General features: G+C 38.2%; 7 protein-coding genes and 1 long non-coding RNA gene across 14 annotated transcripts; 3 read left to right on the forward strand and 5 right to left on the reverse strand.

Annotated features, from left to right (window-relative positions):
• Window positions 1-16,070: 16,070 nt before the first annotated feature.
• On the reverse strand, window positions 16,071-18,706 carry LOC130428067 (uncharacterized). The gene is made up of 3 exons (XR_008907387.1): window positions 18,641-18,706; window positions 17,116-17,357; window positions 16,071-16,456 (listed from the first exon to the last, which is right to left on the reverse strand). It is a non-coding gene; the product is annotated as an uncharacterized LOC130428067 (long non-coding RNA).
• Window positions 18,707-28,801: 10,095 nt separating this feature from the next.
• Window positions 28,802-31,450, forward strand: ing1 (inhibitor of growth family, member 1). The gene is made up of 2 exons (XM_056755423.1): window positions 28,802-29,826; window positions 30,372-31,450. Exons 1-2 carry the CDS (start codon window positions 29,685-29,687, stop codon window positions 31,157-31,159), a joined length of 930 nt encoding a protein of 309 aa, XP_056611401.1. The 5' UTR covers window positions 28,802-29,684; the 3' UTR covers window positions 31,160-31,450.
• Window positions 31,451-31,651: 201 nt separating this feature from the next.
• ube2al (ubiquitin conjugating enzyme E2 A, like) lies at window positions 31,652-35,066 on the reverse strand. Its single transcript, XM_056755425.1, has 6 exons — window positions 34,757-35,066; window positions 34,209-34,289; window positions 33,534-33,559; window positions 33,337-33,426; window positions 32,863-32,951; window positions 31,652-32,647 (listed from the first exon to the last, which is right to left on the reverse strand). The coding sequence occupies exons 1-6, from the start codon at window positions 34,798-34,800 to the stop codon at window positions 32,519-32,521; spliced, it is 459 nt and encodes a 152-aa protein (XP_056611403.1). The 5' UTR covers window positions 34,801-35,066; the 3' UTR covers window positions 31,652-32,518.
• Window positions 35,067-35,490: 424 nt separating this feature from the next.
• Window positions 35,491-56,497, reverse strand: ankrd10b (ankyrin repeat domain 10b). 2 transcript variants are annotated; one of them, XM_056755421.1, is made up of 6 exons: window positions 55,955-56,497; window positions 52,353-52,505; window positions 51,168-51,259; window positions 38,710-38,960; window positions 38,210-38,308; window positions 35,491-36,172 (listed from the first exon to the last, which is right to left on the reverse strand). In XM_056755421.1, exons 1-6 carry the CDS (start codon window positions 56,144-56,146, stop codon window positions 35,871-35,873), a joined length of 1,089 nt encoding a protein of 362 aa, XP_056611399.1. In that variant the 5' UTR covers window positions 56,147-56,497; the 3' UTR covers window positions 35,491-35,870. The 2 variants fall into 2 exon arrangements, with proteins under 2 accessions (XP_056611399.1, XP_056611400.1); XM_056755422.1 differs by having other exon boundaries at window positions 35,491-36,169; window positions 55,955-56,496.
• A 2,010-nt stretch (window positions 56,498-58,507) lies between these two features.
• naxd (NAD(P)HX dehydratase) lies at window positions 58,508-66,219 on the reverse strand. 5 transcript variants are annotated; one of them, XM_056754493.1, is made up of 11 exons: window positions 65,664-66,219; window positions 62,233-62,682; window positions 61,748-61,886; window positions 61,521-61,566; window positions 60,640-60,728; window positions 60,332-60,440; window positions 59,939-59,989; window positions 59,478-59,582; window positions 59,173-59,293; window positions 58,969-59,089; window positions 58,508-58,897 (listed from the first exon to the last, which is right to left on the reverse strand). In XM_056754493.1, the coding sequence occupies exons 2-11, from the start codon at window positions 62,585-62,587 to the stop codon at window positions 58,747-58,749; spliced, it is 1,287 nt and encodes a 428-aa protein (XP_056610471.1). In that variant the 5' UTR covers window positions 62,588-62,682; window positions 65,664-66,219; the 3' UTR covers window positions 58,508-58,746. The 5 variants fall into 5 exon arrangements, with proteins under 5 accessions (XP_056610471.1, XP_056610470.1, XP_056610469.1 ...); XM_056754492.1 differs by lacking the exon at window positions 65,664-66,219 and adding an exon at window positions 64,196-64,556; XM_056754491.1 differs by lacking the exon at window positions 65,664-66,219 and adding an exon at window positions 64,061-64,556.
• On the forward strand, window positions 64,690-67,799 carry rab20 (RAB20, member RAS oncogene family). Its single transcript, XM_056754494.1, has 2 exons — window positions 64,690-65,112; window positions 67,098-67,799. The coding sequence occupies exons 1-2, from the start codon at window positions 64,923-64,925 to the stop codon at window positions 67,637-67,639; spliced, it is 732 nt and encodes a 243-aa protein (XP_056610472.1). The 5' UTR covers window positions 64,690-64,922; the 3' UTR covers window positions 67,640-67,799.
• An 849-nt stretch (window positions 67,800-68,648) lies between these two features.
• On the reverse strand, window positions 68,649-148,292 carry col4a2 (collagen, type IV, alpha 2). Its single transcript, XM_056754487.1, has 48 exons — window positions 148,136-148,292; window positions 147,790-147,888; window positions 147,663-147,714; window positions 114,459-114,539; window positions 87,487-87,621; window positions 86,934-86,978; window positions 86,267-86,383; window positions 86,051-86,119; window positions 84,909-84,944; window positions 84,737-84,790; window positions 84,615-84,650; window positions 84,200-84,241; window positions 84,045-84,113; window positions 83,911-83,955; window positions 83,515-83,568; window positions 82,976-83,011; window positions 82,843-82,887; window positions 82,692-82,743; window positions 82,426-82,533; window positions 82,093-82,239; window positions 81,815-81,886; window positions 81,586-81,734; window positions 81,273-81,345; window positions 81,074-81,180; window positions 80,736-80,919; window positions 80,548-80,589; window positions 80,372-80,443; window positions 80,175-80,273; window positions 79,845-80,066; window positions 79,597-79,758; window positions 79,263-79,433; window positions 78,664-78,807; window positions 77,670-77,801; window positions 76,936-77,117; window positions 76,784-76,847; window positions 76,247-76,321; window positions 76,040-76,147; window positions 75,851-75,958; window positions 75,635-75,706; window positions 75,110-75,235; window positions 74,909-75,025; window positions 73,414-73,575; window positions 72,754-72,852; window positions 72,145-72,291; window positions 71,888-72,004; window positions 71,282-71,473; window positions 70,697-70,983; window positions 68,649-70,608 (listed from the first exon to the last, which is right to left on the reverse strand). Exons 2-48 carry the CDS (start codon window positions 147,828-147,830, stop codon window positions 70,354-70,356), a joined length of 5,004 nt encoding a protein of 1,667 aa, XP_056610465.1. The 5' UTR covers window positions 147,831-147,888; window positions 148,136-148,292; the 3' UTR covers window positions 68,649-70,353.
• An 80-nt stretch (window positions 148,293-148,372) lies between these two features.
• col4a1 (collagen, type IV, alpha 1) lies at window positions 148,373-198,908 on the forward strand. 2 transcript variants are annotated; one of them, XR_008907289.1, is made up of 53 exons: window positions 148,373-148,597; window positions 169,212-169,271; window positions 169,970-170,059; window positions 170,269-170,313; window positions 170,393-170,437; window positions 170,542-170,604; window positions 170,692-170,745; window positions 170,880-170,906; window positions 171,071-171,148; window positions 171,286-171,348; window positions 171,618-171,653; window positions 171,748-171,786; window positions 173,544-173,636; window positions 173,852-173,887; window positions 174,035-174,094; window positions 174,356-174,391; window positions 174,548-174,592; window positions 174,679-174,711; window positions 174,930-174,990; window positions 175,167-175,202; window positions 176,544-176,690; window positions 176,890-176,967; window positions 177,090-177,173; window positions 177,820-177,890; window positions 179,593-179,784; window positions 179,910-180,078; window positions 180,163-180,249; window positions 180,563-180,667; window positions 182,622-182,719; window positions 182,931-183,081; window positions 183,538-183,651; window positions 183,773-183,940; window positions 184,042-184,131; window positions 184,280-184,432; window positions 185,206-185,304; window positions 185,413-185,502; window positions 185,693-185,832; window positions 185,928-186,054; window positions 186,162-186,242; window positions 186,399-186,497; window positions 187,341-187,391; window positions 187,505-187,690; window positions 188,339-188,472; window positions 188,684-188,756; window positions 188,869-188,940; window positions 189,221-189,349; window positions 189,445-189,543; window positions 189,755-189,967; window positions 190,205-190,382; window positions 190,467-190,581; window positions 191,901-192,073; window positions 193,623-194,901; window positions 194,947-198,908. XR_008907289.1 is itself a non-coding variant. In XM_056754488.1 (52 exons), the coding sequence occupies exons 1-52, from the start codon at window positions 148,529-148,531 to the stop codon at window positions 193,705-193,707; spliced, it is 4,920 nt and encodes a 1,639-aa protein (XP_056610466.1). In that variant the 5' UTR covers window positions 148,373-148,528; the 3' UTR covers window positions 193,708-198,908. The 2 variants fall into 2 exon arrangements, 1 of the variants encoding a protein (XP_056610466.1); XM_056754488.1 differs by having other exon boundaries at window positions 193,623-198,908.
• The last annotated feature ends 42,644 nt before the right edge of the window (window positions 198,909-241,552 follow it).

A 241,552-nucleotide genomic window follows, 5' to 3' on the forward strand; every position in this document is an offset into this window, starting at 1 on the left:
TCTGTACTGATATGCCCGCCTCTCGCACGCGAACCGTGGGAACGGCCGGTGTCGAGGAGGATCGAGACATGAAAGTAAGCGTCCTTCAGGTCGATTGCCACGAACCAATCCTGACACCTCATAGATGTCAGGACGCGCCTCTGTGTGAGCACCCTGAATGGCAGCTTGTGAAGGTGCTCTGTTCAGGGTACGCAGCCTTTGGGGGCAACCCGCCGTCTTTCTTGGGAACGATGAAGTGCGGGTGGTGACCCACTGAACATCTTGGTTTTGAGGGACGAACTCGATGCCTGTTTTGCCAGAAGGGTGGTGACCTCTACCCGAAGTACGGAGGCGTCCCTGCCTCTGACAGAGGGAGAGATGATGCCCCGAAACTTGGGTGAGTCTCTGGCGAACTGGATCGAGTAACCAAGACGGACCGCCCTCATTAGCCAGCGAGACAGTGTGGGCAGCTCTCGAGCTCCCAGGGACTGTGACAGGGTGACCAAGGGGACGGTCTGCTTCATCATTCCCACGGGGGGTGGTTCGTCGGCTGGCGGAGCTAACCATGTCGCGGGGAGTCCCCGGAGGGAAGGTTTTTGCTCCGCCTGCTTACCTGCCTGGCGGGACAACGGCACGCACTGTCGGTTTGAGAGTGGTGACGGCTGTCGTATGTGTACGACCTCACGCCTCGCCAGGGTGTGAGGTCGGTTCGCCGAGCACAGTCCAGTGGAGTGTGCGATCGGCTGCAAGTAAACCCGGGGAGAACAGAAAACTCAGTGAGTAAGTGGGCGCCAAGCCCTAACAAGGGCCCGGCTTTGGTGACGAGGCAGGAGTCGTCCCGTACCGACCGATCAGAGCCGTGGCTGTGAAGGTTCGGGCCCGATGTTGTTCTCCCTGGGGTCTTCCCGTCAGTGTCCCTTCTCGCGAGGAGGTTGCTGACGGGGTGGAGGTTTCCCCCTCGACCTCTGCTTCCGGGGTGCCGCCTGTGGGGGCACAGGAACCGGAGCCGATGTCGAAAGGGTCCTGGGTTGCAGGGAAGCAGACGTCACGTGAGATCTCGGAGGCCTGTAGGCGGCCGAGTCGCGGCGTGAAAAAAATGTGGTTAATTGCCACTGTCTGCTTCGCCGTCAAAAAACTGCTGAGCGCAGTCCTCGACGGTGTTACCAACAACCCACCCTGCGAGATGAGTGCATCAAGAAAGCGGACTTCCTTGCTGTCACTCTTCTGCACAAGGTATAGCCGGGGGTGTCTCTCCTGGACCACTACCGTGGACATCGTCCGACCCAGGGCCCGTGCCGCCGCCTTAGTCGCCCGTAGAGCGCTGTCAGCGGTGGCACGGAGATCCTGCATTATACCCGGGTCGGCCTTACCCTCGTGGAGCCCTCTCAACGCCCTGGCCTGGCGGACCTGCAGGATGGCCAAGGCATAGAGAGAGGAGGCAGCCTGGCCCGCAACATCGCAAGCTTTCGACACCAGTGATGCCGAAGTCTTACGTGCTTTGGACGGTAGGAGTGGTCGATCCCCCCCCAGGTGGTAGCCGTCCGCGGCACAGGTGCACCGCAGGCGGACGTTCCACCCGGGGGATCTCGACGCAGTCCTTGGCTGCCTCACCATCGAGGGAAGTAAGGGAGCCGGAGCTGGTTTCACTGGAACGGTCCGTGAGTGGAGCGTTCCAAGTTTTACACAGCTCCTCATGCACCTCCGGGAAAAACATGGCACCCGGGGTGGGCGCGGTTTGCACCGCGCACCGACCTCGGGAACCACGCATCCCCGGGTTAGCACGGATGACATCACTTCTGCTTCCTCCTGAACTCGACCGCTGGGGGTGGAGTTTGGATTCGGCAGAGTCGGATGCCAGTCTCCCTCCGATGCTGCGAGCGACATCTCATCTACGTCACACATCGTTTCCGAGTGTGTGCGTGAGGATCCGGACGGTATGCCACCGCCGGTTGGGGAACGTTCAGAAGAGCGAATCGGGGTGCGATCGGCCCGTGAGCACTTGGCTGGCGGGTTTACGTTCGCAGAGTTCCCCGTATCACTAACGCTGCTAACGTGGGTGGTCATCGGGGCCGTAGCCACAGATGTCACAGCCCGGGTAGCAGACGAAATGGTGGCTGGTTCCCGTAGGAAGACAGCCACCCGTGACCGCAACTTCTGAATGACAATCTGCCCGCAGTGCAGGCAGATGTGTCAACGAACGCTGCTTCAGTGTGCTGGACGCCCAGACACCTAATGCAGCGATCGTGTCCATCCCCCTCCTCGATGAGGGTGCCGCACCCAAGAGAACAGCGGGACATGCCGCGCTGGAGAATGCTCAGTCAGTCCTGAAAAGGACTTTTAGAAAAAATCTCTAACACCTCCGGAACCGCCGAGACGCCCAGGGGAAGGTCGCTGCAGGAAGGGACGATCCGCTGTAACACGTCGTAGCACCAGCGTGTAGTTGTAGAGGATTGAATCCTGAGTTGTACTCATGAGCGATGGCTCTGAAGAACAAAAGGTAAGTGAATGCTGCACGCCGGCCTCCTTTTATACCGGATTTCCGGGGGCGGAGCCCGGCATGCAAATTGCATTCGCCAAATTTCATTGGCCTTTTCTATAGTAGTCAGAGTTGATTGGTTCTCAAGGGCGAACCCCATCTGTCGTTCTCGACACAACGTCGAGAGACCGACAGAAAGGGAACTGAAGTTTATTTAGTCAACTTTTAGGTGTACATGATAATTTTATTACTTTGACCCGGATTTTCATGTAGGGGTCTTTAAAGGAACATTTCACCCAAATATTGTGTCTTCAAATAATCATCCTGAAGTTGTTCCAAATCTGTATACATTTCTTGGTTCTGGTAAACAAAGAGAAAGATATTTAGGAGAATGCTTGTAACCATGCAAACAGTTCTTCGCAGTTCTTGGCCACCATTGACTCCCATTGTAGGATAAATTGCTTTATAAATTTCTTTAAACACTAAAGAAGATATTTTGAAGAATGCAGGAAAGCAAATTGTTCTGGGGCACTTTTGACTACCATTGTAATTTCCTACTGTCGTAGTCTATGGTGGCCAAGCATTCTTCCAAATATTTTTCTCTGTGTTCATCAGAACAAAGAAATTTGTACAGATTTGGAGTTATTTGATGAGAAGTTAATTATGACAGAATTTGAATTTTTGGGTGAACTATCCCTTCAAATATGGCACGTTTATGCATTGCTTGGCAAGACTAAGTCTTCAGTCGGGTTATTTTTTTATAATATTTATTCAATATTGGTCTCTTACACACTGTTAAAAAACATTTCCTTTAAAATACAGGCCCTACACGAAGTTTATATGCCACCAATAAAGCAGAGAAATGCACCCAGACACGATGGATAAGGAATTATTGAGAGACAGAAAGATGGAGGTGTATGTGTGGGAAAAGGGGGGGATGTACAGTACATTCACAGGTTTCTATTTCTATAAAATGAAAGAATTTTAAATCAAGGCACTGGGATTTGATTAAATGTGTAGAAATAACAGCAGAGTGTCTCTCAGAGGCTCAATGAGTCAACACAAAGACCTATGAATACAATAACCTGCTGAGGAGAATTGAGGAAGATAGAAAGTGTATAATAACAGACTGTATTAATAGCAAATGTCAAGTGTGTGTATGCCAAGAGAAAAATACCTCCATACTAAAATCTCCCTCCCACCAGGAATGCATGAGATCATACACACACATCAGCCTTCAAGCAAGGTTAAAAAAGAAGACAGCTGCTGATGATAAAGCCACAGGTGTCCTGTTTGTGATAGCAAATGCTACCGCGAAAGCACAAGCATTTATTTCTTAACAGTTTTTCTATACACAGACACAGAGATACAAATACAGATACAAATATTATGATGTGCAGATGTTCATGAAAATGAAGTTTGATTGGGGTTTGATTTCTAGAAAACACACAAACTAACATATGTGCAAGTGTCTGAATGAAGCATGCTAAACTAAACTGTGAGAAAAGGAACGAGTGCAAGAGGCTGATTATGGTTTAGGTGGTACGTTTATAAAAGAACATCTTGCCTGACATCTTTGCCCTCTGCCCTTTATCTTCTTATGTTTCCCCTATTATCTGCCTTGTCCCTCTCTCTGTCATGTGTGCTATTTGTTTTGTCTTCAGGTAAACTAATCCGTCTCTACTGCTGGAGATTTTCTTGGGCGTTGGAGCAGGTGTGTTGTTTCTCCGAACTGCACTTGCCAAATTCACGTGCAGCGCTGGGTTTATCTCACATAATCTAATAGGCTTACACAACCGATTTCAGGACGCCCTCTCTTTACCACTGATGCTCTGACGCATCCTTGTGCTTCACTCCATGTACATCTGACAGCGTGTACCGTTCTTTGCCTGCGTGTACCGTTCTTCTGCCTTGACTCAATGCACATGGTTCCTTCTACAGGGTTTGTTGGGATCAGGGTGCTTTTAATGCAAAGTGTTATGTTTCTGTACCAGCACAGGAACAGTAAACATTGACCTTAGGTGAATGTGTATGTGTCTGGAGTCTAGTGGATCTGCGAAATAAAAGCAGCTCAGAAGGGATTAGGGGACGTACTTACGGGTTTGTTTGTAGGGCGTGGGAGGGGATGCCGGGCGAGGGACACCTGTTGTGCTTTCTTTGCCATGTGAGGGTAGAAATGCACACATATGGGTACAAAGAGGCATATTGATCTGATAATGGAGTAAAAACTAGGATATACTGAACGTTTCAATGAATGTTAAAGCAAGAAATCGTTTTTTAAGCCATAGTTCTTTACTTACAAAAAAAGGTTCTAAAGTAAATAAAACTATTTTCATTTATTTATTTAACGGACGCTCTAATCAGATTTTTAATCTCAATATTAAACATTTTCGTACCACCACATTAGCCTAGCATAAATAAATATTTTTTTTAAACGATTTTACACAGGTTTCCCAAACACCCCCCCTTCAACACAGTCATAGGGGAATTTACTGTCAAATGGGAGGCCCTATCATCTATGTTTCAGCATATACTGTGAAGCTGGAATATAAAAAAAAAACACACTTCAGTCTTTACAGTTTAATGGCATTCTGGGAAATGTCACTTCACAGAAAATGGACTGTGTATTTGAGACAAAGCAGCAGACCATAAGTCAGGAAGTTTAGAACACTCCTTTGAGTCTCAGTGACAGGAAGTAGGAGGAGCCACAAAGGAAGTAGGAAATGGAAAGCACGATAGTTTCTGCGTCACAACGGGCAGAGAACTAGTGGAGGGAACACGGGAAACACAGTGGAAAGGCCATCTGACCTCAGTTAACTTAAATACACTTCACTGGACTTTCTGACATTTTCCAGATTTAGACATAGTACTTTATTAAGTGGCTAACCACACGTGCAAACACAAACACAACATAAAGCAAATTGCTACAGCAACCCTGAAACTGCAAAAGTGTGAAGAACTGACAAACCTCAAACAGGAAGTCATGAGGCACATCAATCTTGCACGTTATGCTAACGAGTGTAAACCAAATATCTTTAAGATCTACTATACGGCAAGATTATATCATAAACGCAGAAGCCTGTCTTGCACAATATATATTAACAATAACTGATTTATTTGATCCAAAATGCACTCAGTATTTAACTCATGTTGAGTGATATTCGATCCCCCTTCTCACAATTATTTGTTTAACTTCCAAGCTAAAGTTGGGTCTTCTGCCAGAGGAATAAATCCAGAGAGACCTTTTCTCTCTTTGCCACACTATCATTGGAAAATACAGAGTAAAGAGGGATAAAGAGAGAGAATTTTTAAGAACCTTTATAAACCAGGATTATAGCTAACTGGGATGTTTTGAACCTTCCCCTTTTTATAACACTTTATTATATGAGAATGCTTTAGAGTTATAAAAAGTGAATGTTTTAAAACATAAAAATAAAATAAAAAATTGACAGGAGTCACAGGTAACCAATTGTCTGTACATAGCTGTATCGCTTCTCATAACGCAATAATTTCCTACCAAATAAAAACAAAACAAATATATTGTATTATTACAGTCACATATGCCCTTATTATAATTTACTTAGTAGACAGATTAAATGATGTACAAAAACAATCAAGTGACTTGTAGAAACAATGAACCCGATTTAAAGAGACAGTTCACCCATAAGTGAATATTCTGTCACCATTTATTCACCCTCAGGTTGTTCCAAACCTGTATCGAATTCTTTGTTCTGTTGAACACAAATAAAGAAAGATATTTGGAAGGACGTTGCCAATTCTCTTACAATGGTAGTCAATGATGTCCCAATACTGAAAATTGTTAACAATCTTCCAAATATCGTATTTTTTTAATTTATACAGGTTTGGTACAACTCTTTCAAAAAATAAATATTTGTATACTGTGTTAAACTATATGATACAAGTTTTATGCACTATGCTTTTGGTTGTCCTTATGTTTTTCCAATTTATTCCATTGTTTTCCTCATTTATAAGTCACTTTGGATAAAAGCATCTGCTGAATGTAAATGTAAATTTAGAATTTAGGCTGCAATGGGTGGAAATTTGCAGTGTATATATTCTGTTTGTGTGTGAACAAAATACTGATTTGACAGAGCTGTGATAACAGATGGCTTTGTACAGTGAGTCAGCACGTTACTGTGTGTTTTATCCTTCCTTTCTTACAGCCCCTGTCTGTCCTTCTCTGTCTTTGTGATCCACGTCTGTCTCTACATCTGTCCCACTCTGTCACACCCTCTTTAACCAACAGCTCTCTCTCTCTCTCTGTCTCAGTAATTGAGAGAATTTACACTTTGGCTTTTAACCCATCTGTAGCCATGCATCAATTTCCATTTAAATGGCAAAAATAAGCCGGTGACAAGAGGCAACCAGAGGTGTGTGTGGGACATCAGTGAGCCAGACACACAGCAATGTGACGCAGGACGAGGGTGGGGGTGGAGTGGATTAGGTTACCTGGGCAGGGTGACCTTCCATTCAATACAAGCAGAATACAATAAATTGAGTATGTTTGTGTGTGTGGTGGTGGTTGGGTAATGTCAGAACAGATGATTCTCAATTGGCCAGTGTGATCTGCCTTAGTTTGTCACAAGACCATTTTCACACAGTTTTGCACTGTTTGCCTGACCGGGGGGGGGGCTGCTGACATTCGTATTTATTAATGTAAGTTTAAAATGTAACATTCTGCTTAATTTATTTAGTTTTACAAATATGAATTTATAGTCTGTGTAATATTTGACCTTTGTTTCTCTCTTTTATCTTAAATGTGTGCTTCTTTGTGATAACCACGCTGTGTGTGTATGTATGTGTGTGTGTGTGTGTGTGTGTGTGTGTGTGTGTGTGTGCACGTGCTCTGAGCATGTGGAGTTGTATATGAACCTGTGTGCATGTCTGTTTTCTGTGTGTGTTTAGTTTTAGCTTGTATAACTTTAATGTTTTTCTTATAGTCAATACTTTTAAAGAACAGCTGCATTATTGTTACAATGAATTTTGTTTTAAAGCGTTTAATAAATAAAGTTAATTTGACTGACTTGACTAAGTACATGTGACTCTGTTACTTTCTGTGGGAAATGAATACAACCTGACCTTTTTAAGTATTATTTTATAACAGCTTCAGAACTCTTTCTTCTTCTTCTAACTTTGCTAAATGGCTCTGCCTACCTGAGGTAAACCACCCCACCCATTCTGAAAGTCTCAGTTTACGGGGTTGATATTTGGACTGACTGTCAATAAATGTAGTAGAGAGCACTGAGGTTAACCCGAGTGTAGGCCCACGTATGAGCCAAATAGTTTTAAAGAGCAGAGGTCAATGGTTGCATGCTATTGCATTTCAGACAAAGAACACTAAGCGAGTTCAGATCACAGCGAGTTTCTGGTATCAAAATATTGTGTCAGTGATTTTATTAGTGAAACGCCATATTTCACTCACTTTGGGTCATTCCTTATTATTTTGAAAGCACTCAAATTATGTTTTCCAGTATTACAGTATATGCTTAAAGGGATAGTTCACCCCAAATTGAAAATGCTGTCATCATTTACTCAGCCTCATCTGTATTATTTATTTGTTCTGTTAAACAGAAGAGAAGATATTTAGAGTGATGTAGGAAACTAAAGCGTTCTGGGGCACTACTATATGGAAGTCAATGGTGCCCCAATACTGTTCGGTTACAAACATTCCAAATATCTTCTTTTTTGTTCAGTGGAACAACAAAATGTATACAGGTTTTGGTTTGAAACAACTTGAGCAAATGATGACAGAATTTTAATAATATTTAATAATTTAATTTATATCATCAAAACCATCTGTCTCATTAAGGACCAGCAGAAAAAAAAGCTTGGCTATGCAAGACTAAATCATACTTCATAATTTGCATAATTCATTAATCTGTTTTTGGTTTCATACGCTCTTGTCACATTTTTTGTACGTAGTGTGTATTAGATGAGTTTGTATATTTTGTGTTCTTCTTCTATCACAGCATCTTCTGATGTCATTATCCAGACTCATTCTTTACATCACCAAGCGCCTATTGTCTTCTCTGTTACTCTGTGCTGTGTTTCCTGTGAACTGTGTATGCTGGCAGAGCATCAGGTCAGATGGTGAGATGGGGAATGATGTCAGCGGAGTGCGTCAGTCACAAGACGCATGTGCTCAATCTCACTCTATCAGCCAATGAATGAAGTTAATTAAACACCAGTCAGAGTGTTCGGATTGACACGCTGCTTGTGACAGGGGCTGCGTTTGCACAGTCAATGATTTGGATCGACAACCGAATTTTCACATGTGACAAAGACACGTCCTTTTCTGTTTACATCAATGCATTGACCAGACACTTTCATTCAAGCATCCTCTTTGGATAGATGTGAGTAACAGGAAATGAGCAGTGTTGTGGCTAAAAACAGCTTCATTGTTAATGACTTCATGTTTAACTGCAGACATCACTTTTATTATTGAATGTATTTGTTTAAGGCCATTTACAACAGGGAAGACATCTAAAACTCTAAAATTTGAAAAATGTATTCACTGTATGCTCCTACAAAAAGACTTACTCATACACAGACATACACAACAACACACATTGTCCACAAGAAGAAGTAATTTTGCCTTAGTTGCATGATTTTCCCGGGGGGTGATCAATGAAGACAATCAATCACACCCAAGTCTCAATGCTTTTGCAACACCCTCCAACTTTGACTTTCATCTTAGGCAAAAGGCACATGCAATATTTAATATATAAAGTTTTCTTTTGTGTTCTTCGGAGGAAAGAAGGTCATAAAGGTTAAAAATGACACGAGTGAGTGAGTAAATGATGAAAGAATTAAAAAATTTAGGTGAACTATTCCTCACGGTTTAACTTAAAATGGTTGCATTAAAATTGTAAGTCAATTCAACTTAAAAATATTAGTATATAATATTATATAATAATATAAGTCTTTAAGCTGAATCAACTCAAAATTTTAAACCTATCAGTTAATGTATATTTTTATTTTTCAATGTGAAATACTGACATAAGATATCATGATATCATTGCAACTTGAAGCCAGGTTCAAAGGGATAGTTTAGCAAAAAATTCCAATTTACTATTTATTTACTCACCCTCAGACCATCCGAGATTCAGTCTATAGTTAATAAACAATTTATAGGGCAATTAAAACATGTTTGTGAAAACAACAGAGAACAAAGCACAACAACCTTCTCCCTCCCTGCAGTATAAAAACACAGTCATATGGACTGGGCCATGGACCATGTGACGCACTAAAATTGAGGACATGGTGGATAACCCAACCACACACACACACACAATCACAAACACACATTAGGAACATCCTCTCTCCAAGTATTTTCCCAAGAACATCATGACACAAAATTTGCACCTATTTACCTTTGCAACAGAAGTGCACTTTTGCATGCATGACATAGCAGCCGGTGCTACATATGGCCGCGGAAACAGACAGCTTAATGCATTAGTTGTTTTGCTATGCCAGTTAAGGTTCAGACCACACAAACAAAGCAGTTGTGTTGAATATACGTCAGCCAGAGACCACAGACACAGTAGACCTTACTGGAGGGCACACACATGCAGACACACACACTATCAACATAATAAAACGTTGCCATGGGTGAAAGGACAAAAACAAGTGAAATGGAAAATACAGAATTATAGGAACAGAAACTAATAAATTAAGACATTAACAGATCTTTTCAAACAATAGACCTTAATTAAAAGGTATGCTACAGATTAAAAATGCCATGTCACCAATACAGGTATAAGAGATATAAAGCAAATTATTTTAAATGTTTTAAATTATTCAATATATTCATAAAATATATTCATCTTATCAAACTTGTCTAATTTTTTTCCAATATTTTGTGCATTTAATTTTTGTACATCCCACAATATTATTGACAGCATTGTTGAAAAATAACATATTATGTAACTTATATAATTTACATTGGTTTGGAACTACTTGAGGATAAGTGAATGATGAGACCTTTTTTTGGGGGGGGGTGAACCATGCCTTTAAGAAAGGTTACATGCCAGCCCAAAGTCTGAAAATTTCATTATTGTGTCATTTTGAACAATGGGGCACAAAGGTTAGCTACAGAATGTCTTTTGACATTAAAATTGCAAGGGACACTGGGTTCATCTTAGTGTGTCTGTTATGCAATTAAAGGAGTTAATAACTTCCGTATATACAGCTCTAACTGAGAACAGATACAAGAGAATGTACAGTTCTGATAAGTAGGCACAGCAGCACTACAAACATACTGCGACACTGTGTGCAACAACACGCCGGCTCATAAAGCAGGTTTAAGATTGAGTGAGTTACTGACACAGCACAGCACTATAAGATCACATAAAAGCAGAGTAACAAATAAAGCAAACATTCACGAGTCTGCCCTGTGGAAAAAGCTTACTTTTTACAGAATGAGATCAGCACTGCTAGCATGAACAACCATGTCTCTCTTTCTGGGAGATGCAAGAAAGCGTTTTATTTCCTAAATGCGACATGCAGAATTTCGTAAATAAAGTCATTAAGAGGAGAAAATTCAGCCTGACTGACGTCAACAGCGTCCTGGGGGAACAGCATGATGGATATCGGCGGCCTGGTTCACATAGGTATTCTCACAAAGTGTGTATTAAGTGGTTCTGAGGGAAGCGCATACAGGATCACAAGTGGAGGCTCTGATATCATGCCATTTGAAAAGTGGGTCAGACACACACATACCTCTTTCACGGCTGCATGTACAGTGACGTCAAAGATTCTTGTGGAACTCCACCCATACCAAGAAGCTTACTGTATATATATACAATTCATGCTTTTTACAATTCAAAGAATGGTGCTTAACAAAACCTATAAGCAGTCTAAAGATAACATTGACCAGGTCAGCTGCCTTCATGTCTGTACAGATGCCACATATACACACTTCATGCAATGATGTGCTTATTTATTCTAGTGTAACTGCAGTATTTAAAGCCATTTATAGTAGTAACCAATGCTCACTAGATAGAAATTGCTTTAGATTAATTTATTTACCAATTTGTATATGCTGAAACATACATTTACGTACATACATTAATATAGATATGCATTCTATGTATACAATATTGTATAGTTTTAGCTGCAACAACAAACAATATATGGCCCGAACTCAACTTCTGGTAGACCTCCCCAAATAATCTGTTGAGTGGCTTTAATTTCATTTCGTATAATTCATATTCAACAAAATATGAATATAAATTCATATTTATATATATTAAATATTTTTATTGTTGTATTATAAACAAACGAAGACCAGTTAACTTCCGGTCAGTGGGTGCATACGATGAAACCGTCCATATTTAAAAGGTGTTTCAAAAGGTTCTTCGGTGCCATAAAATAACCTTTTGGTTCCATAAACAACTTTTAACATCTTTGTGGCGAAAAAAGGTTCTTAAGATTATAAAAAGGTAAGAAATTGATGGTTCTTTGAAGAATCTTTGACTTTGATGTTTCTTTTTTGATCAAAAATGTTTATTTTATGACATCACTGTGAAGACCCTTTTAAGCACCTTTATATTTAAGAGTGTTGTGCATATTGTGCAACCTCAAAAAAGTTATCAAACTTTAACTGGTGTGGTACATTTTCCCAAAGCACACTTTTGAAACTACAGAGGGCATATTAGTTACTCAAAGGTACATACGGGTAAAAAATACATATCTGTACTTCATTAGTACCGTCCCAGTGAAGTTGTTCTTATTTTTGAAATACAGATTATTAGTATGTTCTACTATATATACTAGTAAATGTATTTATGCTATACATGGTGCGTATTTCCAACTTACAGTTACTTCTGAAGGTAGATAATAACTGATAAAACCGTAAATTAACTAAAAATCGGTTTGGATTAAAGTGTCTACCAAATACATAAATGTAAGCAATGTGCTATCGTCACAGATTATCTCATTGTGATATCAACCTCAGCATTGGGACATTGTCATAAAAGATCCATGTGTGCTCAATAAACTTTATCTTTTTCCTGTCCAATAACAGTAAAACGAGATCAAAGTGCGTATTAAAATGCACATGATAGACTTTTAAAATAAACTTGCCTCAACAGATCCTCACTTATATATATATATATATATATATATATATTATGATTAATATCATTAACTTGCATGGATATTATGGCATCCATAGAGGGGCTTTGCTTACTAAAGTGAGTTAACTCAGTATCATTCTAAATAATATACTTCAACCCTGAAATCCCATTTAAATTCCCTGAGGTAAATGCCAAAATAAATCCCAGCTGTGGAGGTTATAAAGAGGATGTCTTTTGCCTCACAATCAATGCATCTTTGAGAAAATTATGACCAACGATGGATAAGCTGACGTGCAGGCTGACGGTTAGAAGAGGTCCGGCCTTCAAACACAAGGGCAGGGTCAAACCGTGGGCATGAATCACAGTTAAACCCCGCTGGAAGATCAATCCAACCGCCTTTAGGGCATTCAGAGAGCATTTCATCTCCCAAGAAACTCTCTGGCATTTGACTAAACAAGGTCAGAAATAATGGAGCAGGCAGTACTCTGTCTAATGTCAAAGTGCCACCGGAAACTTGCCAGTTTCAAATGTGTACCATTTAAGGACGTATACATTCTGTCACATTCAAAAATTTTCTTGACCTTGTGTGATAAAGTCAGCGTTCAACAACCTCGCTGCTTCCTTTTTGGATCACCGCCATGTGCTTGTGAGTTAATATAATGCATGTGATTGTAAGGGCTCAGCTGCTCAGTTTTAGTGTTTGGAACACAATAAGTAGCTACTTCTGTAAACAACTCGAAAGTACAACCAGAGGGGTTTTTAAGGGAACGGTGAGACTTAGTCTCAGAGAGCACATGATTCTTCGGAAGAGGGGGATGACCTGCTGAAGGAATGCAATGGAGTGAAGGACCGTGAACTTGGGACAGAAGAAGCAGAAAGGAGGGTGAGAGTGGAAGAATTATCTGAGGTGACACCTCTCGAGATGAGTCATTCACTTAGTTTGCCTTTGGGTTCGACTGTGCAAATCCTTTGCTGTGTTGTGCGGTGCATTCAGACAGGGAAATATTAAATATTTACATTAAGATCAAGACATAATATTCATTTCGGTTAAAAAACTTTTATCAGAGAAAAAAAAGTATTGATAGTTGCTGTTTAACATAACACAAGATCAAAATGTAATTTATTAAATTTTATTCTCAACTTTGTTTTCTTTAATTCTTTGCAAATGCCTTAAAAAATAAAACGAAAGAACGTAATTATTATAGAACTAGTTCTAAAAACTAGATACAATTAAAAGAGTGTCATTTCTGTGCTTCGAGTAGAACCAAACACAACTGAAAAACAGGTTTTACAAAAACTCCATCCCTCCGCCATCGGTCCGACAAACCTGCCTCGCCCAAACTGACACCACTGGTTGAATCAGTGTTGCTATGGTTGAATCAGGCTGTTCAAACAAACAGAGATGTCTTGAAAGCCTCACAGTATTTAAATGCACCAAAGGCTTACGAATGGGCTGCTTATAGTTGTCTCTGCACAATGAACTCAGATAAGCAAAATACTTTAACAATCACACACAAGACTAATGTAGCCAAGATTCTTTAAACAACATAGACGTTGGTATTCTGACACATTTTTATTTAGGAAAATGTTTAGATCCTTGAAACTAGAGGAGATCACAGAAAGATTCCTGGGGTTCTCTCCTCATAAAAACAAGAATAAAGAGAGACCCGATGTTCTCTTCATTTAATCTCATGCTGTGTAAGTCTTTTTTTCTTTCCTGCTTTGCTCCCTGTTATGTTAATGAAAACAGAGCATTGTCCAAATGAATAACCCAACCGCACTCCATTTAATAATATGATTTGATCTTCCTTCCCAATCTCTAGAATTGGACCTCACACAAGCATATATGTGTGTGTGTATAATCAGGGTGACTATGTGCGAGCGCGTCCGCGAAAGTGCGCAAATGTGCACGTAATAAGCAGCAGGTCTTAATCATCTCCTCTGCTCGACACGTGAGGACCGGGTGAGCCGGCGTCAGAGCTGTGAGGAGATAAAGAGTGATGTCATTGCCCCCACCTCACCTGTTGTGACACAGGCAAATTTAACTGCAGGAATTTCACTGATAAGAACGTGGCGGCTAAAATACAAACAATCTAATATTGACAATCCCATTTCACTGCCTATGTTTTATGACCATGTGGCAGTACTGATCAGATAGTAGTGTATAGTTTATCAATGATGATTGCACAGTGCACATGTCTCTCCCCAAGAGAAGGAATCTCCCGCTCTATTCCATATTATAGGATTATCAAGACTGCATGGGGTTAGGAGATTTACCTTGGGTAATAAGATTAACATGGTGCTCTGGAAGTCTGAGAGTAGTGCAGATGCAATTTGTTTAACCTTTCTAACACACACACCTGAGACGAGGTAAACAGACAGACATGTTAGGATGACGTCAGCTACAAAACACACAAACACGGCAACTCAAAAGAGAAATAAGCAATGTTTGTACAAGTGCTTGTGTTAATGTGAAGAAACCTCTCAAGGATTTGTAAGGAATTAAGAATTTATAAAAATAACAATCAGAAAAGAGCAAAAACTATAGTAAAATTCTTAGATGCATTATGTAAAATGTGATGTTTAGTGCATTTAATTGCCTTGGAATAGTCTTTTACTGAGGAGCATGGCTGTGATGGAATAAAATGCCACCTACATAGGCAGCTCACTCAGTTTTGGATCCAAACCATGATCTACAATGACACAAATCAAACAATCAAAAACAATCAATTTGTCAGGAGTTTTCTAGTTCTGTGGACGGGGTCGTGACAGTACCATGACATTTGTGCTTGTTGTGTTTTGTGTGAACGCACATGGCCTTTGTTTTCACATTGCGCCATGTGCTCTCCTGTCGCGTGTCTTGGCCCTGCCGTCTTATTTCCCTGTAATCTTCCTCTTTGCGTAACATTCCCCTCACCTGCCCAGTGTAATTATCCCGTATTAGTTTCCCCTATTTATGGCCCTCTTGTCTTCAGTGCTGAGCTGGTTTGTTTTGACTCTTACCCCCAATCTTTGTCCTCCTAGTTCCTGCCATGTCCCCCCAAAGTAGTGAGCCTTGTTTATTTTCAGTTTATTACAGTTTTGGGCACCTCGTGGAAAGTATTTTTTTAAGTGATTTGATCTACCCTTGGTTCTCGTTTTCCTGTTTTCCCCATCGTGCGTTTTTTTTTTTTTTTAATAAAAATCTTTTGTTTCATTTGCTCTCTGCGTCTGGGTTCTCTGTCAGCCCCATGACACTATTTTCTGACATCTTGTATGAAACTTTTGCGATCTCTCAAATAGTTGAATTATTTAGGAAATATTTTGCATTCTGTCGCAAACATTTAGGTTACCCATGAGAATATTTAGCTCTCTCTCATGCACAGGGAACAAAAAAGTTTTGAGAGGGAACTCAAATGCTTTGAAAATATTTTTCTCTCCCTTCTCATAAATGTTTCACCGCCATGTTTAAACCAGCCTCTGTTGTAGGTTCAATTTATTGTGGATTACTTAATGGTTCGACTATTTTTTATTGCTGGACATCTTTTTAAACTGCATTTGGCCCAGCCCTCTTTCAATTTAATCGTCATAATGTTGTCGTGGGTGAATAAAAACCCTTCCATCTTAAAAACATTTTAGTTATTTTGTTGATGAGACAAAATGGGTGCCAGGCTGTGATGTAACCTGTCCTGTGCTCTAAGAGAAACAGAATGCCCTGGAAAAGCGTAGAAAGCAAAGGATTCATTTTCCACAGAATTTCCTGTCTTTCATCTTTATACTCAGGAAGGGTGTAATGTAATGTCTTATTATTTTCTCTTTTTACCGCCCTCTTGATTTGGTGGAATACTTCATCTGCACATAGTGCTTCCATTCACTTATTCTCTCCCTTCCTCCTTTTCTTCCTCTTATCTTCGCAATTCACCTGAAAAATAAATAGACGTTCCAAGTTCTTCCTCACACTCTTTTTCTAATTCTGTTTTTCTTCTCCACATACAGACACACACAGAGAAAAATAAAGGAGCACTTTTTCATGTCTTTTGCACACAGATGCAATGTTACAGAGGGGGAAATACGTCAATGTGCTGCTTGATTAACAAAAGACAGAGCTCGTGTAAATAAGCAGTGAGAAAGAGAAACAGGAAGGGGAAACTTTGCCTGATTTTAGTGCATTTTAACCAACTTTCAAATGGTGGGATGTGTATCTTGCTTACTTGAAAGGATTTTGCATTTAGCTTTCTTTTTCATCCCTGATCCTATCAGAACCTTGTCTAAAATACATTTGAATAGACACAGAATGCTCTTTCTTTCTGTTTTCCAAGTTATATTTTAGGGACTTTTGCCTTTATTTGCTAGTCAGTGGAGAACAGACAGGAAAGCTTTGGTTAGAGACAGGGGAGTGGGACCAGCAAAGGACGCCCGAGATGGGAATCAAACTCGGGTCAGGCCACAAGTGCACTGGCGTTATATATCAGTGCACTTACCACAGGGCTTTTGGCGCCAACAGGACGCGCTTTCAATTTCATTTTGGTATCAACTTTTTTTTTTCCAAAATAGGCACACAGTAGAATTAGATATACTTACAATCAGTCAAGATCTGTCCTGCAATTCTTCTTTCTTATAGGGGGACCCATAAATTGAGAACCACTGACAATTCACAGTCATGGCTCAGCTGAGCAATAAAGCAGTTGAGAATAAGGTTTTGTTTGGAGCAGTCCATTAATGACATGTTCTTTGAATGATGCGTCACTCGCAATGGAACGAGACAATGCCTTTGAGACGCTTTCACTCAGATGAGAGTAGATGTTGTTGAAATCACGCGGACACTAGACACGAAGGGAAAGACAGTCATGTGTACACTCTTTAGGATGCAGTCATTAATCAAGGACACTCAGATAAGCTTTTATTTTCATTGAAAGGTAGGCTGTAAGAATCAGACTAGTGAGAAATCTCTCTGAAAGACTTAATTAGAGGGACTTACAGTATAAAGAGAAGCCCATGAGAAATCCTTGGAAATCCTTGCCACAACAACCACAGACAAACAGGGATCTTTCGTACTTGACTTCTTTTAATACACTGTAATAAGCTATGTAATATGTTGGGTAATGCAGCCTAGCCAGTCATTTGGAAATGCAATAGTTATATTTCTTCAAAATTTGCCATATGACTGATTGTGTGTTGCTAAAATACTTCATATACAGGCAATACGCAGTCTTTCATCTGTTCTGTTTTCAAGAATTTGATCACCAGGATTGCAAAACAGTCTTGTAAACACATCTTCAATAACAACCTCTCACTATTCAATACTAGAACTGCATGTGCTGACTGCAAGGAACCTGTGTTTGGTGGTGGATGTGTACAGTGGGTATTTTTAGAGGTGGATCATGTATTTGTTGTCCAGTTGGTGTATGTGGTTCACTTTATGCCCCGTTTCCACTGAGCAGTACGGTTCAGTGCAGTTCAGTACGGTACGATTCAGTATGGGAGACCCATATCAGGCTTGCGTTTCCACTGAGAACAGTACCGACAGTAAAAATGGCGCTTCCTGTGTTGTCGTTAAAATTGTTGCACGCGCAAGTGACAAGTGACGGTGCGCCATTTTGGTACCATTCACAGTGGAGATGGAAAAAGTGTTTCGTAGTGAACTGTGCTGAACCGTACAACTCAGTGGAAAGGCATTAGAGCCGGTTTCCCGGACGGGATTATCTTAAACAAGGACTAGACCTTGTAGGTTGTTTAAATCATTGTGCCAATCACACAGATATATTTTTAAGATATGTCAATGCAAGTGTTTTCAATCAAGTACAGATGTTAGGATTAGGTTACGGTTAGACTATTGTGAACAATAATAGTGTTACAGTATATAAACAGTATTATTAAAAATATAGAATAATAATATTGTAAAACATGTGCATTTGCTGTGTACATTTGGACTTATGTAATATACATTATAATATTATACTATCACAACAATATTATTTAAATTGAATATTTAAAATACTAAACTCAAACAAACACACATGCAAATTACATTTCCTATGGACAGAATATTATTTTTCCAAAACGCTATCTCATTCTCACGCTCTCTACCACACGCACATGCACTCACACCAGTGATGTGAACAGCTTCAGACATTATGGTTTTCCTGGTCCTCCCCTCTGCGGCAGAGTGAATCCTACAGCGAGGACTGGTATAAATATCTAACCCTCCTGCTTTTAGGGTCACGCTGACCGGGGCTGCTGGGTCTTCACACAAGCTCACATGGCTTCTGTCACACACACTCTTTATCTCAAGAACACACAGATAGAGTCCATGACCTAACACCCACCCCAAGGACCCCTAACAAATACACTCAAGCGACCTGATATATTGAACAAACACCCTCCTCCATCTGCACACACAGTGCACCTCGAGGCTGCCTAACACACACACACACACAGTGACATTTAGACAAGACCGGCTTATCATGGTAGATATAAACCAGTAAGAGAAACCTGTTTCTTTTTTGGGTTTGCAATTCAATGTGCCATTGTGTCTCATTGTATCATTTCCAGAAATGTGAAAAGGTCCCGTCAAAAAAATGCTGTTTTATTACACATTACTTTCAACTAACCTGACAATCACTGTTCATTATATGGCTCATTACTATATTATTAAACCCTCAAATAAAACTTTTTGCAATTTTACATTTTCAAATCAAGACCGTTAAGTTTCGTTTTAAAGCTTTATTTCTCATGGGGACCAAAAATGTCCCACACGGTCAGACATAACTGGTATTACTATTTGGTCCTCACACTGAGTAAAGGGTTTACCAGGACACATTTAACTAACCAAAAGTTTAAATTTAGTCAAAGCAATAAGTCAAGCAGACATTTGCAGACTGGGGGCTGAACACCTACAGTCTTATTTTAACAACCATAGACGTAGAGATAGGTGATGCACACACACCATTACTGCCACTCACCTCTGCGTCATTGACTTTCATCATCCCACCACTCTAGGACCTGACTCATGGACCGCAGAGAGAAAAAAATGTGTTTGTGGACCCAGAGGAGATGCTCAAGACCATCAGCTTTGAGCAAAACATAAATGCTGACGGCAATTTGAGGGACTACTTCTATTTTCAATGGACAATATAGGGTATTAATGCATTTCCTCCCGGTGTCAAGAAGACGTTTGTATTGATCGCTCTATTGAACAACCGCAGGTCCAAGTCATTTCTGATGCACCTGGAATGAGCCCCCCACCACCTTCACCCATGCAGGTCAGTCTGACAGTGAAAGAAAAACAGAGCTAGTGTAGAGGAAGGTTAAACATATTCTGATGTTTACAGACTGATAGAATAATGAACCTGCATTCTTCTAGCTGTGATAACAGGGCTCTGGGTAGCAGACTGGGCTCAGAGCCAATCACACATGCACAGTAAGTAGATTTAAGGCCTTAAGTGGTGCTGGAAAAACGTAAGGCTGTGGAAGAAAAACATTTGGTGTGGGTGCTGCTTATCAATCACGGAGGTTGGACAGCTTTTGTAAACAATATAAGAAACTGTTAGGATTGACTACTACACCATGAGTAGTATACTGTATATGTGACCCTGGACCACGAAACCAGTCATAAGGGTAACGTTTTTGAAAAAATAGAATCTGATGGTGCAAAAATATAAAAATATTGAGAAAATTGCCTTTAAAGTTGTCCATCGTGGGTGCTGTAGTAGCCCGTTGATTAGAAGAAACAGGTTTGTTTTAAAGTCCCAGTGAAAAAAAAAGTTAGAATGCTAGTTTTTCGTGAAATATTGCCCCATTTATTGTAAATAGTATATCAGTGTAGGTCATTCTGTTTTTATAATCCGTGTGCCATCATAATCTTTTGTTATACTCTGAAAATGTGTTCCCTTTCGGTAATGACTATCCATCTTAAGGGGGTCACACACCGGATGAGACACCGCCAAGCCGCGCAGCGTAGTGCTATTGTATGTAAAAATGAACATATGGTTTTGTATGAGTGTACACACACCGGCTCCGCCATCCAACGCATGTAGGCGGCCGCGCTTAATTTAACATAAAAAATTAGATGTTCTTCGACTGAAATAATCTTTAATGTACACACTGACTTCACCATAAACTGCAAGATGTATTTATTTGTTTGGGAAAAACAGCGCATTAATACAGAAAACCTCTCAATTCTACCAAATTAATAGCAGAGTTGTCCCAGACGCGACCCTGCGCGGCTCGGCATCGGCATCCAGTGTGCAACCCCCTTTAAATGTAGTATGTTTGGCCCGATTCACAATTTCACAAAAGGAGTGTCGGCGACGCATTGAGATGAAAAAATCTCAACTTTTCAAAAAAGACGCAAGCGCACCACAGGTTATGTGACAAGAACCAACCGGCCAATATTGACAAGCTCAATGAAAATGGAGACATAGATGATCACAGCATAACTTAATCTAGCAGCAGAGTTATTGCAAGGTATTTTCAGTGCATATAATCCATATATCCTTTGTTTATACCTTCCTTCCGACGCCAGGATAGCGCAAAGTCCAGGCGCTTTGGAAAAAAAGGAGAACGCAGCGCAGCTGTAAAACCGCACAGAAAATTCAAGCTGCACTGCGTTATCCTTTTTCCAAAGCGCCTGGAGTTTGCGTTATCCTTGCGTCTGTCGTCGCTAAGCAACCATGACTAGTTGCCATGATAGCCATGATAGCCGCGAAGGGGGGAGGTATAAACGAAGGATATATGGTTTATATGTACTGAAAATACCGTGCAATAAATCTGCTACTAGATTTAGTTATGCTGTGATCCTCTGTCTCCATTTTCATTGATCTTGTCTACATTGGCTGGTTGGTTCTTGTCACGTGACCTGCGGTGTGCTTGCACCTTTCTGGAAAGTTGAGATGCGGCACCGACGCTCCAGAAATATAACCTGCATCGCACCACATTGCGCATCGCCCACTATTTCCTGGCGTCTACGTTTAAAATAAATATGCGCGCGGAAAAAAAGACGCGAAATGTCCTCTTCTTCCTCTGTCAGTCTGCTGTCAGATACATTTCAAGATACAACGGCTGTTTTTATACATCCAATTAAATAGCAGAAAAAGACGAAAGACACGCCCACTATTATTTCACTCGGAAACGCGTTAAAATACGGAAGTTAAAACAATCGCAACTTCCGGTTCAAGGGGACTTTATCGCTCTCTGTTGGCTTACCGCTGTAAGGACTTTGTGGAAAGTAGTCACCCGAAAGCAGAAATTCTGAGCTTTATATTGAAACCAAACTCGAATGGATAATCCCCCAAAAAAGGGGGAAGCAACGAAGCAAAGATTGTAGGCATGTTTCCAGACATTTTTGTGTGCGATTTTGCAGCATCCACTAACGAGAATAAAGTTGTGATATATTTACAGTAGGAAATTTACAAAATATCTTCATGGAACATGATCTTATGAAATGTTTAGAAATGTGCCATAAAATGTTTCCCGTGCTATATGACTGGTTTGGTTTTCCATGGTCACATATAGTCATATATACACCATATAGACAAAATTATTGTGACGCCCGCTTCTAATAAATATGTTTATCTATTCCAATCAAAAATAAATTGATGCTATTCCATAAAATACCACATTCAAAGATTTTGTTTCCATCTTTGCAATAGTTTTGGCAAAGATATGATGAAGTCTGCAAGATATAAGAACAAATGGGATCAACAAATGTGGGATGTAATGTAGGTTTGTCAACATGAATGAATTCAATTCATTTAGGAGCTTCAGGATGCAAGGTTGTGCTTATCACTGCCAAATGCATGATCACTATGGTGTCTAGTAGTTGCTTCTTCTCAGAGTGGTATGTATTTATACGTACAATGCATCTGTAACTGTTTACTGATACGTAAGTGTAATGAAGAGAGTTACCAAGTAAGATTAAGTGTAAATGATAGTTTTATATAGATATACTGCAGACCAATCTCGATGTGTGTGTACATATTCTTGTGTTTATGAATATATGGTATTTAAGCAGTATACTGGTAGTACTGATGTACTGAAAATATGATGCATAGCATTTGTGTCCAGAAACAGACAGAAATTTGTGATTTATTTAAAGACAATTATAGAGTATATCTATATCTTACGTCTTCGTTCTTAACATGTAACGAATAAACATTAAAAATAAAGAATTAAGCAATATTACCATTCCTGTTAAAAACGTTGTTGATTGTACTTGCATTGTAGATAGACTATAGCCAGCTGAGCTCTTTTGCAGATATTTTTTTTTCTTTTTCTCTTACTACCTGTGGAGCCCTCCAGGAACAATCAACACAGTTTGCAGACTCCGTCTTACATGGGAATGGAGAAAGATAATAAATCCAGTGGATAAACAGGATGTGGGAGCAATAGCAAAAACAGATGTGGGAAAAAATTGAATAAGGGTTTTGTTGTACATGTACCTGACAACTCTCACTGACATCCGAACAACAATTTATTTAGCAAAAGAGGCAAAATGAGAAGAATGACATAGAAGTATTGCAAATGTTGCTTTTTCCTATTAAGTTTTAAGTTCAGGTTTGCCCTGAATACTGATGTGATGAAATATTTATTGGCCATCTTTAAAACCTTTATTATTCATTAAAAAGATTTCAAAGAAAATTAGAAAGGTTCACAACAAACTTTGATGTTGGTTTAAAGGTCTTCACATTTTGAAGGGGTAGTAACCTTAGTAAGACGTTTGAGTGTACAACTTGGTATCAGATCTTTGCATAAAGGTGTCCTATTTTTCTTCATCATGGTAATCCAAAGTGAGTTCATTATTTGCTCTTACGCAAATAAATTCCACAGCCATTATTGTGTGTGTTTGAGATACATGAGCGAATGAGATAAAGTCTGTTTGGATTGCATTCTCTGTAAAGAGATCAGGTAGCAGTGCTATGGTGAGATCGGGTTATACGGTATACTGACGCACTTTCATTCTACATTCCATACATTTCCTACCCCCAAGGATTACCCACTGACTGAAATCCAATTCTATGTGTGAGTCAGCCATGAGCATTATTACATCATATCCTACGAAAGTGAAGCGACTATTTCTCTTTTCACTTAGGAAAGTGAGCCTTCACTAACGGTAATCCACAGTGGCAATGACAGGGCATTGTGACATTATGAAGGGTCATGAGATTCACAACACAGAAGACAAGCCTAGTTTGTTTATACTGAAGGGGCCTAAACAATGAGCTCACGTCATGGGAAAGCTGGACTCATTCATTCTCATAGGTTTCCTGAAATTGGAGAAGAGCAAATATTTCTGTGCTGAAATTTAAATAAATTTGACTATGTACTTTGAAAACAGAAAAGGTAAACATGCAAACATGCAAATTACTTTTTACATATATATATATATTTATGGGCATGCTTTGTTAAAGGGGTCCTGAATTTCCTCACATAACATACTTTACAATTATACTTCTCATGAAATCGATTCCAGTTGCCTCTCTCAGGCACAAAATATATTTTACAACTGTGGTATGAATTAAAGTTTATTAGCTATTTTACTAGAAAAAAGAACAAAACTCTTTCGATATGAATCACTCCAATGTCCTGATAATTATGAGGTCGGAAAAATGTGCTCATCAAGCACTCTTATGGGGTAAACGTTGTATATATATAAATATATAAAGCTTTATAAAACAGAAAAACATTTTTGGTGATATTTCAAAAACCAAGAAGGATCCTTCTCAGAAAACACCCGAGAAAGATTATAAAAGCACTTATTTCAGCACTTACGAGAAAATAATGTATTTCAAGATTGAATCTCCTTATTTTCAGATATTTCTCACCGCCAGCCTTCTGAAGTCTTGCTGCCCAACAGCACATTTCTAAATGATTATATCAGTTCTAACTAAATGGCTGAGTTTGGTTTCAAAGAATGTCTTCTTTATACGATTTTAAGCAGACTCACTTACAGAAACTACAGCTCGATTCTTAACATGAAGTTAATGTGGAAAGAAACCTAATTTATCCAAACTCTGAATTCTCCATTGACATTCAATGCGTAAGAGGTGATGTTTTTACGACACCAAACTGGTCCGTGTGCGTAAGACTGAGAGACTGTGGAGAACTTTACACTCATTTTCCCATCTCATTTGCACATTATAACATTTTAGTCATCTGACATTTGCTTTGCTAATAATAATACTGTATGTGAAAAATAAATACTTGCTAATCATATTTTAAAGGTCATATCTACATATCTACATATAAAACACACGCTGACTTAAGAATCAAGTGTAGGGCATTGGTGTTACCAAAATGTAACTGTTTTAGCTGCCTATTCGTTATATTATATTAATAAAAATAAAAGGCTACGGGCATTCATAGAGTTTACTTCCAAAAAACATTCTTCTATTGCATGCTCGTAGAACTGTGCACATGCAGGTCTCTAACCATCTGCAGAAAAAAAACTGAGTGAAATACATTACTGTGTAATTTACCCAGAAATTATTTACTGACATTCTGTTAAAGAGTAAGTAACATTCGATCATGATAATTAAATTTCATGCAGTCTGTTTTGTTGCCATGTATGAAAGTTGAATGAAAAAGAAAGTTATTGGCTTGTAAAAAAGGGAGTCAACTGAATCACCCAAACGAGACGTGACCTAGTCCGAGTCTCTAACTGCCACGTATCTACGTCACTAGAAATAGTCCCGTTTACCCCAAACACTGTCGCTCATTTATGATGCGTGTGTATCATGTATTGAACCTGTGTTCTACGTTGTGAAACTAAGTCCGTCTTATTTAAACTTCCAAAGGAAGAAATTCTGAGGAAACAATGATTGCAATTCATTTTTCAAATGACACAAAAGGAGTATAACCCCAGGGTATAACTGTGCACACGTTTTTTCACCAAAGATTGCTTCAATAATCTTGATGCGTTCACTGCGTTAAACGACTATCCTTGAAAGTGGGGGAAATGGCAACTTTATTTAGACCTGTTAGCTACACCGAATCACAACCTGTAAGTGTTACTATTTATTTTTGTCTGAACTTAAAGAAATATACGACTACCTTTTATCTGTGTTTAGCTAATGTAGGCTATATTACGCTAACGTTAACATGTACCATTATATCTGGGGTGTTACAGTTTGTTTATCTAGCTATAAACTGTTTATTGAAGTGTGTAACAACTTCAAGGAATGGGAAGAATGAGGCGGGAACCGGCAAACATTTAACCAACTTTTTAAAGTGACAACGAGCCGTTTTGGTGTATGGTTCACCCATGTGGTTGATAAGCGCAATTGTCTGTTATAAATGTCGTAAATATTGCCGCTGTAAAAGCTTCCAAATGAATTTGTTGACTAGGCAGAAACCGCTGTTACATCATGTAACTTCATAAACTGCATTTACTAAAGCACTCTTTTGGCTCCTGAGGGTTATACTATTGGGCTTTACTAATTGTTCAAACTAGATTCTGTGGTAGCAGTTGGTTGTTAGCCTTTAGTGCATTGCGTGCTAGCTACTTAGCAGCTAACTTGCTAACGTTAGCTAAATAACACATTTGCAGTCACCCAAACACAGTGCATGGATATGTTTAGTAACCAACGCAAATCATTTTCTGTAATTATATTTTCGCAAACACACTGGCGACCAGGCGTTGTGCTTTGTGTAATGGGTTCAATCAATAACTTACGCTCAACTCGCTATGGGTTTAGCGCCTAGCACAGCAACTATAGATACCGATAAGATTAGTCCACGTGCATGAACTAAGGAATCAGCAACTTTTGACCATAAAACATTTATTGTGGTTCGGTAGTCATCATTTACAAGTATAACACTAAATTCGTGATGAGGCACGATCATGCTACGTAAGCTAATGATACCCGGCAACATTACATTATCTCTAGTCTACCTTACGGTTAATAATTGTGACCCAGTAACGTTAACGTTAGTGCGCCAATAAACAACCGTAGCACAGCCAAATTAGCTTGCGTCGCCGGGTGTAAGTCCGTCAGATATTGATTTGTGTCCGATCACTCTCTCTCTCCTCTTCTTTGTTTTATTTGCTGGCTATGCCATAGTGATGGTTTGGAGACTTGCTTTGAACTAGACCGTATCTTCTTATTGTTAGCTGTTGGCTAACTTATCCCAGGGTACAGAGTAAAACGTGACGTACGCCACAAACCAGGGCATAGGCGGGGCTTGTACCGTCCCGAACACCAAAGTTACAAGTGCAATTTCAGCCAATAGAAGGCCGCTTAGGAAGCAACAGCAGTAAAATTTGTCCAGTTAAAAGCTGTCCTACCACTAAAATAATTTTAGAGACATTCATTTAAGGTCAAAAAGTTACTTATTATCGCTTTAATAAAATAAACAAACCACAAAACGAAAGTAAAAAGGCCGGCAGCTCCCTCACGGTCGTCTGCAGGCCACACAAACATAATAAACCATAACATAAAGTCCAGGCCTGGTCCTTTCTCGTCGTCCACACCTGTCGCTCGTCATTTTATGCTTCCGATCTCCTCTGTGAGAGATGCGAGACCGGTGTGAGGTGAGTGATAATGAATGTCAGCTGTGCGTTGCCTCGCTCTCGTCCTATTATCTACTAACGTCTTCGGATGTTTTTTCGTCAGACTCGGGCTCAAACTGGTGAGGTAAAATCCCCGCCAACTCTATCTGTACACTGTTTATAATATCCAACCACCTGTAAACCATAATCCAGTAATGATGATAGGCATTCCATTTGCGACCCATGAAGGACGGTTTACAGAGGACGGTTCGGACTGAGAAGATCATTGGTGCTCCCCTGCCCACCCTCCAAGAACTGTATACATCCAGAGTGAGGAAAAGGGCTCAGAAAATCACCCTGGACCTCTCACATCCAAGCCATCATCTCTTCAATATGCTGCCGTCTGGTCGGCGCTACAGAGCACTGAGCACCAAAACAACCAGACACAAAAATAGCTTCTTCCCTCAGGCCATCTACCTCTTGAACAGTTAATTTTATTAAAAAAAATGTATTGCGTGCAAGACTTCTTATGTGCATTTAACTCTGTGCAATAATAATAAAGTGCAATCTTCAATATCCTTCAGATAATACACTATCTATTTTTTATACAACTTTTTCTGTAAATTATATTTCATCTTGCTGTATATAACACATACCTTTTACTGAAATAGTCTATTCTATTTTTTACTTGTACATATTTACATACACACATAACTTTACTCTTATGTTTATTGTATTGTATTTCTTTATTTTTATACCCATAGGCCCTTATTTAAATCATCTGTGTTTTTTGTATTGTTTGATGGTCTGTGTGTTGTTGCTTATTCTGTGTACTGGATGCTCCTGTCACCAAAACAAATTCCTTGTATGTGCAAACATACTTGGCAATAAAGCTCTTTCTGATTCTGATGAAGAACGCGTTTGACCAATCACAGCAGACTCCACCATCTGACCAATCACATGACATGGATTAGACGGATAAATCGTGGAACTAATCATTTGAGAGTTAGTCAAGAAGAAGGGTAAGGATAACTGCCTATTATATAGACATAATACTGTTTTTACACCTTATATATATATATATATATATATAATTGTTGTTGGACACTCCATAAACCAAAGTAGGACGTTAAAAATCATATGTTACTTACTCTTGAAAGAATTATGTGACGTTAACTAAGTAAAAACCGAACCTAAGACACAAGTGTACATTTCAAAAGTACACTATATTCATAATGACAAATGTAGCCAAATTAGATCATTTTCATTGTTGGGGTCTACACCCAATTCTTTCCTCTGTTCCCAAAAGTTTGCTGCACTATAGAAACGTAGGCATCTATTATCTTCACATTCATTTTTTATTAAATTTTGACGACGTTGCATTATTAAAATAAGTGATAACAGCACCAACAGAGCCAAATAGCAAACTATTCCTCTGAAACTCCCATTAAAAGAGTTGCTGCCACCTAACGTCTTCTAAGTGCACCTCCCTGATGTCTGGTGGAACTTCTCTCTGAAGCCCGGAGAACTGCAGGTGGGAGGAGTTAAAACGCTACAAACTACAAGTAGGAGGAGCTTATGTTGCGCGATAATGGTGCATGTCAAGCTGAGATGGGTCCTCGAGAATTCAAGCCTATTATTAAACGGTCAATTCTGATCCTTGATTCTAATTGGCTGAGCCGAAATCCAAGCCGTTAAAAAATACACCGGTTTATAACTGCTGACCGCATTACATATCCGCCTAAATACCAGTTTACTTACTTTCATTTATTAAAACCTTGCTACGCATATGGAGTAACCGTTTATAAAAGCAATAAGCCCCACGAAACAGTGGGTTACAAGCGCATTTTATAACAGCTAAGGGGGATTTAGGCAATCCGCGAAAACGCTCTTAGCTGTTATGAGTGTTCTGTGACCCACTACTGCTTGGGGTTTTTTGCTTTATTCTGAGTCTTTTTTTTGTTAGTACCCCAAGATACTACACCAACTGTGGATTATGAACCAATACTACACAAAAACAGCAAAATCCTTGCGGCTGACCCGCCCATCTGCATCTAGCTCCAACCTACGCTTTAACTAACTCGGAACTTCTAGAAGTTTATTTTGGCGGCTGGCAAACTAATGTGGTGCATTACCGCCACCCAGTGGACTCAATCGTAGTGCACGAAAAGAGGCAAATTGTACTGTAAATTACTTTTGTATGTTAATGTTCTATTTAAATCTTTTTTTGTAAAGATCTCAAGACCTCAGTGAAGACGGCCAAAACATATCTTGTTCATATCTTGTTTTGTAGTTCAGCAATATCTGCAACCACACAGTGTTGTGTGTTTGTCCGTTCAAAACAGTAACATGTGGTGATTGCCTAATTCTTTATTTTACCGTTGTTTTTCTTTTTGCATAATGCTTTTACTCATTCATATTAAACAGTATGCGTAAACTGAACGAGGCGACGTCAGCTTAAAGTATTTAATATTCATGAGGTAAGAATTCGCAGTCGAAGCGTCATTGGTCATACACACGCAGCTCACTACAATACAACATTTGCTCGAAGAACTTTTCTTTGTACTGTAGAATTTTGTTCCAAGAAAAAAATCCGGGGATCAAATAATTGATAAACACACAATTGTACCGTTCCTTTAGTCATTTAAATGTGTGTGAAAAGATGCTAAATCCTTCTGCAAACGGCGAGTCATCCCATGTTGTGGTGAAATATGTTGAGGAGTACATGGACCTTGTCGAGTCTTTGCCTCTGGACCTACAGAGATGTGTGTCTCACATGAGAGAAATAGATGCCAGATATCAAGGTGAGAGCTCAGCGACAGCTTTATTTGTATGCTAGTCCAGAAACAAACGCTGCTGAGAAGTGATTCATGGTAACACGCTAGCTAGCCTGCTAGCTGCTAACTTGTTAGCACGTGAAACCTCTAGTTTTCTTTCAATGGAGCGATTTATGATTTTGCGCTACAAAGTTAGATTTCGTTTATACATTGATTTTGTAGGTTTCTGATTATTTCTGCATTTACTGTTGCGATCGTGTGGAGTGCATGATCGGTAACGTTACTAGGAAATCTGGCAGCTTATGCATCGTTGCTTAACTTCCTGTTTATTATCAGTAAAGATGTACCATTATTAACGTATGTTTCTAAACGTGTTAACAGCGTTAGGTAAATGGCTCTTTAAATATTCAGATGTCACACTTATCGAAACGGCACGTAAAACATTCATTTGAGACATGTGTTGTCATGGCTACCGACTGTGGTAGTGAAGGTTAAATAGATAAATAACGTATCTAGATAGAAAAATATCTGCATTATTGTATTTCATTATTAATTGTGTTTTATTATTGTAGAGATTCTCCAGGAATTGGATGAAAATTATGAAAAACAAAGACAAGAATCAGATCCTGTACAGAGGAAGCGCCTTCTCCACTGGATCCAGCGGTCTTTGATCCGCACAGAAGAACTAGGAGATGAGAAGATCCAGATAGCAGGTCAAATGGTGGAACTGGTGGAGAACCGCTGTCGGCAGCTTGAATGCCAGGGCGAGCTTTTCCACGCCTGCCAGGACTCACCGGAAAACATTGTGTCTGTGGGCAGTGCCCCCAGTGCCATAGCAACAGTACCTATGACACCCCTCTCTTCCTCGCTGCTGTCAGTGAGTAAACCATGCGTGGATAAAAAACGCGATGAGGCTCTAAGCTCAGTTGACAAGTCTGGTGGAAAGCGGTCACGAAGGCAAAAGAATGGTTCAGAGAACAGGGAAAACTCAAATTATGGCATGGAGCACACCGAGGAGGTAGGTTCTTGCACGCCGAAGGAGAAAAAGGCTAAGACATCATCCACGTCATCAAAGAAGAAAAAGAGGTCAAAAAGCAAGCAAGATAGAGAGCCGTCACCAACAGATCTTCCCATTGACCCAAATGAACCCACGTATTGCCTGTGTGAGCAGGTGTCTTATGGGGAGATGATAGGTTGTGATAATGATGAGTGCACAATTGAATGGTTTCACTTCTCTTGTGTCGGTCTGCACCATAAGCCCAAAGGAAAGTGGTACTGTCCAAAGTGCAGAGGTGACAATGAGAAGACAATGGACAAAGCTTTAGAGAGATCGAAAAAAGAACGGGCATACAACAGGTAGTGTGCAGTTTACCCGGTTGCTGTGTTCATTTCATAAAGTGTGTCGGGCACTGAATGTACCCAGTGTTTTAAGACAGGCTTTGTGATGTTCTAATATCTTGATCACTGGTTTGTATATATTTTAGGAATGTAGTTTAGCTAAAGGCTTAGTGATACAAAGAAGTCACTTTTCAGCCAACATGTATGTATAATACTCTGTTTATATTCATAAGCATTTCATTTTTTTCAGTAATGTTGTATTTTTGCTTTGTCTTACAGTATGAATGTTAATGTAAAAAATATGACATTCATAGTGCTGTTTCATGTGTTCTTCCCACCTTCTAAAGATAAAGTATTTGTCAACTCCACATTTGCAACGGCAACAGATTTGTAATGGGTTGTATTAATTACTTATACCTGGACAATAGCTTGGGTCATGTGCCCAGGTTCTCTCTTATCTAAAGAAATGTGTGATCTGGTCTAAGTTTGTGTAAGTGATGCATTACTCGTGAACTTGGTTTCAACTTTTATTTAAGTATTTACAAGTGCTGGAAAATGAGATTGCCATCCAGTGCAAAATCTGACACAAAATTCAGATGTTTTGTATGTACAAGAGATTAAATGCAAGGACACACTCAAGCATTCATGCATGTAACAGAGCATACATTTGCAAAGATAAGGTTTTTAAAAAGACCTGAAGACATTTGCTTAGACTCTGTGATGCAAGCTATGAAAGGATGCATGTTAATTAACTGCAGTTACTTGTATCTCAGTAGGATTGGATATTTTGAGTAGATCCAGCAAATCTCAGTTTTCTGACTAGTAAATATGTTTTTATAAATGAATGAGTTTTGCCATCTTTTTCAATATACATAGAACCCCATCTATGTCTACCAACATACACAAATTATCAGTGTGTGCCATCTGCTTACCACTTATGTGGCATGCCAGCTCCCCTTGTACGAGTAAAACAAAAGAGTCACGACTAAACCAATGTGAATGATTTAAACCCCAAAACTGAAACTACAGCAATGTTGACTTTTGCTTGCTTATGAGAGAAAAAATAATGTTGTACTGAATACATTTTCACCAAACTATGACTTATATCTACGAGTCTTATCCAGATTAGTGTGCCTTAATGAGTCATATTTTGCAACAAAAAAAAAGGACTGCTCCGGGGTATTTGCCTCTTTTTAGATCACTAATCTTAATGAGATTTGAAATGCACTCCAGTCCAAAATGTAGTAGATAATAAAACAAAAATCACAATCTTACATGAGTAAAGTGCATAAAAACTTAAAAATGATGATTTGGAAAAACTACCCTCCAACAGAGCCAAACAACAGAGAACATTTCGGTTTGAAAATGTTTTTGAAAGTGGTCAACTGTCCCGCCAGCTCTGCTCTACAATCGCAGACACCCGCTTTTCATATTCTCGTTTATTTTCTTGATACAGTTGTGCTGCCTGGCTGTTTGCTGGGCTGTTGGGATTTGGTTCATCTAGAAGGGACTGTACAGAAAGACCAATCACTGTACACCTTAGTTACAATAAGTGCTAAAGTAAAAATCACTGTAGAGACATTTACATAAAACATCGCTGAGAAAATAAGTATTGTATTTTCTTTGAAGTTTAACACACAGATTGAAAACAGTTCATAGGCTGAATGAAGTATCTCTTAAATAAGTCTGGAATTTAAAAACAAATGAAAAGGTTCATAAAAATACCTGGATTGATGTCAAAATGGAAGACACGTCATAAGTTGGACTCCACCGATTCTGGAGAATATCTAGGCAGATACTGCCATCAGCATATACTGTGGATGACAGCAAGACAAAGGTTGGAGCAACATTTCTCTCAGTATAAGCCATTCTATGTTACACAGAATGTTTTTAAAGTCTGCATTTATGCATTTCAGGTAACTAGCAATAAAACAAGTTAGAATTTAGTTTTGAAAGTATTTTGTGTCATCACAACACAGGCAGCGGGGGACTACTATGGGAGTCAATAGGTGTTGAGATCTGTTTGGTTGTAAGCATTATTCCAAATATCTTTTGCTGTGTTCATAAGAATAAAAACTGTATACACATTTGGAACAACTCGAAGGTGAGTAAATGATGACAGAATTTTAGTTTTTGGGTGAAGTATCACTTTAACAGCTATGCTTCTATTCTGAGACACAAACAGGAAGTGTCACTTACCATTTGGATGAAACATCTTTGAGACAAACCGCACAGTTGGGGGCTTGTTTGGATATTCCTCTGTGAACTCAACTGTAAGCTTGAACGTACCTTGTGTGCAAAAAACACCATGTTTGATTCCAGTGAATTCATATTCTGAATGTTTTCTTTAAATGTATTTTTAATATTATTACATGTATATAGGTAAACAAACTTACCATCCTCAAAAGGTGTCCCCTCTGGGCTGCACGTAAAACACAAAACACATTATTCAAAAGGAAGGCAGTAGTTGGAAACTGACATTTAAATGACCCACGCTGTTTGGAATATATAGTTGAAGCCCCAAGTATAGCATGTTTACCATGATATCAAATAACAACCATGGGCACCAGTTCAAGAGCAATCATTTAAAGTTCAGACTGAGGCCATGTTGACTATTGCTTGGTCTTTGTCTTTAGGTGACTGTGTGGCTTAAGAACAAAGCATGCAGCTACATTTCTGTAAGCAACCTTAGAAAATCTGCTAAATCTATCTAATATACAGATGCCGTATAGAAGTTTTAAAACTCTGGGCGAAAAAAGGCTTTCATTCAGGCATTGGAGCTAAATGCTTCAAAGTTAAATCAGGGTTCCCATACTTTTTGATCACTGAATTGTATCGTTCTATCATGATCTTCCCAAAAAGGGAATGGATTAATTATAATTAATCTGTAAATTTGTTTAATGTACATCAACCACAACCAGCAGCAATGAATTTGAGTGTAGGTAAAACTAGTAAAATATTACCTTTACGAAGTTGAATAACTTTTCTATGAGCCTTTTAAAAATATTTAAATTTTCAGGTTTTCACTAACCACAGGAACCCCACTTGACCATCTTTATTACTTCTCTTACCCAAATATTACTGCATTCCAGACCATAATGTTGTTCTCAGATGGAGCACCACTAACACCTGCTGGGGGATCCTCCTGGAGTCTGTGGGACACAGGCCACCCCAAAACCATCTTTCAATGTGTAAATCTTAACTGACAGAAATTTATGATTGCAAGTACGACACCATGAACACACAAAAAAATAGGTTGAGCTTACATTTTCATATTTTTTATTTGAGCCCCCAAATTATCCCCATATAACTTTAATCTAAACAGAACGTACTGCATACGTTTGGAAGACGACAAGTTGAACTTCTACAACCGGCTTTAAACACTCACTAGCCAGCTAAATTAGCCGATAAACTAAGACACGTTTTCGTTTATAAACCTCCACCATTTTAACAGACACTACGGCATACCAAAATAACTTAATGTTTACAGTAAAAAGATGTCGAACGCAAAACATCGTCTTTTGATCTTATATATTTCATGTAATAACAGCTAAGTGCTACTAAGCTAACGAGCTAGCCAGCTATTTCGACAAAACAAACACATTTAACGTGCACTCACCGCTTAAAATCCCGCATAAGTCGCCTTCTAGCAGGGGTAGACATCTTTTAACTACACTAAGGGAAACGAGTTCGCGATTATTTAACAGTGCTATAACAAGAAATGTTACATTAAGAAACTGTATATGTCAACAGAGATGATTAACGTTCAATTTCTGTCCGTTCCCTTCTAAAGTACAACACGTCTTTTCACGAGTCAAGTTTATGCCACTTTCCCACACAGCGTTTTTTTTTGGGCTGAGGCCAACAACAACATATTGTTTTCATGTCCAACATATTGGATTTGTTTTTAAGGTGAATCTTTCAAATAAATTATGGTATATATGGGTTAAAAGATGAATAATGTAAATTCGGTGGTGTTTTTGACCGTTTGGCTCTGAATACATAAATCGCGGAACCCCCCTATTTTTCAAAAGCGTTGGTACGGTCTCAATGACGCCTCTGTGTGAGTAATGAGGTCAACATCCGCCTGGCGGTCAAGGGTAGGAAGTGCAATAGGCCTAGATTACGACCTGAATTTGACGTGGAGGCAATTGCGCAACAGGTACACGACTGTGTTTAGTAGCTGTGCTTATTTTACATCTTATATTCTTTAACAAGGAGGAAAACAGGTACTAGTCCAATTTAATCGGTTTTAAGTTCAAAAAGGTCTGTGATGTAGTTTTTCAGAAATACTAATATCCAAATGTAAATGTCATTCAAAACTATGTTGATGCTTTGGAGAAAAAACAGGTGTTAATTGATCAACCATTTTATTGTCAAAGCTGTAATTACTACATAATAGATGACGGTAAAAAACATATTTAGGCACCGACAATACATAGACGGTTCTTAGAAATAACTCAAATATGAACACCCTCTTGGATTCTCTTTAGAATAGAAACGCAATATTAACATCATCTCAATTTGGCCCCAATTAGAGAATAACCTTTGAAAAACTTTTTTTAACACAAAAGTTACCTCTGAAATAAACGTTTTTCGAAACAAACTTCATCTCAAAAAATAGAAATGAAAACAAAAATGCCATAATACAGTTTCCCTTTCAATGGACGTGGGGAGAGCAATGCAGCACATTCTGTATGGATATAGAGGCATATGACTCCGGACGGGAAATTTTAACAGCCGTGAAAGAGGTGCATGGTGTTAAATGTGATGTGGTCGTATTGCTTCTCTGCACTGATTGACTTAAGATGCTCTATCCGACTGCTGGCATCCTCCATGTTCTCGGCTGTATCTCCAAACCCATTATGATGCCCAAAATGAAGTCCATGGTCAAAGTAATCAAGATGTGAGGAACTGCCCCTCTTTCCAATATGATCACCACTCCCAATCTCTGATGGGATGGTTGCAGTTCCATTAACATTTTCATGCATCACACGCTGCTCATGAGGGAAATGTCCATTTAAAGGGAGTTCTGCTGTCAAAGAGAACAAAAAATTAAAATGCTATTCACAAAGACAAGGGTTTAATGGTAATCACTTAACCTGAATGCTTTTTGTTTTGCACAACAATTTCCAACAGGTTTCGTTTTTTATTTACATTAGTTGAAACTTTAATTCTGGTAGTTTAGGAATCTTAAATTGGTCGTGGAAAAACAGTTTGGTCTAAGAACTTTTCTACCCCAACCTTAACCCATCTTTTAAACTACAGGGATATAAGCTTAGGAGAATTGTGTACCCAGCGGAACACATCAAGATCAGGGCTGACATGGATGTTGATCCAGAAACATGTGGTACTTTGCAAAATCAGTTTCACTTATTGAGAACTCCAAGTTTGGATAACGTAACACATTTGAACCATTGAACCTGAGATTTAAGTTCTGATTCACGTTGCCTACCTTGTTAGAACAGAACAATAGCACACTACCCTAAAGTAAATTAAATATTAACCATTTAACCGACCTTTAACATGGAGACAAGTCAACAAATGTAAATTAAATGTAGTAGAATCCACATACCAATATAGCTCCTATTTCTCTAATACGTTCTTTTTTACAACCAAATAACACATTCAAGAGTCATTGTGGATTGTTTATCGACATACCATTTAATGAGAATAGAAGTTACATTGTGTCAAGCATTCTGCTACTCTACATGAACATGAATATTTGTACCTAAATTTTAGACATATACAAAATTTAAATTAACACTTATATCAGATGTCTCTTGAGATGCAAAATACTTAAGAGTGGCAATCATGCATTATTCAATATGCAGTGCAAAAAGTATTGCCGTTCTCATTTACCTCAGATTTTTGTACTGACTTATTTCTTTGATAGAGCAAAATTGACAATTTTCATATAAATTTAAACCACAATATAATTGAAGATACACGCCTGTCAATTTATATTCACTTCGCTTAATATATGTAATATAACAAATGTCTCCACTTAATATGAAATTGCAAAATATCACCTTAAAAATACCACCTCAAAAACTAATCGAATAATAAAGAATACATCTAACAAAATCATCTTAAACAGATTTTGCACTCATAGAAAGAAAACTATCACCAAACCCAACATCAAAAGGTCTAACGTTAAGGAAAAACGAATAAATGGCACCTGCTACATTTTTTACAAGAATAAGCATGTCTAAAGCTGCACAGGAAAGGTCCATGGATGTACTTTATACATTCATGTTAAGATATGCTTTGGCATAACAAGAGAAATAAGACGAAAGACAGTGATGGAAAAAATTTAAACATTTTCCCAAGTGGATCTTTTTCATAACATGAAATAAACTATGTGCGTCCACCTGGACTCTATTTTTTCGTTACTACTCAGGAAAATAAAAAGGGATTCCTCATATCAAAATTACCAACAGTCTTAACCAAAATCTATAAATGTTACAAAAGATTTGTGAATACAACTCACAGTAAAATCTGTGAAATTTTAATAAGATCTAAAAGGAAAATAATTTTAAATTACTTAAAGTATGGACGTCATGGCGTAAAACTGCCTTCTAGCATAATGCCACTATTTTAAATAGAAGAAACACAAATTTATTTTTCAAATTTTTTACATTTAACTAGAATAAAAATGGCAACATGGAATTCAGGTAAGTTATTGTGCAAAACAAAACAACTTATGACTCGACTGAGCAAAATATATTCTTTAACTTTTGTTTAAAACAAAATGCACACCATCTTAATGGACGGAATGGTGTGAAACAACTTTTATAATGAATAATTGTATATATATGATTTACGCTAACTGAATTATATTGCATCTCGGTCACTAAAAGAGCATACATAAAGCAAAGGCCAATCCCCTACAAATAGGCATAGGAATTAGTGCAGCGGCATGGTATCTGCATGGAGGCTACGGTGAAGATCTCCTGCTCTTTGTGGGCAGGAGAAGATGAACTCTCCATTCTGGCCACCTGGTCCTGTTCTGAATTCTTGTGGCCATTGGACCCCAAAGGAAAGGATCCATTTAGGAATCCGTTCCCACCTGTGATATTGAATGCCGACCCAATCTCTATATGCATGTTCTCCATCTGGTCTTCTCCACTGGATCCATTGACTCCATTCATTGCCTGAAAATCTATATCTGCAATGACAAGAACAGTTTAAGAGAATACAATTAAAATTATAATATTTTTTTACCCAACGATATACAAAATGAACATGGTGTGATACGGGAAATTAAAATGATTTGAAAATACTGAAAGCTAGATACATACTCAAAAGGAAGTTCAAATTGCAACTTGGTTCTGAAAACTTAAATTCTATTTTACATTGAAAAATGTTGCTTGAACTTTAATCACTTATCAATAACATCAGGATCATCTAGGCACCAGCTACTTTTTTTTAAACTGGGAACTACAGGTGAGGTAACAAAAAAATCCCAAACTAATCATAACGTTGCTATATTTAACATTTTATTGGATTTGACTTGCATTGAAATAGAAGTATTTTATTAGATTAGGAAATTTAGCAGTTATAACTTACCAGCTGTTCTGGCTTTTTTAATTTTATTAGACTCCATGGAATCAAGAGACCTCTTTCGACTGGGTAATGCATTAAGGATGCCCCGCTCTTGGATTAGCTTGTGGTTCCCATAGCCCACAGAGCCATTGGTTGAGAGCCCATTTAGCTGATTGAGTTGCTGGTTCTGGGCATTGAAAAGCAGTTGGGCACACTCCTTAAAGCCTTGGGCATGGGCTAGGTCAGCTGCCGTCAGTCCACTAGCGTTCCTCATGCTGTGCAATGATAAAATTTGTGCGTTACCATTGCTGTTCTAATGCAAATGCTTGCAAATCGCACACAAAGACACACACACACACACACACACACACACACATACACACACACATAGACCCTTTCTGCCTTTTATACCTCATCTAAATTGTCATACTTTGAAACAGATTTCTTGAAAAAAAAAAAAAACTTTCTCATATCAACTGCAATAGAAAATGACAATAAGTGTGCACAGACAAGACAAAGAATAAGATTTATGAACGAAGATAAACAAGTACAAAAGCCTGTCAAACATCAAATTAAGGAATTTATTTCATAAGAAGGGTATAAGAATTCATCCATGCTCACTTGGGAAATGAGGAGGATTTGTTTTCCTTTATCCAAGAATTCCCAGATGAGCTCAACAAATGATTAAGAATAGTGTAGAAAGTATTTTGCACAATAAGAAACAACCCTTTTGATTGATTACTATCCTTCGATGGGTTCAGTTTTAAAGAAAAATAAATGTAGATGGTGATTAAATACACATCACACAAGTATAAAAAGTGGTGGCATTGGAGCCAATAGCTGTATAGATAGCATGAGGAATGAAAAGTACACAGGTCTTCTTGAAGAAATATCATGTGCAGTTCAATTGTCATTGAAGGGAGGAAGATTGAAGAAAGGAAAATAATGCGCAAATCCATCTTCTTATCAATAAAATGAAAAGGAGTGAGAAGAGAATGGTGGGTAAATCTTCATTTTCATTGTTGAAAGAAGGAAACTTGGAAGAAACAAGAACACCAGGAAATGCTGGAATCTTTAAGTAATAGAAAAATGCATCGCCATCTTTTTCTCCGAAAAGAAAACCTTTTGGATCAGATGCCTAATGGAGTTAACCCATAGAAGGGAAGTTTAAGATACCTGTTGGAAATTTAACATGAAAACAAAAGAATGGAGAGTGTGCATTTAGCATGAACATAGTAAAGTCATTTTCTATTGCAGTGGAAAACCATAAGGAATACATGAATGAACAAAATTTTTACACTTACCCCTGGAGCTCCCATTTACACCCTATCCAGAATGTAGTGAGAATGTGGAAATGTCACCCCTTGGCAATGCAATATAAATGCATTAGTAGCATTAAGTTAAACACAGTTTCAAGTATTTTACTGAAGTTACTTAAAATTTCTTATTCGTGTTGAGTTCTTTATTTTGAATTTGTAGGATGGTGTGTTGGGGCAACTGCCAGCTTTATTGAAAGTTTCCTTGAACTTTTTCTTCTTTTCTTACCAATGTGTTTTAACCTAAGATTGTTCTAACGCATTGTACATGATTTAATGAAGATACATCAATGCAATAGCAATAACAAAAGAGTACAGTAAATAAGTAAAACTGTATTCTTTGGCTACGGGAAAAGAATAGCCATGCACTTGTTAGGTTGTGGTAAAATGACCACAATAAGACTGTACATACTTTGGATACATTGCTAAACAAGAAACAAGCAATTTATTGTGGGCAAAGACATAAGGCCCTAATGTCAAGAGCTTGGCATTTTGATTGGACAGAGGACAGGACACGCTGGCAGTCTCCCCAAGCCTACACCGCATTTTCCTGAATGTCTCTGATGTGGTAAGTTTTTTTTTAACAGTGAGAGCCAATCTGAATGGGAAAAGAAGATTTATGTATTTTATGTAAATGTGAAAAGAACACATAGCAAGTTCTATTATTGCACTACCACTAAGTGACATCAGGGGTTTGCTAGTGGTTTTAAAAGAGGTTTGTTCATTCCTGGATTCATTGGAAAAATAACACATTCACATACATGTATAAATAAATTAATACTCTTATACTAGTTCAGTCCACACACACATTCATTCCAAGACAAAACACATTTTCAAGTCAAACAACTAAAAATGAAATACATTTTCCAGTGGAAAAAAAATCAAACATGTTTCATTTGAACAGACCCTCCCCACTTACTCCTAACCACATATGAAGAAATACATGAATGCTTCCAGGTAGTTTTTAAATCAAACAGATTTGTATAATAGTGAACATGTTGGGATGGAGTGTGGCAACCATGGCAGGTCTCAATCTTTAAATAACCTCTTAGGTGCAAGAAAATCCGAAATAAGTACAGAAAGAAACAATGTGGACGATCGGTAATTGGTTGACTTGATCCATTTCTTGCCCGTTACTGAATTATTAATGTGATCTTGGACTTTTTGGTATTGAGAGATTATTCATTAGTACTTTTTATCTACTGCTTTTTTTAATATTTTAATTTTAAAATTGTACATATCACAGTCTTCATTTTGCTCCACAAGACTTACTTTAAATGATTAAATGTAAAGATTGGTTCCAAGTTTTTGCTGCTGGAGTGACAAGACAATTTTTTTTCTAACTGTCCACAATGTTTAATTGCTGTATATCAGATTTCAGTCACACTTTTTTTCACAGTACATGGAGATACAGCGTATGTGCCCTCCAGAAATAAGGTTTAGAGTTAGGGCTGACACTTAATAATAACAGTTACACAGTTAAGGAAAGGGATGAGTATCATTAAAATGTTACCGGTATTACTATAATCTATATTCTACAGATACTGCATATCGGTCCAGTGCTAAACAGTTCTCTTATCGGTTCATTGGGATATTTTGTGTAAAAATAAGGAACCAAAAAAAATCAAGAAATTAAAAATAAAATTAACTTCATTTCTGCACGGTAAAATGGAAGTTCTTAAGCTTGGATCAGCAGTATTAAAAGTGGGTTGGTTTATTATAGCTACAACTAACAAAAGTTTTAATATATTAAATGTCGGACAGAAATTTATCAGTTTTAAAAAAAGTTTTTTAGATTTAAAAAGTATTTTTATTATTAAAAGGGGTTGTTTTAAATGTGATTTCTTTTTATACAAATGAAATGAGCAAACCAGTTAGACCGTTTGTTTTAAATGCAAAGTCAGGCGCAAATAAAACAAACAAATAGAGACAGGAGGTGCACATTTGAAGCTTAAACAGCTCACCTGTTTAGTTTAGGAGACACGTGTTTTGGAAGTTGCACAGAACGTAGCTAAGTGTTGTCTTTGAGCTATGCAACAGTATTTAATGTTTCAAATCTTTCTGATTAAAAATTTGTCTATGATACCTGAGGAAACCACCCATTTGCATCCCCCTCACTTTAAAGGTTCAGTTTAAACGGACTTAAGCAATAATTTGACTTAAAAATGTCATTCAAATTCTTTTGGGGAAACATTACAATTTATTATAGGAAACGGCTATTTTCTATTTATCATTGAGAAAATGTATTTGTTAAATGGAGTGATCACTCACAAAATTGAGTAGGTAATACAAGTCCAATCATATTTTGGATTATTATTTATCAGATGTATTACATAACTCTTAAATTCTAATGTTTGTATATTTTGCCTTCGGAAGGACAATGTTGCACCCTTATGAAATTAGTAAATATAATAAACATCATCAAATTAACTGTACCTTATCACATTTGATGTGGGAATTTCCTTTTTAGCTTCCAAGAACTTGAATTTCTCTCTTTTGCTTTATTTACCAATTTTAGAATTTGTTACAGCATCTGTAACATTCAGGGAGATTAACAACACCACACAAGTTGATCAACTTCAAATTTGGTTTATTTAAATAATTTAACTTTTTTTAAGAATTTGGCACAAGCATATAGACGGTTTCATCTTAACAACATAGATAAACTTTACTACGCATGCGCAGTTTTGTGACCCCAACTGAACGTCCGGTACACATTCACAAACAATAATTGGAGTCCCTCAAATATTTTGAATTTAGCGATACCAAGCAAAATACCACACGGTTCATTTTAAATGTGACCCAACTTCAGGACCCATTCAACAAATTAATCATAAAATGAACATAATTCAACAAATTGTTTATTTAATAAAATCATTATACAGTAAAAAAATAATACTAATTAATACTAACAAATTAAATAAAATATAAATAGTTATATTATAAGACACAAGCCAAACACAAACCGGAAGTTAACTGGGGGTCAGGCGCACGCGCGTCCAATGAAACGGTCTATGTACCTAGATATATTAAACTTGCCAGATGTAAAATAAGACATCATAGGGACGGACTGCATTCTTGTTAAGCAGAGCTACATTATTTTGGGGTTGTCAATTATTTCTTTCGAATGCACATGTTAATACATATATAATAAATCATTAATAGATTTAACAAGATGTACTGCTGTTGTAGCTGTCCGATTGTGGGTTTTTCTTTTACTTTCATACCATTACCTTAGTTCTGTAATGTTAAGCATGTATTTTGCCAACATGATCGCAATTAAAAATGATTATATTTACGACTGTGCGATATATCGTGCGATTCTTATGCTTTCAGTTTCTCAACGGGAAAACAGTTAAATGCCGCCACATCCGAAAGACAGAGGGCGCTCTTGCGCGGACACCCCTAATATTGATCCTAATTAGTATACTGAACAGATTAGTCCCAGGAAATGCCAATGGTCATATTCCATCGCTGTTCTTCAAACCTCTTCAGGTATTTTTATGATAAAAGTATATTTATAGTTTTGATGTTCGACGAGCGTTCCTTTATAAATGCACTTTATAAAAAAGACTCAATCTCGTAGTAAATTTTAGACCGAGCGTACTTCCGTACTTCACGGAAGAGCTGTGCATCAAACACAGAATGGATTTAGATATTTATAATTGGCTTGAATCGCAATATATATCGCATATCAAAATTAGAAGAAATGTACCAATAAAATTTTGATGATGTAACAACCCTGAGCATTAACTATTAAATTAACGTTAAAAACAAAAGGTTATTCGATCTGAATTTGAAGTATAAAGGGATTCAGTGCCTCCATTCATAGTAGGAAAACGAGGGCCTTGTTAGCAGATTAATGTTTGCAGGTAATTTACACTTGTGGTGTTGCAAATCTTCCAACTATTTTGACCAGTTTTTAGAAAACAGATTGAAAGCTGGAATATTATTTGTATCGTCGTTTATTATAGATATGGAGTAATAGAAGGTGAATTTGAGACCTGCCAGGTTTGCCACTGTTGCCTGGTAATTCGGTGTTAAACACACCATAAACAAATGCAGCTATTTGCTACTGAATGACAAATTGTTTCCATAAGACAAAGAGGCATTCATTTTTCTCTTCACTCCTGATTTGCTTTGCTACTCTCTAGTCTGACATCACACATTTTCTTCCATTTGATGAGCCTGAGCTCATAACTTCCTGAGTGCCAGTTCTCAGACCACGCTTACTTGTGTCGAGACTGAGAAGGGACTGATTAGACCTGTCCTAAATATACGTCCTAGGGTTAGACTACTGAAAAAATAAAGTACATAGAAATTAAATAAAGATACAACAACTGCATTGATTTAAGGGCATAATTAAGCAAAGCATGCAGGTTAAAAAAAACTAGATCTAAAATCAAAAGCTGTGTCTTTTGAAACTTCTACAGTAGTTACAAAATGTCCTATCAGTAAAACCAATCACCGCATGAAATACCTCAACAGTTTGCCAGTGTGTTGATACTGAAGGGAGCGATAGTGAGAACACTCCTAATGCCACAACAGTGCAGTTTCGTTGAGGGAACTTGGAGTGAGTCAGCAGTGTCTATTTGGAATGCTCTCCCCCTTTTCTAGGATTACTTGAAAAAGTCAAGTCATTTCGAATTCAATAGCTGCAAAACATTGAGATGTTCTCTAGAATTTTGCGGTAACAGTTAACAAAATGCATCTTCATTTGTTCTGTCATCATGTCACTTTCATAAGGTCAAAGGTGACAGATGATTCATAACATGTTTTATCATAGTATCATATATGGGTAAAATCTGCAGGCGACATTCTAAAAACAGACAGTTTCTCTATATCTAAAAATGTCGCAGGATGAAAGATAAAGACATGTAAGGTATTAAAACAAAATACAGGTCTAGTAAAATGCAAACCCTATTGATACTCAAGCCTAGCATTTTACTCTGATGTCCTATGTTGTTGTATTACCTGGACCCCACATACTCCTGACAAACCTTGGGATTGAGGGCTTTGGAAAAGAAAATGATTAAGGTCTAGATATTAAAATCTTTGTCTATTTATTTTCTGTCCTTCATCGTCATATTTTGGGTGTAGAATCAATTATGAACCAATACTAAACTTGCATTACGCACATAAGCGTGTCGCATGTAAATTTTTCACTTTTTGTGCTGGTAAACTGGATTTGAAGAAGTAAAGTTGGACATTTCGTCTGGATATTTTATCTCCAATGTCTCCATTTTATATGAAACAAAATAAATATGAACTGTTGAAAAAGCTGAAGAAATAAGCCCCATATGCTTTGTTAAATTCTCAAAGAAGTGTTGAAGTAAAACAAAGGAATAAAAGCAAGGAATGGCCAAAAATAGATAAATCACATTTTTTAAGAAAACAGAAATGTTGGAGAATTGAATGCGTCTCAATATGGCACACGAAAATCGAGTACAGATTTTAATGGCTGTACCCATCCACTGAAGAATGATAAGGAATCCAAGAAAGTCCTTAAAGCAACACTTTAGAACTTTGGCTCACGGCTCCCCCATGTGGTTGATAAGCGCGATTGTCTGTTACCAATGTCAAAATAATGTTGCTGTATAAGCTTCCCCGTGGGCAGCACAAAACACATGAATTTATTAACTAAGTTGTTGGAACCGACCATAGCAAATCCGTCTTCTGGAAACCATGTTGCACTCTTCCGCAGGCCAGGGATGGGTGGGGATGTGTGTACCGCCCCAAACACAGAACTTACAGAGTGTGGTTGTAGTTGCGCTGAGGCTGCTCAGGTAGCAGCGGGAGTAGAAATTGTCCAGTTAAGAGTTGTTCAGTTAAGAGACATTATTTTAAGGTGGAAAAACTACAAAGTGTTGCTTTAATTAGCCATGAACAACAGCTAGGAACAATAAAGTGATTGAGCATGGTCAGTCTGGAGATTCTGTTTATTATGATGAAAAAACGGATAAACAAGATGTCATAACTTTGTAGAGTTGTAGCTGATTCAAGGACATTGTCCAGTTTGACAATCCAGGGCACGTGGGAAAAAGAGGGGTATCCATTTCATGAACTTCAGATGTGACAGCAGGCCATTTAAAACATCAGTCTGAATAACGAAGGGTCTTAATCAAAATCCAAATCGCGCGTTTCTTCTCGACCCCAACAGGTAACAGCCACATTGCAACCAAGGTGACTTGAAGTAATATTCATCTGTATAGCATTCATGTTATTTCGGATTCAGTTCAACAGATGGAAGGGTATCCATAGGAGGGGGTCAGAGTTTGGTTGCACTGGAACAACAGCACGTTTCTTGTGAATGTGAGAGCAACTTGGGTCCGCAATCGTTCAAGAAGTTATGTAACCTGGATAGCCATTTAATCTGATAACGAAAGCCAGAAACAGCAGAAAGCTGCCTTTCACTGGACATCTGATGAAGTATGTCAGGCAGAACACCTGTACAAAGTTGTTTACGCTTCAGTTCCTGTTAACACCAAAAAAAGGGTGAGAGTACCGTAAAACAATCGCACTTAAAAGTCCCAGTGTAAAAGTAATTGGAAGTAAGAGATCTTGATGCAGTTTTCTTCATAAACAAAGATATTAGAATGAAATAGTGTTCCATCAAATGTAAAGAGACTGTTAGACATGGATTCTTAAAAAAGAAAAAGTAACAGTTGTACGTGTGACTGAGGAAATTACGTAGAAACTTCTGGAGCTTAAAATAATATCTGGAGGAGAGGAAATATCTGGAGGAGAGGAAATATCTGGAGGAGAGGAAATATCTGGAGGAGATAAAATATCCAGTTTAGCACTCGCATTAATACAAATGTGATATTTTTAGAATAACTCCTACTCTACAGAGTGCTGACGATATGGGCAACCAGGTATTTCTGAACGTCTTTATTTGTTTATATGCTACTTGTGTGAATTTAAAGCTACTGCAAAGGTTTTGAATTAGAGAAATTAGAAAATGCTGTTTGCGAACATTAAACGTCAGTTTCAGTTTTTTGTTAGACAAAATGATAATCACTTTCATTTATTTGCATTCAAGATGAATGTTCAAAAAACCCAAAGCCCTCTCTCCGTAATCTCCTATCTAAGCCCTAAAAAATTAAATCCATTTATTTAAAACCTTCTGTTCTGCTTTGAATGGGGTAAATGTGACAAACTACAGCTGTCACTGGGAAATACTGTCTTTGCTTAAATACTGCCTGAAGCTACAGTGACACATTTCAAAGATTGACCATGCTGCCATAATAAAAATAAACATCCTGTTTGTCTGGTTGCTAAATGCACATTTCATCTTAGTCTCAAAAGCATTTTCAATTGGACAATAAAACCCACATGCACCAATATACATGACCCTTACATTCCCAAAGCAAAGATGTTTCTCTTTCGTTATTATGAATGCCACATGTTATTCATAGATGTTATGTATATAAAAATAAGGTTTACCATGTAAAGCTCATGCATAATATCTTTTTAGTTACTGAATGTGGTTCTAGTTAATGGTGTTTTCTACACATTGTGCTACATATACACCTTAATCTATTTAGGTGTGTTATGTGCGATAAATGTGACAGTGAGATTTTAAATCTCTTCTTTTAAATTTAGATACTAGTTTAAATGAAGGTCTTAGACAAATTGAATGGCCATATTCAAAATAGAATGAAAAATCTTTTCATTTATTAATTTTTGAAGCTACCAAACAAAAATTTAAGTTGTATGTGCATGTCATTATACATTTTGGGAATAAACTGGGAGTAAGCACACTATAAAAAACACCAATTTCAGCTGTCTTAAATTTTTTAATTATATCAAATTATCTTTGAGTCAATTAAACTTAAATTATATTGAACTGATCTAACTCGTTTTTTTTCTTGAAGTTTAATAGCCTCAAAGCTAATTTGTTTAACTTAAAATTTGAAGGCAGCTGAAACTGAAGAAAAATTAATGAATCAATTTTTTTACAGTGCACGTTCCTCCATTCAGCCAAGCTGCTTTAATACTTACTTTATAAAAAACAAAATTTTAGTTTACTTGCTAACTTAAACAGCAAAGAATGCAACCAGTCATGATAGTACAGTGTGTTTTAATTTGAGTGAAAATTTATTTAACACAATTATGTAAAATAAATATATAATCAAAAACATGAATGAATGTTAACATTGTTCTTATACGGAGGCTGAACATAACCATATGGCATTCAAATAAGCAAATCTTGTATACCATTTTTATTTTTTAGACCAAAAGCATGCAATAAACAGACTCAGGCGCACCAGCTTATTTGATGTTCCATAGAGGACAACAAAACTTCTCATTGGGAACATTTAACTGCAGCCAACTACATTTTGGGGGAAAAAATGATTTATGTAATCTATACTATACACTTAACGATTCAGCACTTTAAATTGCTAATAGAAAGTTTTCCACTATAATTAAATAAATTGAGCCAAAAGGTATTTAGGGGCAGTTCAGTAACTAATGAAAAGCATTTTCATGTATATGCCTCTAAAGAACATCTCTTCCATTTATTATGTCTGCAAAAAACTATCCGTCCAAAGTGGCATTTCACATTGTCAAGAGATGTGAAGTGGAGCATTTCTCCAGAATGAGCAACATCACTAAATGGGATGTGCTGGACAATTCATTCAAATGGCATTCAAGACATGCCAAACACTATATTATGCTGGCTGTTATTCCCCAGGACCAAATCTTATGAGGGGTGCCTTCTACTGACACTCTGGAGACGTTCAGACAAGAACGATTATCAGCTTCGTCAGAATACTTATGCAAAATGGTCAGCAGCAAACTCTAAAAGAAACGTTGTAAAAGAATGACAAAGCAAGAACAAACTAAGCAAATTGAAATGCTTGATAAGCATACAGTAATGTTCTACATACCCATATCTCCAGAGATATGGGGTTACTATTTTTTCAGTTGTTTCCATGTTTACAAAATTCCACATTCCAACTGTGCTGTTCCCACACATAGCAAACATCTTTGAACTAGAAGTGAAACAAAAGAGGGAATGTTACTTTTAGGACCGCAGATTGTTTAAATATCCACAATTATTATTATAATTAATCACAATCGCAAATTTAAAATCATAAATCCAATTGTTTCTAGGTAAGATTTTATTGGAGCAGTACACTGTAAGTGACCCTCTTTTTGAGCTGCTATTAAAAAATGTACATAATTTTAATCATAAAATTAAAAATTTAATTAACAATAATTTTTTACCAAATATCAAACAATTCTAAATAAATCATAGACTGCACTCTTCATTTCCTGTTTTATCCAACTAGAAAATGCTTGATTAATTTTTTGTAAACTAATTAAATAAAGATCAGATAATGATAGTGAGCCGTCTGACCATTTGCAGAAACATTCTGAACTGTTCCTGACACCATGGGGTTTAAAATGGTCCTGTGCTCCATTTCTACACATCATAACAAGAGAAATGCCCATCGTCTTCCAAATATTTAAAGCATAAGATACTTTTGAGCTGTGATGAAATGTGCAAAACTTGGCAACCTTGTAATAAAAACACATTTAAAAACAAAAATGTGAAGGAAACAAAAAGGATATTACCTCTGCACTTCATAGGGAATTATAGAAGACATGATAGAAATCATCAAATTACTGTATTCAGAATACATTAGACATTTAGCCAAACTTTAAGCCAGTATTACCAAATCTGGTTGAAGAAGAGCTCCATCAAAACATTTTAAAATGGACCTAGTATGTCACAAGTAGTTCAATTTCAAAATCAAATTTACTCATGCCATCCTTGATATATAGCCTCCTTCCTTCAGCTGAACACCAACAATTAAAATAATGGAATGTCACAGTCTGACACAGTACTTAAATTGCCGAGTAAAAATTCCATGTCTTGCATGAGTTTCGTTAAAAGTATCAATAAGCCGCCACATTTGAATGCATTGCTTGGATCTGTTTGTTTACATTTGAATTACATTCAATAAGCTAGAAAAGCGTTATTGTAGTTTTTTTAATAATGGATGCATGTGCTTTTTGAAGCTGAACATGTTATTATTTTTTTAATTTGAAGAAAGGGATATACATCTGGAATGGCATGAAGGTGAGTAACTTAGCTGCAATTTAGCGTAAAAATCACTGACGGTTCTCAACTCTGATGGTTCTGAAAACCCATAACAAAGCACATTTACATATTAAGCTCAGTTCTAATGAGCTGATGATTTTAATTGGTTCTAAATTATGGAGACACATAATGCGCAGTGCCATGGGTCATCAGGATCAAAGTCGAGAAGCAATGCTTTGAACCACTATGAATTAATGCTGTAATTTAGAAGTTGAAAACTTAAGCAAAACAAACTCGCTAAACTTCACAAAAATCCTAATGAACAGGTTAAACAGAAAATCAGGGCTCCAGACAAAAAATAAGAGGTCAACTTAGTAAAATCTCTTCAAATTTGGCTGGTGAATGCACGAGACAATGCATGTGCTAATGGTGTCATTTCGGGAGCACTTGTTTACATGATTTATTTATTTTTATTCTTGACTATCACCAAATTTCTCTGTCTGCTAAGTCACAAAAGGTTTTATTGTGCATCATGATTAAATCTTAGCCATGAGGTGTTCATTGGCTGATACTTGACAGAGGATTGTTTGAAAAATATTTTTCATTTGGACATGGTAATCTTTACCCATCTGTGTTCTGGTGCTCTACATGAATTGAACACAACTGCTAAAAGAGCACAGACAAACACAATTTACGGCAGATTTGTTTGAATTGATATTGTTTGCATTGGAAATCTTTGCAAAAATATCATTTACAAATAATATTTATCTAATATTTAGGTGCAATCTGGAGCCCTGGAATGTGAGATTATGAGCGAGAAGCGCTAAAATGTTTTTGGTAAAGCTGCTTTACAATAGTACATGTAGTGTGTGGCTAAATTCTCTTTATAAAGATGGCTCAGTGATTCTCTTCAAGATGGTCGAAAAAAAGTGGCTTGCTTCACAGTGGTGCAAAAGTAACAGTTCCAAATGTTTGAGAAAAACAATGAAACCCTTCAGTGTTGATGGAGCCCTTCCTAAATAAAACACTAGTGGGGAAATTGCATAAATGAGGAAAACAGAGAGAGATACAGTTACTCTGAAGGACCTCTGAGCAAGTTAGATAAGACTTACTCTGCCTTGGCTCCCTGGACCAGCAGGGTGTTAATGCATTCAATGCTTCCAGCACGAGCCGCTTTGTGGACGGGGTTTTCTCCCACATAGTCCTACAAAACAGAGACCAAAAAGTTAACATAAGCCAATCACATGTTATTTTTCACTATTCCCCCACAGGCATGTTAATTCATCTGCCACTTGAATAGGGAGACATGAGAATCTCTGAAACAAGAATATGCTTAAAAAACACGTATTGTATTGTCTTAAAGAGAGTGATATAAGTGATAAAAAAAGAAAATAATATATGATAGGTATCTTATAGATGACTATGTAATAATTGTAGCAGGCATATTGTGAACAATAACATAACATTCGTTAGATCATAAGCGCATCCTTTTAGATCATAATTTTTTCCACCAATGCCTGGGAACCACAGTGCAAAAAAAGTGAAATTTCTCGGTCACTTCCCAGCATCATCATTTATTTACAGCTTATGGATCAGACAGTTAAGAGCAGCAAATACACTCCTGACAGGAGACTTGAACTTCTCACCCTGACAGAAAACTACAGAGACGACCTATAAACGATCCAGTGAGCATCACCCAGCCCTTGAAACAAAACTTTGAGTCACAGGAGAGGAATGTAGGTCAGTCTTTTACGCCCAGTAGCTTTTCTCTCTAGTAGGATTAATCCGAGCAGTAAAAGACAAGACTGTGTATAAGAGATCAGTCGAGTGAGCGGCCATGTCCTTAAATGATTAATGTCCACTTGACTAAGCTAAGGGGATCTGAAACAGGCCTATATTTGGAGAACAGCAACACACCACTAGTTATGTAACATTGGCCTACTGATCTAATTGCTCTGCAGTAAAACACCAATGAATGGCAGGGGCGGAGAATCTATAAAAATAATAAAAGGCTCAGACAATTCCAAATCCTACACAGGAGAAAATCCACAATACTGATACGGTTTAACAGACAATGGGTTAGTATTACAATCGTACAGTGACCTTTGCCTCCTAATGAACTCAGTTGTGGTCTGATTTGTCATCAAAAACAAGTACAGCGTGGACCATTTTTATAAGCATTTGTTATGAACACGGTTTGGCACAAAGGATGTCATAATGTTAAAAAAACAAAAGAGTATTTATTTGTTATTTGAAAAGTAATATATTCAATATTTCAAATATTTAATGGCACTTACCTGTCTGTTGATATCAGCTCCAGCTTGAAGCAACCAAAGCAAGCACTGAGGATGACCCCCGAAGGCAGCGATATGAGCAGGCGTCTGTGCGAAGCGAGAAGTTGTGGAGTTCACACCACATCCCACCTGCACTAGACGCATAACACAGTCCAGCTGGGTGACAGAAGAGAGGCAACAATGAAAGAAGTTAAATTACAATAATGACGGGTTTTCAAAGGTTGAGCAAATATAAATATTTAGAGAGTTGGGTGGAGAGAGTATATACCTAATACTGCTATAGGCCAGTCATAGTCCTAAAATAATCCTCTGATCATGGTTGTTTGACCACCGAACAATGATTATTTTATACTTTAAGAAGACACTGGGTGTGTGGAATGGGCAGAATGCCCACATCCAAAGTCCCTGCTCTGCATTTATTGTTTTGTGATGACACTTCTTAATCATATTCAAATATGGATTTAATTTATATCCAAAATTCATATGGATTCATATTTATATTATGGATTTAATGCAAATATGCATCTGATATGGATTTAAATGGACATATTTAGGCTTCTTTAGTATGTCAAGTAGGGTATGGAACTGAAAATCAATGCCAATTTGGAATAGGAATCGAAAGGCTATACCGTAAAAACGACAATTAATCAATGTTGGAAGGACAAAAATATCTCCGTTGAACTAATATAATTGGTTGGACTTAGTTGAGACGACATATTCTATTAAGCCTGCAAAAATATACAAAAAAACATGAAGACTCTCTATGCCCTTGCGACTGCACAAAACTTGCTCGCTTGAGTTGACCTTTGAGACTTTGGAGCTGGGACTATGGCAAATGTCTCTGCCCATTTGATTGATCACTTTTAACGTGCAGTCACCGACATGGAGTCACCAACAGACTACGACCTGTCTTACCTAATGATTAGTGTATTACCTTGCCTTAGCTATGTGTTAAAAAAAGGAAAACAAATACATTTTTAAATTACATTTTTGAGAGTAGTACATGGTATTGAAATTTATAATAACTTTTTTTTGAGTTCTACTGTTTTAGCCATTTATTAATGCTCATTTTATAACAATTTCATTATTATTATTAACAACACAAAAGCAATTATGAATACACATACAGTACCAAACTATTTAATTTTTAACTTCCTGTTAAAAATATGTAGATCCATAAAGCCAAGGGCAAACAGAACACTGTAACCAAAGTTTAAAAACTGAATAAAGTATTGAATTATGTTAAATGATGACGTTTCTGAACAACGGGTAAGATACAGGTTGGAGACTGTAGGTGAGTGCATATTAAAGTGAACAATCAAAGGATCGGAGAAGTCTGCTATCGTCCCACGCCCAAAGTCTCAGAAGTTAACACGACGAGCAAGTGTTGAGCAGTTGCGAGATCATAGATAGAATAGCATACACGCACTTGTCAAAGCACTATGTGTGCTCTACCAGACAGTCAGGGCAGCACTGAGACGCGTCATTCACAGATCAACTGCAAATTAATGATTGAGGAAGTGTTTTCGCCATTCCAAACAATCAGAGCAAACATATAAGAATCGAAATCGATAAGCAGAATCGGAATTGGGATCGATAAAATTCAAACGATTCCCAATGTCAAGTGTTATGTTGTTAAGTGTGTTAGAAAGAGATAACACCAGAGCAGATTTCAAACAATTGCTTCATATGATAAATAAACCCATTTTATTTAAGCTTTTATTCACATAGTAGCTTTTTGTCATGCATTGATCAATCCTTTTTGTATGATGATGATCAATGTATAGATATCGCTATTAAGCAGACCTCTTTACTGTTGCGGTCACTTGTAATTAATCCAAACAATTAAAGCTTTATGCAAAGCAATTAATTGCCATATTCCCAATTATGTATTAGACAATTAATCGACTGTGAAATTTAAACATTTGTCACAAGACAATATTAAATAAAGAATCATTTTACATTATTTACTTAAACTCAACCAAGAGTCTTGTTAGTGGATTTTAGTCTGACACCAGGATTTATCTACAACAACCCAACAGGCATTCTTATCTGAAGCCAAGAAGGTCAAGGTCTGGCTGGCTACCCAGTACGCCCCTACTGGTAGATGTCATAACTACACCATTCTGAAGCTAAAATGTATCTTTTAGCATTAATGCCCGTTTTTGCAAAACTAAATAAAAACAATTTGCAGGCAATATACAGTATTAATTGCAAATATTTAATTATATAATGGTTCAGTTGTTTCGCAGACGTATTGTAAGCATCCTTGGGGGAAAGAAATGTTGTCATAACTCAAAATGGGAAAACTCAAGAATAAATGTATCCGTCATGTTCCAGGGAAAAAACATCTCCACGTGTAAAAAAGTCTGTAAACCCATTTCAAAAGTCTTCAGACAAGGCCATTTCGCTTCAGCATTCTTTGACTCCTGCTCCTACAAAATCTCAAATTTCACCCTGCATCTTCCTGTTTTTCATCTACCTGCCCGAAAAAACTCCTCAAGACACTCCTGTGCTCTAAAAATATAATACACACCCAGATAAAGCTGACAAAAGAGAAAGTGGGAGTGGCACAAGACAAAAGTAAAGAAAGATTTATAGCTTCCTCATAACAATTTTTATGAGTCATCTGAGATTCTACCCTCCCTGTCTATGATTTAACTGAATTTGATCTGAAACCATTACAGCACATATTTCTCTTTCAGCATAAGCAACCTGAAAGAAAATCAACAAACAAAGCACACTAATACCACAGTTAATGTCACGGTGTTGTTTATGTCACAGTATGTGTTGCAGAAAGTGTCTTTTACAATTAGAACCAGGTTGCTTGCTATATCAGTTTACTTAAGGTAACTCCTGCACATATCTTGCAATTCGTCTAGTTTGGTAAACTCAAGAATACCTAGTACAGGCCACTACACAACTGATAGTCGTTTTACGAGTCCAACCTCATTATTTGAGGCACTCACGCGCGTTTTTGCAAGATTGAAGGTAAAGTTATTCTTGGATTACGCTTTAATTGGATGCAATCCACAATGTGCAGCACCATCAGATTAGCGCAAATGTCACATCCGTAATCTTTAAAAACGCACACATAAAGTAAGTGAATTGCAGACAGTCTGGCTTTATCGTTTTTCTCTATTTGGTTTGTCATCCACAACTACCGTGTCTGGTTTTAACAGACTTTTTTATGCAACCTGCGCCAGGAATGTTAAAACAAAAACGTGGTCAGAAAATAATCAAGTCGACTTTTTACCGTCGAATTTATTCATTTTAATGAAAGTCTAAAAATCAATTAATGGATCTGTTTTCGACTTGATATGTCTAAACAAAATACTTTATTAAACAAAATACTTTATTGAACAAATGTAAACACAAACGAAATGGATTGAGTTTAGATTATCCATGACTAGTCCAATACTTATCTTTGTATATAAAGTGTAGTGCAAATTTCGTCTATGTGCACATTGTACCCGTTGACGTCTGGCAGATGTTGCACTGCAATGCCGCTCGTTAAATGAATAAAGCATTGTTTGTCTGGTGACGTCGAGTGCACTTATTCATACCCATTAGACAATAACAACTAATACATTTTGCATGACTACCTTTCCAAAGTGTGCAGCCCAATGTAAAGGTGTCCAACCGTAGAAAGAGTCTTCGACGGAAAGCTGATCTGTGCTACACTGGAGGAGTGAGCAGAGCGCGCCCACATCTCCATCTCTGCACGCGCGATGTAGAGGAAAGCGAATGTTGAGCACCTCTTCGCTAGAAAATCCAGACTCCAGCCCCACCGACATTAGTGCAAGACAACGATATCCGCTTTATAAATGTGTGGAAATAAGAATCGACACGAAAAACAGTGGACTTGACGGAGTACGATCTTGCTAAACACGTCCTCAGCGAACAAAGCGCGTCCAAAAAAAAAAGGCGGCGAGACGAACGGCGTGCCGTGCTCACATACACACAACTTGCGCGCTGGCGCAAGGAAAGAAACTTCATGTGAGGATTTCTGAAAGTCAGAACTGGACTACACTGGAGTTACGCATGCCCAATACAACATAAGCCTGGACTTGCAAACCAGAAATGGACTTTTTGTGGCTTGCCGCTTCGCTCTGAAGTCCCAAAACATGCCAAAAGACCGGAATCGGATCTCTGTGACGACTCGGATTGGAGTCGCGCATGCCCAATACAAAATCAACCGGTGCCTCAAAACAAGGAATGGATTATCCTTGCTCCGAAGTCATGCAACTAGCCTCAAGACCAGAAACAGATTTAGGTGAATATGGGACCGGAATCGCGCACGCACAATACAAAAACCCGTGCCTCAAACCCAGAAATGGAGTATCTACTCTGGAGGCAATAACGTGCCCCAATCCGATTTCTGTGACGAATCGGACTGGAGTCGCGCATGTCATCTACGTGCCTTAAACCCAGAAGTTAATACTAGATCATTTGGGTTAATGTGTGATTGGAAGGACAGAAAAGTAAAGTGTTGTAAAGTGATGGGCAGAGCGAGGCTTCGTGAAACAATAATCAAATGTGCTGTATCGTGTTGAGGCTTCTACACTATCAGACACCCGTCTCCACGGTGACAATAATCAAATGTGCTGTATCGTGTTGAGGCTTCTACACTATCAGAAACCCGTCTCCACGGTGACACCTAATGGTCATTTGCGCATGTCGCTCTAGACACTTATATAACAAAGATTTAGAGTCACACAATCGCTGACGCATTACAATCTGTATGTTCGTGGGTGAGTTTGTTTGAGTCCGTGGGGTAGTGGTTAGTGTTCTTGGCTGGGGTACTGTCGTCGAGGGTCCGGAACTTGGTTAAAGTGACTTCTCATCATTCTAGGGTTCATTTAAAATAGTTTTCTTAATTATTATTTCGAGTTTTTAGCATCCTTAAGAACAGCAGATTTTTTGGCTACACCTATGCCCATCCAATAAATGAAGGTGGTAGAAGTGCATGTGTTTCAACATTAATAAGTGTTAATTATTGATTGGCTGTATCTCTTTTAGAACGGCTGCGTCCTCATATGCTCACTTGGGATCTTCACGCCCACTAGAACACTGGGGCCAAAAACAGAAAATACGTCATGCAAGTGGTCAAGTGCAAAGATCGCAAGTGGGGGTATTTGGAAGCAGCCTAAATTAAGAATCCTCCTGATACCTTATATCCTTTAGAGAGGTTGATACCTCTGGAGGACAGGACACAATACTGATCACTGGAAGTTCAAAATGTCTCTTAACTTCAGTTGTTGCACTTGTCATTACATCACGGCTAATCTCTGTCACACACTCCAGTTCAGTAGGTGGCGGACGTGCACCACAAACGTAACTTGCTTTCCGCCATTAAAGAGGAAAAGCAGAATTACGTCACATGATCATTTCAATATGGCGGAAAACAGCCGATCGCATTCGTATTACATATTATGAAATTAGGTACCTACTCATTGAGAATGCGATTTAGGATACAGCCACTGATTCAAGACCTCGGGAGCTGACCAAGACTTGATGCGGCGCCGCAAGATGCGACAGTCAAATGACATCAAAGTACCGATTCGAAAGCAAACGTTTTATGTTTTTTCCGATCGCTCTCGCGGTACTTTGATGTCATCCGCCTGTTGGTTCTTGCGGCGCCACATCAAGTCGAACAAGACTAATGACTTCTAAATGTGCAAAGGGCAGTTGTGCACTTCTCATTTTACAATTCAAATATTTTAATGCGAATGAAATGTCAGTGATAATGCGTTCAGACGGATTTCTTTATAGACTAAGATAAATAATGAGGAACAGGAGCATTTATAATTAAAACTTTCATGTTAGTTTAATAGAATAACAAACTATATCTGAAAATGACAACCACTTGAAATGATTTGTAATACTTTGCAGATACTTAATAAGGATGGTGAGTTATTGACAAAACAAGTGTTAGACAGCTTTTTGTGGGGGAACATCAACTACAAAGGTACAGCATTTGTTTAAATACTTGAAAGTCAACGTTTTCAAGCAGACCAATAAATAAATTGCACCCAGTCCTGAAAACAGAGCAATTCATTCATATTAGGGAAAAGTTAAAACTGTCTCTTTGTGAGTTAGGATATCCTCTATGAATCTAAAGATCTTTGTAAACAAAACACATCTACAGACAAATATGTGTTTATAAAAAACAGTGTATGACATTTATTGAGGTCTTTCCCACCACACAGACAAGAAAATGGACAGGCAGTTGATAGTGTATTGCAAAACTACAAGAGGCACTTTATAACTAAAAGGAAAAAATCAACAATGATTTTAGATGATCAACAATGTACTTCACTTAATTTATTTGGAGTAGCATTGACTTCCAGACCTTTATGTAATATTAAACAGACAAGAGTGTGGACTATGTCATTCAGCTTTCAAACAACTTCTTGAAAGAGCTGCTTATCTCCTGGATCATGTCAGAGGTGGTCGTAGATCTGCCATGTTTGTGGAACGCCTGACGATTACATTGCCTTGTTAGAGAAGTAGCACCAAATGCAGCCACCAGTGAGGGATTCATGCTGAAAAAACACAAAAATTATGTTAACCTGAAAGTGTAATTCTACGACACAATAAATACCAAGCACCTTACCCTTTAGTTGCATCTGTGGATGAGCTGAATGCCCAATGCGCAAAGACTCCCAAAGAGCCAGAAAGCAGATCTCCCTGTCCCCCACAACGGCGTCCACTGCCTTCCTGACTACACTTAAGCACTGAAAACAGACAGAAAAGACATGAGTTAGAGAGAAAGATAAGATGAACTGAACCTATAGAATATTTGAAGTAAATGACTGACTGTTTTTTCCGTCAGTAATGATGTCCTCCTCTCCCTTTAAAACCAAGGTTAGGTTACCCATGGCGATGCTTAGTTGCTGTGCGCTTCTCTTGTGGTCGTTGCTATCCAGGGGCTCGTGGTGCTAAAAATGAAGTTTGATTTAGAATGAATAATGACATTGTTAGTTTACCTTCTACTTCCATTTATTTGTCAATCAGCCATTATAATTTGGCAATTCAGTGGGGCTATAAACAAAAAGAAATGGACTTGGACACAAAGAGGATGTATGCAGTTATGAGATGTACACAGTGTGATTTCTCTCTCACCATGGCTTCATACAGACGACTAAACTCCATAACGTTAGGTGTGAGGATGCCTTTCTGATATCCTTGAATAACTGATGGTTCTTTTGCCACTAACCAAAGTCCATCCTGTTAAGAATCATACAAGCATGCATGCACAATTATTTATTTTGTACAACCATCAATTAGCCGATAGATGGAGAACGCTTTAATAACGGTTATACAGCTGTTTGTTATATGGCTATTACAGTTTGAATGACTGATGCCTTGGTAGGGCACAGCCACACAATGCCAAGGCCAACAGATACTAAATGTAAAAAAATTAAGTCATTTATGCATAAATGTAAATGTACTTTTAGTGTAAGATGAAACACTAAACATTCATTTACATTTCTTCATAAATGACATTTGTTTGGCAGACCTTTTCAGTACTGTTAAAATAAGCCATGTTTTAGCTGTAATTTAGAGAAACAATCAGTACTTACAGCATCTATGATGATTGGGATGCTTCTGAGTTTTGACCGCTCTATAATCTCCTATAAAGAAATAGAAAGAACCATTGTCAATTCATTGAAAACACTGTATTAACCCAACATAAATGTTAATGTAATCTATGTGAATATGCAAAATATTGGCAAGGAAACGCACTTTCCAAAATGCCCTGAAATTCTGGTCAAAAGTTTGACACTTCAGCTCCCGACAATTTATATTAAGTGTTTAAAATGACTAAAATACATACACAATTGATGTTTGTTTACACAAAAAATACTTATTTTTTTTAGATCAAAAAGCTTTAAATATCAGTGTGTCCTCAATTTTGACTGCCACTTTGTACAGAACTGGGGAAATATTTCAAAAACGCTGAAAAAGACTCTCGCCTTTGCATTCTTTAAAAGCATATCCTCCCTTCCAAGGCCCGGACCAACAACCAGACTGTGAAGTCTTGGTAGCCATTTCTCGATCTCCTCTACAGCATTAGGACTGTCTCTAGGGGTACAGACAAGAAAGAAACAAAGCACATTATACCATCATGCTCAAATCTCCATGAAAGTGGCCCAGTGCCCAGTATTAAATTCTTTGTCTATATTTGATTACTTGTAAGGAAGTTTTGTTTGTTGGCAACCAGAGAAATTTAATACGATTCACTTGCAATACATGTATGTGTGTAATAAGATTTCCTGCTCACAGTACTGGATGAACGATGAGTTCTGGACTGTAGGACTTGATCACTGGGGCTGCCTCTTTGGTACAGAATACATGAGACAGATCAGCTCCCTGAAAAACAGAAAGATTAGAAATTAAAGGACCAAGGCCGGCTGTTCAAAAAGTTTAATCTGGATCAGAATAAATAGGATTTGGAAAAAGCATATTTTGCTATCTAGGATCAGGTAATAGGTTTTTTAATTGGTGTTAGACAGCTTATTGTGGGGGAACAAACCGTGTTTTCAGACGGTTTCATCGGACGCACATACTTGACCCGAAGATCATGTCTGATTTGTGTTTAATTAAATTTTTATATTTTCTTATACATCAATTGTACTAATTTAAACTACTCAACAGTTATTGGTTATTTGCAGAGGTCTTGCAGAATTTAAGTTTGGGCCACAAAACGTTTGTTTATTTTGTTGCCACTGAAACTGTTTATAATCCTGATTTTTTGGGGGGCTCAAACATATCATAAAAAAACATAAAATAACAGGCCTAGTTCATCCAAAGATAAAAAAATCTGTCATTATTCAACGTAATTTTATTCAAAACCTGAAAAAATATTTTGAGAATTGTCTCAATGGTGGCCAATGTTGTTTAGTTACCAAAATTCTTCAAAGTATTTTCTTTTGTGTGCTGCAGAAGAAAGAAAGTCATAAAGGTTTGGAATGACATGATTGTAAGTAAACCAAGCAGTTAGTAGTTTTTCTAAGTTTCCATTTTCATCTTTCAGAGATATGTCCACAAACCATGCAAATGATAGCCAAGCAACTATCATTAATACTTTCTTACTAAAAAAGTCTGAAAGAAAAATGCAGATGACAAGACCATAAATAGGTGAATAATGAACAGAATACTTACTGCTTTTAAAGCCGAGATAGCTGCAAAATAAGGTGCTCCCGTGTACCTAGCCAAAATAAAAAGTATATTTTACCAGGCAAGTTAAAATCTAGAGAATGAAAGGTGAAGAATCATAATACTACTAGTCATTGTGCAGGTTTATCACAGCACATTGTACTCTGAGAATTGCTTCTTAGCTAGTCATCTGTCAAGTGTATATGTCTGAGATAGATCTGTGCATCACTTACTCTTGACATCCACCAATGATTCCAATACGCCCATCCTGACCCTTGTGTTTTTTGGACGTCAGCTGAGGAATTGTGTTTTTTACAAGAGGTAAGACGTTGTCCATCGCAGTTGTGCCCAGGGAGAAGGAGCGCTCTATGACTGAGAAAAGAACAGCAACAATGATCAGTTCAACAACATTGTGTTCTATACATGTCATTTCAAGGTGGAACAATTCAAGCAAGGAAAACTTGTGACTGTTATTTTTTTAACACTATGAATTGAACTTTGGCCGGTTCCTTATACAAAGTTAGCATTGCAAACTAATAAACATCTAAAAGATGTGAAACAATAAAAATGACAACATTTAGGAAACAAAACAAAAGTAATTAATAGCCTAATAGTTTTTCAGTAATGCTACAAGTCAGAAATTTTAGCATTAAAACGTTTTCGGCTTTGGCTGCATAATAAGAGGAAGGTCCTTTTTAGAATATGACTTCAGACGAACATTCAACGTCACCCTCATCCATGAGCAGACCTGGGCCAGCTGGTTGGCTGTGGCTGGCAAACTCAGTCAAGGCAGTGGGACGGTTACGATTTCCAACAGAAGGATGCAAGAGGGATACGGTAGGGTTACTTTGGGGGATACCGGTTGGTTGCGGAGGGTGTGGTGGTACAGAAGAGGCCGTGCTGATGCCCGTGAAAATCTGGCCCAGCATCTGAAGCATCTGCAACTCTCTGGAATGTTCTTCCTCTCTGCGCTTATCCTCTGCCTGAAGACGCTGCTCCTCGAGCCTGTAAAAGTTCTCTTCCGCTTCCATGCTCTGTTCCAAAAACTTCTCCATCAGCTTCTCCAGCGACATGTTGGCAAACCGTTTCTTGCTCCGCCGTGGCCTGCTAGTGGATGACGAGGCTGCGTTCGCCTTGGGCGGGTTGCTCGGTTTAGCTGGAAAGGAACCTTTGAAAACAAAGTGCACAGGAGCGTTAATGAAAGCGAACATATGCGAGAAACATCATTGATGAAACATGGCAGATCATCGTCATTCTGACCAATCAGAATAAGTTGAGGCGTATGAGAGACGAGTACATACTCATGCCACCCACTGTCACCGGAATGGGGAAGGATGGATATTCAGTTTTCACTTGATGCTCCATAAAGGAGCATTCACCACTGCCATCCATCTGAGTGTCGTGCAACAGTTCAGCACTCTCAGCATCTTCATCCATCGTTTCATCTCCTCCAACAGCAACACTATCAATGTCATGCCTCTCTACTAGGGATCTATTGCTCAATATACTCTCCATTTCGTCGTAGAACTTGCACATCTTGTGGTACTGCCCATTTTTCTTGGATCCCTCCTTCGCCTGATAATACTGCCTCTTTAAGCTCTTAACCCGTATCCTGCATTGGTCTGGTGTCCGATCGAAGCCCAACTCGCACAGGCGGTTCGCGATGTCCCGGTATACGTGGCTGTTCCGAAAGTTTCCGTCCAGAGCCGTCTGCACGTCGTGTTCACCCCAGATATTCAACAGCGCCCTGGTCTCCATGTCCGACCACAGGAAACCCCGCGTTGCATTCACTAACATGGTGTTGTGTACAGGCAGCCGAGCGCTTCAGCAAACTGGCCAAAATACCGCGGTCTTGCATCGATTAAACCGACATATCCGCGTCTCGGTTTGACGATGTTTCACGCGCTTTTCGAGCGCATGGCCACAAAGGCCTAGCCGAGTTGCAGAGATTGACAGAGCTGGTTTATGCAAAGCTCCTCAGAACTTCACCAGTGTGTTTACTCGCGCCAACAACACCGAGAACGTCACTGGAAGTTGCGCGCTACGTCATCAAGACAGTGCAGTTCGCAGCCCAATGGTGAACGCAGTGTGAGAAAACGACTATAAAAATGCGTTTCTTAAGCATCTGATAAATGTGTATTATTAAGTATATAAGAGCACACCGACGAATCTGGGATTCAAAATGCAATTAAACTGGATATATACAGGAAGTTTTACAGTATTAAAAATAATGAGAATAAAAAGCACACCGTTACATAAGTTTCACTCTGTGACACTGACCATAACTCATTTGCACTGCACAAGTACCTTTTAAGTCATGTTGGCAATGGAATTACATAAATAAATAAGTTTTGCACCTACTAATCCATAGCAGCTCGAGATGGCCAGTGTCCTTTCAGTATAACTTTTCACTCAATTCAAAGCAAGTCGCATTAAATCAAAATGCAAGTCACAAGTCCCCAGTGATACCTGGCTTTCGGACCTTACTGTGTGTATGCTACAGATTTATCAACTACCAGTTTCGACTGCATTTGCTGTACATTTACCTTTATCATAAAGCAACACTGCTGCAATTGCAACGATTACAGTTATCACGACGAGAAGTGAACGTCCATGCATTCCGTCCTTCTCAACCTACTCATAGCTTTGGGAAACCAACCAACGATGAACTGCGATCTTACCAATTGACAGACTTAGTGGCTGTTCAGAGAAAATGTAGGTGGCACGTTTGAGCAGATTCATCAAGTTCACTGGTTCAAGCAGGAAGAGAGAGAAAGCTGTGGCGACTTGTACGGGGACTGGCTGTGATATCCAATCAGACGACAGGAACAAAGTTCAGTATTTGTTTGCTTATGGATATGATTCACACGAGTTTTTGCGTTTAGATAGAAATACACGCATATATTCGTCCGCCCTCTTTATCATCAGACTTCCGCTGACGTTTTCTGCGCTCCCGCTTATGCGTGGTGACATTAGCGAAATTAAGTCCGTGTTTGACATTTACCAAATAATTCTACAACAGTGCTACAGAGTTTAGCAAAGTGTGGTTAAAAATCACGTTGAAACGTCAATAACAAAATGTTTACGTGGCCCCGCCTCCAGAGCGTACTTCCTCTGACGTAGCCATGAAGTTGAGTCGGCGCCGCCCACCAATGTTAAATCCAACTTCAAACTACTCTTGCGTTGAAGAATTGGTTTGGTTGTTAACTTTATAGAAAGGAAACAGAACATGACAATCGTGTAGCACCGAATATACGCGAATGTGCTTTGTTTTGCTATGTCGTGTATGGAGGATGTTAAACCGGAGGATGTTAAATCTTGCACTTTAAAACAGACGCCCGTCAGCTGCGTTGTTTATGTTGTGCTTTTAAATCATTGACTTTGCATGAGTGGCATGTGTTTGGAATCATGCCTCAAGCCACAAGGACCAAGAAACCCGACGTGAAAGTCGTCATTCTGGGGGACATGAACGTGGGAAAGACTTCTCTCCTTCACAGATACACTGAAAAAAAGTTTAAGGACACAATAAGCACCGTCGGAGGGGCGTTCTTCTTGAAACAGTGGGGACCCTACAACATATCCATATGGGACACCGCAGGTAAAGGATATGTTATTTAGTCAAACAGGTGTTTCGGTCCAAAAGGACACAGACACCTTATTTTTAGGAATTCAGGTAGTTTTGATACACACACGTTATACAAACATTTTAGGCTTACGAAGATTATGAAACATAAATATTTTCCACATAGGCTGTGTGTTCATATTCCAAGCTTTTATCAACACATCTATACATATTTTAACACTGATTACAATAAAAACACTACATTTGTTTATTTATAAAACATGCTTTCATGTTTTCTGTAACACCGTTATTTTTCATATCCCGATTAAGTGTTTGTAATTGCTTTTCTTACAGTGTTTGTAATGGTCATTTTGTAGAGGGCAGCACTTTTTGTTCCTTGTTTAGATGACTTTAAATAACCTGCCCATGTTGCAAGCAAAGTTTACTGCTGATTTCTAAAAAGATTATACAGTAAAACAAATGCTTATATTGTTATATGGATCCCTTGTGTTTTATTTCATCTGCATATATTTAACAGTAAACATCCCCTTAAGATAAATGTTTTGGTGAATGTTTGAAAACCTCACCTCATCACATTTTGCTTTCTTGAGGAATAATGGAAGTCTCAAGCCCTTTGTTTAGAAATTGGCAATCATATTACTACTCCTTTCCTTAAAATATAACTCTAGAGAAATTTGTAGAGAAAAACATCTCTTTACTTTAGTTTGTTCTGTTACGTAAAATACGAATGGCCCTCTTTACAGATTTCTTCTTTATTCTGCCCAGTCACTTCCTATGGAATTTTATTCCGTTACGTAATATATGTATTGCCCGTTTTCAACAAAACATTTCTTCATTCTGCTCAGTCACTTCCTACGGAGATTTATTCTGACGGATGACCCCATGAAATAGTGTTTGTGGTCTCTTATCAGGCAAAAGTCACATGCTTGTGAGCTAGTCAGAGAGTCTGTGTGTAAGGAAACTCAAGGTTCCTCACTGTTCACTCAAGCATAAAGCTGTAGATTCTTAACTTATGAAGTAGGCCATTTTTTTCACAAATCATTATTAGTCACACTTTTTGTTTGTCACTAGGTTTTGAAAATCTATAACCAAAAAAATCTATTAAAAAGTGCTTTTCAACTTTGACAACACACTATTTAATCGTGTTCTTTCCAAGAAAAAGGTTTTGGAAGGACAGTAACGATTGAAATTTGGAAAGACATTATTTCACCAGATATAATAATATACCGTTGATATATTGTATTTAAAAATTTTAACTAAATGTGTGACACTCAAGTTATTAACATATTTATTTTTCCAAAGAAGAAGATAAACAAACAGAGTCCATGTGACATTGTTAAACTGAAGGCAGGTGTCAATAGGAGCTTTTAGAATCAAAACTGTGATGTTTTCTAAGTGAAATAGAAAATATTTTTCCTAAACATCTGATGTTGTTTTCAGTCAGGACAAAAGGCTTATGATTCTTTTAAATATACATATTTGTATTCCTGTTTATCTGGGAAACGGGTAATATATATTGTATTTGTAGATGTAGTGCCATAATTTGAGAATGAAATATTTGAAAAGTCTCAAAGTGGAAATGTTTCCTAGTTAAAAGAAAATGAATTAGAGATGCAGAATCTGTGAAACATGAAAGATGAACAATTGAAATCAAACACAACAGTACTTTAGCCAGGTGTAGCCAGATGTTAACATTATTTTACATTTGGAGCATGAGGTGGAGCATGAGAAACAAAGCCGTCTTACATCCTTGTGTAGCTTCACACAGACAGTAGAAGCAACTGTAGGAGCCACTGCATATTTCTACAACAATGAGCTCTTGTGTTTGTATAGCTATAAATATTCTCTTGAACCTTGCTTTCTTTCTGTTAAAGGAGAAAGAACGTTTTGCAATCTTTCCAAAAGTAGATTCGGCCCATCAGAAGGATTTAGGATTCTTTTCCTCAGTGTTTGTTTGGCTTTAATTCTGTTAAACTTTGTACCTTGTTTGTGCTGTGCAGGTCGGGAGCAGTTCCACGGCCTCGGCTCGATGTACTGCCGTGGAGCGGCTGCAGTCATACTCACATATGACGTTACAAACTGGCAGAGCCTGGCTGAGCTGGAAAACCGCTTCCTGTCCCTGACCGACACTGCCAACGCTGACTGCATTTTTGCCATAGTGGGTAACAAGGCGGATCTGACCGACACTCACGTTCAAGGGCCAGAAACAGACGGGGAGCAAGCGGAGGAGCCTCATCCCGTCGTCACGTGTCCGACTTCTCCCGCAATTCTGCACAAACAGGTGAGCAGGGAAGATGCAATTGCCCTGTACAGCCACGTGCTGCGCTATAAAGGTCTGGAGGAGAAGGCCTGCCTGCCTGCGGACAAGATGTGCTTTGAGACGAGTGCTAAAACAGGTTACAACGTGGACACTTTGTTTGAATCTCTCTTTGATCTTGTACTACCCTCCATTTTGAAGAAAAGGAGCGAGGGGGAGAGCTCCACAGTGGACCTTGAGTCACCCATGGAGGTCAAAACGAATAAAGCAGGATGTTGTTCCTAGTGCAGAGGATTATGGGATTGTTGGGGTTTTTCAGTCATTGCCAAATGAGAAATTAATCAAAGATATTCATATTGAAATAAAATTACTTTTAGCTACTACTATGAAAAAACATTTCAGGACAGTATTACATTTTCTTTATGTGAATAAAATGTTAAAAGCACTTGGTGATGTTTGTCCAATTTAAATAAGTTTTATTATGATTTTGTTTTTTATTTGGATTGGTCGTGATTTTGTTTAGCTTTCACATTAAAGGGGTCATAATACTCGGCTAAAACGAATATTATCGTTTGTTTTAGATTTAATGCAATGTGTATACATGATTTAAGGTTCAATAACGCTGTATTTTCCACATACCGTACATGTTTGTATATCTTCTTTGCCCCGCCTCTCTGAAATGCGCAGATTTTTAACAAAGCTCATCGCTCTGAAAAGCAAGGTGTGCTATGATTGGCCAGTTAACCGGTGCAAAGTGATTGGTCGAACACTGCAAGTGTGTGACGAAAGTGTAACGCCTCTTACCATATTTGGAACATCAGGTTCCAAAGCAATTGTACTGACAGGTACGTCCACCTTACTTGACTATGTATACATTTGGGCGATCTTGGTCAAATCATACCACAAACTGGCGTATATTTGTGGGGGTGTGGTAACACGAGGCGTTCCAGGCTGAGCAGGTTGAGTATTCGCTTTTAGATAGAATGCATCTTTTGTTCCGTCACTTTAATATTTGAAATTTTACATGTCTAATACACTAATAACACGTATCGCACCATATCACCCCTTAAGTATAAGTATGCTGTTTGTGTGGAACGTCATCTTTGTGATTGTGAAGGATGGGATATGTTGTTCAATAAAATTGCATATGCATGTTTTTGGCAGGCTCAGAGTTCTGTCTTACAGAATTTATTTGCCTGTTCCGGGCTCTATATTCATACTTTATATCCTTATGCTTTAAAATGTACTATAATATACTGTATTATTCCTCTTAAACAAGAAATAAGACACAATGTAACAAACAAAGCATTTATTTTGGCAGTCAATAACAGTCATTAAAAGATCTTCATATATTCCACATAATTACATTAAAGGGACACTTCACCAAAAAAGAATTCTGTCATGATTTACTCTCCCTCAGATTGTTCCAAATCGCCCCCATTGACTCCCACAGCAGGGAAAAAATATTTTGTTGGGTGAAGTATCCCTTTAAAAGTACAGTGACATTTTCTTTTAGCAAAAAAGTGGTGCTAACTTATTATTTTGTGATTCTTTTTGGTATCAAATGCTAGTGGTTTATGTGTGTTAGGGTAATAATACGAATTGACAATAAGCAAAGCCACTCAAAGTCTAGGTTGAACATTTAGTTGACCCAAACTTTTGGTTAAGTCATTGTTTACATACTTTTAAGTTCTATCAATGGAATAATGAGAGCCTGCATTATGCATGCATGGGCAGAAGTTATGATTCATCTAGTACAGATTGACCATTTCTTGTGTCCTGTAAACCTCAGTAAAATCAGTGCAATTGGTGTTAACCATGAGCAAGATCAAACAAACCAGAAGGACCCCTTTGTGTGAATAAACTCTAGTGAAAAGTTTCAAGTTAAGAGCTTATGATCTTACATGAAAATAAATACAAAAATGTCACATTTTCTCACCATGGGACTATAGTTGTTACAGGTGTGAAAACAAAGGGCTAATACAGATGTTCAATACAATTTTATCAACTCAAAAATAAAAACACAAAGCAAACATATTGTACAGGCAGAAGATGATGTTAGTGCAAGCGTAATATATTTATACAATGTTTAAGCGTAACGATTAGCCCTTAGCCTAATTTAAAACTGAGCCGGCTATAATGGGGTTGAAAACTTGGTGGGATAGATGTAATGGCTTTTATAGAGCTGGGATTCATATTTTATTGTAATTTTTATTCTTAAAATTTCGATTTGTTTAACAAGTGTGGTTCTGATAAAAATTATTTCAGTAACAAAGTTCTAATAACAGTATTTAAAAATATAAGTAATAATTTACTAGTAAGCCAGACATTTGTTGAAGATTTCTCGAATCACATTTATTAATATTATTAACTTCATTGTTTTCTCTCAACTATTCACCCCCTCAACCTCAAAATTTGATTGTTCATTTACAATATGTGTGTGGGGCACAGAAATAAGTTCTGAATTTATTTTTGACGACTGCAGATATATTGTTTTTTCACAACGAATAAGATGTTTTGTATTCCAAAGCTTAACTGAGTTTTAAATGAGACTGATAACATTGACTTACCTCATAATATAGAAGGGTGGAGTAGTGCATAAGCATGGCTTCTTTGGTTCAGCTGTATGTTATTGGTAATATTATAACAAAGAATCATGTGTTATAATGCCGAGGTAATAAGTTCGAAAGTAAGCACCATTTCATATAAAAAGTACATAGGTTCAGAGTAATATACTGCTATGCTTTTCATGCATCTCTGGCTAATAGTGTCTATGCTTTTCATGCATCTCTGGCTTTTCATTCTGCACATTTAAATAACTTCAGTCATAAGGCACACAGTAGTGGTGAAACGAAAATCTTTGGGCTTTTTGTGGAAGCAAAAATGTCTTTTTAGAATCATATTAGAAACCTGTCTGTGACGTTGACGTCCATTCACCAGGCTGGAATGAAATATTCTGCTGCCAATGTAAATTGTGATGATGACCCAGGTGTCATAGATTACAGGTTCTTCATACACACTTGGCATCGGCTCATGCGTGAGAGGAGCTGACCGGCTTTTAGCGTCTCAGAGGCTGGGGACGTCTGGAAGCTCTGATCAATAGCCGTCAACCAGAAACTCTGCTTGTTGGCGAAGTAGTGACACGTACCCTTGGCCCCATTACACTCGATGAAGGGAGTGGCGCGGAAATCTTCTAGACAAGAGCCTGGAGAAACCAGCGATTGACCGCCACCTTCATCTCCAGCTGCCGTGTGCTTTGTAAGTGTGATAAAGATGACAATTTAACTAAGTTTCACAGTAACATTGATGTCTGTAGCACAAATAGTTAATATTTAGTCTCACCATGAGGAAGGAATAGCCAATCCACAGACTTCTCCACCCTGCTGGGCATTGTGGGATTGTTATATCTTGACTGTGTATTGCAATGGCCACAGATGGGGCTTCACACACAGAGCATCGGCTGATGTACGGTCTTATCTCTGCCTCCTCCACGGGCATCATGGGAATTGGCGCAGTAGTGGACAGCCAATAGGATTTGTCATTTCGGCTAGCATAGTAGCATACATCACCAGGATTGCAATACAGGAAAGGCATGGTGTTAAAACGAGGGAGACACGACCCGGCTAGACCTGGATAACGAAACAGAACCACAATACTGAAACATTTTGGGTTAACACAAAAACAAATTATTAAAACATTTCATTTCAAACTAATCTACATATGGATGAAATCAAGTTCCGGCCCTTTTGTTCTAACTGTAGAAGCCATTTTGGTCAGATTGCTCCCAATATAATAAACATTGCAACTTCATTTCACAAAGATTTTAAATATCAGATGTACACTTCGTTCGAACTGTTGTATGTTTGTCAATAAATTATCCAATAGTATCGCTTGTCATGCTCCAAATGCGCATAACAGTTGGCTTACCCAGGTCTTGGTTGTGGGCCTTCTCCTGCCCCTCAAAGTATAGCAGACTGTATCCTTCCCATAATTTGGACATGCCCACAGGGCACATAGGAATGTGATCAGACTGGCTGTGCTTCACCAGCAGGTAACCAACACTGACACTGCGACCAGGCATTCCGGCGTGGCCAGGTAAACCAGGCTGTCCTCGGTTCCCTAGACATTAAAGTGACAGTTCACCCAAAAATTCTGTCATGATTTACTCACCCTCTTGTCATTTTAAACCTTCCACAGAACACAAAAGAAGATATTTTGAAGAATGTTGTTAACTGGCAAGCATTCACTTGCATTAGTTTTGTGTTCAAACAATAGAAGTGTATAAATTCTGTACGGTTACCAACTTTCTTCAAAATATCTTCTTTTGAGTTCTTCGGAGAAGAAAAGTCATACTGGTTTGAAATGACAAGATGGTGAGTAAATTTTCTTAGTTATTATCTTATTTTCATGAAATTCACGTGATTTTTTATATAAATGAAATGCACAGTTGGGAAAAAAGCCTCCGCAATCCGTAATTCACAAATCTACCCCAGAATCCTCATGCATTTACATTCACACAAGCACACCATTTACCTTCCTCTCCCTGCAAACCAGAGTACCCCAATGGTCCAGGTTCACCACGGAACCCTGGAGTTCCTGGTACACCGGGGAGTCCTGGCATGCCCTTGTGCCCCTTTGGACCCATAAACCCTATAAACAGACAACATTAATGTAAACCGAAAACAGACAGACAGAATACAATGAAGACCGTTGGCTCAAGTTTATTTTGTGAAATATCAATCTTTGTGATTAATTATTATTTAATTGCTCAAGGCTTGGAATTTTCTCACCTTCATCACCACGAGGCCCAGAAGGGCCCACTTTTCCAGTCCGTCCCAGTGGTCCATGAATACCCATTGAACCAGGAGGTCCTCTTTCCCCTGGTAATTTTACTGGAATTGGAGGAAGTCCTTTATCACCAGATAAGCCAGTACCACCTAGGAACAAGAACAAAATAAAGGTGCTGTCACACTAGATAAAGAAATGAGAGCAACATGATGTTATGCTCAAGGGTTTTTGTTTTGGAGAAGTTAAAGGGATAGTTCACCCAAAAATGAATGTTGATAAACGAACAACAGCGGTACCCATTGAGTTCATGCAATAGAAGTGAATGGATCCCGCCGTTGTTCAGTTACCAACACATCTTCTTTTGTGTTCTGCAGAAGGAAGAAAGTCATACAGGTTTGTATGACAAGAGGGTGAGCAAATGATGACAGAATTAAAATTTTGGCTTGAACTATCACTTTAACAAAAAAGTTATGCTTCTTAGAACCCGTATTGTTGTTAAACCACATATTTTCCACTTAAGACCACTTATAGCTGTGGGATATGAAAGATAGATTCTTACTTTTTTATTATTAATCAGGAAACAACAAAATCACGGAGGCAAACACAATCACCTGGGGGTCCAGTGTCTCCTTTAGGTCCAGAAGGTCCCCCGTCACCTTGAAAACCATGTCTTCCTGGAATTCCCATCATTCCTGCTTGCCCCCTTTCACCTTTAATTGAAATAATACATTTCTACATGACTATTTAATTCTCATGGGTATTAATTATCATACCCGAACAAAAGGAGCAACAAAAAAGCTAAACAGCTAAAAAGCTGTTTGGCCTGCTGTCCTAGGGCGAGCACTCCGAGCTAGGTAATCCTCCTCGAACTCCAAAGCGAAGTGCTCATAACTGGCCACTTCAAAGGGCCCTTCAGAACGAAGGATTTCGAAAGGATTTTCCATGATTCTTTGCGCAGATTCTTTGCATGGTGACGCAATGGGCGCCGGATGATGACACAGAAGGGCACTTCTAGAAACAGTTTGGTCCCGTACACCCTGTAACCTTTCAAAGCTCTCACTCCGGAGGGTAAACCATTCAAAGGGCTTAGTCAATAATAAATATCAATAATATCAATAATAAAATAATAAAACATCAACCAGAGGTGATGTGACATTGCAACATATTAGAAAATGTATATTTTCCATGTTATTTACAGCGATTTTAAGGGTAATAGTAGAAAGGGTTATTTTTTCAAGCGTATACACGGTGTCAGAATATTCATAATCTACCTTTTCTTCCTGACACTCCAGGATCTCCTGACGGTCCTCTTTCTCCTCTGTCCCCCAGGGTTCCTTTTTCTCCAGTTAATCCTACTTCACCTAAATTCCCATTCTCTCCTTTTGCTCCCAATTGAGAAGGGAAACCTGGTTTTCCTCTGGGTCCAGGAAAGCCTGCAGTTTAGATTAAGATCGTCATAAAATAATAAAAGATTCATTTACAATTTAATACCACACATTCAAACTGTGGTGGTTGGTTTCTAGGAAACATCTTTAAAAACCAATTCCTAAAGGTAATATAGTCCAGGGACAGGTTTACTTTTGTATTTATCACAATATATAAAAGTGAATTTGCTTTACAACATTGATAAAAACATAATTTTGCCTGCGTTTAGCAAAATACTGTTTGAATAATGTTATTAATATGAAACATGAAAAAATGGTCTGTTATTATATTAGTAGTAGGAAAGTCCCTTTAAAAAATGCCAATTCACTCTGCAACCATCTCGACAATGAGCTACTTTCTATATAAGCAATATGCAAACAAATATAGGCCCTTTTCTACAAAAGTTAACTCAAGAGAGATACTAACATGAGGATAAGGACAGTCCCAAGTTTCATTTTTTATTTAATTTCATTGAAAGGAAACGATTATGTCAAATAATGTCAAGAGAATGTATGCATGTTTTAATTGTATTATGTTAATGTACGGTTTAATGTATCATTATATTATGCTAGGCTACTGTATGGGTCAACACATTAAAGGTGGAGTGTATGAAATTTAGTGGCATCTTGCGGTGAGATTTGGAATTGCAACCAACGGCTCACTCCTCCCCTCTCTTTTTTGAAGCACTACACGTTTTCGCTTCTTTGCCGAAGGAGATACTGTATTTACGAAACACGCTCTCTAAAGCAGTTTGTCCATTTAGGGCTACTGTGGAAACAACATGGCGAATTCCGTGTAAGGGGACCCTTGGTGTATGTAGATAGAAATAGCTCATTCTAAGGTAATAAACACATAACGCTTTATTATGTAAGGTCACCTCTGAAGACATAGTTATGTGTATTATATTATTTTCTGTCCATAGATCCTCCGAAACACTACACACTGGACCTTTAAATCTCTGAGCTCAAAAAAACAACAACACATGTACTGAAAAACTAAACTGATCCTAGAAAATCTTTAGTGAAACTAAATGACATTGTTAAAACTGTGATTTAAACAACATGTCAAGTTTTACAGTAATGGCATCCTCAATTCTATCTGTTTTATTGAGAGTTGTACTTCATATTAAGAACTGCTTCTAAATAATTAGTCAATTCTAGCATTTATTCTAAATATATTTACATTCACAAGACGCTTTTATTCAAAGATACTTACATTGCATTATATGATACATTTGTATATGAGTATGTGCAATCCCTGGGATCGAACCTATGATCGTCCATTATACTCTAACCACTGAGCTACAGGAAAGATCTATATATTGTACAAACTATACTTTACCTGGTAGTCCCTTAGTGCCAGGAAATCCGAAGTCACCTAACACTCCTTTTTTATCAGAGAACCCCTGTGGTCCTGGAGGTCCCCGTTCACCTGGAGCTCCATAGTCACCCCTAACACCTGTGAACACGTCCGGGTGGTCAGTTTTCTGAAACTATGCATCATCCTGTAGTTTCTTAATATGAGAGAGAATATGCATTTTACCTGTATCTCCAATGGAACCTTTGAAACCTAAATCTCCTTGGAGGCCAGCCTGTGTGCTGGGGATACCGGTCTCTCCTTTCTCTCCTTTTTGTCCCGAGTCACCTGAAGGACCCCAGGTGTCCTCACCTGCAGTAGACAAAGTGTAACCAAGAGATGGTCAATTTTTGCAGAAAGGTCATAAAATTAATATAAAAAAGAAACAAAATATATAATAATATATATAAAAAAAGAAAAAAAGCATGCTTAGGTAAACTAAACTTGGCTCCGTACACTGCAGTAGGCTTTGTGAGACATGTTTTTATTGCTTTTATGTTTTTTGTTGTCCTACTGTTTGATCCAATTGCTTCCATTGTTTACCCAACTTGTATCTCGCTTTGGATCAAAGCCTCTGCTAAATGACTAAATGTAAATACAAATGTAATATTCATATGATATTTGTTCATAATATGTTTAATATATACTGTTTAAGGTTAATAATGGACTCATTCTTACATCTTTTAATAAGATTACAAATATAGTAAGTACCTGGAATGCCCTGGACACCCTTTTCACCTTTCAGGCCATTTAAACCAAGTATTCCTTTAAGACCATGATATCCTAGAAGAAAGAACCAGATAAAATGTAACATTATCTAACAGCTCTTCAGACCCTTTTGACGTGAAGTGACAGGACAAATAAGTAATACAATTAGTTGTACTTTGTCTTCAGACAATCTTAACATATTAAGTGTCAGAACTACACCTTTTTGTCCAGGTTGGCCTTGGATTCCAGGTGTTCCTGGCTTTCCCGGTTCACCTCGCCAGCCTTTACTACCCTGGTTTCCTGGGAAACCCTCTAGTCCATCAGAACCTGACAAAATATTTAATCTATTTAAAACCCAAATAACAGAAACAGGAAAGAACATTCATTAATCAATCAAGACTGTTGTACCTGGGGGTCCCGGTGTTCCTGGTTCTCCTGAATGACCTTTTGTCCCATCAATTCCATTAAAACCTGGGATTCCTCTGTCTCCAGGTTGACCTAAGAGTCCCTTTTCACCTAATGGATGCACATTAAAACTCATTTAAGTAATGATTCACAGCAACAGCCACTATTAAAATAGTGTAAGATGCATTATAAAAAAGGGAAATTACTAACCGGGGGGTCCAGTTAGCCCATCTTCACCTGGCAACCCTTTTGCTGCTTTAGGACTGATTATCAGACCCGATTCACCTTGAATAAAGGAAAATAATAAGTTTTAACTTTTTGTCCGTTTATCCAGTTAATGTTCTTGGAATAATAGTAAACTCATCACAACTATGTGGAATATAAGAAATGTGACTATGGAAATTATGTTGTTGCCAAAAACTATCCAAACACATTAAACTGTTACATTTTGGCATCTTCAATGTAGTCAGTGTTTGCCTAGAATTTGTAATAATGTACTTTTGGCATTTTATTAATCAGCTTGGTAAGCAATCCCGGAGTGCTTTTAAAACACTATTGAATGAGTTTCCATCTATTCTGACTTCTTTAAAACATCCATTTCAAAAACCTTTTTTTTGTCCACAAAACATTTAAACATATTCAGATCAGGATGTTTTGAAGTCAACATTTCATCAATGATCCTAAACTCTACAGCCATTTAAATGTTTTTTAACCTTTTAAACATATCGTATCATAGATTTGTTATACCTTTGATACCCTTGATACCATCTTCTCCAGGTCGTCCGTAAGCACCAGGTGTGCCTCTTTCACCCTGCACCATAAACAACCAAACTAATCATAAACACCAAAACAACTTTCAAATTTAAGGAGATTTTGTGACATGTTTTAAATCATCCTACCGTAGGTCCATCCATTCCAGAGAAACCCTCAATTCCAGATGGTCCTGTAGGGCCAGGCATTCCCTTAGGCCCTGCTTTTCCTTCTTCCCCTGGTGGACCCTCGGTACCTTTTGTATCACTCGGCTCTCCTGGATATCCGTCTCCCCCTTCTGTTCCTGGAACACCTGGTACACCCTTTGGGCCTGGCCACAAATACAAGGTGAAGGAAATGTTAGAAGTGTCTGATTAACACATTCCTGTAAATGAAATACAATTGTGATGTTTCTTCTGGAATTATAATCTTATCAAGGTTTTAAGTTTTAGGTATAATTTTTAAGTATAAAAATAAAAAGTACTTTAAAAATGTCTTTGTTCTGTTGAACACAAAAGAAGATATTTTGAAGAATGTAGGAAAGCAGTTCTGGGGCACTTTTGACTTCCATTGTCATTTTTCCTACTATGATAGTCAATCGTGTCCAAGAATTGTTTGGTATCAAGCATTCTTTCAAATGTATTTCTCTGTGTTCATCAGAACAAAGAAATGTATACAGTTTTGAAACAACTCGAGGGGGAGTAAAGACAGATTTTTTTGTTTGTGGTCTGTCCCTTTAATTACAAAACGTTAAAAAAATAGAATATGCTGATTTTGATGCAATGGCTCTTTACCACAGAGCTCTTATAGATCCTGTCGTTCAGATAAAGTATGTTATTCACGGTACCCTATACAATACAATACAATACAACACCATCCTCACCTCTGGGACCAGTGAAGCCAGGTTCGCCGATGTTTCCACTATTACCTTTAGCCCCCTTCATGACCTCTTTCATGTGTGGTGGAATATATATATTTGGCTTTTCACCTGGAGGGCCTGTCAGGCCTCTGTCACCTTCACCGCAAAACAAGACATTCAAATGTATATGCCCACATAATGTGTATTTGACCTTTCAAGACATTGTAACATTTAAAAAAGGTAAAAGTATGTAGCCTGCACTAACAACTGCTGCATCAAAGGGCTGAAATCACAAGGAATACATTTTTCATTTATAATATAAAATTACGAACAAAAACAAACTTCTTTCTCAATGCGAAAAGTAAAAATTAGTTTAAAAACGTTTTCTGAGCTTCAGCACCATTGACTTTGTGCAGTAACATTTACAGCCGATCAGGTTGTTTACTTTTTCATGCCACAGACCCCTACTTTAGTTCAGTCTTCTCTTTGTAAGTCGCTTTGGATAAAAGCGTCTGCTAAATGTCTAAATGTAATGTAAATGTCTTCTACTTCTTTTCTACTTTTCTATCCCCCCCAAAAGATTCTAAGCTTCGTATACTGTGATAGGCTGACTGACACCAGTTTTTACTGCACCTATTTACTGCTTCTATTGTTTTCCCCTAATGTGTACGTTGCTTTGGACAAAAGCGTCTGCTAAATGACTAAATGTTAATGTAAATATGATGAGTCTTTTGCGAGGGACCCCCTTTCTAAAATACATATATATTTTTTGTATAAAAAAGCATTTAAACTGTTAGTAAATAAGTGTGATATTATAAAGACAAAGTAATCAAACTGTAATAATCTTGAGTAGAAATTTACAACTTTTGCTGTATTTGTGTCTCAAGGGGACCCCTTTGAGCATTCTGGGGATCCCTGGCTGGACCCCAGTTTGAAAAAGCCTGGGTAAATTAATACAAATACCGTGAGGTATCTACAGTATTGTATATGTGTATACATAAAATTGCTCTAATCTCACCTTTTAGACCTTTGTTTCCTTCAAAGCCAGTAATTCCACTTTCACCTGGAAGGCCTGTCTCTCCTTTCCGTCCTTCAAATCCTTTCAGACCCTTCTCTCCAACCTTTCCATCGAACCCTTCCATGCCCTCGCCCCCTCTGACACCTTTTTTGTAAAGTATGTACATTTCAGAGCTATTCAAACTAAAAATCATGACAATAATGATGAACAGTGTTGCTTCCCACACAGGTCCAGTTACATAAAAAAATCTTTGTTTTGGCATAATAACTAACAAAGTTTCATGAATTTCAAGGAAGAGTATACATGCAAAAAAACACATTAAATCCAAAATGGCTGACTTCCTGTTGGGTGGAGTTAATCACTGTAATTTTGAAAGATGTTCAGTTTGGTGAGAACAACATATGTGCCATGTCTGGTGACTGTATAGGTAAAACTATCCCCACCACTATAGTCAAAAGGGCGCTACAGACCCACCACGCCCATCCCTAAGTTTTTATCCACATATAATGGACAACAAGTCACATGGTCCAAATTTCATAAAACAAATTTAGCATTAAAGTTTGATGTGCTGCAGTGACTTTCAGTAAAAGAACATTAACCTTTAACCCCTTGGAGGCCATCAAAACCAGGAGTCCCTGTTTGTCCTGGTTCTCCCGGTGTTCCAGTGTTTCCGGGCACACCAGCATTTCCAGGGTCTCCAAGGACACCTTTAAATCCCCTGACCCCAGAGGGACCAGGGTCACCCTCATCTCCTCTTTCTCCACTAAAACCTGTAAAGAGAAAATACAGCATTATTAGGAGAAGGTTGTTTGACAAACATTTAACAGCCAATATAGGATATATACAGAATGTATATATATATCTACTAATCTTCAAGGCCCAAAGGGCAAAATTATATTTTTACCCTTTTGTTTTAAGCATCAGTTTTGTTACCTGGTGGTCCAATGTTTCCAGGTGGTCCAGGGGCTCCTGTTTTACCAGGCTGCCCAGGATATCCAAATGTTCCCGTGGCTCCTGGCCTTCCTATCTCTCCCTGAAAACCTGAAGGGCCAGTTACACCCTTACGGCCAATGATACCAGGCATGCCTTCCATACCTGTGTGTCAGTGAATGCTTTAGTGAGTCTTGTGGACATTAGAACAAATTATACATTTTTTGACAGTTCTGTCTGTCTGTTTTCACCTGAGTGTCCCTTTACGCCTGGATCTCCAGAAAAACCACTGACACCCCTTTGTCCTGGCAGTCCTTGATCTCCAGGGGGTCCAGAAGATGCTCCTAAAACTTCCCCATGTTCACCCTTTTCCCCTAAAGCACCATCTTCACCTTGTTTACCAGGCTTCCCTGGAGATCCTTCTTCCCCTTTAAAGCCAGGAGGTCCTAAATCACCACGAGGTCCTACAAAACCTGAGTGACCAAAATCAGATTATCAGAGGTGACAAAAGAAGTGTGGTAGACACAGTCTATATATAAATACAGTGACAAACAATCGATTTAACCAGGCAGCGGTCTTACCTATTGGTCCAGGTGGACCTCCTCTTCCTCGTTCCCCTAGCTCTCCTTTGACTCCAAGATCTCCAGAAAGACCTCGGGGGCCTTGTGAACCTGGTACCCCTAGAAAACAAATGAGGGAAAAACATATTGTAAATAGAGAAAACATATATGAAAAGGGTTTGTATGTGGAAAAATTTAAAACAATCAAATAATTTTACCAGGAAATCCATCCAATCCTGGAACACCAGGCATTCCGGTTTCTCCGGGTCGTCCGGGATCTCTAAAACATCCTTTCAACATCAAAGACAAATATGACAAAATTTGGCTGCATTGCACACACATATTTGACTTTTATGTGTAAAAACAAAACTGACCACCAATCCAGCTACAGTACCTGCAATGTTCAACTGCTCTCCTTCACTTGAGCTGCAGTCTCCTGTAAAACATGTATGATAGAATATGTACACAAAGCTAACAAGGCAATATCAGAATGCTGGGGAGTTGCAAATGGTGTTCATAATTAATTCTGATGATAAAATAAATGCAGTTAGAGACTGCCAAAGGAGTAGAAGAGATCCTCACCTGATTCACCAGGCAACCCTGGATGTCCATCTGGTCCAATTATTCCTTCATCTCCAGGAGGGCCCCTTATCCCTTTGATCGCTCCAAGAACTTGACCAGATTCCCCTAAAAGACCCTTTGGGCCAGAGGAACCACGCCTACCTGGGTAGCCCTTCTCTCCAGGTTCACCAACTGGACCTTCTCCCTGGCGAAATATATGTAGACATTGAGGATCAGGATCCGGATTAGTTTATTTGGCATCGGAGCATTTCTTCAAATGAAAAACCTTTCCTTTTAAATGGTTTCACATTATTATATATAAACTCTACACTGTAGTTGTTGCCTTTTGATAGACTTACAGGAGGACCTTGAAGACCAGAAGCACCATTTTCTCCAGAATATCCAGTTCTGCCAGGCTCTCCTGGGTAACCACTGAAACCTGGGTCCCCCGAGTCTCCAGGTGATCCTACATACCACAAGCATGTGCAAAATAGTAAAACTTCTCAAATATATCCTCCTGTGTGTTTTTCTATTCTAGTTTATTATTGAATTTTGGACCTTTCTCTGTAGCTACAGTCAGGTTTCCTTTTGCCCCCTTTGGTCCAGTTAATCCATTAGCACCAGGAAAACCCTGTAGAGATTGAAGAGATTCAATTCAAAGAGAGTATTACATATATATATATATTTTTTAAAGTAATTTCTTTCATGTTCACTTATAATAAGAACCCTGTGGTCAGTAAAAGTGAATGAGTGATGCCTTAAGATACTGTCACAACAGTACACAAAGCCACGTTGCCTTTCACTGTCTCATGTGACCTAAGCAAGAGACAACTCATTTCAGCACTGTAAAGATGATGACATGTCTACTTACTGGCACCCCATCGTTGCCTCTTGGTCCAGGATCTCCCTGATCACCATGCTGACCCCACTCGCCTACCATGCCATAGTCACCACGCTCGCCTGGAGGGCCCGGAGGGCCTGAGTCAGATTGTGTGCTGCATTCACACAAACCATGGTCACCTGACCAATGAAATAAAACAGCTGTATTAAACAAATGTCACCAGCAATAATCATCACCGGATGCAGCAAATTGATCATACCTTTCGGTCCCTTTTTTCCTGTACTTCCTGGACGTCCTCGTCTTCCTGGTGGACCTCTGAAAAAGTCTTCCACTGTATCAAAGCACATTAATAATCATTAAGTGTGGTCATATATAAAATCAGCAATAAAATATGTCAGTCTTTTAAACCGCCTTAGCATAAATCACTCCTAACAACTGTATTTCACATTTCTATTTTTTTAAAATTGTATCTCATATTCTATATACTGCTTCTAATGTTGGGATGGTGTATGCTCTTTCATCCTTTAACACACTCACATGATCCCTTGGGTCCTGGTGGTCCACTGGGTCCAGGCCGTCCATCAAAACCATTTAGGCCAGGCTTGGTGGCAGGATTGCCATTTTCTCCTGCTTCACCCTTGATTCCTTTCTGTCCCTTTGGTCCTTCTGAAGCCCAGGGAACCTCTAAGGGTTAACAATCAAAATAGTGATGGCATTTGGTTACAAATTTGCAAAAGAACCATACAATTTTAAACAAATGGTTCAACCAACATTGAACATACTGTTAAATTAAAGAAATTGTGGATGAAGGCAAGGTTGAGCTAGAATGGTTGTTATTAGTTGAAATACTCCTTCAATAGTCTCACTTACCTGTTTGTTGAGAAGCAGGGGGACCTGGGAAACCTTGTTGTCCTTTTTCACCCTTAGGACCAAGATTTCCTATTGGACCACGCTCTCCCTCAGGTCCCGGAGGACCCACTATATGGCCAAGACAATGAGAGAAATGTTTAAAGTTATAAAGTTTATAAAAGAATACAGAGAATGTGAGATGTGGCATCAGAAGTAAAGCGCTGTAACCAACAAAGAGATTAAATAAGAGTTTATCAGGGAAACTGACTAAAAATGTATTTAAATACCTATGGTTTCGTCAAATGAACTTGGTGGTTCTCCGGGTTCACCTCTTCCCCCCTATAAAAAGATATACAGATTCATACAGCCATTAATACAGATTTTAAGTGATGACTAACTAAAAATAGCATTGAACAAATCAAAAAACGCATTTCAAACCTTCTGGCCCTTGCTTCCTGGGGCACTTGGTTGTCCAGCATCACCCTACAGACAGGCAAAGAGATGTACAGAAAGGCTTAAAATAAACAAAAATGCTGTGATAATTTTATGTATTTTAAGAAAAATGTTATACCCTGGGTCCTGGCCAGCCATTTGATCCTGGGGTTCCCTAAAATAAATAGTAACAGTAATTGCTTACATCATTGTTAGATGTTTTTAAATTCACAAATTTCCGGACATAATGTGCACTCAGTCATTTTTCATCAAAACTCATCAAAACAGTTTAAGGCTATACACAGAAGCATATATTTTATTTTATCAATAAAAAATCAACCACGTACATTTATATGAAACCATGCAAACTATGTTAATAAAGAAGTCTCCAATCATGTAATAACCTATGAAAGTTAATATTTCACACAGAACAGGATCAACCGATCACTACAGATTTTATCTTAGCTAACAACCTTTGTTATTGGACACTTTCAGTTGGAATGAATTCATTTAAAATAAATGAATTATGACTGACTGTATGCAGTATGTAAGTTTTGCTTTAGAGTTATTCTGCCTCCAAGACACTAGGTGTCAGTCCAAGACTACTTCAATGTTTGCAACATAAACAAAACATTACTGAGTGCACCTGTACCACTAATACAGTATATGAGTTCATACCCGTGGCCCTGGTAACCCTGAAACACCCCCCTCTCCTTTGGAGAAGTCAAATTCCTGGAACAATAAAAAATTTTTTAGTACGCATGCAATCCCAATTCCCCTTTAAAACAAGTTCACTCTGTGATCATTTTGGCAACCATCTCACTAAACATTTGCTTATTAATTATTTTAAATCCAGCTAACATTCATGCCATAAAAAAAAGACAATGACTGAAAGATAAGGACTATATAGATGCTATTTATACTAAGTTTAAATAGCAGTAGGTTCTGTTTACACAAAGTGAAAATAGCAGCATTTATTAGCGATATACTATTTACACTAACTAACTAAAGTGTTAAATGAAATGAAACTAAGGGAAACCTATTATGAGAATCAGAAACTTAAATGTCACATACCACATTTCCTGAATCGCCCTTTAAACCTTTTCGGCCTTTCACACCCTGTTTAAGAAAATCCATGAAATGAAAGAGATGAAAATGACACTAATAATTCATTTTTATGCAAATCGAAAAAGTTGTGTTCTTCTTGCCTGAATATCTGTGAGGGGTGGACCGATGTGTGGGTAAGGTCCTTGTGGGCCTGGTTCTCCAACATCACCCTATAAAAAGTATTCTATATTAAATACAGTCTGCTTCTCCCAGTGTTAACATAAAACATTATATTTGACATTATATAAGACATTACCGACTCTCCTTTGACTCCTTTTAATATTTTAGTGTTTTCACCCTGTAGTGAAATAAAACATGTTTATTTACAGTATATCCACTGAAAAATGCTAATTTATAAAACGACTTACAAGAGATCATATTCTGTGACAAAAAGTTGTTATTATTGATATTCATTCATATATTTTCTAAAGGAACAGACTGAAGGATTTAAGGATGTTTGTTTCTTAAAAGAGGTGACTAAAATTCATACATAAACCTATACAGTATTTTACTTGTTTTATCCTTCTGTTTATTTACTCATTCTTAATTTTTTTTTACTTTTGTTTAAAATTATGTGTGTGTTGTCTTCGCAAGTACAGATAAGGGAATGTTTAAGTTCTAACCAACTCATAGTTTTAAGGGCAATCTTGTGCAAAACTGCTGTTTTTTACCCTTTGTCCTTTTGTTCCTTTAAGACCAGGAGGGCCCTGAAGAAAGACAATACAGATTGAGGTAAATATGGTGGTTTTAGAATAATGCTAGCACAATTTTGTTGTACATAAGATAAACCTACCATAACACCTACATATCCAGGTAGACCTCTGTCACCTGGCTTACCATCGGGTCCCTGTAGTGATAAAATGAATCATAAGAGATAATCAATTATATTAATTTTAAATTATATTATATTAATTAAATTAATTTGTATTATTAATTTGATGGAGAAGAAATAAAAAAAAACTTACAGAGATTCCTTGGTAGCCTGGCTGTCCTGGGTCTCCCTGTAACATGAAAAAAAACATTTAATGACCCAGTCTTTTGCAGTTTTAGAGGCATTGATTATGTTTTTTTGGGTGTTTAACGATGTATGTTCATCTTTCCAATAAAAAACACTTTATATTTCACATATTTCAAGTCTATTAGAGGACCACTGTCCCTCTTCTCACAAAACGATTTCATCCGGTCTATATAAAGTCCCTCCTTTCGAAACGCTCTAATTGGTAAAGCTAACCCGGTCTGTCGTGACTGGTTCCCCACTTAGATCGTGTGTGTGAAGATGTCTCACCCATACCATATCAACGAGCTTCCGCTTCTCAGGCTGTTGTGATTGGTCGGCCCCCCTCTACGTGCACATGTTGGCTTTTAGCAATAAACAGTAACAATTGCGTCAACTTCACTTCATCAGTTATACACATGCGGATCGATTGAAGTGTAACAGAGGTCTGCTAGTGCATGTGCAAACGGGAGTCTTTGTTAGAGATTTTTTCCCTACTATGGCGAGGGAAATGACACTTGACTGATTGGAGTCAGACCGGTTATATTAATTAACACTAAGAACAGAAACGTTAGTTTTTCCTTTTTATATTGGACCCGAGTTGGATAATAAAACACGAAGATTGACCAGGAGAAATTTGCAAGCAGGACTTCAAAGGACGTTTCAAAGAAGTGTTTTAGAGGTAGAGGGCTGTAGTCTGATCCAGCCGTTCTCTGTAGTCCTTGAAAAGAGAATTCTGATAAAGTCAATATCTCGCTTGGCACTGAACTTTGAGATTTATCATTTTGCAGGTATTATTTATGCTCTAACAGCAACATTACACACTAACTAAAGGTTGAAAAAATGGGATCGCGGGGAATGTGGCCTTTAAACATTTACTATTGCATTTCTTTGTACTAATGAAAATACTCATGTTCACTATTGTTTGATTAATGGAGGCACTGAATATCCTTAAATACACTCTATTAAGTCTTGGACATAGATAATCATCCTGTATGGAATATTTAATAATCATTTTGTACTGATTTTTTAAGTGTTTCTTTGGTCTCCTTCGGAGCAGATAAGGTCACTTTTCAATTGTCATTTAGAAAGAGCATCTAATGCCCATCTTACCCTGAATCTTTCCATATAGATCCAAATGTCCAAGGGGTCCCCTTTCTCCCCCTTTAAACCTGGCCGGCCCTAAAGTAAAAAAAAGATAAGATCACAGGGTATAGAAATTGATTGAAATATAGAAATATTAAAAAAGTATTGTGGTTAAAAAAGTGTTTATATAAAAAGGTTTTGTATACATTTTGTGTGATGTCAATAGGAAACATAAAAACTTACTTCAAATCCAGGTGTGCCATCCATTCCTGGAAATCCTAGTATTCCAGAGACTCCACGTGTTCCATTACAGCCATCAGCTCCATGTTTTCCCCGAGGACCAGGTTGTCCTGGATGTCCCTAAGGAGAGTTCAGAAGAGGGTAAATCAGATGAATTGTTGTTGTTAATTACAAACAGTTACTGTTAAAGTCTTTAGCGTCACAAATGTTTTTGAAGGTCTGTTTGAACGGAAGCTATGTATGATTGTTTGAGATTAAATATGTGGAAAATTTTATGAGAATGAAAGTTTTAGCAAAGCAACAAAAAATGTAGGCCTACTTTTTTGTTGTTTCTTAGGTTTTCTCTGTTGTATTTAAAAACATTGATATGCATGTCTTTGGAAGAAATATGAAGGGAAAACAGCCAATAAGAGCCCAGAATAGAAGGGATCCCCTTCAGTAATGTTCCACACAGGTTGAGATCTCATGAAATTGCTTGATAAAATGTAGTAAGTTCTAGGCAAAGGGTGACTACACAGTATAAGCATTTCATCAAAAGTTGCTGTTTGAATTTAGAATATACAGTAAACAATGTGTAGTGCGAACTCTTCTGGCTGATTCCTTAATTTTACAAACAATCTTAAAACAAAAGATAATAATTTCTATATAAACAAAAACAATTATTACTTACAGGTACACCATCTGCTCCATCAAACCCTGGAACCCCTTGCATTCCCTAAAGAAAACCAAAAATATGTCAGAAACTTAACATATTAGTTCATCTGAACATTATAAGCTGTAGATTTTTCTATTAACTTTTTTTTTCCAAATCTGTTGTATTTTATATTGATTACCAAATAACATTTGTCAATATTATTGTGTATTTATGATTCTTTCAGACACATATGCATCCACTAACTTGAAATGGTCAATTTCAGATTATTTTTTCCATGCTTTGAAATAGAGATGTTGGCTATTGTTTAAAGAAAGACCCATGTGCATATAAAATAAGTCTGTATACAATTTAATACAATATGCAATACATATTATATAAAATTGATCTTAAAATTGGTACATGGCTTGGACATTTCTTTAGATGTTGGCACCACATATTTAATTTCAATTGATTGGAAATGAATACAATCAAATTCTGTATTGAAAACTAGCCCAGCTGGATATAAATTTAACCTCTGCATTCTATTTAAACAGTATCTACATAAGTTCTTCCATAGAGGTTGACTTACCACACTTCCTTTTGGACCCATAGCCCCTCCTTTGCCATACTCTCCTTTCTCTCCTTTAGGGCCCTGGAGGCCTGGGTCTCCTTGCCGGCCTTGCGGGCCAGTAGGGCCCTGGGGACCGAGTGGACCAGGGAAACCCTGCAGTTCAGACAAAAAGGCATGGTTAGGTTGATGAAAATAAAGCATGAAAGTATGCACATTTACAAATCATGAGGTTTTAGAGCAATACATGTGTAAATATTTTTATAAAAGCATTACATGTTGACCATGTTTATCTTTCATATCATATCAGGGAACTATAATGCTATCTAATTTGGAAATAAAACTGGACCACAAGATGGCAATCTTTGACCAGACATGTTTAAGCTCTATAGCGCCATCCAGTGCTCCAAAGGCCACACTACATAATGAGTTTAAGACAAGTTGGGGGTTTCCATATGTATTGTTCCTGTAATTTACTATCCAATACCCTACCAGACTTCTTGACTTTGCTTAATTCAAGTGAGATTTTAATCTGAATTGATGAATGACTTTAAACATCTGTAAAACAGCAAATAATCACCCAACATGCCCAATATACCCAATATATCTGATGTAGACCACATATCTTATGGTCATAGTAAAAAAAAGTACATGTTTGCACTTGCTGTTCTTTGATTAAACTATGATATTAGATGAGTTTCATAGCGACTGAGAGTTTGTGTTTGTTTTGAAGTCTGTCCCTCTTATCTGTGGATCGGTCCGCTTAGAAGTGGTGCATATCCATGGACAGGCTGCATGTGCTCAAAAAATTTTTTATGTGATTATTATGCAGCAGGTTTCATAAGTATGTTTTTTCTTGATCACTTAACAAATAATTTTACCAGTTTGAACATATAAGGAGTCATGAGATGCTATCGAATTTTAGGTAACTTGCATCCTTATGATATGCTTCATAAACCTCTACATAATTGTTTTTATTGTCAGTAAAATTGCAAACCATTTTGGGATTTAAATTTGTATCATGAAGTACAGGTCACATTTTGGTCAGAATCGTGTTTATGTAGATCTATGATGATTAAGAACAGAACACTGAACAAGCTCCTGATATACTCTGATTGGCTGGATTGATAAAAAGACGCCTTGCAGTCTCGCCAACAACAAGGTTTTCATGAAGAGGGTTGCATGATACACAGAGGTGTTAAGGGTGCTCATCAGTCAAACTGAAGTGAAACGTGTGCTTGAGATGTTCTGTGGTCTCAGAGGTCAAGTACTTAAACCCATGACCTATGAAGACAAAATCTACTGTTTAAGCTGAGCTACTAAAACCTAAAATATGTTGTTTTCTCAGATTTTATGCAAAGGTATGTTGGCACGGAGGCACGTATGAATTAAATTCTATGTTTGCATAATGTTATGTCAACTACGATGTCTTCATTTGGTCAATATTTAAAAGAAATACACAAGTGTGTGTTTCGACAGTTAATGGAAACAAAAGAAAATTGCGTTGGTGCTGGGAGGGTATAGGGGCTCGGCTACAGATGCAGCAAATATTTCCCATGAAGCCGTGAAATAAATAACTAAAAAAAAGTGGACCTTTAAATATAAGACTTCTAAATGATAAGATAATCTAATTTAAACAAGCTAAGATTTCGTTGAAAGTCATGGGAGAATATCCAAAAACATCTTATAATTGGGCAACTTATTTCCGTGGAAATGAGGCATGACGAATGTTTCAAGGGAAAGAACTCTTGACTATAATAACATTGAAACACTGGCATGACTGCTCGACTTTTTGTTGTTTTTAAATGACAAACCTATGGAACATATCTGTCATAGAGACATTAGGCGATAGTGATATTTAGGCTGCTCATCAAATACTGTAGCCACAGAAATATGTAATGTATATTAACCCAAGCTAAAAGTCTTAAAGTATAAACATAGGCTCTGTCTCCTCAGTGTTTCTCATCTGATAAGGTTTGTTCTGTTCAAGTGGGTCTGCTAAGCTGGATCAGGTACTATAACTTTTCATTTCAATTTCTGGAATACTTGGCATAGCAGATATATTATGCACCACTTTTCTCTTCTGTTTATCCAAAGTTACATTATCCTGTCCCCTCCGTCAAATATCCAACAAACATATGTACATAATCAGGGGTGCCTGCAGCTGTACGGTACTGTGCATACCATGAGAGGGTGCTAGTTATAGTTTTATTTATATGTTTAAATATTTCAATAGTATTAAAATTGATTAGTAATCTGTGTACATTCATGACATATCGAGAAAGCTAGAGAATGAGAGTGAATAAATAAAATAAATAGTTTGAATTGTAAAATCTAATGTGTGTATGGTTAGCAGTTGTCATGATCTGTTTAAGTAACATGTTTGCCAAATCTTTATAGATAAAAACAACAATCAAAGACTATCAGAAAATAAACAAAAAAAATCCAAATAGGTAACATTTTAGAAAACTCAAATATCCGTAACTGAGCATTTCTTTTTAAAAATAAAGTGCCGAGCTTTGTGAGCTACAGACCAAATATCGAGCATAAAGAGCGCACAAAAATACATGAACATGGCAACACTTCAAAGGAGCGCTCCGTGATACAGCCTTCCGAGCATAAACAAAACAAAGCATGCCTGTCAGCGCTAGTTTATTTTAAATTAAAGTTAAGTCTCAGCCGAAATAGATCAGGCTTATTTTCTTATTTACAGCTGCAAAATGCTAGAACAGCATTACCAGTGTGACAATAATCACTTAGTGAGGGAGTAACTATACCTGTTCCGTACACACATGGGATGATATTTTAGTGAATTCACTCCTGTATTTAAATGCGACTGTCACTTCCGAAACTGCAGTGTGTGCCTGGACTTGCTCTAATGAACATTAAAAAAATGAACAGCGAGGAGGTGCTTAAACAGGGAGGAGGAGAGTAAGCCTCAAACAGCTTTAACCAAGGTTCATCTTATATATATCTCATATATATTAATTAATTTTATGGCTGTTCTTGAGTATTTGGTATATGCGTGTGTGAGAGCTTATTATTGGTTGGGGGATTCTGTGCGAAACCTTAGATCCTGAAAATCCTGCAGGCGCCCCTGTGTACATTCACAAAATACAGAACAGAAAACATAACTATGTGTGGTGTCATACAGTCTCTGGTTTACATGAATATGTTATGTAAGTAAAAACTAGATGTGAACATTGCGTGTTAGGTACAGAATAAGAATCGATCATATGCGTGAGATATCAAGTCTTTGTCATTCCCAGGACTGTCATCAGTGACCAATTCAATCCCTTGTTGGCCTTTCCACATCCTGTCCCCTCCCATGGGTCATGATTTCTTGACCCACATTCTGTGATCTGCTTAAAATGAGATAACCAGCCCAAACCTCAACATCCAACTATCAATCATAACCCTACAATCTCCAACAAGGTATGTTTATCTGAAACAAAAAGGCTATGAATGGAGAAACTCTGATTTGTTACAAAATTTAAATTTGGTCATCAAACCAGACAATTCTCTTTTTATGGAATATTGCAGCAATTATTGTAAAAAAATCTAGGCCATTCATATTTTATTTTTTTATGTGCCCCTCATGATATTTATCAAAAACTTGAACCTTCCCTCACCCTCCAAATGACATCACTCACCAAAATTGTCTTTCCAAAGGTCAAGATTTTAACTACTACAATGCAAACAGTTCCTAGAGGACGAAATCTAATTTATATTCCACACAATGCAAAAAACCCAACCCAACTTCAGTTAACAGATGTGATTGAAAATATGTAAAAAAAGTCCATTTGTTTCTAATTTTGGTGATTGTTCTGGGGTGGCACCCTTTCAAAAAGTGCACCACTGCACCTAAAAGTGCATGTTAGTACCTCAAATGTACATATTGGTACCAAATGTGCATGGTATATAACAGGGTACTGTCCCAGAGACTGCTTGGGTAAATTATTTTGACCATTTTGTTCTCTCAGTGTTGTTCAGTACGAAACTATGTTAGATGTCGATTCAACATATTGTTTTACTCAAGTGTTAGTAATCTTTACAATAACAAAAACAGAGTACAATAGAGCTACAATTAAGCTGCAATACATCTTCACCCATCTGCAATATTTAGCTTTATTCCTAAATACTATAAATGGGGTCTTTACATTGAAAGTGACGATGCACTTCCATACCCCTTACATTAAAGGTGCAGTTTGTAACTTGTTTACCGTACAATATCCAATAACCACTAGGCCAATGTTACATATTTTGTTATGTTGAGTACATACAATATCTCAAATGTTTTCATCTATTTGTCAATCGTAAAATAAATTCCATTTTAATCAGTGACACGGACCGTGTCTGGAAGTCTCCTGTCAATGGCGTCATATCCGCGTTACCAAAATGTTGGATAGAGATGAAAAAAGATGGAAAGCCTGCAACCTTCAGTGGAATCCAGGAAAGGATACTAGAGGTGCTAATAAGATTGGCTGAGGTGCCTCATGTGATTCGTTTAAGCCGTTACGCTTTCTCCAGACCTTGTATCTCCCTAATAACACAGTCCCTGGCATTACCCTCGGCTTCCGCTTTTACTGCCGTAGAAACCATGACAACACAGTCTCGTGGACAAAGTGGCACGTATATATTGTCATGTATATATTAACTGAACAAGCAGTAATTGTTTTTAGATCATTTGACTAAATAGTAATAAATGCATTTTATGAACTACATCTAATGCATCTAATTCATTAACATTAAATAAAACCATGTCATCAAACGCAACATTTATAAAACTTTATTATTTTATATCATCCATAAAGGTGATTTCTCATTCACGTCTGATGATTATTGCTGGTGGAGTTGAAGACGACAGTTCCCATTATATTACACTCCTTCACAGAGTCATTAAGCTACGCCGTTGTTGTTGTAGAGAACATATCTGTTTTGAATGTGCACCCTCTAGCGGCAGATTTTACAAACTGCGCCTTCAGCAGATCTGAAAGACGCATGATGATAAACAGGTACAAACACTGAGAATCTGATTGAAATTCTTGGCACACTGAACAGCATATGTACTGAGATGAGAGTGTTCTTGGCCCAGATCCTATCTATCACAGATTAGAGGGAATGTGGATAAATGTGCATGTATGTAAAGATGAAGATTCACAGCTGTAGCCTTCTATTCACCTGCATAAACACACAAAGATGAAGTATTGGTCTCTGAACAACTCTCTCTTAACTACGCACAAGGGCAAGGATCTCTCCGTTTTCTTCTTTACTATGATCATCTAGTATTGCTGTGCCGATATGCCTGCCTAAAAACATCATTCAACTTTACTGATTGCGTTTTCCCTACTGTCCTTTCTCATCTTATCAGTGTTGATCTTAATGGGTAGTGAGTGGCTTGACTGAGACAGTACTTAGAACTGATACAAAGATAATGAGAATATGAAAGAAAATCTGCCCAAGTTCACCCAAAGATGAATCGTCTGTCATCATTTTTTTAAAGGTGCAGTTTGTAAGAATTTTGCAGGAAAATATCCAAAAACCACTTGGGTAGTGTTATATAATATATATATATTAGTCCTTACAATATCGCAAATGTTTCCAACTACTTGTAAATCGTGGGAAAATCACCGTTCTAAACAGTGACACGGGCTGTGTAGTCGCCTGTCAATGGCGTCAAATCTGCGTCACCCTTTGTTACCGCCTTTCATGACGTAGAAACCGCATGACAACATGTGTCTTGGACAAATGCGGAAGCAGAGTCTAGCGTCTAGCAAGCCACTAGCTTGTTTCGAGCAGTCCCTTATTTATGGACCATAATTATTCGCAACATTTATAAAAGTTTACCTCATCCGCTAACATGATTTCTTGTTTCTGTTTGATTGATGGCCATCAGCGGTGGAGTTGAAGAGAACATCATTCCACACTCCTTCACAGCGTCATCAAGCTAAAGCATTATTGTTGTTTTGATCGTGTGCCCCCTAGCGGCGGTTTCTACAAACTGTACCTTTAGGGTCCTTAAATACAATAAATATTTCTATTTAAATCTATTTAAAAAATCTTTATCCAAGTTTCCTGAAGTCATACAATAGGTTTGTGTGATGAACATGGTTAAAATTTTAAGACCGAAAACCATTTTTCACAGAATAATAAAAAACTGTACTATTGTCAACATTTTACCATTTAAAAGTCCAGTTTAGATACTAATTCCCCTTCACTTTCATTACATATGCACAAGGTGCGAAGTTATTTCTTAAAATCCAGAGAATTTCACAGAAGGAAAAAAGTCATAACAGCACATACTGCACATAATATAAGTTGTAATTTTTTGCTTATCTTTTTTTGGGCTAAGAGGGAAGACGGTGAAAATCTCACAACCAAAGGAAGGGGAGAGGGCGACTGAATGGCTCGTAATGCATTTAGAAAAACACAGACATCGCCCCAAGTGTTCGTTTGTGTGAGGAGGAAATGAGCGATTAGCCATTAGTTAAAGTCAATGACAGCGTTTGGGAGTGCCAGGTGAGGGTGAAACTCTCCCAGGGTTCTCCAGTTCAGAGTGAAGCTTTAAAACTTTCAGGTCATTTCCTGTTTCCATCACCAGTTCCCTCTGCCTCACACCATCACTTCCTCACTGCATAAATCCCCTGTCCTTTGTTAAGCCATTCATTCATATTATTGGCCTCTCTTACCACCATCCGATATAACTTTGTTTAAATTCCTTGTTTCTTTATCTACTGAGCCCTAGTGGATTTAACAAATTTGAACAAAATTCAATGCCTCTTGCACTACCCATGTTCGTTTTTTGTTTACATACTTAATTGCGTTTTTTACATGTAAAACCTCTTGTATGTGTGTGTGCGCGTGTTTGTACAGGTTTAGCTATATTTGTGAAGGCCAAATGTCCTCAGTAATACAGTGAATTATCGTTACAACCCACTTGTGAGGACATTTTACTGGTCGCTACTAAATAAAAAGGCGTATCATTTCGTCTTTAAATTAAATGTCTTGCTAATGTTTGTGTGATTATAGGATCAGGTGTTGGGGTAGGGTTAGGGAATATAATAAATCATAAGCCTGATATAAAATCAATGGAAGTCTATGGAATGTCCCCATTGCGTGTGTGTGTGACAGGAAAGTGACTTTTAAAAGGTCAAGTGTCTCCTCACCACCTCTATTATATGGAAGCAAATGAGAGACATAATGTTTTGAAATTTAACAGCCTATGAATACTTGATTTTGAATTATTTTACTTTGGAAACCATGTATCTGAATTTATTTGTTTCGAATTTACCTCTATGAAATTTAAATATGAAAATTTTTGATTTCCAATTTAATAACCTGAATTTAATGCTCACAAATTCAGACACAAAAAAAAACAACTTACAGAATTTCGGATAAAATACATTCAGATCTCAAATTTCAAGTTAATACTTTTCAAAGAAAACATGTCTAATTCGACTGCTCAAATTCAGATCGAAAAATTCAAGTTAAATATTCACATGGTAACATCCGGGCTACCCAGGATAGGAAAAACAGTTGAGCCCAGAGCCCGTCTGCAAATGAACCGAACCATTGAACCGAACCAATGAACCAAACGGACGTCGGTCGAAAAATAATAATAATAATAGTTCCAAAAAATAATTAGCAACAACATACTTTTGTTCTGTAGAGTCTGATTGTACATAAACAGCAAACTTACCGGAGGTAACAGGGTTTAATATCCATGCCTTGGCCTCTTCTTGGATCATGACAGACAGTCAGGTTGTCGTGCTCTGATATGCCACCCGACGTCGGTTCATTGGTTCTGTTCAATGGTTCGGTTCAATGGTTCGGTTCATTTGCAGACGGGCTCTGGGCTCAACTGTTTTTCCTATCCTGGGTAGCCCGGATGTTACCATGTGAATATTTAACTTGAATTTTTCGATCTGAATTTGAGCAGTCGAATTAGACATATGTTTTCTTTGAAAAGTATTAACTTGAAATTTGAGATCTGAATAAGAGCAATCAAATTTGATCAATCTGAATGTATTTTATCTGAAATTCTGTAATTTTTTGTATCTGAATTTGTGAGCATTAAATTCAGGTTTTTAAATTGGAAATCAAGAATTTTCATATTTAAATTTCATAGAGGTAAATTCGAAACAAATAAATTCAGATACATGGTTTCCAAAGTAAAATAATTCAAAATCAAGTATTCATAGGCTGTTAAATTTCAAAACATTATGTCTCTTATTTGCTTCCATACTATTACCTCATCGGTCAAGAATCTGAAGGAGAAAACAAGCGAAAAGGAAGTGCTGTGTATGTATTTATGTCTACTACTTAGCAGGATGTTTTTCAAGAGGATGTTGCCTTAAATCTTTTAATAATGTAAAAAGGGACTATATAAATATTAAGTAAATCACTTCAAGTACACTTCAAGTGAAATTGACAAGTTGTCTGCCCCGATCTATAGTAACAGTACACCACAATCAGAATATCTGATCAAAATTGGGTTACTGTAAAAGTTAAATAAAACAATCTGACATGAGCCATCTACATTCTTCTCATGCGAATAATTGTTATAAAGTGATTGTTGGTGGTCTGCTCTGTAACGTCTAAATTGAAATAGCAGTGAGCTCACAGTCACATGTTGGTGCTTCTCTCATTGTTAAAGGAGTAGTTCACTTTCAAAATAAATTGTCATGATAATTTACTCACCCCCATGTCATCCAAGATGTTTATGTATTTGTTTCTTTAGTCAAAAAGAAATTAAGGTTTTTACGTCAACTTGTAAACACTGGTACTTCCGCCGACGTCAAGCGTGACCTTTTCAACTTAATTATGTATTGTGTGAAGTCATGAAAGTCATGCAAGTCAACTACTCCTTTAAACACTGTTGAATTTAAAAACAGTAGCTCTAATCTAAGAGAGTGACTCAGAAAACAGGAAAAGCTCTGGAGAGTTCTTACAGGAAGCAAATGCCTGAGCATCAGGACTACTGTATATGGTCTTTTCTGAAATAGTATCTTAAAAGGATAATGAAAGTTCTTCCATCATTTACTCATTTACCATCATGTCATTCGGAACCTGACTTTCATCTCCAGAATATAAAAGAAGATATTCTGAAGAATGTAGATAATAAAACAACATTGGCACCCATTGACTTCCGTTGTATGGACACAGAACCACTGATACATTTCTGATGTCTTCTTTTGTGTTCCACAGAAGAAAGAGTTATAAACAGGTTTTGAACCATGCGAGGGCTGATCAATATTTTATTGTTGAACAAATGTAGGGTCAAAAATTGCTCTATCAATATGTGCCCACTGTCCTGTTGTTTCAAAGCCCAATGCTGTTATTCTCATCATGGCTGAAAACACAACAGATCTCCTGACTTGCAAAGACCATTCATAATGATCATGGCTATCAAACCTTACAAATAACAAAAGAATACTGTTGTAGTCACCACTGTAAGTAGTGCCATTGTATTGCAGGAGTTATGCAACTATTCTTGGAATAATTCTACAGTGTGTACCCTGGAAAAATAACATCACACAGGTTTAGAACATCCTGACGTCGAAAATTTCCTCCAAAGCTGTCCCCCATTACGTGTTAAACGTTCTAATACTGCATGAAAATGGCAGGAATCAGTTTAGTGTAGCATTTCTGCCAAACAAGTTTTCAACACCCATTCCAAATGGGATGTGATTTTTCAGCAATCCGCGACAATTCCAAGTTTCCCCACCTGCTTGTATGAGAGTGTAATGTAATGTTCCACTGCAGTAGTGAGATCCAGCCCAAGCTCTAGATGTTATTAGTCATAAGCCCTTTAAAGCATTAGTTCTGTATGTTCCTCACACCCCTGCCCCAACGAGTACATGTCCCAAACAGCTAAACACGGATATGAGAAAAGAACAACACAAACAGACAGAGAGTTTCTCAACGGCTGACATCAACTGTGTTTTAGTTGTACGTGAGTGACACTATATTATTTTGATACCGTGACAAGAACTGCCAAGCCATTACTTCACGATCCACCCACACTCCTCACCGCAGACACAAACAAGGATGTGCAGATGAGCTGAGTGCTGAATCTGAAGGTGTGTGTGTGTGTGTGAAGTGACTGGATGCATTCAGTTCTATCAAGACACTAAACTCTGTCCTTCTTTCACACTTCACAAACACAGCTTTTTCAATCAACCCTAAATTGAGATATAAAAAAAGAAAGTAGTCTCCTCTACTACTGTGTTTGTCCACAGGGCTTGAGGTCAAATAGTAACAACAGGTTTATACATAATAAAATTCACAATATTGAGTGTGTGAACCACCTACATAAATATAAAATGGTCTGTGGTCTTCTTAAATAGATGAAAAGCTGTTACTATACTTAAAATGAAAATAATGTCATCATTTACACACCCTCAGGCTATTCCGAACCTGTATCATCCAAGATATTTGGAAGAATGTCAGTAACTTGATCTCAACCCCCCATTTACTGCCATAGTAGGAAAAATAAATAATATGGGACTCAATGGGGGACAATATCTGTTTGGTTAATGACCTTCTACTAAATATCTTCCTTTTTTTTTAGAAGAACAAAGAAATGTATAAAGGTTTGGAAAAATCTGAGGGTGAGTAAATGATGACAGCATTTGTCCTTTTTGGGTGAACTATTCCTTTAAAAAATCCACAATGGACAAGGGAGTAATTTATGCTAATTATATGAGCGAATGTGAAGACGATAAGTCTATCTTCATTCTGTTTATTTTAACAGATTCTCTAAGGCATGGCCCGAAGAAAATTGACTTTAACACAAATAAATACCCTCATGTGATTACATGTGACTTCATCCTTCGTGTTATAAACATGAGTCACTGGAGCAGGTGCGGAGGGCCCTGAAGGGCTGGGATTAGTTAATCTTTCTACTAAATTTTCATAGTTTTCATTGAACAAAACTTAGTTTGGAAAAAGATGGTTCAGTCACCCGAGCAAAACATTCACATAGATGCCAAAAAATCACGCAGAACAGTGTACAGAACTTGTACAATTACTCCGTTAGTGCGGTATATTTGAGTATACAGTATGTGAACACTGCCATCCGAACACTGTTGTGCACCACACAGATCTGCTTTCACATAAACTCTGGTGTGGTTTGATTGAAATGTGAACACAAAATGGATCAAAGGCATGTGAACCAAATATGTTAACCTGAAATAAAAGGACTTGATTTGCATTTGTATGAATCCTAAGCAAACCATGACTAAATGTATTTTTGTGACATATTTTCTTTTTGTTCCAGACAAAAATGACCAGAAGGTCCACACTACAAATTTGAGAATACACTGAGAATTTTATTTCATACATTACAGTGAATATATTTAAAAAAAAAACATTTCAGCTAAATATGCCAGGATTGCAGTTATTTAACACTGGTTATATGCATTATTGTTATTTTATTCTGTTGAATTTTATATTCATACCATACAGTATATATTCATTTATTATTAATTCTGGACAATTAATGTATTATTCCATTGAATTGTATATTCCTCCTACCATACAGTATTTATTAATTAATTATTAATTCTGGACAAATCAATGTATACAAATACTGTAGTAAATTAACTTCCTACTGTCTCTACCCCTCACTACTGTTTCCCATCACTGCAATATAAACCGTTTTTACTGTAAATATGAAGAACTGGTTGCAAAAAATCTATACCAGGCAGTGATCTGCAAAATATGTATTTATGAAATGGAGAAATCAGTTCACATCTGCACAATCCCCAAAGATATGGCCTTTACAGAATGCAAATTTTACTGTGGGAACTAAGCAACCACTGCATAGTAACTTGGACTGTTGTTTGACTTTCTCTTCATTTGTTTGACATCTCATTTAGCCTCACTGTTATTTAGATCCTAAGAAGATACGCAGGCTTATGAAAGGGGGCATCCCATATGTAACAGGCAAACATCATCATCTGTGGTGTGCAGATGGACTGAGCATGTCATGCAGGGATTGTATAAAAGTTAGGATGTGCCCAAGTAAAACCTTCAACAAAATCAATCCGACTGTCTGAGTAATTTAACAAACCAGAAATAATACATGGGTAAGACATTTTGGCTCACAGTAGAAATATTTCCGCCTGATGAAAGGGTTAAGCCAATCAGTAAGATCTGAACTTGTGTTCGAGTAATGTACCTCCTGCAAATGCAGTCTTGATTTGACCTCTGTCTGACCATAAAGCTGTACAGAGAGGTACCAGAGTTCTGCCCAGCTCCCAGTCTTTGGCTTTAAAAGGTAAATGTGAGCTTCATTCTCTTGACATCCCCTAATGGGTGCCAATAAACACACAGAAACAAAGACAGAGTAGGCGAGAGAGAAAGACACACAAACACGCAGAGAGAGAGAGAGAGAGAGAGCAGAAGACATGGGATATGAGGAAATCCAGACCTGTATGTGCATCTATATGTGTGTGTGTGTGTGTGTCTAGATTTCAATACTGTCATGCCAACAACTGTACAGAGTGATATACCCCCTCAGGGCCATATACAGTCATACTGAACTCTCTAGAGGTTTCAAACACTCTCAAATGAAACTCAGTCTTCCCACGGCCTTCTGACAGGAATTCACAATTCTCTACATTTACACATTTTGCTGACGCTGTTTACGTGTGATTAAGAGGGTCAATGGAGTTTTTTGGAAGATATTTTTTAACCTAAACCATCAACGGAAAGGCTGCTTACATTATTAATGTCTGGCATGCAAAAAGACTATAAATTTAAATCTACTTTGACCACTTAATCTCCATTGGGAGAACATAGGAAGAAAACTATGTGAATATTACTAAAAGTAGCTTCAAGTCGCTAAAACACAAACAAATAAACATTCTTAAACCATGGTCGTCCAGCGTGATGGGAGGATGGGAAAATTCTTCTGGTTCTGATTTCAATATAGCCTCTCTGGAGCATCAGGTCAAGGGTCTAGGTCATAGGTTGGGCCATAAACGGTCACAGTGTCAAATTAAACTTCAAAGCTTCTTCTTCTTGTTATACTATATCCATAAATACAGCTGAAACGTATCGAGCTATAGAGAACATTCATATGAAGCTAATAAAACATGGATGACAGCACCGATCTGTTACTTACTGGTCAATCAGTTTTGCAAGAGAGGCTGTAAGTTCATTGTCAGCCTTTACCATTTCACTTTTAATAGAGACATTAAAAAAAAAATGACGTGTGAATGTTTTGAATTTAATATTTGATTCGTTTTTTATGTCTATCAATATTCTACCTTTTAAATAAAGGAGGAGAGTCATAAAAGTACTGGTTTTGTTGTGACTATAGGGTACCGTTTTAAGTAGGGATAAGGTACAGGCACACGGTTGTTGTCACAGTGAAGGGGCTTATTTGGGGAAAACTGCCGGCTGCTTGTACATTATCCCGCTTATTACACGGCTACTTGCCACATGAGAATTTTTTTTACATAAATGTGAATTTGAAATATTTTATTAGCTCATTTTTACCAAATGCAGAACTTCCGCGATTAAAATCTGCTTGCTTTTGGTTTTAAGGTAAGAAACGATATTCAGATATCACGTACAGGCAATTTGGTTTAATCATTTGTAAACATAATGTCATATATGTTATTAAAATATATATTAACATTTAATTTGTCAAAAAACCTATCAAAATGATTTGCTGCATCCGGGTTACTGTGTGTTATTAGTTTTGAGATGTTGTTATCTGGGAATATTGAACCTCTAAATGTCACATCTGGCCAATCAGAATCAAGCATTCCAATGAGCCGTGTAATAACTCGAATTAGCATTTTAGCATTTCCAGTTCCAGTTTTTTTAATGGGTTTCAACCCGCTCTTGATTTTGTGAAGCTTTATCGTGTTCTAAAGATGGCAGTTGCTAGTAAGTTGCTAAAAGTGACTACATTATATGGCGGGTACATTAAACGTTATCACGTTTAATGTGCAAAATATGTTACATGGACACAAATCTCTGAAAGTTATTCATTCACAGAGTATTAACTAACCAGGGAACCTGTTTTTAATACATTTTTAAAAAGTTGTCGGTGCTGATGTTAATATCGAAGGACTGTGATCAAAGTCCGGTAACAGAAGTTTACAGGCCATGTTTGCAATGCCTCTGGGCAGCTATTTACGTCATAGCAAGTTCACAGTTCTAACTACTTGATTTTCCGATCAATAATTAAACATGACATGAACTATGTAATAACTATGGTTTGCTAAGCTTAAATTACGCTAAAAATCACTTTTTCAAGGTCTTTTTGTCTACTGCGCCTGAGCACAGGCTGGCAAGCGCCTCATGAGAGCCCCGCCCTAGAGAATCCTCAGTCTTTACTGAATGCCGATTGGCTCGTTTTACTGGAAGGTGGGACTTCCTTCGCGAGTGTGGTCATTTTGATTGTTGCATTCCTCGCCATTCATTGTAACGGCAGTGGCGCATCTTGTTATTTCCAAAGTGTAGTCTGTTAAGAGCAGCATGTTAGCATTTTACTTCTGCTGATTGTATTTAGGCTTCAAAAATATTGTGTTAACATGTAAAGATCTTGATAGACAAAGGCTGTAAGTGTCACAAACTTTTGTTAACCACAGAGCTTATGTTTTGCGATCTTACAAAAGTCTATGGTGAAAAGTCATAGGCTTTCAGTCAAGGGATCCAGTGTGCGGCTAACTTCCAGGTTGGCGCAAAAAACACGTCATCTCTAGTCTACTCTATTGGTACTGTGAAAACCCTACAGTAATTCAGAACAATACAGAAACATGCATGAGTCTGGGACACATGAAATGTAAAATCAACTGGACAAATCTTCACAGGCCAAACATCCATAAATATACTCCTACCACATGGATAATGTATTAATATATTAATATACTCTATGCATAAAGGAACAGTTCCATCATGCAGACTAATGCTTTTTATTCATCCGGAGGTATATATTTGGAGATCACATCCCAGTCAGAGGTTGCAGTTCGTTTAACCTCCCCTTGGAGCTCATCTTATTTAGTCTATGACTAATCTTCACAATAAAATATATCCGGTCCTTGGGAAATGCGATAGTGAAAATACACGTGAGGCTCTAGGGCTGCTCCCACGCAGATGCAGCACATACACCACAGCCCCATTTTTCATAGGTCCTCTCGATTTTTTCCCTATGTATTTACTTTGTTGCTCAGCAGGCTAAAGGGCTAGAACGGCTGCCATGGTTCAGACTGTTGGTTTAGTAACAGATATCTCCCATAAGGAAGGCAGGAATCTAAACAGGATGGTGGACCGATAGATAGAGGCATTAAGTGGGTGTCTGATAATGTCAATATGTTGAGTGTCATCCTTGTCTGAGACCATATTTAAGCAAAACGTTACAATGACCTCAAAAGTATTTAACAGTTAAGTTGACTTTGTTATTAAAAAAATCAATCCAAAAACTATGACATTTTTCCCTTATTTTTGCCCCAAGGTTGTTTTTAAGGATGCATGTTGAAGTTCACACAGGTGTACCAGCAAAGTAACCACAGATGTGGTTCATCACAATAACCAAAGTCATGTTCCAAAACATTCTTTGTCATTATAAAAATATATTTTCATTTCAATGTATCATTTAAAATGATATATCACTCACTACAAAAAGATGACTGAAGCAGATATCACATTATAATTTGTGCCAGTAAATGGGTTAACTGTATTTTTCTTTGGCATGGTGACATAATGGGGTGTCAGAGGTGTCTGGCTTTTAAAACAGAATAAAACCACAATGACTAAGTTAGTGAAGTGGCCCACAGAAATGCTTTGAATCTCTTGGACCCGGTCCTTAAATCAACATCCTGGGGGGACAAAGCCAAGCAATGAGTGCAGAAGAGGAAAAAATTGTATGAAAGAACACACAAATTAGCATCTGCAGACTGAAAAAGGAAAGAAAGAAAGAAAGAAAGAAAGAAAGAAAGAATAAGAGTATGACTCTGTGACTCTATCCAGCCATAATAAGTAATTTTCTGACACTCTCCTGATAACTGGCTTGAGTTCAGAGGACGTTTTCAGAACAGGTCTGCTATGTTGAAATCCTGTGTCTATTATACTTTAATGTGTATAGATTTGGCCATAACTGGTTTAGACACATCATCTTGCACACGGACTGCCGCGCATGCCCTTCGCTGTATCAAGATGAGCACAACATTTTTTTAATACTGATGAGGGAAACTGACAAATGACAAAATAAAAGTGTGCTTCGAAAAAAGCATGTGAATATAATAGTTATTAAAGAGTCCTAGTAAAATACTACATTTTTTGGTATACCAATCAATGTTTTGTGTGGTATTGTTAAACAGGCCCTTAAGTACAACCCGTTTTTTTTCCCCAAATAAAATTCTTCCCCTCAGTCCAACATTTTTACAATATAATTGTAAAATTATATGATGTTAATTATAATTAACGTCAGCAAAACAGGTGTTTAGGACTATTCTTTGGTGTTTTTTTTTACTATTTAGAAATCATATAAGAAAATATTTTAAGAAATGAAAAACAAAAGTGCCCATTTCCCCAAGAGGCCCTTTTGCTGCAAAGCTCAGTCCAGAGACAAACAGACAATACAAGAAAGACACTTCAATAAACAAAGCACCAAGTAAACACAGTGTGATCGTGGGTGAGAGATTGATGGGAGGAAGAAAACAAATATGTGAAGCATTGCTGGGGCAAAACGGTTTTCGTTTTCCAGATGCCATGTGTGAACCTGATTTTCTCCATGAGCATGTGTGTCTGAATGCGTGTGGCTTTGTACACGCAATTCACGTGCGCACATGTATCTCTGGTTTGGGGGAACTGGTTGGGCCCCCCAGCCTTTGAAGAGGTGTTTGGATCCAGGCACCTGCACTGTTGCCTCAGGATTCAGGAATGAGCCCACTGCGGCTCAGGATATACTGTACAGTAAGAGCAGACAGGACACAGCTGTGATGTAAGTGAGCGTGAGCCTAGGGAATTCTGTAATGTATATATAAGAATTCAAGCACTTCAACCAAAAAATTATATAGACCCATTACTGTATCTCTCAAATCTTACAGACATGCCCACAGGAGCCAGACCTCAGGATTATACTGTAATATCAAATGCACATTATGTTTCCGTTGAGAAAATCATAAAATGCATCTGTAGCTTTTGGGTAACATTCGTTTTATTCTTTACAGATTTACAGTTAAGATCCAATACAATATGACAGATACCACACATAGGTAGTCGGGGATGAGTTTATATTACTCTTCAAAATATTTCTCACAAAAAAACTTGCGACGAGTCCCAGCTGTGCTAAAGCATTGCCCTTCAGCTGACCAACTGAGCAAGCAAGAAAAGATCCAAACGTGGGTGGACTGAGGGCCAGCAGTGGTTCAGTCCACTAAAGGAAATCTTCACACACAATAGACATTTGAGGGGAAGGATGTATTTGGCCACCAGACTAAACCTCAACGGATTAGACTGTGGGATTAGTCATCCCTTCCTCTGCAACATTTGTAGAACAGAAAGTGCCAGTGCTATCAGCAAGCTGGCTTGAAAAATATGTTTTGAGTATTAGCAGCTCCCGGAGGGAACCAGGGGGATTTGACAGGGAACATATGTGGGTAGTTTGGTTAAACCAGACTTTTATACTTGCATGTTTTCAGTGTGAAAATCAGTGTCAATCCTTAATACATATTGAATTGCAATGATTCATAATTGTCAATTCTAAGGTATCAAAACCTCCAAAAATGTGGCATTGTTGTGAATACGTTTGGTGCAACTAAAACAAATATTTGCAAATATTTGTGTTTAATCTAGTTGTGCTGTGTTTAGACGTTTTAGACTCAGTTTAAAAAGGCCTTAACTTATTTGACAGTTTCCTAAATACTCCAGATGGAGAATAAGAACTTTATACCAAACAAACATTAGAGATTATCCTGAAAATGAGTAAACCTGTTCTGAATTGTGGTGACATTTGGTGTGACAGCTGGTTATCACATAGCATCACTGAATCACTGATGCCTTTAGTGTTGCCTTTCAACTGAGTTCTGTACTGATGTCTTACAACAATCTCCTTTTTTGGCCTGTCTGTCTGAACAATTCTTTGAAATGCATGTGGTGTCCATCCCATGGTCTGTTTATCATTGTGCAGAACTATCAATGTGACATGTAAGTACAGTATGACATATGTAAATGCATATGAAAGTGGTGCGTGAGCAAGAACATGTGTGAGAGGTCTGGGTGTGTTTTAGAAATGTATGGGAACCATAACTCCGGGTGGAAGTTTTAAACAGCGAACGAGACATACCATAACATGAACTGATTGTATTAACTACAGTATGATGTCACTGGTAGACGTATAACTGTTTCTAGCTGTCCACACAAACTGTAGATTACCAGGAACGCCCAAAAATACTTTTTATTCACTATACATAAGCAATTTACAGCATAAATCTGTTACTATTCATTTCTGATTAGGATGGAAAAGTTTGGAAATAGGTAAGGCTACTAGATTTTGACATTGAACATCCCAACGGTAGGTGTGGCAAAAAAGGGAAGTTTGAACACATACAGATGGATAAAAGATTACGTAAGATACCACTCACTTGACTGGAAATCAAGTGAGGAAGGTAAGATCTATACACCTGTCTGAGAAAGGCAGACGCATGTTTTGAACATACGTCAAAAGTCATCAATGTGCATCTTTCCGTTTTCTTTGAAGTCACTCTTGGTGATTACACTTAGATCATTGTTTAGACTGCATATTGAGTGAAAGCTGCTGGTGTAATTCCTGTGTTGAGACTAGCACACAAAAGGCCAGAGGCTTTAGTAAAACAGGGACACACTTTTATCACGTACTGTAGCCTAAATAGACCAGAGTGAACTGAAACGGCAGTCAAAGGGGTTTTTACTAGTCTACTGTAAAAGTCATAGGTATTTAGATAGCCTTCTAACTGTGACCTACCGAAAAGTAATCATAATGTGCTTCACAACTCAAGGACAGTTTTTTGATATTCTTGTGTAAATAAAAAACATATCCAATAAATCAGCAAAATCACATTTTTGTTTATGTAGACATTTTCAGAAGTCGTCTATGGGAGTTTATGTCCATAAGTTATATTACAGTCAGTCAAACTGAAGGAGATATCAGAACATTTGGATTTAAAGAAACATATAGACAGAAAAATGTATGAGAGCATTCCAAATGTTAATTTAATCAGCGTTTCCGGATGTAATGTGGCCATTCCGGTCCAGTGTCTGTTGCATTACAACAAAATCAAACCTCAGGAGTGACAAAGTCGTCCAAGAGCAATGTGAAAGACTGACAGCATGACAAGACACATGAGGATTGTGATAAAAATCCAGATTATCACATAAATAAATGTGTTTTCTTTAACTTTTCCTAAATACATGTACAAATATTATTGCTGTATTGCTTAAATGTGAATATGAACTTGTTTTCTTTGCAGTATTTGAGGTCTGAAAAATACAGAGCATCTTTTTTGTTATTCTTATTTTTTAAACACATTTTTTTTTAATCTGGGAGAAATATTGTAAGTAGTTCACAGAATGAAAAAGTATATAATTTTACCTAAACACATACCTACCAATAGGAAATTCTGAAATAATTTAAATGCTCTCTTAATTCTTTCCGCCACTGTATAGTTTAGAAGTGACAATTCAACATAATTTAATGTATTTATCAGAATAGCCATGAACAAAAATAATTATAAAAAAAAAAAACATGCTACTACTGCTGAATGCTTTGTTTTGTCCGACAAGCAAAAGCAGGCATGGAATTATAGTCTCTCACATGCGGGGTCAACTCTACACTGCCCATGAGAGTAATTACAGATGTTTGGAATGCTCAAATCCCACCCACCCCAATAGGCGCCATAAGAATAGAAATCTCTCTATGCCTACTCGTATCGTCTGCTTCGCTCTGCTCACAATGCTCGTTTTGTCTTTAAATGTGTGATCTTCAAATCTAAAATACATGCAGTGTTTTCCAATAGTCTAAAAAACAAGTCAACGTCAGAAATGGAAAAGGAACATGGCTAGTGGAATGGGTGATATTTAAAATAGTAAAAAAAGTCCTTTAAGCAGAGTAAGAAAAGAAGAGTTCCTTTCAGTAATGACATATGAAGAAATTAAGCAGTGGGAAAAATGAGCAGCAAGCATTCGGGTAACAGCGGAAACTTCCACAAAATTAACCGAATCGGCACAGGAAACTAATAAAATACCACCAAAGATCCAAAAACGCAATAAACAATATTGGTCCCTTGACGTCCCAGCAAACATTCAGTATAAGGAATTTGCACTTGTTCGGGTGTATTTTGTTTTTTCCATTTTAACAATCTTATGCTCATAATAATGGCAGATCATTTCCAGGTTTCTGGCTTATAGCAAGCAGGCTTTTAGGTTTCTATAGTAAAGTAATGAAAGGTTGTTGTTGTAATAAAAAACACATGGTTAAGTATAATTGTGGTAAAAGGAATTTAAAAAACTTGGAGACTGGAATGGATGTGATCAAATAAATGTTTCCTCTCACAGAGACAGGAGATTCAAGACTTGCAACTGCATCCTCTCTCACAAAGACACAAAGCAGTCTATTAAAAGAATTTCAGGAAAAACAACTTATTTACATGGAATATGGAAATCCATTTATATAGACCCCCTAAAAAGGACGGGCGAGAGGGAAGTGTCTTTTTCCCACCATAAGAAATGACCTTATAGTCAGTGAAACGTAGTCCATACACGATCGTTTGGTGTTACAAAAAAATGAACTTTATTCACAGAGTCCAAACACTATGAAAGTACAAGGAAATAAACATTCTGACATTAAACAATACCAGACAACGATGGGGCAAACAGAATAAATAGTCCAAATGCATGTGTGGGGATTACAGATGAGACACATGTGAGGGAGCGTGACGGATCATGGGAAATGCAGTTCAGGGGGAAAACCGATGAGAAACAGAGGGAACCGTGTCAGAACTCCACCCTCCCGGAAGGCGGGTCGTCGTGCCCATGAACAACAACCAGGGGATGGGTCCTCCTGGCACTATAGTTCAGGGGTCCATTGGGGTGCCGGCAGCTCAGGCGGCCCCGGTGGTGCGAAAAGTTCAGGTGGCCAAGGAGGTGCTTCCCAAACTGGGAACCTCACCGCCATTGTGGCCATGACGGAGGAGAAGGTAGAGTCAAAGGTGATGGCAGCCATGAATGTGACGTGCGAGCCAGGAGACGAGGAGCTGGGAACGTCCGCCTTGGCCGTGACATTGGAGCCATGGAGACGAGGAGCTGGTCCTCTTGGCAGTGTTGGGGAAAGACAGGACGGCCACTTCGTCCCTACACTGCCCCCCTCCAAAAAAAAATTCGGAAGTCCAGGGATACAAGGCCATGACGGCCACCACAGGGGGGAACACGGGGAACTCTGAAGCGAAGAGCTCTGGGAACTCTGTAGCGGAATCCAGGGGGAACTCTGGGGGCTTGGCAGCGGGCTTTGGCGGCTGGACAGCCGGCTCTGGAGACTGGGCAGCAGGAAGTCCAGCAGCAACGGGTCCACCAGGCTGAGCTAAGGGGGCGGGAGTTCGTGGACAGAGGGGCAGGGAATTTTTGGAGCGGATGAGTTTCAAGGCACTGGCTCGGGGGGGCGTGAGCGTCGAGTTATGGAGGAGTGAGGTGTGGTCCCGGGGTGAGCCGGAACGAACCCACCGCTAACTACTGGTGCTGGACGGCCATCACTCAAGTCCCCATCAGCCCCCCCGACGCAGCATTCAGAGCCATCCGCTTGTAGGATGGAAAACCCCCAGCAGATACTCACCCACATCGGGGCGCATGATGAGGACGAGCAGTTCGTAGTCCAGTCCAGTCAAAAATACACGGTTAAGTATGGGCCTAATACCGCCCAAATGTATACGCAAGTTAGGTGGGCGTACCTGCAAGTACAATTCCTTTGGAACCTGATGCTCCAAATATGGTAAGAGTCGTTATATTTCCATCACACCCTTGCAGTATTCGACCAATCACTACGCACTGGTTAACTGGCCAATCATAGCACACCACGGTTTTCAGAGCGATGAGCTTTCTTAAAAATCCTAACTTTTCAGAGAGGTGGGGCAAAAAGGAGACACGAACATGCACAATATGTGGAAATTACAGCGTTTTTAAACCTTAAATCGTGTATACACATTGCATTACATCTTAAACAACAAGCATTACATCTGAAACAAACAATAATATTTGTTTTATCCATGTCCTTACACCCCTTTAAACAATAACGGACAACAATGGGACAAACAGAATGAGCATATATAGTCCACTGGTGATGGAGCTGATGACTAGCAGGTGTGGGGATTACAGATGAGACACAGGTGTGGGAACGTGAGGGAACAAAGGGAATCCTGACACTTAAGGACTCAGCATACTACATTCAAAATCCAAAAACAACCGTCTGTGAACTGATTTCGAACAAAATCTGGTCCAAACGTCAATTTGTTTCACAAGTTCGCCGCAGCAAGCCAAACAGAGCTCTCTGGGAAAGTTTGTGTTGGTTGGTAAACACCCTCGAGCCACCATTGGTCCATGGCCATCACGTAATAGGTGGGTGTGCTATGTAACGCCACGCGGTCTGTTGGAAATAACGCGTCATCTTATTTAGCCAAGGTGAGGTCAGATAATGTCTACATAAAAAAAATATGATAACATTTGAGTAGCTTGCATGCTTTTGAATGTCCCGTTGCAGAGATGGTGCAGATGTACCCACACCTCTATGATCACTCTCGCCACGTGCGCAGAGGCTATTTGAATACCTCACGTAAACCCCAACTCCAGAAACAAAATAGCTCGAAAACTATACGGTCTCTCAACTCTATCAAGATTCGTTTTACCCCACAACGCAGAACGAAACCGCAATTTGCCTGGACTATGCCGAGCCCTTTATGGTCCACATTGTGTCAACTTTCTGTCATGCATTCATCCCTTCCTTCTATAACATGGGTGTGTGTATTTCAATATAATGTCTCCTTATAGTGATGTTTAAAATAGTGGCATGTTATTTATTTTTTATTAGCTATTCTTCTATTTCTTGTTTTTCTCGCTAAAGTATAATCTCTTTATTTTATTTTCAGAAAATTCACAACTTCTGTAAGCATGATGCTGATATGGGATATTTTGGCTGCTGGGCTCTATTGGTCTATGTTATCTTCTCAAAAAGTTATCTTCACTTATTGACCCCCAACTTAAAAATCCCCAGCTATGCAGTAACACTATTTTGTCTTGCTTTGTTGCTGAAAGATACAGCAGAACATTTCAACAACAGTTCACAATGCTATAACAAACACCAGCAAACTACATTCCAGCATTGTGGTGTTTTAATGAATCAGAGTGTTATGCCTGTTGGTGTTTGTTTGAGCAGATTTTACGTCTCCCAACATTTTGAATTCATTTATTTGATCGTTTGTTGCTATCACAAATACCCATGTAAATAAACCTATATCACTTTTATATGTATTGAATTATAGTTGTATTGTTTTATTCAGTATAACATGTTTTTTCATATTTTGGTTTTACTAAGCTCAGAAAAAAGTTTGAAATATCAACAGTTACTCAGTACATATCTAACACCTTCCATGTTGAAAATAAACGGTCCTTAGATATTTAAGCATATTGAATTGCTTTCTGGTTTATTTTCCGCTGACCTCACATGACAAAGATGAACATCGGAGAATCACAAGGGACCCAAGATGAGAACTGTGTCCAAACATCTGTGAGGATCTATAACCTTATAAACATCATTCACATATATCAAACTGAGGACATTAGGAGTGGAAAAGTGTTTGACTAAATTAAGATGTTGAAAGACTGTAAAAGAAAACAAAAGATCTCACTAATATTGATAACAGCTACACAAAGTTGTTTAAGTTTCCGAGTTACGCACCAAAGTTGAATATTTTAGTGTTAGGAATGTTTTAGCTTTAGTAATAGTGATAATGTTATGGTGTAACACAAGCAATAATGTAAATGTGTGTTTGACACAGGGGTGCGTTTCCCAAAAGCATCATTAGCCAACTATTGCAAGTTCCAACATAGTTCAACAATTCAATTGTTTCCCGAAACCATCTTTCCATCAATCATTGTAGCATTGTAAAGTAACATGGTTCGAACTACAGGTCTAGAGCTGTGGTTAAAATAATCGTTCCATATTATTTTGACATGAAGACTTACAAGCATCAAGCTTTTGATCAAAGTAAGCAAGGAACATTCAGTGTATTCTTTACCCATCATTATAAATATACACAAATAAAATTTGACATCTTTTAGTTTGTTAGGAAAATAGAAGCGCTGTTTTTTTTAAAGTGTGCTCTAGGACCCTGGGGAATCTCTGGGCGGAGTTATGTAGGAGGAAACATATGAATGAGTTAAATATCCTGAAATAAAACAAAAGAAGGCAAAAGGATATCTACCACTTGGCAAAAACAGGAGAACCATCGGGCCATATACCCACAACCGTCTTGGCACTTACACTTTTAATAAAATGGTGCTATATAGCACTAAAAGTAGTTATTTGCTCCTAATCATAGGGGAACCACTTTAACTGCTATATAGCACCATATCTTGGTGCTTCAGAGGTTCTTCAGAGGTTCTTTGGGGTGACCGAGGTGCCATATTGCACAGTCCCTGTGATAAGTGGGATAAAAGCGTCTGCCAAATGACTAAATTAAATTAAATTAAAATTCTTTAGTGTGACCGAGGTTCCATATAGCACCGTTTCCATATAAAGAACCTGTTAAGCCCCTGTATTGCTCTTCGGTGGTTCTATGTAGCATCTCAGTCATCCCAAAGAACCGCTGAAGAAAGACTGAAGCACCAAAATATGGTTCTATATAGCACTAAAAGTATGATTACGAGGCAAGAACCACTTTCAGTGCTATATAGCACCATATCTTGGGGCTTCAGAGGTTCTTCAGAGGTTCTTTGTGAGATGGTGGTCTAGTGGGTTAAACCACTGAACCGGTAAATCAAAGGTTGCTGGTTAGATCTTTAGTGTGACCGAGGTGTCTTATAGCACCGTTTCTATATGAAGAACCTGTTAAGACCCTGTATGGTTCTTATGTGGTTCTATGTAGCATCTCAGTCATCCCAAAGAACCGATGAAGAACGACTAAAGCACCAAAATATGGTTCTATATAGCACTAAAAGTAGGATTACGAGGCAAGAACCACTTTCAGTGCTATGTAGCTATGTGTATGCTGTGGTTTCATAGATTTTTTTTAAATGTCTAGTTTAAATTCTTGTAAAAAACGAATCTATTAAGTCAGGATTTAAATAATTCTGGTGGTTGAGATAGACATTGGATGTGTATTAGATATACTGTATATTGGATGTGTAGAGGAGACATGTTGGATGTGTATTTTTGTACATCTCCATCCTTGTAAAGCACATTGGAGAGCAACAGTTGTATTAAATTGTGCTTTATAAATAAATAAAGAAAGAAAGAACAATCAGAGCCCTTTTCCTGCTACTGTAGAGTGAAGGAAAAAGACAACTGAACAGACATCTCAAGCTATACTTGAATAGAAAAACACAATTTTATATGGTTTTAAATCATTTGCTTTAGTGAGACACAAGAAGTGTCAGTAAACCATGTTAATTTGGTAATAACCATGTTATATAACACTTGCTGTTATATTCACAGCTGTCAGCTCCACTTAAAGCTTTATACATTACTTGTATCCAAGCCATAATGGTGGCTTTGTCCCAAACAGCACATTGATGTGAATTTGCTGTCTTGTGGACATGCAATGACCGTTGAGTGCACGTGTCTGTGAAGTCCGCAAAACTGTAGGGTGTCCCATTTGTCAACATGATACTGAATCGTGCTCACGAGCCCTTTATGTGTGCTATGCAACTGCTGTGCTGCTGTTGGTAACTGTTTTACCAACAAACGTCAGATGAAAAACACTACACTAACACACACACAATTAGACAATGTCTCCTTTTCAGCTCTACTATTCCATTTATATAAATAAATATCAACAGTAGGCATGCAACAATTCACCTTACACACAGTTCAACACGGACCTCGGTTTATGACCCACGGTTCAACACGGACCTCGGTTTATGTCCCACGGTTTTCGGCACGGTTCGGTTCTGATGGCTTCGGCACATTAAAGTGTTTTTTGATTGTTTTATGCTTGTGACAGGAACAGTAAAAACTTACGAAGAATTATTATTTTTACTGAAATTCTCTTTATTTTACTTGACTTTATTTTATTATTTTTAAGCAAAAAACAACTTGTACAAATTACTGATGTATTTAATAAATGTAAAGATTTAAACTGGCAGCTCACGGCAGTTTTTGGTTTACTGTTAATCAACAAGCCAGTAAAATAAGGTTCTTGAAGAGGTTTTGTGCATCAGAGTAATTAAAACGACGTAATGATAAACTTGCGATTGCAGAAATCGAAGTAAATGTGCACTCAATGGGAAAGGCCAAAGATAATATATTAACAAGGTGCATCACTGCCATTGCAAAAAATTAGAAGAAATTCAATGCTAAATAGCTTCTTGAAGGTGCTCTTGCTAAGACGTTAATAGCTGTCCGAAAGGCCGCCGAGTGGCAAGACTTTCGTTAATAGATATTGGGGATGCGTATATCTCAGCATACAGACAAACACAGACAGAGCCAGTTCACAGTGTAATTTAACGCACGGGACACCACAATTCACTTGCTCGTATTGGAGAAGTCGTACCGAACGGTTCAATATTATATTGAATATTGTGGCATCCTTAATTAACAGTGTAACAGACCTGCTGTTACAAATTGGTGTTTGTTTCCCCGCTTACTAGTGAAACTGACCCTCCAAACTATTGGAAACATGGTGATGTTGAGGAGCAACATGTGGAGACTTTCTTCATTTCATTCTTAATTTCATTTTGAATTCCACCACAGCATATAACCCTGGTTGAACAGAAGACTGAAACAGACTTACCCTTGAACCCTTCTCCGGATAACACTGACACCCACCACTGCAGTCTCTCCCTCCACATGGGCCATCATACTTCTTGACCCCCTGAGAACAGAAAAAAGAGAGACAAGATGGTAAGATGACATTTGGGTGAAATGTTAACCCTGTAAAGAATGAGACAGAATTGAATGTAAAGTATTTCTATCAGCACATACAACATCTTCATCAAGATTCAATATTGTTGATGTATATCCCTTTCACATTCAGGACACATTAGATGCTACATGATATCTTCTCTTTAACTCTGGGGTCTTTAAAACGTGAGATGACAATCAAAGATCCATCAAGTGAACACAGTTTTAAACATCTGAGTGAAAAAAATTGTCAATTATTTTTTTCAGCTAGAGGCGCTTTTATGTTCACCCATAACCATGACCTTTAACCATAAAATATGAGAATTAATCATTTACAGTAACAATGACTTATTAAATCATTAAATATAAAATAAACACTTTTTGTGTGGAAAAAAATGTAGGAAGACTAATATACAAACTAGTAAAACTGTGAGGGGGTCACATTGTTGACCAAACATCCAAAGATGTAGTTATAAATCCATAACGTACACTAAAGCCTCTCTGTGTTTTATAAAGCATGACTTTATGTTTGACCACAGCTGTTACTGTAAGTATTTCACCATGACATCAAGTTGTGCATTAACGTATGACAGCAATTCATTGTGGAAATTCTTTAAGCCCTGTAGATGAATGTTACTGAACTAATGAATACTATACATATTTGTGAATAAATCTCTTTGTTGGGGGAGGCTTTTCTTTTGGAGGGCCTCATTCTATGACGGCAGCATCTCCTTTCACACCTACACACTGATTCTGACCAATGAGACAATCCTGTGTGTTACCATGTCATGTCACCCCTTTAATAAAATCAGAATAAAACTGTCTGCTATTATTTCTGGTTGGGGACTGAGTGCTTCACAGAAATTCTAGTTCGTCTGATATGAGATGTTAGGGAAGCAACAGACAAAGGCCATATTGATGCTCCTTTCCTAAGTCACAATAAATTCTTTTACTGAGAACTCATTTATGGACAGTGATTTATGATCCTCCGTAAGAATTCCCTTCCTCTCACATATTTTGCTGCAGAGCTCAGAATTGCAATGAAATTGAAAAAACAGATATCCTGCACAACAAATATGACTGTATAGGTAATTTGTGTGAACTTACATTTTATTGAAAAATGGTGAGGGTCCACGTAAAAGTGCACACAATGTTTAACACTTACATTTACACATTTGGCAGATGCTTTTATCAAAAGCGACTTAAATTGCAGTGTATTATCCATTTGTTTCTGATCGAACCCATGACCTTGGCATTGCTAATGCATGCTCTAACCACTGAGCCACAGGAAATTAAACACACAGGTATTAAACACAACCACACTAAGAAATAACAATGGTCAATAGGGTTAGTTGAAAAACCCACACCAGTTGACCACAAATTAAAGCTTTGGGTTTGGAACAATGTATGCAGCAGATCAAGAGGAAAGTGGAGGTGTTGTCATACATGAGGTGGGAATGATAAAGGACTTTACAGCAGCACTAGTATCATTTCAACATAATTGAACAATGACCTGGCAGTTTCACAAATTGCTGAACAGTTGATGATCACAACAGATGATGAGAGGAGTATTGTTTTCTATCCTGTTCCACCCCTCCCACAAAAATGACCTTTTCCACCACTACCTGGAAAAAACATTTTCCAACAAAGCCTGAAACAATGATCACCTAAGTAGTATATGTTTGTTCCCATCACAGCCAAGAAGTCTGAAGTGTATGGGGAAAGAATGTGTTTTTGTCATCAAGTTGCCACTGGAGGTCTGATGTTAATGAGTAATTATGAATAATAAAACAGAAAGCATGCACAGAACAGCTCAGATTATACTTTTTTCTTCTAGAATAACAGACATACATTTTCTTTGGCTGAATCCAGACGTGCTGATTCTGTTTCTATTTTGTATCACAAAAGCCTAGTTTAAATTCACAAAATATTATCCACAAATTCAAAACAAAGTTTAAAGTGTTCAAATATTTCAATGTTCAACATGCTTTTCAGCATTTGCAAACAGTCACACATTTGTGGAATTGGTTACACGTTGTTGATTTATATCAGGGCTGTCAAGGTTAACGCATTAACGCATGCGATAAATTTTTTCCAGATTAACTCGTTAAAATATTAAACGCAATCAACGCAGCATCTGTTTATTTTGTCATCCTTTGTCTTCATGGCGTTACATCGTATAATCACACTCTTATTCATTTAAAGGCCTTTAAACCATTTAAATGCGATAGATAGACAGCTTCTAGCTGTGGGATAAGACACAATGCAACACGACAACGATACTGTCTGGTGTATACAGTCACGGGCTAAAGATTGCGTCAGTGAATCTCTGTCATACAGTGAACCAGTTTGAAGTTCTTTTAAAGCATTTTCGTTAGCACAGATTTCAACGTGTTAAATAAAACTCTAAATGAATGCAAAGAGTTGTGAAAATGGGAAAGGGCATAAGATCCTCTTAGGTCTTTAAACCTGCAGCTGTGACTCCTGTCATTAATGTTCATCAAAAAAACAAAAGAAAAGAGGAATTCAATGTGTTTTGTAGCTTTAATTCTATATTTAATTTTAGAATTAAGCATTAAAGACTGTAAAGTGTTTGAGAACTTAATTGAATTTCTGTATATTTACTTGTTAGACATGATAGCTCTCAATTATACTATACTTCAGTGTTTAACAGCTATAATTAATGTTAAAAAAAAAGACTGGAAAATGGATACATCAGTTGCAATATCATAATGTTGGCGTTCATTTATAAAATTATGTTTTTAAGAAAACTGTGGTTTCTACATTCATTAACGAGAATAAATGTGAAATTATTAGAATGTTAAATTATATTTAAGAAAGGAATGTTATGTTATGTTATTTATTAATCCTGATTAATCAAAAAAAAAAATTACAGAATCTACATGGGAATTACAAGAGTTAATAAGTATTCTTGTATTGCATGGGAAAGAGATGAGTCTTTTCCAGTGAAAAATGAATGTACTTAGAGCAAGACTTGTTCACATGACACAATGTTGTTCAATGTGCAGTGTGTTCAGCCTTACAGGAAGGTCAGAAGACATGAATGTCTGAAATGCTACGTCTAAAACCAAACAAAAACCAGACAAACCAGACAAACAAATAGAAGACAATAAACACAGATCTCAACAGTTTTGTTATTGTAGGGCCCATAAACGTCCCAGACAACAGTTATAACTGACTAAACACTGACGTCAAAAGAACATCCCACAAAGAAAGAACATGCAAAAGCATAGGACAGAATAGAAACTTAAGCCCTGATGCCTTGGGAGTTTGGTCAATTGGTAAGCTTTAATTGTGTTAACAGTGCAAAAATCATATGTTTGATCCCGGGAACACACAAAACTTACCCTGTATGTCCTGCAAGTCAGTCAGACTGCCAAGTGCATAATGTAAATCTACATTTTGAAAGATGAATGATGAAAAATTGTTGGATAGTGGACCAAGTAAAAGTTCACAAATGTTTAAATGGATTATTAAGGGGATAATTCATCCAAAAATGAAAATTCTTTCATCATTTACTCACCCTCGGGTTGTTCTAAACCTGTATACATTTATTTGTTCTGCTGAACATAAAGGAATATATTTGGAAGACTGTAAGTAACCAAACAGATCACATCCCCTATTTATTGCCATGATAGGGAATATCAATATGTTTGGTACTGACATTCTTCCAAATATCTTCCTTTGTGTTTAGAAGAACAACAAAATATATACAGGTTAAGAACAACCTCAGGGTGAGTAAATGATTCCAAAACTTTCCCTTTAAATTAATATTTTGATTTGCTAGTCATGGTCAAACATAATTTTAAGACGACACCCACAAATAAGCCATGCAACAAAACGTCTTGGTTACGTATGTAACCTCAGTTCCCTGATGGAGGGAACGAGACGTTGTGTCGAGAACGACAGATGGGGTTCGCCCTTGAGAACCAATCAACTCTGACTACTATAGAAAAGGCCAATGAAATTTGGCGAATGCAATTTGCATGCCGGGCTCCGCCCCCGGAAATCCGGTATAAAAGGAGGCCGGCGTGCAGCATTCACTTACCTTTGTTCTGAAGAGCCTGAGACCTCTCAAACTGCAGCAGAATACGATACGTGTTCGTGGCATAAGGGACACAACGTCTCGTTCCCTCCATCAGGGAACTGAGGTTACATACGTAACCAAGACGTTCCCTTTCTGTCGGTCTCTCGACGTTGTGTCGAGAACGACAGATGGGGTTGCCTATGGAAAACGCCACAACGCTGTATCGCGTCACAATCTCTAGCGAAGCGACGGTAACAAGCCTGGGCGTGTCATCTCGAAGCTTTCGTGAGACTGTAACCTTCCAGTGTGGTGGTCGGGGGGTTCCAGAGCTTTCTTGGAGAAAGATGGGTACAGCCCTGACCGGTAACTTTCACGGACGGGGCCTTAGCTCTCTATAGGCGAGAGGCCGTCCAGATCAGTTTACACCGGGTAAGCGCGACTCTTAATCAGAGAAGCGCTACAGAGGCCACCTCCTACCCGTGGGGAGGAATATGGTGGATATAGGTATGGTCTCGTCCTTGGAGGAGAACGCATGGAACGTGCGGACTGAGTAGTTAACCGCGAGGTGGAGGCCCACCTGGGGAAGCTCATGGGTTACCAGGAGTGGGAACCATTCTCATGAGGATACATCAGACGGAACAGCCCACGGAGGGGGTGTTACAGACGTCCGGTAGCACTAGGTCCGGTTAGAGCTATCTGTGATAGCTCACATGGTATCCCGGCCTAAGGGGGAAGGCTGCTCTGCCCAGCCAGCCCCCAGGGGGTGCTTGTTTGGTGATGGATGGAATGCCTATTCTTAACCAGTGTCTGGGTAAGAAGGGAGGCTGGTGAGGTACCAGTTTCTTAGCGATGTGTTCGGGTAAGAAGAAAAGGTAAATAGCACACTGACCCAACCTGTTAGAGGGTGGAAAGGTGCTTTCGCAGGCATACGCCCCCCCGGATGCCAGTCCTACATGTCGCCACGCAGGACGTGGGCTGACACCGGGTTTACGCGAAGGTTGTTAACCCTTGCGAAGGTGTTTGGGCATAGCCCAACCCGCAGCTCTACAGATGTCTGCTAGAGAGGCGCTTCTGCCAGTGTCCAGGAGGTGGCTAAACTCCGTGTGGAGTGAGCCCTCACTGCCAATGGGCATGGGAGATTCTGAGATCGGAATGCCGTCGTAACGGCGTCCACGACCCAGTGCGCCAGCCTCTGTTTGGAGACAGCCTTCCCCTTCTGCTGTCCTCCAACAGACACGGAGCTGGTCAGAGCTTCAGAGCTCTGCGTGCGGTCCAGTACGTACTGGACACAACACTAATCGGGTTGGGTCTTCCTCCCCTATGGGGAGCGCCTGCAAGTTCACCACTTGGCCCCGGAGGGAGTAGTGGGAACTTCTTGGGCACGCATCCGGGCCTGGGTCTCAAGATAACGTGAGAGTTTCCAGGGCCGAGTTTAAGGCAATCCAGGGACACGGAGGATGCTCGGTGGTCCCCTACCCTCTTGAAGGAAGTGAGCGCCGTCAGGAGGGCCGTCTTACTCTATGAGGAAGATCGGAACCTCCGAGGGGCTCTTTGGGGGGCCCTGAGGCTCCCCAGGACCACTTAGGGTCCCAAGAGGGTATGGAGCGGAGATGAGGCGGATTCCGCCCTCTCGCTGCTTAGGAACCTGGTGACCAGGTCGTGTTGCCCTAGAAACTTTCCACCGACTGAGTCGTGATGAGTGGCAATAGCGACTACATACACTTTCAGTGTGGAAGGGAGATGTTAGTCTCCAGTCTCGTGAGGAGGGGAACACAATCCTGATCAAGCACCTCAGTGGGTCTTTCTCGTTGAGAAAGACACCAGGACGAGAAGAGGCACCGTCTAGAGGCGTGTAACCGCCTAGTAGATGGGGCCCTAGCCTGGGTGATGGTCTCAGCCGTATAGGGGGAGTAGCCATCTTAGGATCTTCTCGTCCCGTCTAGAGACCAGACATGGGTGTTCCAGAGGTCTGATCTGGGATGCCAGAACGTGTCCTTCCCCTGAGAGAGCAGGTCCTCTGTCAGGGGAATGGTTCAGGGGGAGTCGCTGTCCAGAGCATCGGCTCTGAGGCCAAGTGCGGTTAGACCGGTGTGGTGTAACCAATAACACTTGGTGCTCCTGCTCCCTGACCTTGCACAGAGTCTGTACAAGAAGGCTCCTGGGGGGGGAAGGTGTGCTTCCGCCCATCCCGCGGCCAGCTGTGCGCAAGGATATCCGTGCCGAGGGCAGGGACTATCAAGCGGGCAAATGGTGGTGTTACGGGAGGTGAACAGGTTTTACCTGGGCCTACCCGAACAGCCTCCAAATGAGCTGGACTGCACGGGGGTGGAGTCGCCACTCTCCACGAGGCATAAACTGGCGAGAAAGCACGTCGGCTGTCTAGTTCAGTTTGCCCGGGGTGTGTGGCCTGCAGGGAACGAGTCACCTGTTGACTCCACCGGAGGAGGCGTCGAGCAAGTTGTGTTTAGCTGCTGTGTGCGAACGCCACCCTGACGATCTGTATTCGCTACAGCTATAGTGCTGTCCTCGGAACAGCACGTGTATGTCTCGCACGAGAGGCCGTAGCCTGCTCAGTGCAAGTAGCATAGCCCACAACTCTTGGCAATTGATATGCCAGCGCAGGCGGGGGTTCGTCCAACACCCCACCTGCGTGCCCGTTGCACACTACACCGCACCCCTGCAGGGAGACTTCAGTCGTCACCACGACCTGCCTCATAACCTGCTCAGAGGGACCTGAGTCCGTCGAAAAAGTCATAAAGACTAGGGGTTATGGTGCGTCGGCAGCAGGGCGGCATCACCATGCGCCTGCTGCCGGTGTGCCACGCTCTCCTCGGAACTCGACTCTGAAACCAGTGTTGGAGCGGTGTCATGTGCATCAACTCGAGGGGTATTAGCCCGCGAGGACGCCATGTGTCCCAGGAGCCTCTGAATTGTTTCAGGGGGACCGCTGTCTGCCTAAAATGTTCATTTCAGACAGTTCAACACTGGTTGGGCACAACTGCGGACAGGTGTGCCGACATGGTGACAGAGTTGAGTTCCATACCGAGAAAGAGGATGCTCTGCACTGGGGAGAGCTTGCCCCTCTCTTGGTTGACCTGGAGTCCCAATCGACCTAGGTGCCGGAGCACCAGGTCCCTTTGTGTACATAACAGATCTCGCGAGTGTGCCAAGATAGGCCAGTCGCTGAGATAGTTTAGTACCCGCTCGCCTTCCTCCTCTCAGGGAGAAAGGGCGGTCAGGGACAGACCGAAAGGGAGGACTCTGTACTGATATGCCCGCCTCTCGCACGCGAACCGTGGGAACGGCCGGTGTCGAGGAGGATCGAGACATGAAAGTAAGCGTCCTTCAGGTCGATTGCCACGAACCAATCCTGACACCTCATAGATGTCAGGACGCGCCTCTGTGTGAGCACCCTGAATGGCAGCTTGTGAAGGTGCTCTGTTCAGGGTACGCAGCCTTTGGGGGCAACCCGCCGTCTTTCTTGGGAACGATGAAGTGCGGGTGGTGACCCACTGAACATCTTGGTTTTGAGGGACGAACTCGATGCCTGTTTTGCCAGAAGGGTGGTGACCTCTACCCGAAGTACGGAGGCGTCCCTGCCTCTGACAGAGGGAGAGATGATGCCCCGAAACTTGGGTGAGTCTCTGGCGAACTGGATCGAGTAACCAAGACGGACCGCCCTCATTAGCCAGCGAGACAGTGTGGGCAGCTCTCGAGCTCCCAGGGACTGTGACAGGGTGACCAAGGGGACGGTCTGCTTCATCATTCCCACGGGGGGTGGTTCGTCGGCTGGCGGAGCTAACCATGTCGCGGGGAGTCCCCGGAGGGAAGGTTTTTGCTCCGCCTGCTTACCTGCCTGGCGGGACAACGGCACGCACTGTCGGTTTGAGAGTGGTGACGGCTGTCGTATGTGTACGACCTCACGCCTCGCCAGGGTGTGAGGTCGGTTCGCCGAGCACAGTCCAGTGGAGTGTGCGATCGGCTGCAAGTAAACCCGGGGAGAACAGAAAACTCAGTGAGTAAGTGGGCGCCAAGCCCTAACAAGGGCCCGGCTTTGGTGACGAGGCAGGAGTCGTCCCGTACCGACCGATCAGAGCCGTGGCTGTGAAGGTTCGGGCCCGATGTTGTTCTCCCTGGGGTCTTCCCGTCAGTGTCCCTTCTCGCGAGGAGGTTGCTGACGGGGTGGAGGTTTCCCCCTCGACCTCTGCTTCCGGGGTGCCGCCTGTGGGGGCACAGGAACCGGAGCCGATGTCGAAAGGGTCCTGGGTTGCAGGGAAGCAGACGTCACGTGAGATCTCGGAGGCCTGTAGGCGGCCGAGTCGCGGCGTGAAAAAAAAATGTGGTTAATTGCCACTGTCTGCTTCGCCGTCAAAAAACTGCTGAGCGCAGTCCTCGACGGTGTTACCAACAACCCACCCTGCGAGATGAGTGCATCAAGAAAGCGGACTTCCTTGCTGTCACTCTTCTGCACAAGGTATAGCCGGGGGTGTCTCTCCTGGACCACTACCGTGGACATCGTCCGACCCAGGGCCCGTGCCGCCGCCTTAGTCGCCCGTAGAGCGCTGTCAGCGGTGGCACGGAGATCCTGCATTATACCCGGGTCGGCCTTACCCTCGTGGAGCCCTCTCAACGCCCTGGCCTGGCGGACCTGCAGGATGGCCAAGGCATAGAGAGAGGAGGCAGCCTGGCCCGCAACATCGCAAGCTTTCGACACCAGTGATGCCGAAGTCTTACGTGCTTTGGACGGTAGGAGTGGTCGATCCCCCCCCAGGTGGTAGCCGTCCGCGGCACAGGTGCACCGCAGGCGGACGTTCCACCCGGGGGATCTCGACGCAGTCCTTGGCTGCCTCACCATCGAGGGAAGTAAGGGAGCCGGAGCTGGTTTCACTGGAACGGTCCGTGAGTGGAGCGTTCCAAGTTTTACACAGCTCCTCATGCACCTCCGGGAAAAACATGGCACCCGGGGTGGGCGCGGTTTGCACCGCGCACCGACCTCGGGAACCACGTATCCCCGGGTTAGCACGGATGACATCACTTCTGCTTCCTCCTGAACTCGACCGCTGGGGGTGGAGTTTGGATTCGGCAGAGTCGGATGCCAGTCTCCCTCCGATGCTGCGAGCGACATCTCATCTACGTCACACATCGTTTCCGAGTGTGTGCGTGAGGATCCGGACGGTATGCCACCGCCGGTTGGGGAACGTTCAGAAGAGCGAATCGGGGTGCGATCGGCCCGTGAGCACTTGGCTGGCGGGTTTACGTTCGCAGAGTTCCCCGTATCACTAACGCTGCTAACGTGGGTGGTCATCGGGGCCGTAGCCACAGATGTCACAGCCCGGGTAGCAGACGAAATGGTGGCTGGTTCCCGTAGGAAGACAGCCACCCGTGACCGCAACTTCTGAATGACAATCTGCCCGCAGTGCAGGCAGATGTGTCAACGAACGCTGCTTCAGTGTGCTGGACGCCCAGACACCTAATGCAGCGATCGTGTCCATCCCCCTCCTCGATGAGGGTGCCGCACCCAAGAGAACAGCGGGACATGCCGCGCTGGAGAATGCTCAGTCAGTCCTGAAAAGGACTTTTAGAAAAAATCTCTAACACCTCCGGAACCGCCGAGACGCCCAGGGGAAGGTCGCTGCAGGAAGGGACGATCCGCTGTAACACGTCGTAGCACCAGCGTGTAGTTGTAGAGGATTGAATCCTGAGTTGTACTCATGAGCGATGGCTCTGAAGAACAAAAGGTAAGTGAATGCTGCACGCCGGCCTCCTTTTATACCGGATTTCCGGGGGCGGAGCCCGGCATGCAAATTGCATTCGCCAAATTTCATTGGCCTTTTCTATAGTAGTCAGAGTTGATTGGTTCTCAAGGGCGAACCCCATCTGTCGTTCTCGACACAACGTCGAGAGACCGACAGAAAGGGAACTACAGTATACAGTAGGTCACCAGAACCTGCTTGCACCAGAGGGTTGTTTTATCGATGAGGACAGGCTCCCTTAAAAAGTATAAAACTTTACTAGAACACAAATGCTGGGAGCACACTAAGCCAAAATGCAGTCCCAATTATGTACACACTGCTTTGTTTGTTTTATCACTTTGTTCAACTGCTTTCTCCATACTCAAGTTTGCAATGTACCTTTGGCTCTCAACTGTGATATATCCACGTCATCAACATAAGTACCACTTTGAGTACTGGCTCCAGCTGTGCACCAGGACTGCCAGTTAATGGAAATGACGTCAGTTTTTGAGAATGGGTCCCCTTGAATTTACAGTCAAAACTGCACACAACTTATCTATAGACAAGTAGCTACATAAAAACATCAATTTTTAATAGTTAAAGACATGCAAAAATGCAAAACATATGATACAACAGATTGCCAGTTGTGTACCAGAGTTTACATTGGCCCTATCCTAGTGCACCTTTTGGTACAGTAAAAATATTTGACAGCTTTTGAAATGAACTACGATGTCAAATAAACTCGGATTCCCTTCAAAAACTTCATCTTAAAAGTGCCTATACACTGTAGACATGTTGCTGGTGTATATGTGTTATGTACTGTCAGACATATCTATGATGCATATTTCGAAGCCATTTAAGCCTTGTTGTCATGTAGATGGAAGCTGAGCATTCAATAGGGCTCTTTCATTCTGAAACATTTAAGGCCCCTAAAATAAGACATTGGGGGGAAGGCTATGTCTCATTCCAGAGCCCTGACTTCAGATTAGCCAGAAACAGTCTGCATTCATCTGCAATTACACTAAATGTCTCAAGCAGCCAAGATAATAATAACTCAATATTCAATATTAGACCACATTATGAACAATTATGCAATGAATGCACCCAGTGTTCATTTTCTTATTAGGTTTAATTGCTTTTCCTCAACTTTCAAAATGTGACCTTTTTTAGCAGTTATTACAAAACCTCTGGTAAATGTCTGAAAATACACAAAACCTTTATGGGCTTTTTAATGATTTACTGTTACTGACACTCAGATGTTACTCATTCATTTACATTTGGAAGGATAAAATGAAGAATGTTTTGAATGGAAGTCTCTTAATAACAGAAATACTGTCGATAAATCACATTCCTATTTCATATCCACATCCATACTTGATGTGTGTCTCTGTTGTTAGACATACTGTAACCCAGTACAGTGTTTCCCAGACGACGTGATGACATTGTGACTGTGTGTTTACATATCTGTGTGGTGTGTCTTTGTGTTTACATATCTGTGTGGCCACACGGCAGAGAAAAAATACTATTACTGTTAATGACAATAAAGTGACAGAAAGATCCATGTATGGTCGTCAGTGTTTGCCTCTGTAGTCAAAGACAATATGAGTCATGAACTTAATGCACCATAGTCAAAACTGTCTGTGGTTAACCATGGAGCCATAAGTCCCACAGTCATTTCAACACCAAGTGTCTTCCAGGTCTGACAAACCACTGCAACAGGTGTCTGGAAAAGACCAGATCCAGATGCTACATTGGAGAATAGAATCAGTGTGAAAAATGGTCAAAGAAAAAGAAGCCTAAAGTTTTTAGATAATGTTGGATTATAAGATTATAAAACTGCATTTAGGGACAGCACATGGACACGATACACATTAAAATGCTTACGTGGAATAGATAACAAATGAGCAGCAATTGTTCGAATATTGTTACACGGATTGTTACACCTCATATAAACAAACTGAGATGATGTAGACAAGACATTTAAGAGTGTCTTTACAGATAAGATTCTCAGTAAGCACTGAAAGATACTGTGGGGGGTTTACAATATCAAAATACTGTATACTATGAAACTGGCTGTTCCCAGACGACAGCCTCACGTGACTGACTTTTTCTCTAAAGGTGTGATCAGGGCTGGATATGAGGGGGTGAAGTCCAGGAAGTAGATTTTAAGGGGGGACAGAGTTCCACCTCAAAATGAAGAGAACTGCATCTATAGTTTAATAACATGAGCTGTGCCCCAACTAGAGTCTCTTCAATGAATCTTAGCCATCTCCACCACCAGGCGTGATGTTTTTAAATATTTATTTTGAAGGAAGCTTGGTTTAAATATCGAAAACAATCTCAGGGTAAAGAATAAACACTTCACACACCAAACCACTTTACCGAGCTGTAAATAAAGATGAGAGCAGCTGTTTACATGGATTGGCTTTAAATTCAGTCAGCTCTAAACTGGAGGTTTACTCAGTCTGTCATATTTATCAGAGAGAGTTTTGTAACTGAATTTGACTTTCAACCATTCACACACTGAACGCTGACCCAAGAGCATTCAACAATCTCACATTACTTTAAAACTTCCTGAGCACTGCCTTTTACCCTCTGCTGTGGACCTTTCACCTTAACTGTGCTCTTATGTCTGCTTGTGACCCTACCGGGAAAGAGAACAAGTGAATGGAATGTCTATCTTTTAAGTTTCTAATTATATAGTTACTGTTTGCTTTAATGTATATCCATAGGGATAAGAGTGTTAACAGCAACAGGAAATGTTGTAAGTCACATTCACTCACATAAGCACTGCACCTCTATGTGTCAAAAGATGTGCTTGGCATGTGCATGGACCGGTTTCTATTCTTGATTGTGGTAACATTAAAGATAAAGTGTGCAATAATTTAATAGTAAATCAAATTGTATCATAACAGATGTCATACAACATCTGCTTTGTTCCGAGCTTTTATTTACTATTCTGGCCATGGACAAAGCTGTTCCCAAACAACGGCATCATTATATGGCCACAAGAACCGCAGACAAACTTCCCTTTGAAGCACCACCAATTTCCACTTCCATTTACATTTTCGACTCATCAGTTTCCTGCAATCCTCATGTCTTGAATCATTTATTCGTTTGTTCTCTCGTTTTGTCGTCATGTACCATTTTTGTGGGGGGCACCAGTGGCCTAAACCAAGCAATGCAAATTTTTATAGTTCTGTAAAAATTCATACTGAAAATAAAGTTTAAGTTAGACTATGATAAACTATGACAGAATTTTCAGTTTAAAGCGAACGTGATGTAACATTTATATTATTTCACAATTATGCACTTGGCGGACTCTTAATGGTATAGTTCACCCAAAAATAAAAATTATTTCATTGTTTACTGTCAGGCTTTGCCTGTTGTTTTTGTATTTTGGTTGGTGTTTTATTTTCTCTGCTGTATTTTCTGTCTTACAGATTTCGATCGTCTGGTACCTTGTTTTCACTAATTAACAGCACCTGTTCCTGATCGCTGCTTTCCCTATTTGAGCTTGACTGTGCCAGCTCTCATTGTGGCGATGTAATGATTTGTTACTGTGTTGCTCTCGCTGTACTTATTATCAAACCTTTTCCTATTATTCGTATGAACGTTGCAACCCGTGAGCCTGGTTTGAATTATTTTTCTCTCCTTACGGTTCTTTTTGGTTCCCGTTTTCCTTTCCCGGATTTGTGGATTTTTTTGGTTTTCTCTGCCAGCAATGTACCTGTGTATTTGGCCAGGAGTACCCTGCCTTTCTTTTGTTCTCTCAGTGAAGCCTGTCTAATAAACTGTGTTGTACCTTGCCTGCATCTGAGTCCCTTTGTGCACCGTGACAGTTAACTCACTTTCGAAATCTGTATAATTTCTTGGCTCTGAAAATTTGTTCAGATTTTTTTGTATTGGTTTGTTCTGTTGACCACAAATGAAGACATTTTGAAGAATGTAGGACAGCGAACAGTTCTGGGGCACTTTTGAATGCCATTGTAATTTTTCAGACTATTCAATGGGGTCCAAGAACTGTTTGGTTTCAAGGCATTCGTCAAACTATCTATATATTTATATATACATAATTTAATTTTTTGACTGAGCTATCCCTATAACACCACTTAAGTGACTTGCATTTGTGGTACATTTTATCATATGTGTTTTGGGGGAATTTAACTCACAACCACTGCGCTGCTAATACATGCACTGAGAAACAGGATTTTTTGATTATTTTTCTTTACTAACCTATATATTTGCATATATGTACATTTAAAATTGACCTGCTTGAAAATGCCTCACATGCCTGCTCAATTTGCAAATGAAGCTGTGTTTGGTTACTCAGCAGACTTTTAGAATATCTTCTCTAGACAACTTTGAGGAGGAAACTCAACTTGAAGTCTGACAGACTGGAGGAGGGAGCCGTGCCACCTGCCAATTAAAAGACTTTATATTGAGTTGAGATGGGTTGGGAATGTGACCTGTGTGTTTGCGCGTGTATGTCGGCCATACAGGTCAGTGGGAGTTCAGGCTGTGTCGTTTCACATGTCTGAGGGAGTGTGGATAGCAGCTGGGCTGTAAAGTTTAGAATACCAGCGTGCTTTATGAGCTTCTTGACGTCCTGCTGATGCACATATGTTCTAGAGCATGATACTATGGGAAGGGATCAACCACACAAAAACAAACAATTATGAATGGAATTATAAAGCCCTCTAGTATTAAACAATGTAACTTGGGTTTCAAAAAAGCTTCCCGAACAATATTTTCCACATACGTTCATGTGGCACATATAAATGTGCTACTGGGTGAAGGATACCCATTTGAGAGGACAGGACTTATCTTGGCTACGTAATAAGACAAAATGTACACATTAGCCCCTAATCCAGAGCAGAGCCACATGAATGATAACAGTGTGAGATGGTTGAGCGATATGAATTAGAGATGTGAAAAACACCACTAGGCACCTGTGAAATCCAACTAATCTGTATGATATTCTTTGGGGAATGTTAATGTACAGTCCACTTTGGAAATGTACAAAAGCCCTGAAAAAAAGGATAAGAAATGTTGTGTCGGCCATGTTCTGTGCACGATTGTAAATAGAGAATTAAAGGGATAGTTCAGTCCAAAACTCAAATTTGCCGTTTATTTATTCACCCTCAGGTTTTCTTAATTGGAAAGAAGGTTATTTGGTAATTTCACAGCCATCTCTGCTTCATATTATGGGAGTCTAAAGGGTCAACCTGTCTAAGAGTTCCTAAAGCACATAATTCCAAAAAGTGGCTCCTGGCGACATTTCGTGAAGCGAATCATCTGATATTTTCATAAAACTGAATCTAATTTTTTTAATATAATACCCCAAAAACTCACATTATATGAAGCAGAGAGGGCCGCGGATTTACCAAACAAACTTCTTTATGGTTCTACTCAAGAAAAAATGACAGCGACATCCCGAATGGCCTGAGAGTGAGTAAAAAAATGGCAAATTGGAGTTTTTGGCTGAACTATCCCATTAAAATACTATTTAAAGTGATTCTTCACCCCAAAATGAAAATTTATTTACCTTCTAGTTGTTCCAAATCTATATAAATGTCCTTATTCTGATTAACAAATGGAAATATATTTGGAAGAATGCTTATAACAAGACAGATGCTGCCCCCCATTGACTCCCATACTAGGAAAATATACTATGGTATTCAAAAGTGCCCCGAAACCGGTATAAAACAATTATAAAGTACTTTTTCCTACTATGAGAGTCAATGGGGGGCAAGATAAGTTTGTTTATAAGCATTCTTCCAAATATGTTTCTCTGTGTTCATCAAAACAAAGAAATTTATCCAGATTTGGAACAACTCAAAGGTGAGTAAATGACATAATTTTCATTTTTGGGTGAGGTTTAAAGGTTTAAAGCAGCAATCTGTAACATTTTTGGTTAAAAACAAGGTGTTTCAGGTGTTAAAACATATACTATATGGCTATACAGAGGCAAAAGTTAAAGTATGTATAGCAACTTTAAAGAGATCCCAAAAATGTCTGTCAACAACTAGTTTCATCCTGTTTGCCTTTCTTACGCATAATACAAAATAAGATCATTTGAAAAACGTTGGTCTCCAAACCACGGTGATGCCCATTCACTTGAATTGGTTTTGTGTCCATAAAATATAAGTGAATGGATACCGCTATTGATCGGTTACTGACATTCTTCAAAATATCTTCTTTTGTTTTCTGCAGAAGAAAGAAAGTCCTGAAATGAGAAGAGGTTGAGTAAATTATGACAGAATTTTTTTGGGTGAACTATCCAAAAAATTACATTACGATTTAAAGTAAAAAAATATATTAAATGAAGTATGCAAATCTCATCAATGTCAATAAATCACTAAAGTGAACCATTTACTGTATTTTTCCATGTAGGCTCTCAATGAATAGTTCATAAAGCAGTACACTTGCAATACAAATGCTGATGAAATTTGTTTTAGTTTAAGTGTAGCATGTTGGAAACTATGACGTCAACCTCCCAAATGCAAGTGCACAAAGGAGACAGTGATCTCTTATTCAAAAGAGGCCCATTCAGTTCTTTTTGATGCTGATCTTTATTATCCCCTCTTATCTCAAGTTCACAGGACCTTTCTCTGCTGAGACAGAGCGCCAGCATCACATCCAGCCTGGCATAAAGACAAGAAGCCGAGGACGCTGGGTAAAAAGGGGTTGGACAGACGGGCCCCTATTGGAAAATACTGAGTACACGAACCACAAGAAATCAAGAGAAAAGTGTACAGAATACAAACCAAAGTTGGTTTAGATCTATAAAAGTGTGTTGTGTCTAGAACAATGATTTGTATTGACTCAACCTCACAAGTCTAAAGAATCAGAGCAAGGTACCTAACGTTCGGGTAAAGCACACACGCATCTCAAGTGCACAAAGCAAACCAGTTTATTTACATGAAAGAAACCCTTGTTTAAACATGCAGACATCCAACACAGATCAACAGATGCTAATGCTTGTTGAAATTTGTGCGATGCTCATGTGTGCAGGATTTTCCTAGATTGCAATGCAGCTGTTTAATATCATTTGTCGCTGCTGCTAAGCCAGCAACCAGTCACTTTTGCTTATCTAGGGGCTGCATCGCAACATGCTAAATACAACTAGAAAGACCTCAGCAAAGGCATGGTAATTCCTTCCTTGGCAACCACACACAACACCCTGGCATCACGATTGCAACAGATGCAAACAGGTTCTTAACAAATGGCCTCTTTAGAGGTATACTTATATTAGGTGTCCTTTGTTTGCTTGTGTACATGCAAATAGTTCCGCATACATGTTGCTGTTACATAATTAGCCACTCCATGTTGTTTTTACAGTATTCCTAAATGGGACAAACGGCTCTACAGAGCACGCTTTGTGAAAACACCTTAGTCCTGTGTAAGCCAGCGTATTGTTTTTAGAAGGGACTGGTGGAGTGAGCCATTGGGTGCAATTCACAACCTCACCACTAGATGCTGCTAAATTTCATACACTGGAGCTTTAAACACACACTAGCATAACAATTGCCAGATTTTGCTTAATAAACACACCTGGTACAAAACCTTTGATCAAGCAAAGACAAAAGATAAAAGGAAATCAACAAAATATTTTTCTGAGCTCAGAATTTCTTTTGAAATAATATATTACACAAATGTTTGACGTTCTTGCTTAAACTATCCATCAAAGCCTCAATTAAACAAGCTCGTAATGCTTAAAACGTTTTAGGTTGCGATTTTTTTCTTTGCGGAACATCATGAGCTTCCGAGTACTCTCTTCTCAAATACAGAACATCTCAAAAATCTGAAACAAAGTAAAGATTTTGTTTTAAAAGAAGAATTCATTAAAAGTGATATTGGTTTTGAGACAAAGGGAGGACGAGTAAATGAAGACAGAGTTATCGAGCACACAGCTTTGAAGCAGAGAGACAATGACTTTATAATTCATAGAGTGAGGGTCATGACGGCTGGTCTCTCTCTGTCGGCTGACAGACTGAATGTGCTGAGGGGAAAAAAGGGCAGCAGATGGAAACTAAGGACATTCCATTAGCCCTTACATGTAAGCAGCTGTGGATCCGTACACAGGATATCCAGCTGTTGAGTCCAATCTCCTACATTTCTGGAAACCTCTGTATTGCCCAATTTGCTTGGTTTTGTTTTACTAAACAGGTCAAATGTTACAAAACTACCATGGTAAGAACACAAAAAGATCAGACAGTGAACAATTACCATATCAAATTCAAGCCATTGTTCAGTATACATGCAGATAGCATATGCCTGCCTATAGGGGAATCTACCCATTTGTAAAACTGTGGTCTGACAAAAATGGTCAAGACATTTTTTGACCATATGGCCTCAATTCGACCATAAGCTTTGCAACAAAAACAATGATTTCCAGATGGGTGATATCCAATCATTCTCCCTCACGAAAGACACAATAGAAGCATAGAAACAGAGAGAAAACATGGAAAAGGGACATTGAAATTTGAACTTTGTCATTCCGGATGTTGCACTGACAACAATTTGGAATCATTCTGGAGACAAAACATTCCACCAGAATCCTTCGAGAAGTTACGGATGGATGAGAGAAGCAGTGTGAGGGATGGATAGACATAACACTGGGGGAGTGAGATGGGAGGAAACGAAGGAGAGAATGGACAGGACTCGGATATCTCACGGAAAAACACATTAAGAAAAACTGCCAAGCTCGGAAACTGTGAAGACTTGCAGATTGAGGAAGAATTGTTCATTTCAAATCAGAAATCTGAAATTGTATTACATTATGTCATTCCTAAACATAATGCATTAAAGTAAGTCATATCTACAGTCACTGCATTGAATTCACCCAGCTGCATATTCATTATAATATCTACTTTTGTGTTCAGCAGACAGAATGTCATACAGGTTTAGAATAACATGATGATGATAACAATGAGGAATTATCATTTTGGGTGAACTATTCCTTTAAAAACCCAGTGTGATGTTATCATAACCAGCATACTCTAGTGTAGTTAGTATCTCCATCAGGGTGTGTCATCAGGTTCAAACTGACAGGTCAGCACATTTCATATGTCTGGAAAAGCATACTGCCTTACAAACTGTTTCTGTATTATGCACTCTATACTATACTCTATTCTTTATGCTTGACTGTATGCTTTAAAACCTGGAATTAGTGAATATATGCAGTATTCAAAAGAAGAAGATAGCATTTGGTGCACCAAATAATGCAATGCTTTAGAATTTGCAATGTGTGACAATTAGCAAGGAACATAATATCAGCAGGGATTTTTACAAAACAACCTATTTTCATTTATAAATTATGAAACAATTATGAAAATGTAAAAATTGACCACAACAAAAAAGTCAACAGTGCATGCTGTCAAGTATGCAGTATGCTACGTTCCATAGCCTCAGACTCAGACAGTCAGCCAAACAGAAAACTCAACAGGTGCCAGTCATTCTGAGTCATATCATTGGTCAGAGTGTGGGAAAATGACTTGGTCTTAAGAACAACAGATACACCACAAAAATGAAATATACGAATATAGATCCTCTCTAACTACTACCGGCTGAAAAAACACATGATGCTTTCTGAAGAGACTGAAAGTTGTACTTGTTCTGGGTAGTTGTCAATGCATTGCTAGGTGGTTGCGAAGATTTTCTGGTTGGTTTCACAATAATTGCTTGATGACCATAGCCCACCTAGTCTTTTGACTTATAGGCCAGTCCGCAATTACAAGGACTCCGTGGTTTGACTCTTTCAGTGTAATTCTATAGGATGTTTTTCACTCATTTGGGCATAACATCTAAAAAGAACATTCGATGAAGGTTTGAGTAACTTTACTGTTCCACAGAATCAAGGTTCAGACACTTTGGCAAAATGAGCAGAAACAATCCTCCTGTCTCAGATCACTGCTGCAGTATATACAAATTCATACGGGGACAATTTAACTGGTATTCTGAAGACAAGCAACATGCCCAGCTCTGCACATGCAGAACAACACACAAACAGAGAGAGAAAAGAGAGAGAGACAGACAGAAAGAAATGGAAGACTAGAGCAGCAAGCTGACTAGAAAAGGAAATGAGAGGCATCCGGAAAATAGTGAGCATTGTGAGATCTTCACATGTCTTTGTCTAAACTCCATGGGTGCAGATAATTATCACAGGCCCTCTTGTCTCTAAAGCACCACATTACCAACATAAAAAGCATTGAGGAACATGAAATCTGATTATTTTGAGTTTCTGACAGGCGGCACTTCAATCAGTATCAAAAAATGTGTCTTCAAATTTAGATTTTAAAGAAGAAAGGGGGTTAACTGTGTGATGATGAGGACAAGACTGGAATGTTTGCAAGTTCAAAAGGAACACATCAGAGCCATAATTGACACGAAAATGAACCACAGTCAGAGATAGCAGAGGATGAAGATGTCATGCTCCATCCACCATTGATTCAGGCTGTAGATACTAGATAAGGTCTTGTGTCTAGTGTACAAGACATAAATGAAAGAGCTTAAGTTTTGGTCTGACACACTGTTGTTATCTGTATAATCAGACTGTAGTGTCTTAAATGTGTCTTCTTTAGCAGTAGCCCTTCTAACCTACTAACTCTCATCACGGCATGGGCAGCTGACAACTGGGCGTGCTCTGCTGTTTTTAAAATAATGTATTGGGTGGCAGCACCAGAACTCTCAGCATGTGGTCATAAGAACCATGCAATGGTTTACTTTAGTGCTACATGCTTTAAGTAATGCGGTCAGAGGATTTTCTGCATCATTAACAACCTCCATCAGTGCATAGAAAGTCAATTATTACATATTCACAGAGGGGGTAAAAATGTGAGTACAGGTTTGGCTATAGGATACTGACCACATCTTTTAAACTTATGCAGTTAATATTGCGAGACATTTTGAAAACAATCAAAACCATTAGAGAAAGTCTAATTGTTTCCATTAAAAAATATATTTTTGCTGTTTTGGGTATTATTGATATTGAGTTGACACAGGGTGCGCCCGTGGGTCAATACTCGTCCATATTGCCTGATGCGCTTGTGGAGACATGCGGTGTGGAGCCTGACTCAAGTGTACAACCAAGGAACGCCTTCAAACGATTTCAAAGCAATGGTCAGACACACGCTGTCTGACCGTTACACCGCATCACAACCAAACGCGATGCAATGAGATTCCTGCATAAGCAATTTGATTGTCTATACAGAACGCACAAAAGGGGCGGGACGCGACCATCAATCACAAAACACAGCCAATCAGAACAATTTTTCTCTCTCTGCACACCCTGTCACACCGCGGACGTAGAGTGCAAATAGATAGCGTCCTGTTCTCATGACTCCAGTGATGCCTCACCGGAGGCTATGCTGTCATTTCTAAAATAATCTAAATGTATCTAATCAAATGTATATAGCCTGTCATCTTCCATGTTTGCGATTAATATTCATGAGGTGCAGATTGTACATCGAATGAGATCGTTTTGTGGGCGGAGCTGTCAGCCGCAACGTCGCTAAAATAGAAGCGGCCATTGCTCGTTGCGCAGCGCTGTCGGGGCTCGTTAGGACAAAACCCTTGATTAACATAGAAAATATACAATTTTATCGTGTGTTACGGCGTCGCATCGCGTCTGGTTAGGACACGGTGTTAAACTGCGTTCAGATTATAAACGACTTTGTTGGTCCAAGTCGCCTGTGGGCGTTACCAGAAGTGGTTGCCTGAGTGAAGATATCCACTGATAAGGTTAGCTCTACCTTCTTTCTATTGGCGGTCCACTGATCACGTTAGCTCTACCATCTTCCTATTGGCTGTCGCTTCTGAAAATCGCTCTTCATTGTTTGAAGAAGACGATTTCTCAACTTTGTCGCGATGCCAGACACGCCCATCCGGTCACCAACGGTTGCGACTGCTCGTTTCGCCGGAAGTCGCCAGGTCTCCATTGAAATAAATGTCACTTGTAATCTGAACGCATCTTTATTCTGTGTTCACACCAAACGGGAAACATCGTTTTCATGGCTCTTATTACTCGTGAGTGTCGCGAAAAACAATGGGGAGTGTCTTCACACTTCAGGACGTGTCGAACTGTAGGCATCAATGAGCTCGTCGCAAGAGTACAAGTTGAATTTTTTCTGCTTGTGCGGAAGATGTGACTGAAGTGTGTTCGCGTCGATCGCGGCACCCGATTTGCGCCATTCACGTCGTGCAGCGCGTCATTTGTGTCTTTGAATTTACTTTGTATGTAATTTACTTGTGCAAATCACTTAATTTGCGTTTGGTGTGAAAGCAGAATCATAATAAAAACACCATCTATAATCAGCATTAAAAACTTGATTTTCACCAAAGAGGGACTACCCTTATGAACAAAATTACATAATTTTAACTCATTCAGTTCTACTTAACTGCATCATATAATGGGTATAAATGTCTTCCAAACCAAAGAAACAACAAGCGGAATTCACCAAGGTAATTACCTTTCCACACAGCGTACTTGGAAGCACATTATACCGCAAGGCATGTTGAGCAGAAACACTGAGTCACTGAGGCCTACGGAACATTTTGTTTGTCAAAAGGCCACATGCTCTGCTCGGACATGTGACAAACTCATGTTTTCATAACTCAAAGCTCAATTATTTTTTCTCTCATGAGCTCTTGAAGCATTCTGGATGTGAGCACATACACAGATAAAGCATATAAGAAGAACCATGAATGTAAATATTTAGGTTGAATGAGAGCATTTATCATCCAGTCTTGTGAGAGATCTTACTGATGTAAATGCAGATGAGTTGAGTTTCAACACTCCAGGGATTGGGTGAATACTGCAAGCGTGTGACGGAAATGTTATGCTTCTTACCATATTTGTAACATCAGGTTCCAAAGCAATTGTGTTGACAGTTACGCCCACCTTACTTGCGTATACATTTGGGCGGTCTTAGTCAAATCATACCACAAACTGATGTAGATTTGTGGGGTGTGGTTACACAAGGCGTTTCGGACAGGTCTGGGTGAGCAATCGCTTTTACATATAATGCATCTTTTGTTCCGAAACTTTCATTTTGCGATTTTATGTGTCTAATGGGCAACTTATAACACACAAAAGACACATAAAACACGTATTCGCCCTGTATGACCCTTTTTTAACTCATATGTAATGCTTCCTTAAATGCATCTTAAGTATATTGCTCATTCTAAACTTATGATACTCACACACAAGGCACAAACAGAACACCATGCTGAGGTCAGGAGGGTCGTTTTTGGAACAGGACATGGTTGGCAACGCTAAAATTCATTCATTAAATGCATGCTGCCTACTACATTTATAGTCCATCTAAACAATATATTTAACATCTGTAACAAACATATATTTCATAAATGTTTCAGGGTACTGCATGTCCATATGTGATTTACTTTACTGTACTTAGTGTAAGACGCACAGCAAAAGTTTCTCTGTAATATAGGTCTTCCCTTCGGAACAACTTTACATCCTGCCTTAGTCCCTCTAATCGAGCACAATAGATTTTCCCCCAATTGTTTTTTGCTTTTGACCAAGCAGATTATTTTGGCAAGAAATGTAGCAGCTTTTTTCCTGTCCTTATCACCCACAGACATATTTTGTGTTCCACCCCTTCAGGTTGATATAAAGTGCACACACTTCACGTGCACTCTTATTCTTGTGCACCACCTCAGGAACCACACTGTGACCATCTATTACCCCTTCCCTTATATGGACACTGCTGAAATGCATCCATTTGATGAATGTAATATTATATTTTTTACTGAAAATATCACTAGTACTATATGAGAACAAAAGTAACCGAACCACCGTAACATGTAGTTACATATCTAATTGGTTCATTTGGGAATATGGTATATTATTCAGCACTATCTTTTTCTTCTGTTTCTTACCAAAACTTTTATTACAAGAGAAAATTGTCACAATATTAAAAAACTGTCCAAAAGTAACATCTTTCAAGAGGCCAAACCTACAAATTTGATTGAGATGTTTTGAACGTTCTGTTAATGCAGTCTTCCTGCTTTTTAAAACCTTTTTATAAACAATTTTCCTATAGGGGAAAACGTGTGTGCGATGAATTTCGATCACAAAAGTAAGATATACAGTATAGTTACTATATAGTCTGCTGTAAAATAACTATTCAGTGGAAAGACATGAGCATTGATGCACTGATTGCATCGCTGCCGGCGGCTAGTTTGTATCCTCTGACACTTGCTTCACCTCACATTTGTTCTTGGTCTTATTATTAGTGTATTTTACTATCGTTACATATCACTGTCGTTGCCGAATTATTTATAACTTTATATTTTAAACCTATATTCATTGAAACGTAACGCCGCTAGCATATTAGCGTGTTAGCTTGCCTTCTGTTTACATTGTGGAATATCATCTCCCCCTATTTGTCTTGTGTGCTAACTGTTTCTCTTTTTAAGTGTATATACTAAGACTCATCAAGCAACCTTGGTAAGTTAGGATTGCACTTCATACCCGGTGAGTTATGGCTTCTATTCCTATTGTTGTTACTTGCACCTCATGTCATATGTTTAGTTTAGCCTTCTCTGTCAGCGGCGAGGGTTTTACATGTGATAAATGCAGGGAAGTAGTTAGGCTGACGGAGAAGATTTTAGAATTAGAGTCTCGCATCCAATCTTTATTTGAGGATAGTAAGAGTGTAAGAACCGTAGAAAACACTTCGGATGCGAGCAATGTTAGCGCACACAGCTCGGTTCCGGTTGAAAATCCCCTGCAGCTGGGAAACTTTGTGACGGTGAGACGGCATAGTCGCAGGACAAAACATCACTCAACCGTTCCGATTAAAGTCTCGAACAGGTTTGCCCCGCTCAGTGACGCACCGACTGAGAAACCTGCTGAAAGTGCCCTAGTGATCGGTGATTCTATTGTCCGGAACGTTAACATAGAGACACCAGCCACAATAGTCAAATGTTTACCGGGAGCCAGAGCGCCTGACATCAAGTCAAACTTAAATGTGCTGGCTAAGGCTAATCGTAAATACAGTAAGATTGTTATTCATGTCGGCACAAATGATGTTAGACTCCGTCAATCGGAGATCACTAAAGATAATATTAAAGAGGTGTGTGAGCTCGCAAAAACGATGTCAGACACTGTAATATTCTCTGGCCCCCTTACTGCTTACCGTGGTGATGAGATTTATAGCAGATTATCATCACTAAATGGCTGGTTGTCTGAGTGGTGCCTGCAGAATAATATAGATTTTATAAATAACTGGAAGAGTTTTGAGGGCAGACCTGACCTGTTGAAACGAGATGGTCTCCATCCCTCCTGGGATGGGGTTTCCCTCCTCTCTAGAAATTTGGCACACAGTCTTAATAATGCTAAAGTCTGACTACCTAGGGCCCAGGTCAGGAAGGAGACAGAATGGCTTAACCAACTGTCTGCTTGCCGTCTCGCGTTACAGAATACACAAAATATACAACATGTAATAATCCCTTCTTACAAACAACATAAAATAGAGACTGTGTCTGTCCCCCGGATTAGCAAACATAAGATATTGCGTAAACCTCTTGAAAGTAATTTAATAAACGTTAAACAAATCAAACATGAACAAAATACAGATAATCAGCTGTTACGACTCGGATTGCTTAATATTAGATCTCTCTCAAATAAAGCACTTTTTGTTAACGATTTGATAATCGATCATAAAATAGACATGCTTTGTTTGACAGAAACATGGCTAAAGCCAGATGATTTTATTACTCTAAATGAATCCGTTCCCCATGATTATTACTATAAACACGAGCCTCGTCTAAAAGGTAGAGGGGGAGGTGTCGCTGCACTTTACAAGAATTCTTTTATTACCTCTCAGAAGTCTAATTTTAAGTACAGTTCTTTCGAAGTCATGGTACTTCACGTATCGACACCTAATACTAAGGACAAAACATTTTTAAAATTTATTCTAGCTATTGTATATAGGCCTCCAGGGCACCACACAGATTTTATTAAAGATTTTGGTGGGTTCTTATCAGAACTAGTACTGGCCGCAGATAGAGTCCTTGTCGTCGGTGACTTTAATATCCATGTAGACAATGATACAGATGCCTTGGGACTGGCTTTCAAAGACACTCTTAACTCCATGGGCGTTAGTCAACATGTGTCAGGACCCACTCACCTTCGTAATCATACTTTAGATTTAATACTTTCTTATGGTATAAATGTGGACGATGTTAAAATCGTTCAGCAGAGTGAAGATATTTCGGATCATTATCTGATATTATGTTTGCTTCAATGGCCTACGGCTGCAAATCAAACTCCTTGTTACAAATATGGTAGAACGATTACTTCAACTACCAAAGATGCGTTTCTCGATAATCTGCCTGAATTGTCTAAAATATCCAGCATGAGTAATAACGTTGACGATTTTGACACTACTATTGAACATTTTAACTCTACTTTCTCGGAAATATTAGACACAGTTGCTCCTCTGCGTTTAAAGAAAATTAAAAATAGCAGCCCAACACCGTGGTATAATGAACACACTCAGACTCTAAAAAAAGCATCCCGTAAAATGGAGCGCAACTTTAAGAAAACGAATTTAGAGGTATTTCGTATAGCATGGAAGGATAGTACTCGAAATTACAGGAATGCAATAAAAACGTCTAGATCCGCCTACTTTTCAACACTAATAGAGGAAAACCATCACAACCCTAGGTTCTTATTTAACACCGTGGCTAAATTAACAAAAAATAAGTCGTCATCGACGTCAGATTCTGATTATCAGCATAACAGTGATGAATTTATGAACTACTTCACAAGTAAAATCCAAGATATAAGAGAAAAAATTATAACAATGCAACCTGTAGTGAAATCCGCTGAACAAACTAACTACAGCACCCCTAAGGAGAAATTGCAATTATTTTCTACAGTAGATCACGATGAACTGTCTAAAATCATTAAATCATCTAAATCATCAACATGCATGCTAGACCCTATACCTACAAAACTACTGAAAGAAATGCTCCCCGAAATTATAGATCCTCTTCTTAGTATTATTAACTCATCTCTGACATTAGGACATGTGCCTAAAGCATTTAAGGTGGCTGTTATAAGGCCTCTTTTAAAAAAAACCAAACTCGACCCCAAAGAACTAGGGAATTACAGGCCTATATCGAATTTACCTTTTATATCTAAAGTTCTGGAAAAAGTAGTTTCAACTCAATTATGCTCCTTCCTCCAAAGGAATGACATTAATGATGAATTCCAGTCTGGATTTCGAGCATGTCACAGTACAGAGACTGCTTTGATCAGAGTTACAAATGATCTGCTTTTAGCGTCTGACCGTGGCTGTATTTCGTTATTGGTGCTGCTAGACCTCAGTGCTGCATTTGACACCATTGACCACAGCATACTTCTACATAGACTCGAAAATTACGTCGGCATTAACGGAATAGCATTGAAATGGTTTAAGTCTTATTTATCCGACCGTTTTCAATTTGTAGCAATAAACAATGAGGTGTCCCGCAAATCACAAGTCCAGTACGGTGTACCACAGGGCTCAGTCTTGGGACCCCTGCTCTTCGCATTATACATGCTACCTCTAGGAGATATAATAAAGCGACACGGAATTAGCTTTCACTGTTATGCTGATGATACTCAACTTTATATTTCCTCGATGCCTCATGAAACCCAGCAGTTTCATCGAATAAAGGATTGCATAGTTGACTTAAAAATGTGGATGAGTAACAATTTTTTACTACTAAACTCGGACAAAACAGAAGTGTTACTTACTGGACCGAAAACTGCTATGCGTAACAACCAAGAATACTGCTTAACGATTGACGGTTGCTCCATAAAATCCTCGTCATCAGCTAAGAATCTTGGCGTTGTATTTGACAGTACTCTCTCATTTGAAAGCCATGTCGCCAACACCTGTAAAATTGCATTTTTCCATCTTAAGAATATATCTAAATTACGTCATATGCTGTCACTGTCAGATGCAGAGAAATTAATTCATGCATTCATGACATCAAGACTAGATTACTGTAATGCACTTCTAGGTGGTTGCCCTGCGGGCCTATTACAAAAACTGCAACTGGTTCAAAACGCGGCAGCTCGAGTTCTTACACGTACAAAAAAGTATGAGCATATAACCCCGGTTCTGTCAACCTTGCACTGGTTACCTATAAAGCATCGCATTAACTTTAAGATCTTGCTTATTACCTATAAAGCCCTACATGGTCTAGCGCCGCAGTATTTGAATGAACTTCTATTGTATTACAGACCACCACGTACATTACGCTCTAAGGGGTCCTGTCAGTTGGTAATACCTAGAATTTCAAAATCAAGTGCAGGTGGTAGATCCTTTTCTTATCTAGCGCCTAAACTTTGGAATATTCTTCCCTGCACGGTCCGGGAGGCAGACACACTCTGTCAGTTTAAATCTAGACTAAAGACTCATCTTTTTAATCTTGCATACACTACACCTCCATAATATTAATCCTCAGAGGATTTAGGCTGCATTATTTAGATCAACCGGAACCAGGAACACATCCAACAACAAATGATGTACTTGTTGCATCAAAGAGTGCAGAACAGTACTCTACTCTCAGCCAGTCTTGTCTCTTTGTTCCAAGGTTACCGCAGGATGCAGTTCATGCCCAGACCTGATGGCAGAGCTGAGAATGGGAAGCGGTGACCTGACAAGTGCTAAGAGGATAGAGCTGGATAAAGGACGCGACAACTTTGTTTTTTTTCTACAACATTTCAAATGCTATTAGATTGTTAATGATAATCTTTAATTTTTATATTTTTATTAAGCCTTGTTGTGCAAGCACTGATGAGCTTGTGCAGAGGCAGCAGCTTTTGCCAGAGGGGAACTGGAATCCCCTGGTTGGGCCTGGGTTCCCCTGAGGTTTTTTTTCTCGATGGGAGTTTTGGGTTCCTCACCACCGTTTGCATATTGTTTTGCACTATCTGCCTGGCCGGGGGGGCTGCTTTAGAATTCATACTTGTATTAAATGTGTCTCATGTACAGCTGCTTTGTAACAATGAAAATTGTAAAAAGCGCTATATAAATAAAGTTGAGTTGAGTTGAGTTGAGGTATACAAATCTTTCATTTAAAGCATGGCATTTATACATCTGTAATTACTACTGTAAAAATGTGCAAAAAAATACCATTCTTAATATGAGGACACATATTGTTGTTAGGTATTATATTAAGGCCCAGAGACAATCTGAAAACTTGTTTTACATTTTCTTCGTTTACTGTATTATAAAAGGAAAATATGTAGAATGGATTCAAATATAGCTCAACACACTTCTTAACTCTTATAAAACAACCCCCCCCCTCGAAAAACTACATTTACAGTAAACACACCAAATGCTGTATCACCCCTAAATAGGGGATTTTATTGTCTGTTCCACATTAAAAAATCTTAATCCTCTTGAATGTATTTACACAACATTGCTTAAAAATTGGATGCTTTCTACAGTGGGTGTAAAGACAAGTGTACAGTGAACAATAAAAGCATATTGAGTTTTTAACAAAAACCTAATTGATGTAAATTTTGTACATTTCTACTTGAAAGGTGAAAACGTTATGACTATTCTGGGTCAAATCCATGTGCAATAATAATATACACCATATTATCCTTACGCTCTATACAGTGTTGCCCCCAAATGAGGTCACTTACAGGCAGTTTTGTGTAAAATAATCTGAAAAAGTAATGAATTACTTATTAATACTTATTATTTATTTAAATAACTAATTACATATTCAATAGTGTAATTACTGTACAAATTACTTTCTCCAAAAAGTATTTAATTACTTATTACTAATGACTTTCTATATCTTACATCAACCTTGATTGGAAATGATTCAAGGAGAGACATGAAAGACTTATTTAATTAATTCAAATAAATAATAACTACATAACTTATTCTTATTAACTGAAAAGCATTCATTTTAAAGTTAGACTTATAATTTTGATGTCATTTCCACTAGTGAATATTTTACACATGATTTACTTCAAATACATCAGAAGTAACTGTAATTAAACTACAGAAAAACAAGAGTTGCCTAATTACCTTACCTTACTCTTCAATGGAAAAGTAATTCAATTACAGTAACTAATTACTTAGTAACTAGTTACACCCAACACTGCTCACAGGACCATACCCTGTACCCTGTGCCCAGCATGACAAATTACTGCCGGTCTAAAAATAGGTTGGCCTAAATCTAAAATCACTACACTCCTTGTACTGGTATAATGCACACACATTCTGCCCTTAGTGGAGTCACAAGTTTATGATCAGGAAAGCACAACATCTGATAAGGCTTTAGACAATGTGGCTTCTTATATTCAAATAAATCAAATAAACATTATATGTAAAACAACCAAATGAAACTCATCACTGGGTTGTTTCAAACCTGTGTGACTTTCTTTTTGTAGTGTATCTATGTGAGGATTGACCATCTTAATTCAACATCATTGTTGAATATATTACACTTTGTGATGGATCCATCACACTTTTCCACATTTCCATATAAGGAAACTGGATGTGGAATGGGACTGCCAAGCCTTAAAATGAAAAAATATAGAATATATATATATCCAAGTCATAGCAACAATGAGCACTTGGGTGTGTTGGGTAACAACAATCCACATAGGTTAGTTCTTGACCCAACAATTGAATTTTTCCTTTTTTTATTAAACCATGAAAATAAATCAAAATTTCGATCAGATTGCATAATTACCGATTTTTTGCTACGCTTCTATCTGCTACTTATTTAGATACTTGTATTACTCAGGAAGCACTTGTTTTACCTTGATCTACTATGGTAAACATACAACAACAATTTTGGAGTGCCTGGTCAGATTTGGCGTTCTGGATTCTGCATAAACATCATGTCCCTAAATAAAGATAAGAAGCTTGAGCTATTAGCATGATGCGGTGAAAGGTGTACTGTATATAGTCTGAAGCTGAAAGCTTGTAGCCACAACAAATATACAACATTGACCATGGATCATACTGGGGAATAACCCACTGTAAAAATAAAGAGACCTTGTGCTGAAAACTATAATAAAACATGAATCAACATCTGTTTGGCATTTTAGAGGTAGTTATAAAACTAAAAAGATTTTCAATGTTCCTTTGCAAGTTGTAGTTGTAGTTGGCAAAGTAGCTTACATTTTGGTATGTTCCTTAAAAAGAGCTGCCATAGATACAGCATTAAAAGACTTGAAATATAAAGTGTTTATATGTATAATCTTTAAGAATATCAGAACCAGAATGAAGGTAATTCTTCATAAATGAACTTTTGTGCTCCATGGAAGAGAAAACATACTGAAACTTTTTATCAACACACTCTTTTGGAAGTCATCGACTTACAATTTATGAAGCAGATGCTTATATGAATTGTGTAGCCTAAATCTATGTGCCAAGCAAGCATTGTCATTGTTTTAGTAAATAAAAATGTACCCAAGCTGTCACTGGAAGCGATACAGTGTGTACAATATACATTTGGTACCTTATGTACAGTGCCCTCCTCTAATATTGGCAACCTCGGTAAATATGAGCAAAGAAGGCTGTAAACAGAAATCACATTGTTTCTCGTTTTGATGTTTTATTAAAAAAATCTACTATTTTCCAACATTTAATTGAAGGAAAAAAAATTTAGGTAGGGGGAATATCACATTGTAATTTTTTTTTCTCCCATACATGTTGGCAACAATTGTTGCCACCCTTGTAATAACATTCTGCAACCTCCATTTGAAAGAAAAACAGCTCTGAGTCTTTTCAGTCTGATGTGGTTTTAGAATATATTGAGAGTCACCCGAGTCCATCTTCTTCCATCTCCCTCTTCTTCAGTTCATCCCAATCATTTTCTTTAGGGTTCAGGTCAGGGATGGCTATAGCAGGCTCAAGATGTTGTGCTCAGTGACCCATTTTTGGTTTATTTTGATGTTTATTTTGAACCAATGTGCTGATGGATTTTTTTTTTCATTTTATATCACCATAGTTTATATTTGGATGAGATTAGAAGATTTGTTTCTTGATCAGTGTCCCAAACAATTTGTGGTGATAGAGGTACAGTTTTCCTTTATATTTATATATATTTTTTTCTGACACTAAACTAAAACTAATTTCTATTATTCTCCATCTGTGATCTTTGAATGGTCTTATGCCACTCAAAATCTTATCCTTGCTGTGCATTAAGAAAATATAGACATACATTCTCTTTCAGGCAGATTTGCAAGATCTCAAGTCCAATTACACTTCTTTTAACACTTCCTGGTGTTGGAAATGGGATTTTTTTTGTTTCAACCATTTCGTTTTTAATCCGAAAATTTAAATATTAATGGGAATATACTTGGGAGATATTTTACTAATAAGAATGTCCAGGGGTGCCAATAACAATGTGAAATTCCCCCTACTTCAAATTGTTTTACTTCCATGAAATGTTGGAATTTTGATGTAAAACAATGCAGATTTATTTTTAGAGCCTTCTTTGATCATATTTGCCAAGGGTGCCAATATTAGTGGAGGGCACTGTACCTCTAGGTACTAATATGCACTCTACAGGTGCAAATGTGTACTTTTTAAAAGAGTACCTCCCCAGTGACCGCTTGGGTACATTTTTATCTGACAGTATAGCTGTTCTTCAGAAAGATTGCATATCACAGCTACCCTTAAATAAATGAATTAGGTTATAAGCTAAAGGAGCATTTACAGGTGGCTGGCAAATGCCCTACAGCTCTTTGAACCTGCTGTGATCGCGGCTGGTGTGAATGGTGCCAGAAATACATATCAACATGTGGATCAGCAAAATAAAGATGTGATCGTGGTAAAATCACCCCATAGTGTAAGAGCTGTACTCATTCATTATAACACATAAGAAACTGTTTATTAGTAAACCTACACATATAATATCATATGATGCTATATGCAAAACATAGTTTTACATGTTGGAATTGACAATTTTGTTCAAATATGGATGAAAGGAGAACTATCCACTACTATTTTACCAGAATAAATACCCACAAATGGATATTCCAATATTAGTCAAATGTAGTAAAGTATTATATAGAGCCTTAAAGGAGAATGGTAAAATGAAGAATAATGTTTTAACAGGTATTTATTTAAAAAACTGTTAAAGGTTCAAATGTTTAGGAATTGTAGTAGCCTACAAACGGGACACTCCCACTTTGATGGTCTGAGTTGAAGTTTTTTCTACTTTGTAGCACCAGGAGTGATGCACAAATAATACACCTCAATCTGCACTTTTCACATCTTGTTTACAAAATACATTAATAAACACTTACTGCGTTTACGTCTGTCGCAAGGATAAGGACTGTAAGGCACACCGACAAACATCTGCAGTTTAAGAAATAAAGTAAATATACGTGTTCACAAAAACAAAACACATGTTTCTAAAACACGAGCTTTTACCTTAATGTGTTCCAGTGCTGTAGATGATTGTCACCCTCCATCCAAGCGTACTAACAGATGAACTCTCTCCCAGTGTCCTATTACTGCATGCTCAATGTCCTTAAAGTTACAGATGGACTAAAGTTAGTAACGTTCGCAGTTTTATGTCACGTTTAAATAGATCGGCTCTTCAAGCCCGGTGCTCTTGCGTTGATGGCGCACTATCCATGCAGTTTCACATATCTCAACGTATCGTTATTCTCTAATGCGTTTTAATTATAATAATATCGACTTGAGCTTATTGATGTTACTAATAAGCTATATCTTTTCCAAAAATGAAAGTTTAGAGAAGCAACGAGTTTCTTACCACGATCCAGCAGACTCCTGGCGCACGCGCTCAATCGTGCGTTCACGCTTTGGGAAAGTTCGTCGTCCTACCTAAAATCCAACCTGTCTCAGTTGTATTTTAAGGATATTTCTGATCTTCAGACATATACGTCCTCTAACAATGCTGAAATGCAAGTGATAGTTTTCTAAACAGGGTTGTGTCGTGCGTATTGATGGGTGGTCGTGCTCCTGACAGGGGGTGTGGTGGGCTCATCTACAAGACTTTACTTTCAACAACAGGCACATTACGTTTAGAGCAAAGATGCAGACAAACGCATAGTTCAAGCTCGGTAGAAGATAGGCAACATTTGCTTGAAACGGAGAAGAATCCGTCAATAAATTGTCCTTTCGGACATTATTCAAAGGCGTGAAGATGCGGCTTTTATGTGGCACTCTTTTTCTTCTGACAGTCTCATTGAGCATAGACGAGAGTACAGCTAAGGTAAGTTCAAAAACAATTTGCCGATAACTTTATGTTGTAAGTTATTTAATAAGTGCTGTTGACCGATTTATGGTCCGTTAGAAGCTCGCGAAAGGGCGCGCAGAGAAGTGCGTAAAAGTCGTGCGCGAGTAGCTCAAGTTCCAGTATTTTTACTTGCAAACATTTTCACTTGACACATAGACGACAAAATAATTTCGTGAGTGTATGTAGCCGAACATTTTTAGGATCAGCAAACGTGAATTGATCAGTTATCTTTATAGTGCTGATATATTCAAAGAGTTATTAATATGGCCCACCTCCATATACCTTACTTTATGTGTAATAGTATGAAGACTGTTTGGAAATTTTGCATTTTTACTTGTTTGCTGTCTTCCTGACCACTTCACTTATCTAGCCAATGTCTGGGGCATAGTTTGGTTAACTTTTGTGCTTTTTGCAGACTTAAACCATTTTATTAATACAGTGTTGTATACAGTCTAATGTGATACAGCTCTCTGCTGAGGCGTTTCTCTCTACACTTTATATTTGCCACTCCTTTCGGTGTCATCTGGGGGTTGGATTATTCCTCTCTCTCTTTTTCTCTGTGAACCTCAGAAAACATTTTTTTAGCCATCTGAATGTTGTTTTCCTTTTGTTGAAGGCATTTCACCAGCCAATACACAGACAATGTCAGATTATGAATGAGCCCCACCACACATTTGGTTGAAGAGAATTAAAAATATGCAGCTTGTGTTTTTGTTGAATTTTTACATATATTTTATTTCAGAGAGGGGGAATTGTATTAAGGACATGTTTTGTGGGGGGTGTGGCTGTGGGCGGGAGTCCAGTGAGAAGCATGTGCAAAGCATGGACTCTTGACGGCACAGGTGTCTGGGTGATAAGAGTGGAGGATGATTTATGGCCATAATGATGAGAGAAATGCACAAAACTGTAACTTCCACTGACAAATAGGATTTTCTTCATTCATACTTCAATCCATTTATACCTGCCTTATTCTGTAGTGAAATATTGACTGTTTTCTACAGTATTAGTTTTTTCAGTGATATAACCTTTCCTATTTTTGATAAAGTAAATAACAATATTATTGTAGGGTCAGCCTTTCATTGTCTTAGAGCCTGTCAGGTTACCAATCATGCCTTTTGTGACTGGCAGAAAAGTCATGATTGTGTATAGGCTACTGTGCTGTTAACATACACAACAACAACAATAATACGGAAAACAATAACATTGTTTTTCCTCAATTGTGTGTGACAAACACCAAAAGGTCTAACCATTTGTTTTTATAGTTGCTGCTGTTATTTTAGAGAAGAGTTCCCAGGGTCATTAAAAACCTCAAACCTAAAAATTGTTATATTGAAGGATTATTTAAACTTTTAAGTGTTTGCCGGGGTGTCCTGGGAGTCTGAATGTTTGTTAAAATGATAGTTGGACCAAAAATGAAAATTCTGTCAGCAAACTCGAATTTGAGTTGTTCCACATCTGTATTAATCTCCTTGAGAAACATATTTCGAAGAATGCTTGCCAAACAGTTCTTGAACCCTATTGACTACCATAGTTGGAAAAATTTATATATATTTTTTTTGTTCAGCAAACAGTTTTGAGTTACTTTTGACTACATAGTAATAAGTAATTCTAAAAGTACATAGTAATTCTTACTATGGTAGTCAATGGGGTCCAAGAACTGTTTGGTTTCAAGTATTTGTCCATATATATTTCAACCAAAGAAATGTATGCATATTTGTAACTTCTATAGTAAGTATGATAGAATTCTCATTTTTGGGTGAACTATCCCTTTAAAGATGACATTCATGGATGATTAAAGATACAGAATAATTTTAGGACAGCCATTCTGTCTTCCTGAGTAGATTGGTGGTTGAAAATTCAAAGGGTAAAAGTTATTATCAATTTACCAAATCAGTGCTTTGCGTATTCTCGATTCTATATACATTAATGGAAGGCTGGTGATCCAGATGAGTTTCAGTTAGCTCAGCTGCATACCATTTCTTCCATGCTTGTTTATCCACTGTGATTCTCAAAAGGCCATGGGCCCACATGTCTACACTTCAGCTTCCATCAGATTAGTGGGACTGTCCCCTAGCACACTTCCTGTAGTTAATTCATTTCATTAGGTTGGTCGCACAGATTAGATACCCCACTTGAATGTAATGAAAGTGAACTCGGCAACCCTATTTGATTGTAGTAAATTAATCACTGAGTAAACTCAATCACATCAAAAACTACAAGGACCTTAGGTAAAAATCAGAAAATGAATTATGAGTGAATTGAATGCTTAGAAGTTTGTTGAGGTAACGTGTTTGAGAGCCTGGAAGTGACAACCATATTTTAAATAATAGTTCACCCAAAAATGGAAATTCTGTCATCAGTCTTACCTTCTTGTCTTTTCCATCCTTTATGACTTTCCTTCTGCGGAAGATAAAACAATATACTTGAAAGAATGTTGGAAACCCAGCAATGAAGTGAATGGGTACCGGCATTGGTTGTTTTATTGGAGATGCTGCTTTTGCACATGAAGGACTTGAACCATGCAAAAGCTTTTACTGGTATTGTCTAAATACACACACGTCACCTAAATGTTACACCAAATATTATTATCACACCCTGTGTTGGTGAAGGAAATTCCTCTGTTGACATATGTGCAGTGTGTTGTATTTCTGACCGCCCTGGCCCTTGAGACTGCCTGTGAAAGTCGTACGTGTGTGGGTCGTCTATCTAATTCTTGGAAGTCGCACATGCTATGATGGGTGTTAGTGGGGAAAAGGAGAATGGATGAGGTCCAGTTGGAGGGAAAATGTTACAAACTGTTCTTCCTTCACCAGATCAGGCTATTCCAACATCTCCCGAGAGAACGGTCGGAATGCCAGTACAGAGGAAGCAACAGTTACAACTTTTTATCTCTGTTCCTTTCACCCTTTTCTCCCCAGCTTACTTCACTTCTTTCTCATGCCATGAATACAATCATATGAGAATTAGTTTGAATGTGTGAAAGAAAGCTTTAAATGTCAGTCACTATAGCTTTTTTTACATTTTAAATAAGAAAAGCGTGTTTCTATCGGTTAAATTATGCTCGCTTAAACTGATTTTCTAAAAGGAGAATGTTTCTTGAGCACCATCCAACCATGTTTCGGATATCCTAAATGCAAAGCAGATTGCAGAAAAGTCCCATTTCATCTTAATTTAAACACTCAATTGTGTAGTGACTGACCACTCTTTTCTTCCTAAATTGAAAGAAAGTAGCAGCCACAGAGGAAAACGGTGGGATAGTCATATAATATCGTAAATTGTGATAATCTCATTTATGTTTACTTCAAAGTGCATTTCATTGACATTGCCGGTAATTTGACAAGGAAGTTCTAAGTGAAATGCTATACTGCTATAACATGCAGTAATCTGATCACACACACACGTACAACTTGTAAAATGCTCTTTAATAGAGTGTATGTGTGTTTGTCTTTCCCTGGGTGGTCTTGAAGCTGTCACTTGTCTTTATGCTCTGAACCTATTGGAGTACAGCCCAACAATTGTAAGTCTTGTCATTATGTCAAGACTTTACTTAAAAGATTAACTCGATGATGTGTTTACTAATAAAGCACTGACTTACACATACACATTTGTTATCGCTTAAAAAGTTGTGCTTTTCATCAGCTGTAATGGCGGCCCATGATCAGAACTGTTTGGTATTCAAAGATATCCTTGAAAAAATGATACAGATAATATCGTTGCTGTCCTTCCAAAACCTTTGATGTCCAAATGAGCTGTTTTGGAGGAAATGGAAAAACACTGTACTTATTGTCCCAATGGTTGAATAAATGGACAAACCCATCCAAGGGTTGAAAGGATAATATTGAAATTTCACTTAAGGTATGGGAATAGCATGTGAAGTTAAAGGGCACCTTTTTTTAGACTATTTGGACTGGTGGGTCCTCTGATTTATGTGATGTGCACTACACAGTCCTAACAGGGAAATTCTTTTTTCTGCATTGTTTAAATCAAGGCAAAGATTTATTCAGAACAAATGCTTTATTCCACTATTTAACTAATAGTAAATCACATCTATTTCACATTCTCAGAGCTTTTAATTGCCTTATTACACTGTGACTGTAGAGATTGGTCACAGTTTACATGGAGTTCCAGGTCTCAGGGTTCCTCAGCTGGAATGTGGGCTGGACCCGGGCAATACCATAGCAGATCCTTTGGTCTTACCCTCGGGAAATCAGCTAGCTCTTTTGGCTCAAAATGCATGAGACACCCATCTGCCCTGTCAGTCAAAGGCATGTGGAGCGATGACTCAGGGACAATGCCTTCATCAGATTAATATTACTCTCATGATGAAAATATGAGTATTATACTGTCTTTCATAATATTATTACTACATCATTGTGAGAGGTATGTTTGAATTTTTAGGTACAATCTTAAAAATTAAAGTTGCTAAATGATGGCAAAGTAAGAATTTTTTTTTGGCTATATTATTGCATAAAGGAACATCTGCATAACCTTTTTGTTTTAACAAAGGTTCTTATTGTGGGAAAAGACCCGTCAAACTACCAAAACTTAAGAAAGATATGCAACTTTTAAGAACCTTTGACTGAATGGTTCTTTGGGATGTTTTTTCTAAGGCATAATTGTTTAGAACCTATTGTAGCACCCACATTTTTGAGATTGTATTCTCTCACTTTGAAAACGTTTCACACCATGTATTCACACTTTGTTCTGGGTGGTTTGTTTATGCAGCTGTTTTTGTCGGCCTCAAAACAGAGAATAAATGTTCTGACTATCTGCACCATTCCTACTCCAGGCCATAAAACCTAGCGAAAGATACAGCCCTGTCTCCTGCGCACAGTCCCTTTAACACATTTTTTTCACATTTGAGGTCTTAAGACCCCGTGAAAATCACAATGCAGCTGTTGAGCAACACTCTTCCAGAAATGAGGTCAGGTTTAGGAACTATATCCACAAGTCGCAAAATCTGAAGGTCTGTGCAACCCTAGCATGAATTGATAATGGAAGCAAAGAAATCTGACCTTTTGTACAAATTAGTTCATGATGTGAATGTCACAAATTATGGGATTAAGTGATTGTTGGATAAGGGACCTATAATTGCACATCTTGAATGTTTATTTTTCAATGTACTTTATAACTTTCCTAAGTACTCTATTACATCTTTCAGAATCATTTAATTTTCTGTTTATTTTAAATGTTTTTCCAGGTCTTTGACTCCACTAAAGGGGATACTTCACCAAAATAATTAATTCTGTCACCAATTACTCATCTTCGAGTTGTTCCAAATCTGTATACATTTCTTTCTTCTGATGAACACAGAGAAAGATATTTGGAAGAATGCTTATAACCTGACAGATTTCACAGAGCCACATTTGACCAGAATTTTCTAGAACAAACAACTCAAATTGTCATCACTGTTGCAGATCAGATGATCCAGCCGAGCACTCAGTCTAAAAACACTGATGACGATGTCAGCATGAGTCACCGTGAAATGATCGCATATGTTTATAAACAAATAATTCCTAATTCATGTGATTCCAACAGAACGAGGCAGATAATAGACGACTCTGTAGAATCAGGCCTCGGAGAGCATTTATAAGTAGGCCTAAAGGCTTCTGTGCAATTTTTTGGAGAACAGATAACTATTGTTTATGACAGCCTCACTGGCCAGCGCTCTGAATGCAGGGTTTCAATTGCAGTTTGATTTCTTTATCGCTTTATTGTTCAGTAGACCAGCAGGGGTGGGGATCATGCATGGTTCACATAAGGCTCCTTACTACATACACACGAAGCCAGGACCTGTGGGTGTCTGTTTCTAGACTTGACAGATATGGCTGTAGTCCTTTTGTGCATTGTCATATTTTCGTGTGTTGGATTTCAGAAGAGAGTAAAATGAATTTGGCATTAGTCACTGCAATCTCTCTGTATCTGTTCTGAAATCACTGCTGACATGACTTCAGCTTGACACAGAAAAGCCAGAGCAAACGATAAACAAATGATAAACTTTGACTAAACACAAATTTCTGTAATTGGTTGCTCCAACCCTTGTTGTGCATCATGGGGCATTTGTTTACAGTTTTGATTGGCACAGTTTGTGGAACTTGTGCCAGATATCCACATGGCGCAGTTGTATTAACATTACACTAAAAAACATACTTGTTTCAGTAGCATGATTTTGACAATGTTATTAAATGTAAGCGACCTTGCACGATTTGATTTTGCTTAAGCATTTCTATGCATGTGTTATGATGGGTTTTTTTTGTGCATAGCTAGGGTGTTATTCATGGTTGCTTGGTTATTCTGGTTGATTGATATAGATTGTTGCTTTTTGGCCCAAGTTATAATATTCCAGCCTTTGCCTCGATGATATTCTGGGCCCTAGATATAAACACAGATAAAGATGTTGACATGTTTTTTATATCTCAGCACATGATGAGAGGACTGAAACTCTCAAGTTAGACTAAGCATAGACAATTATAATAGTTTACCCAACAGTTTCTTTATATACTGTATTTAAAAATAGAAAAATCTGAGTGATTGCTGTTATAAAAGCCCTTTGAAAACCATAAAATGAAGATAAATTAAAAGTGTGTCGCTTGACAACCATGAGCAGCCTTGAAGAACCAGTTCACCCATTACAATCCTGTTTTCATTTACTCACCCTGTTTTGTTACAAGAATTCCCCTAAATATATTTCTCTTTGTTCATTAGAACAAAGAAATTTATAGATTTGGACAAACATTTGTTTTGGGGGGTGAACTGTCCCTTTAAGTTTAGATAATGCCTACCATGGTAAGGGAATTAAACATTTACATGGCTCCTTAGAACCCTCCATGGTGAAATCACTGTAACACATATTCTCCCCTTGCTTTAAAATAATCCTGCTGCTTTAAAATAAACATCTGGCGACGAAGTACCTTTGACACACACTCCGTTCCGCACCTTAGAGGATGTTGTGGAAGACATTTTATATCATCTGGAAACCTATCAGACTGAAAGGAGACACAGATGTTATTTTAATTACTAAACCCGAAGCACGTCTGACATGCAGCCCCTAAATATAGTGCAACTACAACGGCTGTTCCAAAAACACAATAACCTGATGTGCCATCCCAGTCCTTCCTGCTCTGTTTTGGACATCAAGTGGAGAGATTTCCTGTCTCTAAAACAATGTAGGTTTATTGTTTGCTTACGCAAGAGCTGAGGAAAAGTCATGAAATTTGGCTGAGGAAGTCGTGATATTCTAAACTTTACAGTAGTTGACTTGTGTAGTATAAATTACTCATGTAAAAGAATGACACTGGGTGATTCCTGTGTTAACCACGTCCAGATGTGTCTCTCGAACGGTGAGATATAGCAGAGCATGAACAGCGATGGCATCTTCATTTGTCATGTGAGTGTGTTGCCATACTTGGCCTTGCATTTCTGTATTACCTGTGCGACCATAAAACCAGCAGAAAGCATTTCCACACCTTTCATCTGCATTAGTTCTCTTGAGGCCAAAAGGGAAAGAGCAAAAACTTTTTATGGCTCTCACACTCCCATAAGACTTCACAAACGGATTGCTGAAAGCTTATTGGCTCAAAACTACAGTTATCAAGTGATTACACATTTAGAAACAACATAAATCAATTGATCACAACTATTGGATTATATTGGTTTTAATGGGAACCATAATAGTCTCTGTTGGTCTCTGCTGGTGTGTGTTGCATCTATTGGTGGGAGGTTTTCTGGCAGATGGGCAGGAATAGAAAACCATTACATTTTACTGGAATAATGCACAAACACACTGCAGTAAGACATTTTGTAATGGTTTTAATGGAAAAAATCCAAATGATTAATGATAATATTTTAATGGAAACTATTAGAATTTCTGCAGTGTTTTATTATAGCTAGGATGGTAATGATTTGAAGTAACAGTGGTGTAGCAAGTCAGTACCTGGCCTATATGCAAACATTTTAACGGGCTGCTCTCTCTCCGTTTGCGAATGCGTTCCGCGGGGCGGGCTTCCCCTCTGTCCACTCACGATAATTTTTCAGGCGTTCCTGTCCATTCGTTCGCAATGGGCCCCAGTATTCATGGCTGCGGCCACCCCATCCCCCCGAGCCCATATGCACCTGCATAACTTATGTTCATAAAAGTATAGATTTACTGTGTATTTAAATATAATAACATATTTATTTATTAAATATCACATTCTTTTTCCTGTTTTCCATGAACAGTCCTACTTTAAACACGGAAACACTCATTCTTCTGTGGCCTGCACCTTGTTTTGCTCAGTTTTATTATAGCGCATTTTGAACAGTTGTGTTATTTCTCAGCATTTTGCTGTCTGCTTACCACCTTTCTCTTTTCTCACGTTTCAGGGTTTAACTGCTGTTTTTAGAGTCTGGCCTGTGTACTCGTTCCATTGGGATCTCACTGTGAATTTTCTCAGTGTCTCGCACTTTCCCACAAGAAAAGCTATTCTGTGCAAATGCTTATACGTTCACCATCCTCTTTTTGAGCCTCAAACAGTGTGTGTTGTAAATTAGTCAAACTATCAAATGACAAAAATGTGAATGTAATTAGGTTTTTGTATAGTACTTTCCCATGCAGTGCACATGAATTCAGGACAGCGCTTCCATGTTCCATCGGGTTATGTTATGCCTTTATGGATCTGTCTATAGTACCAGAAGTAGACTGTTTTGAAAAATGAAATTTGTTTCACATAATATATAGTAATATAGCATTTGCCTGTGGTTTAACAATAAACACAGTGTCATGTCTAGTTTATCCCACGTCATGTGTCTACCTCAAGCTTTTTTTAATTAGCATTAATATCTAAAACATGACAGATAATTCATGAGTTGTTTTGGTGAGTTCAAAGGGACTGTTCACCCAAAATTGACAAATGTGCCAGAACACACTCGCAAGTTGTTCCAAAACTGTATGAAATTTGTCGTTCTGCTTTGAGGAATATGTGAAATCTAGAAGTTCTGGGGCACCATTGACTAGTACCATATATTCATATTTCAGTAAGGTTTGTCACGATAAACCGATGATAAATGTCACGTGATTTATGCACAGTTTTTGAGGGAAGTACGAGAAAATGGTGCTGCATCCGAAAGCCAGAGGGCACTCTCATGAGGAAACTCCAAATACGCAATGCAAAAGAAGACCATTACATGTTCCGAGTAGTTTTTTTGTTTCCTACTATGGAAGTCAATAGTGCCCCATAACTGTTTGGATACAAACATTCTTCTAAATATATTTTCCGTGTTCAGTGACACAATCAATTTTACACAATGAATAAATGACGACAGATTTATATTTTTTGGGTTACTTTATCCCTTTAAAGTTTCTGTTTCCATAAAAATAAGCGTTGATTACAAAAAGGCCTCAAAACTCAATCCTTCATATTTTTTTGTTACAAAACAATCTTTTAAATAGGTTTAGTAGCTTGATCATATTACATGCATCCTCACATGTCTATGTAGCACAGAGACATAACTGTAGAGTAAATGTGACAGGCTATCTTTGCATGTGTGTGCATTAACATGAAGATGTTTTCTTGACACAATGCTATTAGTCTTTTTTGACAGCTTGTGGACAGAACATAACCATAGTCTTTCAGCATCCTCTTAAGGCAGGGAAACTCCTCCATGGCTGAAGGATTAGTTTGGGAGTTCCTTCCGTCTTCTGGTTGTGGTAATACTCCTACACAGAGAGAATTGGTTTCACAGTGCAATGATTTGATGAGTCAGAGACAGGGAGGGCTGATGTGGTGCTACCTCATCATTCATCAATATTTATGCTCTGTCTCAAAAATGAATGTGATGAATTGTTGTCCTGCTTTCTGGCTCAATTCATTAGTGACTTTCATATAGTTTGGTATGTTGCTTACCTAAGCATGATACTTCAAAATGCACAAAGATTAGATTTTTTCCCCTCTTTGTCCACCGTGTTGGAATTTTCTGCAATCAATTATGGTATTGGCTTTGCAGATGTAGAAAGTTTACTAGGTTTACAAAGTTATAAAAGCCTTACAAACACATAATTCCACACAAATGAAGAAAATCAACATCAGCGGTGTAAAAGACATGGTTAAGGGTCAGTGTACAGACAGTGTACGCTTGCATACGTCGGATAAACACGACCCAGGCTGGACGTGCCCCCCAAAAGGTCGTGTGACAACTGAAAATCTCTCCCAGCTGAAATGAAATGTTCAGGGGTCATATTTTTCAACCTCCCCTGATTCCTCCCAGAATATGCTCTTCATAAAATGTGCTTGACTGTGTGAAGGAATGTTTTGAAGATTTTATGTTAATGAGATGATTTATCTTTCGCATACTTTCTCAGACAAGTAAGAATGTTATGGGAGACACTCTATGCCCCTAACATGTTTATCGGTTCCTTGCGGAACAGCAGCTGTTGACAGCTTTGCTCTCTTGTCGGTGGATGGTTTTCCAATGGAGTCATGACATGATTATTCAGATTTCAATAGCACTCTATGCTTTCTTTTAGGCAGAGATGGTGCATGTAACACTTGTCGTTTTTTTAGAATTCAGCGCAGACAACCAACTTAGTTAACGCTAGTACAAATTGCTCTTGCTCCACATTAGAGTTAATTGATGACTACATGAAAATTTGTTGAGTCTTTACAGATGTTTAAAAATAGTTGCAACAGCAGTGACAATTTAACTTTTAAGCCTTAAAGTTTTTTTAAGGTTGTTAAGTGTTACATTTCCACATTACCAGTTAAAGGTGCAGTTTGTAACAATTTTGCAGTAAAATATCCAAAACCACTAGGCCAGTGATATATATTTTGTCTAGCTGAGTACTTACCGACTACTTGTAAATTGGGAGAAAATTGCCATTCTAAATAGTGACACGAGGCTATGCACAAACTATTTATAGCACAAACAACATTTGAAGTGAATGGGTGAATTCCATTGAAACAGAACATGCAAATTAACTTCGTTGTTTTCTGTTATTGACGTGCATACGTTTAACCCTTTCACGCTTAGAGTCACTTAAGTGAACACTTATTCAAAAATTGATTTCTTGTCTATGCATGGGTTTAGATGGGATAGTTGCACATCAGCCACCTATGACAAGCAATTTAAGTCGTAATCCAAATAAAATTGTCGTTAAAATACATAAAAAATGGCCAAGGTTGTCAGTTTAGACATTTAAGGGTTATAAAGTAATAGAAGAATAAGAATGGCAGCACAGCCACTTCTTTCTCACATAATCCTAAAATCAAGCCTGGTATTGCCTCCTACGGTACATTTGAACTTTTTATTGGAAATTTGATCCTCAAAATGTACTCTTTAAATCTCAGTTGGCTGTTTTTAACTTCTCATTCTAATATGATATATTAGGACCCACTTTGAGAGTTTGTGTACATGTACATATTTGCGCAAATGTATGTTTCATGTGTCACACATTGTGCTGAATGTAAGCAGAATTGTGATCTGCTATTGTCAGTAATATCCAGACTCTGGTCTTGATAAGAAGAGTCCTGAGGAAGAGTCCTGACAGGAAAAAAAACACTGAAATTTCTACCCTGGATCTAATATGACTCATGGGAAAAGCACTGTGGGAAACAGAAAGAAGTGAAGAAAGGTGGACAGAAATATAAAAAAAAATTCACAACCTTGGCTAAAAACAACTACAGCGTGCTTTTAATTACGCTATACCCTGGGGTAAATTAGTGAACGACATGCTTTCTATTACAGGACATCTGGTGTGTGTTTAAAAGTGTATGTTTTCTATCTGCTATGAATACCTTCTATACGTTAGTGATGTTCCACTGTCAAAATACAGAAAGCACTGAAATATAGCAAATCTGATGGCCCCACCCACAAACATTATTGTCATGCAACTTATTTAGTGGGAGTGAAATATTTCGGAAAATCTAGAGCAGTGTTTTATTGTTTTCTTTTTATCAAGTAGCTTCTGATTGCTGAGATGTTTTCTTTCATCTGAAAATCCTGTCATTTGACAAGTTTAAATCCGCGGGCCAAAAAACCTTCTCATTCAGTGTTTTTTGCTATCTGGAAATGAATATTCAAAGTAAACAAATTCAACTCACGTCTGCTGGTTTAATATCATCTGCTCACTTTCATGCCATCTATGGCAGTGAATCCAGCATGACCACTCCTGAGAGAGCAGATGGGAATAAATGGTTTCAACTGCGTTACGGTAAACTCCATTTTAGCACTCTAAAAAACATAACATTATTTCTGCATCATTTCAAGATTTTTTAGGCTGCAATACTAACTTTATGTGTAAAATTAGTTAGCCACTTTACAGCGAACCATAATCAATTTTAAATGTACTTTAATAACTAATTTTGTTTCAGTTCAACATTCATGTGCCAGTCCAGCACAAATCATGCACACAAAACACAATGGTACATTCTGTCATTGTTGTCCGATGAAGTCATTTCCAGCCTCCAAGCGTGTGTAGGATAATGCATGCCGACCCTCTGATAATGGAGCGTATAGGCCTTTGGCTCTCTCCACGGCATGTTGATGTATACATGTTGAAACAATAAAACACTGAATGACTGCGTTCATGTTTAGTGTTAACAGCTGTGGGAAAAAGATCTACTGTGTCTGACCATGCCGCTGGAATACATGTAGTGGATTACAGTACAGATGGTCAGTTCTTCGCAGTAACAACAATAGCACCTATAAAGGGCCATGACTTCATCCGAAAAGGGATGATCCGTTTTTGAGCTGGTGTGGAATCACCAGATTTCCTTTTATTCTTCTTGTTATAGAGAGCATTTCCTATTGGCAGTGCTTTTGGCTCCAGTAGCAGATGTCAAGTCCATTTGTCAAGTGCTGACACAAAGACATTATTAGAGTAAATGTGCTACTGTAATACGTCACGGTTGACCAGGAAAGCCACACTTCCTGTTAAAATAGGATGTTATACATTCCTGTATTGAACAAAGAGGAAAGAGTGGTAGGACGCATCCTTTGGACTTGACTCAGACATGCTTCATGTTCAGTTCACCCTAAATACTTTATATGTTTTACACCCTGCATATGCAGCCAAAAAGCAAAGTGACAAACATGAGCTCGATGCTAAAATTTTAATGCTGTTTTTTGCACACAGAAATTCAAACGTTTTGAGTATGTGGTTCACATGAAAGATGTTTAAACAGGTCTTGGGTGCTATATTTTCTCACAGTAAACTCAACCTGTTAGTTTCATTGCAGTTTTAGTGTTTAACAAGCTGGGGTTACACCCTAAAGCAAAAATGTAGCATTTCGCTTTGCTAATGAAATCATTAGCAGAGCCATGTTTAATGTCCTCCATATGGCAGCTGTAATCTGTTTTGATTTAGCGTGAATGTCATGATTTTACGGCCCTGTATTTGTTAAAGTGTAGGTAGATGCTGTAGACTGGACACTCTCAACCCTTCTGTAATTCCTATTGGGAATCCTCCAGTAGCTGTGTTTTGCAAGATGATAGCTGGTTTCCAGGAATCCTGCATCCTGATAGGACCGACCAAGTAATAGTTGTTAGCTTTCAATGTTAACAAAACCCTTAACTTTACAGATTTTCCATGTAAAATGTTTTTATGTATTTTTGAAATACAGTCAAAAAACGTTAAATTACAGAAAGGAAATTTACAAGAAAAATGGGAAAAACAATTGATAATATATCCTTATATTCTGTAATTTTACCGGCAAAACTATTATTTTATGGTATATTTCTGTCAATCCAGCTGACAGAAGATTCTGATTTTTTTTACAGTGTAGTTCAAAATCAATAAACTAATGCCCAGAAAACAGCCTTTATGTCCAGAAACCCAGTTTTAAGCTACAAGCAGAGAATGTAAGTTTTTTGAAGACATTTCTATCTGTAAAGGAAGGAAGCCTCCCTACTTTTTAGAGATATGAGAAGCCAGATAAAATGAATGTTGCATTTGGCAGGGCATGTCCAACAGGAAAGCTTTTGTTTTAGTAAAAAAAAGAAAACAATACTCTGATTCTTTTAAGATAAACATCCCTCAAGATAAGGCACAGAAGTAATCAGACAATCTTTAAGAGGCTTGAAAGAAAGTGCCCTCACGTGTCTAAACTACAGGAAATAATTGTGTGATTGTGAGACTAATGCTCTCTCATGGTGTACATATCTGTCGTCTTGTCCATTTCATTCTCACAGCAATGTTCCCACACAGCTTCCCAGATTTGATGTTATTTCTCAGAGGGTGCTTTTACATAGTTCACGAGATTTGATGTAGTCCTTCATTATGTTCTATATATTTTGGTATTAATTGTGTAAAAAAATCTGTACTTTTACAGATTATTTCTTTAATTTTTTACAGCTCTTCCACGTACAATGTCCAAAAAACTGTAATTTTACGGTACTTAAAAAAATACGGTCAGAAAACAATAATTTTAATAACTAAAATTTACAAGAAGAGAAGGTAAACATGTCATTTTAAAGGGGAAAAAGGTTATTTTACATTCTGTTTCTAGTGACCCAGGTGCCAGAAAATGTCAGTTTTTTAAAGTGATTTTTTACTGTTTTTTTTGACAATATTGTCAAAAACTGTAACATTACAGAAAATGACAGCACATTTGGGATAACAGGTAGAAAATCGGAAAAACATCTAATTTTACAGGAAAACATCTAATTTTACAGGGAAACTTGTAATTTTACAGGAAAACCGGTTTCATTCTGGTGCCAGAAAATGGGATTTTTTACAGTGTAAAATAATCTAGATGTGAATAAATTTGATGTGAAATGTTGACTTTTGATGGCAGCTAAAACACTTTTCCGACTCTCAATTTTTCATCCGATGATGTTTGATGTTGTCTATTGCACATTCGACTAAAGATCACCTTTGACTACCATAGTAGGAAAAATTACAATGGTAGTCAAAAGTGCCCCAGAACTATTTGCTTTCCTACATTCTTCAAAATATCTTCTTTTGTGTTCAAAAAATATATAAATATATAGCAATTGTTTAAACTATGGTAGTCAATGTTGGGCAAGAAGAGTTTAAAAGCATTCTTCCAAACATCTTTCTTAGTGTTCATCAGAACAAATAAATGTATACATATTTGGAACAACTTCTGGGTGAGTAAATGATGACAAAATTTTCATTTTTGGGTGAACGGTCCCTTTAAGGCAATATAAAATCATCACATCAGTCATTTGAGGATCATTTTTTTCTAAAGAAATACTATTGTTCCTCTGGTTAGGTAAAAACTGTAAAACATGGACATGAAGACTGAATTTGATGCATTGTGTCCAGGTCATTGCTCAACGTGACGAGTAACTGATTTACTAGAAATGTCCCCCCTGTTGCATAATGGGCATGTCATGGATTTTCTTTTAATAATAACTGTTGATTTTACTAGACAGCTGATATAATTCCTTCCCCCTTTCCACCACTGCATTCTGTCAGTGAAAAAGATCAACATGACACATGCTGTTTCTATCTCTCTTCTCACATACATTACACACTACATTTGTCTTCCACACTGTTTAAGTTAAAGACAGCCCGTGCTGGGTTTTCAGTGCTGAAATACACATGGAAGGAAGCCAAGCTTACAGAATTCACCCAAACTGTTTGTAACTCAGGCATTTAAGGGCCTAATTTCACAATCTTTTTCACTATTTAACACTCCCATCTGAATCTGCACTCAATGTGAGGAGCTTTTAAGTGCCCTCTAACACTCTCTTAAAATGCCATGTACATTTAAATTGCATTTGTGCTGGCCTCTTACTATCAAACTGATCTCTGTAATATCTGTGTCCTTGTAAAATAAACACTTGATGATATGTTTAGAATCTTGAGGCTTTAAAACTCACAAGAACACACATAGACCAGCATAATATCGTGGGAGCGATTTTACAATGTGGTTTATTTGTATGTTTGTGTACAAAATGCGTGTGTACCTGATTCACAAAGCAAACAAGCAAATGTTTTAGTTGTTTGCAGTGTGAATAGTGCAATAATACTACTTGACGTAGTTTAATAGTTCCTATAAGAAAAATATACGATTTGTGCATTGCTTTGACATATGTACCCCATTCATGGAAAATGCCTTGTTTCACGAAAACAAATAGTGGCCATGGCAACGGATACACAGAGCAAAATAAGCTATTAAAAACAGTTTTTTTCGATAGATTTATCATTTGCTTGCATGCACAGTCATGCAAAACAAATCTGTTTAATGTTTATTCTGTTTGCCTCAAAGGAACACAAAATAACTGCTCATTCACAAAATAAATGCATGTTTATAAAACAATCTCTCCAGGCTTGTAACAAATAACACACAATACTTTCTCCACAACATAAGTGCATTATTTGCTCTCAAGCCAAAGAAATGACAGGGTTAAAAAATCTGCCTTCTGCTAACACCGAAGGTGTCAAATATCTCACTTATTCAACTTTTAACCAGCACAAAAGCAAAGGTGAGAACAAGTTGCATCTGTGTTTGCCTGCCCGTTTCTTTTTTTAACACTGTCTAGAGTTGTTTGCTCTGAGAACACTGCAGTGAGGACTAGTTGATGTATCTATAAAAACATGTTAGCATTTACACTCGAAAGATCAAACACAAAATCTACAGATAAGACACTTGGACAATCATTGTTTTAAAGCTAAGACATTCCAGTATGGGGTTCCATTTGTGCCAAAAATGCTTTGTGTCTTGTATTAAACATTTTTCTTTGTCTACAGTCATTGCTTACTTGTTCAGGTAAATCAGTATATGTTGACGTGTATGTTGTCTGTTGAAGTCGTCTTAATCTGTCGTCCTGCCGTCTTTTACCTGTTATACTTGTCGTCTTCTAAATTCTGTCAACTTTACTATCGTTCTGTTCTCTCGTCCTTGCTGTCGTTCCTGTCTGTCGTCCGTGCTGTCATCCTGTCTGTCGTCCATTCTGTTGTCCTGTCTGTCGTCCGTGCTGTCATCCTGTCTGTCGTCCGTTCTGTCGTCCATGCTGTAGTTTTGATCCGTTATCCTGCTCTGTTACCTTTAACATTTAAACTGTGTCAAATATGTGCACAGGCGCGGACGCAAGGAAATCCAAACAAACGTCTTATCATCCTCACAAAAAAAAGTTTCCGAAAGGCAGTACGCCGGTGTTGCAGTGTAAGGTTCAATTGAGTTTCACCTCTTGATACCTATACTCTATGCTTTCAGTTCACTGCACAATGCAGAAAAAATATATTCTATAACGTCCACAACAAGAACAAAATACAGGGTCAGATGTCCATTGTTCAAATATTAAATTTTTGTGATAAATATTGTTATTCTTCCTGGTCTCCTTCCAGTCACAAGTCAGACGCGACTTCCACATTGCGCGTTCAGGAAAAAGTTATAGACATGTTGGTATGGAAACAGTTTGCAAACCTTTTTTTTGGGAGGATGATAAGACGTTTGTTTGGACATCTTTGCGTCTGTTCCTGTGCAAAGATTTGACACAGTTTAAATGTTTTTAAAGCTGACAGAGCAAGATAACATAAAAACGACAGCAAAGATGACAGAACGGACGACATCTAGTACGCCAGCACGGACGACACGACAAAACAATAGTAAAGTTGACAGAACCAGACGACAATAAGGACAACAGTGAAAAAGGCAGGACGACAGGATTATAAAGACTAATGTTTAATACAAATGGAACCCCATATTTCAGTACTATAAAACCATTACTTGTTAAGACTTTTATCAACACTCTTGTCTGCTCGTGCTTTTGTTTTGCTTATGGGATGTTTGGGTTTACTGGGATGCAAGACCAACCCAGGAAGGAAAAAAAATACACATTTCAAAGCAGTTCCCGTGCTGTTCTGATTCATGCTGCAGATTAACCTGCTGCGGTTTGAAGCGGCTGATAGAAATCAAAGGATCTCTGAGCGCTAGAACCCACACTCGATCGATAAAGCAATTTATACATATGCGTGGAGATCTCGCTACTCATGTGTGACGTCATGCAATGGATAAACAGGAATGTCTGATACTCAAAAGATCTGACTTTGGCCTTCAGAGATCTGATGGTTGAGTCTAACAGGAAAGAGAAGAGGGGAGAAAGATCTCTTTATAATCCTTTTTGAAGATCTGAGAGTCAAAGGTTCTTTCAAATATAAAAAACGGCTTGAAACTTATTTTGGATGCTGGCATGGGTAAAAGACTCGAATTTTATGTCATGTCATTTTACTAAGATATTGATATGATAACAGTTGAGTGGTTTATATTGGTCAAAAAAATGTTTTGATGATTCTTTGTACATTCTTTGGAGGAATGTTGTTTTTATGTCATGGAGGCATGGCAGCAGTTTTGCACACAAATACATGACACAACACGGCATCATTTTTTTCAACCTGGTCCAGCATCCAAAATGAGTTATAAATATATAAAATATTTTTACGAATAATCAATTTATTTAAACTGTATTTATAAAATGCTTTTCATAAGCGTTTCACAAGTAGTTTTTATGATAAATATTACTTCAATTTCTAAACATGATGATATTGCTGTACAGTACTGTACAAGTATGATTTGATTTCTTGATGGAGCTGAGGTGAGACAGGCCACAAAAAATGGTTTTACTTCCTTATTTTGACACATTTCCGAGTTTCTAATGAGGAACAACAGTGGGTGTGGCTTTTGTCTTTCACCACGATTTGATTGGATGTATAAAACCTCCATTACATTTGGAAATGGAATTGTCAGCAGTGGGACAGTTGGAGGGGAGGGGTTAATTTATGCTCCGCCCAAGCCGTCTAACATACGTCATTATAGATGGATTGTCATTTCAGGACGGAAGTGCATTTTCAGATTTTAAATTAAGATTATGAGGCAAATTTTAAATAACTTAAGGTTATCTATTTTATCAAACATCTTATTTCATACAAAAATTTGCAATTTGTGACTCCCTGTGGTTACAGTGATGGTTTTCTTATTTGCGTTGTTTTATATGACTGATAGATGAAACTAAACGTTTTAAAGCTGTGTAGCACTTTGTGAAAAGATTCAAAAACAACGGTGATAGAATGCATGGGCGTTTTACTTACATGACGTTCTGTTCCCTTGTAGTGTAGACAAGCGTGTTTGCGAATTTCTAAAATATTTCTCTTATTGGCACTGAGATTACAATAGGGATGTCAGATCTAATGTTATTGCCAGATTTCAGGTCGTTCACATACGGCGATTATACCCCAGGGTTGGAAAGCGTTTGTAGAAATTTCCAGAACTGCCCATAGCAGAGGTGATACTTGAGACTGAAAAAAGTGATTCTCATGGTCCTCAGCAGCCACACATTGACTCAGTTAGGACATAAGGTGGGCTCACGGGTGGGGGCATTGCCGTCTCAGGCCAGACCACAACAGCTGGTGGAAGTGCTCGCCAGGCCTGATTCTCCAGATGTGATCTGGCTGCAGACATTTGGCTTGTTGCCCCACACAGGGAGAGAGCGGCTGGACGGGGAGTGATAGAGGGATTCATGGATGGAGGAACAGAGAAATGTAGGTCTGTTCCCAGGGTCCGGTATCATGCACGCTCAGCCCAACCATTTGGGTCTTTGGTTCTGTTACATTCTTTTGCCAAAAGAAGCTATATGATATACGGTAGGACATCTTGCAGTACAGATAGTGTTGGGAGGACCAGACAGTCTGTATGCATGCAAACTAACTCCTTTCTCCTTATGCTACTCTGTGTGTTGCACCGGAATACTTTATTCTGGCTGGTCAGATGTGACATTCTGAGGTCAGTTTTTCATACACGTATGCTTAAAATAATAAAAGGCCGCTCACTATAAATGTAATCTTCATTATCATGCATACTGTGACTAAGATCCATTTTGCACACACATTTAATTCACTCTTTGTAAAACAAAGCAGTTTGTCCAGCTGTGTTCATGCTAACATAATTATATTGGCCATTTTATTTACAAAACAAATCAAAAATCCATTCGGCGTTCCATTGAGTCATTGGTCATCAATGGCATCTCTGAACCTGCTGCAAATGAGAATATCAAGGGTTTACTGCCTCCTGGTGGGTATGTGTGGTATTGTGGATTCAATTTATTTTATGTTCTGGGCAATTCCAGCGTGGACGTGACATTCTGCGTTGTGGACGTGACATAAAAATGCTCAGAGAATAAATGTGTTACGATTATATTGAACCATCTGTTTATATTTTGTTGATAGAGTCTAAACATCAAAAACTGTCAGTCTATGAAAAAAATATATAAAAAAAGGGAAATAAACATGCAACAAAAAAATTATGCGATTTTTGGGAGACGATAAACTTTATAGGATTTCTATAAAATAAAATGCACAATCCTGAAGCAATAATAGCCAAATGAATGGAGAAGGGATCCCCTTTAGAGAAAATAAAACAGCTACTTTATATTAATTTTCTTGTGTCCATTTATGAGGATTATGTGGCGTTATGGATGTGACAATCCTGAAAATGGCTCTGAAAAATCATGCTCTAAAAATAAAACAAATTTGAAGAGAGATCTCACATGTTAAAATCTGTTCTGTTACCATAGTAAAAACCGCTGGTATAAACATTTCCGTGATATGGTTGTCATTTTTACGGAATTTCCCTTCTTTTTCCTCTTTTTGCAGGGAGGATGCACAGGGTCTTCATGTGGAGGATGCGACTGCATTGGTGTTAAGGGGCCAAAGGTTAGTAATTTAAAACTTTTATTTGTACAATAAAGATTTATTTTATAACCACCGAGTCTGTCAGAAACCTTTAATGACTTTTAATAATTTGTTAAACATGTATATAGATTTTGATGTCTGATGTACATCTATTTATTTGGAATAGGCCTTGGCCCTGTTCAGTGCTCTGGTTAAGTCCAAGAGCCTTATTGTGTCCACCTTATCAGCGTGAGGGGTCAAAAGTCAAGCAAGGCTCAGGATCAATGTCTGGGGGGAAGAGAGAGTTTGGGATGTGGGGTCCCAAGGAGGTGGAATTTAGGGGAGGCAACATACTGTATTGGTGTAGGGATCAAGCAGTAGTAGGATTTGGAGGTCGGGAGGTTGCAAAAAGGGTGTACAGTTGGTTAAGGTCAGTTCAGGAGGGTGATATAAGGTAGGGATCAAGCGTACTGGTTAGAAATCATATATATTCATTTTAATACTCCCAACACAAGAACATTTAGTTCACTTGAGTTCATTATTTCAATCTCACATAGAAGAGTTTGTTACGCCATCTAGTGGTGACATTATGGTAACAGTAAAGATTCCTTCACAAGGTCAGGTGATGTGCAAAGAATGTGTATGAGGGGTGACTTTTTGATAAAAGTCAACAAGAATAAAATCAGTAAATATGGTACATTTTTATATGAAGTCAAATTTATTTTGTATTTCATCATTAGGGTGATAGAGGGCTCCCAGGCTTGCCTGGTCTGGTGGGATTTCCTGGATTACAAGGTCACGAGGGTCCCCAAGGGCCAATGGGACCAAAGGTACAGTATACTAAGAGCATCTTTTCAGCCCATAGGTGTCACTTTGGTTAACAGCATTTTGAATATAGAATTTGCTATCTGAATGCTTGGAGGGCAAAAGGCCAATTCATTTTACAATTCAACAATACCCATTGTTTCAAGCAGCTTGACAGAAAATCATACTGCAGTGTTTGTTGTTCTTTCAACACTGTTATTATGTTTTCTCACAGGGGTCTGGAGGCGAGCTAGGTACCCCAGGATCGAAAGGAAACAGAGTTAGTGTTTTATTTCATGTTTAGCTATACAATTCAATTCAGATGTATAGATTTTGTTTGAATGATTTGTCCTGAACAGGGCCCATCTGGTGTGGCTGGTTTCCCTGGTCGTCCAGGTATTCCAGTAAGTTGAGTTTTTTTTTTGAGAATAGTGATAATCGATTAACAACAGTTTTAGGGATGTAGAGTAAATCAGCATTGTAACATCTGCTTATGTTTCTGCTAAAGGGTTTACCAGGTCAAGAAGGTGCACCAGGACCTGTAGGAATCCCAGGATGCAATGGAACGAAGGTACAAAATGTTTTGGGGTGATTCTTGTGAGACTTGTGTTTAAGTGATCATTTAATTCACACGGTGGATTTGTTTTGTGGTTTGCAGGGGGAGCGTGGTTTTGATGGAATTCCAGGTGTTCATGGACTACAGGGACCACCAGTATGAAAATACGTTTTAATTATGTCATATGTTTCTAATATGTCAAATGTTTGTCAATGGTTAGTCTATTGTGACACTACATACATTTATATTATATCTGCAATAGCTGACTGATGAATTTCTTTTTAAATCAGGGTCTTCCAGGTATGCAGGGAATAAAGGTATGCAACCCATCCTTAAAAATATAACAAATACACAGGAGTGCATCTACCTGCATTTTACACTGGCTTATCCAAATAACATTTAGTTTCACAATCGACATATTTCTTTATTCATGTCTGAAAGAACATTTTAATTTGTCTGCATCTATATTTCACTCTGTTAGGGAGACCCAGGTGGTATTATCGGAGGACCCATTCCTCAGAAAGGAGACAGGGGCTTTCCAGGACAACAAGGTTCAGCTGTAAGAATTTAGGAGTTAAAACTTTTTGTTATATTTGAAAATGTAAACTTTCTGATTGCATAATTGATAAAGGTTGTAGGGCAGGCTGTCGTATGATCAATTGTTTCAATGATCCGATTGTTGTATTGTTTGTTTAGGGACCACCTGGTTTTCCAGGACCACCAGGGCCAAATGCCCCTCCAGGACCAACAGGACCCTCTGTAAGTCTGTGTGTTAGAATCTGGAAACATATAATAGTTCTTAATGAGTTATGTTTCATTAGATGTCTTCTGCTAAAATTATTAATCATTATGAAATATTTGTTTTTTGATTATAAACTTTGGTATCTGTTTTAGTTATTTCAACATCTACTCATATTCTTAAATCTTAAAGCAGTCAACTAACCAAAACATACTATTAACAATTTTGTACTGGATTATAGTCAGTTCCTAGGCATATCTTTAATTTTGTTATATTTTACGTTTTGAAGGGAAGGCCTGGTATTCCTGGTCAAAAAGGAGAGCCGGTAAATGTTTTATTGAACATGCTTAAATCTTTTAACACACATTTAGGCAATGTTGGTGTCTAGAACTGACCAATGTTGCCTGTTTTTGTTGCAGGGTGACAGGCTGCAATTTCAAGGGGAGAAAGGAGACAGGGTGAGGCTGGGGAACATTTTGACTCGCTCGTAATGCATCTTTCAATCATGAGACATGACGTGTGGTGGTAACAATTTAGCTTGAGTTGTGAAACCTGCGATTTCTGTATGTCTGTTTATTAAGAAAAGGTTTAGTTACTTGTCGACAAAATTAATTCCGAACAGTAATTGTTTTAAAGATCATAAAAACATTTGAAAATGCATGAATCGTACACTCTTAAAAACAAAGGTGCTACAAAATATATTATTTTAATAGTCTAAAGAACTTTTTTCCTCTAGAAAGAACATTTTCTTATTTTAGGTTTTATTATTACCTAATTAAATCTTAAAGAAATTTCTATAGCATTTTGATTTGCTTATCAGTGTTCTGTTTGTGAGTTCAAACTTCCAAAAAGTTATTTTTTACCAGCATTGGACCAGCATTGTTTACGTTTTCTGGAGTGGTCAATAGAACTACTTTAGTATATTACATAGTAATCTGTTGAAAAATTCCTAGATAGCCCACTATAGTGTTTTTGATCCTTATCATAGTACACTGCAGGATTTCCCAGTTTATATTCACAGATTAATTCACACAAATTCACAGTGAACATGTCAGAATACTGTAGGAAGTATGCATTAACAGTGTAATCATTACAAAATATACTACTATTTATTAGTAAACACTATAATATTCTAGCATACTTCGATTTAAAAGATTTGTGATTTCAAACAATGCAATACACTTAAAATTTAAACAGTATTTAAGGATGCATGTGTCGAACCTGTAATATTTTTCGAACCTGAAATAGTAATCCACTGCTGTACATCTTTTACTTAAATATCCTCTTCTCTATGAAATGCAAAGAGGCAATACATATTTATAGCTATAGGTGGCAGTAATGAGCAGTTTTCGTTTGTGATTTCTAGCCAAAAGAAACTGCTTCTTGAAGGGGCAATCTTCCGGTCTTTCTCGTGAAACCAACATGGAAGTGACTATAACTACAGTTCATTGACTTGCCCGTTAGAGACTGGCTCCAAAACAGAGCAGAATCTCATTGAGCACCATGTTAAAATGGCCAACTTTAAAGTAGAAAAGAACATGTTTACAGACTGGTACAAAAAAATATTTTGGTCTATATAGATAATTTTGCCCTCCATGACAACCGTGAGGGTGTGAATTGTTTTATAACTCATCCGTCTAGATTATATTAAACCTTAAAATTCTGCATAATTAAGGGCATGTAAGTTGTAAACAGCAAGTAAGTTGTAAACAGCAGTAAATGTTTAAATGTCAACCACCAAGCTCGACGTAAAATCTTGGCGGGCGTGGTTTGTTTCAGCAAATGTCCTGCCCATTTGTCCATTTTCGATTATCCGGGAGTGACGCGCTATGCCAAGATGACGACGACCGGCTGTGCCGACTGTAGACTTAATTTCACTCTTCACAAACTTACGGGTGACGTCACGGACACTTCGTCCATATTTTATACAGTCCATGTTCTTTATAGGTTCCCCAAACAGCAGCTTTTGCTGGCACCGCCAACTACTTGCAAAGCTACACTACTAAAAACAGAGCTGAGCTACTATCTAGCTCTGAAAAATGTAGTTAGTTGAGTTAGTGGCGTGGCTACTTGTAACTAGATACTCCCCAACGATGCACAAAAAACTCATTAACTTAAAAATTCGTATGAATATGTCTCTAATATGTTAGTTAGTGTTAGACTTAAAAGGCATATTTAGTCATAGTGTCATATTTTTTTTACGTTCTTCTTTAAGGGGGAAAGAGGTTTACAAGGTCCCCCTGGTCCACCTGGAAAGACTGATGAAGTTACAGGTGGAGATAGGACAATTTATGTTCCCGGACCACCGGTATGATGTTATCATATTCCTAGTATTCATTCTGTTGTGTAGCAATTAACCACTGACAATTACCGTGAAATGAATTACTCTACAGGTAGAAAACATAAAATGTGGTATTGTTTTGGGTACATAATTGCACCCTACTGTGTACAATGCAATTCCCTGTAATGTAAACAAATTCTTACCGAAGGCACATTTGCCCATGTGTTTTGAATGTTTTCTAGGGTGAAATAGGCGATAAAGGAGATAAAGGAGAAAAAGTAAGTAGTAACACAGAATCAGTCACATACTGTATGTGTAAATAATGTCAACAATTGGGTATGCTGCAGATTCATTTTTATGTAATGCAAATATCCATTGACATATATATCTTATCTGATAACAAACCTGTTCCCTTTTGCACAAAGGTGTCTTGCTTAAAACATCTAGCAGGAATCAAAGGTGAGCAAGGACCACGAGGACCTGAGGTAAGTTACTGATTGTAATTAAGTAAAGTATGCCGTTATGCTCTAATGGGGAATTTGATATCTTTTACTTAAATTCATTACGATTTTTCAACACAGTTTATGTTGAGGCATAATGAAAAACATGTTATGGTCAATGATATGATTTGTTCATACTTATTTTGATCAAAATTGTCATTTGCATGATTGATTTCTATCACTTCCATTGATTTTTTGGGGCCCTATTAGAGTAGCTCATATGAACCTTCATTTGTTTTTTTCAAGGGGAAACCGGGAAAAGATGGACTGAATGGAGAAAAGGTAGGATAGTTGTTTTTGGCTAAATCACTACTGCTTCTCATCTCAATGCAAAACCATTAGCTGTTTTCCATCTGTTATTATTATTATTTTGATCATCATTTTTTCATATACTTTTAACACAGTGCATGAGTTTTTTTTTATGTTTGTTTTTGATAGGGAGAAAGGGGCTTTGATGGCTATACTGGAACTGATGGCGTAAAGGTAAATACAGTAATCTTAAATAAGCAAAAAGCACTCTGACTAAAATGACTTTTGTCTGACTACATTATGGCTTTTGTTCATGTAAGGGTGACAAAGGAGAAAGAGGACCACCAGGTTATGTAAGTACTACTCTATCTATAAGTGTAGTAAAAGATTATTCTGGAAGATAAGTATTAGAGTATACTTTAAAGTGAATATTTACTTGAAAGGCTCAACAGGGTTTAACACATTGCAAAAACTAGACCGAAAAATGTTCATGACCACCTAACCGTTGACTTAGTGTTTCATGGGCTTGAGAAATTCCTATGGATCAGTAATTGTAGTAATTATTTTGAAGGGTGAAGGTCGGCCTGGGCCCCCTGGTCTACCTGGTCTTCCTGGAGCAGAAGGAGAGAGAGGTGAACTTAAACAACATTATTTCTTGTAAAGTATACAGCTGTTTCGATGCTTGTCTAAGATGATTTATTAATTTGAACCACCATGTTGAGAAAAACTCCCATATTAAAAAGCATACAGTTGTATATTCAAATTTTAAAGCCTGTTTATGTATTGAGTTGTTTTATTTGTGTGTAAGGTTACCCTGGGGACCGTGGAATTCCTGGTAATCCAGGTGAGTGTGGCACAGTATTTAATATAAAAAGATTTCTGGATTATTTCCAACCCATGGTTATGTCTAAAAGGGAAAAACCTTATTGTTGGGTTAAAAGTAGTGGTGGGCCGTTAGCGGCGTTAACGCAGTGAGACTCTTATCGCGCGATAAAAAAAATGTCGCCGTTAATCTATTCTCAAAGTTGGGTTGGGAGCTGGGTCTATACTACGCAAGCTATGATGACTTTCACCTTGATATTTAGCACGGATGTATACCAGCTTAACTGCACTGTACGGGGCGAGAACGAGATTTTTCAACTCGCGTGATTCGCGTCATTCGCGGAAGCAGAAGCTGCCTCATCATCTCATAACCAGGGCTTCATTCGCGCGATTCGCGCAGCAAGTAGGTCTATTGGCTCTTTGCATTAACACATAAATCACTCGCGCTTGACACGCCATTCGCGTTTGGTCTGAACACAACATAACGTTACTGTGAAATTACCACATCAAACGTGACGTGCTAACATGGATGCAGCTTTGAAGCCGCCGGGTTGCTTAAGGGAAAATGTATTTTTAAGAAGCTTCCCAATGGAAACATCGACAAGACTAAGGTTGTTTGCACCTTGTGCAATGCGGAATTGGTTTAAAAAAAACACTTTCTCTCAACAGGTAGTGGTCTAGCTTTAGTTGAAACCAGTAACTTTGTATTGAGATCTAATGTATTATGGCTCCTGTATGACAGGTCGCTTGTTGCTCCCTCACTCTTTGTAAGTCGCTTTGGATAAAAGCGTCTGCTAAATGACTAAATGTAAATGTACTGTAGGAGCTCTTCCAGTCTCAAGTACCACCTAAACGCAAATCATCCCTTAGCTAATGCGGAAGTAAACACAAGTTCATCTTATTGAACATAATTTAATTTTCATCACCAATTATCATAGTAGAACAGCTTTCTCAAGCAGTTTGTGATGCATTTTGGAAACAGGAGATGAGCCCCTGGTCTAATGCGCCACCTGGCTTGAGAAACCCGTTCTCAAAGACTTACTTTTAGTCATTATTTGGGTAGCACACATATTCTGAATGCCTTCGGCAGAATTCAAATGAGCCATTTTAAAAAATAATAAAAAAATAATCTATGCCCACCACTAGTTAATAGAATATGAAAACCTTTAGATTTGACCTTACCATGGGTTGAAACAACCCAGCATAGGTTAAATTATAACTCAACGGATAGGCTTGTCGCTTTTTGACCCAGCCATGGGTTCGAAACAACCCAGCATTTATTACAGTGTTGTGTTGGGTTCAGTTATGTGAGTATCATTTAATAGTCACCTCTTATTTCTCTCTTATACACGGACGGCTGCAGGCAGATATATTGAAGGCCCTCCTGGACCTCCTGGTTTCCCTGGAGAGATTGGCCAACCGGGAGACAAAGGTGCTGATGGTCAATCTCTTAGAGGAGCAGATGGAGCAGATGGACCTCCTGGACCACCTGGACCCCCAGGAGAGATCAGTAAGACTACTTCAGATATGAGTAACTTTTTCGTGCTATGGTAATAAACATTCATCGTTAACATCATGGAAAAAGCAGACTTAGCATGATGTACTAGAAAGCGTCAATGATACAGATACACATGAGGGGAGGGTGGTTCATTTGATTGGACATTCTGCAGTCATTTCAGCTTGTTACCAGCATTTTTATTTTATTTAAGATGGAGATTGTAATATTGAGAAAGGAGCTCCAGGTCTTCCAGGACCCTCAGGTTTGTCGGGGGAGGTGGGACAAAAAGGTGAGGTGTCCAACGGTTCATTGATTTTTTTTACTAATTCAGTCATTCAGACATGCATTTATTTATTAATTCAGTGCTGATTTGTTGTCCTAAAAAGTTGTTCATAATTCCTATTTTATCAGGTGATCAAGGCGACACATGCACTTCTTGCACAGTTCTCGGGGGCCCAGGATTACAGGGCCTCCCGGGGCCAAAGGGTCAGCAAGGTGAGAAGAAATTATTGTATTTTTGTATGTTGAGGTGTCCTAATGCCTGTCTTTTTGTTTGAATGAACACTGAGAGCCCATTTACATGACTTTTATGCTTTTTATTTGTTCCTTTACACGACAAAAGCACTTTGGTGGAATCCAAACGTTTGAAATGTGTCTCAAAGTGCAAGTTTTTGCATCTCCGTGTATAATGCACTTTTTCAAACAAAAAAAATATTTGCGCGGGCATACTCAAAACAATATGGCGTCCTCAGGAACTCTGCGTTGGTGGTGCTGGACATATGTATAAATGTTTCTCCAGCAAGAAGGGGATTTACTGCACCACTAAGACCAGCGGAGACACATTATTTGCATTCGTCAGACAAACACACATTTAAGTCAACCAAGGGTTTTAAAGGCACTTCTGGTGTGCAGGATACGTTATGTTTCTTTACAACGCAACATCCATGGCCTGGGATGGATAACATTCATTTTTATTTGTTTTCCTGGATCCTTTTAATGCAGACCGTTTTAAAACTGCTGTCGTGTGTACTTGAAACTTTTCAAAAACATTGTTTAAAAATTGTTTTTCATCTTGTAGATATACTCTGAGTTGTTATGTGTTGTCCATATTTATTTATCATGCTGGATGCTTTTATTTTAGGTTTTCCTGGAGGAGTGGGGGATAAAGGAGAGAAGGGTATATCAGGACCTTCTGGGCCTCCTGGATATCCGGTAAGAACATATGCCATTGTTATTAAGCAAAATGCAGTAATGTTTCTGCTAATGGTAGTTCCCACTGTCTGCAGTCAGACAGACGAGTGAAAGTCTTTTTTTTCACTTTAACTACATTTTAAAATGTATTTTCTCTTCCGATCAATACTACTGTATCATTAATAGTGTTTCATCAGTATTTTACATTTAGAAAATTCTAAAAAGTGTACTGCGTTACTACGTGTACTTTGAACCACTATTAAAAAAAAAAAAAAAAAAAATTCAGAACAGTTTGAGAATAAATAAACATGTACTGCTTGAATGGATTTGAGGCCATGGCAATCTAAGCACGATTTGAGATAGTTTGATTGTTGAGTTGAAACACCAAGGGCCCATCATACACACTGTGCAATGCGGCGCAAGGCGCAGCGTAAAATGTTTTTGCTAGTTTCTGCCCGACACATTTCTTATTTTCCCGTCCTGCGCCGCGTTGTTTAAAAAGCAAATGCACTTGCACTCATTCGTGCACCCATGGGCGTGCTGGTCTAAAAAAGAGGTGTTTTAATGCGCAATGTTGGCGCGTTACTATTTTGAGGAACTGACAATAGACTGCGCCAGAGACCAACTCAAACCTGGTCTAAAATCTAAAGTCAAGGGTGCAATATATAAATATATGATTTTTAAAGACCGCATTAGTAGCAATTGCACTTCTGGGCGGGTCCACAGAGGAAAGCGGATCAGCACATAAACATGCCAAGTATAAAAAAAATGATTACAATGTAAAGGATTATTATTGTGTACATAAAGATACAATTCTGGTTTGTCATGTAGAAGATCTGCGCTTTAACCTCACGCATGAGCAGATGCGTTTCATCTCTGTAGAAGCATCCAGTCATTGCTCTTGCAAATTCTGCCGTGAAAATAGAGAATCCACCATGGCGCGAGTGCAACAGGCTCTTAAAGAGAATGAGAGATTGAGAGACACTCTGATTGGTTTATTGCACGCTATTCCCAAAAAAAAAGCCATGCACCCAGGTGCGCCGACCGTTTTCCCGTAGTTAAACTAGAAAAAGTGGATTCAGACATGCACTGAGTGCACTTGCGCACTGCGCTTTAGATCATGCGCTTAGATCATGAAAATAGGGCCCTAAATGTCATACTTCATTGCTACCTTTTACGACCTTATTTAAATCAGATTTTTGAATTAGGTTTAATTTAATATTTTAATTTAATATTTTGAATTTTTGTTTTTATTTAAATACATTTTTTTTAGTTATCATTTTCAAACGATCTCCAAATCTAGCTAAATATCCACTGTATATAGAACATTCTTCACCGAAACGGCTGAACTTCGTGAACGCAGTGCTCTCTCACTCATGCTCCAGCTGGTTGACGTATGTGCATGTTCCTTCTCCCGCCTCCCTGTTTGATCTTCATTTAATGATTCGTGTCTTGGAGAAACTGTTGAGTTACAAAGAGATCTCTCATGTGATTATTTGCAAAAATGCATTTGGTAGACCTTTTGTTTTGAAGTAACTTAGTGTGAACTCAGGTTATACGATATATTTATCAGTATTTTTGTAAATCTTGTGAATCAAACCTGGGGTCTTTGCTAATGTAATACTCAAATGTACTCAAGTCAATAATGCTTGATCTAAATGCTGTCTACAAATGAAGTTCAGAATCCAACCAGATTGAAACCATACATATCTTTGTTTTTTAGGGTGAGGGTGGCTCTCCGGGTTTAATGGGTTCCCCTGGTGCTCACGGTGAGCCTGGTGATATATATGTAGCGCCAGGGCTGAAAGGAGATAAGGGTTTACCTGGTACAACAGGAGAAAGAGGGTTTCCAGGCATTGATGGTATCCCAGGAATAGATGGCCGACCTGGCCAACCTGGTCCCAAAGGAGAGCCTGTGAGTATAGTTCATAATGGAAATTATGGACCTGACAACGTGACAAATATTGCAAATACTTGCTTAATCCCATAGTCTGTAATTTTAATTTAAACACACAAATCTGACCTTTTTCTGGTGTTCAGGCTAGAGTTGGTATAAAGGGTGAACGTGGCCTTGACGGAGATCCAGGTCTACCTGGTCACTCAGGTGAGAGAGGTCCTCCAGGTACTCCGGGTATTGGTCAGCCAGGTGAACCTGGTGAAAAAGGCACTCCAGGGTTTCCAGGTGCAAAAGGAAGTCCAGGACCACCAGGTGTGTAACTGAGTATCATTTACTTAAGCACTGCCCATTAATACTGTGCTTTCAGAAATAACCATAATCCCAAATATCTTGTAGGACGTAAAGGTGAATCTAGTCCAAGTTTACCTGGACCTCAGGGTTCCCCTGGGCCTCGTGGGGAGACTGGCAGACCTGGTCTTCAAGGTAAATTCAAATATCTTGAACGTGTCACGTGGGTCTGCATTACACCAGTAGTGAAAAAAAACTTCTATCGGTATATGTTATATTCTAAATACTGGGCCTATATCATCTTTTTGCTAATTGATACATTGATACTCTGACATTGTAATAATTTGTTACAACAGCATTTTAAATAGTATTACCAAGTTTCTGGTACGATATTGAAGTCAAGATAATGGCATCGAACCGACCTAATGTGTGACATGTACTGTACTTGATAACTGCATACCTGTGAGACAGAGCTGGTTGGTGACAGCTTTATCAAATTGTCCCTCAGGTGATAGAGGTCCATCAGGTGAACCTGGGATTCCAGGATTTCCAGGAGAAAAGGGTGATCCTGGGCTGCCAGAAATTGGCCTTCCAGGTCCTCCGGGTCCGAAAGGTAAATTATAAGAGACAAATTGTAACGGTCAAAATATGTTGGAAGATGTGGAAATGGAAAAGTGGAAATACTTTTAACAGAGAAACAGTCCTGTAGCCTAATATGCTGTTTATATCAAATTTAAACAGATATATAAGTATCCTATATATCCGTTACTGGTAGAACACCATACGTAATCACTATACAGGTCTCCAGACTGCGACTTTTCGAGAGCATTATTTACAAGTACTCGCGCATGGATGTGGATATCACCCAACACCAAAAATAATACCAAAACACTTCAAAACAGCCTCCATTATTCAAAAACGGTGCAAAGAACCTTGAAAATTAATGTATGAGACCGCCAAATCACTGAGATGCCGATATGCACGTGCTTAAGATCACAGATAACCTCTGCAAGTATTATAAATGATTAGAACTCCCCAGGTAATACTAATCTCATGTGAATAGTGCTTAGGGCCCATCAAGCTCTGGGCACATTTTTGTCATTCCACAAATCCAGTGTTGATCTCTGCCTTGTTAACGAAGGAATCCTCAGAGAAATTCAATGAACAAACACTCCAGGTTATCTTTAACAGCATGGTTATTGCTTGCTCGCTCTATCTGGTTTCGCGCCACTTGTGTTACTTCAGAATTGTCAGGCACAAACAATTGGGCAGGGTTAGAGTAGTAGTCCTTGATATTTTTCTGTGGAGGCGATGTTCAACCTGTCAGTGTCGTCGCAAGATGCGTTTTACCACTAATGTTATGACACAACACCTGTTTTTGGACCAATGAAAAGTCTCATGTTCAGCAAACATTTAAACAACAGCTTCTAACATGCTGAACACATTATTTAAAAAAAGCAATTTAAAAACAGTGTGTAATACTTACTTCTTGCGGGGATGAAACTTGTTAGCGAAACAACAGGTACTGATCCACTCTTGAGAATATTTGATTTGGAAAAATCCATGATATACTGACCCGCGTGACTCGCAGCGACCACGGGAGCCGGAGACACATTTGGCGGAAGGTGACTGGCTGAAATCTGGTCTACTGGGTGTTCCTGACCAACGAGCCGGGTCGCTGCACCTCGAGCCTCCTGGCCATCGGGTCCCAGAGCTTCTATTTTTCAACCTTTCTTGTTACATCAACACGCGGTGTGCTTTGTACGGAAGCCCCAGCAGAGCCCTTTCCAACATGTCCCGGCTAGTTTCTCTAAGTCTTTCCAGACCGCAGATACAGACCGGGATTGTTGGTTTGTCGATCAGAAAAACTTAAATTCTTCCCGAATGCTGTCACCATCATCCAGCCGGGGACCTTCGATCTTTAATACCTCGGGATCCAGCGTTGATGGAACATAATGACTTTTATATTCCATTTTACATCCAACAACAGCTTACCTTGATTTTTTTAAATTTTCGTCGCTCTTGTTTAATGATGTATGAACATGTGGCTGACAGCATGTCTCTGGCTGAAGGGGGAACTGCACGCTCATGAGGCGGATTCTGTGAGCGGTCAGCGGCGGGCGAAAATCAATGTGACATAACATTGATAGGGGATCATCAACAGCCTGTTCTAAATCACTGTTGTGGTTTAAAAGAGATTACAAAAAGGAGAATAGATGGATTTGTATAATTACAGGGTTTTTCTGCACACATGCTGGCGACTCAATTTCTGGCAAAAAGAAACATTGAAAAGTGCATTTTCTGGGATAGCTGCCCTTTAAGGTGTGCCACAAAATTATTTGATTGCACTCCAAATAATTGAATCAGGGGCTACAGTGCTCCTTTTAAAAAAAGTTACTCTGGACTATGGCCCTGCCATACTTAAAAAACGTATGTTGCCTGTTTGTGTTTTCCGTAGATGTACTTGTACATGTTGGTCTGTTCAAATACATGCATACATGATCATCAAGGTATGATTCTCTAACCTTTTTCTGTTTATCTCAACCATGTGATTTTTCATTTGCTAGGGTATTCTGGGATTCCAGGAGCCGCTGGTCTTCCGGGAGAGCCTGGTCGGCAAGGTCAGGATGGCTTTCCTGGTCGTTCAGGGACACCTGGGCAAAAAGTACGGATGTCATTAACATCTTTGAAAGCATTTTATTGGATGTCTTCAAATATTGTATACTTAAGTAAAATTAAGTAAAATGTATTGTATACATCTTTCTACTGTAAGATGTATAGTGACTACATATTTAAAAATATCTTATTTAAATGTCAGATAAATTACTATAAGAAAAGTGTTAATGTTTTTATCTACTTTACACTATCTGCTATAGGGTGAACCCGGCAGGGGTCTTCCAGGTCCTAAAGGCTCCATAGGTCAGCCAGGAGTGTCAGGATTTCCAGGAGAGAAGGGTAAAACTGGAATGCCAGGGGTTCCTGGAACCGAAGGACGTACAGGTTCACCTGGGCCTCAGGGAATTAAAGGTAAAATTCTGTGTTGTTTTTTGTAATTCCTTTAAATATGGGTTCCTTCCAAAACCTCAGATGTATAAATTCACGTTTTTTCAGGAAACAGAAAACCACTGTACATTTTAAATGATTAAATACAGTTTGGTCAAAGTTGATGCGAGATTTCAGAAGAACGGCAGTGATATAAATTTTCACAATACTTTTTTATTAAAAGCTTTCCTGTAGATCAGTGGTAAGAGCATGGCGCTAACAACGCCAAGGTCGTGGGTTCGATCCCAGAGGTTTGCACATACTTAGAAACAAAAAATGTATAAGATAAAGACAAAATCTTAAAAACTCAAATCAATAAGGTGCAGTATTTGTGATGCCAAGTGTTTTTGGACCCTATTCTGGGAGAGTAGTCTGCGTTACAGATTGTTACCGCAGAGAGGTAGATTCTGGGGTATCATAGCTTTAAATTCTTGTTTGAAGGTGACCTTGGACCACCAGGACCTCATGGTGTGGCTGGACCACCAGGACCTCCAGGGCCTGGAGATCCAGGGCCACCTGGATCAATGGGTCCACCTGGAGGCCCTGGACGTCTCGGTGAGTATGCCAGCAAAGTAGACAACATGTTAATTTAATAACACTAGCAGGTGTATAGCGTATGAACAAACATGCAGAATTTTTACGAATTTGTTTTTAACAAGACTCCATGATATCTCAGGTGAGACAGGTATAAAGGGAGAGAAAGGTTTACAGGGACAACCTGGTCTGGAAATGGCAGGCCCTCCAGGAAGCAAGGGTAGCCCTGGTGTCCCTGGGTTACCAGGCTTAAAGGGGTGGTCTGGACAACCAGGACTTCCTGGTAAAGATGGTTTTCCTGGTGAGCGTGGTAAGTGTTTCTTCATATGTTTTTGCAACTGTCCTGGCAAATCCAGGTTCACCGTAAACTACCAGTTGCTGATTAAACGTATGAATGTTATTTATTTCAAGGTCCAAAAGGCCAAATGGGACAAATTGGGATTACAGGACCTCCTGGATCACCAGGTACCTTTGGAGACCCTGGGGCACCTGGGCCAAGAGGTATTTGAATGCACATTTAGAATAAGAGTTACTGAAACTCTCAGTGGTAGATCTTTTCTCTACTGTAAATTACACAACTTTTATTTCAAATGGTGTGTTAGTGTAAGGAACTTAATAGGATAAATCATCATGTTGTTGTCTCCTTCAGGTGACCCTGGCTCCACTGGACCCAGGGGAGACCCAGGGCTGACTGGTTTCAAGGGTGAAAGAGGAGAGACTGGTCTTCAGGGGCCACCTGGTAACATGACTGACTTCGACATGGAGCACATGAAAGGGGACAAAGGAGACATTGGAGCAAGAGGTATTTTTAGAATAGATATATTTTTTAGATATTTTAGAAAAAATCTGCACAATTTTGGACCTCAGGATCGGTGTTTATTGATAAATGGTGGAGTGGCTGATTTTGAAAGGTGCTAACTTTAGCCTGCAAGCACCGAAATTGAAATCCCAACCTCTATACGATTCGCCTGAATCGATTTTGTAAATCCACGTAACGAATTACAAACTTATTCCATTACATTCTTCTCGAAGCATGTATCGTCTTTCAGATCATTTGCCTGCCGGAGCTTCCTACATTTGTAAAAGCTGAACCGATGATAATTGGCGTTTTTCCTCTTTCATGATCGGGACATTTTTTTGTCACAGCTTTTTCAAAAATGACTTTCGTTTTGAAGATTTACTTGTCGGATCCACAGAAAAAGTTTGATTGTTGCTGTTTTTCCATCATTCTCCCTACATTGACACAGCGGAATTGAGCACACTGCAGCGCTGATGACATATGAAGTCTTCTGAACAGAGTGGGCAGTGGTGTGCAAAATATGTCGCCTGAAAATGTAAACATGACCATTAACAGCGTTTGGCCAGAACATTTTGATCGGGCATTCATTTTTTTATCGTCTTTCACAGACGATATACTGTATATTTAAAAAACATTATTTGACCACTATACTTATTGATTGTTATCAGGATTTGAAGAGATGTCCAACCAACATGACAAAAATGTTTCTGGACAGGATCACCCACACTGCCTTTAAAACGGAATGATCTGTAAACTCTTTCAACGTTCTTTGTCAGGTGATCCCGGTCCTACAGGAACAAAAGGGTACCCTGGAACACACGGAGACCCTGGAATGGCGGGAAAAAATGGAATGCCAGGATTACCTGGACAGCCAGGTTAGTTCCCCAAGCAACATTTCAAGTCAAAATAAAAGTATGGTGACTACTAAACTCGTGTAAGGGATGTTACATTGAAAGCAATTGAGTTTTCCATTTCCACTGCAGGTGACAAAGGTGACACTGGAGTTCCTGGGTCGCCAGGAAATACCGGAGAGCCCGGAGATCCTGGTTCAAGAGGAAACATGGGATTACCGGGTACATACTCTTCTCTTCTACATACATGATGTAACTGGGTAAGGGTCATAACAATGGTTTCTACGTTGAGATGCACCAATACTACATTTCTCCACCAATACCAGAGCCCATTAGAGTGATACCGATACCAATTATTGCCCAGTATATCAGTGCATCTCTATTTCTAAGAAAACCTTTTGTGCTCTTTCAGGTCCAATGGGGCCAAAAGGTGTTAAAGGTACTAGTGGGTCACGGGGCCACCCTGGATTTAAGGGCTTTGAAGGGACCAAAGGAGATAAAGGAGACCCAGGCATGGCAGAACAAGGATTCCCTGGTCCCCCTGGGGATAAGGTACGTGATTTTGCATGAACGTTAACATCAAGTCTTTTGATTTGCTGTGCTTATAGATTTTGTTTCTCTTCTCTCCACACATTTTACCTTTTAAGGGAAATGAAGGACCCAAAGGTTTACCGGGTGGATCTGGAGAGAAGGGACAGGAAGGCACAATGGGAATTCCAGGTACTCCTGGAAGTATAGGACCTAAAGGAGACCAAGGACTGACTGGTCGCACAGGCAAGTATTTTTTTTTTACATATTTGAATACCTTTTATTGATTATCAACACATAACTGAGACAATAATACATAATACACGTTGTGAATTATATTGATTGCTAAACAGGTACTTCAGGTAAGCCAGGTGAGAAGGGTGCCAGTGGATTGCCTGGTTCTTCAGGAGATCCTGGATTTCCAGGGCGTCCAGGTAACCGATATGATCACTCAAAGTATTTGGTGGTTTGTTGTTTGGGTAATGTGTATTTGCATTTTACAACTGTACTAAATATAGATGCTACAGAAAGCATTTGGATGGCACTATCCAGTCATTGCTGTAAATTCTCATGAGATGTTTTTTGACCAGGTAATCCTGGTCTACAGGGTGCTTCAGGTCCACATGGAGACAAAGGCGAAGCAGGAGTTGATGGCATTCCTGGAAATTCTGGAGAGAGAGGAGAACCTGGTTAGTGTCTGTAGATGTAAAGGTGTTTGAAGAAACTAAGAATGTGGAATTTCTGAAAGGTGTACAAACACAACCTACTGAGTGCCAACCCAAATAGCACAGGGTACGTCTGCAAGATGTCTACTAGAGATCTGGAAAACAACTGCTGTGTAAAATATAAACATCTCACAGACATCATCTAAAGCAGCGGTTCTCAATCCTGGTCCTCGCGGACCCCCGCTCAGCATATTTTGTATGCTTCTCCTACCGCTTCGAAGGATTGTTCAATACGTGTAAAGAGCCCTGCAAAGTAAACATCATTAAATACTCTGCTATAATTCCAGTTTGAAATGGGCGTATATGTTCCATCCGAAGGGCACTAAGCCTGACTATGCAAATTTCAAGATTACGGTTGAATAACCCTTCATACTTCCGTAGTAGGTTTTGTCTGTGTGAGGACGCTGTATTCGTGTTCTTAAATTATCTTCAGCCGTTCTTCTTTGTGCAGTGAGTAGAGAGCAATGAACACTGTTCAGGGAGCACGTCAATCGGAACGATTCGTTAATTGAGCTCTCTTTTAACGAGCTGGCGATTTAAATCAGGTGTGTTAAACAAGAGAGAGACACAAAACATGCAGAGCGGGGGTCTGCGAGGACCAGGATAGGAAACCGCTGATCTAAAGGTCCTTAATAACAACTGACAGGACATATGTCTTTCAGATCTAAATGCTGACATCAAATAGATGTCTCCGAGATTCTCATTTTACAGTTATTTTTGGATGACTTACTGCTGTAATTACCAAAATTAAATTCCATGTGGCTAATAAATGAGATGCAACACGGACTACCTTGTGTTCTTCGTCAGGTCGTCCTGGGAAAGGAGTTCCTGGTATCCATGGTGAACCTGGCAGCAAAGGTCAGCATCACAGATCCCCAGTTGTAAAAATGAAATAACGTCTAACATAGTTCACCTCATGTTTAATAAATAAATGAAGGATGTGTTAGTGAAACTCTGAAGTTTTTCTAAAGGTGATAAAGGCAACCATGGTCATCCTGGCATTCCTGGCAGTCCAGGTATACCTGGAAGCAAAGGAGACAAGGGTCGGCCAGGTTTTCCAGGGGAATCAGGTCGCCCTGGAGAAATAGGATTTCCAGGACTATCCATGGACGGGCCTAAAGGAGACCGAGGATTTCAGGGGGAGCTGGGAGAAAAAGGTGAACCCTGCACACCTCTCCGTAGAGAACTGCTTTGATCATTAGTATAGAAGAAAGCTTAATACCTTATTAAAATTAACGGTCACATGACTTATAGATAGTTACTTATAGTTGATATTTTTGCTGCAATGAACTTCAAAGCTTTATTAGAGGTCTAATGTGTAAGTTTTAGAGGATCTATAGACAGAAGTGCAATAAAATACACATAACTATGTCTTTAGAGATGTATAAAGGCTTTACATAATGAAGCGTTGTTTTTGTTCTGTTAGAACAAGCTATTTCTATTTACATACACTGTGAGTCACCTTACCTAGAATTCACCTTGTTTTTTTCTACAGTAGCTCTAAATGGACAAACTGCTCTACAGGGCGTTTTTCATAAATGTGTTATCTCCATCGGCAAAAATGTGATGACATCTTTGTCTTGTCTGCTGATGTAGTGCTTTGAAAGGGAGGGGAGGAGTGATCCGTTTGTAGTAAATCACAAACTCACCCCTAGACCCCCACAAAATTTTATGTTCTTAGTTCTAAGTTTTAAAATATTTTGAATTCAAATGTTTTGGGAGGGTTGGTATGCATGATGTTTAATTACTAAGTAAAAACTCCATCCTATATTAAATACCTCTTATTTAACGTATTTTATCCTCAGGTGCAACAGGTGCAACAGGTGCACCTGGTCAACCAGGTGCTTCTGGAGCTAAAGGAGAGAAGGGAAATGCGGGCTATCCAGGTGCACAAGGGTCTTACGGCTTAAAAGGAGACAAAGGTTTCACTGGAATTCCTGTGAGTTTACATCATCATCCACCAGCTCTATAGTTTTGCTTTTAACCTAGTCAAGTATAACAAACGGAGTCTTATGTATGTGTGGCTATCACAAAAATGGATTCAGAAAAATAGGTTTTTCCCTGAGATGCTCTAAAACGCTACTTGGTATCTAAATGATCTTATCGGTAGAGAAAAAATTTAAGCACTTTAAAACATATGTGCCTTTTAGGGTGAGTCCGGATTACCTGGTATTAATGGACAAAAGGGTGAGATGGGACAACAGGGCGTTCCTGGTTTCCCTGGTAAGAATCTTGACCAAGTTGGACTTTGCAAAATAATGTCATTTTTATACTTATATTAAACATTGCTTGATAGAGATGACTGGTTTGATTCAATTGCTCTCTGCCTCTCCAGGTACTAAGGGTGATGTAGGAATAATAGGCTCTAGGGGTGAGATTGGTGACAGAGGATTTCCTGGGCTTAAAGGTAATTATAAACACTGTTGCATTTGTACATGTGCAGATTTTTTTTGTGTGTTTTCTCTTTTTTTGATGAATCATACTACAAAATCCGACTGTAGAGAAGTAAATATTGTGACACCCTTATTCTGAAGTTTGTAACATATAGAAAGTTACGTATCAGGATTGTACTTGTAGCTTTGGCAGGTTGATATCTTTTATATTCACTTCTAAGATCGTATTAGCCTCTTGAATTGGTCTTCATGAATGGAAATGGTGAAATGACTAATTGACTTCAAATGTTTTAGGTAATGTAGGCCCCCCTGGACCCCCCGGGCCACAAATATATGTGAAGGGAGATCCCGGTTCACCTGGACCGCAGGGTCCCCAAGGTCCACCTGGACTCGAAGGCTTCCCTGGACCAAAAGGACAAGAGGGTGACTGTTGCAAATATCTAAACTGGCAATCTTAATACAAAGAGTAACAGTAGAGATTTCAAGCTAACGTGTCTTATTGGAAACCACACTTCTAGGCATGAATGGTCCTCAGGGTTTAAAAGGAGCTGATGGGACACCTGGCTATAATGGACATCCCGGGGCAAAAGGAGAGCTTGGCCCAGCTGGAGTCACTGGTATGTGCAAATGATATTTGATTAATATTCCTGGATGTATTTCATAGAACTAGAATACTCTTTGTTCAAAAGGTTCTACACAGTTCTTACACAAAAACAAAAAAGTCTTGGCAATACTATAACAATCCATATGTTTATTTTCTATTTATGAATACTTTTGCTGTTATCCTAAGCAATTTTAACTTTGTTTTTTTTATTCTCTGTCCTATAGGACCCAGAGGTTTCCCTGGACCCCCAGGGCCTGATGGTATCCCAGGTCACAGTGGCCCTCCTGGTCTTTCCTCAATGGACCATGGCTTCCTGGTTACTCGTCACAGTCAGAGTATTGAAGTTCCACCATGTCCAGGGGGTACCACGCCCATTTACGATGGATACTCCCTGCTTTACGTCCAGGGCAACGAGAGATCACACGGGCAAGACCTAGGTCAGTCTAACAATCATATCACACATGTACGGTAGTTAAAGGTCTCCCATTATGCTTTTTCTATTGTCGCTTGATAATTAAAAAAGTGTGTGCACAGTGGCAGAGCTCAAAAGCTTCACTTTTCCAGAATTACAAAATCAGCTGGTTTGTCAAATGTGAGATAGGATGAGTCATGACAGAATTTAAATTACTAAGATTACTCAAAGATACACAGCATCTGACCTCTCTAATCTATAGGTACAGCCGGTAGCTGCCTGAGGAAGTTCAGCCCTATGCCTTTCCTCTTCTGCAACATCAACAACGTATGTAACTTTGCATCTCGTAATGACTATTCGTACTGGCTCACCTCTCCAGAGCCCATGCCCATGAGCATGGCTCCAATCACCGGCCAAAACATTAAACCCTTCATCAGCAGGTTTGTGTCGTTTAACTTCCCATTTGATCATACAGACTGTATCATTTGTGTGGTACTGTACATTCTTGTGTTTGCTTGTGACAGGTGTGCGGTATGTGAAGCACCTGCCATGGTGATAGCAGTACACAGTCAGACCATCCAGATCCCACTCTGCCCTCAAGGATGGGATTCCCTGTGGATCGGATATTCTTTTGTAATGGTGAGGAGATTGTTGCGATAATTCCTAAAGAAAGCAATACTGTAAATCATTGTGAGTGTTGAGATAACAAGGCAGGGCTCTAGACTGCGACCAAAATGGTCGCAAATGCGATCGGTTTTTATAATAGTGAGGTTAAATTTCACAAGGTCGAATTGGTGCGAGGGCGTAAAATGAACTTTTGCCCAGCAAAGATTTTTAGTTAAGTTTTGATGTCATTTATGAGTGGGGAACGATGCACACTGTAAGTGCAGGAAAGAGCAAGCAGAGATCTCGTGCACTCCCTCGTGTCCTAACAGCTGTGAATAACGAACAACGTATCAATGTCCGCTTACGGTATGTCCAATTCGTGACCTAATGATGGTTGGAACAGATTGTTTTTGTTGAAACAACTTGTATGTCAAACACTTAACTCAAGAAGAGACTCACTGTCTGAACCCATCAAATCAGTCACTCAAAACATATCAGAACACAAGTGTGCTAAGACCATCTAACAAGACTGATTATTATTTATGACAATTTGTCGCATGTATAATAATTTGAGTTGGTTTTGAGTTTTGAGCTAGCTCATTAAATTAAATTAAATTATTGTGGTAAAAATAAAGATATTATTTAAAAAATAAGGTCTGGCAAATGAAGGCCAGTGGCAAAATTACCCCTTTTTGCAAAGAGGATTGTGAGGAGTGACAGTTTATATTTGTTTCAGATCATTTCATAGCCAATATTTAACTTGAAAGAAGTTATGAAACGTAATAACAATAACTGTATGAAATTAGCAAATACAATGTTTCTTTACATTTATTTTGAATTTATTGGGCTCGCAGTTCATAAGTAGGGTACTTTGAGCATGGTCCCACCACCGAAGACCATTTTTGACCCAGGAATAACCCTGCCTGTTAACCAACCCTGCCGATTCGCCCCTCCCTCCCACACAAGAGTAAAAGCACAAATATTAAGCGTTCTATAGCCAATTCATTTAAATGACAGAGTAACAAATTAACAGAATTGATTTATCAACTGAGATCAATATGCAAGGTCAACAAATTACAATAAGAGAGGGTGCGACCAAATTTTAAATTGGTGTGCCCAATTGAGAAAGTGAATCGCATCAGTGTGACCAGTGAAAAAAAATAGAAGCCCTCTAAGGCATAATATACAGTCAGTTTATAATAATTCATAAAAAATCATAATAATTAGAAAAAGTGTGGCACTGTATTGTTCATTGGCAAGAATGGAAGCCAAATCTGACATAAATGGACATTTGTTGCTCATAAGCATTGTACGATTTTGATCTGACTAAAAATCTCTCTCACTCCTGACAGCACACCAGTGCTGGTGCTGAGGGTTCAGGTCAGGCTCTTGCCTCTCCTGGCTCTTGTCTGGAAGAGTTTCGCTCTGCTCCCTTCATCGAGTGTCATGGACGCGGCACCTGCAACTACTATGCTAATTCATACAGCTTCTGGTTGGCCACCATAGACGACAGGGATATGTTTACGTAAGCTTGAACACTTTTTTCAGAGCATTTATCGTAAGCATTTATTGATTCTAGGACTCTTATTCATTTGATCAATGTTTGTCTGTCATAACAAATCCACATAGGTTTCTTTTAAAGGACCCCGAGCTGGATAGAGTGCAAGGATGTTGTATATATTGTGAAAAATGTAACATATGTGCAATACTGCATGAATGTATTTGGATACATTTAGCTAAACCATAAACTTTTAAAGGGATATTTCACAATAAAATTCTGTCATCATTTACTCACTCTCAGGTTGTTCTGTATAAACTATATAAATGTCTTTTTTCTGCTGAAAACAAAGGAAGATATTTTTTGAAGAATGTCAGTGACCAAACAGATCTCATTTCCCATTTACTGCCATTGCAGGGAAAATAAATTGTATAGGTCAATGGAGGAAGAGATCTGTTTGTTAATGACATTCTTCAAAATATCTTCCTTTGGGTTTAGCAGAATAAAGACAGTGATGACAGAATTTTCATTTTTTGGTGACCAATCCCTTTAACACACATTACTACATCAAATTAGATTTTTACCCAAAAGATTTTAATATGCAAACTCTGCTCTTTTTTTTTTAATAAGTTTTAATATTTATACAATTTTTGCTTAGTAATGTAAATAAAGTCAGAGCTCCAACATGTGGGGCAGTTGCGCTTTGGGCAATCTGAGTTTGAATCCCGATTTGTGGTCCTTTCCCGATCCCGGCTGACTTCGCTTCCTGTCCACTCTCCTGAAATAAAGGCAAAAACGCCAAAAATCAATCTTAAAGTAAAAATGTAAATACAAATATGTGACACAATCTGTGAAAACCAGGCTTAAGTCTACCTTAACTATGAGATAACAAGCATTAAAGTTTAATTTCAATTTTTGTCATTACTCAATTAATATGGAAGATTGTTTTCACAGAAAGTTCTTTACATAATGTAGGATAACTTTAATAAAGAAAACAGTAAATTACAAAAAACGAATAGCTGGGTTTCCACAGGCAGGCTCACAAAATAACAATATTTAACTTAATAAAAAAGAATAGATTTTAAGGCAAACAATAATTTAAAATGATTTGACTACTATTATATGTGCAATAATTGAAAGTGTCTTCCAAATGTAGAACACACTCTCTTTATCCACAAGGGGGTGCAATCTTTTTCTAACATCAAAGGCACTTTAAAGCTTCATTGTTGCCCCACAAGTATTTTCAATATTTTATTTTATTTACATTGCGCTTTCAATCTTTACTCTTGGTTGTTGAGGTTATTGAATATAACTGATGAGCAGTCAGTTCAAAGTCAAAGATTAGATAAGAATTTACTTTTATTCTGTGTAGGTTTCAAACTTTATCAGCAAAATTATTTTATCCGACACAGTTTGTACAGAAGTAAGGCTTAATGTTCTCATTATTTTGAAATGGTGTAAATGTGACCAAAGTGTCCAATGGTAAAAGTATTTTTTAGTGAGTTACGTTTTAAAGATTAGAAATGTAAATGTTTTATTTTTCTGCCTTTCTTACTGTGTGTGTTGTGGTTTGCAGGAAACCTGTCCCTACAACTCTAAAAGCGGGGAATCTACGAACTCACATTAGCAGGTGTCAGGTGTGCATGAAGAGGGTATTATAGACCAGTCTCAACATTACATCTGGTCTGTATGTTCCAGCTTTATGAACAAAAATATATGGTGCTACTTCTATGAAAAACCATGGAAAATCGTCAAGGAAACATGTACAGAAAATACACACGTTCTCAAGATCGCAGCAATGGAAGATCAAGAACTTTTCTTACATAGTGCTTAACTTACATTGTTCCGTTGTGTCTTTCATGAATGACACCTGTTTACACTTGCACTGAGAACATCTGTTAGTAAGCAGGTATCATCTTGACCAACAGTCTATATGCATCGGATGCTCTTCCGTCTAGGCCTTTTTTATCTTTATTTATCATGCCACTGAATACTATCAATAGCAAATATCCTGTTTATTTCTGTCTCTCTTCATTTTATAATCAACTCTCACTAACATTAGAGATAAGTATTGTTTTGTAATTCACAGTCTGCGAGTTTGCCAGCACCCTCTTTGTATGATGTAGGAAAGGCAAAGTTCAAGCTTTGTTGTAAATACAATGCTTTGTTTAGTACTTAACACTATGTCACCATTAACTTTTAAGGTAAATGGATTTTGTTATACTTAATTATTTATGAAAGTGTATGAGAGTTTAAGCACCCATAGGCCTTTTCTTTCAAAAATTAATGGTTTATTACTAACCACTGCAAAGTAGTATCCTGGCACATAAACTGTTATATTCTGCACTGTTTTCTAATGCTCGCGTGTGGCCTTAAGACTGAAACCTAACATGTTTCAATTCATACTTTTGGTGCGTATGTGTGTGTTCATGCCTGTGCGTGTGTCTGGTCCGCCTGTGTTTTGGTGCAGTAATGTTGTCATTGATCTTGGATAATGGCACAGTTTCGATAAGGTGGCCATACTTTTTCTTGCCAGTCATTTTCCCACGAGGCCGTTCAAACTATCTTCTATAAACAGATGCTCGAATGCTCCAGTCTTCCCTTCCGTTTACTGTATATATACACAAATCGGACATTAACAATACCTTTAACAAATCTCTTTAAAAAAGTCAGGTGAATAAGTTCACCTAAAAACAGAAGTATTATTAGATATTTTAAACCAAGATGATTTTTAACACAACAAAAAATGTGGTCCCTTTAGGATGACTCAATCATTCCTTATAAATTTTTCTAGGTTGTGGAATAATAAAATAATTCAAAATTATGTTTTTGTGTCTTCCAAATAGCTACCATTTGTCTTGAATTTTCAGAATTGGCATTTAATCAGCCAGTTTCTTCAGGTCTCACTCTGCAATGCTTTTTAAACATTTCCCATAGATGCTGTTCTCTTATTGGCTGCCCTTTCCTCATTTTTAGTCCAAATCATTTTTGACGTTTAAAGTTATAATTATCAGTTACAAAATTATTTAACATATATAAGCAAATGCCATTAGAGCATTATTGTTTCAGTCAAGTTATTCACAGTTTTTAAACAGTCGTTTAACTATTTCACAAAGTGGTGATTTTGTATGAATTTGTACAATTTAGGAAAATATTTGTTGTTGTTGAAAAAAAGCAAGAATTGAACAACACCCCTAAACATAAAAAGATACTTAAAAGTATTCAGATGAATTAGCCACCTTATAAAATAGTTACGATTGCCATGAGATTGCGTTTGGACCTTTCACGATAAAATGTAGCAATTAAGGTTGATGAAATTCAGTCCCATTTCCATCCTCATATCACTTTAATACCTGACTTTTTCCCATTGAACATAAAGGATGTTAAAGTAACCGAATGGTACCCGAACAACGGCGGCACCCATTCACTTCTATTATATAGACACAAAACCAATGCAAATCAATGGGTACCGCCGTTGTTCGGTTACCAAAATTTTGCAACTTTTGTGTTCTGGAGGGGAATGCTATACAGGTTTGAAATGACAAGAGGGTGAGTTAATGATGACATAATTTTTGGGTGAACTATCGCTTTAAAAAAAAGTCAGAATTGTGTTTACCTAACAAATATTTTTCTTAGTTTGCTTCAAAGGTCTTTCCCCTTCCACACACTAAATGAAAAGATAACCACTGCACTAACTTATCAAACAACACCCGAATAAACGTATCATTGTTCTTTTGATCGTGTTGTGTTTCGCTGAAGGCACCGAGAAGCCAGATAGAGGCATGACGCTCATGACCGCTGTTGACTTACAAAATCTTTTTGTCAGGAGTTCACGTGAACTACGTCTTGTTTGTTGACTTTCCATTTGACATTCTATTGACCTGAACCCAACAAACACCCTTTGATTCCTACATCTTGGATTAGTTTCAAGTCTCGTTACAAAGGGCTTATCCAGAATGAAGAGTCTGAGGTGAAGATTTCCTGTCATGTTTCATTCGAACAACAATTTCATGGATTTTATGTTTGGTCTTAATGCATCAGATACTAGACCAGTGCACATTTCCCATCTATACAGAGTTGTTGCTTATGCTGTTTATATTTTTGTCATTTACATTACACTGATAATACTTGACTATGCAATCTACACTACTTGGCTCTACCAAAACCCCTTGTATATAAAGTTCACTACACTTGACTTTTTAATAGTTCATGCAACCAAAGCTTTTCAACTTATTTAGCCAAAAGAAAATAGCTAGTTGTGTTTTAAATTGTTTTGAAAAAGCGCCTCGAATTCAGGTGTGAAGAATCACAGATGTGTTTTAGAGTCCACACGCACTTGTTCTTACTTTCTGTAATGTCACTGACCTCACACACCCGCTGGAGCTATGTGCATTGCTGTACCCATGAATGTCCATTCCTAGTATTAACAGCTACCGCTTTGTTTGGTGACATTTGTAAAAATACCTTTCAATTGATTTCAGTGATGTCCTCACCCCATACTGTGTCATGCAATAAAACGTTTGTATAAATGTGTGATGATGCATGTTCGTTTTTATACCAAGAATGTTTACATTTTTATTTCTCCTACAGTTAAATACTAAAATGTCTTGTCTTTAGAGAGATAGATACACCCAAAGTGATAGCTGTTCACCCAAAAATCAAAGAAGCATTGTCATCATTTATACTCATATATGACTTTATAAGAATGCAAAATAAGATATTTTGAGAAATGTCTCAGTGGTTTGGTGCACGCACAATGGAAGTCAATGGGTGCCAATGTTGTTTGGTAACCAACGTTCTTCAAGATATCTTCTCTTGTGTTCTGCATAAGAAACGAAGCCATACAGTTTGGATTGACATGAGGGTTAATACGCGATAAAAGATTTTTCATTTTGGGGTGAGCTATTCCATACAGTTAGACCGGATCATAATTGCTTCCAAATGTAATATACATACTTATATTGTTCTTGTGTACAATGTCTGGAATAAAATGCACAAACACTGAAACGTTTACCCTTAAAAGGCACCTGATAATATTAGTAAATAAACAATGAAAATTTACAAATTCAGGGCACTAAAGTGTATGCGTTAGCCTGTGATGTTTAATAGGTGTAAACAAAAAATCAGTCTACAAATGGATTACAGCTGTAATCTGCACATCAAATTGTGACAAAAATGCATTTAAAAATTTTTTTAACTTGTGAATTTCCATATAAAATAACTTGACTGTAACGGCCACAAGAGGGCACTCTAAGTACACTCATTTCTTACAACGTGGCAGCTCCATTAGAGGTCTGACTTTTAATGTACACGTTTATTAAATTACAAAACATCCCTATACAGTCTTTTTTCTCAATACATTGTTTGCCTTGCCTTTTGACCCTTAATTCAGAACCAGTGTGGGAGTTTTAACTGAAGAAAGAAAGATCTGGTCAAAGATGATAAACCGGGGCCTCATTTTTAAAATGCAGCGTAGAAACTGTCCTAATATAGATTTTACAATCATTTCTAAAACTGCGTGCGTATGATTCATAGAACGAACGTACGCATAGAATGCGCGTGTACACCTGTCAGTCTGAACAGTTTCAGTTTTCCGCCTTTTAATGTCTTGTTAATGTCATTGGTGTAGGCTATATGAAAGAGCACATGTCAACGTCCAAATCCTATACGAGCGGTAAGAATGACTTATATTTCCAAAAACTTGCAGCACCCGGACAAACAAAAGTGCGTATGTCTGATAAGACCCAGAATTTTTCCCTTACATGTTTCCATCTATATGCCAGGAAAAAGTAAGTTTTTTGTTGATACTCCCCAGAGGTTAATATACAACAGAATCTGAGTCAAGAATATTTTCCACATTTGACAACATATTCTGAGAAATACCAGTGCTAGTTTATCTTTTCCAGTGAATAACATCAGTTTCAATATGTATTTCCGAAGTGGTTCATTAGTATTTCCATAAAGTTAATGGCACACCTTAATTCTGCCAAAGAAATAATCCAGCCTTACTTTGTGTTTAACATTGATGCAAGAGACAACAATTTTCCAAGGTTTTCTTCTTAGCTTTCCGAGAATTGTTTAAGGATAATATTTAAGGTCATCTGGTCCTCAACATGTTTACTTGCTAATGATTGACCAACAAGACGGCCCAGAGTCACTTACATTTTACAACCCCTCCATCTGAGTTTAAACAGCACTAGACAAAATGCACGCTGATGGACGATACTGAAGTGCAGTCATTATAAATGTTGGCCTTTGCTTGTGTAAGCTGGTTATAAAGCGTGCTATGCTTTTGTGGGTTATCAACATACTCTAATGTGTGTAAAGCAGAATGCGGGAGTGTCCAGTTTCTGGGTTACGCACACAGATCAATAAGCATGAGATAAACTTTTTGAACTCTGATGGTCTTCATTGAAGTCTCATTTTTTCAATCTGTGTTTGCCAATTAGGCAAACATGCCCTTTTACCTCCTTTAGGCATGTGTTGCCGCTAAAATTACTTTTGTGAATGGATGACCTTTGACCCGAAATGTAGTAAACAATTTATAGCTTGTAGAGACTGAAGAGCAACAGAATGACAGCATGTATGATGAGAAGTCAGAAATAAAGTAATGTTATGTAAACAGTTCTTATTCAGATATACAGTAGTAGCCAAAAATAACGTCTTGACGGCATATATGTATATATTAACTTCTATTTATCCATCATAATAGAATAAACTAGAGGTCTACCTACATTAAATTTCTCCACTATTATTCAGAGTGATATCTGTCGAGACCGATCCTGAAGATTAAATGACATATCTTTACTTTCTGAATGTAATAACTATTCATATTAAACATCAAACTGGTGATGTTTCTTTACATTTTGTTTACAGAGAGCACAAATTCATTGCATATTTTTCTCCTCTTTTGATTGAGAGGATACATCGGCCCGTATAATCTGCTGTTTTTAAACTATTTTGCAGATAGCGTGAAAAAAAACTTTTTTTATCAACCGGTAAACGGAAACCAATTATTGGCAGATATACTGGTGGACCACTAGATCAAAATATGAGGTGAAGGGTTAAATTGGAAAGAAAAACATTACAAAATAGGAAAAAAACCCATATTTTTTTTTATATTCAGCCAGCTGGGGTGGGAGGAAAAAAATATTAAATGTAAAATTACAGTTTTTTCTACATTATTTTAGACCAAACTTAAATTTAGTTTCTTTCTGCAATTTAACATTTTTATTCAATAGGAAAAACATATGACAATATCTTTAAAAAAATGTATGGGTATAATATTACAAATTATTTTTAGAAGTATTAATTATTAAATATATATATTTTTTGCTTATGCTTATAAAATAAATAAAATGGTGTTATTTACAATAAAATAAAGTTACACTGACTATAAATGTATTTGTTATTAATATATTTTAAAAATAAATTATTAATATATTATTTTTATAGTAACATTTTGTAGTTGTTCTCCTGGGCCTCAGCTCAGAAAGCTTTACGTAACGTAAAATTAAGTAAAGTTAAATGTTTTTCACGTTTTTTTACACCAAACTTGTAAATGTCTGTAATGCAACAATTTTAACACAAATTTATAAAAAATGTTTAACAGTGTATCATATTACAAACTATTTAACAAGTATTAATGCGATATTATGCGATAAAAAAAAAAAAATGTTTTATTTTATTTACAAGAAAGTTACACTTACTATTCTAATCTAGCTGTCCTACAGTTTACACTGTAAGCATGACTAATACAACTTTTTAAATTCTTTATTAATATATTTACATCTTTAACAATATAAGACAAACTCGTCAAGTTTTTTATTGGTCACTAATATACAATAATATATCTGCTTTCCAGAGAGTGCCCAATAAGAGTAAAAGGAAACATAGATTGACATATAGTGTTTTAGCTATAAGTTTGCGTTCCTGTCTGTTTCAAAGTGACCTTCAGTAACAGTTAATTTGAGTGTGAGTGTTTATGGGGTGAGAGGAGCAGCTGAGGAGTGTTGTGAAACCCTGTTGGTCAAAGGCAACACACTGCATTGAGAGTATGGCGGTAGATTGAGGTGAGGGGTCTCTGCTGTCACCTCTAGGATTGGGGACACAGACCTCACCCTCTTTGAGAAACACTTGTACAGTCGACACACCATCCAAAACTCATACCATATCTAAGAGCTTATGAGAACAAATATGTCTATGGTTAGCCAATGAGATGAATGAGCATCACCACAAGACCAAGAAATGGAGGTGTGAGTAGATGTTTTCACACACTTATTAGGATTTCTTAAAAATGGACAAATCTTAAATATGTGCACACCCTACAAATGCCCTTGTCTGTGCATACGCAAACCTATTCGAAGTTTTAAAAATCCCCAGGGGTGCTGCTGGTGCCCCCTCGATGAAACCACAGGTGCCCTTGTCCATGTCCCCAGACAGCTGTGTTTAGATGTATACATGTTGTGAATAAATCACATCCTGAACTAGGCTAAGGTTATTTTCTGGTCATCTCTGCATTAAAACAGGCCGGTCTGAGCTGTGTGTTTCTCTTTGATAACGTGAATACTCATGATATGCAGTGGCAATGTTTTCCTCCACCCTCACTTATCTTTTGCCAAGAGCACACAAAGGGCAAGTCTGTACACTCAACAGACTTCTCATTTTTTTCTTAAGGTTATTCTCCCTGTGTCATAATGAAAGCAAACAAAGAACCGTTTTGCTTCAGAGCCATGACACACGAGAGAAGAGCGAGGTAAGTTTTTGTCTGCTGTGCCATGAGGCAAACTGGCACAGCTTGCACAGCCCTATCACCTGTGTTCACCTGTAACTGCTGTGCCAGCTACACACTGTTAGACAAGCACTCATATTTGTGACAAATCTTATCCACATCATTGGCTTCTTTTACTAAACTCATACTTACTCGTACTCGTACTCGTAAACGCACCGATACCAATGACAGATACTGTACATCATGCAATATAACTGACAGAAATTTGTTGTGAAATTTGCTTTGAATTTTGTGAAAAGCACAGAATTGAATTTATTATTTGATAATGTGTTTAAGGAGGAGTTGTTTGTAACTATGAAGCTATTGTATTTTTATTAATCTTACTGTGTTGTGAAAAGGTACAGGCATCGGTATCAAAAGTATTCACTCCCCTTTATTTTGTTCACATTTTGTTATGTTTCTGCCTTATCTTAAACTACTTTAAATAAATAAGAAATACATTAATCTACACTCCAAAAAAACAGATTAGTGATAACTTTGCAAATGTATTAAAAATTTAAAAATTAAATAAGTACAATGCATAAGTATTCATACTCATTTCAGGCTCACTTAAAATTCATTCAAAATTCAGAAGCATTCATTTTGCTTGTTGATATTTCCTGTGGCAAATTCAATTGAATAAGTATGATTTGGAGCGGCACATACCTCTCAATAAAAAGTGCCAGGCTGAAAATGCATATCAAAGTAAAAACCAAGACATGAGGTCAAATGAACTACAAGTAGAGCTCTGAGACAGAATTATACCAAGACACAGATCTGGGGAAGACTCTGGAATTTTTTTTGCTGTATTGAAGGTTCACAGAAGCATGTAGCCTCCATTAATCCTTAACGAAAGAGGTAAGGAAACACCAGATCTTTTAATTAAGCTGACCTCCTGTCCAAACTGAGCCATCGATGGAGAAGGGTCTTGGTTAGAGCGGTGGCCAAGAAGCTGATGATCACTCTTGTTGATCTCCATGGTCATATATGGAGATGGGAGAAACTTACAGAAGGGCAAACATCACTGCACAACTCCACCAATCTGGGCTTTATGGCCGAGTGGCAACACTCAAGCCATTCCTCAATTGAGACACATCAAAACTTGAAATTTGCAATAACGTACTTTTCAACGAATCTTTAATACCTTCAGAAACAAGATTCTCCGGTCTGATGAATCTCAGTTTCATGCATCATGTCTGGAGAAAACCAGGTGCTGCTCAACACCTATACAATACTGTCGCAACAGTAAAGAGTGGTGGAAACAGCATCATGATGTGGGGGTGTTTTTCAGCTGCAGGGACTGAGGAATTTGTCAGAGTACAAGAAACGCTCAATGACTGAAAGTAAAGAGATAATGATCATGAAAACCAAGCCCAGAATATTAAGAACCTCGGACAGGGCAGAAGGTTCATTCTCCAACATGACAATGATCCTAAGCACGCAGCTAAAACAATGCAAGAGTGGCTTATGGACAACTCTGTCTATGTACTTGAGTGGCCCACCTAGTGCTTGGTCTTGAACCCAACTGAACATCTCTGTATAAACCTGAAAATGTCTGTCTACTGATGATCTCCATCCAACCTGACAGAGTTTGAGAGGATCTGAGGAGAAGAATGGCAGAAAATTGCAAGATGGAGATCGGTAAAGCTTGTCACATCATGCCCAAAAAGATTTGAGTCTGTAAAGGTGCTTTAACCAACCACTAAGTTAAGGGTATGAATACTTATGCCATGCACTTTTTTTAGTTTTAATAAATTTGCTAAGTTTTAAGACAGAATCAGTTTTTTTGTTTGATATTTTTGTGCATTGAGTGTAGATTAATATACAAGAATAATTTAAAGTAGTTTAAGACAAGGCAGCAACATAACAAAATGTGGATAAAATGAAGGGGGATGAAAACTTTTTCAAGCCACTGTATATATTTCCTACAAGTCACTAAAACGAAAACAAATAAAAATGATAAGGCTAATTTTTCTTTTGAAAGAAAATCTCATTGTTTTGGCACTCATTATGAGATTAAAACCACAATTTAAAATGTTATGTTGTTCAACCAAGTATTGGTGTTAAACAGGTTAAGTACAAAGTGTGTGTCAGTTTGTATTGTACAGACTATGCATGTCTTAAACTGTTTCGCCAGGGCCGAGTGGACACCAGGTCAATTTCACCGACTGATTGTGTCCTCACCCTCTAACCACATGACCTCAGCGTGTGCCAACCACAACTTCAGATACGGCCAAATACAGTATGTTCCGTGTTTATGCGCTCTGAACCTGTACGCCAAAATCCTGTAAAACATTCACATTGTTGAACAGTCAAAGCGGTTTTCTGTCACTTATTTTCATAACATTACACTATTTTATAGCTACGATGTTCTGTGGGCAGTACATGGAATTGGTCTGTAAATCGTTTTAAAGGCTGGTTTTCATTTAGGTTTTGACATTAGTGCCGCGCACCCTCTGATTCAGTGTCGACGCGTCGGTGATTCTATAGCCTAACACGTGAAATGTGGAACTGCTGGCTAACTTGGTTGTGTTGAAATATTTATCAGGTGTAGCATTAGCCATATGCAATGGTGCCAATAAAGCATGCGATACAGTATTAAAGAGCTCCAGGAGGTCTTCTCTTTACATCTTCAATGGCACATTCTTTCACTGAAGTGTTTTTTTTCCAGTTTTGCTCTTCAGGTTATTGGGTTTGAATCATGTTGGTAAGCAAGTCACAGAAATAGAGTCTCAATGCAATCTTCCTTTGTCTCATTATAGGGTACTGCCAGGTTCTGTCAAGGTATTTGAGCACGGCGTGAGCATGCTGTTCCAGAACAGGAAGATTGCTCTCATAGCTATTAGAACACTGTGTGTATGTGCCAAAGAGCGCACTGTTTGCCAAATAACTCTACTGTTGGCAATACCCAAACAAACAGCAACCTTCCCCCACCATACACGTGTTGAAAAGACCAGCAATTCATTTTAAGACTGGCTTGGACTGGTCTATGCTGATAAATTGTGTTCTAGATGGTGGACCAGTAGTAATGCTGGTTGAGCAGAATGATATTTCTGGCAAAGCTGGTTGAGCAGTCTTGCTGATTTAAATAATCAAGAAGTCTGATAGGAGCATGCTGGTATCCCACAACCAAATAACAACACACTTTATGCAGGTCTTCTTTCATCATAACAATCCACTTGAACCATCAACAGTAACATTATACAGGAAAAGTGTTTTTTCAGGCGTCAGACATGAGTCCCTAAAATCGCAAGTCAAACATGATTTTATGCATTTGCTTTGTAAAATTCGATGCTGGTCCACCAAGGAGATACATTGACAGAAACCATAGTCTGCTTTTTTTATTTTCTGCTTGAAGTGTCAAATGTGACTATGAGCTACAGAGCTAAAAACGGATTCATGAAAGTGAATCATAAGGAAAATGAGTACTGAGACATGTTAATCTTTTTCATTGCTGCATGGCAAATGATTCATTCCAGTATACTTGTGCAGTCACCAACTGTTTGCATTCAGAGCAATGGTGCCATCCACTATTCTCAAGCTAAAAATATTTTTGTTTATCGATGTAATAATTTAAGTTCAAATGATGTTAGTTATACTGAGGCACAACCAGCACCCAAAATGCTTTAATACTGTACATGCCAAGCATTACAGGTTCGTATATTAAACACTATTTTATGCCATGAACTGACACCTCAGCATTAATAAAGTGAAATCTGTGAAGGATTGAACAGGTTGAAACGACACCTAACCTTTTCTTTAATGCAGGACTGTGTGACATGGGAGATGTAGAGGAGACCTTTGTGAAAACAATTGTAAATTGTACGGTTCTGTTTGGTGCTGCTAGTGCCGCAGAAAAAATATATAATTTTCTATATGCGTCATTCAACAGAAGTGGTGGAAAGTGACGTTCCCCATTCATACTGTACGTTTAAAAAACAGAAACCTACACATATTTACAAAAATAAATTCAGAAGTCAATAACTATAAGATGCACTATGTAAAGCATTCCTTATACTTAACTGTTTCCTATATTAATTGCAAATTCTTTAATGGATTTTTGGTGGTGGCTAGTGTACGGTTTGACTGATTTGTCGTTGTGTTTTCTGACTTGCCGTTTTGGTATCTGACTTGTTTTGTGTCCGGCATTGTTGTTGTGCTTTTTTTTTTTTAATAATTTTTTTTGATATTGCATTTTTTCATTAGTATTTAGGGTTTTGGATTGTTGATTTTGTTATTAGTTTTTATTTGTTTTGCACCTTACGGCCACCATACTAAAACTGAGAAAATGCATACATCGATTTCGACGTAGCAAAAAGAGAAAAACATTCAACCTCATACAAACCTGACTTTGCACCACTTCTGTAAATTGAGCCATATGTAAACTATCAATATATAAAATAATTTAATTTAAATATATTGGTAATATATTACAATATATTGAATAAATATGGAATTGGTACTTATATGTATAAAGAAAAGCATGTTTTAGTATTATTAATAAATTCCATTATATTTTCCGGTACATTCCCATATATTTTGGTTTCACGAGAGCTTTAAAACCCAACTAACATCCACACAAAAGTATGTGAATACCCATTATTAAGTGCTCCCACTGTGTGAATTGAAAAGTGTGCATTTGATAATTACACTTTGTGAAGTATGCATGTGTATCAGTTGAATTAATTACAAATAATAGAATATTCATGAACCCATGTGGAGCTGTTTTTCTCAAGGAAAGTCTCACAAATCATTGGTGATTACTGTGGTTACACGTGTAAGTAACAATAGCATGATAAATGACTTAAAAGAGGAGTGTGTTTTCCCCCTAAATGCATACGTCTATGAAAAATAAGTGCATTTGATTCTATATTGAATTGTGACAGATTGGAATGCGGTATGACATTTGATCAGTCCAAATCATAGAACGGATCAGCCCTCAGGTCACCACCAAAACACTTGAGCTTTGCTGATCGGGGATAACCCCCGTACATAAACACACACACACACACACACCTACACACACACACACACACCTACACACACACACACACACACACAAACACACTTGCCAATCCAATGAAAGTTAAGGACACATGGGGCTGAAATTACAAGCTGATTTGATATGAGTGGCACATGGTTCAATGCTCCGTAATGCTCAACTAGTTTACCCCTTCTTACCTCATAGATGTGAAACTGGGACATGCAAGTTGACACAAGGTCACATAAAAGCCTCACGGATGGCATTAGACTTTCTAGGATTTTCCAATGGATATTATAGAATGCCATAGCAGAGAAACGTCAATCACAAAACCTTTCTAAAGATGAACTTCTCCCAAGATATGAACGAACATAAATTACTTTGTAAGTCTCAAATATTCAAAATGGTCTTGGCTTTGTGGACCCCACTCTATGAGCTCATTTACAGTGCTTTAAATCGCTTATTTGCCATTACAGAGAAAATAAATTACATACATCAACCGTTATTAGTGATCACATCTGTTGAGCTCATGGCTAAAGTATTCCATTTACATCAAAAAACCTGTATTAAGCCGAGCTACAGTGCAGAAACCTCTATACACAAAGATGAAATCATGCACCTGTCAAGCATGTCCACTCCAGAAGGCATGCTGTGACAAATAGCACATTTATAACGTATGTAAGGAAATAAATGTGCTGTTTTTTTTCAAACTGAAGCCAATGAAAGACAAGAGAAGCATCTTCAGATTTCAGCAGCGTACGGTTACAAAGATGTAAACTTACAGACTTTAAAGTGACAGTTCACCCAAAACCTGTATGACTTTCTTTCTTCCGTCAAACACAAAAGAAGATATTTTGAAGAAAGTTCGTAAGTACCCATTCACTTGCATTGCTTTGGAGGATGACAGAATTTTCATTTTTGGGTGAACTATCACTTTAAGGCTAATTCACGCTATCAGCGTGAAACCAACAAGAATGTGTCTTACCGTTTGTTACCGTTTGTTGGATCACTGTGAATTAGCCTTCAGAAATTCAAATTAAGTCAAATTGTTAAGCAATAAATGTTGCTAAGCTTATGATGAAATTCTGAAATTCTCAATCATATACATACTGTAGTTTGCACATGTATTGGATTAAACAAACTGTCCTGGTTTAATTAGAAAAAAATCCCACTTCTTCCATCTTCCATCTTGAAGCTTTTCCCCTCAGTGTGTTGCAGAACATTTTGGGATTACATCTGTTATTAGAAGTTTGACTTAGATTTTATCAGCCTAACAGTCTTCACATCAGTAGCATGCCTTTGTTGTCTTCAAAAGCTGGCAGCTACATTTGCAACTTTTTTCACTACAATTTGTTTATCCACGACATTCTGTTTTGATTGGACTGGTTGTGCAAACGGTGCATCAGCTAAGGAGCAAATAACTTTACGAAACAAACGGGAGAAAAAAAACGAGTTATTCTGATTCAAGAAAGATGTCATTGGTTTACTGCTCTTTAGGTAGGAATGAAGCAAGATGTGACATGAAAGGGAATGGTTTAGTTTTACACACTTGCACACACACGACAGGTTTTAGGACAGGGTGGGGCCGTTGGCTCGGGTGTAATGTATCATTGACTTTGAAGGTTAGATACACACTCCAAAATCATAACAATAACTTGCTGGTCTTTGAATTGTCGTGAATAGAATATATAATACATCACCACAAGGGAAGAGGAACAGAGAGCCATCGAAACCAACAGACTGTGGAAATGGTCATCAGTTTCTTTCTCATGAGCTGTCTCATAAACCAAAAGTTATTTTTTCCTTTTTTTGGAATCGTTATTTGATTCTTAAGTCTTTTTCATGCCAGTGTAAATTTAAATGTGAAAAACTTCTTGCAGACCCCGTTGGGCCACTAGCTGTTTTGGGCAACTAGTAATATAATATTACTGTAGTATATTTTACGTTCATATTACATTCAGCCATACAGTAAATTCAAAAATGTGACCATGGACAATAAAACCAGTCTTAAATTGGTTTTAATCGGAAAGATGAATAAATAAGCTTTCTGTTGATGTATGGTATGTTAGGATAGGAGATTTTTTTACCCTTCTTATTACCAGTGTTCTCATGCTTCTTAAAATTGGTTTTGTGATCCTAGGTCACAAATACTTCTGCCGGAAAACAACACCATAACTTTTCATAATTTTCAATCTATTTCGACTGATGACTCTTATGATCAACCGCAATCAAAACAAATGATCATCTACAGTATGAGAGCAAGCATGTACTTTAAATCAATATTTGACCCAGTAAAGTAAAATAACCCAAAACTTTCTCACACCGGCCCCACGTGCTCAGGCCAACCATATCAGTGAATCCCTTTGAAGTATTGTTTAAAATAAACTATAAAGACAAACACAGAAGTAAAGAACGTATGCAGTTTCCGGTTAAACAACACCTTTAACATGCCTGGCTTTGTGTCCTTGGGCAGAAGTCTTTCTGTTTAGTACCTAAATTCTATACACAGTTATTTGAATCTCTGTGTTGAGTCACATACTGTCAGCACGTGAGCTGAGAGAAATTTAGTGAATGCCCACCCACACAAGGTCCAGCTGCAAACAAACAAACACTCCCACTCACACACAAACAAATCCATCGCACACACTCTCGGCACACACAAAAGGTGACTTTAGATTCATATTAATGAGACCACAATGACCATTGCTTCATGCATATCTATAGTCATGCATATTCCCTTCAGGGTCTGGAGTGTGGAGGTTAAATGAGGACATATATCATCTCACACACAGGTTCATGGGCTATTTAAAGAGTTTCATGTAAACACATTCCAAAACGATGAGAAATGAAAGTAAATCATATTGAACCTCTGCTGGGTGCGTCAAGTGGATAGGCCCAGCGTCCAAAAGTAAGACACGCAAAAGATGAGTAAAACGACTTTGCCAAGTAAATTAATCTTGCCAGTTGGCCAGTAACTACAAAATTACATGTTTAGGTTAATTACAAAAAACACTGTGAAAGTGACATTCTTTATTCAATTTTAACTAGTGCTGTCAAATCAATGAATCACGATGAATCGATTCCAGAATACATATTGGCGTTTATGTAATATTGTGGTCTGTATATTTATATGTTTATATAAATGCACACATATACATGTGTATTTAGATTATGTATAGACAAATATACGCTGACCAAAATTATAAACGCAACACTTTTGTTTTTGCCCCCATATTTCATGAGCTGAACTCAAAGCTCTTAGACTTTTTCTATGTACACAAAAGGGCTATTTCTCTTAAATATTGTTCACAAATCTGTCGAAATCTGTGTTTGTGAGCACTTCTACTTTGCCAAGATAATCCATCCACCTCACTGGTGTGGTATATCAAGGCCACAATAAAAGGCCACTCTAAAATGTGCAGTTTTATCACACAGTAAAATGCCACAGATGTCACAAGTTTTGAGTGAGCGTGCAATTGGCATGTTGACAGCAGGAATTCCCATCAGAGCTGTTGCCCGTGTTCATTTCTCCAAAGGTGTTTCAGAGAATTTGGCAGTACATCCAACCGGCCTCACAACCACAGACCACGTGTAACCACACCAACCCAGGACCTCCACATCCAGCTTCTTCAACTGCTGGAGCTGAAAACATCCCAGTTCTTGCATGGCCAGCATACTCACCGGACATGTCACCCATTGAGATGTTTGGGATGCTCTGGATTGGCGTATATGACAGCATGTGCCAGTTCCTGCCAATATCCAATAATTTCGCACAGCCATTGAAGAGGAGAAGACCAACTTTCCACAGGCCACAATCAAGAACCTGATCAACTCTATGTGAAGGAGATGTATTGAATGTAAAATTGTATTGTATTGTTCCAGGTTTATGTTGACCGCATTGTATTACATAAAAAATGAATACACAAACAATTATAAAGTACTTTTATTTCAGTTCAGTCGGGTATAATAGTTCATTTTTGATGCCGGTTAGACGGGGCCAAAAGGTCAGTAGATCTACAGTCTCCGATTTCTGGAACTGTCAGCAATCCCTGGTTGGATCACACCCTACCCAAAGGGCACATTACCAAAGGGTGTTCTTGAATGCCTGCGTAAAGGTGCACTTAAACCAACAATATGTTCTCAGATAATAGATTCGGCTACAGGACCAGATCTGGTTCGAACATGTGGTGTTTTGTCTTTCATGTTGAAATTCTGTTTATAAAACCTCCACCTGAGAGATTTCGATTGTCTGGTTCAAATAAAAATTCCTGGTGTCTACATGTCAACTTAATGAATTTTCTTGTCATTACAGTGAACCCAAGTCTAAGTAACGGGTAAAACAGGGCGTGAGGGGCGTGTTGCTTCCACATCAACTTCATAACATTGAGGCCAGGTATTAATGAGTGATGGTTCAGTAATCCTTCACATTGTGTGACCATAATACCACAGGAGACATTGTCCAGAGAAACAAGCCGGTCTCCATGGAAAGTATGATGCATGTTTTTATAGGATTATGAGCGAGCTTCGGAAAGCGCTGTTACTACTGGAAACTGGCCCACTGAAATCAAAGCCTGGTTCATCGGCTTGAGGTAACATTAGGACACAAGGAGCAAAAGCAAGACCCACCTTAAGCCCCAGAATCCTTTGCTTGCCATTTCATCACAAAATAAAAACACGAATCGAAGTGAAACATTGCGGCTTAGAACATCGCGTGATGAAACAAAAGCTCTATTTCAAAGTTTTTATTCAGGAAGAACAAGAAATAAAGCTTTCACACCACCAAACATGGTGCGCTTTCCTTTTCCAATTAAGAACCGGGAGCGTGTGGCGCTTCTGCCGATAGAGACCACTGAGGTGGGGGGGTGAGGATGTGTGGTGATGAGGAACAGCGTGTGAAGCGGAGGTGTGCGGATGAATGGGCGAGCAGACACCCACGCAGACGTGTGGAGGATTTGAGTGGAACGTCACAGGAACAGAGCGTGTGTGGGAGAAGGAAGTGGGCGTCTAGTAGGCTCGCAGCCACTACTGCTCTAAATCTGTATGTTTCTTTCCTCATATTTCCTCTGTTTCTTACAACCATTCTGACGTGGGTGAGAATATACATTCATGCAATTTAGAATGCATTTTTATGCTTAACATGTATCTGATTTGTTTTATGAAACAATATCACAGGATGCAATGTTTTTTTACATTTTGCTCTATCTATATATGCATCAGATCTTTGGCGGGTGCTTCATGTCTTGCTGGTTTATGTGCTTCTCCTGCCAAGAGCATCACATTTTTAAGATCTTTTGAGATCTTCTTTCTCTGTCTCGAGACCCCTTAAGCTGCCTCTTATATTGACAAAGATTATATGCAGAGATATATTTCATTTCATTTTGCAGTGGTGAAATTTAAGAGCAGTTTAATTTATGTCTGCTTATTTAACACACAGAAGTAATCTAGAGAGCTATCCTTAGGGAATATTTGCACAATATTTACTTTTAATTATCCAAAGTAAAGCAGTAAGTAATGGTGTTATTTAGCTCATTTTCACAGTTTGGACCTATATGATTTTTATTTTAACTTTTTTCATTGTCTCTCATTTATTTATTTTTGAACAATGTGCAATTTATGTAAAAAATACACATATGTTTATTTTGTCCCAATCACAGGCGTGTTTATCTGTGTTAAATCAATTTTATAAAATGCAATTTGTTTTTGTGAAAACATCCTAAAGAAAGAAAGAGTTCTAGTATGGGTGAAAAAATATCTTATAAATGTTGAGATTGAACAATACATCGCTTAATATTCATTAGTAAGCCTGAACACCACACAAGTCCCAATATTCAAAATGTGACTTTTGAATATGCATGCCCATGCCAACTGTCTATTTTCAATATATTCTGAAACTTTTTCTGTCTGCTAAATACTCAGAAATACTCTGGACTACAGTAAAATTGCCAGTGTTAAAAAAGGTCAGATTAACACTGTGGGAGTTAATTTGACCCTTTTTAACACTGCCGATTTTATTGTGCATGAATTTCCCCTCTGCACTTTGGTCTTGTCTTCTTGGTTCTAACTCATACTTCTCATAGATTTCTTGCAATGGATTGTGTAATCTGTCTGTCTTATATTCAATGCATTGTCTGCAAGAACCTCCTGTTATGTCACTAGCGTCAGATGGCTGGGGCGCCCATGCTCAACCAAATGTCGGGAACCAGACGCTCATGTACAAATGGGCACATACAAACACACATACACTGGTGAGGCAGATGAACCAGGATGAGCAAAATCTGTCCAGACGTATGTGATATGCTGAAGAACTTTTTCTCCATAGACACATGCAGTATATGGTGTAATAAGAAGAAATAGAGACTTTAGAGAATCAATATGAGGATTCAAATTAAAAAAAAAAAAAAGCTGAGGTGCATACTGTAATTGAGCCATTCTAAACGTCTGACATCAAACTAGCGAATCAACACAGCACATTTGCATGTCAATGATGCATGTTGAGTGTTTAGAAACATTGCCTGCTGAGACACAGCAAGCAGGACAGATACGGTTATACCTAAACACCAGAAGATCTAATCATATAGAGTTATATGTAGGAAAGTCTGTCAAACCTTGTTGGCTGTGACCAGTTTTTCTACTTTGCTGGAGAAATGCCAGGTAGCACAAACACAGGTAGAACCATGGTACAGTGATGGACACCCAAAGTGTCAGTTTTCGTTCTTTCCATTTTCATTCAACAGAATGTGCTAACAAACTACCTTTGAAAAGTTTATATAAATGGCGGATAAATGGCACTTTAATATTTCAAACAATTGACAGCCTTACAAACATTACGTAAGGTGAAAAGACATGTAAAAAATGTACAGTATGAACCTTTTAAAAAGAAAATAAATTATGTACATACCAGTGTTATTTTAGGCACTTTCAAGGTTACAGTCCATCAGAAGAACCTTTGCTGTTGTTGATCCAAAGCTCAGCCTTGACCCTGTGACCTCATTATCACTTCCTGGGTCAGGTCACTTAAGTCACATAGCTGGTCACACAGATCAAAGCAAAATCAACCTTTCATGGCTTACGCTGTAGGAAAGTAAACAAAGTACATACTTATGAATGAATAAACTACTTCAAGGGGTCATGTCATGTTTTTAAAACTTTGTTAGTTTGCTTTAAAATGCATGTTGAACCTTTCTGTGACCGCTTAAATTCATTGTAAACAGCAATTAAATAGAGGTAAGAATGTAAGAAATATTTGCAGTGGAAACTCTGAAAATGATAAAACAGCAGCAATATGGTTCAGCCCCAGATTGATCCTGAATTAAATCTATGTATTTAGATCCATAAGTACAGGAGAACAAACCCATTTTAAAAGCATTCATAATTCTTTTATGTTGCCTCTCCATCACTACCGTACGCTACATCCGCATTATCGATTCTTCTTTTTCTATAGAAAATTACTGAAGGGCAGCAGGGTTGTGAAGGTCATGTAAGCTGAGGGCCCAGGAGGACAGCAGGTGATGAGAGTGATGGTCAGGGATCAGAGGTTTCCTGGACGTCTGTTATAAATAAATCAGAGAATGTTGGTGAGTGTATCACTGACGACCTCTCACCTCTAACCTAGAGACACACACAGCTCTGAAAGACAGTGACATAGAGGTGCTCTGCGCCACCAAATGGAAAACCAAGAATCGTCATTTCAAATATGTTTTCTGAACACTCCATAAATCTTTCATTTTTCAAACAAATTCATTGTCTTGCCTTAAATTTTGCTATTGGTTAGACCGGTATTGCAGTCTTGGATGGGTCAGGACAAAATATAAAAACTGATTAATTTGACCACAGAGCAATACAAAATTATATTCTAATTGTATTCAAACATAAGTCTTTTTCACAATCTTTTATTCTGATCAAGATACCGTAGATTGCATGAACTGTGCAGCCAACTGTTCTGACCACACCCAGAGGGCGCATCGGGATGCTTTCGTGAGCGCCTCTTTAATATAAAAAATGACAAATGGGACACCCTTCAAATTTAGTGGACTTCTCAGACACATGCGAATGAAGGTCACGAGCCTGCAAGTCCAAATCAAGCAAAGTCCTAATGCTTAAGATGCTCAGCCTGGGTCTACACACATTTACCATCAGAGCTACAAACTGAAAGATCAAAATTGGAAAATGGCTGTGTAATTTGGATTGGTTCATTGGTTTGGTGGCACATCCACAGTTTTTGATTGGTGACATCCCCACAACGGTTCCTCCCCAGTGAATAAGCATTCACCCTTGTATTTACCCTACCCAAACCTATTCTTAGATGTAATAAGATATTATTAAGTCACCTTTTACAAACAGACACACGCACTTACAGCATGATTGATGAACGGCATCTCTCTCATGTAGCCTCCAATGTTTTTTATGCTAAATTAACCCGGCTAACACCAGATGTCCGCATGTATATAGAGTGATATGATAATACTTCACATTTACTTATCGCTGCACTCTAAATCAAATCCCCCCAGTAGCATCATTCTTCAACTTCAGATGAGCGCCTTCCGCCAGCTTTGTACATGTACTTATCTATCTATTTGAGGACATTCCACAGACTTCTATTGTTTTAATGCAAAGCTAGATATAAATATTACCATAACCCATCCCTAATCCTAAAAGAAAACCTTTTGCATTTTAAAATTCCTTAAATAACCTTACTTTACATTCATATTGTTTTTCCATGTCCTTCTGAAACTTTGTATCTCCATATTTTTATTATTATTGTTTTTTACCATAAATCAGTATTATTATCGCCCTTTATGTTTATCGCTTAGTTTTGCAAATATCTAAACAAATTAACATATTGAAAAGTACTTTGTAAACTAACAACACAGTATTTAATTATATAAAAAGGACTTTTCTCTTTCCATTTCCAAGGACAGTGACAATATAACCCCAGTTTTGCTCAAGATTTGGTCGCTTATTGCCCTTGAAATATATTTGTACACGGTCGCACGCATGCACACACATTGATTTTGACTAAAAATGATCGAAATTCCTTTACCATCACCTCACCCTTGAACCAAACTCTCACATTATTTTCTGCATTTTTATATTTTCAAATAAACATAATTTAGTTTGATTTATAAGAAAGAAAGAAAGAAAGAAAGAAAGAAAGAGGGAAAGAGAGAGGGAAAGAGATAAATAAATAAAGATATGGACCACCACAAGAGCAGAAATCGCTTTCTCTCTTAAAGCTTGAGTCAGGGGTAAAGCCACACAATTTATTAGCGACTAAAGGCTCATTATTTCTAATAGTGGCTTAAATTGAGCCAGAGGGACAAATCCAATAAGGCTGTAGCTGCAGCGACAGACATCCAAAGGATTACCACAGTCGCTAGATAATCATTTATAATGATTTTTTACATGACTGTCTGGAGAACATTCCGAACGCAGCGATTAGCACTCGTCTGCATCCGTAGCCATACCTTAAGGACCCCCCTGCCCCCCGTACAGAGTAAAAAGCAGAATCTACTTCAGCAGCACGTGGATCGCGGCCTGGTGGCATTTTGCACTAATGCAGGTTTTCTTGTGTAATCAGATGCACTGTACTTTCTCTGGGGGTTTGGAAAGCTCATTTCCCGGTGACTTTGATAGGTCCTGCGCCACCAGCTGTGCTGAGAAAACCCTCACCCTGTGTGAGATGGCCACAGCCAATGTATTCTGTTATGATAATGCTGGTGTTCTTAATTGTGCGGCTGCTGAATTAATTCATGTATGTTCCCACTGGCTCACTTTCCTCAAGGTTGACAGGGTTAGGAAAACAACAAACACAAATCAAGCCTTCTCGATAATCGAAGAGGCACATAACCACAACAAAAAAGCAGATTTGTGACCAATGGCTCACCTGGCAGAAATAATCAATACGCCTTATATTATATTCCAGTAGACGCAGTTTTATAGTCCACTGCATGTGTAGGGATTGTACTGTTTATCTGCTCATATATTCATTCTTGTTGTGTGGAGAAGTGTCAGCTATTCAATTATTTAACACTCCTACCATATACATAATGTATAAGGAGTGGTAAAGGCTAGACAGGTTAGGTTTGCTTTCTATAATGAAGGGGCCAGAGGTGTGACACAAGTTGTGGGCCCCATATACAACCATAGGAAGACATTTAGAGGCAGTGGTTTCTCATTATTTGTTTAAGATATGAACGTGATCCTGCCGTTTTCATTGAAGGAATGGTTTACCCATTCTCAGCCTCATGTAGGTTCAAACTGATGTGACTTTTGCAAGTTTGAAGGAGATGTTTATGCAGAATGTCTGAGGTCTTTATTTCTTTACTTTTAAATAATAAAATAAATGAACAAGAAACTAAATAAAAATAGATACTATTTAAAACATAAAATATTTAATAATCACCATTCGTAATACAAACCCCTGGATTATATTTATGTATTTAAATGAATCACATATACATATTTTTTGTGCGACGTGCAACTGTTCTAGAAATTCAGGAATACATTGATGGGCAAGAAAATCTTAATGATTAAATATTATATTATATTATTGTAATAATGGCGTAGATTTTTTTTCTTTTAATCTAATATAGGTACGGCTGCAGAAAAATGTGAATCACCCCAACCATATACTGTCTCTTGGAGGCAGACAGCAAACAATCCTTGTACGTTTCCTCCCATAATCTTTTCATCCCCTTGAACCACATGCAACAAACATGCCTCACACTTCGTAAGGAGGGCACACCAGCAAACAAGCCTCCCGGGAATTGAATGGCAATGGACGGGGGACGAATCAGTAAATGTGCTTACACAACTCGAACGCATGCTGGCTCGACACTCTTCCCGCGTACAACTGTCCCTCAATCTCTCCTGAGGAGCCTCGGGCTGGAGATGAGATTGGAGAAATGCCTTTCTAACAAACACTTCACAGCTGACCAGCACGCTCATATCCTGACCTTTATTCTGTTATCTACAATGCCAAAAAATTAGGTTTCGTTGAGCATTTTGCACATATTTGCTTTGAGCCTCAATGCAATGTTTCTAGTTCTGTTTACATCACCTCATGTGACTGAAATATGCTTACGACATTCAAATGTGATATTATGATGGAGCATCATGTTATTGCTGCAAACAGCAAACTTGCCCTGACAATGATTTGTTTGATTTTGGGTTGTTTTTTTTCTCTGAAAGATTGACTGAAGAGCTGGTGTGGAGGTATTCCAGGGTCAGGTCCAAAGGTCAAGGTGATCGGAGTAAAAGGCAGCATATGCCTGTGCTGTCATTCAGGAAAATTTAGATTCATGTGTAAATCTGTCAGTAGCTTAGATGGAAAGCTAAAAAACTGGTTGTTAGAGATTTTCCTTACACACGTGTCTATGTTCACACCATCTTTTGAAATAAGCATTGTAGGTGCTCGGATGGGGCTTAAAATTAACTAAATGGTTCTGTTAAAGGTCCAGTGTATGAAATTTTATGGCATCTAGTTGGGAATTGCAACCAACGGCTCTAACCTCCCTTTTGAATCACTACGGTGGCTGACACAGAACAAAGATGTCACGTTTTCACTTCTTTGCCGATGGAGATTACTTATTTACGAAACGTGCTCTCTAGAGCAGTTTGCCATTTAGGGCTACAGCAGAAACAACATGGTGAATTCCATGGAAGGGAGATGTAGATAGAAATAGGTAGATAGAAATAGCCCATTCTAAGTTAATAAAAAGCAATACTTCATTATGTGAGGTCTTTATACACCTCTGAAAACACAGTTATGAATATTATATTGAAAAATTTGACCCTATTTACTTTGTTGTGCTGTGTTCAGACTTGACTTGGCCAGAAGCTGCTAGCATCTGTTGTACATTATAATACTATGGATTCAACCGTGTTTTCAAAAAACGTCCTGAGCGCTTTTTATAATGCCAGCGTCTTTTTCTGCTGCACAAAGCGTCTTTTGAGGTTGAAAAAAGTTAAACATTTTTGAAAAAAGACTCCCTACATCTTGCTCTTTTTTCACAGCTAACTAATGATAGTGACCTGTCATTTCCATAACAACATTCGAGGAACGTGATCGGTCAAGAAGGCTTTTAGCTAGAAAAAATAAAATGGCGCCCGAAATGCCCATTAGAGCATAGTTTTGTTTAAATGTAAGTTTAATTTTCACTCTCAACAACTTCTGACTGCATTTCTAGCGCGACATTGGTACTGTAGTTTTTAAATATTTGAAAAGTTATGCAAAGATGATCTCTGTTTATAATTCAAATAGACTTCCATTACGCTGTCTTTGTGCACAGACGCTGCCTCCGAAGTCATGGCGTTCTTTTTTTTAACTAAAAAAGTGCTTTTGTCAACTTTTTCTTGTCATAAAAGAAGTCAAGTCTGAACACGGCCTTAGTGAAAATAGTTTATGGTGAACAATTCATCTGTGCAAGTCAATCCATATATTAGTAGCATTTATTAGAAATGTAGCATTTATTCCCACTGTATAAATAGGGATTCAATCTCTGTGAAATTATAACAGCTACTTAAATAAGTACGTAAATAAGTACGTAAAAGTGGGAAAATATTTTTCACGTTCAAAATGTCTCACAAATCACACTCTGGTTCACAAAAATAATCAAAACACAAATCCTACAAAATTAAATTGCCTTGTCTTCTTTATACAATAGAGTAATTCCACGATTATTTGTTTAGATATTATTTTGAAACGTCTTATAATAATTTGATTTACTAATATTTTATCATAAATTGCTCATTGTTCATTGTTCAGACCAAACTTCCCATAATACAATAATTGGTGTTGGAATACAATAAACCAATATTGACCATGTATGAAAAAGAATTGCTAAATGTATTTTTGGTGCTGCGACTGGTGCAGAAAAAACGTGTGATACCATCACTGTACCATGTCACCTCCATGTTACTTTAAATTTGTGTGTGTATATACCAATGTCATCATACTATGGCATTGAAATTGGGTTGGGCTACGTCTGTATGTGTGTGTGTTGCCACCACGCTCCTTTGACCTGTGTGGCTCAGAGGTCAGCTTTACAGAACAGAGTGTTCATCCATCATAGCACAAAGCTGACAGACTCGCTCCAACCTTATCTAGGAGTCTGTCTCTCATCATCGCTCCAAAAACCCCAACAAAGATGGCGAACAACTGCCTATTACATGACTGATCACTAGCCAAACAGGAAGTCATTGTTCTGAACCTATAAATCAGCCCATGAGAGCTTGCATGGCGAGAGAGGCTCTCGACTCCCTCTGAGACTGACAAATGCGCCTTCAGTGTAAAAACAAGATGGATGAAGTAGCAGTAATGACTTTGGACTGGTTGTGAGCATGTGCTCTCAGTTTTGGTGCCTTCATTTCACACTGGAGTGTGTTAGAGATGTGCAAAGCTTGGCCTGTCTGAGATGTTGAGAGAAATGGCTCTCTCTGCCTAGAGAGGTGACTTTGGCCGCCTTCGAAAACTGCAGCGTGAAGTGCTGACAATAGAATGAGCGAGTCAGTTTGTCAGAAGCGTTGGAGTTTTTATTTGGATAATGTTTCGTTGTAGGTCAACCGCCTGATTGTTTAGGCTGTGTCCAGATCGTTTTTAGAGTTTTCTACAAGAGTTTCTGTATCTGTGGTGAAATGCTACTGATGAAGACACAATAGTTGTCATGGTTTGTTTGTTCATTTGTTTGTTAGTTTTATTAAAGTTCGTATTTGAATTAGATTTCATTTTTTTACCTTTTTACATTTAGCAGTTTTGTTCTATGGATTTTATTTTTGTATTGCTGAATAGGTCTTATTTATTTATATTTCAGTTTTGGATTTGGTACCTGCAAAAACAGTAACTTTTCTGCAACTGGGGCATCAGAAAATAATGTAAAAATATTTTGTTATTATTGTTATGTTTTTTCACACCCAACTTTTCCCCCCCAAAATTTGCATGAAAAATTCTTTACAATATATAATTGATTTCAATTGAGAGAAAAGTTTTTAATAGTTTTAGTAAACGATAATTATTATTATTCATATTTGTTATCTTATATAATCAAAGTAAGCCAGTAACATACTGTACATAAGAAGAAAATAATTCTGCACATCTAAACAGACCTTATGTACTTAAAATGATTCTCTGCATCTCAGAAACTCACCAATTCTGTTCCTACACTCTTTAAATCAGGTTCACCTCTGTGTGGCATTAAAGTAAAACGTCTGTGTACAATATATTTGAAGTTATAATTCAGAGACTCAATATAGACAATACAATTACCAATACAACACCCTGTGTTGGGTGGGGTGTTTTGGTCTCGGCCCGTGTTTGTGTAGCGTGAGGCAGATCATGTTCAGACATGCTGTGTTGCTGATGTCAACGGGAGAGGTGTTTATGGCCTCTTCTGATTACAGACACACCTCACTGCGAAGCACAAGGTGTTCCGAATTAAACCACCGGTGAGGTACACAGTGACAAAGTATAGCTTCAAACTGTAGTCTTGAGCTTTCACCTAAATGTCACTGTGGAACCTTTGCAGAAAGAGAGCTTTTAATTAAAATATGCAAACTTAAAAGAAATGTAGCATTTATTCCCACTGTATAAATAGGGATTCAATCTCTGTGAAATTATAACAGCTACTTACAGTTACCACATCTGCAACATCTCAAGCTCCCTTATAGTCTATATAACAAACATAATGTATAACAATAATATTTTTGTTGTTATATTATTGTATAATTTAAATTGCAATGTCAAGCACAATGTGACATACCAACTTGTGATGAAAGACGTCAAGTATAGCAAAATGTTTGTTTATACTATTGCAGATACGGACTAATTGGTTGTTAAATACAAACCCTTAGAGAAGCACAGCGGAAATGCTTTCCAGATGAAGAATATACAACAGAATGAAATACGAAAGAAAATGCAAAGAAGCTCATATGGCTGAAGTTGTATCTCAATAGACACACTGGTCAGGGCAGCTTTGCTGACTTAAAGTGCACGAGTAGCATTCTGCAGCACTGCCAAGCTCACACACACACAGCTGTCAATCACAGCACCCTCTCGATATTCAGCAGGCGATATACTGAACATGAAAAATCAAGCCCAGGGTTGTTTTGTCTTTTGTTTTTCTTCACCGTAAAGGAAAAGTTCATCTCAAAATCAAAAATGTGTTATCTTTTACTCACCCACTTGACGTTCAACATGTTTTAAGACCTCCCAGCGTCTTCGTTACAAAAGCAAAGATATTTTAGGGGACATTCGAGAGATTTCCAGGCCTCCTCATAGGTTATAGTTGTTGTTCATTCAGAAGAGTTCTAAAGACATCGTTTAATTGGTCCTTGCTCATAGTGGCTCTATTGAATTTTTTTGAAGCGACAAAAATACTTTATGTGCGAAAAACAAACCAAAATAACAAATTTAATCCATATATTCTAGTCTATGGTGTGCCATCACAAGAGCACTTTGATACATGCGCATTCGGTTGGGTAAAAAAGTGCAAGTCTTCCTCAATATCGATATCCTTCGAAATTTTGCGAAGACCAGCTTACATACAGTGTGCGTCTGCCTGTAAACACAGAGTTGCGCTTCCGGGTTGTCAGTCAGAACGTTGCATGCACATGCGTCAAAGTGATCTTGTAAATAGTACACATTCTTAGAGATTTTACTCACCAATGTGTCATTTCTAACCTCTACAACTTTTTTTACAGAACACAAAGATAATTTATAGACTGTTGGTAAACAAACAACATTAGCCCCTATTTACTTGTATTGTATGAACACAGAGACATTTCTAAAAATATCTCTTTTTTTGCATTTCACTTTAATCCTGAACTATCCCGTTAAAAATACAATACTGTATACACTGTAAAAAGTGATTTGTTGTCTCAACAACCACATTGTATCATTTTAAGTAGCTTCTAAAAAAATAAAAAAATAACTTTAAATCCTTTCTTAATGTAACACAAAAAAAATAATTACAAGGAAAGCTCAAAAGTATGCATAAAGTGTATGGAAAATTAAGTAAACCTAACATTATACATTTCCAGTGTAATGAACTTAACATTATCATTATAAATGCTGTGAAGAATACCCATAAGACCTTGCGCCTGAAAGTTTGATTATTTAAACTTTTTTAAATAAAAAGCATCTTTGGGGGATTTATATAGATGTTAGTAGGATGTATAACAAAATTTAAGATGTATTTAGTATTTTTAATGTTGTTTTGTAGTGAATAATGGTTTTCTGTGAAGTTACCATTCAGGTGATTTGTGTTTGCTTTGATAAGTATAGACCTTGTTCAACCGATCATATTTCTTACCACAATATGGAAGACACACATCAGAAATTCAGTATGTTGTGTGTTTCTGTGGAGAATTATTCAATGACTGACATCAAATCCGTCATCAATTATTTCAAAACTATTTGTTATAATAATATACTTCACTATGCTATATGAACATTAATGTGGATGAAATATTTAAGTACAGCCCACACAAGCACTGTAAGTTGATTGAGCTTGTGCTACATAATTTTTTAAGTAAAGAAGGTCAAGCGAACTGATATATTTGTGTAAATGCAACAAAGATTACCTTGTTATTTTTACTTAAAATCTCCTTAAATTGAATTTACTTAAAAACCATGATGCAAAAATGGTGCGCATATATTTTAAGGAAAGTCAACACATAATTTTTTACAGTGTACTTCGGACTCACTAGTGGCACTAAGTGAAGTTGTACAAATGATCAAACACTCAGAGTCATTCAAACCTAATCAATCACCTCACACTATACCAATATTTCTGGTATCAGGATGCTTGTGAAATTGAATGTTTAATAAATAAACGGGGCAGGGATAAGTCGAACATTTGAAATGTTATGGCTCTAGATGATCAACTTTCGCACTTCAGGCTCTCATGAATGATGTACAACTGTAACGGTGCTGAGAGCTTGTGTTGGCATCAGACACAACTCAAGACTTCGTTTGAAAATAATCCCAGAGGTGAGAAGAACCTCACATGCTCTCAGTCAGGAGGGGCTGACAGATTGGAGGGGCTGTTAAACTTCACATGGGTTCAGATTGCAGCGCATCTCTCATCAATAGTACAGAGATACCCCTCTCTCTCCCTTTCTGCTCACTCTCAGCCCTTAATGTATATAAAGTACTCAAAGGAGAGTGACGGAGAGACAGAGAAAGAGAGAGGACACAGGAGATGAACAGGTTCTGCCCATGGCTTTCTATGTGAGTCATGGCACTGTATGGGTGATCTAATGAAACCTGTAGAAAACATGGCTGGAATAAGATTTATATTTAACTTTTGAAATGCAGGTGCTTATCAGGATTAGGATTGCCACTACACTAAATGCAAAAAAGTTGATGTATGAAATGAAAAGTTAAATTTAGATTTTACATTTGATTATATGGAACAATCTAAAAGTTCAAAGTTATAAAATACCTGCAGTGGATAGTTATCAGTCATGTTTTTTTAAAAAACCCTGATCTCATTCACAAATCGACACCCTCTCAGATACACACAGACCTTTCATTCTGGGAATTACGGCTCTTTATTTAGCATAGACAGCCGATCGGCTCTGCCCTACTTTGTAACCAAGTTCAGTTCATGTGACGTCATACAAAGACCCAATGAAATGTGTCAGGTAAAAAGATAGCAGAGCAATGTATTTTCCAAAGCACGACATGGGATACAGTATGTGGTCAGCTGATTCACAGAGACGTGCTGTGTAGCGTTTTAAGATGTGAACTTCTGACCCTGGTGTCACCTGTTGTGTTAAATGAGCTGTGATGTGTCTATCTCTCCAGTGTGTATTTCTGCCTTTGGTCAGTTGACCACAGATGCTAGTTTCTTACCTTTGCACAAATACAGTACAATTATGCACATACACTGTCCAAAAATTCTTACAAACATAAATGAACGAATTGAATAAAGTACGCACACACACTGTTATATGCTGTTTAAGAGGACTATCCATAGACAAAATGATTTTTATTCCGTACAAACTGTATATTCTATTCCCTTTACTACCCTTGTGGGGACCTTTGCTCCATATGACAAGGATTGACATCTTACCAGGGTGTTATACAATAAAGCAAATATATAAATAAATAGTCTTATTCCTGATTAAAAACGTTTGTTACAAGTTTATTAGTGGCATCTCTATCAAAGCCCTTCATCTGACACATTCCTAGAGAAGCCTGAAATTTTCATTTTTTGCTGCCTGTAATAAACAAAAATATATAAATGTTTTTTTTCTGGAAAACATAACAATTAACAAACTTCCTTTTCTAAAGTAATAATGTATCCAACATACATCACTTCCATTCAAGTCAAATTGGTTGTCTGTCCCTTTATTTTATATTTTCACCTTTATACAAACAGAAAAGGAGGTGATGTGCTTCCCCTTAAAATATCCAAGTGTTGCTCCGAGGGCCCAAGGCTGGATGACTTCATAATTCACATGCTGCTCTTTTGTTGTTTTGGTGGTGCCATGCCAATGTACAGACATTTGTAGGTTTGGCTAAATGTTTATTTTTCTTTTTTTTTCATCAGTTCTTGAAAATAGATTTAAACGATTCTCACTATTTGATAGGCTCAGTATTGGATGAAATGTGAGAGGGTTAAGGGGTAGGGTATACATACCTTATGAAATTTTCAATGTGACTGTCAGAGGTCTCCACTGATATATGTTTGAATGGTCATTCTCTTTGTGTGTGCGTTTGGACCCAGTTCATTCCGCACTGTCAGAATTTTGCAGTAGAAATGCATTAAAATCTCTCTTTTATCTGTAAACAGCCGTGACTGAGATAAATCATATGCAAATGTCTGCACTCACGTATAATTTTAAGGTGGAGTCGTGAATCTACATCATCTCTAATGTGCTTATGATGTATGTGTCTGTGTGTGGTACAGCACCACACGCAGCCCATTCCTGGCACTTATCCATACATATGAACTCCTGAGAAACACATGGAATAGGATAGAACAGCAGATAAAATGTGATATTTCTTGCACAGCTTTCTGAATGGATTGGGTACAGCATTAAAGTGTTAAATTTCATATATGACAGACCTTTCTATTATGCATTTATTTTATGTTTAAAAGAACAATTTTCACAAGATTATATTTTAAGTTAGTTTTCTTTGTTAATTGTTATAAATGCAATGTAAATGACATGTGTGCTTTATTCCAAATCTTCTGTAGCCATAACACATAACATTGTGTTGCTGCTTCGATTTTAGCCTGTTCCAACTCTTTAGTAAAATAAAGTATAACAAAATGCAAATCATCATTTAAACAACTTCAACCACCATATCAATATGATATTTGTGTCCCAAAATGATTTCCAAAAAAAACGTCTGCCAAATTAATAAATGTAAAAACAAAAAGTATTATATAATTGTGACACGCAAGAACATAATTGTGACCCTTTCATCTGAAAAAAAAATGTTATGTATATATTTATTATTTATGTTATGTTAAAGTTTACTAAAAACCAAAGCTACCAAGCAGCATTTGATTCATTGTCAACCTAAATTTAGTCACAGCTAAATTTGCTTTCCAATTTCCAATTTTGGAATATCTTTTTCATTTATCCTTTTTTTTTACAAATATGGAATATTTAATTTGCATGTTTATACTGGAAGAACGTTAGAAAATAACAAATCGGAGTTGAAAAGAAAATAACGATAAGAGAGTTGCAAAAATTACAAAACACATGAAAATGATTAGAAATCTGGGTAAAGGCCAAGCACATCAATTCAATGACCTTTTGTTATAAAAATGGATTAACAGTTACTATAAATGTCAAGTCAGGTTTATTTATAGCGCTTTTTACAATGTTGCATTGTTTCAAAGCAGCTTTAGTGAAAAGCAGCTTTGCATGACATTTTTTTTACTCAGTTCACCAATTAAAAAACACAATTTTAAAGCATATCATACTGTATAATGCCAAAGAGAAAAGACAAAACTAAAATGAAAAGAAATGAGTTTACGTGCATGAATAAAGTCTTTAAGCATCACTACAGAGTCAACACACAGCGCTCAGCTCTAAATCACAGGCAAAACAAGCATGTCAGGCATCCGACAGTTAAGCAACTCCCCCACCCACCCATGAGTCCCTCAAACCCATCTCTTTACGATGCGGGCGTAGGGGAGGTGTGCGGGGGTACTGATGCATACTGAACACCTCTCTCGTCTTCATCCCCTCCTCCTACTCCTTCGTCCCTCTCTATCCTCCACAGCTGTTCCTCCCCCTTCATCTCCTTAGCCACCCATGAGCCTGCAACAATGATTGATCCCACTTTTAATTCAACTGTTCCATGTAAATCTATTTATATACACGTATGGTGCCCTTATCAAATCCATACAGACGTCTTACTCCATCTCACGGTCGCAGAGCCTCTAGGTCTCTCTTAGACTGTCTGTCCACATGGCGTGGTGGAGATCCATTTGCAGCGGGATGGAAATGTATGCAAATGATAGGGGGGAGAGAGAAGTAAAGAGTCTGTCTCTGATATGTTGTCCCTAAGTACACGGCTGCCCTGTAGATAAAATAATAACCTTGTGTCTTTGCCGAAGAGGGTGGATGTGACCCTTTATTTAGAATCAACTGTTTCCTTTCTTAATGCTTCAACGGGTGATATCAGACGAGTGATATCATGTTCCTTTTTATAAAATGAAGAGTTCTTGTGGAATCTAAAATGGCTGAATTTAAATCTTATTTATAGATGTTTTGTTTTTATCCAAAACCACAGCTTTTCAGAAAACCAACAAATGCAGTGTTTGTAATTGTAAAAAAATATGATGTTGTCCAAGTTGACTTGCTATTTTAATGACTTTTTTTATTGGATGAATATTTGGAAAACACACAGAAGAAAAAACGAAGGGTGATAGAGTATTGACCTATGAAAAAAAAATACAATATGTAACCCTGGACAACAAAACCTTACGGGTCAATCATCTGAAAGCTGAATAAATATCAAACCAATGTTGGGACAATATTTGGCCAAGATACAACTATTTAAAACCCCAAAACTCAAAATATTGAGAAAATTGCCTTTGAAGTAGTCCATCAGAGGCGCTGTGGCAGGCCGTTGCTATAGAAACAGGTTTGTTTTAACGCTTTCTATTGGTTTACCGCTGTAATGACGTTGTGGAGGGTAGATGAACCCGAAAGCTGAAATTCGAAGCTATACATATAGACACCAAACTTGAGTGGGTAATTCCACAAGAATGAGTAGCAGGGAGCGATGGTTGTAGGCGTGTTTCTGGCCATTTTGTTAGCGATTTTGCTGCATCCCTTTTTGGTGCATCCAGGTTTTGATACACTTATGGTAGGAAATCTACTAAATATCTTCATGGAAAAGGATCTTTCCTTCTGTATCCTAATGATCCTCAATAATTTTGATTCATAAATTGTTTTGTTGGATTTTAGCACCAATATTGCCGTGCCCCTTAAGACGTTTTTTTTTCCAGGGTCACATCTTTGACAATATTATATATATATTTGGAATTATTTCATAAAGTATAATTGTATAGTTTTTTGTGACTATAATATTTTTTTTATTTCTTTTTAATCTGCAATCAAAGTTATCAATGTCCCCGTTAGCTGTAATATCTAGCTACAATTAAGGGAAATAGATATATTACAAGATTCGTTACTTGCGTTACTTCCCATGAATAGGGAAAGAATGCAATGCTCAATACGTCCCCTCTAGCAAAAGAAGTTCTTTCAGTAAAATGAGCCAAATTTTCAATCAACGAAGTCTTGCTTTCACTGGGGGGTTTTGAGCTATAGTCATCTGTGAAAAGTTTCCTGTTGACCACAAAAGCCCTTTAAGCTCATTTTATTATAGGTTGAGATTCATAATAGCATCAATTAAATATTGCATTGACAGGAAACTATTGTGGAATCAATTGATAATTCTTTGTCCGACAATGTTTTAGGCCTACTTACTGTAATGCTTAAAAAAAATGAGATTTTTGGCAAAATGTGGATGTTTTTCAGAGTTGCTAATCGTATTAAAAGCATGTCCAACTTGTCAAGAGGGAATCTTCATATGAATTCTCTCTATCTTTGAAGGAAACACAGATATGCCAGAGCTGATTGTGGTAGAGAATCAACACCCTGAGGGGCAGACTGTGTTGTTTACTGCATAGTTAAAGGCTCTGCCAAATCATACAAGAGCACCCGTAGTGTTATGACTTTTTAGTCGGGCAAACGGACAAAGTCCCGTTGAGGCATGTTTGTATCGTTGCAGGATGGCTCCACTGATGGCCTTCATTAGCCTGTTAGATAGTAACTTTTGGAGGCATTAAAAGAGAACCATAGGGCTAAACATGTTACATTTTGTAATAAGTTCCTGCACAGATAAAGGCTCCTAATTGGGAATGCTTATTGATCCGGTTTGTGTACTATGACTAATTACACGATGAATGAATATTTTTGATATGGCTTCGTCCCAAAAAATTGTAAACAAAAACTTTGGAAAGGACAAGAGCAACGACTAGTTTAACAAAGCACTAGTTCATTAGTGAGGTTGAAATATTTTTTCTTTTATATATATATATATATATATATATATATTTTGTTTTGGTCCATTTAGTGGGGCGCTTTAATTAGCATGCTTTACATGGTGAAATCCCACTTGGAATTTTTTGAAAACTGTCATGTCCCGTCTCACACTGTTTTTAAGATGTCGTGTCAAGATACAAATAGCACTTGTTCTAAAAACTCATCTTAAGACCCATGCGTTCCGTTCTGATGCACTTCCTCTGGCTGTTTTTGCATGCAAAAACAGAAGTAGCCTACCCAAGGAAATTTGTCTGGTTGGAGTTAAAAGAACCCCAACCAGTCTAATTATAAAGAGCTCGACAAGTTGGTGGGTAACCAACTGATCAGTCTTTAAGTAATAGTCCACACAAATATAAAAATGCTGTCCTCGTTTTTTGACCCTCATATCATTCCAAACCTGCAAATGACTTTTTTTGAGCTCAACAAAAATTAGATATTTCCTTTCTTTGCATTCACAGTAAAATGGGGCCCAATGTTGTTGGGTTACCAACGTTCTTCCAAATATCATTTTTATGTGACAGCAGAAGAAAGAAATTCATACAGGTTTGGAATAACACAAGGGTATGTAAACGATGAAAGATTTTCATTTGCGAATTGCAACCAACATCTTGCTCCTCGGTACAATTAAGAAGGTTTGGAAAACACATAGTTTTGCACATGCACGATGTGTACTGCAAACTCTTAGAAGAGTGAAGGAATGCTTGACTACCCATGCAGAAAGCCAAGCCAATGACTCAGAGCAGGGCGACATTATGTGTGAATAACAAGGGTGAGCGAAAGAAAGATCAACAGAGACCCCCAAGGTCTCGGTTGCCTGACCAGATTATTTCCCCACCTCCAGCACTGACATACACAGTCTGTCCTAATCATTTCTGTCCTGTCCTCCACACTTCACTACTCCGAGCCCCCTGAGAAACACTGGCAAACCAAACAAACCCTGAGGGAGCCAGCAAAGTCATGAGAACCAACAAGTCAAAAAGATTGGGTACACAATGAGTGAGTTACAGCCTGGGAACGACATTTTAGTAAGCTTTACCACAGGTGTTGGCTTCAAGAGATTTTGAAAATTAGAGTTTTTTTAATTAAAAGTTGGAATAATAAGTAGGCGTAGTATGTGTACTTTATGTGTTGTTGTCTTTTTAATATGTAGCCAGGTGGCAACTCTTGTATAACCTGTGTGTGTGTGTGTACATCTGCCCAGCTCATGGTGCTGAATATTATGTACATGTAGCTGTGTATGTGTTTGGATGTAAGTGTCAAAGGGTTAAAGAAGAGGAAACGTCACCTGTCAATTCTTCCTATGCTTAATAAGGCAGATAACGGTTGTATGTGTCATGATTGTGTCAGTACTTCCTGTTCTCCTGCTTTAGACATATGATGCATTTGCTTTATGTTCTGTTATGACAGCAATAGTACATGCTGTATACTGAATGACACAAAATGTACAGCACAAATGATGTAACACCCTCTTTGCTGTTCCTGATCAGGCAGCGTGTACTTCCTGTTCTATCCTGTGTAGCTCACCTGCAATTGCCTGCCGATTGCTGTCAGCTGCTGGGAAACTGCTTAAAAGTCAAGGACACACCCAGGCTGTCCAAAAAGGGAAGCAGCTTTTCTTTTTAGTCAGTTAATGACCCCCAAAAAAATCTGTCATAATTTAGTCATCGTCTTCTGAGAGTATGACTTTTTCTTCCGTAGAACATTAAAGGAAATGTTTGTGTACTGCTTGAAATCATGCTAAAACTGCTAAATCATGCTAAGGAACGTCATGTCTGATATCAAGATGTGCGATTCATGAACAAAGATTTTGGTTCAGTCTGACCTATCTAATGAGTCACATGGTTCACAAAATTCACAATTTAAACAACACACGAGAAAAAATATGACTATTTGGGGGTGTGAACTATTTCTTTAACAGACATCTATTTAAGCCACCCAAGATGGTTTCAGACAGGCTTCGGCACCATATTGCCACATCTAATTAAAGGGATAATTCACCCAAAAATAAAAAATTCTGTCAAATTTTATTCACTCTCAAGTTGTTCCAAGTATGAAAATATCTCTTCGTTCTGATAAACACAGAGAAAGATATTTTGAAGAATGTTTGTTACCAAACAGTTCTGGTCCACTATTGACTACTATTGTAGGATATCTACTAAAGTAGTTAATGGTGCCCCATAAATTTCTTTAAAATGTCTTCCTTTGTGTTGAACATAAATAAATTTTTACAACTTAGGGTTGAGTAAATGATGGATATTTATTATTTGGGTGAACTTTCCCTTTAAGGGATACATATGCAATGCCTATATGTCTGTAGAAATGAAATCGTAAGTTTAAACAAAATACATCCAGACTTTAAATTGCAAACCGTGCACGCAACAATGAAGGACACATAAAGAGGATGCATCTACTGTATGATGCTTTCTGAAACCAAGCAGATATGGAATTTTAGTATACAAGATGTTACACAAACATTTATTTGGGTGTTTTTCGATGCCTTCATACCTCTGTGTATAAGTTGCATTTTTTCTCTATCTCTCTCCTTCCAGTTTGGCATTCTGTACGGTCTTCCACAACATACTATTTTCTCCTAAATTTCCCTATAATAGAATAAATGAACGTTGATTGCCAGATCTGGTGCTTTAGTGTCTTTTAAATTCCCTAGAGACAGTGTCATAACAGTGAACTCAAAAGAAAATGGCTTTCGATGAAAACTTTAAATGGTAACTGTCCTCCAAACGTATGAAATTGCTGTTTGAATGGACCTCATGTGTTCATGCTCTTCTTAGAGGTTGTGGCCAAAACAATTTTTTCAATTTAATGGTTCTCGGTAAAGTGATGTACTGTAGGGTAGCTTCAGGGTAGCTTGTGTAATGTTCTGCAAAGATTCAACAGTTCGCCATCAACTAATTTTGATTGATGATAGATCTCGTAAAGCCAACAACTGGAGCCCCAGGGGTTTACAAAACACTCAAACATCAATACTTAATATCATCTTCACAAAGATCTCTTAGCATATTAATGACATGCAAACCTCAAAACGCCATTTAAGACAGGTGTCATTCGTTGTCACGTTCAATTATGTAAATACGAATTAAGCCACCATGAATTATTGATTGCATGCACACCGATCAAGAATTAGAAGATCGTGTTGGACATGGGACTTTGGAGAAAAGCATTCTGGAGTATGGATTTCGGTTCAGGTGTGCTGGAAGTTCTCTCGGTCCGTTGCTGTCTCACTGCACGACTAAAAAGCCTAGAAGCATAAACACTGGAGTCTGATTGCTGCCAATAGCCTGATGGATTCCTGGAAAGCCTTTGTTTCCCCCGCTGTGCACCAGACACTAAAAATACACCTGCATTTGACAAATAGGAGAGGACATGGCTCATTGGGTGCGGAGACAAAAAGGGTGTACATTTACTGGAAATCTGTTGACATCATGATGACAAGATATTTGTGGATTTTAAGCCCTAGTAAGTTTAATGAGTAATAGAATTTGCAAGTTTATCAAGCAACAGTTGGTCATGGCATTTCTGTCTTTAACTTGTGTCCTATTAACCAACCCACAACCCAGTTATCTGTTTAGAAATAGGGCCACACTTTATGTATTTAAAGTCATTGTTTGTGTTTTAGAGCTCGTACTGAATTTTGTTTGAATGAAGGATGGTTTTGTACATTTTCAATTGATTTTCTGCAACCACCCTCAGGGCTGCACTCAGAGGCCAAGTTCAACACCGGCAAATGCACTGTGCAAATTTGCACTGTAACATGATTTGCATTCATATTGCAATATTAAAAGTTGTCTGAGGGTGCAATAAGTTCATATTGAATTCCTCTCTATCTCAGGTTGTTGTTTATGTGATCGTGGTGAGTTTGTGTGTGCCTATATACGCCATGGTATGTGGTTTTGTGTATTCATACATCTTCTGCGTCTGTAAACAACAGGGCCAGACCCCAGGAGCAGTGTGGGAATATGTCTTGCCTCATGCACTGCTCCCATTGAGGGTCTCGGGTTCCTTTGGCCTCTTCTTCCATCTCTGGATCTCCGTGTCTGGAACCCTTCCCAGAAACTTCGGCCTGGGGAAAAGACTAAGACCCCTCTCCCACACACAGACCAAGACCCAGCCTTTAGCACTCTGCCAAATATGGACGCTCGGTACACTCACGCAGTTTCTAAATATAGCCTGATATTCACATGATGTGTCATTTAGAATAATATTAGTGGCACACATGCCCTAAAGCGGGTCATTGTCTCTGGGATTGGCTAGTTGAGAATGGGAGGGCAGCGAGTAACATGTGGGTTGTATTCTTGCTGGTCTATTGTTGGGTAATTCAGACCAAAATGTCTCTTTTAGAAGCATCTCTATTGAAAGGCAGTTTGGTAAGTTACGTAGAATTTACAGTCTGTCAACTCTACATTTGACTTTTCAAATTGTTGTTTGATTGATTTTATGAATGTTGATTACAAATAATTTATTTAATTATGAGTTATTGTATGTTATTTTGATGAGTTTTAATGTGAAAAATCAGTGTTGATATTTTGCGAGTAAAATAAAGTATTTCAAGAGCTGTTTGATTTGGATGTTTAAATGGCAGGCAGTTCCCCCATAAATATTTTCCCCCTCACTCTTACACCTTTATTCCCCAAACTTGTTCCCCGTATTCTAAAGATTTGTACTGTAGAGTAACGCTGTAGAGTGTTACGCTCTAAATCCTGTTAAATATCGGTATATTGCGGGCCGTAATCTGAAGCGTAACGACTATTTATTTAAACAACACAATCTAATTTTTGACACTTTTTGTACTGATCAATTATCTTTTCTCTCACATCTATAACTACAAGTAACAATGCATTCTGGGATTGACAATCCTACCAAATATATGTGACCAAAAGGAGGGATCTTAGAGGATAGTTAAATTATACTGCCTACTTTACAGTATGTGATACTTCTAAATCACTAGGTTTGGAAACTGAGTGCAAATACACTGGATCCTCACACAGCTCCTCACACAAATAAACAAACCACCACACTTCTCCTTTCCGAGCCAGAACTAGACCACTAAAATCAGACAGCTTTAATGTGTTAATGTATGTACAGAAATCCTCAAGGGTTCTACTGTATAAAAACAAAAGTCCCAATTTCCCTTAGGTCATTTCTGTAGTTGTACAAGAAGTAGAATAGGAGACCAGCAGCTGTGCTTCCATTTATACCATTCCCATGGCCAAACGACTCTCGGCACAGTAATCACGGAACCCTACATCTTCCCCCACACAATCTCAACTCCTTCACCATCCTACCTCACCCTGTAGGCAGGTCTCACGTCTTCCTCCCCCACTGCCGGTCGAGGGGGAGAGAACATACAGAATAGCCATTTCAATACTAATGGGTATCCACCTCACAAGAATAAGATGAATGTGCTTTAGCTAGATAAACATTGTTACTTCCAGAAAATAAGTGCATAAGAGACATGCTTTGTAATAATCCAAGTGTTCTAAGAATCATTAGAGAATGCAAGGTAGGTCGCCGGCTCGTCCCTTACACAGTCGAGATCAATAATCCTGAAGAAAACCTCTCCCACTTTTGAAATGGGAAAGAATGGATACAACTTTCTGGAGTGCTGAAAGAGAAGAAAATACAATTGCATGTGATATATGATGAAGCAGTATGGCATCCTACGCTCTTTGAATTGATGATTATAGATCTCAAGTGCAGTTTTGTAAAAGAAACTGCGCAGAGGTGATTATTGCACCGATGGGCTGATTGGAAACTCAAAACGCTGCTTCTACTCGACACAAAAGAACACAGTGATCCATTCATCATACAGTACATACGGACCCTCCACAGTCCTTCTAGGAACACTGATAAACCTCATCGCAGCTCAGTTTATTGGGATACCGGACAGCTCCGCGCTGAACCTTTATTCCCACTGTATGGAGCTAATAATGCACCACATGGCAGTCCATATGTAGGGCATTAATATTTAAGAACAGAGGCTGAAGAGGGCAGGAATGAGAGGGGCCTTTTACGACCAGAGAAAACATTACGTATTAATAATGTCTTAATAGTGAAACACCTCATATAACTGAAACACACAATATGCACAAAGGTTATATATCTAGATGCAGTTAAGCAAATTCCAAACTAGCACAACTGGTATAAATAACAGGAAAAATACACTAAAGTAAATGTGCACATTTTTCAAATAATTTGCTAGGGAACCACTGGGCGAATATGTGTCATTGTGAGTTTAAGTTATTTTAATTTGATAATTCGGTGATATCACAATTTCTGGTTGATGCGTCATCAACAAACCCATTACTGAGTGTAAAATCTAGCAGTAAGGTTGCGAATTTGAACACCTAAAATACTAAAATATATAACATACACGATCACAAACTTTGATAAAATATCAAATTGATCATAAATCAATTTGTTTTTATTAGAGTGATGTTTTTACAGCGTCACCTATGGCAATATAGCACAACAGTAATATTATTTATTTCATCATTTTATGTTGAAATACATATCGCACAAGACAGAAAGAGACACAGAAAGAACAGGATTATCGAAGATATATAAAGTATGTTGAGTTTATAGGCAGGAAGAAATGTCTTAAGCCTGCGGCAATGCAGGTGATTCATCTATACATTAATTAACAAGCCAACTTCAGTTAGAAAATTAATTTCATTTAATAACTCATAATGCATAATTAAGCCCTGCTCTTTCTGTCAAATTATTGTCTAGCCATTGTCTTTCCAAGCCTTTAAGCATTTCTGTTCTTTTAAACACACACATAAACACACAAAATACATTGAACCTCCGGTTTTGCCACCCCAGAAATGGCTGACTAGCAGACCGAAGCAGATTTATCCTCAAGTGACCTCAGTGAGATGAAAAAAAGTGCTGAAGCAAAAGCTGAAATGAAGAGGGCTTGTGTCAGTTTGAAATATATAATTACATATAAAGAGCTCTCACATTTCTGCCATCTTGGCAGCACATTTGCAGAGAACCATGGCAGGCTGATTTAGTCAAGCTCTAGGTATATTTCACATATTAGTTTATAATTATTTTACAGTAATATTTCACTTAGATCTCTTGGTTCCACCGCAAGGGCTGTTAATGCCTGTAGTGGCTTAGGTAAAGGGACACAGACCCAGACCAAAGGGGGTACATATGCCAAACCAGCGGTGCCACTGTCTGACTGACGAACCACAAATATGTGCAACCACATCATTGTGCCATCATGTTTTCCTTTATACAGTATGTTTTCTCTGTGTGTATATGTCTATTCCTGAATGATCAATTCAAGTAAAGGCTAATTGTGTCTGAAACTGATGACCCTCCATTTATATTTGCAACAAACACAGTATTCATGGTGTATTTGGCACTATCAGTGATATGAACATTTTTGTGTTAGTGTAAGAGCTTGTCTGGACATTGACTCTTTTACTTCACTGGCTAAAAATCCTTTTGTTTCACCGCTTTTTTTGTCCTGAAACGTTTCTCCCACAAACTGTAGCAGTAATGAGAGGGTTTTACTGTGGTGCATTTCAGAACAACATGATATAACTTGCCCAAATTTGAAACTCATATCTGAATGATGAATTCACTTACAACAAGTTACAAACAAGTGAAAGTATCATTATTCATTAAGCACACTCAAAACATCATGAGACACTGAATGTATCATATTTGTATTACCACAACTGTTTTTAAAGTATTTTTTGGAGGATCTATGAACAGAGATGCAATACATAACTATGTCTTCAAAGGTGTATAAAGACCTTACATAATGAGCCGTTATGTTTTTATTACCTTAGAATGAGCTTTTTCTATCTACATACACTGCAGTCTCTTTGCATGAAATTCTACATGTTGTTTACAGTAGCCCTAAATAGACAAACCACTCTACAGAGCGCGTTTCATAAAAATGCTATCTCCTTTGGCAAAGAAGTGAAAACGTGGCGACATCTTTGTCCTGCTTTGTAACAATGAAAATTGTAAAAAGCGCTATATAAATAAAGTTGAGTTGAGTTGAGCTGTGTCAGCCACTGTAGTGCTTTGCAAGGGAGGGGGGAGTGGTGGACTGAGCCATTAGTTGCAATTCGCAACCTGCCACTAAATTTCACACACAGGAGGACCTTTAATGTCAAATTATTATTTTGAACTTCTTTTACTTGCATATAAGTAAATTCCAGAAACTGTTACTGCAATTTAAAACCTATACTAACATCTTGTAGGCCAATTCAATATATATATTTGATCTTATTTATGTAAAGAGAGTCAATTATTTTGCACATATGTTTTATACATAGATATTGATATTGACAGCCTTTAATCCCATTAACTTTGTAAGTGCACCTCTGTGTGCCATAGGATTTTTATTTTAATACTGTTGTCCGACGCCACATTCAACTCTTTAAACAAAGTCTGTAAAGCATTTGGGCATTTCCATGTATCTTGCCTCTCCCTCTATTTTTTATTATTTTTGCTCTCCCCCTGTTGTTGGACCTTCTCTTTGTAAAAATGCTTTAGGCCAACACACAAAAAAAGAAAGGGTGTGGAGAGAGAGAGAGAGATTGGATACCTGTATGTGACCCAGTATGAACTTCACTAAGCCATGAGGGAGAGGAGAAGAAAAAGGGGGAGATGGAGAGTAAAGGAGTAATACGAGGGTTGATGGAATCCCCACCATCATTACTGGATTCCTCTTGAGATCTCCACAGGGGCCGGTCTGAGAGAGAAGCACAATTAGAGCTTCAGGCCTGGTCGCATGTTAGGCCAATTTCAATTTCATTCAGTTAGGCTGCGATTTCATTTAATGTGCTGGGTGTGTTTTACAATCTTGGTTTTACGGATTCAATTTTCATTTGTCGATCTGAAAAAGGTGAATATTTTGACCAAAACTATGTTTTTAACCTTTTCGGATGTAAATTCCGATGCGAAAGTCAAATGATCTATTAAGGATTGCTATTAATAAAAATGTTCAATCAAATTATATTTGTAGTGATTATATTTGTACACTCTTAAAAAAGGTGTTGTAAAAGGTTGTAAAAATGGTTCTCTTTGGCAAAAAGGGTTCTTCAGATTATAAAAATGGAAGAATGTTCTTTAAAGAACCTTTGACTGAATAGTTCTTTATGGAACCAAAAATGGTTCTTCTATGGCATCGCTGTGAAGAACCTTTTAAGCAGTGTACATGTAGCATTAACTTTTTAAGCTGTTAAGATGATCTGTTGCACGTAGTTGCTGTCTACATAGAGCATTCCCTTAAACGTAGAGTCCCTTATACTTTCCCTCCCAGTTAGTCTCTTGCCTTACATGGGATTTAGAACAGAACTATTGTCTCAATTACCTGTAATCCCTTCAGCAGGTTATCTTACACTATTTGCTGACCTAAAGCTCACCTTGAGGTTCTCTGCAGATTTGTGCCTTGCAATGCTTGCAAGTACAAGGATCTTAAATGAATGACCCCCCGGGCTCCACTTTTGACAGCTCTTGAATGGAGAGCTCAGTATGGACCTAGAAAGAAATCCGAAATCACATAGAACATTTAAAAAAACGACTATAAAGCTTTTTAATGGAAAACCGCAGATGCCCACTTGTTCTCCACTGGATTCCAACCATGATCCATGAGGTCTTGCAAGTGAAATGATATAAGATGGTTTATCTCGCTATGCATTCCTCTGAGGTCACCTGCTAAACAATGCAGCCCTACATCAAAGATTGATTCCATGATGAGAAGAAACAATGAAGCAGTTATGCTCTTGTTGTTTTATGTAGCATCATCTAACCTGCTTAACTTCCACCTACTCAGCTAGATGCAAAAGTTGCCCTTCATTCATTGTAGTGGCCCCATTGCTTCAGCGGCGACCCACATTCACATGATCAATATAGTCCAGCTATACATTTCCTACACCTCTTGAATTATGAGGCATAAGTTTGATCTGGTTCTCCCCTTTTCACATACATGGTAAAGGTCACTATATAGAAGAACGTACACTCTTATTAAAGCAGTTAATGTGCTGTGTGAGTAGATCTAGTGAGGTCGCCTTGGAATCTAGGCCACTCTGGAAAACCTTTGTGTAGGTCCAGACATGGTCTAATCCATATTCACCGCAAAGCAGGTTCCCCACTCCACCTGCAAGAGAAAAACTATTTCTCACTGGTTCTTCTGGAGGTAAAGAGACTTAATGGAGTTCTCAGTTTATGTCAAACTTTGGTGTTGTGCGCAAAATTTGAGAGGGTTTAAATCTAAATGAGACATGGGCGAGGTTGGTCATTTTTACATAAGAAAATTCTGAGGAAGTAAAAGATCTGTTTGGTCTATTTTATTGTGTTACACAATCACAGGGGTTAGCAACTTTTCAGAAGAAGTTCAATTTTTGTCATTATTATTAACTGGTCAACATTCCCTCCCCAAACAGTATTCAATGTTTTATTTCTGTATTGCTGGATGCAAGACAATCTCAGTATGAATAAATCATGCAAATTGCCATTGCCATTATACTTGACTGTTTAACACTGGAGTTATCCCCTTCACTATGTCATGTGCTGATAATATAGTGTGCATCTCATCTCTCATCCCATCTTATTGATGTAATTTTGATTCACCTTTATTATGCTTTGTGTGTGGAATGGCATAGGGCTGTGCAATACAGAATGATAAATTGTCCCAAGATATTATTCTGCCGAGATGCTCATTCTTAAACATCGCTCACAGTCACATCTTTTAATTTATTCAAATGTTTATTTTGAGAGTGAAATCCAACAGAAAAGCAAACTGACCCATGACAGGCAGCTTACGGCATTTAAATGCCTGAAAGAAAATACTAATGAAATGCCAAATGACGGATTTGTTTTGACCCATTAGACCTGTTTCGTGCTCAGTGTTAATTTCATGTCTGCTGTTAATTTTCATATCGTATTATCATACAGTTTATTATTTATGAGGTCTCCTTGTAATTTCTAGGCGACAATATAAGTGAATTTCCAAGTGATCAGGAATTTTTCACATTCATGTTATGTCCTTCAAAAATCTGATTTGGGATGATGTCTTTAAAAGAAGGGCTTAAACATATGTAAGATACCACCCTGAACTATGTTATAGAGAGAAAAAGTAATATTTATCTTTGTACTGTTTAGGTCTCAAAGGAGAAATAGTATCTAAGACATTGGTAGACAGCGAATTAAACATATTGAGAAGATTAAGATATCAACATTTTAAACTTTATCACAATATTTTACTGAAATCATATAACATTTCTTTTCAAACATTGCAATGAAATCCTCAGCAGATGAAGGGCTGAATAGGCCCACTCTTGACCATTTTATAGCTTTCCTTCTTTTAACAGTAGCATGGAAGCTCAATAGTAACAGGACAGGCCCTTGGTCAGAGTAACTTAACTCCACAATTTGGACATCTAAAATGGATAGACCATAAGACAGGACCGGATCTAGTATGTGGCCGTGAATATGTGTTGCTTCCTTGACCCATTGAACTAGTTCACATGAATCAATGAGATTTGCAAAGTCTTTAGCTAAAACAGCAGAATTACAACAAACACAAATGTTAAAATCACCAAAAATTAAGAGCCTTACATATTTGGGATTTATAACTCCTTTAAAGTCTGAGAATTTGGTGATAAAATCTTTGTTTCATTTCGGTGGCCGATAAACCACTGCTACCATCAAAGATTAAGTCTGGTCCAATGAGAAAAGCTGATCTTTAAAACTTATGTATGGGTCTGTTTCAAGAGTATGACAGCAATAGCTGTTAGATACCAGCCCTACAGCCCTCCAGCCCGGACGGAAAGTTAGGGGGAGTTTAAAATGTTATAATTGTGCGTTACGAGTACAGTGAATACGCTGGAATACCCATAGAGCCACTTTTCTGTCACAAGTAAGAAATCCAAGCTGCAAGTGGTTATATAGTTATTCAAATTAAACATCTTGTTGCCCAACGATCTGGCGTTGACTGAAACCATTTTTATAGATGTAATGTCACTGACCGGTTGCGAATGTGTTTCCCGACACAGTGGTTGAAGAAAAAGCTGAAACGATGGATCCACAGACAGGTGCATGATCCACTGGTATATCTAAGGTACATCGAGGAAGACAGAAGCCACGGTCCAATGTCGGCATGACAGTAACCCAGTGAGGCCCATTAACCAGTTGGGATGTCAGGAGCAATTTCAGCCTGACAGCTAAACCACCCCATAAAGAATATAGATACAGGAGACGAAACCCTGGTGCTTTTTGAGAAACAACGCGGCTGCCATTTTGGGGTGAAAATGCATTATAACTGACATGGATTATCATCATTCAGGCAATACATTCACACAACAGCAAAAGGCAAGTCACATTCACCCCGAAATCGCAGAGGCGATTGTGGGGGCTGGTGTTGCAATGGAACGTTCTATTGAGTTTCGCCTCTTGGTATCTATACCCTTTGACCCTGTTTTCCGCATCTCCTCCAAGCCAGAGCATACCGCTCACGGCGCAGCCACTCAGGTATGGCTGTCAAAGAGGGGGGAGGTGTAGAGCTGAAGCCTCGACCGCTCATGTCTTTGTTGCAGTGCATGTCGTTTTTTATATTAATCAGCATTTGATGCTCATACATTACTACTGGAACCACATATTGAGCGGCATTTTGCAATTAATGCCAATTAAGCAGGTAAGAATAAAAGTAGTAAAGTATATAGATGCAAACAAAGACACAAATACACGGAGGATCACATGCTTGCAATAAACACTGGCGCCATCTTGAATATGTCCAACAAAATTATTTTTTTCAGTGTGTAATAGAAACACAAGTAGGTGATGATAAATGTATAAGTATTGTTAGTATGCAATATATGTCACAGGAGAAATATAAGCAACTGATATATCTTTAAGATATATTCTACTGTACCAAACCGACATTCAGAGCATTTGTGTGTCATAGTGTACAGGCAACAGTCAAAACATCCTATTTATCATTATTCATAATTGTTTTTGGTCATGTGCCTTCCACATTACTGCTTTTGATCTATGGATTTCATTGTCATAAACACCTCAGGGGAAATGAAAGATAATTGCAGTGAGAGAACACTGTGAAGAATAATAGCTAGCAGTGTTAGTTTAACCTCGTATGACATTCTATCACTTTCACACAAATTGCCTTCAGGCCATG

Source organism: Triplophysa dalaica, chromosome 8 (assembly GCF_015846415.1).
Source record: "Triplophysa dalaica isolate WHDGS20190420 chromosome 8, ASM1584641v1, whole genome shotgun sequence".
Taxonomy (NCBI): Eukaryota; Metazoa; Chordata; class Actinopteri; order Cypriniformes; family Nemacheilidae; genus Triplophysa; species Triplophysa dalaica.

Excerpts from the sequence above, each read along its gene's own strand:
- ing1 (XM_056755423.1), top strand. The coding sequence starts at position 29,685 with ATGCTAAATCCTTCTGCAAACGGCGAGTCATCCCATGTTGTGGTGAAA. Across the intron at positions 29,827-30,371 it reads AATAGATGCCAGATATCAAG|AGATTCTCCAGGAATTGGAT; the intron begins GTGAGAGCTCAG and ends TTATTATTGTAG.
- ube2al (XM_056755425.1), bottom strand. The coding sequence starts at position 34,800 with ATGTCTACCCCTGCTAGAAGGCGACTTATGCGGGATTTTAAGCG. Across the intron at positions 33,560-34,208 it reads TGGAATGCAGTAATATTTGG|CCCAGAGGGGACACCTTTTG; the intron begins GTAAGAGAAGTA and ends TTTTACGTGCAG. Across the intron at positions 33,427-33,533 it reads GGGGACACCTTTTGAGGATG|GTACGTTCAAGCTTACAGTT; the intron begins GTAAGTTTGTTT and ends TTTGCACACAAG.
- ankrd10b (XM_056755421.1), bottom strand. The coding sequence starts at position 56,146 with ATGTCGGTGGGGCTGGAGTCTGGATTTTCTAGCGAAGAGGTGCTCAAC. Across the intron at positions 38,961-51,167 it reads GTCCAGGGAGCCAAGGCAGA|CATGAGGAACGCTAGTGGAC; the intron begins GTAAGTCTTATC and ends ATCATTGCACAG. Across the intron at positions 36,173-38,209 it reads GTCGGCATTCAATATCACAG|CAGAACTCCCTTTAAATGGA; the intron begins GTGGGAACGGAT and ends TCTCTTTGACAG.
- naxd (XM_056754489.1), bottom strand. The coding sequence starts at position 63,311 with ATGTTAGTGAATGCAACGCGGGGTTTCCTGTGGTCGGACATGGAGACC. Across the intron at positions 61,887-62,232 it reads GGATGAGGGTGACGTTGAAT|TCATAGAGCGCTCCTTCTCC; the intron begins GTTCGTCTGAAG and ends TTCTTTTCTCAG. Across the intron at positions 59,294-59,477 it reads GTCGTCTGTATGAAGCCATG|CACCACGAGCCCCTGGATAG; the intron begins GTGAGAGAGAAA and ends CTTCATTTTTAG.
- rab20 (XM_056754494.1), top strand. The coding sequence starts at position 64,923 with ATGCCTCAAGCCACAAGGACCAAGAAACCCGACGTGAAAGTCGTCATT. Across the intron at positions 65,113-67,097 it reads ATCCATATGGGACACCGCAG|GTCGGGAGCAGTTCCACGGC; the intron begins GTAAAGGATATG and ends TGTGCTGTGCAG.
- col4a2 (XM_056754487.1), bottom strand. The coding sequence starts at position 147,830 with ATGGAGGGTGACAATCATCTACAGCACTGGAACACATTAAG. Across the intron at positions 84,651-84,736 it reads CTGGATATGTAGGTGTTATG|GGCCCTCCTGGTCTTAAAGG; the intron begins GTAGGTTTATCT and ends GTCTTTCTTCAG. Across the intron at positions 81,181-81,272 it reads GACTGTAGCTACAGAGAAAG|GATCACCTGGAGACTCGGGG; the intron begins GTCCAAAATTCA and ends TGTGGTATGTAG.
- col4a1 (XM_056754488.1), top strand. The coding sequence starts at position 148,529 with ATGCGGCTTTTATGTGGCACTCTTTTTCTTCTGACAGTCTCATTGAGC. Across the intron at positions 174,095-174,355 it reads AAGGACCACGAGGACCTGAG|GGGAAACCGGGAAAAGATGG; the intron begins GTAAGTTACTGA and ends GTTTTTTTCAAG. Across the intron at positions 188,473-188,683 it reads AAGGTTTCACTGGAATTCCT|GGTGAGTCCGGATTACCTGG; the intron begins GTGAGTTTACAT and ends TGTGCCTTTTAG.